Source organism: Notamacropus eugenii, chromosome 4, assembly GCF_028372415.1.
Source record: "Notamacropus eugenii isolate mMacEug1 chromosome 4, mMacEug1.pri_v2, whole genome shotgun sequence".
Lineage (NCBI taxonomy): Eukaryota > Metazoa > Chordata > Mammalia > Diprotodontia > Macropodidae > Notamacropus > Notamacropus eugenii.
The window spans coordinates 314,792,902-315,081,259 of record NC_092875.1 but is presented as its reverse complement, the minus strand read 5'-3'; the positions used below and the strand labels follow the sequence as shown (position 1 = coordinate 315,081,259).

Here is a 288,358-nt window from a genome sequence, read left to right as displayed (position 1 = left end):
ATCAATTGCAATACCTTTGACAACCCTTCACAGCTCTGTTTCTCCCTTTATGTTCAGAAGTAATCTGTAGAAACCTTTTAGCAGCAGGAATACAATCTTAGAATGAATTTGTTGGAATGTTTGTTGGTGTATAAAACATTCACAAAGTCTTTCAAGTGAGGATTAAAAAAAGTGGTTCACCGGTTATTGAAATTAACATCATAGAGATCATATACATGTACATCATAAAATCATAGAGATTTTGTAAAATTTTGGATATGCCATCAAGAAGACAGGAGTCTTACCCATTGGAATTTTGATTGATCAACAATCTAAAGGATTCCTTTATTTGACAGTAGTTTAATGAAATGAAAAAGAAGAAAGACTTAAGCTTATAGGTTTGAGCTCAAAGTTGTCATGGCTTCAAATCCATTTTATTTTGCATTTTTTCTTCCCATGGAATTCTCTTTGCTCTAAAGCTGTTGTGAATTGAACTGAAATCTTGGTTTAGTTTTGTTTAATCAAATGTGTCTTCAATTGATATAATTCTTAAATGGATATGTGTTTTTACCAATGAGGGTATTTCCTTCCATAGTGCAGATTATAATCAATCCATGATTTCTCATCCTATACTGCTGTTATTCATGTCCTTTCATAATCTTCCATCTTGGGCTCACACCACATTCTGGATTTCTTCCTCTCATTATTCTCTTGACATGATGAAATTGCTTGGTTATCAATGAAGACGTCCCACTAATTAAGTTGTTACACCTTGCTTTCACTAAATGAGTGGCTCACTTTATTTTACAACCATACACTTTCTAATGCAATCTTTTATGCTACCACTGTTGTGAAATTTTGGGTCTATAATATACTGCTGTTTATGCACACTTAATAATCCTATACAAATAAAGAAAAAAATGTGAAATCAACTTAATAAATAAAAGCATATTCATAACGTGTCAGGCATTATGCTAAGAACTGGAATATAAATTCAAAAGTGAGGTAGTCCTTGCCCTCCCTGAGCTTATATACAATTGGAGGAAACAACAGACATGAGAGAGCACTCATCAAAAAAAAAAGCTTTAATTTGGGAATCACAGGGATCTAGAGATTATCTAAATAACTGTTGATTGACAAACTCTTTACTGATATAATGGTCATATGTGTTTAATTACTTTGCCCAGAGAAAGAAGTAGTAAGCAGGGACAGTGTAATGGGAAACAGAGAAGCATGCTTGGTGATAAGATGGACCCAGATAAGTGATTAAGTGGGATGTGAAGGGGGATCTTAGTTGATTTCCCAGTTGCTTAGGGAAATCTGGCTTTCTTCTCCAATACACTTATCTTTATATCTACAGTCCAGTAGCCTCTGGAAATAAATTTTCAATCAACTTTATGTACTCTTCACAAATTGCTTGCTTTGTGGTTATTTGCAGCACTGACAGCAGTACCCAAATGGTCATACATTCTAGACTATGAACTCTTTCAGTTGAAGGTTATAATTACTGAAAACAGTGCTACCTATTGTTTTAGTTAGTCATTTCTTGAGGGATTGAATTCAATACAGTTCAATTCAATTCAATTGCATCCACCAAACATTGATTAAGTGCCTATTTTTTGCAGAACACTCTACTAGGGTTTGAGGAAATGTCCAGTTTCAAAACTGAAAAAAAATATGCGTAGAGCAATTTTCCCCTTCCTAAGAAGGTTTATCACTAGAAAAATAACTTGATATTGTAAAATCTATAGAATAATTATTCATACTAAATCACACCTGGGAACTCAACACCAGCTTCTGCAATATTTCCTTCTTACACACTTAGAGATTTTATTAGTAGTGATGGTTGTAGTAATAGTTGTATTTGATATTTTAAACATTTTACAAAATAAGTGTGTGTGCGCATGTGTGTATGTGTGTATTTGCTCATGGGAGCTTTGACCAATTTGATTAGCTTACAGGATACTGATAATTTGGGAAATGGAATTTTAGACTTGGATTTTTGTAGGGGAATTTACAGGTTTGTACTGCTATGGGTTGCACTCACCCCATTTAATTTATCTTTTTCCTTTTTCCACGTAAAGCACAAAATATCATAGAACAGATAGATTCCTATGCAGATTTGCCTGTGTATATTCACAAACTCCTTCCCAGAATCTGGAGCCAGTGGTTGTCACTAATGTACATACTTTGGCCCAAAGTATATGACTGTCACATAGATTCTCATCTAGATGGCCTGGGAGGAGAATTCCAGAAAACTATGTTACTAGAGAAAGGAAGGTAGATTTCTTGGACAATGTGAAGTCCCTGAAGACTTTAAAGATGGAACACTTTTTTTCTTATGAAAAAAGGGGGCATTGACATTCTGCTGGAAAGTAGAATCTCATGCATGTAGTCCCAGAGTTAGAAGGAAAGCAAAGCATATAGGTGAGTAAAAAACCTTGTATTTTGCCTTGGTAGCTTTTGAAATTTGGGGGATTATTATCTCAACTTGCCATTTACATTGAGAAATTGTGTCCACATGTTGAAGCTAGCCACATCTCCTCCTCAGAGTCCTAAGGTATTAGGTATATCTTTTTAGTACTATTTGTTTAAGACCCTATTATTTCTAAAACCAGTTATGACTATCAGATCATATCTCCTCTATATCATTGATTAATTCCAGTGATAATTTCCCCAGTATTATTTAATTAATTAGTATTAATTATCATTTACAAAGAAATATAGTTCTCCCTCATAAATAGGAACACTCTATCACCATAGTTCTTGGGGAGACTTGACACAAACTTAAAGTAATTCTTACAAATCATTCACTTTATCTAGTTTGCTATTAAAATGCCATATAATTATTGATGAGTGGTTCCCTTATTGGAAGAGGATTTGGTATCTCAGATGACTAAGATCTCAGAATCAATCCTATGCTATATTCAGAAAATACTGATAGAATGCCCACGCAGACTCTGAAATGGAGAGGAGGGAACTCTGCTATGAATGCCCCAGAACAGGCTCAACTTGACATAATCACCTTACTGGGGTATAACCAATTAGATCGCTGTGCAAATTTTCATTAGTACTGGGAACTAATTGAACTTTCGGGAAGTTTAATTGTATAGTGGATAGAAAGCTGTATCTGGAATCATGAAGATTTGAGTTCAAATCAGGACTCAATCATTTATTTTCCATGTGACCAAGAGATTCAACCTCTATATACTTCAGTTTCTAATTTATAGAAACAGAGCTAATAATAGCACCTACCACCCAGGGTTGCTATAAGGATAAATGTGAATAATATTTACAAAATATTTTATATACATTAAAGTGCCACAAAAAGGTTTTTGCTGTTGTTGTTGATAAAAGGAATTTACGTGGAGAGAGAGGTTGTCTTGTAGTCCCACAAAATGGTGCTTTTCTTCCAGCATTTGGCTAGTACAATAAGGCCAGATGGCCTCTAATACTATGTAAACATTTTCTCCTGGGCATGCTCAGATCTTCTGACATAGAGACACTCCATGTGATTTCTTATCATATGGGTAAAAAGAGCTTTAGCAGGCTACATCTTTTGAATTGACTACATATATAGCCAATTCTCTTTCCAGGCTTTTTTTTTTCTTTCTGTTTTATCCAGATGGTGAAGAATCACCCCAGGAACAACAGTGCAGACATCATGAACTAAAGCAGGGTGGCAGGTGTGTGTGTGTGTGTGTGTGTGTGTGTGTGTGTGTGTGTGTGTGTGTGTGTGTGTAAATATTACTTTTCTCATCTCTCTTTTATCATTGCTCCTCATAAGGAATGGTTTTGAGCATGCTTGCTTTATATCTGTTTTGTTTTTCAGTTTCAGTTTCCAGGGCTAACAGCAATCACCACTGGACCTAGGAGTAACAGACATGGCAATATTGGAGCCTGGATTGTAGGCAAGACATTGCAGCCAGCTAACCTGACCAAGATGCCTGGAAAAGCCAGTGTGTTTGGGACTAGAAGGAGTATTGTGCTTAGACTGGAATTTGTCCTGTCCTCTATAAGAACTGGGTTAAACTACGAAATTAACCTCAATCTTCCCAAGACTGAGTGTTATATAGAAAAGGATTAAGCCTTACATATTTAAAGAGTATGCATATTTTAATACACTTTTAAATAAGTAAACCTTTGTAAAAACTAATGACTAAATAATCAAATGGAATTGGGGTATGGGGCATCCATTGTCTATAACTGAGGAACAGTTGTAAGTAGAGTGATTGGCAGAGAGCCTAGATATTCAAAACTACCTTAAGGAAAGCCAGAAACCGTAGAGGAGAGGTAAGATTCAATATATCTGGTCATCAGGTACTGTGGGTCAGAATAACCAATGTTACAACTATATCAGTACCTCCCTTGTAGATAGATGAGGGATAGAGGAAACTTTCAGCCTTGATTCTTCTCTTATTCCCCTCAAGGTGAAAATTATATTCTCAACAGGAAGGGAAGGGCAAGAATCCAGAAATATCTATTCATGCTGCCTGTGTAAATTTTCCTACATTTAGATATCTTGTGTGGACAAACATTTTTCATAGGGATATGTATGTTTCAGTTTGAGGAATTATGTCAATCCTTTCTATACTTTCTATGGGAGTAAATTAAGACTGTCCTATTTGTGATATACATTTTTCCTTGAATTATAGAAGCTGGGGATCCAGCCTATCCATTTTTGAAGACTTTAATAATTATATTAAAGCTACATTAAGGGATTTTTCTAGAGAAAATTATGTTTAGAGGCAAAACAAGTAAGATTAAACAAGGTACATTCAAGACTTGATCCTAAAGTTTTGACTCTGGATAACAAAAACAACTGGCATTTATATAGCACTTTCAGAATTGCAGTGCTGTCTGACTTAGCTCTTTGTCTTCAAAAAAGGGTCTACTAAGAAACTGATTCAAAGTTCATACCAAAATGATAGTAGTAACACAGGCCACACAGAGACTTACTGGTATTGTTAGGGGTGCCACAGCACTCTGAGGTTTTGTTAAATCTTGAAAGATAGTTATAATACATTCTGTAAGATCACAGTACTGACCTGTCATGGGAGTTAAGTGTGTTTAAACACCCCTCCAGCATATTCTCTTCTTGCTCCCTTTTTGTCAGATTTCTTTTTAGTTTGTTCTTGATAAATTCAACTTTAAGGATGAAAAAAAGAATGTAAAAGCCTGAAGCTTTTCACAGACTGCATTGCTAATCTAACGACACTATAATAGTTCACTTGCAAGCAATAGTAATGGTTAAAATTAACCAATTAACCTGACAGCACATGGAGCAATCTTTAAGTACAAGTAAATTCCCTACTAGCTGTCAGCCAGGCATAGAAAGTCTGCATTACTAATGCCATTTCTAGAGTTAATTCAATATTTTATAAAACTGTGTCTTTCAAAGTGACAGCAAGCAATAAGGAACTGCATAATGTTTTAGTTCCCCTATTTAAATGTAAGACATTTCTAAATGATTAAAAAAGTTTCCTATCCTCAAATAAATGATATAAACCAGCAGTTTTAATTGACTGTGGATTCACATAAAATCAAAAACCTATAAAGCATTATCATATGGTCAACAATGATAGTGATAAGCTCTAAAAGTCAGTGTCATTTGCACTTATTTTTAAGGGAAAATTTTTTAAAAGCCTTTGAAACCATTGTAATTTCTGAACAGATTCCATTATCTTTTAATCCTTTCCCTTCTTTCCTCTTCTCTACTTTTTCTTTTCTTTTCTTCATCTTCCCTTCCTTTTTCTTCCCTACCTCCCTTTTTCTCCTTCCTTCCCATCTCTTTCTCCCTCCTCTTTCCTTTCTTTTTTCTTCTTTCTTTCCTTTGTTCCTTCATTCCTTTGTTCCTTCCTTCCTCTCTTTTTCTCTATCCTCTCTTCTTCCAACTCTTCCTTCTGCTTTGCCTTTCTTTCTGACTTTCTCTCATCCAGTCTTCTTCCTTTAGCACTTAGGAGCTTGGAAAAGGACAGAGTAGAAAACTCTGATGTTTATCCATTCCCTCATCTCATTATATTATATACAATAACTCAGACATTATCGGAACATTCTGCTAAGGATGTAAAAGCCAAAGCGAAGATCAAAGAGAAAATTCACATAAAGTATCAAATAAGGATCTTCTATTTTCACTGTCTTTCACTTATTTCCTGCTCTGCTTGTGTGTGTGACTACCTGCTGTGCAACTTTATAGCAATCACGTAACCCTTCTGTGTGTCAATTTCCATGTCTGAACAGAAGCAATTGAATCACATTATTTCAAAAGTTCATTTTGGCTTTTGAAGTGTTTTGATATTTAACTCACATATTCTTTCTGCATACTTCCTGAGTTCCTATTAGAATATTGAGTAAAAGGAAATACTGGACAAAGGCTAAATTGAATAAAAAAGGTATTGAATGGAGGGAGCAAAAGCAGGAATGTTATCTTTGAAAAGACAGTCTAAGTGGCAAGGGGTGGAGGTGTAGAGACAAGATGGCAGAGTGAAAGCAGGAATTCACCTGAGCTCTTCCAAAAATTCCTTCAAATTCCTCTAAAAAATGAAACTGAACAAATTTTAGAGTGGCAGAATTCTTAAGGAGACAGAGGGTGGCAGATTTCCAGAGCAGGAGAGCCCGGAAGGTCAACACCTGACTGGAAGAGCATAGTATGTACAGGCTACACCAGCCAAGACTTGGCCACAGTAAAATGGGAACAGCCCCAGACCCTCTGAGTCACCATGTGAAGTTTAGATTCCCAAATCTCTGAGTACAGGATTCAAGTTGGCTGGAGCTGGGTGAAAGAGAACCTTGGGGCCTGCAGCAGTAACAGCTGCTACTCTTGGGTCTATCAGCCCACAGACTGAATGTTTTAAAGTCACCTACTTGAATTTGTGGAAGCCAAGATGGCAGAATAAACTGTAGGTGCACCCATCCTCCTTTGATGACCTTGAAAAACCCAGAGAATATTGCCTGGAAAAATCCAGGAATAGTGGAGCCAGCAGAAGGTGCAGCGCAGCCTTTTAGTTCAGGAGGCTGGGGAGATTGATGGAAAGGATCCTTCTTGAGGTGACTGAAGGGGATCACTGCAGAACCAGAGGCATCACAGCAAACCACACCTCAGTGAATCAGGAGGAGATTGGAGCACAAGGGGAGTGGAGCCAGTAAGCACAAACACCAGGACCCTAGGCATGCCTTAGCACAGCTGGGAAATTGGGCAGACACCAACTCAGAGAGGGTTTGCCAGGCACTAAGTCTGACCATGCTCTAGCACAGCCCTAGGGGAGGAGGAGACCTTCAGCAATCCTCCTCCACAACTCACTTTGCAATCTTCAATCCCAGGGAAACTCAGATAGTCTTCACCTGTCCTTGGCCATGGCACACATCAGTCAGCTCAGCACCAGGTTAGCTGCAGCATTATATGACTTCTAGTTGAAAGAATCAGAGGCCACAGCATGCAAAGTCAATGATCAGGCCCCTAGCTCTCAGCACAAGAAACATGGGGCAGAGCTCCTTGTGCCCCAGAAGCAGAGATCCACTTTAAAAGGTAGGAAAAAAGGCAATAAGCAAAGTAAGAAGCAAACTGGAAAAGTAAAGGTCATGGGATCTTATTATAGGGACTGGGTAGATGAAAATGCTAATTCAGAAGAGAACATCATTGAGACTATACCCCCATGTGGAACATCAAAAGGGTATATGAATTGATCTCAAACTGAAAGAGCATTCCTGAAGGAGTTCAAGAAGGACTTTCAAAGCCACATTAGAGAGGTAGAAGAAAAAATATACCAGTGATTTAAAAAATACAGTCACCTTCTTAAAAAGTAGATTTGGCCAAATGAATAAGGAGGTAAAAAACCTAACTGGAGAAAATATCTCCTTAAAAGGAACACTTGGACAAATGGAAAAGGAGGTACAAAAGTTACCTGAAGAAAATAATTTGATAAAAATTAGAATTGGGCAAGAAGAAGCTAATAACTTTATGAGGCATAAAAAATCAGTCAAAAACAATCTAAGAAATTTAGGAATAGAAGAAAATATAAAATATCTCACTGGAAAAAAGAACTGACCTGGAAAATACATTCAGGAGGGAAAATCTAAGAATTATTGTGCTACTAAAAAGTTATGATAAAACAAAACAAAACAAAAAAACTGGACAGTATCTTCTAAGAAATCAGAAAATTGCCCTGAGTTCCTAGATCCAAAGGGCAAAGTTGTCATTGAAAGAATCCACCAATCAGTTACTGAATGAGCTCCCAAATTAAAAATGCCAAAGAACATTGTTGCCAAATTCCAGAATTACCAGATCAAGGAGAAAATACTGTAAGCATCCAGAAAGAATCAATTCAAATATCAGGGAACTACACTCAGGATTGAGCAGGACCTTTCAGCTTCTACATTAAAAGATTAGAGGGATAGAAATATGGCATTCCATAAGGCAAAAAGTTTGGACTACAACCAAGGATTGAACAAAATTGAGCGTAATCTTTTGGGCAAGGAGACAAACATTCAATGAAATAAGGGATTTCCAGACTTTCTTGATGAAAAGACCAGAGCTCAATAGCAAATTCCATCTTCAAATACAAAACTCAAGAAAGGTATAAAAAGAAAACAAAAAAAGAAAAGAAAAGAAAAACTTGTTATTTAATATGGGTAAACTGTATCCATAAATGGGAGGATGATTCTTGTTAATCTTGAGAATTGCATATTTATTACAACATTTGAAAGGGATATACATAGATAGAGAATGTGGGTATAAATTAACTGATGTGATGATAAGAAAACATAATTAAGGGATGTGAAGGGAATAAGACAAAAAGAAGAGGGAGAAAAGAGTAAATTACATCACATGAAGAAGCATAAAAACATTATAGTAGGGGGAAAGAAGGGAAGGCAATGAGCAATGTTTGAGCTTTACTCTGATTGGATTTGGTTCAAGGATGGAATAACATATTCAGTATAGAAATCTAGTTGGCCCTACAGGCAGGAGAGGGGGAAATAGGAAGGAAAAGGAAGGGGACAGTTAAAAGGTAGAGAATAAGTACTAAGGGAAAAGGGAAAGAAAAGAGAGAGTACTAAAAGAAAGGAGGGAAGATTGAGGGAGTCCATGGTCAAAAGTAAAACTTTTGAGGGTGGAAGAGAAAAGGGAGAAATACAAAAAAAAATGGGTGGGTGAAATAGGATGGAAAGACAGAGATAGAAATCATAACTATGAATGTGATTGGGATGAACTCTCTCATAAACAGAGGCAGAGAGTAGAATGGATTAAAAACCATAATCTGACAAAATGTTGTTTACAAGAAAAATATTTTAAATAGGGGGATACATGCAGGGTAAAGGTAAAAGGCTGGAGCAGAATATATTATGCTTCATCTGAAGTAAAAAAGAAAAAAGCAGGATTAGTAATCCTAATCTCAAACAAATAAAAGCAAAAAAGAGATCTAAGCAAAAGAGATAAGGAAGGAAACTATATCTTGCTAAAAGGCACTATAGACAATGAATTGATATAATTATTAATCCTATATGCACTAAGTGGTATAGCATCCAAATTCTAAGGAGAGAAGTAAGAGAGTTGCAGCAAGAAATGAACAGCAAAACTGTTTTCATGGGGAACCTAAACCTCCCTCTCTCTCTGGACTTGATAAATCTAACCCCCCAAAAAACAAGAAAGAAGTTAAGGAGGTGAAAAGAATTCTGGAAAAGGTAGATGTGATTCAATACCTCTGGAGAAAACTGAATGGGGATAGAAATCAGTATACCCTTTTCTCAGAGTTACATGGCACATGCACAAAAAAGACCATGTACTAGTACATAAAAACCTCACAATCCAGTGCAAAAAGGCAAAAATAGTCATTGCATCCTTTTCAAATTATGACACAATTAAAATTATATGTAATAAAGGGCCTTGGAAAGATAGACCAAAAATAATTGGAAACTAAATAATCTAATCCTAAAAAATGAGTGGGTTAAACAACAAATCAGAGAGATCACTAATAACTTCATTCAAGAGAAGGACAATAATGAGACAATCCACTATAACTTATGGGATGCTGCAAAGGTACTTCTTAGGGGAAGTTTTATATCTCTGAATGCTTACATGAATAAAATAAAAAGGAGATCAACAAATTGGGCATGTTACTGAAAAAGCTAGAAAAAGAAGAAATTAAGAATCCCCAATTAAATACTGAATTAGAAATCCTCAAAATCAAAGGAGATATTAATAAAATTGAAATTAAGAAAACTTGAACTGAGACCTGGTTTTATGAAAAAAACACAAAAAATAGATATGCTTTTAGTCAATATGATTAAAAAGAGAAAGAAGAAAACCAAATTACCAGTATCAAAAGTGAAAAGGTTGAATTCACCTCCAATGAAGATGGAATTGAAACAATAATTAGAAGTCATTTTGCCCAACTGCATGCCCATAAATTTGACAATCTTAGCAAAATGGATCAATATTTACAGAAACATAAATTTTCCAGATTAACAAAAGAGGAAGCAAAATGCTTAACCCCATCTCAGAAAAAGAAATTGAACAAGCCATCAGTGAACTCCCTACGAAAAACATCTCCAGGGTCAGATGGATATACAAGAGAATTCTATCAAGCATTTCAAGAATATTTCATTCCAATAGGCTATCTAGGAAAACTGGCAAAGAAGGAGACAGAATTTTGTTGATATATTCATGATTGATGTAGGCACTGTGAATATTACATTGACTCTACACAAGGTCAAGGAGAAAATACTGCAAGCAGTCAGAAAGAAAATTCAAGTATTGTGGAAATTTAATCAGGATAACAAATTATCTAGCAGCTTCTACATTAAGGGATTGAATAGCTTGGAATATGATACTCTGGAGGTCAGAGGAACTAGGATTAAAACCAAGAATCACCTATACAGCAAAATGAAGTAAAATCTTTCAGGGGAAAAATGGCCATTCAGTGAAATAGGGGACTTTCAAGCATTCTTGATGAAAAGACTTGAGAGCTGAATAGAAAATTTGACTTTCACATACACGAATCAAGAGAAGTATGGAAAGACAAACAGAAAAGAGAAATCATAAGAGACTTATTAAAGTTGAACTGTTTACATTCCTACATAGAAAGATAATATTTGTAATTCATGAGATCTTTCTCAATTTTAGGGTACTTGGAGGAGATAGGTAGACAGACACAGAGAGAGAGAGAGAGCGAAAGTGTGTGTGTGTGTGTGTGTGTGTGTGTGTGAGAGAGAGAGAGAGAGAGAAAGAGAGAGAGAGAGAAAGAGAGAGAGAGAGAGAGAGAGAGAGAGAGATGGCACAAGATGAGTTGAATATGAAGCAATGATATCTAAAAATAAAATTAAGGGATGAGAGAGAAATACATTGGGAGGAGAAATGGAGAGATAAAATGTCAGACATCTCACATAAAAGAGGCAAGAAAATGATTTCACAATACAGGGGAAGAGAGGGGAGGTGAGAAGGAATGAGTGAATCTTATTCTCACTGAATTTGGCTTAAGGAGGGAATAACATACACATTGAATTGGGAGTCTTAGCTTACAAAAAAGTAGGGGGAATGGAGATTATAGCAGGGTGTGATGGAAGGGACAGGCAGATTGAGGGAGGGTGTAGTCACAAACAAACACTTTAGAAAAGGGGCAGGGTCAACAGAGAAAATAAAATCATTGAGGGTAGGATAGGATGGAGGGAAATATAGTCTTTCACACCATTACTATTATAGAGGTGTTTTGCATAACTACACATCTATAACCTATATTGAATTGTATGCCTTCTCAATGGGGTTTGGTGGAGGGCAGGGGGAAGACGGGAGAGAATTTGGAACTCAAAGTTTTGAAAAACAAATGTTAAAAAATTATTTTTACATGGAACTGGGAAATAAGGTATACAGGCAATAGGGTATAGAAATCTATCTTGCTCTTCAAGAAAGTAAAGGGCAAAGGGGTATATTAGGAGGGTAATAAAAGGGAGAGCAGCCTGGGTCAAGGGTTAATCAGAATGACTGCTATCTCCAGGTGAGTAGAGGGGAAAATGGGGAGAAAATTTAGAACTCACAATGTTGTGGAAATGAATGTTGAAAACTAAAAGTAATTAAATAAATTTAAATCTTAAAAAAAGGCATAATCAACCTTTTGCCTGTTAATTGATTTCTTTGTCTCACCCATCCCTCTCCTCACCAGGAGAATTATAACACCAATAATAATGATTTGATATCCTTTCTTTAAAAATATTTATTTATTAAATAAGGAAAGAGATAAAGCTGTGTTTCTGTCCTAATTACTTTATTTCTTCTACCACCTTCTTGATTGTACTTCCTATATTTATTCATAAATTTGGTAAATCATTATTGTTTTTGCTTTCTCAGTATCTCTCAATATTATATGCTAATTTAAAAATTTTAAGGACCCATTTATCCTACACTTATGTCCTTTTCTAGGCTAGCTCCATGAAAACATACATTTCGTTTCGTAAATATTCATTGCTATTTGAATATTTTAATCTTTTTTCTGTTTGAAAAGTCTCTTAACTTGGGTGCTTCTAGATGAATGATCTGAAATTTGTAAAATGCAAACTTGTTTGTTTTGATATTTAGTTTTAATTTTACAAGATAATTTCATTTTGGTACATATTTAAACTTTTAATAATTAATTTTCTTTATACTTTAGAATTTTTGTGTTCAAATTTGATTCTTTTTCAAGAAATTACCATTCTAGTAAAAACACGTTTTTTTTCCTAAATTCTATATTTTCCTGTTATCTTTGCTGATTATTTACTCCTTACAAGTTCTATTTATGTCTTTTTAAAATCTGATAGTCTCCCTTAATTCTTTGATTGTTTCTCTGATTCTTTTTTTAGAAGCTTACAAGGTGTAGAATGTTCAGGGAAGACTAACATTGCTGGTGTGAAGGCTGTCAAGTACATTTGGGGACTGCTTTCCATGTTTGGCATACATTTGATTCACCCAACACTCACCTGTGTTCCAAAAGCTGTAGCATACACAGTGACCACTCCCCAGCAAGCCATTACAACAGATGGGCTAAACCAGGTGGAGAATAATAGAGGCATCTCAAACCAGTTGGTGAGTTAGGGAAGTTTCTACGCCCAGAATACTTCCTTTGGAATGATAGATTCAAGCAATTTGTTCCAATGGCCATGAAGGCAGTTGAACAGGCACTGTGGCATATTTAGAGCTTGACTAGACATGGGAGACACTAAGGTCATTCACTGCATCCTGAGCCCTTACTAGTTGCTTTGATTTTTGATTTGCCACTGGACTTTGATGATTCTCAATAAGACAGTGAGATCAATATGTCTGAGACTATTTTGCAATTTTGCCTACCTGTGGTAAGTCCTGTGGCAACAGGCAGGTGATGAAGCAGCAAGTCAAACAAGGATGAAAATGGCATAAAATTCAGTGACCACACTGATGGAAAATTATTTAAGTTGAAAGTGCTTCAAGCCAAAACTGAAATGGAGAGAGAGTTGGTCCATGCCTTTTTTTTTGTTTTTTGTTTTTTTTTGCAGATGACTATACACTCAATGATCCCTGAGCATGAGAAACAGCAGAATATAGATGGAATCTCTGCTGCTTGTGCTAATACTGGCCTGATACCAGAAAATAAACACAGGTTCTCTACTGCCCAACACCACATCATTCATACATAGAACCATTAATTACAGCAAAGGAAGACATTTTGAATGTTGTACATAAATCCATTTACCTTGGCAGTGTACTTTCAAGGGATGTATGTGTAGATAATGAGATTGATATGCATATTGCCACAGCTTTCTTAGTGTTTGTGAGGCTCCAAAGTAAAGTGTGGCAGAAAAGAGTATTAGACTGCAAGCTGAAGGTCTACAAAGCTATTGTGTGACCTTTTAGTCGTATTCCTGTGAAATAAATATATACTATGGAAACTATACTACCATCATGCCAGGAAACTGAATCACTTCCATTTGAATTGTCTTGGGAAGAGTCTGAAGATCACCTAATAAGATAAGATGGTATCTGCTGAGGTCCTTTCTGGAGCTGAAATGCTAAACATTCAAATTCTACTGAAGAGAGTACAACTCCAGTGGTCTAGCCACATTATTCAAATACCAAACATACTTTTGCCTCAAAGACTATTTTAGGGAGAACTTCCCAAAGGCAAGAACTTACGTAGAGGTCATGAGAAAATTTACAAGGACACTCTTAAGGTTTCCCTGAAGAACCTTGGGGTCATTTGTAAGACACGGGAGACTGGTACAGGACCCAGCATAGCATGCCTGCAACAAAGAAGGTACTGGGTTCTATGAGCAAAGCAGAATTGCAGTAGCTTCAAAGAAAGGTGAAATGCAAAAGTTTAGAGACATATCCACTCTAAATGTTCATATGACCTATTTGATCATGGCCTGTGACAGAGCCTTCATTGTTTATATTTGTCTAGTCAGCTATATTCTGTGCTTATAGCAGTCAATACTAGCTACAAATCACTCACATAAGATACAGTTTTAGGTATTAATTTGGAGATATCCCCATACTGTCCCTAGGACAGAAGATAAGAAAAGATAATTCCAGGATATTTGGAGGCCTGTGGAGAAAACTAAGATCCAGATCAGAGAAGATAGAAAGGAAATATCTTCAAAGGTATATGCTGCTCAGTAGAAGATAGTGGCAAAGACATGGACTTAAAACTGTTTTGCTGGACACAATAATTTAAAATTGTACAAAAGAAGGAAAAAGCAGCCAATAGGAGGAAAGAGGCAAAGTTGCAAATTTATTTATTGTTTTTAAGTGTAAGATTTTTTTTTTTAATTTTTAACACAGTTCATATAACATAACAGGTTCCAACTTTTGGTCAGGTGATATTTCTTTTAAAGCATTTACAATATAGACCACAAAAGGATTTTTTTTTTTTAACATTAACCAACTGAGACACAAATAATAACTATGGATGTTAACTTCATAAGCCCTTGACCTAACTGTCTCCACACTATTGCTAAGAATTAAAGGACTCTGTTGGTCTAAAGTCCTAAGCATAATAGTTTAATTTTAGATTTGACCTCTGTTGCTCCCCTACCAACAATCTTTAATTTAATAGATCTGGTATTAAGCTTATAAACCTTTTGACTACAGGAAATTGCCACTAAGAGTAAGGACATTGCAGGGAAACAATATCTCCACATCTTCATGTCAGTTCCAGGTGGGAGTAGATTGTCAACTTGCATTCAGTGAGGCTTAGAATCTGACAGGTGTCAGTGGAGAAATTGAGTCAGGAGAATCCTACCTCAGCCCAAGCTGAATAGCCATTCTCCCTCCCTTCCCATGAGATCACTTTTTGAAGTTCATACCAGCATCTCACAAGTTTACTGGCATCATGGATTGGAGGCTCAGACTGCCTTTCTTGCTATCCATACCTGGAGTTAGACTCAGGGGAACAGTCACTTAATAGTCCCATAGCATCTTAAAATAGCAAGTTTCAAAAACCAGGTTTCAGATATGACTATAATTTCATATTGGCTAAGGAACATCTTTTGAGGCAAGTCTTAAGTGACTTACATGCCTTTCTGTACCTGTTGTACTTTCTGCTTAAATAACAATCACAAAATCAAATTTATCATTAAAACTTTAACTTTTCCTTTAATGCCAAATTTTAAATGAAGTTACCTGCCTCTAGGAGACTTATATTAAAATTTATTTCCCAAACTAAAGATGTCTCTCATTTAGTTTCCGTAATTAATGCAGTCAATTGTTTTAATACTAATTGCTTTTACCTCACTTTGTAACATGTCCAATTTTTCTCCTCCCCCCACCCCCTAAGAGAGATCGAAATTTAAAAAAAAAACCAAAAACTTCTCCAAGTTTGCTTTTAGCTCTATTGGGACAGTGAATATTCATTTTTCCCTTAATATCTGAAGATGCTAGTGGTGGGATAATTTCTAATATCTGCCCTTTCTCAATTATCATGGATCACTTGAGAATTTTTATAAAGGGTCCATATCTCCTAAACCAGGGGTGGGGAACTTGTGGACTAAAGGCCACATGTGGCCTTTTATATCAAGTTTGGTCCTTTCAGTGAATCCAAACTACATAGAATAAATTTCCTTCAAAAAGGATCCGTTCCATAAAATTAGACTTAGTCAAAAGACTGCACCTAGTGACCTAGAAGGCCACATGTGGTCTCAAGGTCACAGGTTCCCCAGCCTTGTGACTTAAAGCATTGCTAGAGAAGTCCAGTTACCAAAAATCCCGTGAAGGACTGGAAGTGTTTAACATAAGGAGTGAGGCACCTCAGGGAAGATCAAATCTTAAGTCAAATGGTGGTTAGTAATGTCAGTTCCCTGAGTAAGCAGGGTAACACAAATTCATACATAGGACAGAAGCTACAGAAAAAGTGTTAGGTACTCAGGTAGAGGCAATACATATACATTCCTATAAAACATATTTTCACATTAGTAATGTTATATAGAAAAATTAGAATGAATGGGAGGAAGCATGAGAAAGAAAAAAAAAATACAACATATCCAAAGAAAATACTCTGCTTTGCTTTTCATTCAGACTCCATAGTTCTGTCTCTGGATATGGATAGCATTTTCCATCATGAGTTCTTTGGAATTGTTTTAGGTTCTTGCATTGCTAAGAAACACAAAGTCTCTCAAAGTCAGTCACTGTATACTCTGGCTGTTGCTGTGTACAATGTTCTCCTGGTCCTCCTGACTTCACTCACCATCAGTTCATGTAAGTCTTTCCAGGTTTATGATCATCATTTCTTATATCACAATAGTAATTCCATTAAAGTCATATAGAATAATTTCTTCAGCCTTTCCCCAATTGATGGGCATCCCCTCAATTTCCAGTTATTGGCTATCACAAAAAGAGTTGCTATAAATATTTTTGTACAAATGGGTTCTTTTCCCATTTTTATCTTTGGGATACAGTCACAGAGGTAGTATTTCTGGATCAAGCATATGTAGTCCTTTGAGCATAATTCCAAATTGCTCTCCAGAACAGTTGGATCAGCTCACAACTCCACCAACAATGATTTAGTGTACCAACTGCCATACATCTTCTGTAGCATTTATCATTTGGCTGTTTTGTCACTTTAGTCAATTTGATAGGTGTGATGTGGTAACTCTGAGTTGTTTTGATTTGTATCTCTCTAATTAATAGTGATTAAGAACATTTCTTAATATGGCTATAGATTTAATTTCTTCCTCTGATAACTGTGTATTCATGTCCTTTGACCATTTATCAATTGGAGAATAACTTGTGTTCTTGTACATTTGACTCAGTTCTCTATATATTTTAGAAATGAGGCCTTCATCACAGACACTTGTTGCAAAAATTCTTTCCTAGTTTTTTGCTTCCCTCCTAATCTTGGTTACATTGGGTTTGTCTGTGAAAAAAATTTTCAATTTAGTGTAATCAAAATTATCCATTTTGTAATTCATAATGTTCTTTATTTCATTTGGTCATAAGTTCCTCCATTTTCCATAAATCTAACAGACAAAATGTCCCTTCTTCCCCTAATTTGTTTGTGTTATCATCACTTATATCTAACTAACTTACCCGTTCGGACTTCGCTTTGATATATAGTGTCAGGTATTGGTCCTGCCCTCTTTCTGCCATACTTTTTTCAAGTTTTCTCAGCAGTTTTTCTTAAATAATGAGTTGTTTGCCTAGAAGTTTCAGTCTTTGGATTTATCAAATAGTAGATTGTAGCCATTGACTTATGTCTTGTGTACTTAACCTATACCACTGATCTACCCCTCTGTTTTTTAACCAGTACCAAGTAGTATTGATGATTGCTACTATACAATACAATTTAATGTCTGATATGGTTAGGCAAACTTTCCCAGCATTTCTTTCCATTAATTCCCCTGTTATTCTGGTTATTCTTTTTCTTCTGTATGAATTCTGATATTGCTTTGTCTACCTCTATAAAATAATTTTTGGTAGTTCGATTGATATGACATTGCATAAGTAAATAATTTAGATAAAATTGTAATTTTTATAATATTAGCTTGATCTCTCCATGAGCAATTGATGTTTTTCCAATTGCATAGATCTGACTTTATTGTGTGAAGAGTGTTTTGTAACTGTGTTCATACAGGTTCTGGGTTTCTTTTGGTAGGTAGACTACCAAATATTTAATAATGTATACATTAACTTTAAATTGAATTTCATTCTCTATCTCTTGCTGTTGGATTTTGTTAGTAAGATATAGGAACACTGATGATTTATTTGTGCTTATTTTATATCCTGGTTCTTTGTGAAAGTTTTTATTATTTTGAGTAGTTTTTTTTTAAAACTTGATTTTCTAGGATTCTCCTAGTATATCTTCTTATCACTGGTGAAGAATAAAAAACTTAGTTTCTTCTTTGCCTATTCTTATTCCTTTAATTTCTTTTTTCTTCTGTTACTGCTAAAACTAAAATTTCTAGGAATTGATTGAATAATAGTGGTGATAACAGACATCCTTGTTTTCACCCCTGATCTTATTGGGAAGATTTTTAGCTTATCCCCATTTCACATAAGGCTTTCTGATGGTTTTAGGTAGATGCTACTTAGTATTTTAAGAAAGGTTCAATTTATTCCTATGGTCTCTGGTTTTTGTTTTGTTTTTTAAGAGAAATGGGTGTTGTATTTTGTCAAAAGCTTTTTTTGCATCTATTAAGATAATCACATGCTTTCTGTTAGTTTTGTTGTTGATTTGATCTATTGTGCTGATATTTTTCCTAATACTGAACCAGCCTTTTATTTCTGGTATAAATCCTACCTTATCGAAGTGTAATTTTGAGAAGTTGTAATCTTTATGGTAAAATTTTATTTGAAATTTTTGCTTTCGTATTCATTAGGGAAATTGGTCAATAATTTTCTTTCTCTGTTTTGACTATTTCCTGTTTAGGTATTAGTATCATATTTATATTGTAAAAACAATTTGCAAGGACTAATTCTTTGCTAGTTTTCCCAAATTGTCTATACAGTATTGGAATTAATTATTCTTTTAATATTTCATAAAATTCACTTGTAAATCCATCAGGACCTGGAGTCTTTTCTCCTAGGGAGTTCATTGATGAGTTGTTCAATTTCTTTTTCTGAGATGGTGTTATTTAAGTATTTTATTTCTTCTTCTGCTAATCTGGACATTTTATTTTTGTGTAACCATTCATTCATTTCATTAAGATTCTCAAATTTATAGGCATACAGCTGGACAGAATGATTTCTAATTATTGTTTTAATTTCCTTTCATTGGTAGTGAATTCACCCTTTTCATTTTTGATACTGGTAATTTTTATTTTCTTCTTTCTTTTATCTGTCAAATTAACCAAAGTTTTAAAAATTTTATTAGTTTTTTCATAAAATAAGCTCTCAGTTTTATATCATAGTTCAATAGTTTTCTTAATTTCAATTTTATTAATCATTCCTTTAGTTTTCAGTATTTCTAATTATGTATTTAATTGAGGATTTTTAATTTGTTCTTTTTCTAGCTTTTTCAATTGCATGCCAAATTCATTGATCTCCTCTTTCTCTATTTTATTCATGTAAGCATTCAGACATAAAAAAGCTTCCTCTAAGCACTACTTTTACTGCATCCCATAAGTTTTGGTAGGTTGCCTTATTATTATTATTCTCTGGATTGAAATTATGGATTGTTTGTATGATTTGTTGTTTGATCTAGTCCTTCCTTTGGATTAGATCATTTAGTTTCTAATTAAATTTTAGTCTATCTTTCTGTGGCCAGTTTTTACATATGATTTTTATTGCAGAATGATCTGAAAAAGATGCATTGGCTATTTCTCCCTTTTTGCACTTGGTGGTGTGGTATTTATGGTCCAGTACTTGGTCAGTTTTTGTGTTATGTGCCATATACCTCTGAGAAAAAAATGTATATTCCTTTCAATCCCCATTCAGTTTTATCCAGATGTCTACCATATCTACATTTTCCAAAACTCTACTCAAATCCTTAACTTCTTTCTTACTTATTTTGAGGTTAGATTTGTGAAATTGAGAGAGAGAGAGAGAGAGAGAGAGAGAGAGAGAGAAAGAAGAGAAGAGAGAGAGAGAGAGAGAAAGAGAGAGAGAGAGAGAGAGAGAGAGAGAGAGAGAGAGAGAGAGAGAGAGAGAGAGAGAGAGAGAGAGAAAGTTTGAAGTCCCCCATCTGAATAGTTTTGTGTCCATTTCTTCCTATAACACTCTTATTTCTCCTCTAAGAATCTGGATGCTATAGCACTTGGTGCATACAGGTTTAGTAATGATATTTTTCATTGCCTATGGTGCTTTTAGCAGGAGGTAGTTTCCTTCCTCAACTCTTTTGATTACATCTCTTTTTGCGTTTGCTTTCTCTGAGATTAAGATTGCTACCCCTGCTTTTTTTGTTGCTGTTTTTACTTCAGCTGAAGCATAAGATATTCTGCTGCAGTCTTTTACCTTTACCCTTTGAGTACAACCCTCTTTCTAAAGTGTTTCTTGTAAAGAACATATTGTAGGATTATGATTTTTAATCAGTGCTGCTATCAGCTTCTGCTTAATGGGGAGAGTTCATCTCATTCATGTTCACAGTTAGGATTATTATTTGTGTCTTTCTCTTCATCCCGCTTTCCTTCTGTTTATGCTTTTATTTCTCCCTTCTCCTTTTTTCCTCCTCAAAAGTTTTGCTTTTGTCTAGCATCTCCCTCAGTCTTCCTTCCCTTCTATCAGTGACCCACACTTTACTTTCCCTTTTACCTTACTACTTCTTCTTCCCTTCTAATCTCCCCTCCCTTTCCCCCCTCTTTCCTTTCCTACAGTCTGTAGGGAAAATTATATTTCTATCCTTAACTAAGAATGTTATTCCCTCTTTGAACTAAATCCAATGAGGGTAAAGTTCAAATAATACTCATCTTCCTCCATTCGTTCCCCCTACTGTAAAATATTTTTTTCCTTTTATGTGACATAATTTACCCTTTTCTGCTTGCTGCTTTCATCTTCTCCCATTACACTCTTTTAATGTAGAAGCTGCAAAGTCCTGTGTGATCCTGATGGTAGATCAATGATATTTTGATTACTTTTTACTGCTGCTTAAATTGTTTTCTCCTTGATGTGATGATTCTGGAATGTTCCTATAATATTCCTTAGCATTTTCAATTTGAGATCTCTTCCAGGAGGTTATTGGTGGATTCTCTTGATGACTCTTTCACCAAGTACCTCTCTTTGTAGGTCTTTCTAGGACCTTAGGGAAGTTCTTCTTGTTGTTGATTTCGTGGAAGACACTGTCAAGGCTTTTTTTCTTCTTTATATTGGCTTTCCAGTAGACCAAAAATTCTTTAATTAACTCTTATGGATCTATTTCCAAGTCAGTTCTTTTTCCATTGCAATATTTTAAATTTTCTTTTATGTTTTGCATTCTTTTTTATTTTGTTTGACTGATTCTTGAGGTGTCATAGATTTATTAGCTTCTACTTGCACAATTCTAATTTTTGAGAAATTATTTTCTTAAATTAGCTTTTGTAACTCCTTTTTCATTTGGCCAATTTTATTTTTTAAGGAGTTGTTTTCTCCAATTAGATTTTATGTTTCCTTATCCATCTGGCCGGTTTTATTTTTTTAAGGAATTTTCTTTATTCAGTGATTTTATTTTCCATTTTGTTAGTTGTATTTTTAAAGGAACTGAAAAATTTTTCTTCCACCCCTCTAATTTGACTCTTGAAATCCCTCTTGTGTTCTTCCAAGAATGCTTTTCGGGTATGAGACCAGTTCATATTCCCTTTTGAGGTTTCAGATGTGGGTACAGTGTCAATTCTTTCCTCTTCTGACTTCGTATTTTGTCTTCCCTGTCACCATAGTAAGAATTTATAGACTTTGCTTTTCTAAGTTGCTTTTTGCCCCTTTGATTGCCTTTTTTTCCTGGCTTCTAAAGTGCATCTCTGCTTCTGGGGCACAGGGGACTCTGTCCCATGCTTCTTGTTCTAGAGGCTAAGGGCCTAGTTACTTGCTTTGTATGCTGTGCCTCTGGCTGTGGCAACTGGAAACTGCATAATGCTATAAATTTCCTAGTGCTCAGATGGAGCTTACTGGTGTGTGTTGAAGCCAGGTGAAGTCGTTTTGTATTTCCCTGGAATTATATTGAAGCTTGCAGCATGAGGTGTCTGGATGGGGTGGTCTGGTTCACTGAAGGTCCTTTCCTCCCATAAGGATACACTAGAACATGAGTAGCCTCAGGCACTGGTCTACATCCATCTGCTTCCCCTAGCTTTGGGAGGACACATGGGGTTCCTGGTGTTGACATTTGCTGGCTCGAGCACCCTGGGGCTCAGGATCTCCCAATGGTCTGCTGAGGTGGGTCTTGCTGCTGGCTTGCTGGGATGCCTCCTTTCCTGTACTGGTCCTCTTTATCCATGTTGTACCCTGTATTTCTGCTGGCTCCACTATTCCAGGATTTTTCCGGGAACTATATTCTCTGGGTTTTTCAAAGTCAACAAGAGAGAATGAGAGTGACTTATTATTTACTACGTTATCTTGGCTCCAGGAACAAATAGGACTTTTTTGAAGAAAAGAAACAGCATAACTTAACTGACCCATTTTAAAGACAGTTGAAAACAAATATTATGTTTAACAACTGTGAACTTCCCACAGGTCAACTGGAAATGTCTTTTCATATTTCTTCTTTTTAGTCATATTTGCCCTTTGGTACATTAATATTTTTTTTTGGTGCTTTGTACTTTCCATTTTCCTTGTACTTTATGTTGTGTTCTTTCCTCTACTTAGTTTGTTTTGAATTACTTCATATAGATATTTCCATACTTCTTTGCATTTATCATGTACAACTCTTCTTCCAGCACAATCATATTCTATCATAATAATGTATCACACAATTTTAGCCATTCTTCAATCAATAGGCATCTATTTTGTTTTCTTTTTTTTGCTACCACCAAAAGTGTGTGTGTGTGTATACATAAATACATGCCTATGTGTGTGCATGTACTAGTGTGCCTAAAACTGCAAAAGCCATCCTCAGCATTTTCTGTTGACTTTTCTTTTATATTTTCCAATTTGAAAAATTTGAAGTGAAGCCTCATGGTAGAATATCAACTTATTAAGACATATTTAATTGGTGTAGAAGATAAGTAAAGCAGAGACTATCACACTTTACCAGGATAAACCTGGACACTGTACTGAAGTGGATGTTGGATTTATTGGGATGAAAAATTTTGCTATTTCCAATAAATGGTATTGATTTCAAGAGGATAAACTCAATTGTTTCTGTTAAAGGAGGATTAATGATTTTAGTGAACTCTTACTTTTGAATTTTGGGACAAATTCATACTTACCATACTTTAACTAAAATTTTTAGCAATTGCTGTAGCTTGAAAATAACATAGATCCTTATATCTGATTTTGTGGTGATATATGAGAGAAGATATGATTGAGAAGCAGAGCAATGATGGCAAAAACAAACAAACAAACAAACAAACACAAGGACTGGCCTGAGCCCTCCCAATTTTCTCTCTAAGCTACTTTGAGTAACACTGCAAAAAAATGAGTTTTAGAGTTGCAGAATCCATTAAAAGATGGGGAGAATCAAGTTGTTGCTCACAGTTCCAAGGTGGAAAAGCATGCTTGTGATTATTCAAAATATGGAGCCGAGACTGGGAGAGTAATAAACATATCTGTCCTGATATCAAACCATCTTGAAAGAATCAAAAGCTTATAGTCCCCCTCCCCCAAAACCATCTCTGAAAATAGATGCACAAAACACCTGAACCTTGATACAGTGGCCCCTGCACCTGAGAAGGACAGCCCAACTTCAACATATAATTAAAAAGCAAGAAATTGGGTTGAAAAACAAGCAAGCAACAACAACAAGAGAAACATCCTGAATACAAAAAAAATTACTATGCTGACAGGGAAGAACAAAACACAAACTTGGAAAATTAAAGTTAAAATCTCCATCTTGTAAAACTTTGAAGAAATATGCAAATTGATCTCAGGCTCAAAAAGAATTACTGAAAGAGTTCAAAATTTATTTTCAAAATATAAGAGAAGTAGAGGAAAAATCAGAAGGATAAAATGAAAATGATGCAAGGACATTATGAAAAAAAAAGCTGTCTATTGCCTGGTAAAAGAATCACAAATAATACTGGAGAAAATAAAGCCTTAAAAAAAGTGTAGGCCTAAGGGTAAAAGAGGAACAAAAATCCAGTGAAGAAAATGGATAGTGAGATACACAATCTCAGTGAAGAAAATAATTCTTTAAAAATTAGAATTAGGAAAGTGGAAGCTAAGGTCTGTATGAGACATGAAGAAACAAAATAAAACCAAATGAACAAAACAGTAGAAAATGTAAAATATTTTATTGAAAAATACTGACCTGAAAAATAGATTGGGAAGAAATCATTTAAAATTATTGCACTCCCTGAAAGCCATGATCAAAAAAAAGAGCCTAAGCATCATCTTTTCAAGAAGTTTTCAAGGGAAACTGTCTTGATATTCTAGAAGCAGATGGTAAAATAGAAATCAGAAGAATCCATTGAACATCTCATAAAACAGACCTTAAAATGAGAACTTCCAAGAATATATGCCCAAATTGAAGAGACCCCAGGTCAAGGAGATAACATTGCAAGCAGACAGAAAAAAAGCAAATACAAAAAGAATTCAAGTATCATGAAGCCACATTCAGGGTGACACAGCTTTTAGAACCTTCAACATGAAATGATTAGAGAGCATAAAATATGATATTCTGGAGGGCAAAGAAACTAGTATTACAACAAAAATAATCTACCTAATCCTTCAGGGGAAAAAAATGGATATTCAATGAAATAGAGGTTTTTCAAACATTCCTGTTGAAAAGACCAGACCTGAATAGAAAATTTTACTTTCATACACAAGACTCAAGAAAATAAAAAAGAAACTGCATCAAAAGTATAAAAAAGAAAAATAAAAACATGAGCCATTCCTCAATTGAAAAATGGCAAAATGATATCAACAGATGGTTTTCAAATAAGGTAATCAAAGTTTTCTTTACTTAAATGGAAAAACTGCTTAGTCACTATTAATTAGAGATATTCAAATTCAAACAACAATACTACCCTATACTTATTAGATTGTACGATATGATAGAAAAGGAAAAAGAAGGGGATGCAGAAAAATGGAGACATTAAGGCACTGTTGGTAGAGTTGCATATTTATTTAATCATTCCACAGAGCAATTTGGAAGTATGACCAAACGGGTATCAAACTGTACTTAACATGTGATGGAATACTTTGTGCTGTAAGAAATGATGAATAGGATGCTCTCAGGGAAAACAAAACAAAACAAAACAAAAAAAAACAACTTGGAAAGATTTGCATGAACTGATACAAAGTGAAAAGAGTAGAACCAAATACTGTACAGTGTAACAATTATTGTACAATGGTCAGTTGCGAATGACTTAGCAATTCTCAGCATTACAATCATGCAAGACAATGCTGAAGACTACTATCTATCCATCTGTATAGAAAGGACTGATAGAGTCAATGAAGATGAAAGTAAATTTTATTTTATTTTTCCCTTGTTTTTTATTTGCTGTTTATAATTTCTTTAACAACTTTACTAACAGAAATATGTTTTGCATGGCTGCACATGTAAGAAAAACATATGGTTGACTTTTTCAGTGGATCATGTGCATGCCCACAGATAGAAACCTTTTATGTGGGTATTCTCATTGGAGTCTGTGTCTAGGAGCAGTTGCTTATCATTGCGGGCCATAGCAAAGATCTTGCTTTGTTTGAGGACTGTGTTTCTCTGTTTCTCCATGGGAAACCAGAGGAAATGAGAGCAGACTTCAGTCTATCAGATTAGTAGAGGGAATGCTATTAATGAGGATTGGCTTTAGGCTAGGTTAGTTAACCTCTTATCTGAATGTGCTGTTTGAAGCATTCTTTTTTGCTACATTTTTCTTACAATACCCAGGGAAAAATTAAGCCCCTTTAAAGTCTGTCTTGCAAAAATGCTGGCAAGCATTAAATTTAGGGAAAAAAATTACTGAGCATATAAGATTTTCTTTAGTCCTCATTCACAGTTTATAATTCCAGCTCCTTTTCTTTCATCAATCTTCCTTCATATTCTGCTACACTTTTCTTTTAATAAAAATTAAGAAAGAACTGTGAATTCCCATATGTATTCCCAGAAAAACAAGTAAGGAAATGGAACAAAAAAAGGTCCTAGTACATTAAGCTTGCTGTAGGTTCATGGCTTGCTGTCCTTCAGGTGGATCCTCATTTCTTTCTGGCAGTGAGCAATATGATATTTCCATGATTTGTATACATCCCTGCTGTCTTATTGTAAACATTAGCATAGCTGTAGTGGATTAGGGCGAAACATGAAGGCAAGTACCCAAAGCTATGGAACCTTAACCACCTTTCCCTCACAACACAGTTTGAAAATGCAAATGTTACCTCTGAGATAACACACAAAAGTCTAATTTAAAGATTTTTAAATCATACCTCCTGGCAATTTCACAGTGGCGAGAACAAAGTGCAATTAATTACATTCTCTCTGCTAAGTAAATCCACTCTCCTAGGGTTCAGAACATTGCTTGACTAAGCAGATAAATCTGGGACTGTCTGGAAGCAAATTATTTATCAAATTAAATTTATCAATTTAAAATTTATCAATTTTAATTTATCAATTTAAAATCAAATATAAATATCAAATTAAAATCAGCTATTTATCCTACTTCTATGGAAAGCGCTTGTGTTTGGCATGTAAAGGGTTTTCAAATCTAGCTCTATCATTTTTTTCTAGTCTACTTACTCATCACTACCCTTTAGTAAATCAGTGTTCAGCCACATTGACCAGCTTATTGTTTCTCACACATGATGCACCATTTCCCATCTTCATGACTTTGCACTTAGAACCTCCAGCTTCATGCAAGCCTTTACTGAAATCACACCTTTACAGAACGTCTTTCTGCTTTCCTCTATCTACTGGTGCCTTCCCCTCCAAAGTGACCTTGTGTCTACATGTACTCTGAATGTATCTGGGACATGAACTAGAACCAGCTTGTAAAAGTTGTAAAGTTTTTAAAAAGTTGTAAAAGTTCACAAAGGCCTATGATTAAATTATCAATGTGAGCATTTATACTATGAAAACTAGCAAATGCTACAAATTAGGGCTTGATTAATTTTTTTATGATTATCTAGACATCAAAAATTGCAAAGAAGATGTTAATCAGGCAGATGAAACATAACAGAGTGTTGGGTATACATTTGTTTTTGTTTGGAAGGCTATTGAACATCTACCACAAGTTCCCTGAAACTACCTATGTATGTATATGCTATTATGCACATTAGAATACAAATTCCTTTTTTCTTTGTATCCTTAGAGCTTAGCATGGTCATTATTTAATAAATGGTGGTTGATTGGTTGATTGAAATAGATACATAAAACACATATAGTATATATCTTTGTCATGATAGAACTCACAATAATAATTATGAATGAAATAATATTAAGTATTTGTTAGCTTTTTATAGATCATTTGGCATGATAAAATACTAAATCATGACCTCTCACTGAACAATTAAAGGCAGTACAGCAGAGAGAAGAAACTTTTTCAATATATGTATTTTATTAAAAAATGTGTTTAAATTATAAAGGACTACAGTCATTTCCCAGTACATATTTACCCTACCTTTTAAATATTTTATTTTCCCCAACCACATGTAAAAACAAATTTTAACATTTATTGAGTTTTTTGATTCCAAAATTTTTTCCTTACTCACTTACCTTTTTTCTTCTTCCCCTTTCCCCTCCCTGATTATTTTAAGCAATTTAATATAGGTTATGCATATGCATTCATATAAAAATATTTTAATATTAGTCATGTTGCAAAAGAAAGCAGAAAAAATCTACAATAAAATACATTTAAAAATAGTATGTTTTGATGTGCATTCAGTTTCATCAGTTCTTCCTCTGGAGGTGCTTCAGATGTTTGTTTTTTGTTCTGGTTTTTAATTCACTCTTCTCTTTACTTCCATTTTATGAGTTCACCTCATTCACATTCATCCTTAGGATTACTACCTGTGTATTGCCCTCCATCCTATTTTTCCCCTTTTCATCTCTCTCTCTCTCTCTCTCTCTCTCTCTCTCTCTCTCTCTCTCCCCCCCTCCCTCCTTTCACCTTAATCCCTTTCACTAGTGTTTTGCTTCTGATCTCTGCCTATCCACTGTCCCTTCTATCAATATCAACCCCCTCTCTTTTCTAATTTCCCTTCCCTTCTACTTCCTTATAGAGTAAGATAGATTTTTTATACCCAATGGGGCTCATCTATTATTCCCTCCTTCAGCTAATTCTGATGACAGTAAAGTTCAAGCAATGCCTACACATCTCATCTTTCTATCCACTGTAATAGGTCTTTCTTATCTACTCATGTGGGATAATTTGCCTCATTCTACCTGTCCTTTCTCTCCCTTGCTGAGCAATCCTTTTTCTCACCCTTTAATTTTGTCTTTTGTATATCATCCTATGAAATCCAATTTATATCCATACCCTCTGGCTATGTGTAGTCCTTACCTCCCTAATATCTATGAAGTTCTTAAGAGCAATAAGTATCCTGTGTAAGGATGTAAACAGTTTAACCTTATTGAGTCTGTTAGGTTTTCTCTTTTTTTATTCTTTACATTTTTATGCTTCTCTTCAGCCCTGTATTTGAAAATCAAGCTTTCTTTTAGCTCTGACTTTTTCATCTGGAATTGTTGGAAGTCCTCTCTTTCATTAAATATATATATATTTTCTCCTGAAGGATTATACACAGCTTTTTTAAATTAATTTAATTGTTTTCAGTTTTCTACAATCACTTCCATAAGTCTTAGATTTTCTCCCTTCCCTTCCCCCTCCCTCCCTAAGACAGTGTGCTATCTTATATGGTTTCTACATATATATTCTTATTAAACACATTTTCATATTAGTCATGTGGCATAAAAGAATTAAAATGAATGGAAGAAAACATGAGAAAAAGCCAAACAAAACACAGGAGAAAATATTCTACTTCATTCTGCATTCCAATTCCATAGTTCTTTCTCTGGATGTGAATGGCATTTTGCCTCAAGAGTCCTTTGGGAATGCTTTAGGTTCTCGAATTGCTATGAAGGGCTGAGTCTACCAGAAGCATTCCTCACACTGTGTTTGTTATTGTGTATAATAATCTCCTGGTTCTGTTCCTTTCAATCAGCATCAGTTCATATAAGTCTTTCCAAGTCTTCCTGAAGTCTTTCTGTTCATTATTTCTTATAGCAAAATAGTTTTCCATTACATTCATATACTGCAACTTGTTCAGCCATTCCCTGATTGAGGGGCATGTCTTTTGTCTGTGGTTTATTGTTTGTTGATATTTTATGGAGTTATTAGTCTTCACTTGCCCAGTTTGAATTTTAAGTAATTTATTTGTTCAACCTGTTTTTGTACTTCCTTTTCAATTTGGCCAATTCTATTTTTAATAAATTTTCTTCAGTAAATTTTTGTCCATTTTTTCTCAAATTTTTGTGCCTTTTTTACCAAGTTGTGAACTTTTTTCATGATGCCCTTGCATCACTCACTTTCTTTCCCATTTTCCTCAACCTCTTTTATGTGATTTAAAAAATACATATTTCTGAACTCTTCCATGAATTGATTTTTTGGCTTTAGACCATATCTTAGATTCATATTTAGATTTATATCTTTCTTTGGGGCTCCACATGTAACCATTTTGACATTATTTTTCTCATTTTAGTTTGTGTTTTGATCTTCCCTGTTACTATGGTAGCTTTCTATGGTCAGGTTCTATTTTGTTTTTTGCTCATCTTTATTGTCCATTTTATGACTTTCAATTTTATGTTAAAATTGATCTTGTCTCCTGGGGTGGAAGAGGTACTGTTCCAAGTCTTTTAGGCCATGGGCACTGAACCTTACTGGTGTCTTTCTCTTAGGGTATAAGGTCTCATTGTTGTCCTTCTGGTGTGGGACATTGGGGACTCATAGCTGACTTGCTGCAATGTGGACTCTTTCTAGCTTTCCTAGATCCTGAATCCACTGGAATGTCCTTTCTTTTTGCTTTATTGAGATAGACCTTTATTGCCAACTTTCTAAGTTGTCTTAAAATTGAAAATTGTTTTTTCCCATCTTTTCATTGGTTCTGAAACTTCAGAATTTGTTTTGTGATGCTATTTCATAGTAGGGGGTGAATTTGGTAGAGTTCAACTGAGTTTCTGGCTTATCACACCATCTTGGCTCCACCAACTACATGTTCTTTAACTCTCTAGCACTCCTCTGTGTAATTCAATGACTCTTTTACATAATTTATACCTGTTCAAAGACTCTTGGAAAAATTAAAATTTATACAAAGTCTATTTTTATCATGTATAATAAATCTCTAATTCCACTACTATATTATTAGTATGACTATCTAAGTTTTACTTTTGAGGGAGATATTCTGGAAAATAAAATTACTTTTCAAAATATTGATGCACATTCAGTCAAGAAAAGTTATCTATTTGCAATCCAAGAGAAGTCCAAGGGGATAAAGGAAGGCTAAAGTACTATTATTTGAGAGAAGATATTAGTCAGGCTAGTCAAAAGACCAGAACAAATTTGATAAAAGAGAACCATTTGGGGAAACAACATCATCATGGTAACTTTCTGTCATACCAGACTTGTAAATGGAAATTTATAGCTAATTAGTTCAAAAACTACTGTATTTTCTGTTATAAACTCCTCACATTTTCATTATTATTCCCTCATGAACCTTTTTGTTGTAATTAAAATATTATTTTCTTTTAGTTTAAGTTCTCTGCAAAATGTTAGAATTAGCAGGGGCACAGTTTATTCTTAGCTCGTGTCAATCTACAGGCTTTCTTTGGCAGTTTCTTACATTCCTATCATTTGAACTATTAATCAAATTAGGTGACTTCTGAATTACATAAAAAAAACAATTTCTCTGCTGTGGTTTTAGACATTTATCTCCAATTGTGTGCTTGGTATCACTATTGAAGTGTCTTGCAACCACATAAAGCCAACATGTCTAAATCTGAATTAAACATCTTTCCTGCCAGGCCTAGAGGCCTGAGGGCTACCCGAGTCTTACCTTACCTATCGCAGGTCTTTGGCTGGCCAAACCGGATAAACGTATGAAAGAAGAGACTTTCCAGAGTCGAACAAGGGTTAGGCTTTATTCAGGGTCTTGGTAACATGTGCAGGGGGAATTCTTCCTTAGGAGAGAGAGAAATCTCCCAAGGAGGCAAAGATCTTACAGTAAGAGAATGGAAATGGGAGAATGGGAGAATGGAAGAGGGGGAGAGAGGGGAGAGGGAAGAGAGAAGGAAGAGGGGCCTTCTGTCCTTTAAGGGCCCCTCAGCGCTAAGAGTGCCTTCAGGCTTTCCTGACCCTACTTAAGCTCTCCTGCCGCATAGTTTGCACCTGAATACCGTGCTTGTTAGATAACAATAGGTGTGCTCAGATCTGGGCCAATCTCGAGGGCGGGGATGCTCTCTCCCAGCACTTTTCTCACGGGAAGAGGCGGAAATGCACGAGATAGCTCGGTCTCACACCTCAATTCCCTGCTGTTCCCTGGGGGGCCTCATGAGAACTCTAAGGTTTAGAAGTTCTCACCTTTACCCACCCGAGACTGTCCACATGGAACTGAGCTTACACCCCCAACACTTTCCCAAACACATTTCTTCTCCTAACTTGTCTTAGACAGTCATGTTTGCAACCTTTGAGTTTTTATGATATTTCCCTTTTAGTTTTCATGCACTTAATATAATCTTATTTAAAGCATAATTATTTACATTACAATTATTTATATAAATCTAGATTTTTTCATATGAGATTATAATGTCCTTGAAACCATTATTTTTTTTCTTCAAGATCCAATTTGATTATTACCACATTCATGAAGGTTTTCAACCCCTCCCAAAATCCAATCAAAAGAAAAATTCTCTCTCCTCCAATTTCTTACCTTATTTTACTTGTATCTTTCCTTTGCCCCAATCACATGCCCTCCCATGTATCATATTATTGTGTGTATATATTCCATTCTGATTTTAAATTATAAGCTTCTAGCAGTGAGGGGTATTGCTGATTTGAATCTTTATAAACACCAAAACCAATCACAGTGACTTTTTTGAATTATGACAAGTCAATTAGCTCATTACTGTCAGTTCCTAACATAGTAGTGTACAAATGGTAAGGACTCAATAAATACTGAATAGCTCAATTCAAGTAAAAGACATCCTATAATTACTACAATTAACTAAGTTAACTTTGGTTTTGAAGTGGTAGATATAGGTGTCTTATTTGCTGTGATGTCTGGATAGTATTTAAAAGATGAATATAAAACGTTTGTCACTTTTAAAAGATTAAAAGGTGCTATTAAACTATAAAATGAAAGTGCTGTCATGTAGTTTGAATGCAAATTTTTTTCTAGATAGCATCTAACATATTTCTAATGAATTTTCAATATGGTGAGAAAAAAGCTGTGTCTGGTGGGTTCCCTTCAAGTGAAATTTGCTAAGTCTTCTGTCAGGTATTTGCTTTCCACTGAGCTCATATATATTTGTCATATTTGGAAGGATTTAGAAAAAGAACATTTGCATGGGTTTCTGAGTGAAGATGTTGAAACAGTTATTTTTAGAAACCATAATTATCAAACATATATGAAAAGGACATGCTTATTTAAAAATAACTTGTTAGTTATTGACCAATAATATATAAAACATGCTTATATTAAAGTGTGATGGATAGTAATTGCATATGTTCTAGCAGGTATCGTAAACAATTCAATCACCAAACATACTGTGTATGAGATACTGTGCCAAGACTTTGGGATATAAAGATGAACAATCAAAGTATCTCAGCATTTAAGGAACTTATAGTGTACTATGAGAACATAAAAACATGCAGATAACCATGCAGAAAATAGCATGTTTTGCAGGGAAATTAAGTAATTAGAGTAATTAAAAAAGAATATATGAAAAGAGAGAAGATTAATTTTGAAAGGAAAAAATGTTTGCAGAAGTAAACAATTGTTGATGAGATGAAGAGAACACATTTGAATATTTTGAATGTGTCTGTTTTTCTTGGGAGATCTGTTTTGAGGTGAGAAAATCTCTATTAATTTGTGGAAAATATCTAATTTTAATTGTAGAAAACTGATAACCTTTAACAGAAATAAAAATCAAAGAAACTATTCAGAAATGCATAATACAGAAATGAGAATAAAGAGATTTTGTTCTGAGTCTCATCTGTAAGCATTACTGGCTTTCTTATATGCAAATTACAGCTATATAGCACAATTGATGGAGCCCTAGACCTTGAGTCATGAAGATTTGAGTTGAATTTCTGGCTCACATATTTCCTAGCAATATGACCCTAGGAAAAACCACTTCAGCTTCAAGTCTTCCTCTTATCACCCATAAAATGGGGAAAATAACAGTATCTAATCCCAGGGTTGTTGTAAAGATCAAATGAGATAATCTTTATAAAGCATTATAGAATTTAAAGTGTTGCATAAATGCATTAAGCAGTGGCTATTAAAATTATTTGCCTTTGGAAAATATAAGTTTTTTTATGTTCTGAAGTTAAAGTACTTTGCATAAATGTTTACTTCATATGTCAAAGAGATAAAATAAAGAAAAGTGATAAGTGACTTGTAAAGTGTAAAATACAATTGTTATTGCACAAATTATACATGAAGACATCTGGTGTGGTAGAGAGTTGAACTTGGAATCAGGAAATCATGAATTCAGTTCCTACATTAGACACTTGCTAGTTGTGTGAACATGGGCAAATTACTTAGGCTTCTGTTTTTCTTGAGAACTAAGACTATTATTTATGTTGAGTTGCTGATTTAAATTGATAGAAAGACTTTCCACAATGGGAGTTCTCTGAACAGATGAAGTCATAGAACTGGGCCGGGAGAGAAATCCATATATGATACTTATCTACTGGCATTGGAATTTTAAGTTATTGATTTTCCAGTATATTAATAAAAATTCAATTATTTATCACTTTTGTTTCTAGGTTCTATACTGTAGCCCTTATGCTTCTCCTTTTGAGAATAACAGATTGGAAAAAGAACTCAAGCCTATCTAATCCAATTCACACATAAATAAGAATCATATTTTCTATATATCCAACAAGTAAAGCTGAAATTAAGCATTTTTGTACCAGGAATAAGTACCAAAAACAATCTTCCGCAAGAGGACCAGAAGTGGACTCTCTACTGATTGAGGCAGAGAATTGGTTTAGGGAAGGATAGGAGTTCATTCCAGCCCAACATTTGGGACCTTCCTATTTTTTGTAATCACTTTTACTAACTTTATGGTAAGATTTCTCTCTCCCTTTTCAATCTGCTATAGGACAACAAGTCCTGTCAATGCTTTTTAATCCAGTGTTCTTTAAATTTGACTCCCTGGGGCATATTCAGTTTACCCACCAAAATAGCAGTGTGTGGAAACTTAGTCAACTGTTCCTATTTTAATCATTGCCCTGTTCCTTCACAAAGGACCTCTGAGAAAACAAAAAAGATTGGATGATTTGTTAGGTTCCTGTAGACAGGAAAGGAATGTGAGATAGCAAATGGCAGAGAGATTGTGATATGGCTCTGGACATCCTTGGATAACAAAGCATGGGAATTTAATATTTTATTTGGGATCACATTTACCTGAAGACTCTTTTACTGAAATCCATTAGAGGAATTTATTTTTGGAGAGAAGTTGTGAGTACAAGCTTTTTGAAGCCCTCGTTCCTTTGGTAAAGACAGACCAATTCCTCAAAATCAATTGTTTGTTCTTTTGATCCTATGTCTTATGATTGGAACTTCCAGAATGTTTTGGGTGATATACTCCCAAACACTTGATTTAGTCATTCCCATTGTGTGAATTGCTTTGCAGCTGCCCTTGAAACAAATGAAAAGCATACATTTTTTTTACATTAGTTAGTCTGTTCAAAAAGTGAGATGTATTTCATGTACTGACATGTTTTGAAATATTGTGCACTACTATAAAACAAAATACTATATTACAAAGAATCCTAGAGCATGATTGATGTTGAACAGTCCTTAAGTTTTAAAATAATATATTCTAGTCTTCTCATTTTATAGATCAATCAATCAAGTTGCATTCATTTAGTATCTATCATGTGCCAGACACACATACAGAAACTGAGACTCAATGACGTAATTGACTTCCTTATGTCTTTTGACTTCCAGGCTTATGCTTTTTCTACTAAATTTTATTCTGTGGTGGCCATGGCAAGGGAAGTGAGAGAGATGAATTAATGAGTCTGCTTTAAACATTTTCTACTGAGAAAAAAAGCATTTGATCTAAATCACAATGGGTTTTATTCTCATAGAATAGCCAAATATGACGGCTCATAATATTAAGAAATATAACTCTTATGATGGAGATGGAAATGATACTGCTTAATTTACTGAGAGAAGAGGGAGTAGCCAAATAGTTCTTTGAACTATTTGCAAAAGATAGCAGGGGAAAAATAATCACAGGAGAAGGATAGAAATGATCCCACTAGGTATAATATGCCTACTGACTTGTTAACCTAACAAGAAAAACAGTGAATATAATTTCAAGGCTTTCACCTTGTTAATACATTTGAAATTGAGAACTGTAGCTTCAGCCAGAAGAATAGACAAAGAGAAATCCTCATAATAGTTACCCTTAGAATGTTATGCAAATGGAGAAACTCAAAAGAGAGGATGGCAGTCATGCAAACATTTGTTTCTTGCACAGTGAGATGAAGAAAGTTTGAGAGATGTTGGTGCTTCAAAATGCACTGTTTTTTCTCATGTTCAAAATGAAGTTTTGTGAACTTATGGGTGTTTTGGATGACATAAAGGAGGCAGAAATTTCTGAGCTTTCTGATCCAAGATTTCTTACTAAGCAGGTGAATCAAAGTAGTTGCTCTATGCCTCAGAGTCCCCCTCTTGTAATGATATTCTTATTGTCTGTTCAATTTGCCTAAGTATTGAAGTTATACTGCAAAATACAGTAAAGTACTGTGCTTCACAATCGTGTTGATGCAGGAACTTAATTGGAGGAACAAATAGCTTTATAGAATGAACTTGCACCAGGGTACTCAAAACACTTCGCATAAATTGGTCAGCTCAAACTTGGACCATTTAAAGCTATCTAGAAGTATGTTAGCTAATGTCACTCGATTACCATATTAGTAAAATAGCTTTACAAACACTTCTGTTGACAAAAGGATTGAGAAAATATTAAATTTCCACAATTAAAATCAATCAGCATCACTTTAGGTTGTTTAGGAATATCTGTATAGGTTCTTAAAGGTGAAGGAAACTCAGTGTCTTGGGTTATAGTCATAGAAATGTCAACAGTTCTTGAATACTTTTCTTTTTATTAAATAAATCAGTACTCTGAGGTTCGGCATTTAATAACTTTTGCAATCTGGATACAACTTAGTTTTCCAAACTTGTTTCACATTATTATTATTCAGATACCTTTATATTCTAGTCAAGTTGGATTGCTTTCTCTCAACATTTCATAACATTTCCTATCCTTCCTCCATGGGCTTTGCTTTCATTTTCCTCTGTTCTTTGAATTCTTTAACTTTGGCCTTTTATCATTCATAACTCCATTTGTAGCTCAACTAAAAAGCTCTTCCTGTTTTGAAGGTTAGTCTTTCTAGTTAATAGTGCTTCCTTTACTCTCAAAAGATTGTTTCATACTATTTTGTATTTACTTCTCTGGTTTCCAGTTGTTTCTCCCATGAGACCATAAGCTCCAAGAGGGCAGGGAACTTTTCTTTTTTGTGTGTTTCCTCAGACATAGGGTTACCAGAGACTTGAATTAAAATGATATGACTAACTCTGGATTTTAACATAAATCGTATAATTTAAAATTTTCCTTCTATAGTGTTTTCCTTTAAACTTTTTGGAAATGAAAATTGAAAAAAAATCCCTTTGTGTTTGTATAAGTATCCTAAATATAAATATCCTAAATATAAAACTTACAGAAAAATATAGACATGAAAGAACAAAACCAATAATATTGTCAAGTACGTCAAAGGGAAAATTGCTTTCTCAGTAAAAGATCTTCACTTTTCTCATTTTAAAGAACATTTTCTTCAAGGTCTGGGTCATAATTGTTCTTGCAAGGCATTTCAGAATAGGTTTTTCTGTCTACATGTACTGACACGCTGGTTGGTCACAGCCTTTCTTACAAGGCCTCTATTCCGATGTGGGTGATAATTCTGTGGTGGAGAGAAAGGGGGATGAAACATTCATTACTGAAAAAATTAAATTATTATTTTCTCTAGCTATGTGTTTTCTCATTGTTTTGAAGAAATCTGCCACACTCAAAATTAGTGCCCTCAAATTCCTGAATTCTTCTTTTTTCATACTGAGAAAGCACCTTCTTATTTTTCTCTCCATAGAATAGAATAGAATCACCAGGAACAGAAAAAATACTAGATGACTAGATGATATTTTGCTCCTGAGTCAGTGATATAGTGACTGGACTGTTGGATATTGAGTCTGTAAGACTAGAGTTTAAATCAAGTCTGTGTAACTTACTAGCAGTGTAAAAGATATTCAATCACTTAATCTTTCTTGGGACTGCTGATAAAATAGACTAACTATGTATGATAACTCTCTCATGGGGATGAAAAAGATCCACATATGAAACACTACAGGTTTCAATTTCATACAAATAACATAAATCAGATCAAACACTAGCATTGTGTGAACCAATTAAAGTTTCTTGGTAATGTAGGCTATGATCTTTCAAAGTCATTGCTATACAGATTTACAATATAGGTACTGGGGAAAAGAACTATAGATTTTTCCTAGTTTTATTGTTGTGAATGTTGGGTTAGTGAAAAGTTGACTAACTAGAATCCTTAACTAAAATGTAAGTTTCTGCAATCTAATTCTAAGGATGAGGAAAACATGAAGGTGGTAAAGAAAGCCACTTTCAAGTAATAGATGAGATCTTTTGAAGAGGAGCCAATTTGCCTTATTTTGAAAGGTATATTGCAACAGAACATTGTATAGGAATGACTGAGATACATATTTTAATCAAATACATACATATATACACATATATGTGCGTGTATGTATATATGTATATATTACATAGATACATAATATATATGTATACAAGATATGTGTGTATGTAGGTTTGTGTGTGTATATATATATATACACACATTATATGTTGTATATATTATATATACATATATATATAAAATCCTTTTTCAAATAAGAGCTGTCTAAAACTGAAATGAACAACCCCAAAAAGTGGTAAGTTCTCCCTCATTTATAGTCATTTGCAAGAAACTGGATGTCCACTTAATGGAGAGGCTGTACAATGGATTTTTGCTCACTTAAAGTTTGGGCTAAGTAAATTCTGAGATCACTTTGTGTCCAGAGATTCCTTGATGACATAAAATTAAAACAGACAAAGCCAATAACAAAAATTGATTTTCATTATACTGCATGGTTTGCTTTACCAAGAAGTGATAGTGGTAGCTAACACATTTAAAAATGGATGTCAGCACCACAAATTAGGTTCCATAAATAAATCTATATTAGAAGGTAATGAATCAGCTCCCTAAGTGAAAATCGGGATCAGGTGTATTTGTAAGAAAAGTATACCAAACATTTAAAAAACAATTCTAATAAATAGATACCTTGATAAAAAACAAAGGAGGGTTATTACCAAATTCATTTTAAGAAACAAGAAACAAATACAGTTTTGAAAGGTTTAGGAACCAGAGTGAGCAAAAGCAGAAAAAGAAAATTATGGGCCAATTTCTCTAATATATAGTAACAAAAGTTTTTAAATAAAATGTAAGCAAGGATATTATAGCACTATATAGCACAAATCATATGCAATAACCAAAATGAAAGTTAGTTCAAAATTGTAAAACATTGAGAATAATCGAACCTATCTATAATAACAGAAATGAAATAATAGCATAATATTACTAGGTGAAAAAGAAATCTTTTAACAAAATATAGCACCCATTCCTATTAAAATAAGAAAAAACACAGGAGTAAATTGAGCTTTTCATAAAACTATAAGTAGCATCTATCTGAAATGGAAAGGAAGTATTATCTGTAATGAGGAAAAACTAGAAACTTTTCTGATAAATCAGGGGTGAAGGAAGGGTGTCTATTATCACAAATATTCAATATTGTAACTAGAATTGCTAGAACAACGATAAAAAACCAGGACCCAGACTACCATTCTTTTTAGATGCGATATATTTAGAGACCCCTAGAGAATCAACTAATAAACTGGATGAAATATTTAACAACTTAGCAAAGTTGTGGGATATAAAATAAAACCACAACAATTATCATCATCTCTCTGTACAATATTACCAACCAAAACTGATAGGAAAATATAGAAAGAAAAATTCCATTTAAAATCACTGCTGTGTAAAATATTTGAAAATTTACGTGCTAAGACACAGGAACTATATGAACACACTAAGGAATGTTTTTCAGGCAAATAAAGATATATTTAAACCACTGCAGAATTATTAATTATACAAAGGCAAGCCAAGTCAATATAATAAAAGTGACAATGTTATCTAAATTAAATTACCTGTCTGATGTCATGCCAGTCAAGCTAGCAAAGAATTTATTTATAGAGCTAGAAAAAAATAAGAAAATTCATCTAGAGGAGTAAAACATCAAAAGTGTCAATTGAATAAATGGAAAAAGGGAAACTAGCAGTGTGAGCTCTCAAAATATACTACAAATCATTAATCATCAGAACAATTTGGTACTGAATAAGACAGAATTATCGATCAATGGAAGAGATGAAATATAGAACACATAGAAGCAAATTAGTAACCTAGTGTTTGATTCTAATTATTGTAATAAGTACTCATTATTTGACAAAAACAAAATAATTGGGGAATCTGGAAAGTAGTCTGTTAGAAACTAGTCATAGAGTAACAACTCTTCGAATTATTGACTGCTAGCATCTTGGACAAATAAACTTATCCCTCTAGGCTATTGTTTTTATAAAATGTTGTAATTCTAATTTGAATATTCTTTAGTATACCAGTATAAGTCACAGGGAGCCTGTGGTAGGAGGAGTTTGCTGAATGGGTAGAGCAGAGAGACAGAGATAGAGCAGAGCTGAGAGGAAGTTAGTCTTGAGAGCAGTCAGAGCTATGAAGGATGCAGGCTCCTGGGTAGCATGAGTGATTTTGCGATTGTTTGTGATTTTGTTTAACAGAGTCTGCTTGTGTAGAGTACAATGGACCTGGTTTGTGGGAAGCCTAGCAGGGGGAAGGGTTGGGGATGGTGTTATCCTCTGCATTGTTATTGTGTATAGATTTTTGTTGTTGTGAAGGATTTCGGTCTGAATAAATATTTTGTTTCTGCCTTCCATGTGGAGAGTAGGTGATATTTTGCAATTCTGAATTGTGCGGTGGTATTCATGGCTCCTGTGGATTCTGCAAATATTGCACTGGTGATAGAAATGTCCATTGAAGAAGTTTAACCAGGTAAATGCCTTACCCCCTGTCTTCTCTCAGTTCTATACTTTTTTCCTTTTCTGAACTTAATTGGCGTACATTGCTAGTGATACATGGGTTAGCTGTTAATTCTTCTCTGGTTGTTTCATATGAATACTATAAGTTACCAAGGCAGAGATGGGGGTTGAACTGTTTTGTTAGAAATTGGTTAATGTACCTTTTTTTTTTTTTTACAAAAACAAATGGATCATCAAAAGGAGGGTCAGAGGATTAGGACATCTTTGCCATGAGACACTGTCAAACATGAGAAAGATTGATTTTTATAAAGATTGCTAACGGTCATTCTCCTGAGAAGCACTATTTCCCATTTCAGAGGAGATAGTGAGCCTGGTGACTTTACCCAGCTCTGCCTCCCTTAAATTCATTTTATATGCAAGTCAAAATATCATCCCCATGATGTCTTTGGTCCTCTTTGAGAGTGAATGACAAGCAACAAGAACAATACACATCTCTATATGACAGTTCTGCACAGTAAGAATTACTTCCACAGCAGTTGTGGCTAATTACACTTGTGTCACACATATTTCATACAAGTTTGCCTCACTACTACTATGGTCTAAGTTTAAGTTTACTCCTCCCGTGGATGTTGTGTGCATTTGTGGGAAAGAATGAACCGGGTTTTTAGAACATTTTGTATTAACTGTCTTTACCATGATATCTGAATAAATAGCATCGGTTAAAAACTAATTAAGACTACTGAATGATTGGCAAGGGGGACTACTGCATTGAGCTCTTGGGACCGAAAATAAGAGGAACACAGTCAGACAGCTACCTCTTGAACCCTGGGAGTAATAGTAGCTGCCCTCCGGGGACCTAACATATCAATTTCAGCAGAAATTGGTGAATGCTATAATTTCTTCTTCTTCTTCTTCTTCTCCTCCTCCTCCTCCTCCTCCTCCTCCTTCTTCTTCTTCTTCTTCTTCCTCTTCTTCTTCTTCTTCTTCTTCTTCTTCTTCTCCTTCTCCTTCTCCTCCTTCTTCTTCTTCTTCATCTTCTTCTTCTTCTTCATCTTCTTCTTCTTCTTCTTCTCCTTCTCCTTCTCCTCCTCCTTCTTCTTCTTCATCTTCTTCTTCTTCTTCTTCTTCTCCTTCTCCTCCTTGTTCTTCTTCTTCATCTTCTTCTTCTTCTTCTTCTTCTTCTTCTTCTTCTTCTTCTCCTTCTCCTTCTTCTCCTTCTTCTCCTTCTCCTCCTCCTCCTCCTCCTCCTCCTCCTCCTCCTCCTCCTCCTTCTTCTTCTTCTTCTTCTTCTTCTTCTTCTTCTTCTTCTTCTTCTTCTTCTTCTTCTTCTTCTTCTTCTTCTTCTTCTTCTTCTTTTTCCCTTACCACACATAGTCCCTCTCTCTACTTGGGGTGCCATATCCTTAATATAATTGTTGATGACAGTTTGCATTCAAAATGAAATAACCTCCTGACTCAAGGGAAGGGAGTGACCAGGGTTGTTAAGGAGGTGTTTCAAAATTCCTTAATGATCAAAGAATCTGCTAAGATTTCAACTTTTCACTTCCATGCCCACCCCTTAAAAATGCAGAGTGGGTCATTGAACCTTTCAGACCAATATTCGCGAGAGTGCCCTTTCCTAGGATACCTGAAGCACAAACCAGACTGTTTCTCTGGAAGTACCTAAGTCCGTTTCGAGGACACAACAAACCTAGGAGTGAAATATAGAAAACTCACAGTAGGTTTAGATATAATTGTTATCACTATCATATTATCAAAACAAATTAGCTTGCAAATGGAAGTGGGCCTTTAGAATCACACAAAAAAAGATTTTGTAAAGCATTTCTCTGTAAAAAGTATTTCCCTTTTCAAAACAGCTCACAATGTTAAAAGAGATAATGGCTAAACTTTCATTAAGTAAATTATTTGGGCACCATAAAGACTGGGATTTATGGAAACCAAGTTGGTGCAAAATATCTTTTAAGTAGCACAAATCCCTAAAATGCCATAAGACCAAAATTCTCAATAATCATAAATTTCTAAGTACCAAAAGGTATTTATTTTGGGAAGGAAATTCAATTGTTTTCTTTTTGCGCTTTTTTTTTTTAAATTAAGGCAATAATACACCCCATCAAACTGTGTAAGTTTACCAGGCCTTTACAAATATACTTGGTAGGAATTCTGCTACACAGAAGACTTTACACAGGCTTAATAAGAATTTATGACTAGATGGTTCCAAAAATCCTTGTTTTAGTTAACAACCTCATAATCTGATAGTACAATTCTTAATCTAACAACATTTAGATTATAAGGGAAATTGCTTTTCTAACAACATAGCTGATACAAAATTGCACAGTATAAGAAAATTCAGAAATAACCACACCACAAGCATGTATTTAAAACTTGAAACAGAACCAATTAATTACCAGTCAAATGACTTTAACTTAGTTGAATGAGCACATCAAATCTGGATTCATAATCACTGGTGGTAACATTTTAATTTCTAAGGCCCAAAAAGTGCTTTAAAAGAAAAAAATTATTATCCATAAATTTATGTTTATGCTAACCTAGGGGCAACTCACAAGGAAGTCCTGATGCATCCAGCGGCAAGGATCTGGTGGCCAATAGGCCAGGAGAAAAGGGTGATCCTGTAGGCATGGGTGTGGGGATAGGAAATATTGGGGTGCAGAGGGAAGGAAGTCCCTGCAGTTTTCCCAGTTCCCTAGAGAGAAATGAGGAAATTGAACTTACCCTTCCAGATAGGGCTTTGGAAAGTGTATCCAGTTCCATGGCCTCCCACCTTTGGACCCTGAGCTTTCTAGTCTTGACTGAAGAGGAGGTATAGTTGCTTGTCTCTTTTACCTTTGAGACTTGGCAGACTAGAAAATACACACTCACCTCCTCCAATGTTCCACAGGTGAGGGAAAGGAACAACATAGGGTAAACCAAGGTGCAGGGGGAACAAGACAGGGTAAAAAATCCACTCAAGTAGAGCAAGGTGCCTTTCCTTTAAGTTTTGGAGATGAAATTTCTTACTAATCTTGTTTTATTTACATATCCCCTTCACAAATTACTTTTCTAGATTATATTGAAGTCAGTTACTGTGTTACATTGGGACACTAGCAGCTTTTCCTTAAGATCTCCTCCTGGTCAACAGTCTCCAAGCAGCCTCTCACCACTTTTCCCAGCATCCCAGGAAGAGGGGAGAAAAAATGTGACTGACCCAGCCCAAGGGTGTCCACTTATACTAGGTTCCACAGTCCAACTGACCACCCAGAAATCCCTACAGACGCTCCTGGCAGTGTCTGGGCACTCCAGGGGTCTTGCTGCTAGGGAGAAGTAGGAGCAGAAAGGTCTGGGGAAAAGAACAAAGAAAAGGGCACTTACCTCTTATTCCAATGGCTAGGAGATCATAGGAGTCCAAGTGATATTTGGACTCCCACGTTTCAGCACCATTATGTTGAATGGTATGGTTCAAAATGTGAATGAATTAACTTAGACCTTCTCTGTAGGCATTGGGAGCTTTACTGATGCAAAAGCAATGGGCCTGAGATTAACAAGAAGCTAAACAAAGGTGTAAATTGTTTTTGAGAAGTATGTTCATCCAAGCAGAGGAATAAGCTAGTTTTGCTGAAATGTGCCCAGTGTGGTAGTAGTAGTTAAGCATAGTGTGAAATCAGTTCAATTTAGCAGTACAAGCAAAGACATGCTCATCCAGGACCTTTTATGGATAGTTCCTCAGACAGAAAATGATTATAAATGTTTAAAGTCTAGGGCTGTAAGTTATTTGGGGCCTACAGTCTTTTTTTTCATTTTAATTTGTATATCTTGTTGGGTGGTTTCTGTACATGTCCACTCTTCCATTCTCCTGCACAGATACTGAGTGCATTGGTTGCAGAGTATACCCAAGATTTGTGTTGATTATGATGTATTTATTACTCCTACATTTGGAATAATGTATTAATGGTTGTGATGGAGAGAGAGAGGGAGAGAGAGAGGAAGTATAAAAAGGCAAAGAAATTGATTAGACATATTTGGTTAAAGAGAATAAAAATGGTAGTGGAACCAAGGCTGTTAAGATCTGATGCTTAGAATTTTGGTACCTTAGACAGAAATACTGAAGTTGAGAAGAAGTTTTGAAATTTGCCATGAGTTCTGTTTTAGACATGCTGATTTTTAGATGCTTATAAGACATTCATCAATATAAATAATAAAAACTGAACTTAAGATTTCAGTTACACAGTATTTAATGAAAGAGAAATATCCTCAAACTCAGAATATATGTGCATATATGAATGCATATGTATGTTTATATGTACACATATAATGATGTAGAATCATTATATGGAAATGACCTTTTTTATTAATCTGGAAAATTAAACTATTATCTAACATGCTACTGAAAGAATAAAATGAAGGAAAGAAGTGTATAATTTGGGCACATCTGCCCTCAAAAATTATACAAAAATGATGTTTGAAAAATGCAAAACAATTTCACATTTCTGGGACAGAAAAAAGACACCAAATGCTAATATTAGCAGATCTGTTTTGCGGATAGTTAAGTTGTTATTTCCTTCATGTAAACTATAATTCATTCCACCCTTCATATTTTGTATAAGAATTTTAGGGTGGTTTTAAAAGGCAGGGTGGCCTATCATTTGTAATGGCTTATCAAGGACTGATTTTTTTTCTTGGAAAAGTGATAGTAACAGCATACATAATGGTCTTCTTGAATCCTGCTTGGTTATTAAATCTATTTTAAAAATTAAATTTCCTTCAAACCTTGTTAAGGGAAAACAAATCAAAAAATTCAAAATCCTCACTTATAAAATATTACTCATTAATTCTCTTGGTTCTAGCTGCAATAATTTATGATGCTGAATCCTTGGTGAGTGACAGTCATTTTGGAAAGTCAAATTTCTAGAGGCTCCTTGAGCTGATATTTCAGCCTAGAAAATCATCCTTTAGTGAGTAAAAAATAGAAAATCCATATGGTTAATGTCTTTCCCTGCTCCCATGATTTTATTCCAAATATCTTACAGGAACATTCTCAGGAAGAGAATGCTTAGGAAGAATAAATGTACCAAATGTATTTTAAATATTAGACAATTTACCCAATAGTTAAAAAGAAATGAGAACATTGCACAAGTTTTTCATTTAATCAAAAGAGAATTGAAACCCAGTAATAACTGTTTTTGGTTTGTTTGGTTTTTTTTCCCCAGTAGAAGGATGCTGCCACCATTCTTGTTGGTAGTTGTCAATGAAGTACCAGTTGCTCAATTGAATGAGACACAGTCCCTACCACTCAGCAAAGGAAAGTGGGCAAATTTGCAGTTGGAAAGATGCTTAAAGGCCATAAACTTTACCTTACAAATGAGCAAGCCCAGCCACAGAAAGATGAAGCGATTTTCTCAAGATCAGAGAGCTTCTTTCTCTCGAATCTAGAATTATAACTGGTATTCAAGAGAATGGAGTTCAAGCTTACTGTGGCAGCTAATGGGGGAGGAACAAGTAACGTGAGCTTCTTAACTGAAGATAACTGAGGAGAACCTGGAAGGCCTTAATTGATAACACAATAATTATATAATTATTTTACAATTATACAATCTCAGCCTTAACAACATGCATTTTCCTACTGAATGTGCCATTGAAGCAATTAAAATTTTCCTTGTTTAGCTCAGCACCTTCATATAGTATTGAAATCTCAATTTATTCATACTGAAATTTGTCTCCTCAGAATCATAGCATCTCCAGGTCAGAAGGGATAGCAAAAATCATCTCATCCAACATGGACCTGAACAGTAAATGCCTTTGTTTCATATTGAATGATTTGTCATCTAGCCTTTACCTTAAGAACTCAAGGGAGGCCACACCTCTGCTTTGGGATTGCCTTAAGTGTTATGATTTTTCCTCCTTATAGATAGTCCAAATTTGATTTTTTTCAATTCTGTTTGTTGTCCCCAGTTCTGCCCTCAGGAACCAAGCAGAGAGAATATAATGACACTTAGAAGCAGTAACTTTTTTTCTTTTAACCTATTTTATTTGTTTTCCGTTTTCTACAGTCACTTCCATATATCTCACATTTTTCCCCTCCCTCTCTCTCCTTCCCCCCTCCCTTCCGCCTCCCTCCCCAAGACTGCATGCAATCTTGTACAGGTTCTAATAAGTAATAATTCTTAAAATACTATCATATTATTCCTTAGTTTTCCATTTTCTGTGTTAAAATCCTCAATCCCTCCAGTTGTTCCTCACATATAATGCACTCAAGACTTTTTGTGAAACTTAGTGCCCTTCTTCAGTTGTTCTGGAATTTATCAATTTTCTTAAAAAGGAATGACAAAAGTGATCAAGCCAATATTTCATATAGGGAGTGAATAAAGCAGACTGGTGTGAATAAAGGAGACCAGTATGAATCTGTCCCTGAGAATTATGCTTCCCTTAGTGGATCCCAAGTATACACTTACTTTTTTGCTGCAATGTCATGCTATTGTTTGATATTACCATTTTAGTCCATTAAACATTAACTCTAAGAATGTATCCTGTATATTATACTTGCTATTTTTAATCCAAGTTTAAGGTTTTTGTTTAATTTCATTTTTATATTGGATCCAGTGTTTTAGGTTATCAAGACCTCTTTGAATTCAGTATGTATCATCAATTGTTTTATAAAAAGATTATTAAAAGCATTAAATAGTACAGGATCAAGTCCAGATCCCTACAAATTGACATTAAAGTATTAATTGATATATTTTGGGTTTAATTGTTCAACCAGTTCTCAATACAGCTAATTATGTCTTCAACTTTCCTTTTCAATAAGAGTAGTATGGGTAACTTTTTTTCATTTTTTTGGTAAAATATAGGTAAACTATATTTATAACATTTATTTGAATGATCTCTCTAGTAATACTATTAACGAAACAGAGAGAAAGAGAGAGAGAGACAGAGAGAGAGAAAAATGATTAGCCTGTTATGACACATTCTTGATAAAGCCATTATGGTTCTTCTTAATATCAACAAATATTAATGAAAACTATAATTTTTAGGTTACTTGATAGCTTATATAATTTATCATGGCTTCTGTTTAAATTTGGATTTAGAGTCTACTAAGGAAAAAAAATTCATATCTTCATTTTTAACATGAAGTATCAACTATGTGGTGTAGTGGATGTAATTCTGGATCAGAGTCAGAAGAACATGGGTTTGAATCCTACCTCAGATACCATAAAAGTGATGTTTTGGGCATGTCAAATAACCTTTCTCAACCTCAGTTTCCTCAGTAGTAAAACAAACATAGTAAAGGCACCTACATTCCAAGTTTATTGTGTGGATCAAATAAGATAATGTATATAAAAACAATCTGTAAAACTTAGACAATTATACAAATGTTAGTTATTATTATCTTCCTCATAATCATTAATTATCATCACTATAATTATTATTATTGCTTTGTGCCTAATTTGATAATCATGAAGCAGTTTTTTAACTTAATAGTAATAGTTTACCCATTATTTAGTATTTTTAGTACTTTAGGCAGTCCCAACTACTGTCCCTCTTTTATAAATTTGTAAAAAAAGTTGAGTTTTTGACTAATTGACAAATATACATAGCAAGTAAATTGACTTATACCTATACAGTAAATAAATATTGTCATCCAGAAAGATATTCTTGACTTCAAATGAGATCGTCTGGCTCTAAGATCTGTGTTTAGGATTTAAATTTTTTCTCGTGAAAAGGAAAATTATTTCCAAATTTCTAAATATCAGAGAATTATGAAGAAAACACCTTTTGCTAATTCAATAAGAATGTTTTAGAATAGGCAGCTACAAAGATTAATGAATAGAATACTGGATTTGGATCCAGGAAAATCCTACCACAGACATGTAGGAGGTTTGTGAACCTGGCCAAAACACTTAACATATCTTCGTCAGTTTCCAAACCTTATAAATGATGATAATATCACTAACCTCCCATCGTTATTTCTTAAAGTGTTATATAAATGATATATTTTATTTAAAGCATGACTTGGATGGGCTCTGCTACTTCTGGTATCAGTGGAGATTGCTGCAAGCATTTTGGCAGTAGTAGAATCTTGGGAAGGTAGGTGGCACAGTGGGTAGAGTGTTTGGCTTGGAGTTAGGAAGACCTAAGTTCAAATCTGACCTTGGATACTTACTAGCTGTGTGACCTTGGATAACACACTTAACCCTGCATACCTCAGTTTCTTCATCTGGAAAGCCAGCTAGTGAAGGAAATGCCAAGTCACTCCAGTAGCTTTGTCAAGAAAACCTCAAAGAGGTTAAAAGAATAAAACATGACTAAAAATGACTAAATAGCAATTAAAGAGCCATAAAACTGCATCTACATTTAAAAAAAAATATTCCATTGCTGGGATTATATTATCAAAATGGGTTAGAATCCATTTGTACAAATATATTTACAGTTGTTCTATTTATAATAACAGAAAAAAAGAACTAGCCTATATGACCAATGATTTGAAAAATTAATGAATTAATTCAAGTGAACAAAATGGTGTCAGGTTAATGCTAAATGTGAAGCACAAAAGACAAAGTCTTAACATTTATATGAGATGGTGTGTGATTGAATCAAAATAAGAATCATATTGAATACAATTATGTTTCAAAAAAAAGAACAAAAAGATAAGAGAAAGAAAAAGATAGGAAGGAAGGGAATTAGACTTGATGAAGAAAGGAAGGAGTTAGCATGGTCATAAAATCCGTAGGTGACACAAAGCTAGAAAGGCTAGGTATGGAACAGACATTTCAAAACAGTCCTCAACATACTGTCATGATAGTCCAAAATTAGAAGAAGAAATTTAAGGGATGAATGGGAAATATATTATAGATCAAGCAAGTATCAACAAAAACAAACAATGAAACAAAACTACCAAACCCATGAAAGAAAGGAGGAAAAATATCCTCTTCCTTCCTTTCTTGCTACCCTCTTACTATTGACCACACTTCTATGAATGTCTAGTGGATTTGGATGAGGTTAGAAAAACTCATTCAAATGGTCTAAAAGTGGGAGAAAATGCAGTTGCATGGAAGAAATGGGGAGTTCTAAGTAGAATACCTGCCTTTCACCTTCACTTTGATATTGATTACTTGGGTGTCCTCAGGCAAATTGCTAGACCATTCTGGATCTTAATTCACTCCTCTATAAAATGAATTTAATTTTTATGTAATTCAATAAACATTTATTAAGTGCCTCTTATGTATTAAGCACTGCATTAAGTGCTGAGGATACAAAAAGAGGCAAAACATAGTCCTTGCTCTCCAGGAGTTTACAGCCTAATGGAAGAGACAACATGCAAACAAATACATACAAAGCATACAGGAATAATAGGAAATAATGACCAGTGAAGGCACTGGAATTAAGAAGGGATGAAAAGACATCCTCTAACAGGTGGGATTTTTTCTTTGAGATTTAAAAGAAGTCATGGAGACCAGTTGTAAAATAAAAGGATTAAAATAATTTCAATTTGGTGATACCTAAACTTATGAACTCATCAAAGAATGTTTTTTTATGTGTATATGTGTGCATGTCTATGTGTGTTTATGTGGTATCAACAATTCTGTGACTTTTAATGAGAAGGAATATCATTGATGGTACTTCCTAGTTATGTATATATCATGTCCAATGTCTCACTGCTGTACTGATTATTCTGTTATGTTTCTTAATTCCACAAAATATTCATTGGAAATTTTATTTTTTTTCCTTCCTTATAATCTAATTTGAGACTGTATGGGGCCAGTGCCACAAAAGTTCATGAGGTATTTATGGTCTGCATTTAAACAAGACAGCTTAGTAATCATGGCATAAATGAACTTCCCTAAGAGAACATAACGATGTACTTTTCTGGAGGGACAATATCGAGCTGTGCATTATTGTTTTATGTTCAGGATCTGGCTTACATGAAGATTTTTAAAAAAAATAAATGAAATAATTTTTCCATATCAATCATGTCTACAACCCATATAAAAGGATAAAGGATAGCCATGTTGTAAGTGATTTTCCAATCCTACATCAAAGATTTGTATGCTAGTTGTCTGACTTTGCCCTAGACACCTGCAGTGAACCTCTTAAAAAGAGAGCTCCCACAGACAAATTTCAGGCTTCACAAAGAACTCCAAAGAGGAGAAGGTTAAATGGTGGGAAGAACTGCTTTGCTTTGTACATGGAACCCTGGAACAGATGTAGCATTGTTTCAATTTAGAGGAAGGGAAAGATGTTAAATTTATGACTAAGGATCATCTCAGGGCATAAGTATAAAGAATAACCAAATGGGATTGAAGTAAGGACAATGGAGGAAGAAGGTAAAAAATTATTATATTCCTCAAACACAGGTAAGTCAGATTTTAGGAGAAAGGGGCATGAATTTGGATTTTTTTTTAATCTCTAGTATCTCCTACACTTGCCTAAATAAACTCTTGTACATTGACTAATGAGAGGGGGCAATTAGGTTTGAGAAAAAAATCAGTTCAAATTCTATACTTAAATAATCATTTCTTTTACACAGAGTTCCTAGTATTTTAGAAAGGGTTCCTGGCATGTTAGACCACTGAAAAAAAAAGTTTAAAAAAAAGTCAAATAGTGTGTCGGTTGGCTTGAGCAAAACTGTAAGCACTGTTTTTCTGCCTTGCATGTATTACCCCTAAAGCCTTGTTTGGTAGGACTTGTAATTTCAAGGAAAGGGTTAAAGACAGACAAAGTGGGCACTAAAATTGACCAGAGAAAGGGGGAGCTAGGTAATGTTTAGTAAGTTTAGCTACTACTAACAGATAAAGTGAGACAACTAGGTGGTACATTAAATAGGGTGCCAGGTCTAGAATTAGGAAAACCTGGGTTCAGATTTGGCATTAGATACTGTGTGGTCCAGGGCAGGTCACTTAACCTTTTTAGCCTCAGTTTTCTCATCTCTAAAATAAGCTTTAGAAGTAAATGACAAACACTTTGTTATCTTTTCCAAGAAAACCTCAGAAGGGGTGATGAGTCAGATAGGACTGAAAAATGACTAAACAACAGATAAAGGGCAACAGTACCTAGATAGGAACCTGGGGCTGAGTATGATCTGTGTAAAGTTGACTGTTATGCAGTGACTAGGGTAGAGGCTAGGTTTCTCCTGGTCAATGATACTATGATTTTGGCAAGTAAATGTAATATAGTTGAATGAAAGCTTAATCTTCATTAATACAACTAGTATCCATTGGTCCTAATTATGTCTTATAAAGACAATCAATATAAAGTTAATACCTCTTCAAACTTGACAGCTTACAACTTATCTGAAAATGACTATCCTATACTACCCTGAAGTCTTTTCTTCTCTCTAGGGTACATGCTCTATTTTTCCAGCTGATCCCCTTATATCATTTCCTTGAGGCCTTTCATCATGTGCTCTTTTGGGGATTTTCCCCCACTTGTCAATGTCATTCCTAAAATATGGCACATAAAGTTAAACATAGTATTCTAAATGGGGGCTGACTAGGAGTTAGTATAATGTGAGACTGTCTTCTCCTTTATCTTTAATCCTATATCTCTCACTATAGCCCATAGATTACTTTTCAATAACTTGGCTGCCAATCGATATAAATTTACATTAAAACTCCTAATTTTTTTCAGATGAACCATTTTCCTCTTATTGTAGTTATAATTTTGATTTTTAAAAAATCAGTGTAATATTTCAAATTTACATATTTACAATTTCATCTTATTTACTTTGGTTTAATATTCAAGCTTTTCAAGATCTTTTAAAGTACTGACATTTTATCCATTATGATAACTAAACAAATTAACTCATTTTGTTTCCCTTTAACTTAAATGAGAATGATCATATTCAAGTGACAGAGATCTTAAATGTAAATCAATTGAATGATAAACATTTGCTAGGTGCCTACTATATGCCAGGCACTATGGAAAGTGCTGGAAAGATTGAACAAAATTAACCAGAGGAATTCAAATCCATGTTAAGTGAGGAACTGAGAAGAGAGGATCTAGTTACCTTGAATGAGTTCAAGGCCTAACTGAATTATATTCAAAATATATATTTTTTTGCTTTCAGAATAAAATATAATTGACATTTTTAAAACATCATTATATTTCTTACAGTGTCCTTAACCTATCCTGTGTCCTTTAGAAGTATTTCATGTAACAAATAATATTCCTTAAGAAAGAAAACAAAAAGAAAGAAAAAAAACAGGAATGCTTATCAATACATCGAAAACTCTGTAAATATTTTCATTAAGCCACACCCAATGAACTTCTCTTACCATATTTTTGCTGCCAATCTTATTTTTCAAACCTTTGAAATATTCACTTTTTATAATTATAAGTGAATTTATAATTGCTCTATTTAAATTAGTGTAATAACTTTGATCAGTAAGTAGCTCAACATACACTGAGGGGGCTGTTATTGCAAGTTCTTAGATCTACATTCATAAAAGGAAATGCAACTTTTGAGGGGTTAGCAATCACTTTAATCAAGGACATGTGTCATTCCTTTAACCAAGTACATATATCATTCTGTTAGTTTAGGGAGTCAGCACCATGAATTTCAAAGAAAATACAGATATCAAAAGATCAACAAACAAGTCTTCTTCTTCCTGAATTCAACAGATACTTGAACCCCAACTGTCTGATGATAGTTATCAGGGAGGGAAGCAGGACATCTGAGTTCTCAAAGCCAGGGCCTCCTTAGCAGTTTCCCAGAGTCCTCATCTGGCGCTCAAACCTTCTTACCAAAAACTAAGTCCCAAAGTAAAACCTCAACTCAGAGTATTTATACCTTTTTTAGATCCAGAGAACATCACAGCCCTTTGACCCAGTGCCTCAACAGAAAAAAACAAACAAACAAAAGGTAATTGGAACCCTCCTACAAAACACCTCCCCTAATCAAGCTTTCTATAATGGGCAGACCCATCAATGGGTGGGAAAGATCTCTGATCACATTAAAATAATTAACAATGCAAATACACACACTGTTTCTAGTTAAAGAAACTTTTGTTTCTGTACTTAAAGGCAAGATTTAATCAGAGGCACTTGATTATATTAAAACAAAAACAGCTAAAGATTCTATTTTGATTGCCCTCACATAACTGTGTATAATTTTCTTGCGTTTAATCTCTTTATTCTGCCTTATTCCATGTAATACCAAACATACTTCTTTGAATTCAATATAAGTATTGCTTTTTGAAGCACAATAATTAATATGTGTCACAACGTCTTTAGCCCTTCTTCAATTAATAGGCATTAAATTGTAAAGTAATTCTGAAATATTTTGATTATTTTTGTTATATTAAAATAAGCCATCCATAACTTTAACTTTTTAAATTATTCTTTGTTTCTTAAGAAGTTCTTTATAATTGAACCTATACAATATTTTGTGGTGATAAATCAATCCCCACACATTTTATTGTTATTTTTTAATTATTTGGAACAGGATTTCCCTTTCGATGTTCATCTCTTTATTTAGTTATCATTATAGCAAAATGTTTTTGATTTGTGATGGCTTATTCACTTGAAGTTTTCTCTGAAGTGTGTCAGGCTTCTTCCTATACCATCACATCAGTATGATTTATACTTTCCCCCTTATTTCTGTGTGCATTGAGAAAAAAATTCTCTTGATAGTTTCACTCTCTCAACAATTGATAATGTTTTTATTTCTTTATTGAAATACCTAAATACTCTTTTCAATCCTAATCTTTCTTGATCTCTCTGCAGTTATCGATATTGCCAATGTCCTTCTCTATGATGCACTCTTTTATCTAGGTTTTTGCAACATGACTCCTATTTGACCACTGCTCAATGTGTTTTGTGGATCTCTGTTCAGTTTATGCTAACAATAAATGTCCCACAGGGATTGCTCCAGAGTTCTCTTCTCTTCTCCTTCACTGCTGCCTCTCTTGGTGATTCCATCAGTTCTTATGGATTCAATTATCATATCAATACTAAAGATTCTCAGATCAACTCATTCTGTCTCAACCTCAAGAATCATGTTGCCAAAAGTCTATTAGACATTTGAACCTGCATGTCCCATAAGCATCTCAAACACATTTTCAAAACAGAACTTATTTTTCCCTCCTAAACCCTCCCCTCTAACTAGTTTCCCTATTATGGCACTCTTAAAGGCACTACCATGCTCCCAGATTGTGAACTCAGTGGCATTGTCAACTTCTCTCTCTCTCTCTCTCTCTCTCTCTCTCTCTCTCTCTCTCTCTCTCTCTCTCTCTGTCTCAGTCCTCAAATCCAACCAATTGTCAAAGCCAATTGATGTTATTTTCATAATATAGCTAGATTTTCCTTCTATTCTTCTCTGACACTGCAAACCTACTGGTTTAGGCACCCATCAGTTCACATCCAGATTATTGATATACATTATTAATTGATTTTCCTGCTTCAAGTCTCTCATTCAAATTTGTTCTTTGCTCAGCTATCAAAATAAATAAATTACACACACATGCACACACACACACACACACACACACATGCTTTCAAATCCCTTTATAATGTTTCCCCCCCTGTTTTTGTATTCTTCTTATTTTTAAACTCACTGCCCACTCCATGAATTCTGTGATTCTATAATATTGACTTCTTTGTTCTTCCTTGCATAAGACACTTCATCTCCAAATAATGGGCTTTTTTTATTGGTTGTTCTCCAGGCTGAAAAAAAAATTCCTCCTCATTTTTGCCTCTTGGATTCCCTGATTTCTTTCAAGTCCCAGATAAAATCCCTTCTTCTAGTCCCTTTCAATGCTAGTGCCTTCCTGCTCTTTGTTGTCTGCACTTCTCCTACATATTACTTTTTTGTGTATACATGGTTTCATTTTGTCACCTCTATTAATATGAGAGCTCCACTGGACAAGGTACTATCTTTTTTTTTTTTTTGTCATTTTTATTTATTTATTATTTATTTTTATATAACAGATAAAGCACTTCAAACTTTTGGTCAGGTGATACATCTTTTTAAAGCATTTACAATATAGACTCCAAAAGAATTTTTTTTTTAAACATTAACCAGCTGAGACACAGATAATATTTATGTTGCTAAATTCACAAGCTCTTGACCTAATTGTCTCCACAATATTACTAAGAATTAAAGGACCCTAGCTTAATGTTGTTGATCTAAAGTCCTGTGCCTAATAGCTTAATTTTAGACAACCTCAGATGTTCCCTACCCATAATCTATAATTGAATAGATCTGGTACTAAGCTTACAAACCTTTTGACTGTAAGAAATTGCCACCAACAGTAAGGACGTTGCAGGGATACAATATCTCCCCAACTTCATGTCAACTCCAGGCAGGATTAGATTATCCACTTGCATTCAGTCAGGCTTAAAGTCTGCCAGGTGGCAGTGGGGAAATTGAGTCAGGGGAATCCCACCTCAGCCCATGCTGAACAGACACTCTCCCACCCTTCCCTTGAGATCACCTATGCAGTTCATACCAGCATCTCATCAGCTTACTGGCATCATGGATTGGAGGCTCAGATCTCCTTTCTTGCTACCCATGTCTGGAGTTAGACTCAGAAGAACAGTCACTTAATAGTCCCAAAACATCTAAAAATGGCAAGTTCCAAAAATCAGGTTTCAAATATGATTATAGTTTCACTTTGGCTAAGGAACATCTTTTGAGGCAAGTCTTAAGTGGCTTACATGTCTTTCTGTACATGTTCTAGTTCCTGATTAAATGGCAGTCATAAAATCAAATTTACCATTAAAACCCTGACTTTTCCATCAATGCCAAATTTTAACCGAGGTTATCTTCTCCTAGGAAATTTAGAATGAAATTCTTTTCTCCAAACTAAAAACGTCATTGATTTATTCTCAGTAATTAATTCAGTCTATTGTTTTAATACTAATTGCTTTTATCTCCAGTTTTTCTCCCTATCACTCCCCTCCCCCAGCTTCCTAATACCTTGCATTCTGATTACTCCTTCCCTCAATGTACCCCCCCTCCATCACACCCCACCCCTCTCCTATCCCCACCTTCTCTCTTTTCTTATAGGACAAGATAAATTTCCATACCCCTATTCCTGTAATTCTTATTTACCAATTATATGCAATAAAAATTCTCAACATTAGTTTCTAATACTTTGAATTCCAACTTCTTTCCCTCTCCCCCTTCCCCAGCACCACTGAGAAGGGAAGCAATTCAATACAGACTATATATGTGTTGTTTTTCAAAAGGCTTCCATATTAATCATGTTGTATAATACTAACTATATTTCCCCCTGACATACCCTATCCCCCCTTATTTTCCCCCATACAATTGACCTTGTCCCTTCTTGAAAGTGTTTATTTCTAGTGACTCCCTTCTCCCATTTGCCCTCCCTTCTAACATTCCCCTCACTCCACTTCCTCCTCTCCTACTTTTCTGTGCTGTATATAAATTTTACTATCAAATTTAGTGAGAATGTTATTCTCTCCTTCAGCCACATGTAGGGGGAGTAGCTTTATTCCCCCCCCCCTTCCCTTTCTCCCTTATCTCTTCCATTGAATAAGATTTTTCTTATCTCTTTTATGAGTTATAGCCTGCCCCATTCCATTATTCCTTTTCTCGTCCCGGAATTGTCCTTCTTCACCCCTTAATTTTTATTTTATTTTATTTAATTTGTGTGTGTGTGTGTGTATGTGGATATCATCTCTTCTGATATAGCACACCCTGTACTCTCTATCTATCTATGTGTATGTGTGTGTGTGTGTGTCTGTGTCTGTGTATGTACAATCTCTCCAACTACCCAAATACTGAGAAAAGATTCAAGAATTAAAAATACTTTCTTTCCATGTAGGAATGTAAACAGTTCAGCTTTAGAGAGTCTTTTATGATTTTTCTTTTCTGTTTACCTTTTCATGTTTCTCTTGATTGTTGTCTTGGGAAGTCAAATTTTTAAATACAGATCTGATCTTTTCCTCAACATGAAATCTTGAAATTCAACTATATCACTAAATGACCATTTTTTCCCTAGGAGTATTATATTCAGATTTTCTGGGTAGGTGATTCTTGGCTTCAGTCCCAGTTCCTTTAACTTCTGAAATATCCCACTTCAAGCCCTTTGATCCTTTAATGTTGAAGCTGCCAGATCCTGTGTTATCCTGATTGTATTTCCACAGTACTCAAATTGTTTCTTTCTAGCTGCTTGCAGTATTTTCTCCTTGATCTAGGAACTCTGAATTTTGACCACAATATTCCTAGGAGTTTCTCTGTTTGGGTTTCTTCCAGGAGGTGATCAATGAATTCTTTCAATATCCATTTTGCCCTCTGATTCTATAACATCAGGGCAGTTTTCCTTGGTAATTTGATAGAAGATAATGTCTAGGCTCTTTTTTTGATCATGGCTTTCAGGTAGTCCAATAATTTTTAAATTATTTCTCCTGGATCTCTTTTCCAGGTCAATTGTTTTTCCAATGAGTTGTTTCACCCTATCTTCTATTTTTTCAAATTTTTGGTTTTGTTTACTAACTTCTTGATTTAACTCATAGTCATTCATTTCCCTAGACTCAATTTTCTCTTTCAGTGAATTAATTTGTTCAGTGAGCTTTTGAACCTTCTCCTCAATTTGACTAATTCTGCTTTTTAAAACCTCCTTCTCCTCGTTGGCTTTTTGGACCTCTTTTTCCAATTGAATTAGCTTCTTTTTCAAGGCGTTATTTTCCTCAGCATTTTTTGGTTCTCCTTTAGTAAGCTGCTAACTTGTTTTTTAAGGTCTTGTATTGCTTGAGTCCATTTTAAGTTCCCTTTAGAGGCAGAGGCCTTGATATCCTCTGACAGTATGCCTTGTTCTTCCTCATCCAAAAGGGTGGGGGGGGGGCAACACCTGTTCCTCAAGAAAGTAACTTTCTATGGTCTTATTTTCCTTCCCTTTTTTGTGTATTTTTCCCAGCCAGTTACTTGACTTTTGAGTTTCCTCTCCACTACCACCTTGCTTCCAGTTCCACCTAGTCAGTGCTTGGGGGCTGAGATTCAAATGCTGCTCCCAAGCCTCTGGGGCTTTTGGAGGGGTTGGGGCTGCTATTCAGTGTGAGATTAGTTTCTCAGGTGGGGGCAGGGTCACCACACAGGGCTTAGTTCCCTCAGGGGGTTTACCAGGAGATTTTCAATAATGGATGTGGGCCCCTGCCTGCTTTGGGAGCTCCTGTCCACTGCTGCCTCTGCTGCTACCTCCACTGCTGCCTCCCGAGTGGACCCGAGTTATGGGGACATCCTGCTCTCCTCTCAGCCACCTGAAAAGACCCTCTCACTGACCTTTGGTGCCTGTGGGTTGAGCAACCTGCGTTGCCCCTGGAGATTCTGTCCCTGTGGCCAAGGTAGGGCTGGGCTCTGCTCTGCATCTGGTGCATGACAGAGCTTTCCCATCAGTTTTTCTGGTCTCTCTGGAACAGAAATCTACTCCACTCCATTGTTCTGTGGCTTCTGCTGCTGTAGAATTTGTTGAGACTTCTTCACAGGTATTTTATAGGCTGTAGGGTAAGAGCTAAGCCTCTGTGCATCTTTCTACTCTGCCATCTTGGCTCCTCCCCCATTACTATTTTTTTGCCTTTTTGGGGGGCTGGGTTTCCACAACATGTAGCAGAGTTCCTAGCACTTATTGGTCACAATAAATGCTTATTGACTTTCTGATTGACTGTTCTTTGTATTAACAACAAAAATATTTCTGCTTTTTTTTTTTTTTTTTGGAGGGAGGAAGGCAAGGCAATTGGGATTGAGTGGCATGCTCAAAGTCACGCAGCTAGTACATGTCAAATGTCTCAGACTGCATTTGAACTCAGGTCATCCTGACTCCAGGACTTGTGCTCTATTCACTGAGTCACCTAGGTGCCCCTGTCTTTCTCTTTTGTAGTGCTCCTATTCCTCTCTGGGTGCTTTATTTACCTCATGCTTTTTTTGGTTGCTGTAATTATTACTTTTTACATTTCTGATTTCTAGGGTATCAAATAGCAAAATAACCTGCTCAGGTCTCATTTTCATTGTCCTGCTACTTTAAATGTCTCTTTTAAATTGAATATTCATTGTTAATCATTGATAGTCATGCTTAGGTTTTCTGAATTTTCTGGCTTCATCCTGAGTTTTTTCATTCTTCCAAAATCCTGATCCCATTCCCTCCTCCAATTTCTAATGGGTGTGGTATAGAGATTTGTTACTCAAATATCCGTTTTAGGATATTTGAAAATATTTTCTCTGTTTGTTGCAGAAATTTTTATCACTGGAATTTTAAAATTTAACTACTATATGTCTTGGACTTGGCAGCACATTTTTAAAAAATCTGAAGATGATCTATGGATTCTTTTGACTGGCATGGTTTTCTGTGTTCAAAATTTCCCAGGGGTTTTTATTTATTTTTTTTAATACAATATTCAGATTTTAAAAGTTTCTTTCTGTTTTGAAAGACCTATAATCCTTAAAATTTCATATGAATCTTGTTTTTTAATATTGATGTGATTTTAATTTACAGAAAGCATATTTTCTCTTAATGCTATTGGTCATCCTATTTTTTCTGATTGTCCACTTCCATGAAGTTCTTTTCCTAATATTGGGTACATTTTGCCTCTATGGATCCAAGTTTTTCTATTTTGCCAATTATTTCTGCTGGCAGGTCATTATTCTGCTTCTATGACTGTTATTTCTATTTTAAACAAATTTGGAACATCTTACTCTTGTTCAATGATCTCTTCGGGTCTTCTGTCTCACAGTGTTTTCTGTCTCATTAGGCATTTACTCATTTTCCTTGTCTTGCAGAGGTGCATGAACTACTTTAGTGATCTAGAGGCCTTTTGTTATAGATACCTTTTGGGTTTATCTGCTTCTGTTTATTTAAATCTTTGAGTTTTCTTCTTCTAAAGATCTTTATTTCTTTCAGTCTTTTGTTGTCCTTATATTTGCTTTTTATTCACTTTTTTGAGCCACATTTCCCTTTGATGACTGTTTACCTGGGGCTAAAACTCAAAGCTGTCTCAACCTTCTCTGGAGCTGAACAATTCATATTCAGAAATCTCAATATCTGTTAGAAGTGACTTTGTAAGAGTCAGAACTGGCTATAGCTGAATCCCAGTCCCTTTTCACTAAAGTCTTGTAGCGTTTACCTGCCAACAGTTTCCTCCCTAGCTCTGTCCACCCCCAAAAAAATTGCATCTTGCCCTAGTTCCCCTTTTTACTCAGTTTTCTGAGTACTGTTGCAGCATAGTGTTATCACATTGTAATTCCATAAAAAAGATACTTTTTTGATTTCTACTATCCAAAGAGAGAAGCTGTTGAGAAAACTTGCTAGAAATTAAGGATTAGGCTTTTTACCTCACTGAGTTTCATTGTGTCTTTGTTTAGACAGCTGAAATGGCTGCATCTCATGCATGTAAATCCTCTTTTGGAAATGTTTAAAGTGAATAAGAAGAGCAGAAAATCTTTGTTCCTCTATATTGTTGATCATGTGACCAAAAAGTTGGTTTTGTTTTTCTTAACTTTACCAAGTTGTTGTCCTGACTACACACTGAAAATCTGTCAATGAATCTCATATCAATCATGTTCACTTTGTTAAATGTGACAAGTTTCTTTTTTTCTTATACTAGAGTATACTGCTTACAATGCTATGCACAATCTCTCTTCTTGATTTTCATGAAAAAAAAATCTGTATTGTATAGATGTGAGGTTGCTGAGTAGTTTATAAACTTTTGTCCTCTTTTATTTCTAATGCTAAGACCCAGTTTTCAAAATATTTTTTGCCATTTTTTCTTTGCCATTCTCTCTACTGATGTTGCCAAGTACTATGGTAAGTGTCAATATAATTGTATGGATCTACCAAGATTCTATGTTGAATTTCTTTGTGTCTTTATTTTTTTCTGATATTGGTTTTAAAACTCCAATTTAAAGGATCCTATAGTCTTTTTTCTTATGCTTATCATGCAACACAATATGGTCATGTCAACATGAAACTTATGATAAAACTTATTCAACCTTTTTTTTTTTTTCTAATAGCCTCTTAAAATAGAATCTATAAGACATCTTTTCATTTCATGGCAATTTCACACACTGTCTCACACAAAGACTTTTAGTGTTGTGCTGGTTGTTTGTTATACTTATAGAAATAATGCCATTATTGATATCATTCAGATTTCTAGTCATGTAATAATTCATATGTATAGGGCAGCAGGTGGCATATTGGATTGAATACTGGCCTAGAATCACAAAGACTTCGATTTGAACAATCCAGCCTCAGACATTTACTAGTTGTGTGACCCTGAGTAAGCCACAATGTCTGGTTGCTTCAGTTTCCTCAGCTGCATATGGGTATAATAATAGTATCTACCTCACAGGATTGTGACAATCAAATGAAATAATATCTATAAAAATACTTAACATAGTGCCTAACACACAGTGGGCACTGTATAATGTTTACCTTCCCTTAGTTTATTGGAGAATTTCTTGCTTTAAAACACCCACAGTAAATGTAAATGTTTATAGACAGTTTAAAATCATTGTTATTCTAATTATGCTAGGTCTGTTTTTCCTACTGTACTTCTCTGCCACTTTCCCTGTAGAAACTGAAGTGAATTATGTAGGTCAAGCACTGTGCTGGACTTTTCTTTGTGACATTCTTTGGTAAAGATTTGATTACTTTCCAGTTTATTAGTGATGAGCTTGTCTTTAAGCTTGGGTTAGTCACCTAAGCAACTACAGTAAAATTATTTCCTTCATAAAGAAGAAAAGTAGTCAGAATCTGTAATGGTAATGGTAGAGCCCTTGAAAAAACTATGGTCAGTTTCGACACAGGACATCAGCATGGGGTTTTATACAATTGATTTAAAGTACTAGTCCATTAAAATAGTAAGGAGTAGTATAAGCTATGGTGAATCAGAAAAAAAAACAAAACAAAACAAACCTTCAAATCTCAATTCTGCTCATAGTTAGCTCTGTAATTTGGAAAATCATTTATTTAGTTTGGGCCCCAATTTCCTCATTCATTTTAAGATGATGCTAGAATAATGGCATCTATGGAGATTTCCAGGGAATAACATTCATTCTATAAATCTAAATCATAACTTAAATAGCAGAATGATATTTGTGGTCAATAGATGGATGAGGATGGAGTCAAGAGTTCAAATCAATCTGCAGAGGTTTACAAGCTCTAGCCCATGGAGAAACCACTTAACACTTTGGTGCCTCAATTTCCTCAGTGAGAATGTGAGACAAATTATAGTCCCAATTTAATATCGTTATTATTGGGGTCCACATAGGATAATGCATTTAAGTTTACTAAATGTGAAAATATTGTGTAAATGATTATTTCTATTCTTTTATTGTTGCTGTTCTTGTTATGGATGGTGGTGGTAGCAGGGGTATAATTTTACCTTGCTTCTTTATCAAAGGGATTGCAGAGCACTTTTAAAGGACAATATTCTAGGACCCTGTGTTGATCTAAAACTACATTACAGCCAGTGAAATACCTGGCCAGATATTGGTCAAACATGACTCATATCATCAACATTGAATTGGGGAAATAAATTTCCTCTGAGAGAACAGTTGCAACATATTCTACTAGCATCACAGAACTTAGCATTTGTCAAATTTAGTAGGGTTTAAGCATTCCATAGAACAAATATCGCTGAGTTTAACAAGAAGCTATAAATTCCTTTGAATAAGTGATTTCTCTGCAGGGCATGGAAGTTCACAGTTCTTTCTCAGTTCTTTAGCTTACATATATTTTTCAGAACTGTCTTCAAATTTTAATAAAGAAAAATCTAGGGATAAGTTTTCTTTGGTCCCTCTCAATACTTGTCTTTCTCTCTTTGAATGTCATTTGCCAATTGAATGATTAGTGATTACTGATGAAATATTTTTTCAATTAATTTAAAAACTGCTTGGTGTCTATAACTACACTATAAAATTATTTCAAAAATATTAAAACTGAATGAAAATATAAAAATCTAAAAAATTTATAAATTAAGCACTGACATTAAAATAATGACTAAAAAATAGAAACAATATTATTTTGGTTTCTGAAAAGTACCAATGACTACCTGATATAATTTGCTTTTGCATTGACTGTATTTCCCCTTGTATATCTCTAGCCACTCCAGTCATCCTTTAAAATAAAGACTTTTTTTAAGGAATAAATGGGAAAAAACATTACCACATCTAGTCCACATGTAGAAAGGCTGTCATTACATGTGATGGTCTACACTTGCAGATCCTTACCTTAGCAAAGAGACAGAATAAAATATTTCCTTACATCTCTTCTTTGTTGCCAAATTTATTCTTTTAAATTTCACAATATTTATTTTAATGACTATGATATTATTATTTCCATTCAAAATGTTGTGATCATTTTGTATATTATTGTCTTGGCTTTGATTACTTCACTTTGCTTCATTTCATACAAGTATTTTGTTCCTTTTCTGTATGTCTGTGTTTATATGTATGCATATATATATATAATATGTATATATATGTGTCCATATATATATACAAGACTTTCTTATAAAAGAGTAAATATATATTATCTTTGCGTGCCAAATCAATGGAAATTTACTTTGATTCCATTTTTTTTCCATTTTTTGTCATGCGTACTTTTTGGTTATATAGAGGCTTTTTAAAACTGATCTCCTTGCAGATTGCCTAATTTGCTTAATCCCTAATTATTTTAATCCCAATTCACAGTTCTACCAATTAGGTATTAATGTTCCTATCTTTCCACAGTCTTTGCAAAATCAAACATGTTTTGTTGTCTTTACCAGTTTTTGCATGTAAGATGAAATCTCACATTTATTTTGAATGCATTTTTCTTATTATTAGTGACTCAACCATTATTTCAGATGATTGTTAAAAATTTGCAATTCTATAAGGTTACTACTGCTGATAACTAACATTTTTGCTCTTGTTTATTAGATTAGTCATATTTTATTCTTCATGATTCCATTTTAGGTTTTCTTGGCAAAGGATACTGGAGTGTTTGGCTGTTTCTTCATCTACCTCATGAGAAGACCAGGGCAGACAGGTTTTGTCCAGAGTCACATAGCTAGAAAGTATCTGAGGCTTGATTTGAACTCTAATTCTTATGACAGAGAGTGTCAGTCTAGCCACTGAACTACTTAGCTGCCCTATACGTAATGCTTATTATAGGCCTAACACTCTGCTAAATACTTTAAAAATACCTAATTATATCATTCCAACAAGTCTGTGAGCAAGGTGCTACCATATCCCCAACTTATACATGAGAAAACTAAGGTAAACATGTTAATTGACTTGCCTATAGGGTAACATACCTAATAAATATCTGATGCCAGAATTAAATGCAGATTGTCCTGATTCCAGGACGAGAACTCTGGGCACTATACCATCTATTTCTCTTCATGGAGTTATTTGTTATTATACTTTGATGACTGATCCATTGGGGAATGCTTTTGGCTCTTTATATTTTTTAGTTGGCAAAGTACCATATCAGCCATTTATGTGAGAAAGTTACTACAATTTTCCTCCTTTTGACTACTTCCATTTGATTGCTTGATTACTTTAAATTCATTAATTCCCTTCGTGTAAAATCTTTTCAATTCCATGTTACCAAAACAATCTATTTGATTTTTTGCAACTAATTCTAGCGTTTGCTTGGTTAAGAATTCATTCAGTACTCACAGTTCTTAAAGGACTATAGCTTGCTTATATTCTAACTTTTAAATTATACAATAATGTTCAGGACAATACTCACACACAAACAAAATACATTGGTAGATTGATTGTAAATATTTTAAGAATTTTGTAGCAATAATAAAACTTCACTTTCTACTAGTACTTGCTACATTTTAAAATTTTTATACAGAAATGTTTGTTTCATGTACATGCTCATATCCATGTACATGTGTTGTGTGCATATGTGTATACATACATACATACATATGTATGTATGTATATATACATATAGAAACATTATATATGTGTGTATATATGTGTATATAAATATACACACACATATATATGTATACAGGTACACATATTACATATAATGTACTGAATACTATTGATAAAATTAAAAATTAGAATAAAAGCAAACCATAATTTGCTTCAATATATCTACGTGTATGCACATATGCATAGAATATCTACATATATACACACTATATATATATATATATGTACTCACACACATTATATATATATATATATATATACATATATATATATATATAATACATACAGATACATGTGAAATATTTGTTCTTTGAATGATTTCTGTGAGATTGCTTTCCACTTTTCCCAGTAGTTCTTATCAGATAAAGAGTTTTTTTGGAGATAATTTGTATTTTGGCATTTGTTGAACACTGACTTCTTGAACTCCATTATTTCTGATTCTTTCTTGTTAAGGGTATTCATTTGACATACTTTGAATTTTTTAAACAATCATTTATTTTTATTAATTGTTGTTTGTAATATGATTTTTATTTTTGAAGTTCTATTCCCACCTCAATCTTATCTTTCAAAAAATTTCCCCTTAATATTCTATATCATCTTTTGATCCTCTAAATGAATTATGGCATCTTGATGAGTTCTTTAAAATATCCCTTAGATTGCTTGGAATACTGTTAGAACTATAATTTGTCTTTGTTAGTAGTGTCATTTTATAGATATTTATGACTCAGAAATAAATATTCTGCCTATAATTTAAATGGTTCTTCATTTCTTTAATGAAAATTTAACAACTAAATATAAATACATGTGCATACATACATACATGTGGTTCGCGCACATATACACAGGCATTTACATGCAAACACACATGTATACACATGCACATGGATATATAAACACACAATACATATATAAGTATACAATACACATGTGGATATATACATTTATATGTATATATACACATACATACACATGTAGGTATGAACTATGTTGGTAAATGGATTGCTAAATATTTTAAGAATTTTGTAGCAATAATAAATAGGTTTTGCTATTAGTACGTACTACATTTTAAAATTTTTATACAGAAATGTTCCTAAGTTTTGCAGGTTCATTTTGTCTCCTGTAAATTTGCCAATTCTTTTATTTATTTTCATTAATTATGTTTAATGATACTTTGCTGGGGATGGAAGCTCAATTCCAGGTGGACAGTCTCGGGCGGGTAAAGGTGGGAACTTCTAAATCTTAGAGTTCTCACGAGACCCCCCAGGAAACGACTGGGAATTGAGGTGAACCGAGCTATCTCGTGTATTTCCGCCTCTTCCCGTGAGAAACGTGATGGGAGAGAGCTCTCCCCGCCCTCGAGATTGTCCCGGATCTGGGCACACTATTGTTATCTAACAGCACGGTATTCAGATGCAAACTGTGCTGCTGGAGAGTTTAAGTAGGATCAGGAAAGCATGAAAGTTCTTTTGGGCGGAGGGGCCACGTGTGAGGACAACAAGGCTCCGCTTTTCCTCTCTCCTCTCTCCCCTCCCCCTCTCTCCCCACTTACACTTCTACTTCCAATCTCTTATTGTAAGATCTTTGCCTCCTTGGGAGATTCTTCGCTCCCTCCTAAGGAAGAATTCCCCTGCACTTGTAACTAGACCCTGAAATAAAGCTCAACCCTTGTTCGACTCTGGAACATCCTTTCTCTCATACGAGCATCCGGTTTGGGCAACCGAAGACCTCCAATAGAGGTAAGGGAAGACTCGGGTAGCCCTCAGGCCTCTAGGCCTGGCAATACTTGACTTTTATTCAACTAAAACAACTGATCATTGGCAAATAGGAAAATTTTTGTCTCATCTTGACCATTAAGCAATAGTTTCCTTTCTTTTTTATTGTTGCCACAGTTAGAACTTCTATAAATATATTAAGTGATAACAGTAAAAACTGACATCATTTTATTTAAAAGGAAAGCTTCTGGAATGTCTCCTCTAGGTTTTAGACAATATTTTTTCATATTATGTCATCATATTTTCTGCATCCATTAAAATTATATTCTTAAATTTTTTTGTTTTTATGTTCCTCAAGTTTCTAAGTTATTTTATTTAGGTATAAATCAATACTTGTTTTCCAGTTATAAATCAAATTTAAGCCTCATAAATGTTACCATAATCAATTACTATATTTTGTCATAATTATATTATTAAAAATTAAAATTTCATTGAATTCATTATATTAGTCTATATTTAAATTTAGTTATATTATCCTTTCCCATAAAGACTTTCATAAATTTCTTTCAATCAGTCAATCAATATTTATTAAATACCTTTTCTGCTTCAAAAACTACTAAGAGATAGGGATAGGAAAAGAAATTTTTTAATAGTTTTATTTATTTATTTTTAGATTTCAACATTCATTTCCACAAAATTTTGAGTTCCAGTTTTTCTCCCTATTTCTCCCCTCCCTATCCCTTAATACATTGCATTCTGATTATCCCATCTCTCAATGTGCCCTCTCTTCTATCACACCCCACCCTTCCCTTATCCCAATCTTCTCTCTTTTCTTGTAGGGCGAGATAAATTTCTACACTCCATTACCTGTATTTCTTATTTCCCAGTTATATGCAATAATAATTCTCAACATTTCTTTTTAATACTTTGAATTCCAACTTCTCTCCCTCCCTCCCTCCCCACTCATCCCTACTGAGAAGGCAAGCAATTCAATCCAGGCTATATATGTGTCATTTTGCAAAAGACTTCCATAATAGTCATGTTGTGTAAGACTAACTATATTACCTTCCATACTACCCTATCCTCTCCCCTTTTTTTCTGTTCTCTCATTTGACCTTGTCCCTTTCCAAAAGTGTTTACTTTTTATTATTCCCTTCTCCCATTTGCCCTCCCTTCTATCATCCCCCTCACTGCACTTGTCCCTTTCTCCCTTACTTTCCTGTAGTGTAAGATCGATTTTCATACCAAATTTAAGGAGCATATTATTGCCTCCTTAAGCCATATATGAAGAGAATAAGCTTCACTTTCCCCCTTTCACCTCCTCCCTTTTCTCTTCCATTGAGCAAGATTTTTCTTATCTCTTTTATGAGTGATAGTCTGCCCCATTCTATTTCTCCCTTTCTCCTCCCAATATTTTCCTCGCTCACCCCTTAATTTTATTTTATATTTTTATGGATATCATCTCTTCTGATTCCACTCAACCTGTATTATCTGCCTATGTGTGTGTATGTGTGTGTGTGTGTGTGTGTGTGTGTTTGAGTGTGTGTACAATCCGTCCACCTACCCAAATATTGAGGAAGTCTCAAGACTTATAAATGTTATCTTTCCGTGTAGGAATGTAAACAGTTCAGCTTTAGGAAGTCCTTTATGATTTCTCCTTACTGTTTACCTTTTCATGCTTCTCTTGATTCTTGTGTTTGAAAGTCAAATTTTCCATTCAGTTCTGGTCTTGAAAGTTCTTTATATCACTAAATGACTATTTTTTCCCTTGACATATTATACTCAGTTTTGCTGGTAGGTGATTTTTGGTTTTAATACCAGTTCCTTTGACTTCTTCCCTGAATTCTGCTCTCTTTTTTAAAGGACTATTTTGTTCATGAGCTTTTGAAAGTCCTTTTCCATTTGGCTAATTCTGCTTTTTAAAGCATTCTTCTCCTCATTGGCTTTTTGAACCTCTTTTTCAAATTAAGCTAGCCTATTTTTAAAGGAATTATTTTCCTTAGCATTTTTTGGGTCTCCTTCAGCAAGCTGCTGACTTCCTTTTCAAGTTCTTCTATGGCCTGAGCCCATTTCATATTCGTTTTGGAGATACTAGAGAGAGAAGCTTTGATTTCCTCTGACAGTATGCATTTTTCTTCCTCATCTGAAAGGATGGAAGGAGATACCTATTCACCAAGAAAGTAATCTTCAATGGTCTTATTTTTTCCCCATTTTGGGGCATTTTCCCAGCCAGTTACTTGACTTCTGAATCCTTTGTCAAGAGGAGGATCCTAGTGCTCCTCCTCACCCCTGGACCATTCTTAAGGCTGAAATTGAGCCCAGTTGCTCAATTCCCCTAGGGACTTTAAGCTGAGCTGCTCCTACAATGGGCTTATGCTGCTTCCACAGCCACCTTAGCCACCCATCCCCCAATGCTGCTGCTGCCTCCACCTCTGCCGCTGCCTGGGGCCAGTGCTAGGGGACCCTGCTCCCCTTTTGCCCAGCTGAGAAAGCCCTTCCACACTGATCTTTGAAGCTTTCTTTGTGGCTTATGAATTGAGGGATCTGGGACCCTCCCTGTTGGGGATTCTGCCCCAGAGGCCTGTTCAGTCTTGTTTCTCCATGCTGCATGGCCAGAGCTGGGCTGGATTTCATTCAGGGTTCTGTGGAATTGACCTTTCCTATTGGCCTTCCAGGTTACCTCTGGCTGGAAATCTCCCTCACTCTGTTGTTCTGTGGTTTCTGCTGCTCTCGAATTAGTTGAGAGTCATTTTTTACAGGCATTTTTTGGGCTGTGGGGAAAGTGCTGGAGTATATGCATCTTTCTACTTGACCATCCTGGCTCTGCCCTCAAGCAAAGAAATTTTTAAAAAGTGTAGTCCCTGCTTTCCAAGAATTTAAAATATATGTGAAAGACAACCTGAAAACAAATATAAACAAAGCAAGCCATATAAAGGATAAAAAGAAATAATTAAACAAAGAAAGCATTGGAATTAAAAAAAAAAAAGATTTAATGAAGACTTCCTGTAGAAGGAAAGAAATTTTGTCAGGACTCAAAGGAAGTCAGAGAGGTCAATAGAGCAGAGGAAGGAAATCACTCCAGGCATGGGGATTAGGTAGGGAAAATGACTGAAGCAGAGAGATAGTGTCTTTTTCATGGAACATCCAGGAGTGTATTCTTCAATCTTCTCTGGATTGAAGAGCAACAGGGAATGAGGCATAAGAAGACTGGAAAGATAAGAGGTTCTTTGAAAACAAACAGAACATTTTGTATTTTCTCCTGAAGGCAATAGGAAATGACTATGGGTTCATTAAATAGGAGGGTGACAGAATCAGACCTGAACTTTAGGAAAATCACTGTAATAGATGAATGGAGAATGGGTTGAATTGTAGAGAGACTTGAGGAAGGCAAATCCACTAGAAAGTTAATTTAAAAATTTATGTTAGATGATGATGGCCTGCAGTAGAGTATTGGCTGAGTAAGAGCAGAGAACACAAGATTTATAGAGGTGAAATCAACAGGCCTTGGTGACATAATGGATGTAAGAGGCTATAGAGAGAGGAATACAGTATATCTCCTAGGTTGTGATACTGAGAGACTGGAGGATAATGTTGACCTTTTTCCTAAAAGCAAAGGTAGTAGGGGAAGGATTTAATAAAGTGCATTATCTGGAGGAAGATACAGCAAAGAAAACAGAGAAAGATTAGTTAGGTAGGAGAGAGTGATGTCCCAAAACCTAGAGAGAAAGAGGATATCAAGGATAGAATGAACACCAGTATCTGACTGCAGGGAGGTCAAGAAGCATGAGGATAGAGAAAAGGCCAATGAATTTGACACCCAAGAGATCACTGGTAACTTTGGAGGTAGCAGTTTTGATTGAATGATAAAGATCAGAAGCCAGATTATAATAAGTTAGGAAGAGAGCGAAAGGAAAGAAAGTAGAAACACCTATTGTAGTCTCAATTATTGTGGATAATTTATATAGTATAGACATTATCTTTTTTCTGTAAAAGTTTGATAGAATTATCCTGTAAATCCATCTTGATCAGATGTTACCCCCTCCCCCAACTTGGGTGGTCCTTTTCTAAAGCAAATTACTATACTCTCCTGGCTGGTGCTTTATTTAAATTTTTTCATCTTTATCAAGGAAATTGGTCTATAGTTTTCTTTCTGATTTTGTTCTATCTGATTTATTCAAAACCATATTTGTGTTATAAAAGACATTTGGTGAGACTTTATTGACCTATTTTTTTCAAATAGTTTATATAGTATTGGAATTAATTGCTCCTTTCATGTTCAGGAGAATTCTCTGATAAATGTTTCTGTTTCTAGTGATCTTTTTTCCTTAGAGAGCTCATTTATGACTTGTTCAATTTCTTTTTCTGAGATAGGTATTTATGCATTCTGTTCCCTCTTTCTTAATCTGAGCAATTTGGATTTTTTGTAAGTATTCTTTCAATTTAGATTTTCAGTTTTATAGGCATATTATTCAACAAAATAATTCCTAATGATTATTTTAATTGATGGTGCATTCACCCTTTTCCCTTTTGATAATGTAATTTGATTTTTCTTTCCTTTGTTAATCAAGTTAACCAAAAGTTTGTCTATTTTATTGAATTTTTATTTACTAAAACCTAGTTATTTAGTAGTTGATTTCTTTACTTTTAATTTCACTAATCTCTCCTTAGATTTTCAGAATTTCTATTTTGGTGTTCCTAAGGGATTTTTAATTTCCTCATTTTCTAGTATTATTTATTTGCATTTACAATTAATTTATCTACCCTTTCATTTAATTATGCACATGCTTAGAGATATAAAATTTTCTCTCAGTACTGCTTTGGAAGCATTCCACAAATTTTGTTATGTTTTTCCATTATTATCATTTTCTTCAATGAAATTATTATTTATCTTGATGATTTATTCTTCTAACCCATTTATTCGTTATTAAATTATTTATTTTCCCATTTAGTTTTAATTTATGTGTCCAAAGTTCTTCATTTTTTTCTGTCACGCCAACATAATGGGCTCACTTCTGTGTAGTTTTCTATATAGAATGCTTTTAACTGCACTGATAATGAAAAAATTCTTAGAATTTACTTGCATCATCTTATCATTTGGAAACATAAATAGTTTAACTTTGTTCACTCCTTTCTGATTTCTCTTTCATGTTTACCTTTTTATGCTTCTCATACATTTTATATTTTAAAGTCAAATTCATTATTCAACTCTGGTATTTTCATCAAGAATGTTTGAAAGTCCTCTGTTTCATTAAATATCCTCCCTCCACTGCCAGAAAGTCTATACTCGGTTTTGGTGGGTAGATTATTCTTGATTATAATGCCAGTTGTTTACCTTCTGGATTATCATATTCCAAGCCCTTTGCTCTTTTAACTTGGTAGCTGTGAAATCTTGTGTGATGCTTACTGTGGATCCACAGTATTTGGAAATTTCCTGGTTTTTTTTTTTTTCTGACTATTTAAATTATTTTCTCTTAGTTCCGGGAGTTGTAGAATCTGACTGTGTGAGTTTACATTTTGAGATCTCCTTCAGGTGGTTATTAGTAGATTCTTTCAGTTTCTATATTACCCTCTAGTTCTGGAATATCAGGGCAGTCTTCCTTTAAAATTTCTTAAAAGATGACATTTAGGATCTCTCTTTAATCAGTCTTTTAGGTAGTCCAATAATTCTTAAATTTTCTTTTCAATCTGTATTCCATATCAGTTGTTTTTCCAATGAAATATTTTATATTTTTCCAATTTTTTCTCATTCTTTGACTTTATTGCACTGTTTGATGTCTCTTGAAATCATTACTTTCCACTTGTCTGATTCTACTTTTTAAGTAATTATTTTCTTCAGTGAGCTTTTGTACCTCTTTTTTCCCTTTGATTCTGCTTTATAAGGATTTACTTTTGTCCATGAAGCTTTGTATCTCTCTCTCTCATTTTAAAATTTTGACAATTCTGTTTTTAACGTGTTATTTTCTTTAGTAGTTTTTGTGCTTCTTTAACCAAGCTGTTTGATTAACTTTTCATATTTTTCTTCTGTTGTTTTCACATCCTTATCTGATTTTTTTCTTGTCCCCTCTTATATGATTTTGAAAATACTTTTTAAACTCATCTAGGAATTCTTCATGGACTTCTGTCCAATTTACCTTTTTCAACATCTGAAACTTTACTTATAGCTATTTTGACTTCATTGTCTCTTTCTGAGTTTGTGTTTTGATTTTCCCTGTCTCCATATGTAGCATTTTATAGTCAAGTTCTTTTTTTTCTTATTATTTGCTACTTTTTCCACTCTATTTCTTAACTATGAACTTTATGTTAAAATTGTACTCTGTTCATGGCATAGGAGTGGGGGAGAGAGGAGTACTCTTTTAAGCTTCAGTCTTCTGCACACTATTATTATCAGACCTAGTTCTGGAGGTTTGGATATTTTTTATTTTTCTACGGTAGTGTGATCTGGGGAGAGGTGTAGTTATTGATCTCCTGAACCATACTCTGGCCCTGGTCCAGGAAGAGGCCCTGATCTCTTGGGATTGCAATTAATGTTGCTCCTCTGAAGCCATGCTACCTTGGGATTGGATGTTGTTTTCTTTCTCAGGGTCCCTGATGTCTTGGGTCCAAAAGATATACTACCCTTCAGAGTTTTGCTCCCCCTTGACTAAAAGTATTTTTCTTAATCCTTGAATTTGGAAATGCACAAAGAAGCTGCTAAACAGCATAGCATCCTGCATCCAGTACTAACACAGGAATCTCCCATAATCCCTTTTTGACTAGTTACCATTTCTGGCTTGAAGTTCCCAATGCTTCTGCTACTGCTGCTTCTATTGCTTCTACTTAATCTTCCTACTTCTGTTTCATCCACATGTGCTCTGGGATAGCCTTTAACCCTGTCACATATGTCTCTCTCCAATATCTAAGTTATCTTGACCAGGAAGAATGTTATATTCTGATTCTTAGGTGACTCTGCTGCACCAGAATTCAATTTGAGACATTATTTAAAGTTATTTGGAGATGAATGTTGGGAGAGCTCAGCTGAGTGTTCTTTCTACTCTGCCAATCATCTCTCCACCCCCAGTAGTGAAAAGTGAATTTTAAAAAATTTTCCCATTGCCATATGTATCTAAGATATCTCAACAAGTTACTTCAACAGTTTCTTGAAATATGATGTCTAGGCTCTTTTCTTGAGGCTATTGGATTTATACAGGAAAAGGATTCTTAATTTTTTTCTCAATGATCTGTCTTCCAAGACAACTTTTGCTTGTTTGTTTGTTTTTCTTTAAGATACCTTAAATTTACTTATTTTTTCAGCCTTTTAACTTTGTTTCGATATTTCTTATTTTCTCACAGATTCATGGTTTTTATATGATTCATTCTAATCTTACAATTTTTGCTTGGGCAAGTTTGTGGCAAACTGTTCTATTTCCAATTCTTTTCTTCCTTTGCACTTATTCATCTTCCATATTTCCCCTAAAATAATCTCATTTAATTTATTTTAAAAAGCTTACTTTTAAAATTCACCCCCTTTATAATTCTTGCTTCATTACTTTTAGGAATTCAAATTGAGTTTATGCTTAAGTTGTGTCATTGCTTACATGTATATGTAAGTCATTCACCTTTTCTGCATTTGTTTCTTAAGAATATCTGATACCATAATGGCTTTATATGATAGGGCTCTTTTTGTGTTTCCTCTTTCTCCAGGCCCACTTTCTGGTTTCAAGCTTCGTGTTAAGGTGGAACTTTGTCACACACTACTGTGGGGAAATTCTAGCCTTATCCTGTTGCTTTTTACTTGAGGGTAGTAAGAGTTGTGTTGTTGTAGGATTTTAGTAACTGGCTGGTCCTGCAAGATTTAGTGATCTGAAAATTGTTTGATCTAGGTCAAAATCTGACTATTTCCCTCACACTCATCCTTATCTGAACTCTGCAAGTTCCTGACCTGCTATTAAATCAGAAAACAACTTAAAATTTTTATTTAACAGTGTTTTTTTCCCCTCCTATTACATGTCATTGTAATTTTTAGCATTCATTTAAACAAGATTTTGAGTTCTAAATTTTTCTTCCTTCCTCTTTCCCCTCCCCTCTTCCTAAAGGGGTAAGCAATTTGATATATGATATATATGTGCTAAAACACATTTCAATATTAGCCACAATTGTGAAAGAATTAACAGATCAAAAGAAAAAAAAACAAACAAAAAAGTGGAAAAAAAAGTATGCTTCAATGTGCATTCAGAGTCCATCAGTTCTTTATTTGAATGTAGATAGCATTTCCCTTCATGAGTCCTTTGTATTTATCTTGGTTCGCTGTATTACTAAGAAGAGCTGAGTCATTCATAGTTGGTCACCATACAATGTTGTTAATATTACCTACAATGTTTTTCTGGTTCTGATTATTTCACTTTGCATCAGTTTATACAAGTCTTTCCAGGATTTTCTGAAATCTCCCTGTTCATCAGTTCTTGTGCACAATAGTGTTCTATTACATTAATGTACCCCAGTTTGTCCAGACATTCCCCAGATGATGAATAACCCTTTACTTTCCAGTATTTTGCCACCATAAAAAGGATTGCTATTAATATACTTGCATATGTAGGTCTTTCCCCCTTTTTAATGATCACTTTAGTATACAGATCTAGACTGGCATTGCTGTATCAAGTTATGACAGTTTTGCAACCATTTGGTCATAGTTCCAAGTTGCTCTCCAGAATGATTGGATCTGTTCACAACTCCAACAACAGTTAATTAGCATCCCAATTTTCCCATGTGCTCGCTAATATTTATTATTTTTCTTTTGTTGTCATGTTAGTCAATCTGATAGATGTGAGGTGGCATCTCAGAATTGTTTTAATTTGCATTTTTCTAATCACAAGGGATTTAGAACACCTCTTATTACCATATAGATAACTTTGATTTCTGCATCTGAAATCTGCTCTTTCATTTCCTTTAATCATTAATCAGTTAGAGAATAGCTTATATTTCTATACATTTGAATTGGTTCTCTATATATTTAAGAAATGATGCTTTTATCAGAGAAGCATGCTGTAAGGTTGTTTTTTATCTTTCTGCTTTCCATGTAAACTTGGTTGCATTAGTTTTGTTTGTGCAAAAGCCTTTTATTTTAAAATAATCAAAATTATCTGTTTTATATTACATAATGCTCTCTATCTCTTATTTGGTCATGACACTATAACTCATTTCACTTCTCCTTTAAGATTTTGAATCCTATAACACTGGTTGCATAGATGATTAGTATTGATATTAGTTCATTGTCTATAGTACCATTTAGCAAGATGTAATTTCTCTCCTTGTCTCTTTTAATTAGACTTTTTTTTTGTTTTACTTTGCATGAGATCATGATTGCTACCCCTCCTTTTTTATAACTTCATTGGAAGCATAATAAATTCTGTTCCAGTCCCTTACCCTCACTCTGTGTATCTCTGCTTCAAGTGTATTTCTTATAAACAACATATTTTAGTGTTCTGTTTTTTGATTCATCTGCTGTTTCGATTTTATGAGAGTTTATCCCATTCACAATCACAATGACTGTGTATTTCTCTCCATTCTATTTTCCTTCCCATTTTTGCTTTCTCTTTATTCTTTCCTTCTTTATCAGGGTTTGCTTCTGACCACCACATCCTTCAATCTGCCCTTCGTTCTGCCATTCTTCCCCCTATCTTTACTTAATTTCACCTCATCCTACTTCCCTGTTTGGTAATATAGATTTCTATACTCAACTGATAGTATATATTATTACTTCTTTGAGCCTATACTGATGAGAATAAGGTTCAAACAATGCCCATCATCCACTCTCCCACACTCTTCTCCACTGTAATTGGTTTTTTCCACATCTTCATATGAAATAAATCACCCTATTCTATCTCTCTTTTCCTTCTGCACCCAGTGTACTCATCTTTCCCATGCTTTAATTATTTTTATGGTATTCCCTCAAATTCACCTTATGCTTGTATCCTTTGTCTATGTACTTTCTCTCCAACTGTGCTATTATTGGTACTTTTTTTTTTTTAAATTACAAATGTGTACAGATGTAAACAGTTCAGCTCCACTGAATCCCTTATGTTTACTTTTTTTTCCTTTTTCATTTCTTAGGCTTCTATTGGGTCTTGGTATTGGAGATAAAATTTTTGGTTCAGTTCTGGTCTTCTCCTTAGGATACCTTGAAATCCTTCTTTTTCACTGAATGACCATTTCCCCCCTTGAAGTATTATGCTTGATTTCATGGGGCAGGTGACTCTTGGTTGTAGCTCTAGCTTTTTTGCTTTCCAGAATTTCATGTGCCATGACCTCCAATCCTTTAATGCTGAAGCTGATCCTCTTTTTGTCATCCCAATATTTGAACTGTTTCTTTCTGGCCACTTACAGTATTTTTTCCTTGACCTAATAGTTCTGAAATTTGTCTATAATGTACTTTGGAATTTTTATTTTTGTATCTCTTTTTGGAGGTGATCGGATTCTTTCAATGCTTTCCTTCCCCACTGTTTCCAGGATTTCAGGACAGTTTTCTTTGATAATTTCTTGAAAGATACAGCCCAGGTCCTCCTTTTGATTCTGACTTTCTGATGGACCTATGATTCTGACATCTTTTCTGGATCTATTTTTCAATCAGTTGTTTTTCCAATGAGGTATTTTATATTTTCTTCTATTTTTTCGTTCTTTTGAATTTGTGATTGATTCTTGATGTCTCCTAGACATCAAGCTTCCACTTGTCCAATTCTAATTTTTAAGGAATTGTTTTCTTCAGTTAGCTTTTGTACTTCCTTTTCCAGTTGGTCAACTGTAATTTTTAAACAAGCTTTTGATTCTTTTTTTCATAATTCTCTTGTATCATTCTCATTTCTTTTCTCATTTTTTTCTATCTCTCTTATATGATTTTAAGCTCATTTTTGAGCTTTACCATAAATATTTTTCTGGGACTTGAGAGCACTTCCCACTTTTCTTTGGGGTTTTGCCTATAGGTGTTTTGACATTGTTGCCTTCTTTAGAGTTTGTTTCTTTGTCTTTCCAGACAACTTTTTGTGGTCAGATTGTTTTTGGTTGTTTTTTGCTCATCTTTTTTAGCTTTTTTCCTTTTTTTTCAATTTGAACTCTGTTTCCAAGGAAGAAGGGGCATGGTCTCAGGTTCTTTGTACCAGGGGCTGGAGGCTGTGGCTATTTACCTGGTGCTCCACCAATGTTGTCCTAACATCTATGTGGGACTCCTAGATTTGGTGCTGTGCTGAGAGGGTGGAGTGATCTAGCAGCTTATCTGGTGCTAAATCTGGGTCCTAATGCTGGTATCTGTTGTGGGCTGAGACCCGTGGGGTGTTTCTATGTTCCTTGGGCCTACACTGAGGCACATGGCAAATTAGCCACTGGAGGCTGCATGTTTGCCCAGGTCTGTTCTGAGACATGTGACAGTTCTTAGAGTTGTAGCTTGCCCATTCCCCTGGCTATGCTGAGGCATAGAAAGAGTCCTGGTGTTGGCTTTTGCCTGCTCTACTGCACTGGGGCCCATGATCTCCTACTAGTTTTCTGAGATTGAATCAATTTAATCTTGCTGGACTCTGCGTCTATCATTCATCTAAGGAGTTTTTCTTTCCAGAGTAACACAACTGCAGGATTTCCTTTGGTTTGGAATTACTGCCCTGGTTATACCTCTACAAACTAGGATAGAAACTGGAATTGAAATCCTGCACTATCCTTTGTGTCAGAGTTGCTGCTGAAGTTCCTCCTTTGTGCAAAGTACACTTTGCTATCCTAATATGGAGGTACCCCTCTCAATCCACTCTGGATCCACAACATAGAGCTGAGCAGTAGATGATAAAGCTGCAAGTTGCCACCTGTCCCCATATTACACTGGTTTGTGACAGTGGGTGCCTTATTATTGTTTGGGGATTTCTTCTTCTGGTACATAACCTGTCCTTGAACTCTGGAGTCCTTCACACTCAGTGTGCTTCCATAGCAATCTTGATTTCAATGCTTCCAGATTGCTCTGTTAGTCTCTCTATCCTACATGAACCAGACAAAAATTCATCATTTTTTCTAGATCTCTTCATTTTGACTTGATTGGGTTTATTTTATAGATCTACTTGGTGGAGCTCAGTGGACAGGAGCTCACCTCAGTTTCTTCCTATTGTTCCAGTATCATGGATTCACTCCTGAAAAAAAAAATTATAAAAAATAATTGACAGTAGTCAACAAAAATTTGAGAGGTTAATTACTACACTAGATTACATATATAACATGTGGAAGCAAATGAACTTAGGAGTATAGTATTCCATAAAATCAAAGACTCCAGATCATATGGTAAAAAAAATGTTATTCAAAAGAAAATTCTAGAGAAGTTAGAACTTTATCTCATAGAAATTGGATTTATTTATGTATTCAATTTATATATTGAATTCCATCCTCGTTAAATTAGCAAAATTCATTTTACTTAATTAGAAAAATAATAAAATACAAGTCATTCCCCAATTCAAAAATGGTCAAAGGATATGAACAGGCAGTTTTCAGAGGAAGAAATTAAAGATATCTATAGTGATATGAAAAACTGCTCTAAATCACTATTGATTAGAGAGATGCAAATCAAAACAACCCTGAGGTATCACATCATGCCTATCAAACTGACAAACAGGACAGAACAGGAAGATGATGAATGTTGGAGAGGATGTGGGAGAGTTGGAACACTAATTTATTGTTGGTGGAGCTGTGAGCTGATCCAACCATTCCAGAGAGCAATTTGGAACTATGCCAAAGGGCTACAAAAATATGCATAACCTTTGAACCAGCAATATCGCTTCTAGCATTGTATCCCACAGAGATCATAAAAATGGGAAAGGGTCCCATATGTACAAAAATATTTGTAGCAGCACTCTTTGTGGTGGCCAGAAACTGGAAATCAAGGGGATGTCCATCAATTGGGGAATGACTGAATAAATTTTTGCATATGAATGTAATGGAATACTACTGTGCTATAAGAAATGATGAGCAGGAAAACTTCAGAGAGGCCTGGAAGGACTTATATGATATGATGCTGATAAGAAGGATCAGAACCAGGAGAAATTTTTGCACAGCAACAACCACAGTGTGTGAGAGTTTTTTCTGGTAGACTTGGATCTTCATTGCAATGCAAGGACTTAAAAAAATTCCCAACGGTTTTTGAAGGCAAATTGCTTTCCACATCCAAAGAAAGAACTATGAAATTCAATCACAGAACAGAGCAGAGCATTTTTTTTTTATGTATTACATTTTGGTTTGTTATATGATTTCTCCCATTCATTTTAATTTTCCTACACAACGTGACTATAGTTAAAATGTTTTTAATAGGAATATATGGGTAGAACCTATATAAAATTATATGCTGTCTCAGGGAGGGAAGGAAGAGGTAGGGGAAAAAAATCTGAGTTATATGGTAGTGATTGTAGAACATTGAAAATAAATAAAATTAATAAAATAAATTAAAAAAAAGAACAAAGACAACAACCAAAGAACTAATCAGCTTCTTGTCAAAACTTACAGGGCTATTGTGAGAAAAACATGGTATGTCTTTTAAAAATATATATCAAATACAATATGAATAAACTGCATTATACCAAGCTTCCCCCCAAAATAATGATATGAAAATTCATTTGGAAGGACAATGTCAACATTATCAAATGAAATATAAAACATCTAAAGGAAAGAGATTTAGCAGGCTTGTATTTGACAAGTGAAAAGACTTAAGATTTGGGGATAAAACTGATTACTTCGAAAAATTGTCAGGAAAACTGGAAAACAGTTTCACAGAAATTACCCCATTTACCAAGATAAGGTCAAAATGGATACAGAATCTAGATAAAATAAGAATTTATAGGGAAATTTTCAGAATATGGAACAAATTACTTATCAGATGTATGAACAGGTTAACAACTTATGAATAAACAAGAGATAGACAGGAGAGTGAAATACAAATGGATAACTTTGATTACATTAAATTAAAACAGCTTTGTACAAATATAGCAAATATAGTCAAGATCAGAAGAAAAGCAGAAAACTTAAGGGGAGTGTATGACAGTTTCTCAAATAAAGGTCTCACACCTCAAATCTATAAATAACTTGGTCAAATATATTAAAAATAAGAGTCATCCCCCAAATGATAAATGGTCAAAGAATATGATGAGGCAATTTTCAAATGAAGAAATCAAAACAATTTATAGTCACATGAAAATGCCCCAAATCATTATTAGTGAAATAAGCATTAAAACAACCTTGAGATATATTTCTTTTTACCTATTAGATAGTCTAAAACGATTGAAAGGGAAAGGGGGAAAGCAACAATTATTGGAAGGGATGTGGAAACCTTACGACACTAATTCACTGTTGGTGGAACTGTGAATTGAAGCAACCATTATGGATACCACTCTAGATTTATGTGCAGAGTTATTAAACTCCCTATATCTTATGATCCAGCATTACAACTACTTGATCTATTTTTAAAGATGATTGGGAAAAAAGGAGAGAACCCATGTTTTAAAATACTTATAGCAGCACTTCCTGTGGTGAAAGAAAGCTGTAAATTGTAGGGGTGCTCATCAAATGGAGAATGGTTTAACAAGTTGTAGTATATAATAACAATGGAATAACATTATGTTATAAGAAATGAAAAGCTCATTGATTTTAGAAAAAAAACATAGACTTGCACAAAATAATGAAAAGCAAATTGAGTAGAACCAAAAGAATGTTGTACATAGTAATAAGAAAACTAAGAACACCTTTGATTGACTAGATCATTTTGACTAATATAAATACCCAAATTTACTACAAAGGCCACAGGAGGGAGACACTACCTGCATTCAGAGAAAAAAAAACTGATAAATACAAGGATGTATAGAATGATTTTCATATGTGTGTATATATGCACACATACATATATATGTGGTACATATGTATACATTTATATGTGTGTGTATATACATATATATACACATGTGTATATGTGTGTGTAGGTATATACATAGACCTTAATAATGGTAACCATCTCTAGGTGGGGGAGGGAAGAAAAAAGAAATTTACATGTGGATTTTATTATATATTTTAAAGGAATATCAAGTTGTACATAGTAAATTTGCAGTTTTATGTGCATTTATTTTTCTATTATTTGGAAATGTTTGTTTTATTTCATCTATTAAATATAGATGAAATAAAAATTATATTTTGATCAATATTTCACATCATATCCTATGGTTAGCTCAAATTGGATTCATGACATAGATATAAAAAGGTCATATTGTAAATGATTTACAGGAATAAGGAAGACATTTCAGATTTATAGATGGAGTTCAGAAGTATAAAAGGAATACATTATCAAGTACCAATAAAGTAATGTAGCTAATGTTAGAAGGGATAAAGTTACTTTTGAAAGTATATTTGTAACAAGTTTCTTTGTTATATGAAGGATTCATATTTGAGGAGACAGAGAGAGAGAGAGAGAGAGAGAGAGAGAGAGAGAGAACCAATCCCCAATTGAGAAATGGTCAAAAGTTATGAAAATATACTTCTTAAAAATATTGAATATATAAAAATACATATTTTAAAAAGTTCCAAAATCATTAGAGAAATTCGAGTTTAAATAATTTTGATTTTCCACTTTATATCATCAAATTGACAAAGCTGACAACAAAAGGTTTAAAAAAAAACTGGAGAAACTGTCTGAAAGCAGTCATGAGATGGTGTGGTGGAGATAAAATTGTTAATTATTTTAGGCATTCTGGAGTTAAATTTGGAACTATGTCTCAAAACTTATTAAATGGTGCATGTTTTTTGACCCTGATGTACCTCTAAGAGTTCTATATAAAAGAAATTTGAGAAAGGAAAAGTACCTACACATGGGGACAAAAAAAATTGATTGTGGATCCTTTTGTGCTAGAAAAAAATGAGAAATTGTGAAGTTACTCATCAGTTGAGGAGTTATTGGAAAATGTTTTATGTAAAGCAATAGAATATGGCAAATTATTCAATTAGTAAATATGATAGGAATAATTTCAGAGAACCATGAGAAAATTGTAAGATGAGGCAGAGTGAAGTGAGCAGAACCAGGAAAACAATTTACAAAATAATAACAACATTTCATAAATAATTTTGAATAGTTTAAGAATACTTAACATAAGATAGCCAACCATGATTCTAAATTACTAATCATGAAGAATAATACCTTCCTATTGAGAGTGACATGACTGACTCAGGATACAAATAAAACATTTTTCGGAAATAAAAAGGAAGGCTTTTTCTTTGTTTTTACTTGCACTCTGCTTGTTATAAGGATTTTCCTTTCTTTTTTTTTTTTTTTGGTTTTTATTCCAATAGTGGAAGGACTTGAGAAAATAAATCTTTCCTAATTTTGAAAAAAATAATTAATAACGGAAGTACTATTGAAGTGTTTGAACATTCCAATAAATATACATCAGTATTGCTATTTTACCAATACTTCCTTCCCATCCTTGGAGGGGGGGAAGATGATTTCTTATTGCCTCTAGGATAAAGTAAAAACTATTCAGCCTGGCACAATCTGGTTCCAAGTCATTTCTTTTAATTCACTCTCCTGTCCTTTCTTTTCCAGCAAAGCAGATAGCTAACTTTTCCCCAGATATGTGGTGTATTAGAAAGGGCATTGAATTTGGAAATGGAGAGACTAGATTTCATTTTGGACACTATCATTTAGGCAACCTGTCTGTTCTTGGTTCAGTCTTATGACTCTTTTTGGCCTCAGTTTCACCATCTGTAAAGTTAAAGAGCAGGAACAGATGACTTCTAAGGTCCCTGCCCTTTTAATTCAAGATCAATGATTTATTCATTCATAGAAACTGTTACCATGATTCATCATTGATAACATACTGCAATTTAGTCATAACTCTCACCCCTATCTTAATTTCTTCAAAGATGATTGTTTATACTTGTGCATTTATCCATAGTTATAAAGGACTTTCATACTTCTTAAAAAAAATAAAAAAGCTATGTCTGTGTTACCACCTTATTTAAAAACTGTCAGTTTTCCCCTAAAGGGTACAGCATGAAGCACATAGTTTTTGGCCTGGATTCTGGCCACTTTGATGTGTTTCATTTTCTTCATTCTGCTTTCCAAGCTTGGTGATGTAGTTATTCCCAATACAGATCATTTCATCTCTCAAATTTTTGATTTTATGTTGGTGGTCCTCCATGTTTGTCATGTACTCTCTCCTCACTTCTAGACCTTTACAATTTTTCAACTTCTCTGAATGTTACTGATCCTACTCTGTCTGATAGGAGGAAGAACAAACAGCTATTCAGAGAAATTATTATACATATGGATGAATTCAATACTTATTGTATATCAAGCACTAGACTAAGTGAAGGGCATAGAAATACAAGAGTAATCACCATCTCTGAACTAAAGTTTATATCCTAATAGGAGAAACTGAACATAGAGTGGGGCATAAATTGTCACTTTGGCCAAGGTAGTTATTGTGATGTGAATGTGTTTACAGAGTTTTAGAATGACATGTCCATCCAGGTATAAGGGCAGAACTGATTTAGTCGAGGTTCATATTGAAATATTGTTCTTCATATTAATAGTAACAGAAAGATGTGTAAGATTTTTTGAGTGGGAGAAAAAGGTGATGTGGTCAGTTCAGTGTTTTATGAATTTCAGTGTCAGATATAAGTGAAGGAGAGATTATGAAGGTGAGAGACTGTAATAACAATTTAAACTGGAAGATCTTTCCCATTCATTAATAGTCCCATGACACTTTCCATGGTTACATGAAAGCCTGAGTTACATGAGTGTGTGGTGGGAGGAGTTTGCTCAATGTGTGTAGCAGGAAGGTGGAATAGGAAGAGGCCAAGATAGAGCAGAGATGAGAGGAAGTTAATCATGAGAGTAGTCAGAACTTGAAGGTGCAGGCAAGCAGATAGCTGGCTAGCATGAGTGAGAAAGCTTGTTTGTGATTTTCTTTAAAAGACCTTGCTTGTGATTTGTTTAAGGAAACTGGATTGTAGGAAGCCTAGTGGTGAGAAGGTTTGGGGCTGGTATTGTGTTCTGGATAGTTATTGTGTATAGTTTTTTCATTACTATGATGGATTTGGCTTTCTGGAATCTGAATAAATGTTTTGGTTCTGTCTTCTATATGGAGAGTCTGTTGTCATTTGTGATTCAGAATTGTGCTGGAATATTCATAGCCACAGTAGACACTGTGAATATTGCACAGAGACTCAAAAGAGAAATAGCATATTTTTTAGGTAAGGGGAAATGAGACAACAATGTAGCGACCATTTCTACTGTATAGACCGTAACTGGAGAAAAGAAATGGATTTGAGAAAAATACCAAGATAAAATTAGCAAAATTTGTCAACTTATTTTAGACTTAGAGGTTGGGCTTAGAAGGAAGAGTCGGCCGGGGGCGGAGCCAAGATGGTGGAGTGAAAGCAACGACTCACCTAAGCTCCTGGAAAAACTCCTTTGGATATCTCTGGGGGGAGAGTCTGACCAGACTTTGGAGGTGTAGAATCCAGTGGGTGACGGACTTTGACGGATTCGGAGCCCAGGCTGGACCGAAGGGTCCACGGGAGGGATCTGTTCCGCGGGGGTAAGACCCCAGCGCACAGCGCAGTGTGGTCAGCATGGCAGGGCGGAGGGGACCAGAGGAGCCCGAGAGTGGCGGGCGAGACCAGCGGAGCAGGAGATAAGCCAGGCCGAGCCGGTGAGAGCCGCTGAGTGCCAGACATCAGCGCAGCAGCCCTTGAAATCTTCAGCCTGAAGACGGACTTCGGTGGGTCACTACTTGAACTTCCAGGAACTGGGATGGCAGAGTGATCAGTAAGTGCTCTCTCCTCCCCCCTGATGACCGTGAGGGAACCATAAAATTCTTCCCCAGATTAATCCTGGATCAGCAGGAAAAGCAGAAGGGGGCGGGTGGTCTCATAACACCAGAGGCTGGCAAAGTGGCAAAGGGGCATTCTTCCTACTGTGGTGGAGGCGATCTGGAGGGACAGACGACCCAGGGCAGAGAAAATTCGCAGTGAGACCCAGGCAAGCCTCAGAGCCGGGAGACCAGCACCAGGAGGGGCGGGAACATGCGTTAGCTTCTAGGCGTGCCCCAGCCCTCCAGGGGAAAAGGGAAGACAATAGGGAAGCTGGGATCACCATTCCCTGACCTTGCCTTTGCCTCAAGTCAGCTGAGGAGATATCCTGAGACCAGACCACCCCTCCCACACACCTAACAAGCTAACCCCAGGGTTGATCTGGGAAACAAAAAACAAAAGCCTGCTTTTAGCCTAGACACACATCAGCTCAACTTAAAGATCTGTACCTTCTGACTGAAAGAACCAAAAGCTACAACACTCAGCCAACATCATGAATCGGAAAAAGCAGACGAAAAGTGAAAAAACCATAGAATCTTTCTATGGGGATAAGGACCAAAACACAAACACCAAAGAGGTTAGAGCTGAGACTGTACTTCCATCTGAAACCTCAGATGGGACTATGAATTTCTCCCAAGCACAACTAGATTACCTGGAACGTCTGAAGAAGGATATAAAAGAAAAACTGGCCAATGATTTTAAAACTATAAAAAAAGAATTCACTGATGAGAACATAACCCTGAAAAAGAAAATTGAAGAAATGGAAAAGGAAGTTCAAAAATTAACTGGAGAGAACAATTCCCTAAAAGGAAGAGCTAATCAAATGGAAAAGGAAACCCAAAACCTAATTGGGAAAATTGATCAGATGGAAAAGGAAACCCAAAACCTAACTGGGAAAATTGGTCGAATGGAAAAAGAAGTACAAAAATTAAATGGAGAAAATAGCTCCTTAAAGGGAAAAATTGGTCAGATGGAAAAGGAGATGGAAAAGAAAACTGAAGAAAACACTACGATGAAGATTAGAACTGGGCAAGTAGAAACTAATGACTCAATGAGGCAACAAGGATCAGTCAAACAAAATCTAAAGAATGAAAAGATAGAAGAAAATGTAAAATATTTAATTGGAAAAACAACTGACCTGGAAAATAGATCCAGGAGAGAAAATCTAAGAATTATTGGCCTGCCAGAAACCCATGATGAAGAAAAGAGTCTGGAAAATATCTTCCAGGAAATCATCAAGGAAAACTGCCCAGAAGTACTAGACTCAGAGGGCAAAATAGTCATCGAAAGAATCCACCGTTCCCCTCCCGAAAGGGATCCCAAACTCAAAACCCCAAGAAATATAGTTGCCAAATTCCAGAGCTATCAAGTGAAGGAGAAAATACTACAAGCAGCCAGAAAGAAACAATTCAAATATCAAGGACACACAGTCAGGATCACACAGGACCTTGCAGCTTCTACGTTAAAAGATCGAAAGAATTGGAACCCAATATTCCGTAAGGCAAAGGAGTTGGGACTTCAGCCAAGGATCAACTACCCAGCAAAGTTCAACATAACATTTCAGGCAAGGACAAAGTCATTCAACGAAATAAGGGATTTCCAGAGCTTCCTGACCAAAACACCAGAACTCAATAGACAATTTGATCTTCAAATGCAGGTATCCAGAGAATCATAAAAAGGTAAACAGAGGGAAAAAAACAAAAACAAAAACTTGCTACTCAATTAGGGCAAACTGTTTACCTCCCTATAAGGGAAGATGATACCTGTTAATCTTGAGAACTGTGCAGCTATTATGATAAAAGGGATATATGTAGAGGGAACGGGCATAAAGTAAATGATGTCATGTCAAAAATATGATTTAAGTATGAGAAGGGAATGTAATAGGAGGTGTGGAAAGGGGGAAGCAGAAAATGGCAAATTATATCACAGGAAGAAGTACAAAACTATAGTAGAGGGAAGGAGGGGAGGGAGATGAGCATTGTTTGAGAGGTACTCTCATCTGATTTGTTCAAAGGAGGGAACAATAATCTTAAGTAGATAATCCTAACTAGCTCTATAGGTAGTAGGAGGAGAAGGGGGAAGAAAGGGGAGGGTGGCTAAAAGGGAGGAAAGAAGCAATAAGAGTAAAGGGGACTAAAAGGGAGGGGGGTCAAAAGAAGGAGGGGAAGGCTGCAGGAGGAGGGGGAGAAAAGTGAATACTATTGAGGAGGGGAAGGGAGACGGGAGAGCTAAAAGCACAAATGGTGGGAAAGAGGTTGGAGGGAAATACACAGATTGTAATCATAACTGTGAATGTGAATGGAATGAACTCTCCCATAAAACAGAGACGGATAGCAGAATGGATTAAAAGCCATAATCCAACAATATGCTGCTTACAAGAAACACATTTGAAACGGGAGGATACACATAGGATAAAGGTCAAAGGATGGAGCAGAATATATTGTGCTTCAGCTCATGTAAGAAAGGCAGGAGTAGCAATCCTAATCTCAGACAAAGCAAAAGCAGAAATAGATCTAATCAAAAGGGATAAGGATGGAAACTATATCCTGCTAAAAGGCACCATAGACAATGAAGCAATATCATTACTAAACATGTATGCTCCAAGTGGTATAGCATCCAGATTCTTAGAGGAGAGGTTGGGGGAGTTGAAGGAAGAAATTGATAGCAAAACTATACTAGTGGGGGACCTCAACCTCCCCCTCTCTGAACTCGATAAATCCAACCTCAAAATAAACAAGAAAGAGGTTAAGGAGGTAAATAAAACTCTGGATAAGGTAGATATGATAGATCTTTGGAGAAAATTAAATGGGAATAGAAAGGAATATACTTTTTTCTCAGCGGTACATGGAACATTTACAAAAATTGACCATGTACTAGGACATAAAAATCTCACAATCCAGTGCAGAAAGGTAGAGATAATCAATGCATCCTTTTCAGATCATAATGCATTAAAAATTACATGTAATAAAAGGCCATGGAAAGAGAAACCAAAAATCAATTGGAAACTAAATAATCTAATTCTAAAGAAGGGTTGGGTGAAAGAAGAAATCATAGAAACAATCAACAATTTCATTCGAGAGAATGACAATAGTGAGACAACATACCAAAACTTATGGGATACTGCAAAAGCAGTTATTAGGGGAAATTTTATATCTCTGAATGCTTACATAAATAAAATAGAGAAAGAGGAGATCAATGACTTAGGCTTGCAGTTGAAAAAGCTAGAAAAAGAACAAATTGAAAATCCCCAAGTAAATACCAAATTAGAAATACTGAAAACCAAAGGAGAGATTAATAAAATTGAAATTAAGAAAACTATTGAATTAATAAATAAAACCAATAGTTGGTTTTATGAAAAAACTAATAAAATTGATAAACCTTTGGTCAATCTGATTAAAAAAAAGAAAGAAGAAAACCAAATTACTAATATTAAAAATGAAATGGGTGAACTCACCTCCAATGAGGAGGAAATTAAAACAATAATTAGAAACTACTTTGCCCAACTTTATGCCCCAAAATTCGATAATCTAAACGAAATGGATGAATATTTTAAAAAATACAAATTGCCCAGATTAACAGAAGAGGAAGTTGAATACTTAAACAACCCCATCTCAGAAAAAGAAATTGAACAAGCCATCAATGAACTCCCTAGGAAAAAATCTCCAGGGCCAGATGGATTCACAAGTGAATTCTATCAAACATTTAAAGAACAGTTAATTCCAATACTACATACACTATTCTTGAAAATTGGGGAAGGAGTCCTCCCAAATTCTTTCTATGATACAAATATGGTTTTGATACCCAAACCAGGAAGAGACAAAACAGAGAAAGAAAATTATAGACCAATTTCCCTAATGAATATAGATGCAAAAATTTTAAATAAGATTCTAGCAAAACGAATACAGCATCTTATCACGAGATTAATACATTATGATCAGGTAGGATTCATACCAAGACTACAGGGCTGGTTCAATATTAGGAAAACTATTAGCATTATCGATCACATCAACAACAAAGCTAACAAAAACCACATGATTATCTCAATAGATGCAGAAAAAGCTTTTGACAAAATACAACATCCATTCCTACTAAAAACATTGGAGAACGTAGGAATAAAGGGAACTTTCCATAAAATAATAAGCAGTATCTATCTAAAACCTTCAGCAAGCATTATATGCAATGGGGATAAGCTAGATGCATTCCCAATAAGATCAGGGGTGAAACAAGGTTGTCCATTATCACCACTATTATTTAATATGGTACTAGAAATGTTAGCTGTAGCAATTAGACAAGATAAAGATATCCAAGGAATTAAAATAGCCAAAGAAGAAACTAAGTTATCACTCTTTGCAGATGATATGATGATTTACCTAGAGAATCCCAGAGATTCAAGTAAAAAATTACTAGAATTAATAAACAACTTTGGCAAAGTTGCAGGTTACAAAATAAACCCACACAAATCTTCTGCATTCCTATATATTAGCAACAAAGTCCAACAGCAAGAGATAGAAAGAGAAATCCCATTTAAAGTTAGGGTAGACAGTATAAAATACTTAGGAGTCTACCTGCCAAAACAAACCCAGGGATTATATGAACACAATTACAAGACACTTTTTGCACAAATAAACTCAGATTTAAGTAAGTGGAAAAACATTAGTTGCTCATGGATAGGCCGTGCTAATATAATAAAAATGACAATTCTACCCAAATTAATATACTTACTTAGTGCCATACCAATTAAACTATCAGACAATTATTTTCTAGAGCTGGACAAAATAATATCAAAATTCATTTGGAAAAACAAAAGGTCCAGAATATCAAAGGGACTAATGAAAAGAAATGCTTGGGAAGGTGGCCTAGCGCTACCAGACCTCAAACTGTACTATAAAGCAGCAATTATCAAAACCACTTGGTATTGGCTAAGAAACAGAGAGGTAGACAAGTGGAATAGACTTGGCACTCAAGATGCAGTAGGCAAGGAATATAGCAACCTTCTGTTTGATAAACCCAAGGACCCCAGCTTCTGGGATAAGAACTCATTGTTTGACAAAAATTGCTGGGAAAACTGGATAACAGTGCAGCAGAAATTAGGCATAGACCCATACCTGACACCGTACACAAGAATAAAGTCCAAATGGGTACATGATTTAGGTATAAAGATTGATACCATGAATAAACTGGAGAAGCAAGGAATAGTGTATTTATCAGATCTATGGAGAAGGGAAGAATTCTTTACTAAAGGAGAGATAGAATGCATTATGAAATGCAAAGTGGATAACTTTGATTACATTAAACTGAGAAGTTTTTGCACAACCAAACCCAATGCAACCAAAATCCGGAGGGATGTAGTAAATTGGGAAAAAATTTTTACAGCTAAGCTCGGGGATAAAGGCCTCATTTCTAGAATATATAGAGAACTGATTCAAATGTATAATCATACAAGTCATTCCCCAATTGATAAATGGTCAAAGGATATGAACAGGCAATTTTCAGAGGAAGAAATTAAAGCTATCTATAATCATATGAAAAAATGCTCTAAATCAGTATTGGTTAGAGAGATGCAAATCAAAACAACTCTGAGGTACCACATCACACCTATAAGATTGGCAAACATGACAGAACAAGAAAATGATAAATGCTGGAGAGGATGTGGGAAAGTTGGAACACTAATTCATTGTTGGTGGAGCTGCGAGCGCATCCAACCATTCTGGAGAGCAATTTGGAACTATGCCCAAAGGGCTACAAAAATGTGCATACCCTTTGACCCAGCAATATCGCTACTAGGACTATATCCCCAAGAGATCATAAAAATGGGAAAGGGTCCCACATGTACAAAAATATTTATAGCAGCACTCTATGTAGTTGCCAAAAACTGGAAGTCAAGGGGATGTCCATCAATTGGGGAATGGCTGAATAAATTATGGTATATGAATGTAATGGAGTACTATTGTGCCATAAGAAATGATGAACAAGAAGACTTCAGAGAGGCCTGGAAGGACTTATATGACCTGATGCTGAGTGAAAGGAGCAGAACCAGGAGAACTTTATGCACAGCAACAACCACAGTGTGTGAGAGTTTTTTCTGGTAGACTTAGATTTTTTGTAATAACACAAGAACTTCTTACCAAAAAAAAAAAAAAAATCCCAATGGAGGATCTCAAGGCAAAATGCCTGCCACACTCAGAGAGAGAAATATGGAAGTCACTCACATATTGTAGCAGATCATGTTTGTGTATGTGTATGCGTTTGTGTATCATGTTCTGATTTGTTATACGATTTCTTTCATTTATCTTAGTCTGACTACATAGCATGACTATAGTGAAAATATACTCAATAGGAAAGTATATGTAGAATCTATACAGAATTGTATGCAGTCGTGGGGAGGGAGGGGGGTAGGGGGAGTAGGTGGGGAGGGATAAAATCGCAATTGTATGGCAGTGATTGTTAAACATTACAAAATAAAAAAAAAAAGAAGGAAAAGTCATAGATGACTCTAAGGTTTCAAACTTGGATGACTGGAAATAAAAATTGGGAATTTTGGAGAAGGTATGAGCTAGGAGAAAATTACAATGGGTCCTTTGTCAGATCTACTGTTTGCGATGTCTAAATGGAGATGATCTTTAATTACTTGCAAATGTGGGACTGGAAAGAGAATAATATATATTGAAATGTCAATGCCTACCCTCCCCCCCCCCACAGAAAGCAGTTTATCCTAAGAAAGCAACAATTTAGATTGTGTATCCATGTTTTATTTCTCTCACAAACTGTCAACATTCATTGTGTGGGAGTTATAGTCCAGAACTGGCCTCCCCTAAGGGAGCCAGTTCAGAACTGGCTTGGATTTGGGATTTAGGGGTACAGAATTATGTACCTTTACACCAGGGACTGATATCATCCCCTCATCATTCTATCTCAGACCAGAGGAATTTCCTGTTCTATCAGACCTCCCCCAACCCTGCTCCACAATACTAGACTGTTCCCAGTCTGGGGCTATCCAGGTAGAAGAATCTAACTCCATTCAAGCCTGGACAGATTAAATCAATTCAGGCCTGAGTTGGAGTTTGACCTGGATAAGACTCAATGAAATCTTATTACCAGTAATGTCCTTGTGAAGAATTTTAGAGAAGGGAGTGGGGGGTGAGAGCTCTGAGTCTCCAAGACAATGATTATAAGAAAAATCATCTTTTCACAGAACGACCATTTTTAGGGTATGAAATAAGCAATTTCACAAGCCTTCTTTTAGCCAAAGGGAAAGACAAAGTTTATTAAAGATTCACCATATCAGGTTGACTCTTAAGAAGCCTCAGCATTTGTGAAGCTTGTTGACAAACAGACCAGAAAAAATCTCAGCTAGAATGAATCTGAAGCAAAATTGAATCGTGGAGGCAAGATGGAGTTTATATAGGGAAAGACTGTATGAAGGATGAGGGATGGTGAGGGCAGTCTAGTAGGGGGTGATGGGAGGAGAAGTTTCTGGAGGGTCTTGAGGAGGAATGTAAGGAAGATCTTGATGTGACTGGGTTGACTAGAGGTCACAACCAAGAGAGTGGGATTTTGATGGGATCAAGGGTGGGAGGCAGCCAGAGGCAATAAAAAAATAACAGACAATGGATGGCTCGGCTTGGTTAAGGGTAATGAAAGGCTTATGGCCTCAGGTGAAGGACAGATCAAGGAGAGGAGAGTTCAAAGGGGTTCCCAGAGCCTATAGCCCATAAAGGACCTTTGGAAGACCCATATATAGGAACTTTCTACAAAGTGACTATCCAACTAAAGAAACTGAAGAGTAGCCATTCAGTTAAACAAGCATTTCTGGAGTGCTTACTACGTGCCATACATTTTGCTAAGCATTGGATATACAAAAAACAGCAAAACACACACACTAGCAGGTAGGATGGAGGAACGACTTTGGTTTCTTGCAGGTGAGACTAGCTATGAGTCTTATAGAAAGCTATGGAAAGTAAAAGGCAGAGAGTAGGAGGGAGAGTATTCCAGAAATGGAATATAGTCAGTGGAAATTCTCATTGTCAGGAAAAGGAAGATCTTGTTCAAGCAGCAATAAGGAGGCCAGTGTATTATTGAAGATTACATGGTAAGGAAAATTAGTTTAATGTGTAAGAAGACTTAAAAAAAATTAGATAAGATAATTTGATGAAGTCTAAGTTTACAATTTAAACAGAGGATTTTATATTTGATTCTAGTGTTAATAAGGAACCAATGGATATTTATGAATAGGGAGTTAGATATGTGCTTTAACAAAATCACTTTGACATATGAGTGCAGGATGGAACAGAGTGGAGACAGTCTTGTTTCAGAGAAACCAATAAACGTCCTATGTAATAATATGGGTTAGAAGTGATGAGAGCTTCCTTCTGGTTAGTGGCAGAGTGAGAAGAGACAAGGAGGCATATGTGAAACATTTTTACAAAGGCAAATTTGAAAGGTCTTATTACACAATGGGTAGAGAGATTGTGGAGTTAAGGATGACAATAAAGTTGTGAGTCTAGCTAACTGTGAAGATCCTGGTGTCCTCTACAGTAACAGAGAATTTTGGAAGAGCAGAATATTTGAGGGGAAAGATAAATGAGCTCAGTTTTGGACATGTTGAGTTTGGAATGTATACAGTATAACAGCTTTGAGGCATCTAGTAGATAATTAGAAATGTGAGACTGCATGTCAGCATGTTGCTTAGGAGTGGATAAGTACTTTGTTTATGTAAAACTTTGACTCTTTCAAAACAGATGCACCCATGAACCTGGGATGTTGAATCTGGTCTCTAAAGCAGTTTTCCCTACCCTGATCAGAGATACAGTCAAAACGCTTATATTAACTGCAAAATGCATGTTACCAACAATGAATGCCTTTTGCATTGGTCAGGTTTGAAGTGAAAATGTATACTAGCAGAAAAGCAAGAATAAACCTTGAAGAAATATCTGTCATCAGCAGAAAAATATGGAAGTGGAAGAGAGGTGAGAGCGATTCTTAAAATTCTTAACTTATAAATGATTTTAAAGATAGAAGAAAAAGTAGGAAAAAATCTTATATTGGTAGCTCAAGGAAAAGATGACAAAGTAAAGGAAGTAAGGATATACAAAATCAGTACTTAGCACTCATTATGACCATCTTTAACGACCTCAGTTATAATAGTCTAGGTGAGTGGAAGAAGTGAAAATCAAATTGAAAATTATCAATGAGAATGAATCACAGTAAGCATATAACTACATACTGTGAGCAAATATGAGAAGGGAAAAAGGTTCACTGTATTCATATTGTATTCTTACTTCACAAATATTGGTTCATACTGAATAGTCAGGATAATCTTCTCAAAGTATAATTTCTTGTTTTTTCAAAATGACAGAATAAATAAGGAAATACATTCAAACATTTTTTTCCCTGAAAATCCATTTCTGTGAAGATATATTCCCTTATCTCCTCACAGAAAAACATGGAATTTTAACAAATACTATCTCACCTGTTACGTTAAGATTCTATGCAGTATATAGTAATTTAAAGTAATGTATAGTAGTGACCAGAATAAATGGGTAGGTGCCTTTCTCAGAACTTGTAGTCCCATTAAGCCATAAAATATTAGAAGGTAATGAAACTTGAAAAATTAAAAAATTGAAGAGTAACTGCTTTTCTTGTAATCAACATAGTCACTGCACTTCTGCATAAAGAAAGAAATTTTTAACAGAAATGGAAGATATGTAAGATATTTTTTATTTCTCTAAAATGAAAAAAGTTCATGAGTATTAAGTTACCTGTCTTTGATCATGACACCGTACTGCTCCTGACTTCAGTTTCTTCATAAGTTTTATTATGGATATATTATTGTCCACAAATATCCTACCTCCTTCTCTATAACAGTGGAGATATTAAAATGTAAAGTCTATTCAACCATCATTTATTAAGTGCCTATTATATTCCAAATACATTGCACAATGCTCCTGGGAAAACAATGAAAGGAATAAAAAACAAACAGCTACAACCACAAAAATCACACAGTTCTTTCACTAAAGGACTCCACATTCTATTGGGGAAGACAATATACAAAAAAAAAGTGTACAAACAAAATATAAACAGGATAAATTGAGGATAGTTTCTATTAAAAAAGAAGAGTTCTGATATCGTAGGATAAATAAAATTTGACATTACTTTCTCAACAACAATCTCCATATTTCCTTTTCTTGAGTACTATAAATTTAGCTTCCTGTTTGATATATGTCATTTTGGACAAATTGTCTGAGAAAAAGGAAAACTTAAGACCTCAGAAAGCAAGATATTACTGGATTGAAAAATCACAGAATGCTATTCTGTGGAAAAGAAACTGTGAACCTTGTATCCAGTAAGGATTAAAGGATGGTGGTATGAATTTGTAAGACAAGTCAAGAGGAGAAGTTGTTAGTTCATCAAGCTAGATGCTAAGTTCAGTGGTTTCCACCTGATAAAGGAATGTAAATCCTACTAAAACACCCTAAATTTTGCTAGAGGCAAAGATCCTCTCACTGCTACCTAATTATGATTCTTCATGGTAATACTTAAGAACTTGAGTCAAAGAAGTTGGCCAAATTGTCTTGGTAATTGTACCTATACTTTTTGTTCATTTTATGCCCAATCATAGTATCTGCCAAATTCATTTCAATAGCTCAATTACTGGCACAATTTGCTTCAGTATCTAGATGTCACACATGATTAAAAATTTCATCATCATGGCTTGAAATATTATTACTATGCAGAACATCCTCAAATTTATGATTGTGTTCCACCAGCTATGAAATCATCCCATATGACAGATATCAAATCCTGGATACTGAAGAAACTATTTTGATGCATCTCTCACAGCACTGAGATTTTAATCTGACTTTTCAACATCAATTTAATGTACTTACTCTGTCACTTTTATTTGATGAAATGAAATGGTTTTCTTGTTTCTGATTTTACAAAAGCCACCTTGGGGTTCAATAATGATTCTACTTATCCTCAAAAGAATCATAAATTCTATGAATGTCACATTTATTAAGGTTTCATACTGATCAGACTCATTGCATACTTTGAAATCTTTGTAAATCAAAATGCAAGCACATACATACACACGCAAATATCAGTGGGGGGTATCTAATCTATTCAGCTGACACATCCCTGTATCTCTTTGCCAGTAGCAGACTAATTTGATAATTAGCACTGTAATACAGTTTGACATCTGGTACACATAGGACACCTTCCTTCTTATTTCTTTTTAAATGTCCTTGACATTGTAGATCTTTTGTTCTTCCAGATGAACTAGGTTATAGTTTTTTTTCTATCTATATAATTTTTATGATTGATTGATAAGGCACTTAATAAGGAAATTAATTATGATAGAAATGCCATTTTTATCTATTGGCTTAACCTATCCATGAGCAATTACAAATTTTTTCCAGTTGTTTAGATCTGACTTTATTTGTGTGAATATTTTTTTTTATTTAACTTTTAACATTTATTTTCACAAAATTTTGGGTTACAAATTTTCTCCCCTTTTATCCCCTCCCCCCCCAAACCCAAAGCATTCTAATTGCCCCTGTGACCAATCTGCTCTCTCCTCTATCCTCTCTCCCTGTCCATGTCTCTGTCTTCTCTTTTGTCCTGTAGGGCCAGATAGCTTTCTTGACCCCTTAACCTGTATTTCTTGTTACCCAGTGGTAAGAACATTACATTTGGTCTGAACACTTTGAGTTCCATCTTCTTTAGCTCCCTCCCTCCCCAACCCTTCCCCTTGTAAGACAAGCAATTCAATATAGGCCAAATCTGTTTAGTTTTGCAAATGATTTCCATACTAGTTATGTTGTATAGGACTAACTATATTTCCCTCCATCCTATCCTGTCCCCCTTTACTTCTATTTTCTTATGGTCCTTTCCCTCCCCATGAGTGTCTACCTCGAATTGCATTCTCCTCCCCATGCCCTCCCCTCCATCCTCCCCTCCACCCTGCTTGTGCCCCTGTCCCCCACTCTCCTGTATTATGAGATAGGTTTTCCTATCAAAATGAGTGTGCATTATATTCTTTCCTTTAGTGGAATGTGATGACAGTAGACCTCATGTTTTTCTCTTGCCCCCCTCTTTATCCCACCACTAATAAGTCTTTTGCTTGCCTCTTTTATGAGAGATAATTTGCCCCATATAACTTCTCCCTTTCTCCTTCCAATATTTCTCTCTCACTGCTTGATTTCATTTTTTTTTAAGATATGATCCCATCCTCTTCAATTCACTCTGTGCACTCTGTCTCTATGTATGTGTGCGTGTGTGCATGTGTGTGTGTGTGTACTCCCACCCAGTACCCAGATACTGAAATGTTTCAGGAGTTACAAATATTGTCTTTCCATGTAGGAATGTAAACAGTTCAACTTTAGTAAGTCCCTTATGATTTCTCTTTGCTGTTCACCTTTTCATGGTTCTCTTCATTCTTGTGTTAGAAAGTCAAATTTTCTTTCTAGCTCTGGTCTTTTCATCAGGAAAATTTGAAAATCCTCTATTTCATTGAAAGACCATTTTTTCTCCTGAAGTATTATACTCAGTTTTCCTGGGTAGGTGATTCTTGGTTTTAGTCCTAGTTCCTTTGACTTCTGGAATATCCTATTCCATTCCCTTCAATCCCTTAATGTAGAGGGAGCTAGATCTTGTGTTATCCTGATTGTATTTCCACAATACTTGAATTGTTTCTTTCTAGCTGCTTGCAATATTTTCTCTTTCACCTGGGAATTCTGTACTTTGGCCACAATACTCCTAGGAGTTTCTCTTTTTGGATCTCTTTCATGTAGTGTTCTGCAGATTCCTTGAATATTCATTTTGCCTTCTGGTTCTAGAATCTCAGGGCAGTTTTCCTTGATAATTTCATGGAAGATGATGTCTAGACTCTTCTTTTGATCATGGTTTTCAGGTAGTCCCAGAATTTTTACATTGTCTCTCCTGATTCTATTTTCCAGGTCAGTTGTTTTTCCAATAAGATATTTCACATTATCTTCCATTTTTCGAATCTGCATGCTATGTTCTGTGATATCTGTCTTTCTCATAAAGTCCTTAGCATCCATCTGTACCAATCCAGTTTTGAAAGATCTATTTTCTTCAGTGAGCTTTTGAATCTCCTTTTCCATATGGTTAATTCTGCTTTTGAAAGCATTCTTCTCCTCATTGGCCCCTTGCACCTCCCTTGCCAACTGAGTTAGACTAGTTCTCAAGGTGCCAATTTCTTCAAGATTTTTTTGGTTCTCCTTTAGCAGGGAGCTGATCTGCTTTTCATGCTTCTCCCTCATTCCTCTCATTTCTCTTCCCAGTCTTTCCTCCACCTCTCTAACTTGATTTTCAAAATTCTTTTTGAGGTCTTCCATGGCCTGAGCCCATTGGGTGGGCTGGGACACAGAATCCTCAATTTCTGTGTCTTTGCCTGATGGTAAGCATTGTTCCTCCCCATCAGAAAGGAAGGGAGGAAGTGTCTTTTCTCCGAGAAAGTACCCTTCAATAGTTTTATCTCTTTTCCCTTTTCTGGGCATTCTCCCCGGCCAGTGACCTGACCTTTGAATGTTCTCCTCACACCCTCCTTGCCTCCTGGTCCTCCCAGCCAGCGTTTGGGAAGTGAGATTCAAATGCTGCTTCCCGCCTTAGGATTTTTGGCGGGGGCAGGGCTGCTATTCAGTGTGAGAATTAAGTTCAGGTGGTCAGGGGCGGGGCCGCCTCTCTGGCTCAGTTCTCTCTGGGGGTTTATGCACAGACCTTCCACAATGGATCCAGGCTCCCACCCGTTTGGGGAGCCCCTGTCTGCAGCCGCCTCTCAGCTTCTATCTCCTGGGGGGGCCCTAGCCATGGGGGCACCCCACTCCCCTCTCAACCCGCCAAAGACACTCTTTCACCTACCCCCGTCAGTCACCTGTTGGTGGGGGGGCTTGTGCCGCTGCTGGAGATCCCGTCTCTGGAACCTTCTTGGATCTGTACTTCTCAGAGTCGTGACCGCAGGTCTGGGCTGGGCTCCGCGTCTGCAGCGCGACAGACCGTTTGCAAGAGGTTTGCAGGTCCCTCTGTGGGTGGAGGGACCCGCGTGGCCGCTGGAGATCCCGTCCCCGTAGCCCGCTCGGATTTTTTCCTCACGGTGTCGCTGCTGCGATAGGGCTGCCCTCGGCTCCCTGTCCCGGAGCCCAGTCCACGGCGCGAAGGACCCCCCGCGAGAGGTTTGGAGGTCTCTCCGGAACAGAAATCTCCCTCGCTCCAATATTCCGTGTTCTCTGGGTGCAGAATTCGCCCTGGGTTGGTCCCCTCTAGCCGTTCTGTGGTTTGTGGGTTCGGAGCTGTGTGTATGTGCGTCTTTCTACTTCGCCATCTTGGCTCCGCCCCGTGAATATTTTTTAATGTGTTCATATAGTTCCTGGGTTTGTTTTGGCAGGTAGACACCCAAATAGTTATTACTGTCTATGTGTATTTTAAATAGAATTTTTCTTTATTTACCTCACTGTTGGATTTTGTTGATAATGTACGAAAATGCTGATGATTAATTTGGACTTCTTTTATAAGCTGCAACTTAGCTAAAGTTGATACTTATGTCAACTAGTTGCATTTTTTTAAAAAATTTATTCTCTAGGATTCTCAAACTATACCAAAATGTCATTTACAAAGAGTGGTGGATATATTTTCTCGTTGCTCATTCTAATTCCTCTCAATTTCATTTTCTCTTCTTATTGCTATAGCTAGCATTTCTAGTAAAATATTGAATAATAGTGGTGATAAAGGGCATCCTTCCTTCACCTCTGATCTTATTGGGAAGAAGTCTCCTTTAGTCCAGTCACAGATAATGTTTGCTGATAGTTTTAGGTAGATACTATTTAAAGGAAAGCTCTATTTATTCAGGTTCACTATAGTGATGTTTTAATAGAATGGGTACCACATTTTGTCAAAAACTTTTTCTGCCTCTATTGAGATAAGCATATACATTTTTTTTGTTATTTCTATGCTCAATTATGCTGAGTTGTTTTTTTTTTTTTTATTATGTACTGAGCCAGCCCTGTGTTCATCACATAAATCCTACCTGGTGACAGTGTATGATCTTTGTTATATGTTGTGGTCATCTCCTTGCCATTATTTTATTTAGTTTTCATCAATACTCAGTTGGGAAATTGTTCTTTAATTTTCTTTCTCTGGTTTTGCTCCTCCTGGTTTAGGTGTCACCACCATATTTTTTCCATAAAAAGGGACTTGGTGCAAATACTTATGTGTCTATTTTTCCAAATAGTTTATATTGTATAGGAGTTAATTGTTTATTAAATGTTTGGTAGAATTCAATATAATCCTGTGAATTTTTCTTAAAGAGCTGATCAATAGTGTCAAATTACTTTTCCAAGATGTAATTATTTAAGTATGTTATTTCTTTTGTTAATCTGAGCAATCTATATGTTTGTAAATATTCATCCATTTTGCTTAGATTGTTCGATTTATTGGTATGTAATTAGGCAAAATACTTCCTAATAATTGTTTCAATTCTCTCCACATTGGTGGTAAATTCATTCTTTTTCCTTTGTGATGTTGGTTGTTTTTTTTTTTTTCTTTTTAATCAAATTAACAAATGGTTTATATAAGTTCCTAAAATCAGCTTATAAGTTTTATTTATCAGGTCAGTTGCTTTTGTACTATCAGTTTAATTAATCTTTCCTTTGATTTTCAGGATTTTCTATTTGATATTTAACTGAAAATATTTAACTTTCTAAAAAAATGTTTATTAACCGAATGCTCAATTTATTGATACTTTTTCCTTTATTTTATTAATGTGAGCATTTTAAAGATATAAATGTCCCCCTAAATACTTTTGGGTTAGATGATTTTGTTTCCAATTAATTTTATTCTGTATTTCCATGGATTTTTATTGGATGCAGTTTTTATTGCGTTATGATCTGAAAGGGATATGTTTAATATTCCTGCTTTTCTGCATTTGGTTGTGAGGTTTTATGCTCTAATACTTGATTAATTTTGTGTAGGTGCCATGTATTTCTGAGGAAAAGAAAAGATATATTCCTTTCTATCTCCATTTATTTTCCCCCTCAAAAATCTATCATACCTAACTTTTCCAAAATTCAGTTCACCTTCTTAACTTCTTGTCTATATTTTTGTTAGATTTGTTAGATAACTCTGGTTCTGAGAGAGTATTGAAGTCTAGGCTCTATTTTTTCTTCATGGCTTTCATGTAGTCCAATAATTCTTAAATGATCTTTCTGCAGTCTGTTTTCTAAGTCATTTGTTTTTCCAATATGCTATTTCATATTCTCTTCCATTTTTTTCATTCTTTTGATTTTGTTTTATTGTTTCTTGATGTCTTCTGTAGTCATTAGCTTCCACTTTTCAAATTCTAATTTATGGAGAATTATTTTCTTCATTGAACTCTTGGACCTCCTTTTCTCTTTGGCTAATTCTACTTTTTAAGGAATTGTTTACATCATCAAATTTTTGTACATCTTTTTACAGTTTTTGTACTTTTTTCCCAAACTTTTCATGAATTTCCAAACTTTTTCATGATTCTCTTGCATCATTCTTATCCATGTTTTCCTCTCTCACCCATTTGATTTTTAAATTTGTCTTGAAGTTCTCTTGGAATTATTTTTAGACCTGATAATAATTCACCTTTTCAAAAAGTTTTAGCACCTAGTTTTGGCCTTGTTTTTCTTCCTCTTAGTTTGTATTTTGATTTTTCATGTTGCCACAGTAAATTTCTGTGACAAGGTTCCTTTTCTGTTGTTGTTTGCTTTTTTCCCCAGCGTATTTTTTGTCTTTTTTCTTAAGTTAAGCTCTGCTCCTGGGATGGAGGAACTATTGTGCCAAGTTTCAGGTTTTTTTGCTGCTGTTTTCAGAGTTAATTCTGAGGACTTGTGGTCACTGCTCTCTTGTCTGTGCTCCAATCTGTGAGTGAACACCTTGGCATTCTGACCAGAGTCCCTGGTCCCTTGAAGCTTCAAACTCTAGTATGTTATTGCTTCTCCTTCTCTTGGGACTGTGACCTTGTCCTGTTTCCCAAATCCCAATATGGGCAGTGCAACAATATCCTGAACTGAGTCCCAGCAAAGTCTGCTCTGTCTTCTTCTGAACATTTGTCTCTCCCTTCTGTCTATAGACTGATATTTCTGGAATCCCTGGTACAATTTCAACTAATTAATTTTCCCCAAGTGCTGTAATGGCTATTCAGGATGTGGCCTGCTGCTGATTTGCTTGGGTTGTCTGTGCTAGATTATATTCCACCCTAACCCCAGTGAGATACACTTTTCCTGTGCACCTGATAAGTTGTCTTCAGCTAAAAAATTGTTTCACCTCATTTTTTGGTTGGTTTTGTCACTCCAGAATTCATTTTTACATGCTATTTTAAAATTGTTCATAGAGGAATTTGGAAGATCTCACTTGAGTCCTTGCTTTTGATCTGCCATCTTGTCTCTTCCATGTAAATGATTTAGGAAAGACATGATACCTCCCCTCATGGAGATTCCAAAGGCATATAATGCATGCAAAACTTACAAAGATAATAGCATATTAATGGAGGGTTTCAAAGATAGCATTATGTAAGATTCAAGGGGATAACATAGGGAGGAATGACTTAAAGCATCAACAATGGTTTCATGATTGATGTGGCAGTTGAATAGCACATTAATGCATTAGTGGGACCTCAGTAGGTAGACTCAGAAGAGGACATTTCAGGGATAGAGACGAGTTTGAGCAGAGTCCTAGGACAAGAAAAACGTAAGTGGGAATATAATGCATAATAAATAGTTTACTTTTGTTGAAATACATGGAGAAAAAAGTTAGAAAGGAAGATTACAGTGTACCTTTAATTCTGAAGAAGGTATTTTGAATTTCACCCTGTAGGCAATAAAGAAGAATTGAGAAGCTGTTAAATGTGATCAAGGAAAATCTCAGACTGGTGGGAGAGGCAGAAATACTTAGCTGGAGATTAATGAATTTATTTGGGCACTGATGATAGATTTATACTTTGGATGACAGTTGAAAGACAAAGGTGAGGACAGACATGTGAAATATTACAGAGACAAAATCAATATGACTTGTCAATTATGAAATGTGAGAGAATGAGAAGAGTGAAAATAATGTGCACACTGTAAAACTTTTGCTTAATATATTACCTTCCACCAAGTAAAGTGATCTGCAAAGCTGCCCTGTGACACTGAAAATCATAGAACATTTCATTCAAAAAAGCACCAGTTTCAATCTTCTTATTTTCCACATTTTCCACTAAAATAATCTATAGTGGAATTTTGAAATGTATGAAATGCATGACAGCTTTGGGGCTTACCTATTTCATGGAAATGAGGACAGCAAGATTCTGGATACTTCAAAGATGTTCATCTAGTAAGGAAGAGTGAAATTCATCACAGAGGACATTTATACTGTGGTATCAGATATAACTAGTAGTTCTGGTGTCCAGAAACAGTACTCCATTATATTCTGCTGAAAATAACACAAATGGCACTGCAGTACACTTTGAGGAACCTGGGGATCATTTAGTGCCCAGAGAGACATTGACTTAGATGCAGTAATTGAAGAAATGACTATTAGATGTTACTTCAATTACATATTCTATCTAAGTTCAATTGTTTTTTACCTCCTGAAGAAGAGCACATTCTGTCTTTTATTGCCCTGAGGCAAAACCCTATCATCCCATCCTTTTGACAGATAGGTCCAGTTCTCCTTTTGGGGTAGAAAATGAGAGGGTTTCATTTTACTGATATGATAAACAGGAAAAAACGTTTCTCCTTTACTAGTGCAGAAATTAGAACTAAAAACTAAAGCATAGTTGTTAGAGTGAAGCAAATTCTTACTCAGTATGACAGAACTTCCTAATGATTTGATTTACCCAATAATGAAATAAGCTGTCTTGTAAAACAATATATTTTTCATAATGTACACTTCAGTCTTAGTCTGGATGACCACCCAATGTCTCCCTCTATTACATTCTGTATTTGACAAGTCATTTCATTTTTGTCACTTAATAGTGAACCTCACATAATACTGGTTTTGAACACCTTTAGTAACTCATTGTCTCCTCTTTTGTATAATTGCTAGCTGTGTATGTGTTATTGGCCTCTACCAGACTAGAAGCTCTATAAAGGCATGCAACATGTCTTTCCTGAGACATTATACCTTGCACAGTGTATAGAGGAGTACTAGGGACACAAGTATGCAATAAATATTAATTGAATAGAATTCATTATTATAGTTCTCATATTGTTTAAGAAATTGGACTAAATGATATTTTAAGTAGTTAGGAATCCATTCAGGCAGCTAGCATTTATTAAATGTCTCCTAATGTCTAGGCACTCTAATTCTCTGATATGGTCTCTTACATAGAAGGTATCAACAAGGTATTGTTAAATGTTTAAGGATAGAGAGAGAAACCAGACCTGACATTGGTTTGGGAAATTCCTTTTGCCAATTCAGGCTGACAGTTTTTGCCATTTAGTATATTATGAAATTTCCAAGAGCACAGCAAGGTTACATGCCCTGCTCAGGCGTACACAGCTGTTAGATGCTGGTCTTAAACTCAGATATTCCTAGCACACTGCCTGGCTTTTTAGCTATTCCATCACGTTGTCTATTGTTGATTTGAAATGGAACTTAACTGAACTCTATGATGCCATACTGTCACAGAGAGAAGATTGGAAGGTATATCCTTCCACCAATACAAATGGGAAGCCTGTGCTCAAAATATAGGTAAAATATATGACAATTCTGCTCCACAGGTAACGTGGGGGAAAATTGATCTTTTTCTTACAAAATAGCTTCCACATTCCTCTTTAGTATATTCCATTAGCTATGATGATTATAAAAGGAGAGCAGCGTTGATAAAGATTTAACATATCTACTGGACCAACTGTAGTTTCTCTTTGAATGTTACTAATGTTTGATTTCCAGAAAAGAATTATTTGTATTCTTATAAGATTATTTGAACATGAAATTGAATTTATTTTCAATAGTGAAGGAAAAAAAGTGGTGGTGAGGAGGAATAAGGCTTTTAATCTAGAATAAGCCATTTTCCTAAGTAACCTATGTGCAATGAGCCATTAGTAAATGAAAAACGTTATGAGATGACATAAAAAGGTATTATTAATAATATCTAAGGTAGTACAGGGTTAAACAGATGAAATTAAAGTGAAAGTACAGGCCAAGTATATACATTAAGAGGTTCATATTACTCTGTTGGACTGATCAGTAGCCCTATAGGCATAAGCTGTTCTACATCTATTTAAGACATGGAAAGAATATTCTTATCCTCTGACAATTTTCCTGGGGAATTCTCAAGGGTGAGGTCTTTGAGGAGACATATTTAATCATTTTTTGAAGTTAACTACTCCTTCTAAGTGTTCATCTCTCTGATATTAAGAAGTTGTCCCTTAAGAAGAGATGATTTGGGGAGAGGAGCCAAGATGGTGGAGTAGAAAGACACACATATGCTAGCTCTGAAACCCACATCCCATAAAATACCTGCAAAGAAGAACTCCCAAAAAATTTGGGAGCAGCAGAAGCCACAGAACAATGGAATGGAGGAGATTTCTGTTCCAGAGAGCCCTGAAAATAGACACAAAAGGTCCATTGTGCACCAGACCCAGAGCGGAGCCCAGCCCTGCCTTGGATGCTGCACTGAGAGGAGCAGATACGAGCAGGCTTTGGGGACAGAATCTCCAGCAGCTGGGCAGGTCCCTCAACCCACAGGTGCCAAAGGTCAGTGAGAGGCTCTCTTTGGCTGGTCGAGAGGGGAGTGGGGTGTCCCCATAACTCAGGCCCCCTCGGGAGGCAGCAGCGGAGGTGATAGCAGACAGGGGCTCCCAAAGCAGGAAGGAATTTGGATCCATTGTTGAAGGTCTCTACATAAACCCCCTGAGGGGACTGAGCCCCGTGTGGCAGCCCTGCCCCCACCTGAGCACCTGAACTTAATCTCACACTGAATAGCAGCCCAGCCCCTGCCCAAAGCCCTGAGGCTGGGAAGCATTATTTGAATCTCAGACCCCAAGCACTGGCTGGGCTGATCTGGAGGCAAGGTGGGGGTGGACAGGACACTCAGAAGTCAAGTCACTTGCTGGGAAAATGCTCAGAAAAGGGGAAAAAAATAAGACCATAGAAGGCTACTTTCTTGGTGAACAGGTATCTCCTCCCTTCCTTTCAGATGAGGAAGAACAAGGCTTACCATCAGGGAAAGACACAGAAGTTAAAGCTTCTGTATCCCAAACATGCAGAATAAATATTTCATGGGCTCAGGAACAGAGAGCACAGAGTGAATGGAATAGGATGGGATCATATCTTAAAAAAATGAAATTAAACAGTGAGAGAGAAATATATTGGGAGGAGAAAGGGAGAAATGGAATGAGGCAAATTATCTCTCATAAAAGAGGCAGGCCAAAGCCATTTTTAGTGGAGGGAAAAAGAGGGGAGGTGAGAGAAAAGCATGAATTTTACTCTCATCACACTTGACTCAAGGAAGGAACAAAATACACATTCATTTTGGTATGAAAACCTTTCTTACAATACAGGAAAGTGGGGGAGAAGGGGATAAGCAGGGTGGGGGGATTGATGGAAGGCAGGGCAATGGGAGGAGAGAGCAATGTGAAGTCAACACTCTTGGGGAGGGACAGGATCAAAAGAGAGAATAGAAGCAATGGGGGCAGGATAGGATGGAGGGAAATATAGTTGGTCTTACACAACACGACTATTATGGAAGTCATTTGCAAAACTACATAGATATGGCCTATATTGAATTGCCTGCCTTCCCAAAGAGATTGGGTGGGGAGGAAGGGATAAAGAGAAGTTGGAACTCAAAGTTATAGGAACAATTGTCGAGTACTGACTGTTCTTGCTACTAGGAAATAAGAAATACAGGTAAAGGGGTATAGAAAGTTATTTGGCCCTACAGGACAAAAGAGAAGATGGGGACAAGGGAAGGGAGGGATGATAGAAGAGAGGGCAGATTGGTGATAGGGGCAATCAGAATGCTCAGTCTTATGGGGCGGGGGAGGGGACAAATGGGAAGAAAATTTGGAACACAAAATTTTGTGAAAATGAATGCTAAAAGTTAAATAAATAAATTTAAACACACACACACACACACAAGAACAGAGGATTTGAAGGTGGTGAGGGATAGTAATATTAACTAGAAAAAGCTATCACTGGTAACTTTTAATTTAGTTGAGCTTTGTGACAGGGGTGAGAGGAAGAGGATGTCTTCTGATATATCAAACTACTGTGTTATTCCAAACCTTAGCAATAAAAGACAATTTGTTCAAAGTGTCTGGAACAGGTGTCTTCTAGACGATGGAATTGATGGCAGGCAGAACTGGGTCTTTGAGAGTGAATGCTCTTGCTCTCTTAATTTTTTTTTTATTTCCACAACCTTTACTTTAGCTGAATTAGCTGAACATGGACAATTTCATGGTTTTAAGTCTCAACTGATTGTCCCCAGAGACTATATTGCCACTCTTCTAACTTTTTATAATGCAAAATCTGATTTTCTGTGCTATTTGCTTTAAAAGGAAGGACAAAAATTAATTTATTGTGGAAGATATATGCATACTATGTTAGTTGTAATTATTTTCATTTTTCTTGTTCAAAGTCTAGCTTTGATACACTTAATAAGGTCACAGGATCTTTTCTCTAATGCAAAATACAAAACTGAGAACAGGGATATTTTGTTTTGCTTTGACTTCTTAGTTTTTCTTTGTATCTTAAAATCGAAGAGTGCTGCCTTGCATATAGCAGGAACTTAGTAAATATTTCTTCAGTTGTGCTCAGGGCAACAGGCAATCCCTAACTGAAACATTCTCAATGATTGCAGCTTGTTATATGTTTCTATTTTAAACATATATTTAGGGAGTAAAAAGTGTGATTTTTAAAAAAATTTCATCATAGATTCTTTGGATGGGAAGAGACCTTTTTAGGTCGTCTCAATCACCACTCCCCAGGCTTATCCTTGAATCATCTAAGAAAAAAGAAAATCCAATCTCTTTTTAAAGACCTCCACAAAAGGAGAATGGACAGCTTTAGTCAATAATCCATTCCTATGTCTTAGAAATCTCACTGCAAAGTAATTTTTCTTTATGGACCCTAAATCCCTCAGCATGCTGTTTCAACAAACATTTTACCCTTGTTCCCTCTTCTGAAGAGGATTAAAACAGATGATCACCAATCTATGTTTAAGTGCCCTTCACATTTTTGAAAATTATAAGAGATGGTCATGGATAAATACCATATAAATTTTCTTTTTCTATGTAGAACTACATTTGGATAAAGGAGAATCCCGATTTATTCACTTGATCAAATTTTAAGCAGCTATTTATTAAATGGTTGGTGATAAAGAAATCCCTGACGTAGTCACATTTTAGTAGGAATAATCCTTAATAGAGCATTCCAAGAATACAAAAGGACATACCTAAATTAAAATATCCACCTTGTTACTTAAGAGCCCAGAGCATAATGTGCCTTATTTTCTGTACCATCTGTTACTCTTACCTTTTCAAGTGTTCATTCTTATATTTTCCCTCAAATAAGTATTTGTCTAATTAACACCAATTAGAAAAGCAAATTGCAGTTAGGAATGGGTATGTGAGCACTCGTTGCTCTCCAAAAGGCAAACATTAAACTTTTAGATACATCTTAAATAAAATGAAAAATCAAAACATTTATAGAACTTCCAAAACAAATGTATCCCTTTGACTCTGAGCAGTCAAATAAAAGAGACCTATTTAATTCACAAAGGCATGATAATAAGAATAACAGCTAAAATATTGACAGATAATAACACTATTGTTATTTATTCCTTTGAATGGATCACTATCATTTTTAGTAGTATCTGCCAATGATTCATATATCAGACATTTGACTGTTCATTAAAAAGAAACTAATTTACCATGCCACTTTTAGAAAAAAAAAATGACATTTGGAGGCAGTGAAATACAGTCATGTTGACTCATTTATACTGCCCTTTCCCTACTGTATCTATTAAATGAAGTTCTTTTTGGATAAATTGCTAAAGATTTCATTCTATGCATCAGAAATTCACAGAGCATAATTTAAGTATTATTTTTCTTAATTATCTGTACAAAAAACTTGTTTGTAAAGAAAAAAATGAAACAACCCAAACAACTGGCCTAGAGCAGTAGTTCATATTTTTAAATATTGAAAACTAAGTAAAGTCATTGCTTCCTTTCCCACACTCTCCTATTAAAGTTGTTCATAGGAGAGAGTAGAAATGCAATATGCTTGCATAAAAGCTCTGATTTTGCTGAGTGGTATATAGTGCTGTGTTTGAGATTGAGGTTATGTCCTCCTTTCTGAAACCCATTCTACCCCTTCTTTGTATATTTTATCTAATAGATAGATTCAGTTTAGATACCTTGTTCCTCACTTTTATAAGTTTCAGGAGGTAGCAACACCCTTCTTTCACTAAATTTAGAGTGTTAACAATAAAAGATATCATCCCTTCAGCTCTGATTGGTAGTTAGTATCTTCATCTATTGTGGTATTCCTTCCTGGGAAGGTACAATCTTGTGACAGTGGTTAGGCAAATAGCAGGGCAGGGGAAAAAGTCCTTTCCAAGGAAGAGAAAGAGAATTAGAATTAGGATCTCTAAAAGGAAAAACAGTATAAGGCCAAATAAGGCCAAGCCATTTGAATAATGGCATATCTTTAACATACCAAAATCCAAAGGGCTTAGATCAGTGGAGGTGTTATTAGGAGTCAAGACTTAGGGTAATATGCCATTATTGGACCAAGTGAAAGGTCTATATGCTGCTTTAAACAGTTGACCTGTCTCCTAAAAGTGAACTGGAAGCTAAATAATCTAATCCCAAAGAACGAGTGGGTCAAATAACAATCCATAGAAACAGTCAATAACTTTATCCAAGAAAAAGACATTAATGAGACAATATACCAAAACTTGCAGGACATAGCCAAAGCAGTTCTTAGGCAAAAAGTTATATGTTTTATTGCCTACATAAATAAAATAGAGAAAGAAGAGATCAATGAATTGGGCATGCAACTAAGAAAACTAGAAAAAATCCAAATCAAAGATCGCCAATTAAATATCAAATTAGAAATTCTGAAAATCAAAAGAGAGATTAATTAAATTGAAATTAAGAAAACTATTGAATTAATACATAAAACTAAGAACTGGTTTTATTAAAAGATAGATAAACCTTTGGTTAATTTGCTTTTAAAAAAAGAGTAAGAAGAAAGCCAAACTGTCATTATCAAAAAATTGAAAAAATATAAAAGTTGAGTTCACTGCCAGTGAAGAGGAAATTAAAACAATAATTAGGAGCCATTTTGGTCAATTGTATGTCAATAAATCTGACAAACTAAGACAAATGGATGAATATTTGAAAAAATATAAATTACCCAGATTAACAGAAAAGGAAATAAAACACTTAAATAATCCCATTTCAGAAAAGAAATTGAACAAGCCATCAAGAAAAAAGCTCCAGGAGCAGATGAATTTACAAGTGAATCCTACCAAACATTTAAAGAATAATTAATTCCAATACTGAGCAGCCTTTTTAAAGAACTGCAGTACTTACCTCATGGTGAGAGGAAGGGGAAAGAAAAGGTGCACTAAAAACTGTCTGCTTTATTTAACCCTGTCCTGCTTACTGCATGCAGTTGAGTTATCTCACCCTGTAGTTAAAACAAACAAACAATGAAAACTAAACAAACTTTTTAAAAGATGATTCCACCCACCCTTGGTACATGACATGTGTGTGCACTTAAGGACAACATGAAATTCAATACTCCTGAAAGATGAATAACTCTTTTTGTAGGACAACTCAGAAGATATCATATCCAATTAGCAATTCTAAGTGGAAAGATGCTGACAAATGAAGGACAGCTTACTCAAAATGGAGCTGGATGCATGTTTTTATGAAATGGGTTGCAGTGATAGGGAGTACCATGAAGTTGGCATAGGTTTCCCAGTCAAATCTAATCATGTCACCAAGCTTGCATGCCTCCCAGAAGGAGTATGATAGATTCTTGACAATGTGATTGACAGTTACAGGAAAGTGTCATGCCACAAAAATCAGTGCTTATGTTCACAGGATGATGAACCTTGATGAAATCAAACAAAAATTCTTCAAGATCTGGAGACTTCTATAATAAATATACAGAAAGACAATAAGTTTGTAATTTTGGGTGACATTCATGCCACAGTAGGCACAGACCTTCACATATGAAAGGGAATCCTTGGAAGGAAAGGAATCACAAACAGCAGTGGTCACTTACTACTGAACTCTTATGCACATCATGACCTTTTCATCAATATCATCTTTTATTTACCTAAAGACAATAACACTTCATGAATACCCACTTGAATCAAACATTGGCATTTATTAGATTGTGTCTTTGTAAGGTGAAGAGGAAGAGAGGAAGTGAGAGTGATGAAGGTGATGTGTAATGCAGAGTGCTGGACTCATCATAGACTTATCATCTATAAGCTAAACATTCACAAAAAAATAAGTGGAAGCCTTAAGACAAAAACAACTATCAGAAAACTTAATGACAACACATTAGAGTGCTTCTCTGAGGATGAGCTGTTGCTCACTTGGAGAATAAGCTGATCCAACACAAGGTTGGATTGGAACAGTGGAACAGAAAAGGAGTGGGCAACTTTCAGAAATTTGGTGTACAGTACTGCATTTACTTATCTGAGCCAGAATACTTGCAAACATCAAAATTCTTTTGATGAAAATAATGGAAAAATTGAGAAGCTACTAGAAATAAGAGCTATTTCTCCATTCATAAAAGGCACAAAAATTTTCAGATGAAGTCATTAAGGTTATCTATAGTCATATTTTAAAAATTATCTAGATCATTAATCATTAGAGAAATGCACATTAATACAACTCTGTGCTACCACTTCACACCTGTCAGTTTGGCTAATTTGAAAATAACAAATGTTGGAGGGGATATGGGAAAATTAAAACACTTATACACCATTGGTGAAGTTGTATATTGATTCAACCTTTCTGGAGAGCAATTTGGAATTATGATAAGAGATCTATAAAACCATGCATACTCTTTGACCCAGAAATGCCAGTATTAGGTCTTTATCCAAGAAAGATAAAGAAAAAAGAAGAGGACCTGTATATACAATAATATTATAGTAGTTCTTTTAGTGGTAACAGAGAACTAGAAATTGAGGGAATCTCTATCAACTGGAGAATGACTGAAAAAGTTGTTATGTATGATTGTGATGGAATACTTTTGTGTTACAAGACATGATGAACAGGATGTCCTCAGAGAAAGCTAGACAGACTTACATGAACTGATTCAAAGTGAAATGAGAAGAATTAGAATATTACACACTCTAATGCAATATTGTATGATGATCTACTGTAAATATCTGCAGTGTTAATGCTACTTGCAGCCTCTGTGGAGGTGTAAGACTAGTAATGCCAGCACATAAGAGGGTTGCTAACATGGAATGATGGCAATCAAGTTATGATCTTTTCCTTTTTTTGTTTCACTAAAAGTGCGTCTAATTGAATAATGTGATTAAGGAGGATCTTTCCCACCCATTGATGGGCTTGCCCATTGTGGGAAACTTGATTAGGGGAGTTGTTTTGTAAGAGGGTCCCAAGTACTTTTTGTTTTCTATAGAGGCATTGGATCAGAGTATAATACTCTGAGGGTGAGGTTTTACTTTGGCGCTTAGTTTTTGTAAGAAGGTTTGAGTGCCAGATGAGGACTCTGGGAAGGCTCTTTAAGGAGCCCCCCCAGCTTTGAAAACCCAGATGTTGGTGCTGTGGTCAGACAACTGGACCTGTCTGTTGAATTATGGTCAGGCAGAGGAAGTCATGTCTGCAATTTTTTTTTTAAATTTCTCTGTATTTGCTTTGAAGTTCACAGTGCTGACTCACCTGAACTAGGTGAGTGAGATTATATACATATATATTTGGTTAAAGGAATGATACATGTGCTTAATTAAACTGATTGTTTACCCCTCAAAATTTGTCTTTCCTTTTATGAATGCCGATCTAAAAATCTGTGAAAGCAAGCCCTCCTGAGTATATTAGGGTGGTTACTGTTACATACAGATTCTTGATATGGTTTTCTAAAGGAAAGACAGCTTCAAAAGGGTTTAATGAACTTACTTTAATTCAACAATGAGAAAGACATATAAGCAGAGACAAGTGAGTATCGAAGAAAGAAACTAATAGACAGTCTACAACTGTCTAAAAACAGCAATAGATACATAATCACCAGACTAGGGAGGACCAACATCTGGGTTCACAAAGCTAGGAGGCCTATTAACAATGGATAACCAGAGTCTTGTCTGTCTAAATCACAAATACCTCAGGTGAGCATTCTTCCCATGAGTGAGTCCAAAAAAACCCACCAACCTCCTAGTGTGTGTGTGTGTGTGTGTGTGTGTGTGCGCGTGTGTGTGTGTGTGTAGATATACATATAAGTATCCTCCCTACATGTTCACATGGACTCTCTGCACCTAGACTGTGGTAGAGAATTCAGAACTCGTATTGGTCTGATCAGCCAGAGTCAGATACACTGAAACTTGAGGAGATCAAGGTGATGTCATTTTGGTCCTCTTTGAGAACAAAGGACAACAACCAACCAATATATATAAGGAGAGGATCTGACCAAACTTTGGAGGTACAGAATCCAATAGGAGACAGACTGTGGCAGATTCATAGCCCAAGACAGACTGGAAGGTTGACGAGGGTGAGCCCACAAGGCAGAGCACAGCGCATCCAGCTCAGCAGAGCGGGAGAGCCAGGGGGAGACCTGAGACAGCAGCAGGTGAAACAGTGGAGCAGCAGTTCAGGATGAGACACCAACAGAGCCGAGTGATAGCTACTGAGCCCCAGATATCAGCTATAACAGCTCCTGAGACTTTCAGCCTGCAAATTAATCATCTGTAAGTCACCTACTTCAACTTCTGGGAGCCAGGATGGCATAGTGAAAAGTAAATGCTCTCTCCTCCCTGCTTGTTGACTTCAAAAGAACCATAAAATATTTCCCCAGAAAAATCCGGAATCAGTGGGAATAGCAGAGGGGGAAATAGTCTCGTAACACCTAAGGCTAAGAAAATAGCTAAGGGAGATTCCTACTATGACAAAAGTGAACCTGAAGGCAAGGGGCTCCAGAGTGGTGGAAACTCACACTAGGATGCAGGTCAGCCTCAGCTCTAGGGGAGGAGACCCATAGGAGGAGGAAACTCACACTAGGACCTCAGGGAACCTCAGTGTTAGGAGAGGAGCCGCAGTAGGGGTGGAAACGCACACTAGGACCCAGACGAGTCTCAGAACTCCAGGGAAAACCACAAGACAATAGGGTAGCTGGGATCACCAACTGCTGGGCTTACTTTTGCCTCAGCTCAGCTGAAGACATTTCTCCTGACCAAACCACCCTTCCCCCTAGCTTAACAAGCTATTCCCAGGGCTGATCTGGGAAACATAAAACAAAAAGATAAAAAGACACTTGCCCTTAGTTTTTTCAGACCAGTCAGCTCAACACCAAGTTCTACAGTTTCTAACTGAAAGAACCAGAAGCCACAACACACAATCAGGAAAAAGCAAAGTAAGCGAGAAAAACCATAGAATCTTTCTATGGGGACAAAGACCAAAACATAAATATGAAAAAGGTCAGTAGTGAGACTGTACTTTCATCTGAAACTTCAGAAGGGACTATGAACTGCTCCCATGCACAAAAAACTCTTCTGGAACAGCTGAAGAAGGAAATAGAAGAAAAACTGGTCAATGGTTTTAAAAGTATGAAAAAAGAATATACTGAGGAGAACACCTCTTTAAAAAGAAAAATTAAACAAATGGAAAAGGGAACCCAAAACCTAACTGGAAAAATTGGACGAATGGAAAAGGAAGTTCAAAAACTAAATGGAGAAAATAATTCCTTAAGAGGAAAAAATTGGACAGATGGAAAAGGAGATGCAAAAGTTAAAGGATGAAAATAATTTGATAAAAATTAGCATTGGGCAAATAGAAACTAATGACTCTATGAGACATCAAGAATCAGTCCAACAAAATCCAAAGAATGAAAAGATAGAAGAAAACGTAAAATATCTAATTGGAAGAACAACTGACCTGGTAAAAAAGATACAGGAGAGAAAATTTAAGAATTATTGGTCTGCCAGAAAGCCACAATGGAAAAAAGAGTCAGGAAAATATCTTCCAAGGAATCGTCAAGAAAAACTCCCCAGAAGTGCTAGATCCAAAGGGCAAAACAGTCATCAACAGAATCCACTATTCACCTCCTGAAAGGGATCCCAAACGCAAAACCACAAGAAATATTGTTGCCAAATTCCAGAACTATCAAATGAAGGAGAAAATACTACAGGAAGTCAGAAAGAAACCATTCAAATATCGAAGAGCTACAGTCAGGATCACACAGGACCTTGTAGCTTCTACATTAAAAGATCGAAGGAATTGGAATCCAATATTCAGTAAGGCAAAGGAGCTGGGACTACAATGAAGGATCAATTGCCCTGCAAAGTTCAGCATAATACTTCAGGCAAAGAGATGGTCATTCACTTAAGTAAGGAATTTCCAGACCTTCCTGATGGAAAGGCCCGAACTTAATAGAAAATTTGATCTTTAAACGCAACTCTCAAGAAAAGCATAAAAAGGTAAACGGGGGAAAAATAAAAAAAAGAAAAACTTGTTACTCAATTTGAGCTAAGTATTTACCTTCCCATAAGGGAAGATGATACCTGTTAATCTTGAGAATTGTACATCTATTATGAAATATGAAAAGGATATAAATAGAGGGAACAGGTATAAAGTAAATGATGTAATGATAAAAATATGATTTAAGCATGCAAAGGGACTGTGAAAAGGAGGTGTGAAAAGGAGGAAGCAGAAAATGGTAAATTACATCACAGGAAGAAGCACAAAATTATAATAGAGGGAAAGAGGAGAGGGAGATGAGCATTGTTTGAGAAGTGCTCTCATCTGATTTGTTTCAAGGAGGGAACAATAAACTTAAGTATATAATTCTAACTAGCTCTATAGGCAGTAGGAGGGGGAGGGGGAAGAAAAGGCAGGGGAAGCTAAAAGAAAGGGAAGAAGCAGTAAGGGTAAAGGGGAGTAAAATGGAGCAGGGCTAAAAAGAAGGAAGAGAAGGTTGCAGGAAGTGATGATAAAAAGTGAAAACTATTGAGGAGGGGAAAGGAGACTGGAGAACTAAAAGCACAAATGGGAAAGAGGATAGAGGGAAATACTCAGATTGTAAAGAAGTAGTAAGGGTAAAGGAGAGTAAGAGGGAGGCGGGCTAAAAGAAGGAAGAGAAGGCTGCAGTAGGTTGTGGTGAAAAGGAAGGAAAGGAATACAGGAGAACTAAAAGCACAAAAGGTGGGAAAAAGGATGGAGGGAAATACACAGACTGCAATCATAACTGTGAATGTGAATGGAATGAACTCTCCCATAAAACGGAGATGGATAGCATAACGAATTAAAAGCCATAGTCCAACAATATATTGTTTACAAGAAACACATTTGAAATGGGGGGATACACACACGGTGAAGGTAAAAGATTGGAGCAGAATATATTGTGCTTCAGCTGATGTAAGAAAAGCAGGGGTAGCGATACTAATCTCAGACAAAGCAAAAGCAGAAATAGATCTAATCAAAAGAAATAAGGAAGGAAACTATATCCTGCTAAAAGGCACAATAAACAATGAAACAATATCATTACCAAACATGTATGCTCCAAGTGATATAGCATCCAAATTCTTAGAGGAGACTTTGGGGGAGTTGAAGGAAGAAACTGAGAGCAAAACTATGCTAGTGGCGGACCTCAAACTCCCCCTGTCTGAACTTGATAAATCTAACCTCAAAATAAATAAGAAAGGGGTTAAGGAGGTAGATAAAATTCTGGATAAGGTAGATAAGATAGATCTCTGGAGAAAATTGAATGGGAATAGAAAGGAATATACCTTTTTCTCAGCGGTACATGGCACATTTACAAAAACTGACCATGTACTAGGACATAAAAACCTCAAAATCCGGTGCAGAAAGGCAGAGATAGTCATTGCATCCTTCTCAGATCATAATGCAACAAAAATTTTATGTAATAAAAGGCCATGGAAAGATAAACCAAAAATCAATTGGAAACTAAATAATACAATCCTAAAGAAGGAGTGGGTTAAACAACAAATCACAGAAACAATCAACAACTTCATCCAAGAGAATGACAATAATGAGACAACCTGCCAAATCTTATGGGATACCGCAAAAGCAGTTCTTAGGGGAAGTTTTATATCTTTGAATGCCTACATGAATAAAATAGAGAAAGAGGAGATCAATGACTTGGCATGCAGCTGAAAAAGCAAGAAATAGAACAAATTGAAAATCCTCAAGTAAATACCAAAATAGAAATACTGAAAACCAAAGGAGAGATTAACAAAATTGAAATTAAGAAAACTATTGAATTAATAAATAAAACCAATAGTTCATTTTATGAAAAAGCTAATAAAATTGAGAATCCTTTGTTCAATTTCATTAAAAAAATAAAGAAGAAAATCATATTACTAATATCAAAAATGAAATGGGTGAACTCACTTGCAATAAGGAGGAAATTAAAACAATAATTAGACATTACTTTGCTCAACTATATGTCCATAAATTCAACAATCTAAATGAGATGGATGAATATTTTAAAAAACACAAATTGCCCAGATGGACAGAAGAGGAAGTTGAATACTTAAACAACCCCATCTCAGAAAAAGAAATTGAACAAGCCATCAATGAACTCTCTAAGAGAAAATGTCCATGGCCAGATGGATTTACAAGTGAATTCTATCAAACATTTAAAAAACAGTTAATTCCAATACTATATACCATACTATACAGTATACTATACAATACTATAATTTTTGAAAATTGGGGAAAAAAGAATCTTCCCCAGTTCTTTTTAAGATACAAATGTTGTTTTGATACTTAAATCAAGGAGAGACAAAAAGTGTGATTTGCTTATCTCCAAATGCCTTCACTTGTTCAATCAGGCAAAGAGTTCAATGCCATAGAGTTCAAATTTAGGTTTAATTCAAGCTTTCAGAATAATTGTTGATCTGGTGAAGATTCAGATACTATGCAGGATACCTGGGTCTTGAACCATTCTTACCATGAGAACTTGTCATAAACTATATGTCTATAGGTTGATGCTTCCCCAATTTTTGTCTTGTCTCTGTGTGGACCTCCAATTTATTCTTAATGTAGCTAATACATCTCAAAATAAGATGAATGAACTCAGTGCCAGGTTCTACCAATGAATTGTGCTGTTTTGCACTCCCTCAGCCATCTGACTTCTGACATTTACTCTCTGAGTCCTCTCTTTTCCACCATTGTGTACTAATTCCTTTCTACCTCCTCTGTCTGAAGGCTCACTATTTCTTGAAGTTGCCTGAGAGGAGCAACCAGATTGTGAGTGGTAATACGTAGACAAAACTTTGGTGTTGAGAATAAAAATAATGCAATTTGGAGGTAGTAAAGATCACAATTGGAATGGAGAAAAATTATTTCCAATGGATCTACTGTGAGATTAAACTGCAACAACAAGTTAAAGCTAGATAATCAAAGGCTATAAATTGTGAATTGTGGATAATTTAGTCTATTAGAAACTGTGAGCCACAGGAGGTTCTTGAGTTTTGAATGATTAATAAAATTGCTGTGCTGAGGAAATAAATTGTAAAACATAAATAGAATGGATTTGTCCCTCAAGAGTATTTCTTAATCCCTACTAGGTACCAATAACCATACTAAACAAGAGACTGCAGTAGACAGAGAAAAATATGGCAGGGAAACTAGAAAAAATACTCTTCTAGTCAAGAAGATGATCTAGTCTAGAGTTGCAGGAGTGTAAAAGAAAAGGAGTAATAAGTATAGAAGGAAGACAGCATTGGAGAAAAATAGGTAACATTTCTTAATTGGATATGTGGAGGGGAAAAGTAGGAAAAGAGAAAGATGAATCAAAAATTTCAAATCTAGATGACTCCAAGAATATTTTTTGTATTGAGAGAAATCAGGGCAGTGGGAGGAGGAAGCTATGCTGAAGGAGAATGATGAATCCAGCTTCGGAATATGAGAAGTCTGAGGTAATGCCTGACAGGTAAGTGAAATACTTACAGGCAATCAGAGATACAGGACTTACATCTGGACCAAAAGTTTCAGCTGGAGATATAGATTTGAGAGGTAACAGCATAGAAGCGAAGGTTGATGCCTTAAAGCAGAATCAGTTCAACAAGGGAAAAACCGTAGAAAACTGAGAGTAGAGGGACAAGGGCAGAATTTTGTAGGAAGCTGCTAGCACAGGGACAAATGAAGTGGAAGAAAAGGAAACAGAACAGAAGAAAGAAAAAAAAAAGCATTAAAATAACAAGGACCTGAAGGAAATGGCTAGATGACACAGGGTTGAAATTTTTAAAGGGTCTGTTTAAAATGAATAGCAATAAAATCATTTTAATGGTAAGGAATTATAAAGAAATTATTGAAATTCCCTTCATGTATACATTATATGAGAACATTCCACTTTTACATCATAGTACTTTTAGCTTTCCTACCCATTTTACTAAACATTCTTTTAATTAAATGTGAATTTCAGTACAGCCATATAAACCTGACTAGAAAAATAAATATTTCATGTGAAAAAGTTGTCATTATTCAAAAAATGAATGAATTACACAATGATAAAAACCTTCAGTAAGTGCTAACTATGTGCCAGGGATTGTGTATAATTCAGGGGATAGAAATGAAAACAAGGCATTTTCTGTTCTCAAAGAATATATATTATAATGGGGAAATTCAACACTATTGGAATCTACAACAAGCTGATTGTGTTGTTAGTGGCATGAATTAGAAATGACCAGAAAGTGATATCAAAGCTTTCTTTCAGGTAAGATAAAGTGACAACCCACCTACAAGTATCCAAGAATAACAGGAGCAGTACCCAAGGTTCCAGTGAGGAGGAAGAGCAACATGGCAGGAATGTAGGTGGCATTACTTGGAAATGACTTAAGAATTGCTATAATTATCATTTTGGATTTGTGATCCAATGATGGACTTTTGCATGTGGCAAAATTTGAGATTGCAGGGAGATAAATTTATCAAATGGATATAGTTGTCAAACTCTGTTTTTCATTAAATTGACAAAATTTTTGATCAACTATTCATAGACACTATTGTAAATTCTTTCATAGATAAAATAACATCAACATTAGAAACAACAACATTAAAGTCATTACATAATGCTTTAATGTTTTATCCTCACAAAAGTCCTGGAACATATTTATTTTTTTATTAGTTCTATTCTATTTATGAAAAAACTGACGAAAGTAGAGATTTATTGATTCATCAAGGGTCACACAGCTGGTAAGTGTCTGAGGCCAGATTTGAACTTAGGTATTCTTAATTCCAGGACCAGCATTCTATCTATACTACTGCCTAACATGAACATAATGTCTGATTAGGGAGATTGAGACTTACATATTAGAAAATGTGTAACTGTTAATTGATGTAACTATTGAATAAAGTCATAAATACATTTCTAAAACTTAGGGTACATTCATATTCAAGTAGAATTTATATTTGGAAACCCATGGCTTCCTATTATGGTGTTATTAATTTAGAATTGCCAAAGATGCTAAATAACATGATTCCTTGCTCAGAAAAAGTGTAATCTATTTATATACTTATTTACTATGTTGAATAAGTTCAGTGCTTATGGAATAAGTTACTAAATAATTTTTTTCAGTGAATCTACTATATTTTCAGATAAATTCATATCTTACTTCCAAAATTAACATTTTTGAAACATTCTTGAATTGTTTCTCTCTCTATATAAAATCAGAGATGGCTTCTGAAGAGCTATTAGTCAATCATTTCACTAATCCTAATAGATTGCATCTTGGTTTACTATGCTGTGATTACAACTTTAAAAACTAATTTTGTAAGTTCTCAAAGAAAATTTGATATTACAAATTTTGAGCCATAATCCTACTAGAGACTAATTGGGTTTAATTCCATATTTTCTTTCTATATCCAGGCTAATTTATAGTTAATTCTTATGTTAGGGTAGGTTCAAAGTGATCAGGAATACAATCTTTAAGGAAATAACCATATTTCATTCCTTTTCCTCAGGAATAGATTGTACTGCTTTTAGTAATACAAGCTTCCTGATTTCTGCTTTATCTTATTGACAGGAATGGCTAGGTCCCATGGGAAAGGAAACTACCTGTAAGAGAGTTTCCACTAAGAATTTCAAAAACAAAGCAATTTTTTTTTGTTTTTTATTTCTCCTCCCATTCCAATTGTCTCCATTTTTCTCTTCTCTGTTCTTCTCTTCCCTTCTTCATTTGGCATTGCAAACTTCTGTCCTGGTTCAGCATTTTCCCCTTATTTTATCTTACATTTGGCTCATATAAAATGCAGAGTTTGAGCATGCAAAATACACCTTATTATATGACTGTGAAGTGATTACTTCTAGTTTTATAATGGAAGTGATAATAATAATAATGCTGCATTTGTTTGAAGGTATATGATTTTTAAAATGCTTTCAATTTTTAAGTATTTTTATCTTAACAATATTATAGAGCAGATAAGATGAACACTACATTTTAAACTCTACATGTATTGTAACTGAAGGATTACTTAATGTACTCAAAGGATGAATGACTAGGCAAAAATCTTTTTTTAAGACCATTTCATATTTCATTTGCTTGTGAATGAATAATTTCAGAGGCAAAGAAAAATCACATGATTTATACTACACAATTAGGCATTTTATTTCAGTACATACTGAGTTTTAATATTTTTTTGAAACATAGAAATGAAAGGTCAATTTCTGGTCAAAATTTTAAAATAAAAGTTACTAAACAGAATAATAAGAAATTAACATATGAAATGCTTCTTTTCTATATCCTTCCTAGTAATGGTAATTTAAATGGAAAGATGTTTTCCATTAATTAATAGGCCCATGTGACTTGCTTAAATAATATGGAAGCCTAAGTCACATGTGGTGGGAGAAATTTGCTGAATGGGTGGAATAGGAAAGGTGGAGCAGAACTGGGAGGAAGTGGGTAAGAGTGGTTTGGGGTGAAGGAGACAGGACAGAAGACACAGCTAGCCTTGTGAGTGTTTGTGAGAAGGCTGCAGTAGGAGGTGGGGGGAGACTTAGGAATGGTTTTGTCCCCTGCAGTGATAATGTGTATTGACTTTTTGGTTACTATGGCAGATTCAGCTTTCTGCTGTTGGAATTTGGCTTTCTGGTGTCTGAACAAATGTTTTTCTTCTGGCATCTATAGGGAGAGTCTGTTACACTTTTTGATTCACCACTAAGCCAGCATATTCTACAGTGTTTTAGGTAGAGTAGACAGAGAACTAGGTGTAGAATCAGGAAGACTCATCTTCATATACTATAATACACTCTTTGTCTGTAGTGTGACTCCTGAGTCAATTTCTACAGCAACAGTTTCCTGTTAATGGTTTCTTTTTCTATAGATTTGTACATTGTTAAAGGTTATTTTTCAATTACTAATCATTATTTTCCTCTTCCTCCCTTGCAAAAGAAAATAAGTAAAGTAATTGGCATAATCAAGGAAAGCAAAAATTTGTTCACATTATTATGTTTATTTTTGGGCAGGAGGTGGGAAGCATGCTTATGCCATTGGTTGTCTATCTAGATTTTATTTTTTGTCATTGTGTTGATTGAAATTCGTGTTTTTAAATTTTTTTTCTATATCATGTTGTTCTTGTGTAGATTTTTCTCATGGTTCCTCTAACTTCACTGTGCATCAGTTGATATGAATGTTCTCAAATTTCTCTGAAACCATTACCTTCAAATTACCTATAGTGCAAAGGTATTGCATTATATCCATATAATATACTTTGTTCTGCCATTAAACAATTCAGGTTTCCTTTAAAAAATGAGTTCACCTCAACCATATTCTGAGTTATGAGGGTTAATTTTGCATTTAACCTTACCTTTTTTCCCTCCCCTTGCTTCTCTTCCCTCCTCTTTATAAAGAAAATAAGAGTGATGAGAGAGTAATGTACTAAACACCTGTATTTTATGCTTGTTACTATATATTTCTGCTGCTGTGATCCTCCTCTTTTCCCCTTGCCCAGAAACCAAATACAAGTTCTTACTTCATATATTTTATGTAAAATCATATATTTTATTTTACATAAAATTATGTATGCAAAATTATATATTACATATAATTAAATATAACATAAAATACATATGTATATATTTATGTAAAATATATGTATTTTTATAAAATATATATTACATATGTTGATATATACATATATACATATATATAAACAGGTTATTCCCTCTGAGGTTAGATTTTTTTCATTGCATCTTTTTCATCAATTTTCCTGCTTTAGTATTAGAATCATTTTATACTTTTAAAAATATTATTGTGGGTTATAAACCTATTTCTTTTGACTTTTGGAATATTATATTCCAAGCTCTCCAGTCCATTGGTGGTAAATTTTATGTGATCCTCATGTAGTTTTTTGTGTTTGTTTGAAAAAAAATTTTTTTTGTTTTTTACCTAGGAGCTTTGAATATGGGCTGTGATGAATATTGCTGAGAGTTTTCTCTTTGAGATTACTTTCAGGAGATAATTAGGGATTCTTCTTATTTTTATCTTTCTCTCTGTTTTTTAATAGATTATAAGAAGTTTTCATTATTCCTTAAAATATTATGACATGATTTTTGTTGTTGGTCTTCATTGCTGTTAATTATTAAATTCATACTATTCTTAAATTATTCTTTCTTCGTTTTTAGGTTGAAATTTATTTTTTATGAGTAAACAGAAAAAAGTACAGTAGATAGACCACTAGACCAGGAATAAGGAGGACCAGAGTCTAAATGCAGCCTCTAATTCTTATGTGTGACTCTGGGCAAAAAATTTAACTTCTGTGTACTTGGATGTGTTCAATTGTAAAATCAGAATATTATAGAACCTACCTTGTAGGGTTTTCCAAGGATGAAATGAGATAATATATGTAAAGCACTTAGCTCAGTGCCTGTCCTATAGGAAGCATGATATGAATGCTCACTATTGCTGTCAATAGATATTCTTAATATTTTCTTTTATTTTTTAATATTTTCATTTTTTTCATATTTTTGCTAACTCAAGAAATCTTTAATTTCCTTTTGTTCTATTCTAGTTTTCCAGGAGTCTGTTTGCGTAATATTTTCTGCTTCTTGTATCTAACTATTAATTTTCCTTCTATGTCTTTACTACCAAGCTTATTTATTTTCTAATTATATCCTCCACGGCTCTCATTTCATTTATGAAAATCATTTCTCACTGCAAAGACAAGTAAATAAAAAATGTGTTTCCTTATTTTTCTCAGAAATTCTAGGTGAACTTCTATCCAAGTCATGATTTTCTTTAAGATGTGCCTGTAGATGCTTTGATAATATTTTCTTCTGAGTTGCTGTTTTTGATATCTCTGCCATAATAATATTTCTTTATTTTAAGAATCTTTTTTAAACATTTTTTTAGTTTTACTTCCTAAATTAGGAATTGATGTTATAACCACACTTTGCATACTTCTACACAGAATGTATGAGGTTTTTTTTGGGGGGGTGGGGAGGGTCTTGATTTCTTTTCTACAGATATTTTAAGTGCTTTATCCTTCATTAATCATAAGGGTGATTCTGGCCAAGGGATCACAAGCTTTCTTTGTATATAAAACAATTGGTTTCAAGGATAATTCAAATAATTGTTTTCTTGACTAACTTTTGCAATCTCTTGAACCTACTTTGTGTCTGAGAGATACAACTATAGGATTGTGCATGAAAGGAGCTCTAGTAGAGTATTGCTACCCCATATGCCCTGTTAAATAGCTGGAAGGTTCACAGTAACAAAGATCTGCTTTGTTGTGAGCTCTCTGTCTGTTTCTCAGTTGTAGGTGTCAGTCTGGGATTAGATCTAGTGACAGATAATGCTGCTACTTTCATCTAGTCCTACTTCCTCTCCAATCGATAATCTTTAGTCTATGACTGTTTCTTCCTTCCAAATATCAATAGGTTATTCACCACTTCTTTTAAGTAGGTCTGCAGTGCAGCTCTGGGATAAAAGTGACAGGTGCCAATGGGCTATAGTTTGTATTCCTTGAACAAAAAGCATCAAAAAGACATGAAATATTTCTTGAGTTAGCCAAAATATGAAAACACTTAAAAATAAAAGAAAATATTAGGAATATCTATTGACAATAACTAGCGTTCATTTCATGCTTCCTATACATATGTACATATTTATATGTGTGTCTATGTATATTTTTGTAAACATAACATGCATGGATATTGTGCACAGACACATGCCCATATGCACACATAAATGGAAGTATATATACATATATTCTGGAGAGAGAGTAGGGATAGAGTAAGGGAAGGAGGAAAGAGATATTGGGAGAGATTGAGACAGAAGGACAGAGAGAGAGAGGGGGGGACAAGAGATATAAGAGATATGTATATAGATGAAGGAGTCATGCGTTGCTTATGACAGAGAATATAGGTAGCGTTGCAGATCTGGAAACTTAGATTCACTAAGATGTGAAATGGTTGGAGGAGGCAAGATTTACTTAGAGGGAAAAAGGTATAGTTCAGAGATCTGAACTCTCTCAAAGTTCAGAGATCAAGAAATTATCTCTGTCTGAGATAATTGTATTCAGCTTTGAAAACGAAACTTTATTTTATACTCTGTTCAATCAACTGCCCTTGGTAATGAGAACAAATAGACAAAGCATTCTAGCATTTTATTGGGGGATAAAATATGTGTGTGTGTGTGTGTGTGTGTGTGTTCATCTTTCATTGACAAAGAAGACCATGCCATCAGAGAAATAATGACATGACTTGCACTTGACTTTGTTTTGAGTGAGGGAGGGCTGTGCAGGTCACCAGCCTCACTTCTCCTCCAGAGCCATCTGAATCCAGTGACCAGATATTCATCAGGATGACTGGAGATGACCCAGGTTGAGGCAATTGGGTTGGTCCAACTACGATATGTAGAAAGATATGGGAATGGGGATTAGAATAAGGATAAATTGGTTGACGTGTTCTGCAATACAGTTCTTCGGGTATTTGTGAGAAGTGAGTGAACCATAATATTGCCATATTGTGACTCTATTCTGGATCTACATCAGTTTCTTTTCTATTCAATTATGTGTCTACTCTGAATTTTTTGTCATGTGAAAAAGATTTATTCAATTATGAGAGTTATGAGAAAACTTTATTGCATTGTTTGACCCCAGCCCTGCATATCTGGAAAACTATACCACCTCTACTAGAAACCCATTCAGATTAGAAGCTTGATGCAATTCACAATAATACATCTCAGGAAACCCATATGTCTTATCTGAAAATTGGCCCCAAATTTCCCCATCATTTAATGTTTTCTTCTTTTAATTGAAAATAGATGCCTTAGTGTGAGTAGGACATCGCTTTTTTTTTCTGATTTCAGGGAATTGTGCCTGTTCAATTACTTCCTTCCAACTTGGAAAATCCCCAATCTTTCCTCCAATTAGAAATCAGATGACTTAATTTTACATCCTGATTTATATCATTTTAATTGCTTTATTTTAATGCATAGAATTCTATCTCTCCCTACATTTAAGGTACAGTTACAAGTTAAGGAGGCATGACCCCAATTTGTTATGCAATTGGCATTCATTGCTTAATAAATCAATCTGCCCAGAAACTTGAACCCTGTTTTTCCTCAGTTATTTCATCTTTTACCTGACACATGCTCTTGAGAAGACAGACTGATTCTAAGAGTCTAGGTCTTAGTTCCTTCCCCACAAAGGAATATTATGGAGCAATGATAAGGAAGCTTTGCCCCTTTTCTAAGAACTCCTTCTCTCCCTCCTTCCAAATTTTACATAATCTGAGTGCCATCTGACACTATTTCCTTCAATTTATCTCACATGAAGAACTGACCCTTCTCTTTCCCAAGACTGTATCCTCTGTATGTACAACTCATCCAATTGCATCCTGTCTTCTCTAAAAGATTGGTCCCACTACCACACCCACTATCTCATTAATTTTCACTTTCTCCATGCTTACTAGCTTCTTCCCCACAGCTTACTAATGTACCTGTGTCTCCACTATCCTCACAAACACTCCATTGATCTATGTATTCCTGCTTACAATTGTGCCACATCTGTCCTCCTCTTTCTTGAGAAGGCCATGTATAATAGATGCCTCCATTTCCTTTTCTCCCACTCTCTGAACTATCTACACTCTGGGTTCTGACTTCATCACTCAAATAAAAAATACTTTATTTCCAAAGCTACTAATAATTTATTAATTGCCTAATCTAACACCCACTCCCCTGCCCAGATCTTTATCCTTTTAAACTTCTTTGCAGCCTTTTACACTGTAATCAACACTTCTTAATATTCTCTTTTCTCTGGGTCAGGGGTAGGGAATTCAGGGTCTCAAGGCCACATCTTGCCCTTCAGGTTCTCAAGTATTGCCCTTTCACTGAATCAAAGCTTCACAGAACAAATCTGCTTAATAAAAGGATTTATTCTGTAAAACTTGGACTCAGTCAGAAGGTCACAGCCAAGGACCCAGAAGGCCACATGTGGCCTCAAGCCTGCAAGTTTCCCACCCTTGCTCTAGATATTGATGGCATTATTCTCTCCTAGTTCTCTTCATGATGATCTGACATAAGTTTCTCAGTCTCCTTTGCTGGATCATCCCTCAGGTCACACCTACTAATCATGGGTGTCCCTCTTCCTGGACTCCCTTCTCATTTTCCTCTATGTTGTTTCACTTATCACTCATATCACTTTGCATGGACTGAATGATAATTAAATCTCTTAACTGATGATTTCTAATCATCAGGAAGGAAATTTTAATAAAAGCTACAAGACAAAAAATAAGACACCAAATGAATATCAGTAGATATAAGTAATCTGTAATACAACATATTAGAGAAAACATGATTTGGATACACAACTTAGATCTAGTTCTCCATGAGTTCATTGCTACCATTCATTAAGAGCCTACTGTATGCCAAGTCTGAGACATCTCCAGTCATCCTTATCTATGTGTCTCCCCTGAACTCAGGTGGCTATGGAGGAGAAAGTGAGGTTGGTAATTTTGCATAGCCATCTCTTACTTAAATACAATTCACTTGTATGTACATCACCTCGCTGATGTCATTGTCCCATTCAAGAACAAAGGACAAATGACAACTAGGAATATGGCATCAGAGAATTTACTTATATTCCCGATCATTAATTTTGTTACTTGCAAAATCAGAGTGATGGACTTTCAATTCCTAGAATCCAAGATGTTATAATAATAATTTTTTTAAAAAAAATTAAACTAGTGGTAACCAATGCAGTATTTGCAGTATTCAAAGACACGTTGAATTGGCATTTATTTTCTCCAAAGGTAATTATGAATTAGTATTCATTCACGTATTTTCAGAAAAAAATAATGCAATATCAAAAAGTAAGAATCACATTTTTAATAAGTTTGGACACTTAAAATTGTGATTCTTGAAAACAATTTGAATAGTGAATGTCTGTAACAAAAATAAAACATTTTAATTAAATTTTTAAAGGATGGAATTGATATGAAGTAATCCACAGGAGTCCAAAATTCCAGTTGGAGAATTTTTAATTAGGACATCTCTGAGGAAATCCTAATATTTTGTACATGTTGTAGGAGTTTTGAGAGTTATTTTTGGTTTTATTTCATTGAAAAGGCACTTTTCTCAAGAAAGAGAAAGTTTCTGAACTTTGTAATAGTTTCTGCACACCATTCTGATTGACTGGACAAACTGTGATCTTTTATAATCTAATTCAAACTTGTAATGAACAATGTTTACTTATTTCCCTAGACACAACTGTACTGAGTAAAGACATTCCTGACAATAAAAAAGATTGTGCATCATCAAGACAATGCCAGCATGCATTGCTTTCACTTTTTGGTTGTCTTAATAATAACCCTAAATATAAAGTCCTTTAGTTACCACTTTATTCTTCTGATAAAAGGCTGTATTTAACTAGAAATTATTCATGCCCAGTAGAAATGACATTTTCGTTTCAGACTGCCAACATGAGCTTTATTAGTATGCCATTAATCAATGTCTTGGAGGTGACACCTGGGGAAATGATTTAGTGGAGATTAGAGCACTCAAATGTAACACTGAAAATATCGAATTTATTTGCAGCATCAATCAGTGAATGAAATATATATTAGGAGACAATGACATTTATATACATTGGGGTATGCTAGTAAGGTAATCCGTTTCTTTCCAGTCTCAAACATTATACTTGTTAGCTTACATTCTGCTTGTTTTACATAAAAACTAGAGTGTATTTAGAAATTATTAAAGGTACAATAACAAAACCAATGGTTAAAGTAGTAAAAATTTACATATGCAAACTGAAAGTTTTTTTCATCCTTAACACTTTCTCTTATTTCAGAAACAAATACCATACCTTTACTTATATAACCTGCTTTTTATCATATATGCTTTGACATACAATTTCAAAGATGAGGCAAGTTAATATAATGAACAATCACATAGAAATATTTAATTTTAACATGTAATCTAGGAGGACACTAACATGTATTAATTTATCTCAAACACAGATTTTGCAAATATGTTTATTATTTTTATCAAACATAATTTCATGTTTCTCATATTTATACTATTTTCTTGATATAATAGTATATAAATTGATATAATGCTTTGGACAAGGGCAACTAAAAATAATTTTAAAATCTTAGTGTTTTAGAGTTGGATAGGAACTTAGAGATCATCTAGCTAAAACTCTTCATTTTCCTAATGAGGAAATCAAGAACAAGGCAAACTAGAAGAGAAACGGAACTTTGGTGTTGCCTTCCTGAACTGGATTAAACTTGTAACACCTATGTGGATAAGGAGGATGGATGGTTGTCAGAAGTAATTACTGCATTTCCCCAAGGAAAATTCTTGACGTGGCCTTGTAGTGGTTTATTGAAAAGAAATAATAGCCAACCAAGGTCTTTACATAATTACAGATGGACCAACTTCATTTTGAGTTATGTTAATAGACATACAATATCTAGAACATGGAAACATAATGATTATGTTCCTTTTTAGTCCAAAAGGTTAACATTCTTAAAGCACTAACCAAAAAAAAAAAAAGAAAGAAAGAAAGAAAGAATAATAAAGGAAAGAGAAGGTGAAAGAAGAGAGAGGAGAGGAGAAGGGAACAGAAGAGAAAAAAAGACCGTAAAGGGAGAGAAAAACGAAACAAAATAAATATTTACCAGTGTATTTAAATAATGAAAAAAAATCGGAGTTCCTGAGAATATAAAGGTTGTTTTCTCCTTATTGATTCAACATGAAAAGTTCAATGATTATTCCCTGTACGACGAAGAACATTAGATACGATTTGAAGAAATGCCAGATGTACTTGCAAGAAAATTAGGATTTTTAAACTTCATGTACTAAGATGATTCATTACTGGGAATTCTACTCTCTTTCATACTTATTTTGCTATTTGCTATTGTATATTCCTGTCACTGTCAAGCACAAGCCTTAGTAGCTGTGTCCAAACAACATGGGATGGGATGAAGTCATAATGAAACAAAGAGAGAGTGGTGTAGAGAGCTAAGGGAAGTGAGAATCCCTTGATCAAGGCCATAGCTGAGGCAAAGTCTGTTCCCGTGGGACTTGTGCTTACACAAACCCTGGCAAAAGCTCTCCATGACCCTGGAACCTGATGTTCCTGCAGATACTGACATTTTTTGCAGAAAGTTGCAACTGGGCCTGGGAACTCAGGAACTAGCTTCAGGAGTAGGATAAGCTTTGTTACTTGCTTCGGGGACAAGGACATGGGTAAGTCATGGGATGGTGAAGTAATGTCATGAGATGATGAAGTAACGGGATGAGTTCAGCCTGCATGTGATTGTGGTTTTAGCCCTTAAATAACCCTGACCCTGAGTTGAATAAACGGATTGCTTTTGCTTTCCCCCCTTTCCCCAGTCTTTCTTCTCACCACTCACCAAAGCACTCCATGGACACTGGTCGCCCATGGCAGAGTGGTACAATTATTTCTTTAGTTTTTATTTGAACAAAAAATCAAATAGATTACAAAATTCTGGACAATCAAATTGTCAAGGAGCCTGTTGATTCAATTGCATTTAAATAAGCAGAAAAACACATAGAAAATTCATGTTGTATGAAACTGTCTTCAATGAATTCTCAGATCTTAGCAGCCACCAACCAAATTAATCAAGAGAATGTTAAGTACTGCGCATATTAATATTTAACTGAACCTATTTTGCTTGAGATAAAGGTCAGGAATTCATTTACAAAACCATTATCTCTGAAATGTGAAATTTCACATGGAGAGAGTCTCAATTCATGGATGGCTGCTGAATGTTGCTACAGCAACCTGAAAAGGTTGAAAATTAGGATCAATACATTCAAAAGTAGGATGGCTGAAGTTAAACTATGCTTTGGAAACAGGGTTGCTATACTTTTACAAATAATGTGAAATGACCTACTTAATTTTATTTCCTCCCAGCAAAATCTTTGCTTAACATTGCTCAAGGATAAAGAACAGTTTTATTTCTCATTAGTGATACGTTCATAAGGTGTAGCAGTCAGTGTGATTCACAATTGATCTTTTGAACGAATAATAAAATGGTCAGGGTTTTAGATATCCTTGTAAGTTAATGACTTTATAACTTTAGCCTAAAACTTCACAGAGTTTAGTCAAGGATATGGTTTATGCAATAACATATAATGAACCATTTCCTTCATTATTTTTCAAATTTTAAAAGACTATCATATATTGCTTTTTCATGACAACTACATTATCACTTAGTAGTCTCTGTTTACTTTGAGTCTCTTAAGCTTTTCCCCAACATTTCTTCTATCAGCTTTACTGAAGATTATAGTCAAATTATTACAGTCCTTTAGATAATCAATGATGATTAATAAAACTGAAAAGAACCCTCTCTTATGATACTATTCTCTCCATGAACAGAAACCCTAATGACAAGAGTCTTTTTCTAAGGATTACAGAATTTCAAGAAACCTAAAAATCAATTCATCTAACTCCCTCATTTTACATTTAAGTTAAGTGAACTAAAGTGGTTTATCCATGTTTACACCATCAGAAGCCAAGGTGGAACTAATACCAAAGTGTGACAATTGTAATTGTTATATTATTTGATGTTATAGTCATATTACTCCAATATAGAGTCATTTAGGCTAACTGATCCTAATGACCATAAAGATTATAGGCAAAGACAAACAGTGGTGTCTTTCTCCACTATTTGGATCTATGTTAACCCTATATTAGATGGCTAACACTTGAGGTTTCTAACTGGATAAAACTTCTGATTAACTGTAGCAGTATTTGAGTCGTACCCCATCTTCAGCTTTAGTCAAACTAGACCCTCTCTGACATTCAGGTCTTAAAACGGAAACTCCTCCTACTTGAACCTCATCCAAGCATCTCAGCTATTAGGATCGCTGAGAAATTTCCTACATCTAGTATTGATTGCAAATTTTTCACCAAAACCATTTTTAGGGGATATGATTTGCTATCTCATCCATGACATTTAGCAAGTCCTTTCCCGAACATGTCTCATTTAATAGGAGTTCTTGCATCAGTGAAGAGAAACATATAGCTGTCTCTATTTCCATACTGTGTGTGTATTTTTTGGGCTACTTATTGTGCAGCATAATAAAAAAGGTCTTTTTGCTTCTAGCACCTTCCAGAATATCACTTTCCTATAAGTTACCAAATCCAACTCTTTGCTGTAATCTGAGCCATGAGGCCAAATAAAGTAAAAACCCTTCTTTCACAGAACCTTTTAGCTTAGTTACTATGTGTAATGATGATAATCAACAAATTATTAAGCTCAAAAATTTATTCAAAAAGTGAAACAGTCCAGGACCATAAGGAGTTTCATTCACAGATTCTACTAAAGAAATGTATTGTTTTGTAATATTGAGCAGTATAAAATTACTCACTTTACATGTGTATATATACATATATATATAGTTATCAAGATAGATATATATATATACATATATATATATATGTATATATATATATATATATATATATACATATATATATATATATATATATGTACTCATTTAGTAAGACTATTATTCATTTATCCCAAATCCAAAATGAACAAAATAAAGACAAAAGAAATGATTAGTTCCCAGCCAAATGGAAGTCTGATTGGAAAGATATGGCAACTGAGGCAAAATGGTGCTGCTATCTTTCCACCTAAAAGAATTCCTGTCTTATTCAACAAGAGTAAGGCGGGAAGGAAAGCAGTAAAGAAAAGAGAGAGAGAGGGAGGGAGAGAGAGAGAGAGACAGAAGAAAAGAAAAGAAAAGAGAAGAAGAGAAAAGAAAAGAAAAAAGAGAGGCACACAGAGAGACAGAGACAGACAGACAGAGATTTAGCTTTCGATCAGCAATCAACAGTAAATATTTGAAGTATTAGTAGTCACTATCAGTAGCTGACAAGAAGCAAAAACATACTTGTATCAGTAAATCAGTCAAGAAATATTTATTAAACAGCTAATATTTATCAGTCAATGTTCAAATTGCTGGAGATACTAAAAGAGGCAACAGATAATCTTTACCCTTGAGGAATGTACAGCCTAATAAGGGAGACAATAAGCAAACTAATGTGTACAATTAAGCTATATACAGGATAAATATGATAAAATAAAAAGAGAAAAGGGAAGAGATTTTAGAGGGATTGGGAAAAGTTTTCTATAAAAGATGAGATTTTTGTTTATGGGAACCAAGATGAAAGAATAAGAAATAAATCATTCTTACCCTCCCATATTGACCTGTTAAGGAAATATTGCTCCAGGGCCAGAGCCAAGGTCGTAGAGTAATAGCATAGATATTTTAGAGCACTCCCACCAAGGCCAGCCAAATACCTGTAAAAAATTGCCCTAAACAAATTCTGGAGCTTCAGAACTCATAAAATGATGAAGGGAAGCAAATCTCCAGCCCAAGACAGCCTGGAAGGTGGCTTGGAAGTGTTTATTGTGCCATGCTTGGAGCAGACCTTGGGAGGACTGAATCTCTTGTACCTGTGGCAGTTTTCTAACTTCATGACCCCAAAATGCTGAGGATAAATTGGAAGGTCAGTTGAAAAAGTGTGTGGAACCAGTGCAGGAGAATGAAGAGGTTCATCCTCAGCCCTGGGGTAACAAAGTAGGGAGGGGGCTGAGGAACCCTCAGCAGCCATAGCAGCTGCAGGGACAGCTGGAGCCACTGTTTCTGGAAAAAGAATCAGACTATAGAAGACCAAAATATACAAACAGGAAGAGACAACAAAGTGAAAGCTCCTACATCCAACACCTCAAAAAAAATATGAATTGGTATCAGGCCATGAAAGAGCTCAAAAAGGATTTTGAAAATCAAGTAAGAGATGGAGAGCAAAAACTGGGAAGAGAAATGAGAGTGATGCAATAAATCGTGAAAAACATGTCAACTGCTTGCTAAAAGGAGACCCCCAAAATACTGAAGAAAATAACACTTTAAAAAATAGACCAACTGAAATGGCAAAAGAGATAAAAAAAGTCAATGAGGAGAAGAATGCCCTAAAAAGCAGAACTGGACAGATGGAAAAGGAGATTCAAAATCTCACTGAAGTAAATAAGTCCTTAAAGATTAGAATGAAACAGATGGAAGCTAATGGATTTATGAAAAATCAAGAAATTATAAAACAAAACCAAAGGAATGGAAAAAAATAGAAGACAATGTGAAATATCTCACTGGAAAAACAACTGAACTAAAAAATAGATCCAGGAGAGACAATTTAAAAATTATGGGACTATCTGAAAGCCACAATCAATAAAAGAACCTAGAAATCATCTTTCATGAAGTTATCAAGGAAAACTGCCCTAATATTCTACAACCAGAGGGTAAAATAAATATTGGAAGAATCCACCATTCAACTCCTGAAATAGAATAGAAAAGAAAAACCTCCAGGAATATTCTAGCCAAATTCCAGAATTCCCAGGTCAGGGAGAGAATATTGCAAGCAGCCAGAAAGAAACAGTTCAAGTCTTGTGGAAATCTAATCAGGATAACACAAGATGTAGCTGCTTCTACATTAAGGGATTGAAGAGTTTGGAGTATGAAGGGCTTCAGCATTGCTGAAGTCAAAGGAACTAGGAATAAAACTAAAAATCTCCAACTCAGCAAAACGGAGTATAAAAATTCAGGGAAAAAATGGTGATTCAATGACAGAGAGGACTTTCAAGCATTTTTGACGAAAATACCAGAGATGAATAGAAAATTTGACTTTCAAACACAAGAATCAAGAGAAGCAGGAAAAGGTAAGCAGGAAAGAGAAATCATAAGGGACTTACTAAAGAACTGTTTGCATTCCTACATGGAAAGATAATATTTGCAACTCTTGAGACTTTTCCCAGTATTTGGGTATTTGGAGGGATTACACACACACACACACACACACACACACACACACATATATATATATATATATATATATATATATATATATATATATATAGAGAGAGAGAGAGAGAGAGAGAGAGAGAGAGAGAGAGAGAGAGAGAGAGAGAGAGAGAGAGAGGGCACAGGGTGAGCTGAATAGGAAGGGATGATATCTATAAAAATAAAATTAAGGATTTTGGGAGTAGAAAGGGAGAAATGGAATGGATCAAATTATCTCTCATAAAAGAAGCAAGAAAAAGCTTTTGCTTTTTAGGGGAATAGGGGGAAGGCAAGAGGGAAAAAGTGAAGCTTATTGATTTCACATCTGAATTAAGGAGGGAATAATATGCACACTCGATTTGGTATGTAAATCTATCTTACACTACAGGAAAGTAGGGGAGAAGGGAATAAGTAGGGTGTGAAGCGGGTGATAGAAGGGAGGGCAAATGGGAGGAGGGAGTAATTAGAAGTAAACACTTTTGGGGAGGGTCAAGGTCAAAAGATAGAATAGAAATGGAAAATTTTGATTTCATTAAATTGAAAAGTTTTTTGCACAAAACCAATGCAAGGAAAAACTAGGAAATATTCTTTTTCAAATAGTGTCTCTGACAAAGGTCTCATTTGTAAAATATATAGAGAAATGAGTCAAATTTATAAGAATATAAGTCATTTCCCAGTTGATAAATCATCAAAGGATATGAAAAGGCAGTTTTCAGAAGAAGAAATTGTATCTTTCTATGTGCCTACGAAAAAATTCTCTAAATCATCATTGTTTAGAGAAATTCAAATTAAAATAACTCTGAGTGACCACATCACATCTATCAGATTGGCTAACATGACAAAACAGAAAAATGATAAATGGTGGAGATGTGGGAAAATTGGAACACTAATGCATTGTTGGTGGAGTTGTGAACTGATCCAATAGTTCTGGAGAGCAATGTGGAATTATGCCCAAAGACCATAAAACTGTGGAAACCCTTTGATCTGCTCAATGCCACTTCTGTATCCCAAAGAGATAATAAAAATGTGAATAAGAACCCACATGTACAAAGATACTTACAGCAGCTCTTCTTGTGCTGGCAAAGATTTGGAAATTGAGAGGATGGACGCTCATCAACTGGGGAATGACTGAACATATTGTAGGACATGGATGACCCTCTCAAGAACTTTGCATTTCATTGTGCAACATGGGAGACATAGGCACAGAACTGCTCACCATGGCATGCCCATATGAGGAAAGGTGTTATGCTCTATAAGCAAGGCTTACAGGTGCCTAATCTGGAGTAACCAAACGTTCACATGGACTATCTGTGCCCAATCCATGGTAGAGCATTCCAAGCATATCGGTCTAGTCAGCCACAATTGCACACATTGAAACTTTACTTTGTCATGGTGATGTCATTTTGGTCCTCTTCAAGAGTGAAGGATAACAACCATACCATATGGATGTAATGGAATACTATTGTGCTGTAAGAAATGATGAGCAGGACTTCAGGAAAATCTGGAAAGACTTATAGGAACTGATGATGCTCATAAAAATGAACAGAACGAGGAGAACATTGTACAGAGTAACAGCCACAGTGTGCAATGACTGACTTTGATAGACTTAGTTCTTCTCAGCAATGCAAGGATCTAAGATAACTCCAAAAGACTCATTTGCTATCCACATCCAGAAAAAGAACTTTGGAATCTGAATGCAGATGGAAGCATACGGTTTCTTCTCTTTTTCTTTTGTTGTTTTCTTTGATTTCTTCTTTATCATGGTTCAGTCCATTACTTCTAATTCTTCTTTGCATCATGATTAATGTGAAAATATCATTAATATGAATGTATAAATAGAGTCTATATCAAATTATATGCCATTTTGGGGAGGAAGGAGGAAAGGGAGGGGGAGAAAATTTTAAGCTAAAAATGTTATGGATATGAAGAAAACTTAAAAATAAATAAATTAAAAATACGTTATTCTTAGAAGACCTTTAATAGACTGCCAAAGCTTCCATGAAACATATATACACAGTTAATAATGCCTGATATAGGATCCATTAGACCTGAGAAATGTAAATGTAATAGGATTTGGTGGGAGAGCCCTGCGCTGCTCACCAAGGCCCTTCCATTCTAAATGATTATGCAACTGAGATCTTAAGACCAGTACATCTATCAGGGGCTAGCAATGTCACTTATCAGTCCTTGAGAGCTTAATATATTCAATTTAATTCCGGTTTATCACATTTCAGCCCTGGCCCTAGCAATAACCTAGGAAACCAAGGTCATGCATTATGAGGATTGGTGAGCTTAGAAAAGCAGACATGCTATGCAAATCAAGCAAGAAACTTTAACCCCATGACATTATCTCCTCACCTGGCATCTCAAATCATCAAAGATTGTTTAGAATGGGAAGATGTCTTCCTCTCCCTTCTCTTGGAGACCCCCACCTATCAAAAACAAAATTCATCTTCTACTTCTGGGTTAGTATGGGATTAACCACTAGCCATTGTAGTAGCAGCAGAACTATTTGTTCAACACTAGTTTTAAAGTTTATTTACTCAAAGAAGGACCATATGTGCTCTTTCTGAACACTGCCAGCCAATTTTCTGTTCAGCTCTTACTGTCATGAGTGAGCCACTCTAATTCCAAGACAATTTGAAAAGAAAAAGAGTTGTCCTCTGAGAAGAGGGGACTTATAAAAGTCACTTGATTTTCTGGCTAGGTAGTCATTAGTTGACTTAGTTTCAATATATAAATTCAGTTGTAAAGACAATAGCCAGATCTGAAGTGTTTGTGGAAACAGTGGGATCTATACAATTAGAAAGAATATGTACCAGTCTCAGACAACTTTTTCAAGAAGTTTACCAGTAATGGGTCTAAAAGACTTATGAGGTGGGGAGGAAGCTAAACAAGAAATATTGGGGTAAAACTTTTTTTTCAATTTTTGTTTCTTTGGTTTTTTTTCGGTTTTTTTTTTTTTTTTTTTTTTTTAAGGAGAAGAGAGTTAACTTGAGTTGAAACTTGATGAAGATGATGAATTCTAAGAGAAGGATGTGGAAATTAAATATAGTCGACGCCTTTAGGACAGATTGTGTAAAGTTTAACAGCAAAGAGGAGAGATGATTGGGAATGAGATAGGTAGTTAATAAGAAGAATTGTACAGCAGTAGTGGAGGCAGTTGGATGGCTCAGTGGACAAAGTGTGGAACCTGGATTCTGGAAGACCTCAGTTCAAATTTGACGTGAAACACAATAGCTATTTGACTCTGAACAAGTTACTTAACTGGAAAAGGAAATAGCAAAACACTCTAGTATCTTTGCCAAGAAAACTCCAGTATATTCTACAGGGTCACGAGTCAGACATGACTGAATGGCTGAACAGCAGTCAGAGCCTGACTTAGTTTAAGTAACATAAATTTGTAGCACATGAAGTAGAGCTCATGCTATGATTTCTCTATAAATATTCATGAGGCTTGAAATGGTAAGAGAGGAAGAAATGGATAGTGGGGACTTTCTGGAGAAGAGTAAGGTTAAGTGGAAAATGTTAAAAGTTCAGGGAGGCATCATCATATTCTTATCTATTTTTAGAGGAATATTCCATTTCTATTTTGTTGCTTATCTTGCCTGTTATTTACCTTTCTATCTGGGTTTTAATTAGTCTTCCTGAACTTTTCATTTGTCCTTGTCATCTATTGCTTTGAACAATTGTTTATTTCCATATTGGGCCACTTTACAATTTTTTTATTAAAATATATCCAATAAAACCTTACTATTAATTATAGCATGAGGGTGATCCTAGATTATCAAAGTGTAGGGAAGTTAAGCACATGATGTGTTAAATCAGATCAAACAAAAAAGATTGTGAGTACAGACTGGTCACCAAATAATGATTTCCCCCCCTTCTCAGCAATTTGTAAAGCCATCTACTGAAATAAGTGGTTCTATGGATTCATTTTTGGAGAGAATACAGGCATAGATCAAATCGATTCTTGAAGTAAGTGTAATAACTTAAATGAATAAAGGGAAGAGTAATGAGTATTATAAATAAAAGTAAAGTACAGCTTCTGTAACCATTGATTATGAAAACAGATTTCTTATTAACCCAAATTTAAGGTCCCAAATAGGAGAGGGAAAATGGAATTTAAACTCTGATTTGTTTTTTTCTGTTTTTCACATCTCATATATGAAATATTAATATACTGACTTAAAGCTTCTTTATTCAGATTACCAGTCAGTATTCATTTTGAACTTTTCTTGCAGCATTAGAGAAAACACCATTTCTTAACTTTTTCCTTAATTTAGGAGAGTAGACTTTCAGTATCTTGTTTCTTTTTTTTTTTTTTTACTATACTTATTTTCTTCATCAACTTCTCATTCCCTCATCCTGTAGTCAGAGATATACTACTTCTTTCTCCCTCATCTCTCTGATTTTGAGTCATTTTTTTCTGCCAACAAGAGACACAGTCTCTCCACATTCAACAATTATCTCTCCATACACTTTCATCCCTGTAAGGGTGCTGAGGAGCCTTGACACACCTGCCTCTATTCCACTCTGTTCCATTCATCCTTCTTCTTCCCACCCCTTATTAATAAAAAAATACTGATCATCTTAGATCTCTTACAACCAAAGTCTTCTTTTTTTTGTTTTTTTTTGGTAGCTGTAGAAAGCTGGTTTTTTAAAGAAGGTATTGCATCATTGCTTCCGCTTTATAATTTGCATTATTTCTTATCTCATTTCCCTTTTCCCTTCAATAATTGGAGAAGCAATCAGATCTACTTAATCTACACTGTCATTTTTGGACTCAATCACAGTGCTAGATTGCAGACCTCTGCTTTTCTTAGGTTGACACTCTATTATGAAAACTGTATCAGCTGTTCCAAATCTTCTCCCTCTTCAAGTCCACTTTGGCTCTTACCAAATAGCATTGGCTTATGTTTTACTGAGAAAGTTGAGGACATCTACACTGTTTATTTATTTTCCATACTTTATACTTCAAAATATCTGTTTATCTTCACTTTCTTCTGTTCCTTTGTTTCTATCTCTAAAAATATGTGTCTGATCTATGTCTTCAGTTCCATTTTATTTTGTGTTTTTGGGGAATTTTGTGTATCTCATTTTACTTTTCATTTGTCTATTTCTACTGGCTCTTTCCCTTGTTAACAAAGCAAACATACACAGATGTTTCCTTCCTTACAGTATGTTTAACCCTGCTACCAACCAAGTTATTATTTTTTAAATTTCTCCTCTTTCACTGACACTGGAGTGGTAGGGGAGGTTGAGTGATTTACTCATGGTCACACACACTGGGAGGGGACATAATATATTACTACTACAGTAGATCATAAAGTAATCATTTAATAGTTGGTTTTGTGGGGAAGCAAGATTGTGAAGGAAGCACTTCAGCTGAATTCTACCAACATTCTCCTCTAAACAACTTTAAAATAATGCCCCAAATCAAATTCTGAATCAGCAGATCCAACAAAATATAAGGGTTTAATCATATTTGTAGGCAAAGACAACTTAGCAAGTTAAAATCAGAGGTTTGTAATTTTCTACTGGGATCTGGTAAAGAGCCCATGCTGTGGAAATACTAGCAGGGGGACTCAGAGGTGCCAGTGACAGCAGCAGCATCATTGAGAGTTCTCTAACCAGAGATGGGAAGGATATCAGCCAACTGGTAAGAAAGAAATTAAAGGAGATCACGTCCTAGTGCTTCCAGTCACAAAGGAACAGGGGACCTAAGGAATAGTTTTGATTTTGATCACAAGGAAGCAAATATCCTCCTGTAAAACGACTAGTATGTAGACCAGAAGAGCATGACCACAACTTTTCCTCGATCACATTAATATGAAAGCAACAAAAGTTTCCAAAACTCCAGAATTTGCTATGAAAACTGTAGCAGAACTGAAGTTTAAATTTGTTAAATTTCTAAGAAAAGATGGTATAAGTAACTCCTCCTCCTCCTCCTCCTCCAGAAAGTTGCCTTTATTCCTCTGACTTTACTGACTATATCTCTTGCTCAGGGATCAGACCTCAAACCCAATTCACTCTGGAGCTCATAGACTGGACAACAAGTCCCCACCCACCTAGCACAGAGTGGAATTAAATGCTGAATACTAATTGTTTCTATTTTACCCAGGAACCCTGAGAGTCTTCTACTCCAAGTTTGATTTTTTTTTTTTAATTGAAGGGGCTATCTCTTGAGCAACTAGCTTGTTGAATGAGTGTATCTCACTCAAAGTGGGAATGCTATAAGACCATAGCCTGAAAGGTCCAGGGTCTCACATTACATCCTGGGCCATCTCCAGTTATCATGATAAATATCAGGCCACTGGATCCAGATGGCACAGGGGAAGAAAGTGAGGTTGGTAACCTTTCACAGCCCTCCCTTAGTCAAATCAAAGTCAACTGCAAGTCATGTCATCATCTCAATGTCATTGTCCTCTTTGAGAACAAAGGACAAATACAACAATATGTATGTTTAATCTCAATGTCAGTTATGTCTATTCAGTATGTTTGATACTCAGATTATGTCATTTTTAATGTATTGATGACAAACTTGTAAATGTGATTTACTTATTGCAGTCATTCCAATACATATGAAGTTATTTGGTTAATATTTGTTAACAAAATAGTCAAAGAATTTTAAACAAAATGGTCATCTTTCCCTGTACTCTTCTGGACTTTTCAAGGTGTTTTGAGGAAAAGACTGCTCTTACCAGATCATAGTACCAGAAAAATGGTTTAACCAGTGTAGATTTTACTGAGACTATTGCCTCCTTTGCACTGGACTCCTAGTGTATGTCAATGGTGTCAAAGATTGGTTTAGCTATCTTGCTGACATTAATACCTTGTTGGATCCCATCAAGAGGGCAACTGGAATACTCAGACCTTTCTCAATTTATTAAGACCCTAAGCTCTCTCTCCTTACACTAAGCCTATTTTGATTTTGTGATGTTAATCTTTGGAATCTAGATGTATATTTCTAACTATGAAATTTCCATTTATTATAGTGGATTCAACATTGATGGTTGTCAACATATTTTGGAATTCTTACTCTCATTATCTAGAGTGTTTATACTCTCTCACTATTTTATGTCATCTGAAAATCTGATTAGCTTATGATCTATAGTGTCACTCTATACAAGACTTCGATAGATGTCAGTAAGATCACCCCATGAAAGAAGTGTAAGTTTCAATGGGGAGGAGGGAACAGGGACAACTGGGAGGCAAAGTTTGAGCTTTGGAAAAAAATGTTGAGGATGACAGTCCTAGACATTGGAGTTTTACCAAATAGAGGGCACCAAGTGGACACTCTCAGGAATGAAAAAGAAGTTTTCCCCAAGGCTAGAAAGAACTACAAAAAGGAGGTATAGGAAGACTAAAGAGATAAAACTTGTCTAGCCCTATTCTTCGGGGCAAATATAACACTTTGCATACAGAAGGTCAAATATTCTTTCACAAATCAAGAGTTCTCCTCCCTTGATCAAGCTATTAGATGATAGGTCAAGGAAATAAAAGGATAGAAATTCTTGTCTCATGAAATGATCATTTATAGGGTTATACCTTTTGGTTAATTTCTGAATTTCAATGCTCAGGTGATGTTTATTGCTGATATAGACAACATAGGAACAATCACACCTTTCTGTATTTCTCTCCCAATGGGCAGTGCCTTTTAACAAATGCAAGCTAAATATACTAGAGACAAAAAATGTATTGCCCTAGCACTTTAGCTTTAGGTGTGATTGGTAGCAATCCTAGGATGATTCTTGTTACCCCAAATATTGAAAGCTGTTTAGACCTGGAAGAGGAGCAATGTTTAAGAGCAACATTTTTGTTTTCAGTTTAACAGAGCATAAGGAGCTTGTGTTCCTCAGGCACAACCCTTAAGAAACCAGAGTCACCCTCATGCCATTATCAGGTATCAAAGCTACAGTGTCTACCTTTGAATAATTAGTTATGAACAAGACAGTTGACACACAATGACCCTGTCTACGTTAGAGCGACCCTGTCATTAACAGTACTGACAAAACTAAATGCAGAAATGAAAATATAATGGTTTGAGTGAGTATTCCAAACATTTTTCAGTACATACACGCTAAAGTTTAGGTGGAAATATTTTTGTGCAGCTTGGAAAAGAATGTGTACATTTATACATATGCATCCATAGGTACATGATAACATATGTTGAGATTATGATTAAATATGATTTTTTGTGCAAACATTTTCCCTAGGTTCCATGTTCCTTTAAGAATTTCACAAAATAACAATGTAATGAAATTTATAACCAAGTACACCTAATTCAGTAGCTTTATGAAAATGGCTCTCTGTTTCATACCTCTAACCTTCTATCTCTATTCCCAAGATATGTTAGCTTTCGACAGCTACCTAATGTAGGACATTTGTTTCCCCAGAGCATGACAAACAATATAGAATAAGCTGAGGGAGAGCATAAAAGAACAGATGTACAATAGTGAGATAAAAAGAGATATCTTACACCAATAAAGAAAAGGAACATCTTGCCCATTTGACTCTTTTACCTTTGTGGAGAAGATAATATGGGATTTAGATTGACAAATAATAGACTTCAAAAAAATTAATTAAATTCATTGTTCTATAAATTTTAGGAAAGGAAGCTTGAGACTGAAAAGAGAATTGTTTTAAGAGTACATCCACACCCCAAATAAGCCTATTAATTAAATTATTTTTTTTAACTATTCTAGTACCTTTCACCTTTAAATAGAGCCTTCTTTCAAACAAATATTATTTCAGAGGTATTAAAGAAACCTTAATAGAAATATTAAATCTCATCACCTTGGTCTTCTGTTTGGTGCTTATTGTAAAACATTTTTGTCTAGAAGCACCCAAAAAAGGGAATGGTAATTTCCTTAATATAGATTATCCATAGTAAAAAAAAATGATATGATATAATTTCTTTTAATGTTTACAAAAATTTGTCCCTCTTTTACTGTATCTAATATTTATAATACACTAGAAAAGAGGTCATATTCTCTTGGAAAGTTGCAAGATCGTGGTGATTAATGTTTAACAATCATCCCTCAAAAAAGGATATCCATGACAAAGTTTTTAAGTTTATTATTCAAGCTTATTCTGATTAACATTTTCTCCATGAATATTCAAATTTTAAACAATCACCAAAACAATAAAACAAGCTCTTATTTATAGCATTTGAAATTTTTGACTTAAGGAAAGCTTGTACTGAAAATTTAACCTCTTTTTTGTTGTTGTTGTTGTTGTTGTTGTTGTTGTTGTTGTTGTTGTTGTTGTTGTTTTTGGTGAACTGCTTCAAGATGACTTCAGTATGCCCCTGCAGTAGTTGCAAATTCAGGTGCTCTTTAAGACTCATTGCAGTTATGAATAATTAAGTATATATATACCTTTGATCTTGTACCCACAATGGTACCACCTCCATATTCAAGAATTCTGAAATCCTCTTATCTCTGACTATGTTCTGGTGGCTATTCACCTCTCCCTCTGCCTTACATATCCTCACTGTGACCTCCAGCCCCTTGACCCCTCAATTCTCTGCTTGACGGTTTCCTCTACACTAGACACACTCTCTACTTCTTCCTATTTTGACTCCTCGGTGAACCAATTTGATTCGACGCTGTCCTCCTTCCTTGAATAACTAACCTGCTGTTAGTTCTGCCTACCTCATCTTTCTCCCAAATTCAATCTATTTTCTGTTCAGCTACCAAAGAGATTTTCTTAAAACTCAAGTCTGATCACATCACTGTCCTGTTCATTCCCTGCAGAATCAAATGCAAAAATGATCTGTTTGCCCTTGGAAACCCTGCGTAACATAGCTTCTTCCTGCCTCTTTAATCTTTGTAGACCCCACCTACCAAAATAAACACATCTGTCCAGAGATACTGGCCTCTCTTGTGTTCCACGAACAACATATTCCATCTCTTGACTGCAGGTATTTAATCTGGCTTTCTACCATGACTCCAACCTTCTCTTTCTTCTACTCCCACTATTGACTTCCCTGACTTATTTTAAATTCCTCCTAAAATCCCACCTTCTACCTACAGTCCTTTGTTGATTATCTCCTATTTGTCCTGCACAAAGCTGGCTAGGTATATATTTGTTACTATGCTGTCTCCCCCCTCCTTGTAGTGTTAGCTTCTTGAGGGAATGAACTGTCTTTTGCCTCTTTTTATTTGTTTTTCCCAAGGAGACTGGGGTTAGGTGACTTGCCCAGGGTCACAAAGGTAATAAGTATCAAGTGTCTAAGACTGGGTTTGAACTCAAGTTTTTCTTACTCCAGGGCCTATGCTGTATCCACTGTGCCACCTATCTGCCCTACTTTGCCCCTTTTTATATCCTGAGTGCTTAATACCTATTAGGTGTCTCATAAATGTTAGCCCATATTACTTCTTTCTGAAATTCAGATAGGAACATTTTGTGCTTGGCAACATAAATCAAAATGCATATTTTCATTGATTTGGTTACTCAGTTAAATTCAATCAAAATGGTGTGTAAATATACAAATGAGATCTTTTTATTTATATGAATATTCAAAGGAGCTCTGATTTAATCATTGGGGGAATCTAAATTCCTTTGAAAATGCCAATTCACAACCAACCTATGGCTTAGTAAATAAATCCTAGAGAACTCTCATAGGCTAGCCTTAGATAAATGCCTTGCTCAGTCACATACTGGTATGGCTTATTGTATAAGACACTAGGCTTAGATGGCATAGGTTCAAATTTTCCCTCTGATATTTCCCTCTGATATTTCCTCAGTGTGAACCTTAGGCCCTAGTTGTTATTCAGTCAGTAAGTTGTGTCTTTTCATAACCCCATGGAATATACTGTCCATAACGTTTTCTTGGCAAAGATAATGGAGTGGTTTGCCATTTCCTTCTCTAGTGGATTAAGATAAACCAAGATTAAGTGATTTCTCTAGAATTACACTACTAGTGAGTATCTGGGGACAGATCTGAATGCAGGTCTTCCTGACTCAAGAACCAGTGTTCTCTCCACTGAGCCACCTAGCTGTCCTAGACAAGCCACTAGATCACTTAGTCTCAGTTTCATAATCTATAGAATGAGGATGATAATACCAACTAGTTATCAAGGAAAATAATTTGTGTAAATGTAAAATATTATTATTATTGATGGTGATTTTGATAATGGCTATTTTTACAACTAGGTTTTAGACTCATCTTCTGAACTCCAAGCTGATTTCTCTATTACTTATGCCACATTGCCACTATTTTTTTTTAATGTAGAGCACCCCAAAATAAGAATCATTTGTTTCACTTTCAAGGTCAGGTAAAATTTAGGGAAAAGAGCTTATTAGAAGTACTGGCATGAAAAAGAATTCAAAGGGATGTGACTCAGCTGTGTAATTGGTTCGACATACAACAAACGAAATCTAAAATACTGAAATGCAAGGTATCACATATTATTGCAAGAACATAATAATTTGAAAAAGGCGCTGAATTAAGTAGGGATTTAAAAAGCTCCTTGAAATTAAAATGGATTCTGAAGAGAGAAAATTCAAAAGTCTAAGAAAAAGGCCAATAACTAGGAAACAGAGATCAAAATTAAAACTCTAATTTAATGTGCTTCACTGTATTGATTCTTCACTAAATAAAAACTGAATATTTTACTTCTTGATCTTCTCTTTAGAAAATGAGTAAATTACTCTGTGACCCTAATACAAAATATGCAAAATTTGATGATTTGTCTAGTGATTTATAAATGAAAACTTAGAATATCTTATGAAAAGTTATCAATTCATGCTGTGCTAACACAATGACATCAATATAACTTAGGGTATAATGAAATAATAAAGAACAATCACATTTGTATGGTGCTGTTATAGGTTTGAAATGCATTTCATATGTTATTTGGGCATCACAACAAAACTGTGAAGTAAATAATTCGGTAATGCCTATGTCCCTTTTACAGATGGAGAAGCAGTCAGAGATTATGTAACTTTTACAGGGTCACATAAGTGGGAAATATTACAGATAGTATTTGAAGACATCCTCCTAATTCCATGTGTACCTATCTATTCCCAAACTGTTGCCTTTAGAATAGAAAGAAGTTTTTATTTAATTTTATTAATTTTTTTGTTTTCGATTTTCAACAGTCACTTCCAATTTTCTCCTCTTCCCTCCCTTGAGATGGCATACAATATTATATGGGTTCTACATATACCTTCTTATTAAACACATTTTTACATTAGTCATGTTGTACAGAAGAATTAAAATGAATGGGCAAAACCATGAGAAAAAAACAAAACAAGACAAAACATAACAAGAGAAAATAATCTGCTTTATTCTACATTCCAATTCTGCAGTTCTTTCTCTGCATGTGGATGGCATTTTGCCTCAGGAGTCCTATGGAAATGTTTTCATTCCTTGCATTGCTGTGAAGGGCTAAGTATACCAGAAACAGTCCTCACACACTGTGGCTGTTACTGTGTATAATGTTCTTTGGTTTTGCTTATTTCACTCGGCATCATTTCATATAAGTCTTTCCAAGTTTACAAAGAAGCTTTAAAAAAATATATGCTTTAGGTCCTTCTTTGGGGGAGGAGCCAAGATGGTGGAATAGAAAGATGCGCATACGCTAGCTCCGAACCCACAGCCCATAAAATATTTGTAAAAAAGAACTCCCAACAAATTCTGGAGCAGCAGAAGCCACAGAACAACAGAGTGGAGGAGATTTCTGTTTCAGAGAGCCCCGAAAAACCAACGAAAGGTCTCTCGCACCCCAGACCCAGAGCCCCGCCCAGCCCTGCCTTGGCCACGCAGCACTGAGAGGAGCAGATCCAAGAAGGCTTCAGGGATGGAATCTCCAGCAGCCATGAAGATCCCTCCACCCACAGGCGCTGGGGGTGAGTGAGAGAGTCTTTTTGGCTTGCCGGGAGGAGAGGGGGGTGTCTCCATAACTCAGGCGCCCTCAGGAGGCAGCAGTGGGGGTGGCAATGGACAGGGGCTCCTCAAGCAGGCAGGAGCCCAGATTCATTGTTGAAGGTCTCCACATAAACCCCCTGAGGGAACTAAGTCCCGTGTGGCCACCCTGCCCCAACGTGAGCACCTGAATTTAATCTCACACTGAATAGCAGCCCCACCCAGCCCAAAGCCCTGAGCCTGGGAAGCAGCATTTGAATCTCAGACCCCAAGGGCTGGCTGGGCAGATTTGGAGGCAAGGTGGGTGTGAAGAAGACATTCAGAAGTCAAGTCACTGGCTGGAAAAATACACAGAAAAGGGGAAGAAAAAGACCATAGAAGGTTACTTTCTTGGTGAACAGGCATTTCCTCCCTTCCTTTCAGATGAGGAAGAACAAGCTTACCATCAGGGAAAGAGAAAGAACTCAAGGCTTCTGTATCCCAGCCCACCCAATGGGATCAGGCCATGGAAGAGCTCAAAAAGGATTTTGAAAATCAAGTTAGAGAGATGGAGGAAAACCTGGGAAGAGAAATGAGAGACATGCAGGTAAAGCATGAACAGCAGGTCAGCACCTTGCTAGAGGAGACCTGAAAAAATGCTGAAGAAAATAACACCTTGAAAAATAGGCTAACTCAATTGGCAAAAGAGGGTCAAAAAGCCAATGAGGAGAAGAATGCTTTCAAAAGCAGAATTAGCCAAATGGAAAAGGAGATTCAAAAGCTCATGGAAGAAAATAGTTCTTTCAAAATTAGAATGGAGCAGAGGGAGGTTAATGACTTTATGAGAAACCAAGAAATCACAAAACAAAACCAAAAGAATGAAAAAATGGAAGATAATGTGAAATATCTCATTGGAAAATCAACTGACCTGGAAAATCGATCCACGGGAGATAATTTAAAAATTATGGGTCTGCCTGAAAGCCATGATCAAAAAGAGAGCCTAGACATCATATTTCATGAAATTATCAAGGAAAACTTCTTTGAGATTCCAGAACCAGAGGGCAAAATAAATATTCAAGGAATCCACAGATCCCCTCCTGAAAGAGATCCAAAAAGAGAAACTCCTAGGAACATTGTGGCCAAATTCCAGAGTTCCCAGGTCAAGGAGAAAATATTGCAAGCAGCTAGAAAGAAACAATTCAAGTATTGTGGAAATACAATCAGGATAACACAACATCTAGCAGCTTCTACATTAAGGGATTGAAGGGCATAGAATATCATATTCTAGAAGTCAAAGGAACTATGACTAAAACCAAGAATCACCTACCCAGCAAAACTGAGTATAATACTTCAGGGGAAAATTGGTCTTTCAATGAAATAGAGGACTTTCAAGCATTCTTGATGAAAAGACCAGAGCTGAAAAGAAAATTTGACTTTCAAACACAAGAATGAAGAGAAGCATGAAAAGGTAAACAGCAAAGAGAAGTCATAAGGGACTTACTAAAGTTGAACTGTTTACATTCCTACATGGAAAGACATTATTTGTAACTCTTGAAACTTTTCAGTATCTGGGTACTGGGTCGGATTACACACACACACATGCACACACGCACACACACATAGAGACAGAGTGCACAGAGTGAATCGAAGAGGATGGGATCATATCTTAAAAAAATGAAATTAAGCAATGAGAGAGAAAAATATTGGGAGGAAAAAGGGAGAAATGGAATGGGGCAAAACATTTCTCATAAAACAGGCAAGCAAAAGACTTTTTAGAGGAGGGAAAAAGAAGGGAGGTGAGAGAAAAACATGAAGTTTACTCTCATCACATTCCAATAAAGGAAGGAATAAAATGCACACTCATTTTGGCATGAAAACCTATCTTAGAATACAGGAAAGTGGGGGATAAAGGGATAAGCGTGGTGGGGGATAAGGGGATAAGCGGGGTGGGGGGATGATGGAAAGCTGGGCATTGGGAGGAGGGAGCAATTTGAGGTCAACACTCATGGGGAGGGACAGGATCAAAAAAAAGAATAGAAGCAATGGGGGGCAGGATAGAATGGAGGGAAATATAATTAGTCCTATACAACACAACTATTATGGAAGTCATTTGCAAAACTACACAGATATGGCCTATATTGAATTGCTTGCCTTCCAATGGGAAGGGGTGGGGAGGGAGGGATGAAGAGAAGTTGGAACTCAAAGTTTTAGGATCCACTGTCGAGTACTGTTCTTGCTACTAGGAAATAAGATATAAAGGTAAAGGGGTATAGAAAGTTATTTGGCCCTACAGGACAAAAGAGAAGAAGGGGGCAATGGTAGAGAGGGATGATAAAAGAGAGGGCAGATTGGTGATAGGGGCAATTAGAATGCTCGGTGTTTTGGGGTGGGGGAGAGGAGAAATGGGGAGAAAATTTGGAATCCAAATTTTGTGAAAATGAATGCTAAAAGTTAAATAAATAAATTACAAAAAATATGCTTTAGCTGCCTCATAAATCGAAAAACAAGGTTTGTATTTTGTTTTGGCCTTTTTGGTCAATCTTTTGTTTTTCTCCTTTGCTAATCCAGATACTATATGTATATCTTTTAGGCATTGATGGACATTTAATTGATTTGTGCAGGCTTATTAAAAGATATTTAGACACACCAACTCTTTCAGTTTTGTATTTCAACATTCAACACTTTTGTTCTCTTTTCTTCCTTTCCCACACATCTCAGTGAATCTATTCAATTCTAAACTGTACTGCACTCTTAAATCTTTTGCCTCCATGTCTTCTTGTCAACGGTGCCTCGCCAAATCCAAACTTTAAATTACTTTCACCATTGAGTTCCTTTACTCCTACTCACATCGTATTGAACAGAATTGGAGAAAATCAAGACATGACTATGCACTAGAAATTATGTTATCTCATCTTATTTTATTTTATTTTAATTTATTTAACTTTTAACGTTCATTTTCACAAAATTTTGGGTTCCAAATTATCTCCCCTTTTGTCCCCTCCCCCCACCCCTAAACACCAAGGATTCTAATTGCCCCTGTCTGCCAATCTGCACTCCCTCCCTCCCCACCCCTTCCCTTTGGAAGGCAAGCAATTCAATATAGGCCAAATCTGTGTAGTTTTGCAAATGACTTCCACAATAGTAGTGTTGTGTAAGAACTAATCATATTTCCCTCCATCCTATCCTGTCGCCCATTACTTCTGTTCTCTCTTTTGATCCTGTCCCTCCCCATGAGTGTCGACCTCATATTGCTCCCTCCTCCCCATGCTCTCCCTTCCATCATCCCCCCACCCCGCTTATCCCCTTATCCCCCACCCCGCTTATCCCTTTATCCCCCACTTTCCTGTATTCTAAGATAGGTTTTCATACCAAAATGAGTGTGCATTTTATTCCTTCCTTTAGTGGAATGTGATGAGAGTAAACTTCATGTTTTTCTCTCACCTCCCCTCTTTATTCCTCCACTAATAAGTCTTTTCCTTGCTTCTTTAATGAGAGATGTTTTGCCCCATTCCATTTCTCCCTTTCTCCTCCCAATATATTTCTCTCTCACTGCTTGATTTCATTTTTTTAAGATATGATCCCATCCTCTTCGATTCACTCTGTGCACTCTGTCTCTATGTGTGCATGTGCGTGTGCATGTGTGTGTGTGTAATCCCACCCAGTACCCAGATACTGAAAAGTTTCAAGAGGTACAAATATTGTCTTTCCATGTAGAATGTAAACAGTTCAACTTTAGTAAAGTCCCTTACGACTTCTCTTTACTATTTACTTTTTCATGCTTCTCTTCATTCTTGTGTTTGAAAGTCAAATTTTCTTTTCAGCTCTGGTTTTTTCATCAAGAATGCTTGAAAGTTCTCTATTTCATTGAAAGACCATTTTTTCCCCTGAAGCATTATGCTCATTTTTGCTGGGTAGGTGATTCTTGGTTTTAGTCCTAATTCCTTTCACTTCTGGAATATCATATTCCATGCCCTTCGATCCCTTAATGTGGAAGCTGCTAGACCTTGTGTTATCCTGATTGTATTTCCACAATACTTGAATTGTTTCTTTCTAGCTGCTTGCAATATTTTCTCCTTGACCTGGGAACTCTGGAATTTGGCCACAATGTTCCTAGGAGTTTCTCTTTTTGGATCTCTTTCAGGTGGTGTTCTGTGGATTCCCTGAATATTTATTTTGCCCTCTGGTTCTAGAATCTCAAAGCAGTTTTCCTTGATAATTTCATGAAAGATGATGTCTAGGCTCTTTTTTTGATCATGGCTTTCAGGTAAGCCCATAATTTTTCAATTGTCTCTCCTGGATCTATTCTCCAGGTCAGTTGTTTTTCCAATGAGATATTTCACATTTTCTTCCATTTTTTCATTCTTTTGGTTTTGTTTTGTGATTTCTTGGTTTCTCATAAAGTCTTTGGCCTCCATCTATTCCATTCTAAAATTGAAATAACTGTTTTCTTCAGTGAGCTTTTGAATCTCCTTTTCCATTTGGCCAATTCTGCTTTTGAACCATTCTTCTCCTCATTGGCTTTTTGACCCTCTTTTGCCAATTGAGTTAGCCGATTTTTCAAGGTGTTATTTTCTTCAGCATTTTTTTCGGTCTCCTTTAGCAGGGTGTTTACTTGTTTTTCATGCTTTGCTTGCATGTCACTCAATTCTCTTCCTAGTTTTTCCTTCACCTCTCTAACTTGATTTTCAAAATCCTTTTTGAGCTCTTCCATGACCTGAGCCCATTGGGTGGGCTGGGATACAGAAGCCTTGACTTCTGCATTTTTTCCTGATGGTAACCATTGTTCTTCCTCATCAGAAAGGAAGGGAGCAAATGCCTGTTCACCAAGAAAGTAACCTTCTATAATCTTATTTTTTTTCCTTTTTCTGGGCATTTTCCCAGCCAGTGACTTGACTTCAGAGTGTCCTCTCCACCCCCACCTCGCCTCCAGATCCGCCCAGCCAGCACTTGAGGTCTGAGATTCAAATGCTGCTTCCCAGCCTCAGGGCTTTGGGCGGGGGCAGGGCTGCTCTTCAGTGTGAGATTAAGTTCAGGTGCTCAAGTCAGGGCAGGACCTCCTCAAAGGCTCAGTTCCCTCAGGGGGTTTATGCAGAGACCTTCAACAATGGATCCAGCGTCCTGCCTGCTTGGGGAGCCCTGGTCTGCTCCCGCCTCCTCTGCTGCCTCCCGAGGGGGCCTGAGCTATGGGGGCACCCCACTCCATCTCGACCCGCCAAAGAGACCCTCTCACCGACCCTTGTCACCTGTGGGTGGAGGGATCTTCATGGCTGCTGGAGATTCTGTCCCTGAAGCCTGCTTGGATCTGCTCCTTTCAGCGCTGCGCTCCTGAGGCAGGGTTGGGCTCTACTCCGGGGGTGGGGCACAAGGGACCTTTTGCAAGAGGTTTTCAGGCTCTCTGGAGCAGAAGTCCACTCCGTTCTGTGGCTTCTGCTGCTCCAGAATTCGCTGGTGTTTCTTTTCTCTACAGGTATTTTATGGGCAATGGGTTTGGAGGTAGCGTATGTGCATCTTTCTACTCCGCCATCTTGGCTCCGCCCCCCATGTTATCTCATCTTATATGGATCCTCAACTGAACCAAGATAAGCATTCTACTTTTCCCCCAGTTAATTGAGTCTTGCGCTCCTCTGTGCCTTATACTTCCTATTCCAAAGAATATGCTTCTCAAAAGTGTTTACCATTTTCAGAGAGATGGCCCTAAAACCAGCCTATGTCAAAGAGGGAATCTGTAAGGATGATGATAGGCACAAAATGCTCATTTGAATAGTATAATGCTCATTATATTAAAATCATTCCAGATTATCATAAACTAGACCTACAATCACTGAAAAGAATTTAGCTTATCAATGAAAGGGGGAAAAATAAACACTTTGCTGTCCAGATTGTGTCATGCATTTTGATAGAGAGCCTATAGAAATTATTCTTTGTTGCATATATCTTGGAAAAACATTGCAAATAGGAAAAATATACAAACTGTGTTGGGTCCTATGAAGCTGGAAAATGCTCACTTATAGACCTGGTCACAAACTCTATATTCATTGTCTGAAGGCAGAGCTATATAAGTTCAAGTTGTTTATCACTAGGTTGGGCAAAGGGAGACAAAGTTTTTTGTTTGTTGTTTTCAAAAATGACATCTCTTAAGTACTATGTATTATTTCATGCAAGGCTCACAACCTGCATCATTAGGTATATTACCCACAGCCACAAAGTCACATACATTTTATTCTTAATCATAGATATAATCTGTTTGATGCTGCTTCCATGGTTAGAAACACAAGCTCCAATTATGATGTTGCATTTTTGGGAGCATCTGAAGCACATACACCATTATGATTAACATTTTGTTGTTAAATTTTCACTATATAACATATTAAAAGTGGAGATGACTTCTATTTCCCATTCAACCTAAAGGAACTGGTACTTTTGCGGCAAAAGCTGCTGCCACAAGGAAAATAGCTTTCCTCATTTTCAACTAAATGTTTGTTTTTCTTTGAAAAGAGAAGCTGTGCTTGATTTCTCTGTGCCTACAGGGAAGTCTCTAAGTCTATAACTCAGAGAGTATAGTGCCAGTTTACATTGCTTAATGCAGTCCCCATTGGAGGTTTCTTGGGCCAATGAAATCACAGGTCCCTCTCCAAAAACAAAATATCTTTCGGTGCTGGATAATGTTGATAATGCAAGAGATTCTGCTGGTTATGAATGCTGCCCACTCAACCCAGCCCAGAACTCTTAGGATGACACCTATTGGATGGTCACATAACCTTGTTTAGCATTGCAGTATTAATGAGAGTTAAAGACGTTCCCCACCCATTAATGGGCCTGCCCATTAAGGGAATCTTGATTAGGGGAGTCTCATATCTTTTGTTAAATTTCTAATGAGACACTGGTTCTCAAGGGTTGTGATGTCCTCTGGATCTGAAAAGTGTATAAATACTCTGAAGTAAGGTTTTACTTTGGGGTCTTACTCATTGGAAGTATTTGTTTGGCAAGCTGAGACTATGGGCAGTAGCTAAGGAATGCCTCGGCTTTGAAAACCCACAGTTGGTGGTTTTTCTCTCTCTGCTAATTATGTATATATGTAATGGTGAGACAGTTGGATCTATCTGTTGATATATGATATACGTATTGCTTATACTCAGACAGTTGGAAGCCCTGTCTGTTGGTTGATCTTTGTTTCTCTGTATTTTCTCCAAAGTTCAGGGTACTAATTTTTGCCCCTGAGCTAAATGAATGATATATGTGCTTTATTAAAGTGATTGTTGACCCCTCAAAAGTTGCTTTCCTTTTAGAAAAACAAATCTAAGAACCTGTATAGCAGACCCTCCTGTGTGTGTTGGGGTACTTGCTGACACAAGCATACGTTGGTGTTATGAAATAGCTATCTTTCTGTTCCTCCTCCTCCCATGCTAGGGAGTTTAGAGAAGCTCTGGTTATCCTTATATAGCACTGATGATTCTATAGGTGTAGGAAATAGTACACATAGCATTATGTGATATATATGGATTTCTGTGTAATAATTATGTGTGCATATGGACATAAATTTGCATATATACTACAATCATATGACATCTCATCAAAGGAGAATGGTGGATACATACATAAACACAAACATATACGCACATATATTTTACACATGAATCTGTATGCATATATATGTGTATTATATATATATATAAACAAGCGTGTATATGTATGTGTATATGTACATGATAGAAACTGTGGTGGGTTTTATGAAGTCAAAATACTTCATTTTCAGGCCTATAAATTGTATATTCATTGTCTGAAGACCTAGCTATTAATATGTAAATAATTTATCACCATATGTGTGATACATCATCCATATGAATATGTATATTATATATGTATACATGAGTATTTTTATAAATTATATATATATATATACACATGTGCGTATCTATACATATATGCAAATACAAATATGCATATATGTATATTCTTTGAGAGCAGAGATTATTTTGTTTTTTCTCTTTGTATCCCTAGCATGTAGTCCAGAGACCAGAACACAGTAGATACTTAACTAATGCATATAAAGTGGGTTTATTTCTGGTTTTCTTTTTTGTTTAGGACATTAAAATGTGAATTTATGGTCAGTAACTCCTTCAATTGATTCATAGATAGGGGACTCTTTTCATAACTCCCAATCAATAGGTTTTGTTGTTACTGCTTTTGTTATTCTTGTTTTTCCTCCTCAAAAAACATTTCATCTGAAGACAGACCAGAGTAAGAGCTGAATTTTTTTTGGCATAGATGGTCCAGGGTACTCATTTACAAAGTTTCCAGAGGATAAATAGAATTTCAAAAAAACCCACAAAGATTTATGAGACATATGGCTTCATCTTTTAAGTATTTTATCACATTGTAAAAACTCAGTTTGAGCAATGCTCATTTCCAGTAAATGTAAACAAATCATGTAAATGTAATGAGTTGATTGAATTCTAACAATATCCCAGGTACCCATGACTTTCTGATACCCTGTTCTAAAAGAAAATAAACTGATGATTTTCATCATATATGACTCTTAATTGTTCACCGTGGTCCTTGAACAAGGTAACACATATGTGGTATTATATGATGTGTTTTATAATCCATGAATTTCTATCAACCTTTATTAGTCAATTATTTAGCATACGTTTAAAGAAAACTTACCATCAACCAATACATAAGAAAATAAATTTATTACGTATAAAGATATCTGGAGACAACAAAAATTATATAGGATTTGGTCAAGCAATACATAATCCAGTTGCAGATATATGGCATGTAAATAGAATTATAGAATCTACAGCTGAAAAGGAAATCAAAGGCTAATTAATCTAAGTTATAATTTTAGCAAAATCCCATACGCAACATTCTTGACAAGTGATTATCCAGTTTTGCTGGATTTTGATATTTAGAAATTTGGGACCAACTAACTTCTGAGGTAGTACATTCCAAATTTGTACTATTTTAACTTAGGTGTATTCTAAATACAGCCCAGGGACAACCCATCTGTTTTTGTACAGAGAGTTAAGAATTGCTTTTTTTTAATGATCATTTAGATAGAATAGAACATTATTTTAAAATATATGAAACATTTTTAGCTTATACAAAAACAGCAGCAACATTTGGGTTATGGTAACCTTAATTTGCTGAATCCTGCTCTAATTCAATCTCTCAAACATTTTTGTCCACGTTTTATTACATTATTGTCATTAACTTTCTCCTCCTCCTCTTCCTCCTCCTCATCATCATTACTAGCCATGAGCAATGGTAATGAGTGAAATAATTATTTCTATCTTATATTAATTATCAACAATTGAATTAGGACCAAGACTTTTTGAGAAGTCCATAGATTGTTCAGTCTCTGAAGGATTTTGCTGATAATGAGATTGAATTGACTTTTCCCTCAGTCTTGTTCAAGCCCCATCCAGGCAGATTTACTCAGGTCTGAGTGGGGATAAATTCTTGGATTAGATTGTTGAAGGGCATGCAATTTAGATGTAAATGACATAATCAAAGTTACATCCCCCAGTCCCTCATTAGAATAGGTCTACCTCTCACTGTCATATTAATTTTCTCTCAATTATTGTTAACTAATCAAGAGGTGATTGACAAACTCAGTAGCACCCACTCTTCCAAGAGCATATAGATTATAAGCCCATTGCCATCATTCATCATTGACATTCAAGAGTTTGATTCACAAATTTTATTGATAGTATTTATCAGATTTATGGAGAAGGAAAGAATTTTTTACTAAAGAAGAGATAGAAAGCATTATGAAATGCAAGTTGGATGGTTTTGATTACATTAAACTGAGAAGTTTTTGCACAACCAAACCCAATGGAACCAAAATTCAGAGGGGTGTAGTAAATTGGGAAAGAATTTTTACAGCTAAGCTCGGGGATAAAGACCTCATTTCCAGAATATATAGAGAACGGACTCAAATGTATAACCACACAAGTCATTCCCCAATTGATAAATGGTCAAAGGATATGAACAGGCAATTTTCAGAGGAAGAAATTAAAGATATCTACAATTATATGAAAAAATGCTCTAAATCACTATTGATTACAGAGATGCAAATCAAAACAACTCTGAGGTACCACATCATACCCATAAGATTGGCAAACATGACAGAACAAGAAAATGATAAATGCTAGAGAGGATGTGGGAGAGTTGGAACACTAATTCATTGTTGGTGGAGCTGTGAGCTCATCCAACCATTCTGGAGAGCAATTTGGAACTATGCCCAATGGGCTACAAAAATGTGTATACCCTTTGACCCAGCAATATCACTACTAGGACTGCATCCCCAAGAGATCATAAAAATGGGAAAGGGTCCCATATGTACAAAAATATTTATAGCAGTACTCTTTGTAGTTGACAAAAACTGGAAGTCAAGAGGATGTCCATCAACTGGGGAATGGCTGAATAAATTATGGTATGTGAATGTAATGGAGTACTATTGTGCCATAAAAAATGATGAACAGGAAGACTTCAGAGATGCCTGGAAGGACTTATATGACCTGATGCTGAGTGAAAGGAGCAGAAACAGGAGAGCTTTGTGCACAGAAATGACCACAGTGTGCGAGAGTTTTTTTTGGTAGACTTGGAATTTTGTAATAACACGAGAACTTATTAAAAAAAAAATTCCAGTGGTGGTTTTCTAAAATGCCTCCCACACTCAGAGAAAGAAATATGGAAGTCATTCTCAGAATGTAGCAGATCATGTTTGTGTGTGTGTGTGTGTGTTTTTGTGTATCATGTTTTGATTTGTTATATAATTTCTTCCATTTATTTTAGTTTGACTCCATAGCATGACTATAGTGAAAACGTACTCAATAGGAAAGTATATGTAGACCCTATACAGAATTGAATGCTGTCTGTAGAGGAAGTGGGGTAGTGGGGGGTAGATGTGGAGGGGATAAAATCTTAATTTCATGGCAGTGATTGTAAAACATTAAAAAATAATAATAGGCAGAGCCAAGATGGCGGAGTAGAAAGACGCACTTACACATAGCTCCGAACCCACAACTCATAGAACGGATACAGGGGAGTAACTCATGGCGAATTCGGCACCCAGAGGCCACGGAATATTGGAGTGAGGGAGATTTCTGTTCCAGAGAGACCTGCAAACCTCTCGCGGGGGGTACTTCGAGCTCCGGACTGGGCGCCATGACTGGGAGCTGAGTGCAGCCCTGCCATGGCCGCCACACCGAGAGGAAAAGATCCGAGCAGGCTTCGGGGACAGGATCTCCAGCAGCCACGCGGGTCCCTCCATCCACAGGTGACGGGGGTTGGTGAGAGAGTCTCTTTGGCGGGTCGAGGGGAAGTGGGGTGCCCCCATGATTCGGGCCCCCCCAGGAGGTAGAAGCTGAGAGGCGGCTGCAGACAGGGGCTCCCCAAGCAGGCGGGAGCCTGAATCCATTGTGGAAGGTCTGTGCATAAACCCCCTGAGGGAACTGAGCCTGAGAGGCGGCCCTGCCCCGACCTGACCACCTGAACTTAATTCTCAAACTGAATAGCAGCCCTGCCCCCGCCAAAAGCCCTAAGGCTGGAAGCAACATTTGAATCTCAGTCCCCAAACCCTGGCTGGGAGGATCAGGAGGCCAGGTGGGTGTGAGGAGAATATTCAGAGGTCAAGTCACTGGCTGGGAAAATGCCCAGAAAAGGGAAAAGAAATAAGACCATAGAAGGTTACTTTCTTGGTGAACAGGCATTTCCTCCCTTCCTTTCTGATGAGGAAGAACAATGCTTACCATCAGGCAAAGACACAGAAATCAAGGCTTCTGTGTCCCAGCCCACCCAATGGGCTCAGGCCATGGAAGACCTCAAAAAGAATTTTGAAAATCAAGTTAGAGAGGTGGAGTAAAAACTGGGAAGTGAAATGAGAGAGATGAAAGAAAAGCATGAAAAGCAGATCAGCTCCCTGCTAAAGGAGAACCAAAAAAATGTTGAAGAAATTAACACCTTGACAACTAGCCTAACTCAATTGGCAAAAGAGGTTCAAAAAGCCAATGAGGAGAAGAATGCTTTCAAAAGCAGAATTAGCCAAATGGAAAAGGAGATTCAAAAGCTCACTGAAGAAAATAGTTCTTTCAAAACTAGAATGGCACAGATGGAGGCTAAGGACTTTGTGAGAAAGCATGATATCACAATACAAAACGAAAAGCATGGAAAAATGGAAGATAATGTGAAATATCTCATTGGAAAAACAACTGACCTGGAAAATAGATTCAGGAGAGACAATTTAAAAATTTTGGGGCTACCTGAAAGCCATGATCAAAAGAAGAGCCTAGACATCATCTTTCATGAAATTATCAAGGAAAACTGCCCTGAGATTCTAGAACCAGAGGGCAAAATAAATATTCAGGGAATCCACAGAGCACCGCCTGAAAGAGATCCAAAAAGAGAAACTCCTAGGAACATTATGGCCAAATTCCAGAGTTCCCAGGTCAAGGAGAAAATATTGCAAGCAGCTAGAAAGAAACAATTCAAGTATTGTGGAAATACAATCAGGATAACACAAGGTCTAGCAGCCTCTACATTAAAGGATCGAAGGGCATGGAATAGGATATTCCAGAAGTCAAAGGAACTAGGACTAAAACCAAGAATCACCTACCCAGCAAAACTGAGTATAATACTTCAGGGGAAAAAATGGTCTTTCAATGAAATAGAGGATTTTCAAGCATTCTTGATGAAAAGACCAGAGCCGAAAAGAAAATTTGACTTTCAAACACAAGAATGAAGAGAAGCATGAAAAGGTGAACAGCAAAGAGAAGTCATAAGGGACTTATTAAAGTTGAACTGTTTACATTCCTACATTGAAAGACAATATTTGTAACTCTTGAAACATTTCAGTATCTGGGTACTGGGTGGGATTACACACACACACACATGCACACACGCACACATACATAGAGACAGAGTACAGAGAGTGAATTGAAGAAGATGGGATCATATCTTAAAAAAAAATGAAATCAAGCGGTGAGAGAGAAATATATTGGGAGGAAAAAGGGAGAAACTGAATGGGGCAAATTATCTCTCATAAAAGAGGCAAGCAAAAGACTCATTAGTGGAGGAATAAAGAGGGGAGGTGAGAGAAAAACATGAAGTTTACTCTCATCACATTCCACTAAAGGAAGAAATAAAGTGCACACTCATTTTGGTAGGAAAACCTATCTCACAATACAGGAAAGTGGGGGACAAGGGGACAAGCAGGGTGGGGGGGGATGATAGAAGGGAGGGCATGGGGAGGAGAATGCAATTCGAGGTCGACACTTGGGGAGGGATAGGATCAAAAGAGAATAGAAGTAATGGGGGACAGGATAGGATGGAGTGAAATATAGTTAGTCCTATACAACACAACTATTATGGAAGTCATTTGCAAAACTACACAGATTTGGCCTATATTGAATTGCTTGCCTTCCAAAGGGAAGGGGTGGAGAGGGAGGGAGGTAAAGAAGTTGGAACTCAAAGTGTTAGGATCAACTGTAATGTTCTTACCACTAGGAAATAAGAAATACAGGTAAAGGGGTATAGAAAGCTATCTGGCCCTACAGGACAAAAGAGAAGACGGAGACAAGGGCAGAGAGGGATGATAGAAGAGAGAGCAGATTGGTCACAGGGGCAATTAGAATGCTTGGTGTTTGGGGGGGGGAGGGGATAAAAGGAGAGAAAATTTTTAACCCAAAATTTTGTTAAAATGAATGTTAAAAGTTAAATAAATTAAAAATAATAATAATAATAATAATAATAAAACTTTAAAAAATTTTATTGATAGTATACTAGCATTATTAATAAAATGATTCTTTCCTCAGGCACTATGTCTCTTGATCTTTTTGAATATCATAGCAACACAATACAAAAGAATCAGAGATGTAATTAATGGCATTACTAGTTGAAAATTGGTCACCTTACTTATGCTATGCTGCCCTGTTTAAGAACTACTATTATATTTACCAGAAAGTCTTTCTTTATACAAAACTTTATTATGTCTCCCTGCAGTTGTCACTCACTTCTCCTGACTCTACCCTCTGTGCTCAAGATTAACAAAGATCAATCCTTTTATGGGATAATCTTTTAAATATTTGAATTCAGATAATTTAGTATCTGTCTCCAAGGAGTAGTACTTCCTCCCTCAACTTCTCTTCTCTATACTAGACTTCTCCCTTCAACCAAGTCATATATGATATAATTTTGAGATCTGTACCTGTTCTGGTTGCCTTTTTTCCCCCTTAATAATCCTTCATTCAGCCTTATAGGCAATTCCTAAATGAATACAATATTCCAGTTCTGTTCTGACCAGGACATCATAAACAGGAATTTTATGGACAATTCCTTTATTACTATACATTCTACAATAAAGAACATGATGAAGAATATTAATAAAATAGATTACTTTTAAAATGTGTACAGTTTTTTCCCAGAGAGCTGTTTGTTAAATTTGTCAGCCTACATCTAACAATTCTAACTACCACCAAGCTCCTCTTTTCTAGGGAAGAGGAGAAAGGACATTCCTTTGAGTCTTTAGCCTGATATCCTGCCTTGGAGTTAGGGAAGAAAAAACATTGCTTCATCTCACAGAAATTTTCTCCTCAATCTAAAATGCCTAAGTCCCAGAGAGAAATTACCTTCTGACCAAATCCCCTTGGACAATGAAAATTTACCCAAACTTGTTCTTTAGCGATAACTTTCACTCCCCAAAGACCTGGCATATTCTCACAAATCCGTTGATTTATTTTGAACAACATGGACTGTCATCAGTCAAACCCCATTATCCATTTCCCACTGCCTACTCTCTTATTCCCCTTGCTTTTAATCATTTTGCTATTCTGCCCAATCTCCCAGTCTTAAACTTCCTAAGCTTTGCTCTACACTTTTCTGGAATGTCTGCTCCATAGATAAGAGTCCTGCTTTTATCTTCAAAATTTTGATGTACATTCCATCTTCTCTCTCTCTCTCTCTCTCTCTCTCTCTCTCTCTCTCTCTCTCTCTCTCTCTCTCTCTCTCTCTCTCTCTCTCTCCTCTCTCTCTCTCAACTGGCTCCCTGCTAATGGCACAGCCTTCCTGAGGTCTCAGCACTTCAATCCACTTAATGGCCAACATGGGGGAGGTAGAATATTCTTTGCTTTCCATTATCCTTTCTGGGTCTTTTCTCTACCATTGTCATTTAGTAATCTCTTCACCTTTGGCATTCCGTCAGGCATTATTTACCAACCAGTTAAAGGACTGGTACCTGTTATGTACAACTTTCAGGACACTCCTCTTCTTTCCTTGATGAGCTCAGAACCTAGCTCACAGAATTTTTCTCCTGAAATCTTCCTCTAGCTAAAAGATCTTCAGACCTTGTTTCTTCTTCATATACCCTAAACTCACAATTCAACTTGATCCTTTCACATGAACAATGCCTTCACCACCACCTCAGACACACACACACACACACACACACACACACACACACAAATGTTCATACTCTTGTTCTTGTCATCACCCACAAATGCATCACTTCCATGCTCATGCACTTTTATATTCACTTATATAATTACAATACATTGTCATTATACATCTCCCTCTGCCTTTCCATACCAAACTCTTCTCTTTGTCTACATTTTCTTAGCTTGGTTCTTTCATGGGCATTCATGATTTTGCTAGCTACATTCTCTTCCTTTCCCTATCTTAATCCCTTATCCCAGTTAATTGGTAAACTGTTCTTTACTTTTGAGTTCTTTGTACACTTCAAATGGAATATGCTTTGCAAAGTGCCAGCCTTTAATGACTACCACCTTGCTCTTATTTATGTGCTTCTAAAAGAAGATAGAGAAAATCAAGAAACATTTCAGAGTGTGTCCATTACAGTAATCTGAGCTGTGCCCTTATTGTTACAAGGCAATTCTTGTACACCTCCCCAAGAAACTCTTCCAAACCTTTTGACCCCATCCTCAAGGCTGTCTCCCATGGCTCCCACTCTCCCCCAGCATCTCACTTAAGAACTTTGCCATATTTTACTGAAAAAAATGAGGTACTTCACTATAACTTCAGTCTTCTCCTATATTTTCCCTCATTTCATTACTCCTTTTCGTGTCTGAACTTCACTGGATGGCTACCTTCAATATATGCCTTCACTTACTTTCCTTTCACTCTTCTTAATTCTCTATATTTCAGATTCTAAACTCTTCATTTAACTAAAATTCTCTCTAAAAAGTTACAATTTCATCATTGCCAAATCTCATCACTTTTTCTTGATTCTAGTTCTTATTGACTTCTCTTCCATCTTTGACAATATTGACCATCCTCCTTTACATTATCTTTATTTTTTCGTGACATTATTCTATCTTAGTATTCCTGTCTATCTTCTTGACCATTGTTTCTCAGTCTTCATCTAGGTCATGTCTTCTAACTATGGCTTTGTCATAGGCCTCCGTTATTGTTCTTCTCTTCTCTCTCTATATTCTTTCCTTTAATTATCATATCAGCTCTAAGGGATTCAGTTATTTTCTTGATGTTTATGATTATCAAATCTACTTACGTAACCCTAATTTTTCTACTGACGACTGGACAAGCATCTCTAACTTCCTACTAGACAATTAAAATTCATTTTCCATAGACATCATGAAGTTAAGAAGTTCAAAACTGAACCCATTATTTTCCTCTCCCCAAATACTCCATCTTTCTAGCTTCTGCATTATATTGAGGATGCAACATTCTCCCAGTCACACAGGCTCCTAACATAAATGTCTTCCACAACTCTTCACTTCCCCCAACCCCAAACTAATATGTTATTAAAACCTCTCTACTTCACCACTGTTATGTCTTTAAAAAAACTTTCTCTCTTCTCCAAAATTACCACCCCTCTGGTGGAGGTGCTGGTCACCTCATACCTGGATCATTGCAATATCTATCTGATTCGTCTTCCACCCAGAATTTCTCCCCACTGTAGTCCACCCTCTACTCCTCTGTTAAAGGGATATAGAGTTCACGTCTGACCCTACTCAGTAAACTTCAGAGGCTCCCTCTCACTTCAAGGATCAAATGTAAAATCTTATATTTGTCAATCAAAGCCCTTTATAAGCTGCCCCCTTTCCTACCATTCTATTCTTTTTACATCTCTATTATGTTTCCTCTAGTTTCCTGAAATGTTGGTTCCTCCACATTACCCTCATTCCAGGCTTTCTGGCTTTTTTCAACTTCCTGCTAAAATTCTATCTTCAATTGGATGCTTTTCCTAATACCATTAATGCTTGGTCCAGTCCTGTGTTGCTCCCTCTTCCCACCAAAATTGTCCTGAATTCTTGTTTATCTACTGTTCTTTGCAAGTTGTCTCCCCTATTAGTCTGTGAGTTGCTTGAGAGCACAGTTTCTCTTTGTATCACAAGCGTTTAGCACAGTGTCAAACACATATTAGGGACTTAGTATTACTGACTGATTGAATTAAACACTTATTATTTAATAAATAACACTATGACTTTCAATTCAAGTAACTTATATATTATTTTGAAATTAACTATTTATCTGATACTTTATCCACATAATTGCACTATTTCTTAATCCACATCTTTACCCTCAGAATAATGTGAAGTACTTTGCTAAATGTTTTGCTAAAATATTAGTAAATTATATGACTTTTTTCTTTATATGCCATTCCTTATCACAGCATCTGACACAAAAATGTGTGATAAGTAAAGTGTTCATTTATTGACTACTTGATGAGTGGATCTGTCAAAATAAGAGAGGACATTAGTCTGGAAGGACATATATTTCCTGAAATCATTTTGATTCTTTCATATCACCACTTCAGTTTCTTGATGTTCATTGCATATGTCATTGAGAATATTTTCTAGATTTTTCATAATTGTCTATGTCCAGATTATTGGTATTTAATATTTACTCTTGAGTCCTCTCTCTCTCTCTCTCTCTCTCTCTCTCTCTCTAAAATATGGAACACTTTAGCGTTTTTCCTGATCTGTATTTTTTTACTCTTTAAGGGCTCAAAAGGAGACATTTGCCTACTTTTTTGATTATTAACACTATTAGCCATTTTTGTTTGGTTTATTTTAGCGAAAATATATCACTCTTTGTATAAAGGTAAAACATAAACAGAATTGGAATTCAGAAGTTCTGCATTTTCCTTGTGCATTATCACCATTTCAGACTCCTTAAATTATGGTGCTCCTTCAACATTCCTCATTCCCCAGAATAGCTGTAAAATATTTTTTAAATTAAGTTTTGTAACCCCAGGAACATTATCCTTTTTAGTGGTAGTCCCCGACACTATTCTTTCATGAATTTGAAAGTTTTTGTATTCATTCTCCATCTTCTGATTAGTCAATCATCTCCTGGTATAGCCACATTGATTTCTTTAGATGAACACTGTATCCTTTTTCTCCTTATTGGAATTGTTTCTACTTGTTAAGTCACCAAGAAATTTCTTTTTTTACAAGTCCTGCATCTGCTTACCCTCACGAAAATCAGGTCATGGAAGCATATATGGCCTTTCTCTGAAACACTTGGATTATGAAATATGATTTCTTGAAATCTAGGGTCTGAGTGAATAGAAAAGAAATAATATAAAAATCAGTATAATGAAAAGGGTTGGAAAATATTGGTGGGTGTATGACAGAGAAAAATCCTAAGGGAATAAAATGAAAACCAAGTTTTAGATATGAGAAAATGAACAGAATATCTAGGTAGACCAATAGAACTAAAATAGACAGTTCATAGGAGAGAACTGTTTGAAACAATATTGATAGGGAGAGTGTTTCCCTATTGTAGAGATATATAAATGGCATTGAATAACAGGTTTGAGAATTCAGGATGTTTACTTAAATATCAAAAGGAACATTTAAAAAAAAATATCTGGTTTAGATTAAGTAGACAATGAGGTCAGTTAAAACTTTTAATTTCTGTGATTCTCTTATTAGGGTTGAACTTAAATATTCTGGGCACCATTATGGCAAGAGAGTCACAGCCTTGTTTAAAATTTTTCCTACAATACTACTGATTCTTTCATAAATAGTGCTTTCTCTCTCTCTCTCTCTCTCTTTCTCTTTCTCTCTCTCTCTCTCTCTCTCTCTCTCTCTCTCTCTGTATATGTGTGTGTGTGTGTGTGTGTGTGTGTGTATTTCAGATATTATTTTTAAAATATTTTATTTTTCCAATTGCATATAAAACCAATTTTAATCTTCATTTAAAAAAAAAAAAACATTTTTGAGCTCTTTTCTTGCTGGCCTGCTGGCGTGAAGGAGAGCCGGTGAACTCTCTCCATACAATCTGGATCCATCCTTTCTCCTGGAGTGATCCCCTGAAGTCTCACCATCATGACTAAACATATGACCCTCCAGGGTACCCTTAAAGGCCACAATGTCTGGGTGACCCAGATCGCCACGACTCCCCAGTTCCCCGACATGATCCTGTCTGCCTCCCGAGATAATACTATTATCATGTGGAAACTTACCAGAGATGAGACAAACTATAGGATCCTCCAGCGTGCCCTCAGAGGTCAGTCACATTTTGTTAGTGATGTGGTCATTTCCTCTGATGGCCAATTTGCACTCTCAGGCTCCTGGGATGGCACTCTAAGACTATGAGATCTCACAACTGGCACTACCACCAGGCGCTTTGTTGGTCACACCAAGGATGTGCTGAGTGTAGCCTTCTCTTCCGACAACTGCCAGATTGTCTCTGGTTCGCGGGATAAGACTATCAAGCTGTGGAATACCCTGGGTGTCTGTAAATACACTGTACAGGATGAGAGCCACTCAGAGTGGGTGTCCTGTGTCCGTTTTTCACCCAATAGCAGCAACCCCATCATTGTCTCCTGTGGCTGGGACAAGCTGGTGAAGGTCTGGAACTTCGCCAACTGCAAACTGAAGACAAACCACATTGGCCACACAGGCTACCTTAACACAGTTATGGTTTCTTCTGATGGCTCTCTCTGTGCCTCTGGAGGCAAGGATGGTCAGGCAATGCTGTGGGACCTCAATGAGGGTAAGCACCTCTATACTCTGGATGGTGGTGACATAATCAATGCCCTCTGCTTCAGCCCCAGTCGCTACTGGCTCTGTGCTGCCACTGGGCCTAGCATCAAGATCTGCCCTCTAGGGCAAAATTATTGTGGATGAACTTAAGCAGGAAGTGATCAGTCCCAGCAGCAAGGCTGAGCCTCCCCAGTGCACCTCCTTAGCCTGGTCTGCTGATGGCCAGACTCTTTTTGCTGGATACACAGACAACTTGCTACGGGTGTGGCAAGTGACCATTGGCACTTGGTAAAGGGGTCAACCATAACTCAGATTTTGAAATAAAGACCTTGATTTTTGCGTTTTGAAAAAAAAAAACATTTTTAAGTTTCTAATTCTTCCTCTCCTTCCCCCCTATTAAGAAGGCAAGCAGTTTGATGAAAGTTTTAAATGCGCCATCATACAAAATGTATTTCCACATTATTCATGTTGTAAAAGAAAACAAAGACAAAACATGAGAAAAATGAATAAAAAGAAAGTATGCTTCTATCTGCATTCAGATTCAATCAGTTCTTTCTTTGCAGATGGATAGCATTTTTATCATAGGTCTTTCATAATTGTCTTGGATCTTTGTACTGATACAAATAGCTAATTTTTTCAGAGTTGATCATTTTACAATATTATTGTTACTGTGTAAAATGTTGTCCTGATTTTTTTACTTTGCTTTAGCTCATAGAAGTCTTTCTGGATTTTTTTCTGAAATGATTCTGCCTATTATGTCTTACAGCACAGTAAGATTCCATCACAATCATATACCACAACTTGTTTGGTTAATAGCATGTGGAATACATAGCAAACATGCTTTTCTTAAATGAATAAATGGTGTCTCTTATTGTTTTGAATAAGTTATAATGAAGAGTGATCTACTACACTTCCATGAGCTTGAGTTGACTGGCTAAAAGATGGTGTGGCCCTGAAAAAGATATGTGTTTTAGTGGACTTAAAACAATATATGTTTTAAAATTAAGATTTTTAATTTCTTTTAACTTTAAAATTTTAATTGTTGGGAGGTGGAGACAAGAGGGTGGAGTAAAAGCAGGGATTTGCTTGAGGTGTCCCACAAACCCTGGCAAATACCTGTAAAAATGACTAGACAAATTTTTGAGCTGCAGAACCCAAAGAATAATGCTGTGAAACAAATCTCCAGCCCAAGACAGACTGAAATGTGAATGGGAAGCATCTACCATTCTGAACTGGGAGTGGAGCACAGTCCAATATGAGCTGCACCAGTGGGCTTGAACAGGCCTTTGGGGGACTGAATTGATGGCAGTTGTGGCAGTTGTGAGACTTCTTGACTCCAAAATTCTAAGGACAACTTGGAAGGTCAGTGGAAAAAATATCTAACCTGTGTGAGAGAGTGGTGCCCTCTGGGCCAAGCCCCAGTGTGGTAGAAGGGGCAGGGGAGGACACTGTGGCCATAACAGCAGTAGCAGCAATGGCTGTTTATGGAGCTGTAGGCCCACAGAATTTGGGGAATAGAATGGCTGGAAGTACATACCCCCACCCCTACTGGAAACAGAAGACTACCTTGATAAAGAGTTCAAAAGTCAAGTAAATGGCTGGGGAAATAGGCAAAAGCTGGAAAAAGAATCAGACTATGGAGTTTTACTTTAGTGATAAGGAAGAACAAAATATACAAACAGAAAAAAACAACATGTCAAAGCTCCTCCATCCAAAGCCTCCAAGAAAAATATGAATTGTTCTCAGGACAAAGAAGAGCTCAAAAAGGATTTTGAAAATCAAGTAAGAGAAATAGAGGAAAAATTGGGAAGAAATATGAGTGTGAAGCAAGAAAATCATGAAATATGAGTCAAGCACTTGCTAAAAGGGACTCAAAAATGTTGAGGAAAAGAACACATTTAAAAAACAGACTAACTCAAAAGGCAAAAGAGATCCAAAAAAACCAATGAGGAGAAGAATGCCTTAAAAAGCAGAATTGGCAAAAATTGTCTCTTTTATGTGAGAGATAATTTACCCATACTAGTCTCCCTATCTCCTTCTTCCAATATACATACTCCTCTCTCAGCCTTCAATTTTATTTTTTAGATATTATACTTTCATATTCAACTCATTCTGTGCCCTCTGTCTCTGTGTCTGTGTCTGTCTGTCTGTCTCTCTCTTTCTATTCATATATATATATATATACACACACACATACATAAATATAAGCATAAATGTGCACACAAATATATAAATATATATGTACATATACATCTATACATGCATATAAGTATATATGTATGTATGTATACATACATTCATATGTATGTTTGTACATAAAATCATTCCAACTGCCCTAATACTGAGAAAAATCTCAAGGGTTATCTTTCCACTTTGGAATGTACAGAGTTCAACTTTAGTAAATTCCTTTTGATTTCTTTTCCTGTTTACCTTTTCATGTTTTCTTGATTCTCGTGTTTGAAAGTCAAATTTTCTATTCAGTTCTAATCTTTTCACCAAAAAAAAGTTTAAAAGTCCTCTATTTCATTGAACGATCAATTTTTCCCTGAGGTATAGTACTTAGTTTAACTAGGTAGGTGATTCTTGGTTCTAATCCTAGCTTCTTTGACCTCTGGAATATCATATTCCCGGACCTTCAGTCCCTTAATGTAGAAGTTGCTAGATGTTGTGCTATCCTGATTGTGTTTCCATGATACTCAAATTATTTCTTTCTGTCTGCTTGCAATATTCTTTCCTGGAACTGGGAATTCTGGAATTTGGCTACAATATTCCTAGGAGTTTTTCTTTTCAGATCTATTTCAGGAGTTGAATGGTAGATTCTTTCATTATTTATTTTACCCTCTGGTTCTAGAATATTGGGGCAGTTTTCCTTTATCATTTCGTGAAAGATGATGTCTAGGCATTTTTGTTCATCATGGCTTTCAGGACATCCAACAAGTTTTAAATCCAGAGATCTCTCCTGGATCTATTTTCCAGGTCAGTTGTTTTTCCAATGAGATTTTTCACATTGTCTGCTATTTTTTTTATTCTTATCATTTTGTTATAATTTCTTGATTTTTCATAATGTCATTAGCTTCCATCTCCTCCATTCTAATCTTCAAGGAATTATTTTCTTCAGTGAGCTTTTGGACCTCCTTTCCATCTGGCTAATTACGATTTTTAAGACATTCTTCTCCTCATTGGGTTTTTGAATCTCTTTAACATTTGGGTTAGTCTGTTTTTTAAGGTGTTATTTTCTTCATTTTCTGGGGTCCCTTTTAACAAGTAGTTGATTTGTTTTTCATGATTTTCTTGCATCACTCTCATTTCTCTTCTCATTTTTTCCTCTACTTCTCTTACTTGATTTTCAAAATCCTTTTTTGAGCTCTTCCATGGCATGAGACCAATTAACATTTTTTCTTGGAGGTGTTGGATGTAAGAGCTTTGACTTTGTTGTTTCCTTCTGTTTGTGTATTTTGTTCTTCTGTAGTCTGATTCTTTTTCCAGTTTTTGCTTATTTCGCCAGTCATTTACTTGAGTTTTGAGCTTTTGGTCAAGGTACTTCTCTTCTTCTCATTGGGGTGGAGAGATGTACTGTGAGCCACTTCATCCCCACCACAATCTGTGGGCCTGGAACTCCAGAAACACCTACTGCCATTGCCCCTTCTGCTACTGCAGCTGCTGCAGACTTCCCATCCTCTCCACCATCCCAAGGCTGGGACTGGACCACTCCACTCTTTTACAGTTTCTACATTTTTTTCCCACTGACCTTCCAATTTGTCCTTGGCATTTTGGGACTGTGAAATCTGGGAATCATCACAGGTGCCAGTTATGCAGTCTCCCCAGGCCGACTAAGGTCCTATCTGTCCTGCTGTCCCACGCTGGACTGTGGTTTGCTGCCAGTCTAGTGCAATAGACCCTGCCAATCAATTTTCCAGGCTATCTTGGGTTGGAGATTTGCTTCACACCATCAGTCTGTGGGTTTTACAGCTCCAGAATTTGTTTAGAGTCATTTTTACAGGAATTTGGCTAGATTTGGGAGGAGAGTTGTAGCAAGTCCCAGCTTCTATTCTGCCATCTTTGCTTCACTCCCAGAAGTAAACACTTTTGAGGAGGGACAGGGTAAAAAGACAGAATAGAATAAATGTGGACAGGATAGGATGGAGGGAAATATATTTAGTTTTTTACAAGATGAAAGTTATTGGAGTGATTTGCATGACTACACATATATAACCTATATCAAATTGTTTGCCTTCTCAGTGGGGGTTGGTAGGGAGGGAGGAAGGGAGAGGAGAAATTAAAAATTGTTTTTACATGCAAGTGGAAAAATAATACATACAGTCAGTGAGGTATAAAAATGTATCTTGTCCTACAAGAAATAGAGGGGAAAGGACATGAAAATGGGGGTGACAGAAGAGAGGGCAGATTGGGAGAATGGATAATCAGAATGTGTGCTCTCTTGGAGTGGAGGGTGGGAGAGATGGGGAGAAAATTTGGAACTCAAAATCTTATGGAAGTGAATGTTGAAAACAAAAAAAAAACCTAATTAAATAAAAATTTTAAGTTTACTTCTAGGTGACATAGCATAATTTTATCAAGAATGTTGCTGATCAGACCAGTTTCAGTGCACTTCATTTTAGTCATCACATTTTGGGAAAGATTCTCACACATGATAGTTATGCTTACGAAGAAAGAGGATGCTCAGAGTACTGAGAACCATATGAAAATATGTTCAAGAAATTGGGATGTTTATCTTTAAATGAAAAATCTCAATGGGGACATTACATTTACCATCAAATATCCAATGCTTCAAGTAAAACTAAACTGTGATATAAAGTGAATTTGTTTCTCAAAGGTCACAGTGGAAATAAATTATATTCCTGAGACTAAAATTCAGGTCCTTTGACTCAAAGTGTAATTTGGATAATAGCCACAGTTCCCATAGAATATCAAATGTCATTCTATATTAAGAAATATTTACATTAAAAACAGAATAAATCTTTAGTTTTCATCAAAACCCTACCCTGGAACATCATCAGATGAAAAGAATTTGCAAAAATTTCATCTCAGACATGCAATACATCCTTTCCATTACATTAGAGTGCAAATTTAAGAAGGGTAAAATCTGTCCATTTTTATATTTCTATTATATAGTGTTTTTCCACTCATTTCCTTCCTTCAAAACAAACCTTATAAAACTATTAACTCTTTTGAATGTCATTTCAAGTTTTGCTTGATATTACATAGAGTCCTAAAATAGGTCCCATTAAGTAATGAACAATTAGCATATACAAGAAATATTATGCTGAATCTGAAAATCAAATAAAATATCATGACCCTTGTAGTGGTATTAAGAAATATTTTGTGGATAAGCATGGTAGTTCCTCACTCTTGGGGATGGTCCCTGTTCATTTTTATAGTCTATTGTAGATGAAGAAAGTAGCAAAATCCTTCTTGAACCTGCTTATATTATCTGCTTGTACAAGCTCTTGGTGTAATGAGGCCCATATGTTTACTACCTGCTGTGTTAAGAAGAACATCCTTTTATTTGTTTTAAAACTGCCTCCTTGAAGCTTCAGGGGGTATATATTATTGTGATATTTTAATTATCCAAGTAAATAATTAATGTACAGCTGCAAATAGTTTAGAATGAAACTAGTTCCCTAATTGATGGGGATGAGGGTAATAAGCATAGGGAGCAATCTGGATTCCTTTAGGAAAGTAGAAATGATTAAGGGATGATTTCATCTGGATTCACAGGTGGCTTCCACTCATCTTTTCCTCACTCACACACTTTTCTATAAATACAACTTAAATGGATTTGTACCTAGAGTTATTTAAGAGTTGTTGCAGTTAGAATAATAGAATTTTTGAATTTAAGGGATTTTAGAAAGAACCTAAACGAATTCTGTCTCTTTACAAATGAGGAAACAGAACTTATTGGGGCCATTAAATGGCAGAGCCAAGACCTGAAACTGGGAAAACTAGATAATTACAAGAATTATAAACATCACAGTTATTTTTTTTTTCTGTTTTCTCAATAATATGATGGTCAGGTGTTAAGGTAGCTGCAAAGTTATGGATTGAGTGCTGTACTGAAGTCAGATTGACCAGGATTCAAATCTTTCCTTAGACACTTATTAGTTGTGTGACCATGGACAAGATAACTTCTCTGTGCACCAGTTTTGCTTTCTATAAATGCTAGCTATCATCTTCAATATCCTCCTCATCTTCATCATCATTATCATCATCACCATCATCGAGGCACATGCATTTCCCGTGTCACTCAACAAATGTCTAAGGACCAGTTTGTGCCAAAAATTATGCTAGGTGCTGGAGATGCAAAGATGGAGATAAAAGAATTCCTGCCTTTACATCCTATTGTACTCATTTTTAAAATCTGTATAAATGAAAAGATTAGAAAACGTAGATTTAACCAATGAGTTCCTTTCAATTTTTGCTAATTGAGTATTTTCTTACTGATCCAGTAAGTTTTACAAATGTCTTACGCATTTTTGTTGGCCATCAAAATGCTTTCTGCCTCACATAGGGCATGATTTATTTTACCACTAAGTGAATGCTCTAGTCTGTTATTGAAAATCAGTTTGATCACTTGTACGTTGAGACTATCAAAATTGTAAAATGGTGGATCTGGTGAGAGTGAAACAGAAAAATTCCATGTTTAATATGATTATTTTGTCGGCCTTTTTATGAGATGAAAGAATTTGGAATCCAAAGTGGTTGAATAAATATTAAGAACATTATATTTAGGATTTGTAGGATAAATATTTACACTTTTATGTTTTCTTTATATGAATTATTCAAATAGATGTGCTATCTTATTGATTTGGATATTTCCTGCACTATTGCAATCTGTAACCCATTAGAGCTTATCCCTTAAATATTTCTAAATACTTCCCCAGAATTTTTAAGTAAAGTTTACATAAAGCATCTAAGGCCATCAAGACTTTCTCTTGGCAATGTAAGGTGATGCAAACAATCAGAACCCTCATGTTCTTTAGGTGTCATCACTTTTTACCAACAGAACAAATTTGTTTCTTTCATTATCTTTTGATGGATGTTAAGTGATTTTCATATATGGATAAAAGAGGCTTCACTGAAAAAAAATAGAGTAAACTTCTAGATAGGACAGTTCATCTTTTTAAAGAAAATCATACACTTTCCAGATGACACATTCTCTGCTGCTTATGTAGATTTTCTTGTTGTTGTTCAGTTGTTTCAGTCACCCTTCATAACACCATTGAGAAGCTTTCTGTGTTTGTTGTTTTGGCTGTTGTTGTTTTTGCAAAGACACTGAAATGGTTTGTGATTTCTTTCACCAACTCATGTAATAGATGAGGAAACTGAGGCAAAAAAGGTTAAGTGACTTGCCCAGAGCTGCACAGTAAGTGAGATTGGAACTCAGGTCTTCCTGACTCCAGGCCTCACTCTCTACCCACTATGCTACATACCTGCCTTGGTCTTGGACCTTTGTTAATGGGAGAGGCAGTTCTCTCAGTTTGCTTCATTCTATTTACTTTATCTGGGTCAAAGCCCTATAGTTTCTTTTATAATAATTTGAATGCATTAGTAGGATTGACCATCTAGTCAGGGTTAGTGAGCTTGGTGGCCTCAAGGCCACATGTGGCCTTCTAGATCCTTAGGTGTGGCCATTTAACTGAGTCCAAGTTCTACAGAACAAATTCTTTTCTTAAGAGAATTTGTTCTGTGAAGTTTTGATTCAGTGGTCTCATGGCTTCAGGTTTCCCATACCTGGTCTAGGTGAAAGTCAGCTAGTGCCCAAACCTGAAGGAAGGGATGAAAAGTGGGGAGGAAAAACTTAATTACCTTCCCCCCCATACAAGAAAAATGTTAAAACTACTCCAATAAGTGATTATTGTATATATACCAATAAGTGATTTATTGAGTATATATACATATGTATATATGTGTATATATATATATATATATATATATATATATATATATATACACACACACACACATACATATTAGTATTTACTAAAAGACTTGGGTCAAGAAGAGACAAAACTCTTCTTAACTTTCTACCTAACTTTCTCTACCTAACTTGTAGCTGCTCACAGACATTTGAAGTCTTTACTCAAAATCTTACCCAGAGAGGAAGGTTAGGATGGAACTCCCCAGCATGGAGACTTTCTGTCAACTTGAAGCTGTAGTTCAAGGAAGCCCGGAAATAGGTGATGAGAAAGCCCAGAGTTCTTTTTGTCAAGTGTCTCAGATGAGTGTCTGTGTGTGTGTGTGTGTGTGTGTGTGTGTGTGAGAGAGAGAGAGAGAGACAGAGAGACAGAGAGACAGAGAGAGAGGAGAACATCAGAAGAACTTCAGGAATTAATTAATTTATTCTCAGATAACAACATAATAGTGATCTAGAAAAAGAAAGTAGACAAAGTGGGTTGGATTTCTGTTACTTCTTCCTCTCCCTAAACACACACACACACACACACACACACACACACACACATGCTGAAGCCTCAATTTACACCTTTACATCGATACTCACCTGAAGTTTTTAACTCATTTGACTTTCAGTGCTTGAGAAATATACTTCAGGTCAGACCACAGGGATTCAGAGGGTATTGTGGTCGCTGAGCCTCTGGGAAATCGAACTAGGCAAAAAGTACAAAGGCTATCTGGTCTCTCATGACGTAAAGTCTGCGGGGGAGGCAGAATGACCACTAATTGCTCCTTTCTGACATCTTCTAGTGAGCTGGAACAAAGCCTAGAGTCATGGAGAGGCACTAAACTGAAAGGCAATCAGGAGATTATTTGACCCCAGCCTTTGCCTGTTTCTCCTAAGAAATCAGATTTTCTATTCCCCAAAATTCCCTCTATTGTGGTGCCAGAACAAAATTTAATTTAAACACACATATACTCACAACACACACACACACAAGCACACACACACACACACACACACACACACACACACACCAAAACACCTTTCCAAAGATTTTTGTTGTTTGCTCTTGTCAGACTTTTTGTGGCCCCAGAGACCATGCTGTTCTTGGGGTTTTCTCTGCAAGGATACTGAATTTGTTTCCCATTTCCTTTCCAAGTGGATTAATGCAAACAGAGATTAATTTAGCTGCCCAGAGTCACAAAACAAATAAGTGTATGAGACCAGATTTGAACTCAGACTTTTCTGACTGCCGGCTTAGTATTGTATTCACTAAGCCATCTAGATGACCCTTTTATATGGTAGACATTCCTAAAACCTTTTTGACAAAGTGGTCAAACAAAAATTTCCATGAGAGTAGAATTGAGATGTCAGTGGTAGAAGAGGGAAGTCATATCTGAAGAAATTTTTTTTCTTTAAAAAGGTTAGAAAACATTGTCAAAAACTAATCAATATATGCATATGAACTTTAAGTACATGGTCAAATATAATGCAGTATGTGTTATTCACCAGTAAAAAAAAAAGTTAATATTTTTTACATTTTAACTAGCTATTTATTTTCTCAACTGGTTAGGTGGTTATTTTATATGAATTTTCTTCTCTCAGCAAGAGCATCAGTAAATTTCTCCCATTATTTTCCACCATACATTTATCTGAGCATTTTATTCTGGTTTTAATTCAAAATAAAAAAATAAACTTGGAAAAGAACCAACTCTAAAACTGTATCTTGTGTTAAACCAAATATTTCAACTATTTTTTCAAACAAAAATATCTAAAAGAAAAATCAGTTTTATACATGATTATTATATTTTGCCAAATATCTTAAAAGAGAACTTATTTCACTAAAATACCCTTTGGGGAAAAAAAAGTGCAAAATTTATTTTATTACTAATTAATATTAAATGTGCAAATTATTGAAAACAGGAAGTCTTAATTATTTCATGTATTTCTTTCAAAATATAACACAGAAAAGATTTGTAGTTGTTTATAATTAGAGTTTTATAATTTTATACTTCTCAAAAATATGGTTAGAATAAGTTTTTTTCCATTATAATTTCAAATCATTAAAAATATATCATTACAATTTTATAAACAATAGATATAGGAACAGTAGGTTCGTATTTTAGTTTTGTTTAAAAGAAATTAATATAAAATTATATAAAATATAACATAAGAATGTTGGGAACAAATAGCAGAGATGATTCTTTTTCCAGAAGACAGTGGGGAAAAAGGACATTAGTTTGATACTTTAATTTTATTTTTGCCAGACATTTTTCTTCAGTCTTAACAGGATTTGAGGGTTTTTTTTATTTCTTTGGTATCTCCTTATCCTTCATTTTTCTTGTGCATTGATCCTTCAAACCAAGACAGCTGTGATGACAGTAAGAGGAATCCTGTATAGGGAAACATCTTTCAGTCTAGTGATATTCCCCACATGTGTTAGTGACTGTTTTTAAGCATATTTATACATACATACATATATATATGTATGTATGTATGTATGTGTATATATATATATATATATATATCAACTAGATGTTTTAATGTCTCTTAAAATAAAATAAATTTACTTTTAAGATATTATTTTTGTCTTACTGTATCTTGTAACTAGTAATTCTTCTGCAATTAAATTAAATCAGTCCATCATTCAATTAAAATTCATTTATTAGATACCTAATATGAACCAGATATTTTAATAAGTGCTGAGGATACAAAGGAAGCTATAAAAATAATTGTAGCCATGAAGGAGATCACATTATATTGCAGGGGAGGGGGGAGAGAAAATATAAACAAATATATAAAAAGATATATTCAGAATAAAGGGGGGGATAATCTCATAGGGCATGGCACTACAGTTAGCTGTAGCAGAAAAAACAAACCTGTTGCAGAAAATGAGATTTGAAAACTTGCTTGAAAGAATACAGAGAAAGGAAGAGGAAGAAGTAATGAGGGATAGTATTCAAAGCATAATGAATAGTCATTACATATAGAGATATGAGATGGAGAAATAGATGATAAATCTGTTTAACTTCCCAAAGTGTGTAGAAAGGAGTGGAAGGTAAAATGACTGGAAAGGTAGAAGAGGGAAATATTACAAATAAATTTGATCCTAGAAGAAATATGGAGTTACTGGCATTTTTTAATTTGAATGTGTAATTTTCTGCTAGTGACAGGGGCAGATCTATACTTTAGAAAAGTAGTGGTCCATGGGGTCATGAAGAGTTGAAAATGACTGACCAAGAAGAACAACAAAACTAATTCTTTTGAGTGTCACAGATCAATTTATATGAATAAAATGGTTGAAGGTAAATATAAGTAAAACATATCTAAATTTTACTTTATTTGAAAGTTGCTGAAGAAAAATTTTTAAAAATCATCAAAGAGTGTGAATAGTGAAATGGGGTCTTGTACTGATTCCATTAAATTGAATAATCATTCATTAAATGTTCAAAAAAAAGTAAAAGTCATGTTGATAGCTGAGTGGAAGATGGACTGGAGTAAGGTTAGATCTGAGGCAAGGAAATCATTTATATGCATACTGAAATAAACCAGACAAGAGGTAATGAAGGTCTGAACTATGAGAGTGGCTGTGTGGGAGGAGAGAAGGTATCATATGTGACGATAATGTTGTGGAAATAAAAAGCAACATAAACAGGCAATGGATTAGATATGCTGGCTGAGGGAGAATACTAATTTGAGGATGCTGCTAAGATAAAAATCCTGAATTGCTGGGAGTGTAGTATTTTACAAATGTCAAAAGGGGAAAGATTTTAGAGGAAATATGAGTTGTAAGGACAAATTGAGTTTAACATGGCTAAGATGTATCCAGTTCAGGAAGTCTAAATATAATTGGTGATGTGATATGGAAGTTCAGAGGAGAAAAGGACTGGACATATGGATCTAAAAATCACCAGTATGAAAAAGGAATTGAACATGTGGTAGCTGATGAGATCATCTATTTTGATAATATAGAGTAAGAAGGGAAGACCTAAGCAAGTACTTTGAGGGATAACCATCACTAATTAATATGACAAGGATAAAGGGAGCCTGAGAAAGAGAGGTCAGTCAGGTTAAAGGAGAACAAAAAGGAGTAGTGTCAAAAAAAAAAAAAAAAAAAAGGAACAAACAAACAAAAAATCTGCAAGGGCATGAGGCTAATCTGTTACCTACAGAACTTTACCTTCTCAAATTTTAAATTTTGGACTCATTCTTTCCAATGTTGCAAACATTTCTCGCCATCCTCACTTTGCTTTAAAGAAAAAAAGGTTACGGGGAGGGGAGGGCAGAACCAAGATGGTGGAGTAACAGCATGGAATTGCTAGTGCTCTCTCCCTAAACCCACCCAGACAAATATCTATAAAAAATGACTGAACAAATTCTGGAGCAGCAGAACCCACAGAATGATGCAATGAAGCAAATCTATAGCCTGAGACAGCCTGGAATGTTGCTGGGAAGTGTCTATGCACAGCACTGTGAGCAGAGCATAGTCCAGTGTGAGCCATGCCGGCACAGACCAGATCTGAACAGGCCTTGTGGAGACTGAATCTCGGGCAACTGTGATGTTTTCCAGACTTCACAACCCCAAAATGCCAAGTACAAATCGTAAGGTAAGTGGAAAAAATCTGTGGGACCTGTGTAAGAAAGTAGAGTGGTTGGGTCTCAGCCCCAGGGCAGTGGAGGGTTGGAGAAGTCTGCAGAGGAAGAGCCTGGGGAAGAGGAGCCCATGGCAGCAAATGTGAAATATCTCATTGGAAAAAACTAACTGACCTGGGAAAAAGGTTCAGGAGAGACAATTTAAACATTAATAATTTGAAATTATTGGAATAATTATTTAAAATAATTAAAAAAATTATTGCAATACCTGAAATACCTGGAATACCTGAAAGCTATGACTGCATAAAGAGGCCAGACTTCATTTTTCAAAAAGTTATCAAGGATACCTACCCTGATTTTGTAGAACCAGAAAGTAAAATAGACTTTGAAAGGATCCACAAATCACCTCTTGAAAGATGTCCCCAAAGAAAAATTCCTAGGAACATTGTAGTCAAATTCCAGAGCTCCCTGGTCAAGGAGAAAATATTGCAAGCAGCCAGAAACAATTTAAGTATTGTGGAAATACAATCAGGATAATGTATGATCTAGCAACTTCTGCATTAAGGGATCACAGAGCTTGGGATGTGATATTCCAGAGGTCAAAGGAGCTAGGATTAAAACCAAGAATCACCTACCCAGCAAAACAGAGTATAATACTTTAGGGGAAAAATCATTATTCAATGCAATAAAGGATTTTCAAACATTCTTGTTGAAAGGACCAGAGCTAAGTGGAAAATTGAACTTTTAAACACAACAATCAAGAGAAGCATGAAAAGGTATGTAGGAAAGAGAAATCATAAGGGACTTACTGAGTTGAACCGTTTACATTCCTACATGGAAAGATCATATTTTTAACTCTTGAGACTTTTCTCAGTATTAGGGTGGTTGGAGGGACTATATACATATAGACAGAGGGCATAGGGTGAGTGGAATAGGTAGGGATAATATCTAAAAAAATAAAACTAAGGAATGAGAGAGGAACATATTGGAAGAAGATAGGGAGAAATAGAATGGGGCAAATTATCTCACATAAAAGAGGCAAGAAATAGCTTTTTAAATGGAGGATGGTGGTGATAGGGAAGGAGTGAACCTTATTCTCATCACATTTGACTTAAGGAGGGAATAATATGCACACTCAATTTGGTATGAAAATCTATCTTACACTACAGGCAAGTAGCAGGGAAAGTGATAATTGGATGCTGGGGGGATGCTAAAATAGAGATAAATGGGAGGAGTGGGTAATTAAAAGTAAACACTTTTGAGGAGGGATATGGTCAAAAGAGAAAATAGAATTAATGGGGGCGATCAGGATAGAATAGAGGGAAATATAGTCTTTCATAATATAGCTGTTAATGGAAGCGTTTTGCATAACTACACATGTATAATCTATATTGCTTGCCTTATCAGTGGGGATGAGTGAGGAGGAAGGAATGGAGAGAATTTGGAACTCAAAGTGCTAAAAACAAATATTAAAAAATTGTTTTTACTTGCAACTGGGAAATAAGATATTCAGGCAATGGGGTATAGAAATCTATCTTGCCCTACAAGAAAATAGAGGTTATAGGGAAGACAGATAGGAGGGTGTGATAGCAGGGAGGGCAGTTTGAGGAAAGTGATCATCAGAATGCAAGCTGTCTTGGAGTCAGTGGTGGGGAGAGATGGTGAGAAAATTTGGAATTCAAAATCTTTTGAAAATGAATGTTGAAAACTAAAAATAAATAAATTTTAAAAAATGAAAAAAATATTATGAAATCATGCATTTTAATTTGAGTCTTATTGAATTATTTATAGACTTACATTATGATTTTATCCTCTGCAAATGATACTGATGTATAGATTGAAATTATTTTAATGGCGGTATTTTTGTTGGTCTTTAATGTTGTTCACATCATGAATCCAGAAAGATAAGGTTGCTCAGTATTCCATAAAATGATATTTCTTGCTAAACTTGGGGGGAATGAAAAAACCCCTTTTACTTTTTTCCTCTCCATGTATAAATTTTTGTTGTAATGTCGTCAAAATCCCTCTGTGTCTGAAAGTTCTAAGATTTCTGACACCTCTGGAATTCTGATTCTAATTGCAACTTGTAATAGTTACCATTGGACATAAATCCACTTGAGCAAGAGATATAAGGAAATAAGTGAGTTAAGGAAAAAATGAATTGGCATCTCATGTGAATATAGATAAAATGATCCTTCAGTTACCCTCATTTCTGAAGAAATAAAATTTTTCTATATGGATATAGGCTCTCCTTCTTTATTCCATCCTTGGGGTACCTGACAAATCCATTTAATATTTGTATCCAATACAGAAAGAGTAACATAGTCTAATATTTGCCACTTGTTATCAGATCATATAGGATTTGGGCAAATTAGTAACCACGCTGCTCTATCAGAGTATATGTTCTGAAATCCTTACAATAATGTATTTAACTCGTCAAACATAATAGTAAAAAAATATTTAAAATATCTAGATTTGAATGAAAATTTGTTAAATATAATGTTTTAATGCTATTTTTTACCTTCTATATCATTATGAAAATAAAACATTCAATGTTATTTACAAATTAACTTGTCTGACTGATGCAACACTATTTTTTCTGAGTACAGCAAAAACACATTTTATAATATCAAACATTTCTGTTGAACAAGGGCCCATTGTTTAAATAATATTTTTCCAAACGTAATGTATTACTAAATCATAGAACACTACTCTCTTCAAAAAAATTACAGTTGAGGGTCATTCAAAGGGCAACAAAGGCAATGAGGAGATGGGATATGAATAGACTTCCATGAAATACATTTGAAGGATTTCACAGAATAATAAAAGAAATCACCAAAAATATGTAGACTCAGAACAAAATGGGCCAGTCATATGATGAAAATGAAGGATATCTGAGAAAAAAATCGAACTTGTCCTCCACCAATATTCTAACTATCAATCCACAAACCCCTTGGAATATTGGGTAGGCCTCCTGTGGGGAATTAAAGGGTCATGAAAACAAATATCAAAAAAGATGGTATGAAATGGATGGACTGCCGCATACATCATCAGGGGATGCAACTTGATGAACTGATGGATCCATCAGGTATAGAGATAAATACAGCTCCATATTCTGATCTATGACTGAATCATTCAGAATAGAGAGTTGTCTTGTCTTTTTGTAGGCTCTTAGAGACGGTATACTGGGTCTCATTGCTGTTCATGTTGTTTTGTGATTGTAGTAGTCCATTGCTTAGTATATTTTGTGGGTTTATTTGTGTGTAGATATTCATGTCAACTTGTTTTCTGTCTTTTCCTACCAGGAAGTACATTCACTATAGATGAGTATAATGACTTCAGTTTCCTTTGAAATGAAATTTTTCCAACAAGTGTAATGTATTACATTGTAAAATACATAAACCGAAAGAGCTGGTTGGTATATACGTCCCATTTAACCCTGCATCTCTCCAGTTATGGTCTTCCTGTAATAGTCTACTTGACTAGTCTCTGGAAATAATTCAAAAATAAGAGTTTATCTTGTGGGCAGGGAGAACTGAATGAGAAATCAGTCTAAAACAAATTACTGTTATTACCAAAATACAAATGATAAATGAAATATACAAACATATGTGTATACGTTGATACATAAGTATTGATTTAGAGTTTCCACATTACACATTTATTTTCAACAACTATTAACAATAATCACTGAGTATTTCTTCTGTAGCTTGGCTAACAAAAATATTATAAGTACATACAAGATAAATTTTTCATTTTTATAATCCTGTTATAATATCATTAAAATCCATTTGTATATGCAAAAATTCTTTCCCTTAAAGAGTTACTAAAATTCATTTTGGGAAGCATAATTTAATTTTGTTGAAAGAAACAGGGTCATTTCTCATATGAAAATCTTATTAGGCTGAAATTGTAGTCTCTTCCATCTGTATAATGGAGAACATCAATACCATAAGCAATGTGAAACTTTCACATTTAACATCTTAGCTGTATAATGAAAAGGAATGTAAGACTATTTCAACAGTTTCTGAGTTTTTCTTCCTTAAGAAGAAAACTGAGATGATGCATGAATATATTGCTGCAGCTGGATCATAGAACATAATAAATGAAATCATCTAAAGATAGGAAAAACAATAGTTTTTGATAGTCTCCTCTGTCAGCATGTTAAGAGATTATTTATGGCAGAAATCTGAAAGTAGTTACAGAGAAACTAAAGAACCAAAAGAGACAAGTTAAATGGAAAAGAAAGCTCTCTTCTTTTCATGCACTTCCTTTATTTTCTATCCAGCAATCGATAAGTTACTGAGAATATTTCAAAGGAAGGCTTTAAGGACAGTGAACTTTCCCATCTTATAAAAAAATGAATACTACAACAAGATTGATATATGTATGTTGATATGAAATATTTTTATACATTTACTATTTGACTAAATATCAGTAAACTGCACTCTTACCTAATGAAATGTTAATCATATCCAAACACTCTATAATATTCATAGCTTTGAATATAGGAGCTTGAAGACTAGAAATTGTGATAAGCAGAGGAGAGATTAAAAAGATGTAGAAACAAAGAGTAATACGGGATTTGGGGGCTAAATATATAAATAGAAAAGAAAATGCAAATGAAAAGATGATTCTGAGCTTGTAATGGAGAAGTTCATAGAATTATGATTGAGGACTTTCAAAGCAAACTCACATCTAACAAGGTCAATGCTATCTTTTCTTTTCCTATGATGGCTTTTGGTTACGCTCATACTTCAAAATCATTACAGGGACATTCTTCCTTTGCCTTAAAAATTGGAAAGAAAAAAATCTGAATATAGATTTGGGAAGACTAAGACTATATATTGCAAGTGAATATTTTATTTCATTTCTAGAAAACCTGTTCAGATAATAATGCTTAATTTTTTCCGCTTTAAGTTTCTCTGTTAGTAAAGAATGCATGTATTTTGAGGACAATCTACTCAAATTCTGAAATCTAAGGGGAAGTGATCTAGAAATACATACATGCACATGAATAAATCCTAAGAAAAAACATCATTTGTGCTTTCTGCTTCAAAACCTTTAGAAGACACCTATACATCTTTTAGAACTTTTTGATTGGGGAAGTTCTTAGATACTCCAAGTTCATTTTAGTCAATACCCACGATGTGCAGATCCCTGTGGTAGGGTCTACAAGAGCGGCAGTGTTAAGTAAAAGAGAGATCTTATTATCATGAAGTTACTACATAAAAGATCAGATGCATAGGCAAATTGTAACAATGTATAATAATATATGAGATGAGGAACCTAGTTATTCAAAACAAAGTTAAAGGTAAATCGCAGAGGTTAAAATGCTGATACTGTTAGAGGAGACCAAGAATGACTTCATGAAGGATGTAGTATTAAATTTTGTCCTTAATTTGTATATAGAATTCAACAGATGAATCAACATCTTCCTTGGACAATTCTGATACTTTCATTTCTTATGTAATCCTCTATCTTGGATTATGATTATGTAGGTAGTTTGATGTATCTATGTATATATCTATATCTATATCTATATCTATCTATCTGTCTCTCTCTCTCTCTCTCTCTCTCTCTATATATATATATATATATATTAGAATTCCATGTCATTCTCGTCTCCCTGGGGAATACATTTTCTCTTCAAGATAAAAGGAACTCTTAATTTTTCTCATAGTATATCCCACACTATGTATTTTTTATTATAGCATGTTTTATACACTGAGCACACTGTGCTTCAAGTGTACTAGGTATATATGTATGTATGTATAAATATGCTTAAAAACAGTCACTAACACATGTGGGGAATATCACTAGACTGAAAGATGTTTCCCTATACAGGATTCCTCTTACTGTCATCACAGCTGTCTTGGTTTGAAGGATCAATGCACAAGAAAAATGAAGGATAAGGAGATACCAAAGAAATAAAAAAAAACCCTCAAATCCTGTTAAGACTGAAGAAAAATGTCTGGCAAAAATAAAATTAAAGTATCAAACTAATGTCCTTTTTCCCCACTGTCTTCTGGAAAAAGAATCATCTCTGCTATTTGTTCCCAACATTCTTATGTTATATTTTATATAATTTTATATTAATTTCTTTTAAACAAAACTAAAATATGAACCTACTGTTCCTATATCTATTGTTTATAAAATTGTAATGATATATTTTTAATGATTTGAAATTATAATGGAAAAAAACTTATTCTAACCATATTTTTGAGAAGTATAAAATTATAAAACTCTAATTATAAACAATCAACGTGTTCAGAAATGGAGAATAGTTTGAGCAAAGACACAGAAATAGGAAATGATGACATATTTTTTCAGGAGACAGCCTAGTTTGGTTGGAGATTTGAGAGGCTAAAAAGGAACAAAACAGAATGAGATATGAAAAGCATGGTGGAAGCAAATTTTGCAAGACCTGGGATGATAGACAATATAATATTAATTTGAATTGGCAGGCTTTTAGAAATCATCAAATATTGTTCAGCAGAAGAAAAGCTTCTTAAATCTTAAATCTTGTACGGAAGAATTATTATTCTGAGATATTTATTGAGGTAATTATTTTGTCCTTTGGTAAGGGTCTAGAAATTGAAAGAGATGATAGATCTAAGAGATTTAGAGAAATAAATATTTATTCCCAATTGAGATTAGATACACACACACACACACACACACACACACACACACACAGTTTCGTTAGAAGAAAATGATCGTTAACAGACAATGGCCTTGGGTGGGGAAAATTTTAACACATATTTGGTAAAGTTTCCCTTGCTATCTTTGTGGATATATTGGAGAAGTTAACTAAAAAATAATGCCTTTGAATACATCCAAAACTCATTGAATGATATTGCTAAAGATTAGAAATTAGTAGGAAAATGTCAGCTTGGAAGGAAATTTAATAGGATGTCTCAGGCCATGTCCTGAGGGGCCAGGGCTGTTCAACATTTTATAACAATTATTTGGAATAAGAACCAATACTATGAATATTAAGTTTGCAGACCACACATAGCTGACAGGAATAGTAAACCCTTCTGATGACAAATTTAGAATTCAAAAAAGATTAGACAGAAAGAATGTAGTAATTTTAAAAACAGGAGAAAATATCTACAATTTCATAAGTGAGAAGAGAATGGAAAAGACAGAGAAGTATTTCTGATGGCTTTCAATAAAGCCTGCTTTCAGGCTTTCATAAGAATTTCAGGTGACATGTGTGTGTATGTGTGTGCATGTTCGTGCCTATGTATCTATATGTAGATAGAGATATAGATAAACAGACAGACAGACAGACAGACAGACAGATAGATAGATAGATAGATAGATAGATAGATAGATAGATATAGACATAGATAAAGATATACACACACAGCTGAGGGATCCTTTTATTTTTATTTTGGAAAGTATCTGCCAATGAAAGAAAAATGGGAAACCAGAATAAAAATATTAAAAGTTAACAATAAATATAAAAAACCCAAACTTGATTAGAACCCTGACATAGCTGAGCCCACAGGTCAGGCAAGTAGCCATGATAGTTTCTTGACAATGACATTATAGGAATTTGTATCTATAACGGCTAATATGGACAGTGGGATGGGAATAATAATGATGATTGTAGCATGTATATAGTTGCTAAATACTGGTGAATATATTATACACAGTAACTCAGTTGATTCTCGCAATAGCCCTGTCAGGTTGAGGCTGTAATTATCACTGCTTTAAACATAAGAAAATTGTGTCTGAGAGAAGTTAATTGTATTACCCAAGGCCACACTGCCTCTTAAGAAAGGTATTCAGGCAACTCATCCCATCATATCCCACTCAGCTGCTCTCCTATATTACACAATCTCCAGATACTCGTAATGAATTCAACTCTGTAAATCATTCTCATATCATTTCCCACTAAGATTGTAGGACTTGATTCATGCCAACATGTCAGGTGTCGATTTCCTTTTACCTATTTTTAAAATTATTTCCATGTGTTGTCTTACTCCATTGGACTATGAGCTCAGTGAAGGCAAGGACTTCTTATATCTTTCTTTGTACCTTTGATGATTAGCCCAGTGCCTTGCACATAGTAGGCACCTAATTAATGTTTATAGACTCTGTCTATGAAGTGTCTGAGGATGGATATTAAATGAACTCTACGTAACTCCTGGTCATTTGCTTTGCTCTTTGTATCATGCTTCTTGCAATTATTAAAAATAACATAAAATTTCAGTAAGCTGAAAAAAAGAACAAGTTGTTATTGTTTCTGCCAGTGGTGAGTAATAAATATATATGAACAAAGTAAAAGCTGATATTGCTTCTAGAAGGAAGAAGAAAAGAATTGGTAATTGCCTCTTTTATTCCTAGTTAAGTGAGGTCACTTATTTTTTTTAATGCAAGTACTGGAAACAGAAAATAATTCGAAGTATCTGGAAAAGTAAAAGCAAGGACTTTAACCAGGAGATTGGAGTATGACAGATGCCACATGAATATGACAGAGAAAGAAGAAAGGAAGGTTCCCTGAACATTTGAGCTTTTGAAGTAGGCATTAGTCTTTTTTTTAACAGAAGTCAGTTAATCTCTCAGAAGAAAAATAGATGTTTCTTGTGTTGCCAAGAAAGATGGCTTGGAACTAGTTACCAGCAGAAGGGAGAATATCCATAAATGATAAGAGGAAGACGTTATAATTTGTGTGTTCAACCTTAAAAAAGATTGAGATTGAAATGGTTTGTTCTACCAGAAACAATGTAGACAGCAATTGCCTTCTAAAATAAAGCCATTAAGACAGGAATTTTTTGTCCATTTTTTTTTGTCCATCTTTCATTCTTGAAGAGGACCAAATTTGAACTCATTATTTTACTGCTTAAACCCTCCCCTCCTTCCGGACTTCCTTATTGCTGTCAGTGGCAGAAATATCTTCCTTGTCCCCCAGAAATACAACCCAGATGTTAACCCTGACTTCTCACTATTTGTCATCCCTCTCTCCTTACATGCAATCCGTTGTCAAGGTGTGTCATTTTTACCTCATCATCTCTCAAATAAACTTCACTTCTCTGGCATCACCACTCCCACTGCTGTGGATCCTTATAACTTCATGCTTGCACTACTGCTATAGTCTTCTCATTGGCCTGCCTGCCACATCTCCCCATTCCTGTCCTTTTTCCATTCAGCCAAAAAAGTGATTTTCTTAAAGTACCTGTCCCACTAAGTCACCCTCATGCTCAATAAACTCCACTGGCTTCCTGTCATCTCCAGGACCAAACGTAAAATTTTGTTTGGTATACAAAGGCCTTAACAGCTAATACCACACCACCACATAATGTTTCAGTCTTCTCAAAGTTTATCCCCATAATCTTCAATTCAGTGGTTCTACTTCTCAACTCAAGGCATTTTCTCCAACTGTCCCCCAAGTCTGGAATTCTCTCTCTCCTCTTCTTTGGTCCCTGGAATCTCTAGTTTCATTCAAGTACCAGCAAAAATCTCATTCCCACAAGAAACCATCCTTTCCTTGTTACTTTTTCTTATAGGTCCCACATATAGCTTGTTTGTACATATCTGTATGATTTTATCTCCCTCATTCAATTTTAAACGTCTTCAAGACAATGATTTGCCTCTTCTTTGTATACTTAGTATTTAGAACAATGCCCAGCACATAGTAGGTACTTGAGAAATGTCTATTGACTGATTGACAGACAATTGAGTGAGGCTTGTGCTGAATGAATACAAAGGACAAAAGTATTTTTGCTTCTTTTATTTTTTTAGTAGATATACTAGGTTTAGCAGCAAGATGGGATCAAAAAAAAGGTAAGCTGCTGTTTGGAATGATGGGATACCAAAAAGGCAGACATTCTCAGGTAATATTCTGCATTTCTTACCTCTGTCAAACTCAGTAAGAGTCAACAGTGTTATGTAACAGGACAAAAGCTTAAGTGACCTGAGGCTCACCTAAGAGAATAATAGTTTCCAGAGCAATAAAGGAACATTATTAAGAGCCTTTCTGGGGCACTGTAACCATTTCTTGGTATCAACTTATGGACTGTCTAATAATTAAATGTATTATAATCAATGGACATCTTCAAGAGACGTATCATGCATATCAGATTTCAAGATTGACTGAGCATAATCAGTCTGAATATGAAACTGATGTTAGAAGCAATTCAGTGATTCTCTTCACTTTGCAGGTGAAGAATTTGATGTCCAGGGCAGAGCCAAGATGGTGGAGTAGTAGGATGGACCAGTTCTAGCTTTCCCCTATAACCCATAAAATACCTGTAAAAAATGACTAAACAAATTCTAGAGCAGCAGAAGCCACAAAATGACAGAGTAAAACAGATTTCCAACCCAAGACAGCCTGGAAAGTCGACAGGAAGGGTCTACCATACCAGACTCTGAACAGAGTGCAGCCCAGCCTGTGCCATGCAACTCTGACAGGAATGGAGCAGACTGCAGGGTGCAGAATCATAGGTAGCAGTTACAGGTCCCTGATTTCTCAACCAACAAACACCAAAGATCTTTTCAAAGATCAGAAAGAAACCTATTTCACCTAGATGAGAGGGGAGCATGATCCCCCATACCCAGCCCAGCCCCAGGCCCCAGAATGGCAGGAGTGTCCACTTTTGGAGTCCTTGGCCTAAAGAACCTGGGCATATTTAGCTGCAAATCTGGGTCTTGGTCCTGAATGGCAGTCCTGGGATGAGGAAGAGTGCTGCTGTGGTGGAGCTGGTAATGGCTGTGGAGAAGGAACTCTATTTTCAGTTCCAGGGCAGAAAAGAATACTTGTGGTTGCTCACACACCAGAGCACAGAGCAAGAGAGGAGTAAAACCCTCTCCCTTGATTGTGTCACCTTGAAAGAACTGAGAACTCGCAGGTCCCTAGAGATATCTCAGAGAACAGCTGCACAAAACATCTGAAGCCTAAGGTAGTATACCATTCACTTGACAAAGGACTCAAAAGCCAAGTAACTGGCTGGGACAATGTCCAAAAAATAAGACTATAGAAGGTTCCTTTCTTGGTGAATAGGTATTTTCTTCCATCCTTTCAGATGAGGAAGAGCAAAACAAACCATCAAAGGAAGATATCAAAGTCAAAGCTTCTACAATCAGAGCCAACAAAAAAATATGCAATTGTCTCAGGCCATGAAAGAGCTCCAAAAGGATTTTGAAAATCACATAAGAGAGGCAGAGGAAAAATTGGGAAGAGAAATGAGAGCAATGCAAGAAAATCATGAAAAACGAGTCAACAGCTTACTAAAGGAGAATATTTAGCTGCAAATCTGGGTCTTGGTCCTGACTGGCAGTCCTGGGATGAGGAAGAGCACTGGTGTGGTGGAGCTTGTAGTGGCTGTGGAGAAGGAACTCTATTCACAGTTCCAGGGCAGAAAAGAATGCTTGTGGTTGCTCACAGGCCAGAACACAGGGAATAGGTGTGTGTGTGTGTGTGTGTGTACATACATGCATACATACATAAGTGGGGTGTGCATAGGTATGCATGCATGTATGTTCATGTATACACATATTATATATGTGTACATATGTATATGTACATCAGTGCATGTATGTATATAAACATATATGTGTGTATATATAATACATACGTACATACATACATAAACAGAGGGCATAGAGTGAGCTGAATATGAAGGGAGAATACCTAAAACATAAAATTTACTGTAGAATGGAATGTACCAGTAGTAAAAGAAAGGGAGCAGTAGAATGTAGTAAATCATCTTACAGAATAGAGAGAAGAAAGAGCTTTTAAAATGGAGAGGAAGAGGGAGGAGATGAAAAGAAGTAAGTGAGCCTCACTGTCATGGGATTTGGCTTAAGGAGGAATAATATGCACTAAATTGGATATGGAAATGTCTTTTACCCTGCAGGAAGGCAAGGGGAAATAGACAGGAGAGGGAAGATAATAGAAGGGACAGCAAATAAGAAAAAGGGATAATCATAAGCAAACACTACTGTGGGAGCACAGGTCAAGGGAGAGAATGGAATAAATGGAGGGAAGGATAGGACAGTGGAAAATGTGGTAAATCTTTTACAACGTAACTAGTATGGAATTGCTTTGCATTGTTACACATGTATGAGCTAGTTTGTATTGCTTGTTTTCTCAATGGAGATGGTTGAGGAGGGAAGGAGAGAATATGCAACTCAAAGATTGAATAATGAATGTTGAAAATTTTCTTAGCATGCACTGGGAAATTAAGATATACAGTCAATGGAGTATAGAAATCTATTTTGTCCTACAGAAAAATAGAGCAGAAGGGGAATGGAAGAAGCATGGGTAATAGAAGGGAGAACAGATAGGAGGAAGGTGTGGATGGGGTAGATGCTGTCCAGGAATGGGTGGTGGGGAGAGATGAGGAGAAAATTTTTAATTCAAATTCTTTTTTTTTAATTTATTTGTTTAAGTTTTCAACAATCATTTCCACAAAATTTTGAGGTCCAAATTTTCTCCCCTTTTCTCCCATCCACCACCCCAAAATGCTGAACTTTCTAATTGCCTCTACCACCAATGTACCCTCTCTTCTAACATCCTTCCCTGTCCTGTGGCGCAAGATAAATTTCTATACCCCATTACCTGTATTTATTTCCCAATTGTATGCGAGAGTAATATTCAAGAGTTATTCCTAAAATTTTGAGTTCCAACTTCTCTTTCTTCCTCCCTCCCCACCCATCCCCACTGGCAAGCAGTTCAATATAGGCTATATATGTGTAGTTTTGCAAATGACTTACATAATAGTCATGTTGTATAAGACTAACTATATTTCCCTCCATCCTATCCTGCCACCCCCATTTCTTCTATTTTCTCTTTTGACCTTGTCCCTCCCCAAGAGTACTGACTTCTAATTGCTCACTCCTCCCATTACCCTACCTTCCATCATCCCTCCCACCCTTCTTATCCCATTCTCCCATACTTTCTTGTGTTGTAAGATAGGTTTTCGTACCAAAATGAGTGTGCATTTTATTGCTGAGAGTAAAGCTTCACATTTTCCTTCTCACCTTCCCACTTTTTCCCTCCACTGAAAAGTCTTTTTCTTGTCATTGTTATAAGAGATAAATTGCCCCATTCCATTTCTCCCTTTCTACTCCCAATTTATTCCTCTCTGACCTCTTAATTTTATTTTTTAAGATATGATTCCTACTTATTCAGCTCACCCTGTGCTCTCTCTCTCTCTCTCTCTCTCTCTCTCTCTCTCTCTCTCTCTCTCTCTCTCTCTCTTTCTCTGTGTGTGTGTGTTTGTGTGTGTGTGTGTGTGTGTGTGTGTATGTGTGTATAACTACCCAGGCTACTACTACCCAGTAGTAACTACTACCAACTACCCAGATACTGAAAAAAGTTTCAAGAGTTACAAATATTGTCTTAAACAGTTCAACTTTAGTAAGTGCCTTATGATTTCTCTTTCCTGTTTACCTTTTCATGCTTCTATTGATTCTTGCGTTTGAAAGTCAAATTTTTTTTTCAGCCCTGGTCTTTTCATCAAGAATGCTTGAAAGTCCTCTATTCCACTGAAAGACCATTTTTTCCCCTGACGTATTATCCTGTTTTGCTGGGTAGGTGATTCTTGGTTTTAGTCTTAGTTCCTTTTACTTCTGGAATATCATATTCCACACCCCTGAGGCCTGCTCTGGTCCTTCTTCGAGTGCTGTGCTGTGTGGCCAAGGCTGGGCTCTACTCTGCTCTGTGTCTGGTGCAACAGACCTTTACTGTCAGCCTTTCAGGTCACCCTGGGCTGGAAATCTCCTCTCCTCTGTTGTTCTGTGGCTTCTTCTGCTCTAGAATTTGAGATTCTTTCTTTACAGGTATTTTATGGGCCGTGAGGGAAGAGCTAGTGTTTGCACATCTATCTACTCCATCATCTTGGCTCCACCCCTCTTTAATTCAAATTCTTGTGAAAGTTAATGTTGAAAACTGAAAAATAAATTATATATATATAATATATATATGTGTGTGTATGTATATATACATATGTGTGTATGTGTGTATAAGAATCTGAGGTCCAGAAAAGGTTAAATGGCTTGCTAAAGGACACAGACGTTAAGCAACAAAGTCAGGATCTGAACCCAGATGCTCTGATTAGAAATATAATTCTCTTTTCATTGTATCCTTTCTTGGAGTCTTTGTAATGTACTTTCATATTCAGAAACTGGTTAGATGTTACATTTTTTTAGATATTAAGATCCCTTGATTTTATAATTTTTTCTTGACAGAATTAAATAGTTGTTTTGACAACATTCCTAAGGAGATCCATGCAATGACAGAAACTTCTCAACTAAGCAGAATCCACCAAAAGATCATAATAATTTTGTAGAAACTTTGATTTTCTATTCCTAACACAACTGGATATACTGGGGGCACCTGGATCATATCCATGCAATTGCATGAGGACAAAATTACCACAAACTACCACATCCTTGGGAATTTTATAGTTATGGTCATCTAAGAGGGAGATGACATGAAGCACAAATTGTTAGCTGTAAGAGATAACTTTAGGATAACAAAATATTCAAATGAGATTAAAGCACAATAATAAGGCACAAAAATGTGGGTGATATGGAAATAAATGGTATCCCTAGAGGTTAAGAAATATATTGAGGGTTGCTTTTCCAGTACTTTGCCACACCCCTCCTGAGGGGGTAAGGGGCTTATTCTGGAGCTCATATTCTAACTTGGAAATGTCCTCAAATCCTATCCCCCTTATCTCAAAACACCAAAAACCTTCTCCTTAATTTACAGGAAAAGCATTACTTTTGTTTCCATTGTCCTATGTTCTCCCTCTCCTGTCCTTAGACTTTAACCTTTGTCTCCCCTGTCCTGTCTTTAATCTTTATTTTTTTAATTATTTATTTTTCAGTTCTCAACATTCACTTCCACAAGAATTTGAATTCAAAATTCTCTACCCATCTCTCGCCACCCCCAATTCCTGGACAGCATGCACCCCATCCATACCTTCCTCCAGTCTATCCTCCCTTCTATTACCCAAACTTCTTCCATCTCCCTTCCCCTCTATTTTCCTGTTGGGCAAAATAGATTTCTATACTTCATTGCCTATATATTTTGATTTTCAGTTGCATGCTAAAACAAATTTTAGCATTCATTATTAAAGCTTTAAGTTCCATATTCTCTCCCTTCCTCCCCACCCACCCTCATTGAGAACATAATCAATTCAATAGAGGTCATACATGTGTAACAATGCAAAGCACTTCCATAATAGTTATGTTGTAAAAGACTAACCACATTTCCCTCTGTCCTATTCTGCCTTTCCTTTATTCCATTCTCTCCCTTGACCTGTCCTTCCACAATAGTGTTTGCTTATGATTATCCCTTTCCTCAATTTGCTATCTTTCTCTTATCTTCCCTCTCCTGTCCCCTTCTCCTTTCCTTCTGGCAGGGCAAGATAGATTTCCATATCCAATTGAGTGTGTGTTATTCCTCCTTAAGCCAAATCCTATGAGAGTAAGACTCACTTACTTCCTTTCATCTCCCCCCTCTTCAACTCCATTGTGAAATCTCTTTTTTTCTTCTTTCATGTGTGATGATTTGCTACATTTTACATCTCCCTTTTCCTTACTCCTAGTACATCCAACAGTAAATTTTATATTTTAGGTATTCTCCCCTCATATTCAGCTCATCCTGTGTCCTCTATGCATATGTATGTGTACATGCATATCTATCTATATAAATATGCATATCTATATGTATATACACACCTACACCTATGTACATATATATACCTACACATATATAATATACATATACATGCATATGCATACACACCAACATATGTATTCCCTCTAACTTAATCTTTAACCAACCATAAAATCTTAAAACCTTCTTGTCTTTAATCATTAACCATAATAAGATCCTTCAAATCTATAGGCTTTCTGCCTATATAAGCCTAGTTCCCTCCCTCAAAAAATATTACTGAATCTTTACTCACCCATGTGGCTACAGTAAAGGTCTGTGTGGTTTCATGTTAAATAAAACTCTCAATGGCTAAAAGAGAGCATCATTTCAGTGAATTCTTTCACACTCAAACCACTCTCCAGAATTGGACCTCAACATAAAATGGTGCTGGAAAATATTGGAATCCAAATAAAAATAATATAATCCTACTGATCTCCTACCCACTTTGATAAGAGACAAGTGCCCTTTTCTTTGTTCTCTTCCCCAGATCTTTCTGGTTCTTCTATCTTCCTGCCTTCATGACACCTGCAGAACCCACTGACTGCCAGAAGCATCTGAAACTTCACTGAGTTCTGGATGGTCAGTCAGGCTGTTGATCCTACTATAAAAAGATGCCCTTGTGCTGGGTTTGTCACATTTTTTTTTGTCCTCTCTGACTTGGAATGCTGAGATGATAGGCAAGAGACTGCTAGGTGACTTCTGGGATGGGAAATTTGAGGAAGGAGATCTTAAGAAAAAGAGCCTATTGCTACATTGTAGCAAAACCTGACCACAGTATAATCTAAAATAGTGATTTGCAATGGGAGTCAATAAACCAAATGAGCTTAGTAAGAAATTTGGTCTCCTAAACTTAGAGATAAGGCATCTTTCTCTTCTTGAGTGGACTTTTACCCTGTGTTGTTTCCCTCCCACAAGGGACCTTGGGGAAGGCAGGTCGGTGGGCTTCTGCACATGGTTTTCTTTGGGGGTCCACAAGACTGGATTTCAGGGTCTCTTTGCCTTGTAGATTTCTGAATTTGGATTGCTAACTTAAAACTTTATATGCATTTTCTAGTATATGCAGCTCAAAATTCCTGGGAGGATGGGAATGGAGAACTGCAATGCTTAGAGAAGCTCTTTATCTGGTAAGTCTCAAAGGCAAAAGTGACAGGGAACTCCAGTTATTTAAGGAGGTAAAAAGTTATTTGGAGTTGGGAATAATTGTCATCATGTGTTTTCAAATAAAATCTGTGAATTTATAGATTATAATCTTTTCTTTTAAAGTGTCAAGAGTATTGGGCCTTAGAAATTAAAATGTTACCATTAGTGATTATGAATTCAAATTTGAATTCCTCCTCCAACTAAATTACGTCACCTAATTGGTAAAAATTGGTTTTGTTTCAAGTTTTAAATGCATGATAATTGCTTATGGAAGGGTTATATTTCCAAGTTTTCTTATGTGGTATAACTTGGTTAACAGCTGTACCATATGTGTTGTTAGAAAAACAATTTCTCTTTTAATCTAGATGCTGATAGATGAAGAAATGCCCTGTCAGATTATTAGGCTGTTAACTAAAACAATAATTTTTAAAATTTATTTATTTATTGTTAGTTTTCAACATTCATTTCCACAATATGTTGAGTTCCAATTTTTCTCCCTATCTCTCCCCACCCCCCACCTCAATAAAGCTTGCATTCTAATTACCCCTTCTCCCATCTGCCCTCTCTGCTATCAAATCCCTCCCTTTCCTTATTCCTATATTCTCTTTTTTCTTGTAGGTCAAGATAGATTTCTTTTTTATTTTATTTTATTTATTTAATTTTTTTTTTTAATGTTCTACAATCACTAACATAAATGGAGTACAATTCTATATAGGATCTACATATACTTTCCTAGTGAATACGTTTTCACTATAGTCATGCTATGGAGATGAACTAAAATAAATGGATGAAATCATATAACAAATCAAAACATAACACACACACACACACACACACACACACACAAACATGATCGGCTACATTCTGTGAATGACTTCCATAGTTCTTTCTCTGAGTGTGGAAGGCATTTTGCCTTAGAAAATCATTGGGAATTTTTTTTTTAATGTTCTTGAGCTATTATGAAGTTCCAAGTCTACCAGAAAAATCTCTGGCAAACTGTGGTCGTTGCTATGCACAAAGTTCTCCTAGTATTGCTCCTTTCACTCAGCATCAGATCACATAAGTCCTTCCAGGACTCCCTGAAGTCTTCTTGTTCATCATTTCTTATGGCACAATAGTGCTCCATTTCATTTATATACCATAATTTATTCAGACATTGATGGGCACCCCCTTGAAAGAGTGGTGCTACAAATATTTTTGTACATGTGGAAACCTTTCCCATTTTTACGATCTCTTGTTAATACAGTCCTAGTAGTGATATTGCTGGGTCAAAGGGTATGCACACTTTTGTAGCCCTTTGGGCATAGTTCCAAACCTCTCTCCAGAATGGTTGGATGAGCTCACAGCTCCACCAACAACGAATTAGTGTTCCAACTCTCCCACATCCTCTCCAACATTCACCATTTTCCTGTTCTGTCATGTTTATCAATCATATAGGTGTGATGTGGTACCTCAGAGTTGTTTTGATTTGCATCTCTCTAATCAAAAGTGATTTAGAGCATTTTTCCATATGATTATAGATACCTTTAATTTCTTTCTCTGAAAATTTCCTGTTCATGTCCTTTGACCATTCATCAATTGAGGAATGACTTATATAGTTGTACATTTGAGTCAGTTTCCTACATAATCTAAAAATGAGGCCTTTATCCTTAAAATTAGCTGTAAAAATTCTTTCCCAATTTACTACATTCCTCTGAAATTTGGTTGCATTGGGCTTGGTTGTGCAAAAACTTTTCAGTTTAATGTAATCAAAATTATCCATCTTGCATTTCATAATGCTTTCTATCTCTTCTTTAGTAAAAAAAAAATTCTTTCCTTCTCCATAAATCTGATAAATACACTATTCCTTGCTCCTCCAGTTTGTCCGTGGCATTAATCTTTATACCTAGGTCGTGTACCCATTTGGACTTCATTCTTGTGTATGGAGTCAGGCATGGGTCTATGGCCAGTTTCTGCCACACTGTTATCCAGTTTTCCCGGCAATTTTTGTCGAACAGTGAGTTCTTATCCCAGAAGCTGGGGTCCTTGGGCTTATCAAACAGGAGGTTGCTATATTCCTTGTCTACTGCGTCTTGAGTGACAAATATATTCCACTTGTCTATCCTTCTGCTTCTTAGGCAATACCAAGTGATTTTGATAATTGCTGCTTTATAGTACAATTTGAGATCTGGTACCACTAGGCCATCTTCCCTAGCATTTCTTTTCATCAGTCCCTTTGACATTCTGAACCTTTTGTTCTTACAGATGAATTTTGATATTATTTTATCCAGCTCTAGAAAGATAAATTGTTATCTTTGCCTTTCTGCACTGGATTGTGAGGTTTTTATGTCCTAATACATGGTCAATTTTTGTAAACGTGCCTTGTACCTCTGAGAAAATGGTATATTCCTTTCTATTTCCATTCAATTTTCTCCAGAGATCTATCATATCTAACTTATCCAGAGCATTATTTATCTCCTTGACCTCTTTCTTGTTTATTTTGAGGTTAGATGTATCAGGTTCAGAGAGGGGGAGGTTGAGGTCCCCTACTAGTATAGTTTTCCTGTTAATTTCTTCCTTCAACTCCCAACCTCTCCTCTAAGAATTTGGATGCTATACCACTTGGAGCATACATGTTTAGTAATGATATTGCTTCATTGTCTATGGTTCTTTTTAGCAGGATATGTTTTCCATCCTTATATCTTTTGATTAGATCTATTTCTGCTTTTGCTTTGTCTGAATTAGGATTGCTACTCCTGCTTTTCTTACATCAGCTGAAGCACAATATATTCTGCTCTAGCCTTTGACCTTTACCCTGTGTGTATCCCCCCTTTTCAAATGTGTTTCTTGTAAACAAAATATAGCTGGATTATGGCTTTCAATCCATTTAGCTATCAGTCTCCATTCTATGGAGAGTTCATTCCATTCGCATTCACAGTTATGACTACAATCTATGTATTTCCCTCCATCCTCTTTCCCACATTTTGTGCTTTTAGCTCTCCTGTCTCTCTTCCCCTGCTCAATAGTATTCACTTTTCACAACCTCCTCCTGCAGCCTTCCCTTCCTTCTTTTAGCCCCGCCCCCTTTTACTCCCCTTTATCCTTATTGCTTCTTCCCTCCCTTTTAGCTTCCCTCCTCTTTCTTCACCTTTCCCCTGCTACTTCTTATAGAGCTAGTTAGGATTATCTACTTAAGTTTATTGTTCCCTCCTTAAAACAAATTAGATGAGAGTACCTCTCAAACAATGCTCATCTCCCTCTCCTCTTTCCCTCTATTATAATTTTGTACTTCTTTCTGTGGGGTAATTTACCATTTTCTGCTTCCTCCTTTTCACACCTCCTGTTGCAATCCTTTCACATACTTGAGTCATATTTTTTAACATGACATCACTTATTTTATATCCGTTCCCTCTATATATATATATATATATATCCTTTTTGTATTTCATAATAGATGAACAATTCTCAAGCTTAACAGGTATCATCTTCCCTTATAGGGAAGTAAAGAGTTTGCCCAAATTTAGTAACAAGTTTTTGTTTACTTTTTCCCCCATTTACCTTTTTATGATTCTCTGGAGACCTGCATTTGAAGACTGAATTGTCTATTAAGTTCTAGCTTTTCTGTCAGGAAGGTCTGGAAATCCTGTACTTCATTGAATGACCTTCTCCTTGCCTGAAATATTATGCTGAGCTTTGCTGGGTAGTTAATCCTTGGTTGTAGTTCCAACTCCTTTGCCTTACAGAATATTGGATTCCAATTCCTTCAGTCTTTTAATGTAGAAGCTGCAAGGTCCTGTGTGATCCTGACTGTAGCTCCTCGATATTTCTCCTTCACTTGATAGTTCTGGAATTTGGCAACGATGCTTCTTGGGGTTTTGAGTTTGGGATCCCTTTCAGGAAGTGAACAGTGGATTCTTTTGATGACTATTTTGCCCTCTGAATCTAGCACTTCTGGGCAGTTTTCCTTGATGATTTCCTGGAAGATATTCTTTTCTTCATCATGGCTTTCTGGCAGGCCAATAATTCTTAAATTTTCTCTCCTGAATCTGTTTTCCAGGTCACTTGTTTTTCCAGTTAGATATTTTACATTTTCTTTCTATCTTTTCATTCTTTAGATTTTGTTTGACTGATTCTTGCTGTCTCATTGACTCATTAATTTCTACTTACCCAATTCTAATCTCTATCAAATTCTTTTCTTCAGTTATCTTTTGCATATCCTTTTCCATCTGTCCAATTTTTCCTTTTAAGGAGTTATTTTCTCGAGTTAAGTTTTGTACTTCCTTTTCCATTTGTTCAGTTTTCCTTTTCAAAGAGTTCTTGTCATTGAATTCTTTTTTTTTTTATAATTCTAAAATCATTGGCTAGTTTTTCTTCTATTTTCTTCTTCAGTTGTTCCAGGAGAGTAGTTCGTAGTTCCTTCTGAAGTTTCAGATGGAAGTACAGTCTCAGTACTCATCTCTTTGGTATTTGTGTTTTGATTCTTATCCCCATAGAAAGATTCTTTGGTATTTTCGCGCTTATTTTGCTTTTTTTTTTTTTTTTTAATTCATAATGGTGATTGTCTGTTGTGGCATCTGGTTCTTTCAGTTAGAAGCTGCAGAACTTGGTGTTGAGCTGACATGAGGAAAAGCTAAGAGCAGGTTTGCGTTTTGTGTTTTCCCAATCAGCCCCAAGGTTAGTTTGTTAAGTGTGGGGGAGGGGTGGTCTGGTCACAGGAGATCTCCTTCGCTGAACTGAGACAAAGGCAAGCTCAAGGGATGGTGATCCCAGCTGCCTTATTGTCTTCCCATTTCCCCTGGAGTACTGACGCACGACTAGATGCTAGTGCGAGTTCCCATTCCTCCTGAGGCTCCTCTTCTGGCACTTAGGCTTGCCTGGGTCCTAGTGCAAATTTTCTCCACCCTGGGTCCTCTGTCCTTCTAGTTTGCTTCCACCACAGTAGGAGGAATCCCCCTCAGCTATTTTCCTAGCCTCATGTGTTATGAGACTATTTGCCCCCTCTGCTGTTCCCACTGATCCAGGATTTTTCTGGGGAAATATTTTATGGTTCTTTCAGGATCATCAAGGGCTGGGAGGAGAGAGCATTTACTAATCACTCCACCATCCTGGTTCCCAGATGTTTAATATGTGGTCTGAAAGTCTCAGGAGCTGCTGCTTCGATATCTGGCGCTCAGTGGCTGCCACTCCTTCAGCTCTGCTGGTCTCTCACCCCCGGGTGCTGCTCCACTGGTTCTGCCTGCTGCTCTCAGGTTTCCCAGGGCCCTTCTGCTCCACTGCACTAGATGCACTGTGCTGTGCACTGTGGGCTCACTCCCGAGGAACAGATCCTTCCTGTGGACCTTCCAGTCTGTCCTGTGCTCCGAATCCACCACAGTCTGTCTCCCGCTGGATTTCTCACTTCCAAAATTTGGTCAAATTCTCCTTTCAGAGGTATTTGAAAGAGTTTGTCCAAGAGCTTAGGTGAGTCATTGCTCTCACTCTGCCATCTTTTCTCCAGCTCCCAAATATCTCATTTTATCCTCACAACAACCCTGGGAGATAAATGTTTTTAGTATCACAATTTCACAGATTAAGAAATGGAGTCAAACAAAGGTTAAGTGACTCACCCAAGGTCATACAGCTAGTAAATGTCTAAGGCTGGATTTGAAATGCAAGATAGATTTCTTTATCCCATTACCTGTAATTCTTATTTCCCAGTTGCATCCAAAAACAATTCTCAACAGTCATTCCTAAATTTTAGAGTTCCAACTTCTCTCGCTCCCTCCCCACACATCCACACTGAGAAGGCAAACAATTCAATATAGCTTATACATGTGGAGTTATGCAAAGACTTCCATAAAACTCATGTTGTAAAAGGCTAACTGTATTTCCTTCTGTCCTATCCTTTCCTCCATTTATTCTATTTTCTCTTTTGTCCTTGTCACTCCGCAAAAGTGTTTATTTCTAATTACTCCCTCCCAATATTTGCCCTCCCTACTATCATCGTCCCCTACAGGCCACTTATCCCCTTCTACCCTGCTTTTCTGTAGGGCAAGATAGATTTTCATACCAAATTGAATGCACATGTTGTTCCCTCCAATGTGATGAGAGTAAACTTCACATTTTTCCTCTCACTTGCCCCCTTTCCCCCTCCATTGAAAAAACATTTTCAAGTCTTTTTTATGAGAGATAATTTGCCCCATTCCATTTCTCCCTTTTTCCTCCCAATAAATTCTCCTCTTACACTTAAATTTATTTTTTTAGGTATCATCCCTTCCTATTCAACTCACTATGTGCTTTCTGTCAATATGGATATAATTCCCTCTAACTACCCAAATACTGAGAAAATTCTCAAGACTTGCAAATTTGATCTTTCCATATAGGAATATAAATAGTTCAATTTTAGTAAGTCTCTTATGATTTCTCTTTCTTGTTTACCTTTTCATGCTTCTGTTGATTCTTGTGTTTGAAAGTCAAATTTTCTATACAGCTCTGGTTTTTTCGTCAAGAATGCTTGAAAGTCCTCCATTTAATTGAATAACCACTTTTTACCTTGAAATATTATACTCAATTTTTCCTGAGTAGGTAATTCTTGATTTTAATCCTAAGTCCTTTGACTTCTGGAATACCATATTCTAAACCCTTCCATCCTTTAATGTAGAAACTGATAGTTCTTACGTTATCATGATTGTATTTGAACAATATTCAAACTGTTTCTGTTTGACTGTTTGCAATATTTTCTCCTTAATCAGGGGACTCTGGAATCTGTCTTTAACATTCCTAGGGGATTTTCTTTTCAAATCTCTGTCAGTAGGTGATTGGTGGAATCTTTCAATATTTATTTTACCATCTCGTTCTAGAGTATCAGGGCAGGTTTTCATGATAAATTCATGAATTTATCTTGGCTCTGTTTTTCCTCATAGCTTTCAGGGAGCCCCATAATTTTTAAATTTTCTCTCCTGTATCTATTTTCCAGATCAGCTACTTTTCCAATGAGATATTACACATTATCTTCAATTTTTTTCATTTTTTTGTTTTCTTTTGTAATTTCTTGGTTTCTCATAGTCATTAGCTTCCATCTACTCCATTCTAATTTTTAAAAAAACTATTTGCTTCAGTAAGCTTTTGAACTTCCTTTTCCATTTGGCTAATTATGCTTTTTAAAGCCTTCTTCTCCTCATTGTCTTAGTCGCCTTCTTTTGCCATTTGGGTTAGCCTGTTTTTAAAGGTGTTATTTTTTTTCCTTATTCCTTTGGGCCTCCTTTAATAAGCTGTTGTCTCACTTTTCATGTTTTTCTTGCATCTCTCTCATTTCTCTTCCCAATTTTTCCTCTACCTCTCTTACTTGATTTTAAAAATTTCTTTTGAGCTCTTCCATGGCCTGAGACCACTGCAAATTTATTTTAGAAGTTTTGGATGAAGAAGCCTTGACTTTCATGTCCTCCTCTAATGGTATGCTTTGTTCTTCCTCATCTGAAAGGATCGAGGAAAATATCTGTTCACCAAGAAAGTAACCTTCTATAGTCTTATCTTTTTCCCCTTTTTTGGGCATTTTTCCAACCTGTTACTTGAATTTTGAGTCTTTTTTATGTGCGGAGGGTATACTCTAGGGACCTGTAAGTTCTTAGTTCTTCCAAGGTGGCACAATCAAGGGAGAAGAGTTTGTTCCTCTCCTGACCTGTGCTCCGGTCTGGGAGCAACCACAAACTTTTCTGCCCAGGATATGATAGTAGGATTCCCTCTCCACATCTGCCTTCAGGTCCACCAAGCCAGTGCTCCTCCTCAACCCAGGGCAGCCACTCAGAGCTGTGATACAGATAAGCATTTGATTTACCCAAGGTCGTTAGGCAGAGGGCTCCAAAATGGATGCTACAGCCTCCTATGGCCCGGGGCTAGGGCAGGACCCTGCTCCCTTCTCACCCAGGTGAAAGCGGTTTCTCACTGACTTTTGAACCTGTCTCTGGAGTATGTGTGTTGAGAAATCTGGGAACAGTATCTGCTACCAGGAATTCTGTGCCCTGAAGTCTGCTCCAGTCCTCTTCCAGGCCAGGCAGCCAAGGCTGTGCTGTGCTCTGTGAGCTGGGCTCTGCTCTGAGCCTGCTGCGATAGACCTTTCCTGTCAGCCTTCTAGGCTGCTTTTGGCTGGAAATCTCTTTCATTCTGTCATTTTGTGACTTCTGCTGCTCTAGAATTTGTTTAGAGTAATTTTTACAGGCATTTTATGGGCTTTCACGGGAGAGCTACTGCATACCCATCCTTCCACTCTGTCATCTTGGTTACACCCCACTGACACAAGGATTTTTGAAACCATGTTGTCAACCTGTGAAAAGTCTTTTGTGTTGTGACATTACTGTTGAATACTTTTTAAGGCCTGGTAAACTTTGTTACTATGATAACATTACTTTAGTTGGGTACATTCTTGGCTTATAAATACTAAATCTCCTCCCTAAAGTAAACCCTTTTTGACAGGAGGGTGGCGCTTTGGAATTTGCGGTGATTGAAAAATTTGGTTTTATGCCACTTTTGGGATATGTAGTACTTAAAAGACAGACATTTTACACCAACTTGGTCTTGATAAATTCCAATATTTGAGGTTTCAGTTAATTCATGAAAATTTAGTGATTATTCCTTTTGACATCAAGAAGAATTATAAGTTTTTTTAATAAAGAGAAATACTTTTATGAAGGAATGCTTTGTGTTATTTTTAGAAGGCCTACTAAATTTCCATTTGCAAACTAATTTTTTTGCAATAATAATTTGATATTTATAACAACTCTGTCCAGATGAATTGTGAATTTGCTGAGTTTTGTTCCTAGATTTGTTAAGTTCTTGAATCACCCTTAAATGGATGCTTTCAGAGAAACATTCACAGATTTGTTTTTTATGTACCACTGGTTTCATGAATGCCAGTCTGGAAGGTTCACTACCCCAATCTAAGTTTTTAAGGGTGGATAGAGAAAAGAAATGTTAGGAAACATTAAAACATCTTAGCTGATTCAGAAAGATTTGAGATTGATCATTAAGGAGTTTGGAAACACTTCTACCCCTATTCCCTCCCCTTGAGTCAAGAGTGTATCTCAATGTGAGGATTACAAACTGCCCCACATTTTTTCTGTTAACCTTTCTCATGCTATATCAGATTAGTAAAAAGAGAGTTCTACCCGTTCTTCCACCTTCAAATTCACCTTTCCCCATAGATGAAAGGAAGGAGGGAGAAGGCAGCAGAAAGCTTGGAAGTATCATCCAGGTTCAGCATACAGTCACAGCCATGTGTAGAGTGTGAAGCGGGATCGATTAAGGTAAAGGAGCCAGAGTACCAAAGTCTGCACTTGATTAGCCAACCCATTCTTCTATCAATAATTTTTATATGATCGGGAAATGCAATTGCTGTTATCTGAAGATGAAAGATTGTTGGTTATAGTTTTAATGTTAAAATGTAAAGCTGCTAAAGGATTCTCTGTGTGTCTGTGTGTCTGTGTGTATGTGTGTGTGTGTGTGTAAAGGAGGCATTGAGATTTAAAGCTCATCCAGATTGGTTCTTCCTATTCAGAGCAGTGCTTAGGTCTAATAGCATCTCCAAAAGTGGATGGAGTGTCTACACACAAGCAGGTAGCTGACTAGTGTGAATGAAAAAGTTTGTTTGTGGTTTTGTTTAAGGGGGCCTGTTTGTGGTTGGGTATTGGGATCTCTATCAGGGGGAAGGCTTGGGGATGGTGCTGTTCTCTGCATTGCTATTGTGTATCGATTTTTGTTACTATGATGGATTTGACTTTCTGAAGTCTGAATACACGTTTTGGTTCTTTCTTTCATATGCAGAATCTGTTGTATTTTGCAATTCAGAATTATGCCTGCATACTCAAGGCTGCCATAGGCACTGTGAATATTGCATTGATGCAACACTGCTCTCCCAAATCTGACCTCAACAGAGGGATCAAAGGATGCATATGTAAAGAATCATCCTTAAAGATTTTTATCAATATTAAAATTAAACCCACTAACAGTTAAATCTTATACTTCATTTCATGGTCTAAGATTCACTTGAATAATATAATTTGAAAAATTAATACTACTATACTTTTCTGAAAATAATCTCTAAAGTTTTAAAAATCTTTCAAATAAAATTTAGTAGTTGATTGAATAACCAGTGCATTAGTCATAAAGGACTGCAAAACATCTCTCTCCAGTAGATTGCATTTGTACCTTAGAACTCTGGAGGTAATTGCAGTTATAATTTCTCTTAAACTCCAACACAAAATGGAATTGGCTTGCTTCAGGTGTTCTCTTTTTTATGAGAAATATATTTTTTCTTCAGAATCTTGCCATGTACTTGAGACACAGGGGGTAGGAGAAGAGGATGAAAACATTCATTCAAAGTGATTGAATAATCTCCCTTGTAACTATGCATCTTTCCATCTCACATAAGTATTTGAGTGCACAGTATGAAGTGTTAAATTTCTATGATTGTTAAGTAAATGTGTTACCCTGTTCAAAACTGTTATCCTTTCATGTTTCCTGAAGATGGTTATTATAGGTAAACGTAAAGAATGTATAATGAGAAACTGCCTAATGTTTTTCTTTTTTATCTAAATGCATGTTTTCAGAAGTGCAACTAGTTGAATTTAATCCAGTGTGTGCTAGAAGCAGCTGCAATATGCCTTGATGGAACACCATAAATTCAAATTAATTAATCTAAAGTGAATTACAAATTATTTTTGTAAACTACACGTTGATCCTAAAGGGTTATTATTCCAGTTGAACTTGATGTCATTTGCCCCATCTGCCACAGCAGATGCTTTATTACAATATGAATATTAAATTAATATTGAAAGCTATTTCCATAATTGTAAGAAACATTCACAAAATGAAGAGAGATGATAGTCTTTCAGATGAGAGGATGAATTCTTATTAAATACTAGATAGGATTGTCATATATGATACACATGTAATCTCAAAAAAGACTTTTTTTTTAACTGCACAATCAATTACCAAAGCTACACCCTGCATAGTGTTATGAGAAGCACGATTTTACCATATTTTTCATGGCAGTACATATATACTAAGACTTCATTGTTCTTTGCAATTTTGGAATTAATGTGAAAATTTTCACCAAATATATCAACTATATGATCATTAGAAATGTGTCATTTATCAAATATTTTATTTTGGTCTTTTTTGAGTTATGTCTTGATGTACAAGATCCTATACAAATTATCTAATTTGGCAGAAAGTTAAGTTTTAGGTGGTGTAGATGAAAGAACACTGAACTGAGATTCAAGAAAACATGAATTCAGTAATACTTCAAATGCTTACTAAATTATGCACCACTAGGTAAGACACATTTTTTTCTCTGTCTTAGTTTCCACATCAGTAAATTAGTGTTTGATTTGATGGGTTGAAGATGGAAAGATTTTTCACCTGGTGTTAGGAAGACCTGAGTTCAATTCTGGCCAGAGACACATATGAGCTATTGGATCCTAGAGAAGCCACTTAATGGGTTTGCCTCAGTTTCCCCAATTGTAATGGAGATTAAAATAATACAACTTGTAGGGCTATTATGAGGGTCATTTATGATAATATTTATAAAAAAAAATTTTTCCCAGTACCTGGCACATTTTTGTTCTTCACTTGTTTCAGTAATGTGTTCAATTCTTCATGAACCCATTTAGGGTTTTCTTGGAAAAGATACTGGGGTGGCTTGTTATTTCATTCTATTGCTCATTTTACAGATGAAGAGACTCAGGCAAACAGGTTTAAGTGACTTGTCAAGGGTCATGTAGCTCATAAGTGTCTGAGGTCTGATTTGAACTCATGAAGATGAATCATTTAGATTTCAAGCAAAGCACTTTATCAGACACAAATTATGAGCAAGGTTACCTTTCTATGATATTCGTAGCAATATGCATGAGAAATAAAAGCAAAATCACCAGGGGAGGGGACAGAGCCAAAGTGATGGAGTAACAGCACAGAATTGATACAGCTATCCCCCCCAAAACCAGCCAAATACCTACAAAAATTACTCTTAACGAGTTATAGAGTTGCACAACCCACAGAACGATGGAGTGAAGCAAATCTCCAGTCCATGAAAGTCTGGAAGGTCCACAGAAAGAGTCTATCATGCTCGACTGAGAGCAGAACACAATCCAGTGTGGGCCATATTGGCACAAACAGGACCTCAGCAGGAGTCGGGGGGATTGAATCTCTGGTACCCGTGACAGTTTCCTGACTTCCAGACCCCAAAATACTGCGGACAAATTGGAAGGTCAGTAGAAAAATACCTGTGTGACCTGTGTGAAAAGCAGAGTGGTCTGGTCCCAGCTACAGGGTGAGAGAGAGGGACAGTGGTGGAGGAACTTGGGCAATCAGGTGCAGTGACATCTACTGTTTCTGGAGCTCTAGGACTACAGATTGTCGAATGATTGAGTGGCTGACAGTACACCCCCCACCTTCACTGGAAACAGAGAACTACCTGGAGAAAGAACTCAAAAGTCAAATAAATGGCTAGGGAAATGAGCAGAAGCTGGAAAACAAATGAGACTATAGAATCTTTGGTGACAAGGAAGACTAAGATATACAACTAGAAGAAAACAACAAAGTCAAAGCTCCTAGATCCAAACTCTGCAAGAAAAATATGAATTGGTCTCAGGTCATGGAAGACCTCAAAAAAATTTTGAAAATCAAGTAAGAGAAGTAGAGCAAAAATTGGGAAGAGAAATTAGAATTATGCAAGAAAATCATGAAAAATTAGTCAACTGCTTGCTAATGGAGACCCAAAAAACTGTTGAAATAAAATAACACTTCAAAAAATAGACTAACCCAAATGGCAAGATTTCCAAAAAGCCAATGAGGAGATCAATGCCCTTAAATGCAGAATTGGCCAGATAGAAAAGAAGGTCCAAAACTAAAGCAATGAAAAATAGCAGACAATGTGAAATATCTCATTGGAAAAAAATCAACCTGGAAAATAGATCCAGGAAAGACAGCTTAAAAATTATTGGAACAGAAGGTCCAAAAGCTCTCTAAAAGTAATTCCTGAAAGATTAGAATGGAGCAGATGGAAGCTAATGACTTTATTAGAAATGAAGTATAAAACAAAACCAAAAGAATGAAAAAATAGAAGACAATATGAAATATCTCAGTGTAAAAGCAATTGACCTGGGAATACAAGAGAGATAATTAAAAAATATTCCGCTAACTGAAAGCTATGATCAAGAAAAGAGAGTAGACATCATCTTTGAAGAAATTGTCAAGGAGAACTGTCCTGATATTCTAGAACCAAAGGGTAAAATAGACATTGAAATAATCCACTGATTGCCACTTGAAAGATCCCCACAAGAAAACTCCTAGGAATATTGCAGCCAAATTTCAGAGATCTCAGGTGAAGGAGAAAATTTGGTTGCTGTGGAAATTCCATTAGGGTAACACAAGATCTGGCAGCTTCTACATTAACGGATCACAGGGTTTGGAATACGATATTTCAGAAGTCAAAGGAGCTAATATTAAAACCAAGAATCAACTACTCAGCAAAACTGTGTATAGTACTTCAGGGGAAAAGAATGATTACTAAATGAAATAGAGGAATTTCAAGAATTCTTGATGAAAAGACCAGACCTGAATAGAAATTCTGATTTTCAAATAAAAAAAAAATCAAGAGAAGCATGAAAAGGTAAATAGGTAAGGGACTTACTAAAGTTGAACTGTTTACACTCGTACATGGAAAGATCATATTTGTAACTCTTGATAATTTTCTCAGTATCAGGGTAGTTGGAGGGATTATATACAGATAGACAGAGGACATAGGGTGAGTTGAGTAGGGATGATATTTTAAAAAATAAAATTAAGAGGTGAGAGATGAATATATTGGAAGGACAAGGGGAGAAATAGAATGGGGCAAATTATCTCTTACATAAAAGAGGCAAGAAAAAGCTTTTTCAATGGAGGGGGATGGAAGGAGGTGTGAGGGAAAGAGCATACCTTTCTCTCATCACATTTGACTTAAGGAGGGAATAACATACATACACAATTTGGTATGAAAATCTTTCTTACACTGTTGGAAAGTAGGATGGAAGGGGATATGCAGGGAAGGTGTGGGGAGGGATAATAGAAAGGAGGGCAAATGGAAACTGAGGGCAATTAGAAATAAACACTTTTGAAAAGGGATAAGGTCAAAAGAGAGAATAGAATAAATGGGGGGGCAGTATAAGATGGAAAGAGATATAGTTAGTCTTTCAGAATATTAGTGTTTTGGAAGTATTTTGCACAATGACACATATATAACCTATATTAAATTCCTTGCCCTCTCAGCAGGGATGGGTGGGGAACCAGGAGGGGAGAGAAGTTGGAATTGAAAGTTTTAAAAATGCATGTTAAATATAATTTTTGCATGTAACTGGGAAATAAGATATACAGGCAATGGGGTATTGAAATTTATCTTGTCCTGTAAGAAAATAGAGGGGTATAGGGAGAATAGAAGGGAGGGGTGTGATGTAAGGGAGAGTAGTTTGGGGGAAGGGGTAATAAGAATACATGCTGTCTTGAAGTGGTAGGGGGAGAGATGGGGAGAAAATTTGACGTTCAATCAGTTCAGCCACTTATTCATTATCATAAAAGCTGGAGTTTTTTAAAAGGGGTGTTTTTCACAAGTTTTGATCCTACCTTACACAACATGGGGTGGGGGAATGTGGAACCACTTAAAATTAGAACACATTTTTGCATGAGATGAATTAGTTCTATCTTTTTTAATATTCTCTGGTTATGTGTTCTGTATTGCATTTGGTCCTGACTCAAGAGAAAAAAAAAATCTATGCACAAATATTTGTCTGTATTTTTTTTTTTAAACTTTGGTAGATCATAGACTACTTCATTTCACCCTCTAGTCATACACACTTTTCTGTATGTCTTAAAATGAAAGATGAAAATTATTAGAATGATTCCAGTTCATACTGAGACTTGTAATCTAGCATTCTCTTCTTCTATCTTTTTTTTCAAGTATAAACATATTCATGCCTTAAAGCTAATAGGACTCCTAATCCCCAGTTAAGCCTTGTAGCTCTTTTCTGAACTCTAGATATATTTGAATATCCTTCTTCAAATTAAATGCACATGACTGGACTGAATGCTCCAAGTGAGCTTTTAGAAGAGCTTTGTATAATGTAGTTGTTATCTCTCTTGAATCATAACTAATCCCTTCATTCTTTTCACTCTAATATCTAATTAGTCTTCCTCCCCCACGCAAGTCTTGGTATTCTAGACCTCAGACATTTTTTTTATCCCTTTTATTTTGTGCTTTATTAGTTTTCCTAAATAATCACTTCAGAATAATATGCTTTTCTGATTTCTTTGTAGGGGAAATAGTAACTAAATATTGACAATTTGAAATTTCACATTTCTATTGCTTTATTTTTTTAATATTTATTTATTTTAGTTCTCAGCATTCAATTCCAAAACATTTTGAGTTCCAAATTTTCTCCCCATCTCTCCCCTCCCCCCATGCCATAAATCCTTGCATTTTGATTATCCCTTCCATCAATATGCCCTCTCCTCTATCACACCCCTCCTTTCTCTTATGTCCATCTTCTCTCTTTTCTTGTAGGGAAAGATTGATTTCTATACCCAATTATCTACATTTCTTATTTCCCAATTGTATGTAAAAGCAATTCTCAACATTGTTCCTAAAACTTTGAGTTCCAACTTCTTTCCCTTCCTCCCTTCCTATCAATCCCCACTTAGAAGGCAACAAATTCAATATAGGCTATATATGTATAGTTTTGCAAAAGACTTCCATAAGAGTCATGTTGTGTAAGACTAATTATATTTCCCTCCATCCTATCCTGCCCCCATTTATTCTATTCTGTCTTTTGACCTTGTCCCTCCCCAAAAGTGTTTACTTCTAATTACTCCCTCCTCCCATTTGCCCTCCCTTCTATCATCCCCCCACCCCACTTGTCCCCTTCTCGCCTACTTTCTTGTAGTGTAAGATAGATTGTCATACTAAATTGAGTGATCGTGTTAGTCCTTCCTTAAGCCAAATGTGAAGAGAGTAAGCTTCACTTTTTCCCTATCACTTCCTCTCTTTTATCCTCCATTGAAAAAGCTTTTTCTTGCCTCTTTTATGAGAGATAATTTGCCCAAATCCATTTCTCCCTTTCTCCTCCAAATATATTCCTCTCTCATCCCTTAATTTTGTTTTTATAGATAACATCACTTCTTAATCACCTCACCATGTGCTCTCTGTCTCTGTCTCTGCCTCTCTCTGTCTTTCTTTCTGTCTCTGTCTCTCTGTCTCTGTCTCTGTCTCTCTGTCTCTGTGTGTGTGTGTGTGTGTGTGTGTCTCTCTCTATATATATAATATACATATATATGTGTGTGGGTGTGTGTCTGTGTGTGTGTATGTATATATAATCCCTCCCACTACCCAAATACTGAGAAAAGTATCACGAGTTACACATATTACGTTTCCATGTAGGAATGTAAACAGTTCAACTTTGGAATGTGCTTTATAATTTCTCTTTCCTGTTTACCTTTCCATGCTTCTTTTGATTCTTGTGTCTGAAAGTCAAATTTTCTATTCAGTCCTGATCTTTTCATCAAGAATGCTTGATAGTCCTCTATATCATTGAAAGACCATTTCTTCCCCTGAAGTATTATACTCACTTTTTATGAGTAGGTGCTTCTTGATTTTTAATACTAGTTCCCTTGATTTCTGGAATATCACATTTCAAGCCCTTCAGTCCCTTAACGTAGAAGTTTCCAGATCCTGTGTTATCCTGATTGTATTTCCACAATAGTCCAATTGTTTCTTTCTAGCTGCTTGCAATATTTTCTCCTTGACTTAGAAACTCTGGAATTTGACTACTATATTCCCAGGAGTTTCTCTTTCCAGATCTCTTTCAGGAGGTGATCAGTGGATTCTTTCAATATGCATTTTGCCCTCAGGTTCTAGAATATCAGAGCAGTTTTCTTTGATAATTTCATGAAAGATGATGTCTAGGCTCTTTTTTTGGATCCTGGCTTTCGGGTAGTCCCATAATTTTTAAATTATCTATCCTGGATCTATTTTCCAGGTCAGTTGTTTTTCCAATAAGGTATTTCACATTATCTTCTACTTTTTCATTCTTTTGTTTTTGTTTTGTAAATTTCCTGGTTTTTCATAATTTCTTGGTTTTTCTAGCTTCCATATGTTGTGTTCTAATTTTTAATAAACTATTTTCTTCAGTGACCTTTTGAATCTCTTTTTCCTTCTGGCCAGTTCTGCTTTTTAGAGCATTCTTCTCCTCATTCGTTTTTGGATCTCTTTTGTCAATTGAGTTAGTCTATTTTTAAAGGTATTATTTTCTTCAGCATTTTTTTGGGTCTCCTGTATCTAGCTGTTGATTTGCTTTTCATGATTTTCTTGCATCGTTCTCATTTCTCTTCCCAATTTTTTCTCTACCTCTCTTACTTGATTTTTCAAATTCTTTTTGAGCTCTTCTCTGGACTAAGACAATTGCCTATTTATTTTGGAGCCCTCTGAAAGGATGGAAGCAAATACTTGTTCACTAAGAAAGCAAACTTCTGTAGTCTTATTTTTTCCCTTTTTTGGACATATTCACAACCAGTTCCTTGACTTTTGTGTCCTTTGTCAAGAGGGGCCTATGCAGTGGTTTCGGAGCTACCAAAGCTTTTCTTCCCAGGATCTGCAAGTAGAATTCCCTTTCCAGAGCCTTCAGTAGCTCTACTCAGGGCTGAGACCCAAATCAGTGGATCAATTCCCCAGGGTCTTTAGGTGGATGGCTCCAAAAATGGATGCTGCTGCTGCTGCTGCTGCTACTGTTGGCAGTGAGGCTTACCTCTCCACTGAAGCCTCCTGGGACTGGGGTTAGGGGAGGACCCTGCTCCCTTGTCACCCATTTGATAAAGTTTTCTCACTAGCCTTTGAAGCTTTCTTTGGCAATTGTGAGATGAGGGAACTGGTAACCACTACTGCTGCTGGCAATTTGCCCCACCCCCAGGGGTGTTCTGGGTCCTGTCCCTGCCTCACTGTGTTGTGCAGCCCACACTGGGCTATGCTTCACTCACCTTTGCACCCCTTGGTGTAGACCTTTCCTATTGTCCTTCCAGGTTACCTTGGGCTGGAAATCTCTTTCACTCTGTCATTTTTTTGGCTTCTGCTGCTCTAGAATTTATTTAGAGTCATTTTTTACAGGTATTTTATGGACTGGAAGGGAAGAACTAGAGTATATGCATCTTTCCACTCCATCATCTTGGCTCCACTCCCTTCCACATTTCTATTTCTTTTTCCTATACAGATCTCCTTATATTATAGTAAACCTCTCTGATACCATTTTTTTTTCTTTTTAGTTGTGAGTTACTAGACCATAGTAGAAAGGAAAAAAAATCATGTAAGGATTAAAATATAACAGTAAGGGAATGAAATAACAACCAAATCCAAAGTACTGAAATAAGATTACTGAAATCACGTGGTTTCCAACATTTAACTACAATCCTAGAAACACAAAATTTTAGAATCTGGAGGAAACTGAAAGGTTGTTAGCTCCAGATATTGAGATACCATGACATTTGTCCTTATAGACAAATCAAAACTGTTTATACAGTTTAAAATTATCACTTCTATATAAGCCAAGTAAAAGTAATATAAAAGTCTTTCATATGACATATCAAATATTTGAAGAATTATGATGCCTTTCCAAGGCTTATCTTGTCAGAGATAAAAACTCAGTTCTTTTTTCAACTTGAACTATAGACTATAGATCATCTATAATCTTTGGTTCCTATATAGTGAAAAGAAGGTAATGAAATTATAGAGAGAAAGGAGTCAATAGCTATACTGTGATGAGGAGCTGAGAGTTTATTCTGATTAGAAAACAAGATGAGGAATCGATTTATTGAGGCCTGAAAGGAAAGAAAACTATGGGTCAAGTAATATTTTAGAGGAATTACTAACTATAGAATATTATAGGAATTCTGTGGCCTTCCATGAAATGTAGGTCTTGTCTACAAAGTCAATACACTGTATTAAAAATTAGGGAAAAGCCCAAACATGAATTACCTCATAGTTTTATTCACTTTATAGAAAAATCATCCTTCAGGGACTTAAAAGCCTTGGCTCCTCAAAACCCTCCTCCTCTTCAGGAACTTTCTGTCTCTTACTGTGAAATCAGGTGATCAAAAAACGTAAATTTATTACTCTAATGGGGCCTCACTTCAAAAACCTTTAAATTTTTTAACAAATTATAAGTGCATCATAAATCTCTTTTTTAAGAGGTTGGAAACATGTTAAAATGCATTTCACAGCATCCCTAGTACAACTTTAATATTCCTTTCACATAAGTATTCTCCATCATGTTATTTGCAGTTCTTTAAAAGAATCAGATAGCTGAAAGTACGGAGAAATAGATTGCCAATACATGAACAGTTTCTGTTCCCTTTAATTGTGGCATGGCATTTCGGTTTACAGGTAATATGTATCTTCAGTCTGAATAGCACATCCTTTAACTTGCTAGAGTTAAATGCTCAAGAAAATAAATAGCCTCACTTATAGCCAAAGAAAAACCAAAGTGTTCATCTTGATAACAGCAAAACAGTCAACTGAGTTTCTTTACTCAGGAAGAGCTGAGTCCCATAGAGCTATTTGTAGAGAATTTTATTGTCTTTAAATCAAGCTAAGATCCCAAAGTGAATTACATATATATTGAAAACACTTAACTAAAATTCATTTAAGGCAGCATAATACAATCGCCATGGCTTAAATTGTACATGGTCAAGGATAGAAGACACTACCAGTGTTTCATAATATAAAGTTGTAGCTATAGAGAGATATATTTTGTGTCTATCTATCTATCTATCTGTCTACGTATCTATCTATCTATCTATCTATCTTTATCTATCTACCTATCTAAACTGGAGATACACAGACACAGATACAGACACAGACCTTCAAAAATATTCATGGATGTAAATATAATATATTCTTCAAGGTATTCAGTGATCCATTCAAGATATTCTCTACCACCATCCCTCACTTCCATGATTTTTGAGTCTTCTAGCCCTAGTCTGGCTACTATGACAACATTTTTTCCCCTAAGGACCACAGGGACCAGTCCATTTGCCATTATATATTGTTGTCACCACCAAACGTTTCTTCTCACTGGTTCAGCTATAGCTCTGGAATTCATGTATCAGTAAACTTTCCTTAAAAACACAGATGCAGTTTGGGGAGAAGAGGTGAAAATAAAAAAGGAACAGAAGAGTAAAAGTAGAGACATTAAGATTCAATCCAACAACTTAATCTTGTATTAAGTAACTATTATGTGCAGAACACTCAACTTTGTCAAATCCAATGACTGGGGCATGTCATATGTTTTAAGTAACTGTTCTGTACAGAGCAGTCTGCTATGGGATGTGAGAACTTAAAGAATTTAGAAAAGATGTAATCTTAACTTTCATGGACTTTATAGTTTAGAAGGAATATATGATACGTTCACAAATAACTACACTTTATTAGATCCAACAAATGGTGCATGTCATAATGTGCCAATATCTTCTCCTGTGGTATAAATTATTTCCATATTTTGTGACAGGAAACAATTTAGAACAATTTTGGAAAAAATAATTTTATTTGGATAACTTAGAACATCCATAAATAATCCTTTTTTTGGAACTGTGCAGGGCATGCTCCATAACAATTATCAGTCTCTTTGGTGAATATTTGTATCATACTTCTCATCTACTTTGATATTAATATGTCAAAGATCAATGAACAAGTTTATCTTTGTAGCTATATCTGTTTTTTTTATTTATCAACTTAACATGCACATAGGAGATACCTTATTAAATGAGAGATAAAAAGTTTAAAGGGTACATTTTTTTGCTGATTTTTTTGTAATCAATCAAAAACCACATGCACCTTTTTTGTTCTCTAGACCTTACAGTTGTATGACTATGAAGACAGAATAAATTGGAGAAAATCCTCTGTGAAAGCCCACTTGTTTTCTTTTCCTGTATTCATGAAGGACAGCCTCAAAATATGCATAGAACTTCCTCATAAAGATGAGATGAGAAAGATGAGAGAAGTATCTTGAGAAATCTTAATTGATCTCAGAGAAGAAATGTAGCAACTGAGTATTAAACAGGGCAATGAGGGTGACATATTTAATCAGACCTTTATGTTAATCACTTTGCCAGTTGTAGAGTGAGGAAAATCTTAAGGTGGGGGATTGATTATCATGGTATTACCCATTCACCAGATGAGATGTGATGAAACGCTGTATTAGAGCTGTGGCTATGTAAATGGAGTGAACATGACATGATCAAGAGTTGTGCAGAACGAAATGACAAGAACTGGTACCTGATTTGTTATATGAAGTAAAAGAAAGAGATCTTGAGAGTATGACAGTGAATTTGCAAAGCTAGATGACTGGGAAAAAATTTAAAGCCCATATCTGACAATTTCACATACCCTACTCAATAAATTCAGTGGTTCCCTAACACCTCTAGGATCAGATAAAAATGTGTTGTTTGTTGTTCAAAGGTTTACATAACCTTACCTCCCTCCTTCTTCTGATACATTACTATTCTTCACCCCTATATTCACCACGTACTATTTCTTTCAGTGACACTAGTCTCCTGTTTTTTCCTGGAAAAATACACTCTATCTCCACACTTCAGGTATACTGTTCTCAGTACCTGAAATTCTCTCCATCCTCATCTCTACCTTTTGGCTTCTCTGATTTTCTTCAAGTCCCAGATAAACCCTTATCTTCTATAGGAAATCTTTGAAGCCTTTTCTAGTAACAGTTAGTTCTAATGACTTTTTTCTGTTAATTATTTTCAACTTAACTAGTATAAAGCTTTTATGTACATAGGTGTTTGCATGCTGCAGGAATGTTTGCACGCACACAATCACTTTCTTTTCTGAAAAGCAGAAACTGTCTTTTATCCTTCTTCATATCTAGAGCTTAGTACAGTGCCAGGAACATAGTAAATGCTTAATAAATGTTTGATAATGGAATAATATCAGTGAAAATAACAAAGGTAGATGATGAAAATATTTCAGGAGGAAATATAATGATTTTTATTATGGACGTGATGAATTTAAGATGCCTGTAGAACATCATATTAGAGATGTCCATAAAGCAGTTGGTGTTTTGAGACTTAAACTCAGGAGCAATACTAGAATTAGATACATAAATCTGTAAGTCACAGCTACAGAAGTGCCAATTAAACTTATGGCAGAAGTCCTGCTTGGATTTACTACAAAATTGTGATCAAAACAAACAAATGAAACAAGACAAATTTAATCTTACTACCTGGGTTCAGCACAAAATTTTTATTGGTTAGCTAGAAGAGAACCAGAAATTTATCACTATGTCAGAGTCAAAGCTCATCATCACGGGACCATATACCTTCATGATGGTGCCTTGGTGCTTTCCTGCAAATGGCAATTGCATTGTCCTGAGCCTGTCATTCACTCCTTGTTGCAGTCATACAACTGGTTCACTAGTTTAGTATTTTTTTTAATTGTGAAAGCAATGGCAGCATCATGATTCTCCTCATCACAGCAGCCACTCCAGAAAAATGTATTATAACTCTGACTTCAATAAACTGTCCTTCATTTGTCAGAATTATTTCACCTAGTGCTAGTCTAGGGATGAGATACCTGTTGAGTTCTGTCACAAGTATTCTCTCAACAACTTGTCTTTCACATCTAGTGGATTTTGTGCTGTCAATAAGTATGTATGCATTCCATGTACCAATGGTGAATAGAATCATATTTGCAAACATTGCTGTACTCTATGTGTGTGTGCATGTGTGCTAATTGTAGGGCAAGAGTCCTACCTGCCATGGTAAGGAGATCAAAAAAAGGTTAGATGAAGCAGATAAATATTAGGAAATCTTTTTTAACCTTTTCCTCAAGGAAGGAAGTGAATAGTGCCATCCTTTAAAAAAAGGCTTTTCAAAAATTCAGGGCATTGCCTAATCAATCACACTATTACTTCAAGTTTTCAAGAAGATGATCCTACTCTCAGGACCACTTATTGGCAGAGTTGTGACAACTCCCATTGTATATGCACCTGCTGCTTCGTCACATACCCATTGCCACAAGAATTAGAGGTGGATAAAAATGGTAAATGGTGTGGATGATGTTTTTTTTTTTTTAACTTGAGTATAAATTTTATTTAAGTAAGGCTGAGTTTTGTGAAGTTGTTGGCCTCATTCTCTGTTCCAGAGTCCTTGGAGTCCAGAGCAAAGACAGAAGTCAAGAAGACAATGGCTTAGTACACAATGGATGACCTTAGTGTCTTTAGTGTCTAACCATGTTCTAAGTACACCTCAGAATCTGCTTCTGCTGTCTTCATGGCTCTTTGCATCAAATTGTTTATATCCACCTATTTCACCACGTGAGTCTCCACTTGCTTGGAGTAGGTACCCTTTCTCAACTCACTAATGGTTTTGAGGCCACTTGATCAACCTCAACATGTTTTAGCCTGTCTACTAAAACAATTTTCTATAGTGTGGTCACTGCAAATGTTGGGTAGCAGCTACAAATGAAACTGCAAAACAGCCTTGGAGAAAACAAAAGCTTGGCAGCTCTCACAAGAAAGGTACTAGTTTTCCCTGAACACTCACATACTCCAAAATTATTATCTACAAAATCATGATTTCCTAGGTCCTCACAGCTACAGGGCAATTCTCTTCACTAACTTGTTCTCAATCTCATCCCAGCAGCAGGAGTCCCAATCATTTCTTCTCTCATCAAGTCTTCTATATCACTGTTGTTTCCTTCCGTAAAAAATATCTCATTTTCATCTAAGAGAATTGAAGCTATATGCAGTGGGATTCCATGTAAGACATATCAAAAGCCTCATGGGCATTGTTAATTCTTACTTTTTTTCTCTTATCTTTGATGAAGATGAGACATTTCTCCTTGTTAAGGACAACACTCTACACTTATCCCCTCCTATCTCCTGACAGACTTTCTCCACAATTATTTCCATTCCTTTCTCCTCTTTCTCTCCAGTCTCTCTGTCTATTCTCCTTCTCTGCTTCATACAATTCAAGTCAAATCAATACAACAATCATTTTTCAAGTATTTAATATTCGCTAGGCCTACAAGCATGTATATGACTTCCCATCTTCAGAAAATTTTCCATTAAATATGCAATTCTTTAAAACTCTTGTCCTACATTTCCCTTCCCATTCAAAGCCAAAATCCTGGGGGAGAGAGGAAGAAATGTGTCTGTTTGTTGGTTTCACTTTTTGCTAATATTATTCACCTCTCTGTCCCTTGAAATTTAGTTTCTAAGCTCATCAATCCAATGGAAATATCATTGCCAAGGTCAAGAATTATCTCCTAATTTTCAAATCCAATGGTCTTGGCTCAACCCGCATTCTTTTTGCCTTTCTCTAGTGTTTCATATTTTACCATTTTGTTTTCCTGGATATTTTCAACTTTCTGAGTTTTTAATGAAAGTATTCTCTTTTGCTTCTCTTTCTAAATGCCTGATTTTTTTTCTCCATCCTGTTTACTGAATCATCATCTATTTTTCCACCCTAAGGTATGAGTATACCCTAGAGTTTTTCCTGAACCGTCTTCTCTGTTCTCTCTACACTCTTTCTTGGTGTGATCTTACCATCAGCTTTAGATTCGATTATCATCTCTATACACATAGCTCACTTGTACCTAGTTCCAGAGTTGTATCTCTGTATTACCAACTTCCTCTTGGACATTTCCAACTGAATGTTCTCTAAATATTTCAAACAAAAACTGTCCAAAGCAGTAGTCACTTATCTTTGCCACCAACAAACACCTCTTCATTAAATCCCTATGTTCATTTAACATACCACCTATCATACAACATTCTACCTCCTATCATATTTCTTTGCAAGGTTGTCCCCTATTTCCAGATTTCACACCTTTCTTACCTCTGACATTTAGACTAAGTAACTCCCTTCAAAGTATAGTGATCTTTCTATTCCTTCTAGGCTTGCATTCTAAACTTCCACTAGGGATATCAGGGTAGGACCTCATAGGGAGAGAACATTGTTATTCTCCTCAGGATTCTAGGAACTGGAGGAGGGGATTATAAAGCTATTGTTCCTTATTGTCCATCTAGTGTGTTCCCTCCAGTTTATTATCATTTAACTTCCTGGAGTTAAGCAGCTATTAGAACAGAATATTTATGAAGTATGTATGTGTAATATTGTTTTTGGGTCCCCACTGACTGAAAGACAAGTGTGATCTTCTCCAGGGATTTCCATTTCCGAGAAGTTATTTTTTTCTTTTTTGGGGGCTTTTCTCTGTCATAGTTAAAGTCCCAGGCAATTTTATTCCTCCATTTTAGAAGTCCAAGCAGCCAAATTCTAATTAAAGCAGAATAGCTGTTGCAAAGGAATATTTATTTAAAAGGTATAATGGAAACAAACATGTGCTCATTTACTCTTAATACATAAGGGGAAGAATCCTCTTGTACCTCTAGGAAGGAAAGAAAAATTAGGCTCAGTGCTTAGCCCAGTTCCTAAATAATTAGTCCTACCAAATTCCAAATCCAAAGACCAACTTGGCTAACTTCCTAGGATCCTGGACTGTCTGAGATTCTCTGCAGGTTTGGTAGAAACATCTGCCCTGAAATTCTTGGACTTTGAAGCCCAGAAATTACAGCAGCTCCATATGGCTGAAGTTCATGGATTGGGGAACTCCACTCCCTGTGGCTAGAAATGAAAAGGACAAAATAAAACAAACAAAAAGAAGATCAGACTGAAGCCTCAAGTCCATTTCTCAGACACATGGCCAATAGAGAGGGCAAGATAGCCTCCAGATCCTTCTTCAGTTTCTTTTATATTGTACTTATTGAGACTGCATGGGTAGTTCCTGGGCACTGTCAATATGATTGCAGCTATGAATCAGTCAGATACAGTTAAAGACATAAACATTTCTGGCAACACAGCCACTGAAAGAAACTTTTCAGTCATAAGGTAAACCAATACAGAATACGTACACATGACCAAGTCTCCTGTATTACAAAGCAGATCATTGGCATTTCCCACCCATGTGCCTGCATCTTGGAAAAATGAGAATGCACCAAATTCATGTTACATATTGCAAGTTGAATGTTATATAAAAATATCCACTAAAGTTTACATGAGTGTATAATCTTTTACTCAGATATAGTCTCTACCCAAAAGAGATTATTTTAAGAGGAATATACAATATGTCTGAACAAATATAAGGACCAGAAACAAGAAAACAATTTATATAATAGCTATAAAACAAATGATTTTGAAAATTTTAAGTTATGATAAATATAGTGAGATCAGTTATGCTTCTAAAATACTGATGATGATCTCTGCTACCTAATTTCTGAAGTAAATATGATAAATTCAAGATATAGAATGACATATTGTTTTGGGAATTGTGGAAGCTTACTTTGACTATGTATATTTCTTTTTTTAATATATTCATTTTATTTATTTTTAATGTTCTACAATCACTACCATAAAACCTAGACTCCTTTCCCCCCTACCTACCCCCCCACAGCCCCCTCCCTTCCCAAGACAACTTATACTTCTATATAGGATCCATACATACATTCCCATTGAATACACCCTCACCATAGTCATGCCATGCAGAAGAACCAAAATAAATGGGAGAAATCACATAACAAACCAAAACATAATACACACACACACAATCATCTGCTATATCCTGCCACCGAATTCCATAGCTTCTTCTCTGAATGTGGAAAGCACACTGCCTCAGAAGGCCACTGGGAACCTTTTTTTTTTTTTTTAAGTCCTTGCATTGCTATGAAGATCCAAGTTCACCAGAAAAGAGTCCCACACACCATGGTAGCCGCTGTGCACAAAGCCCCCCTCTCCTTCCCTCCCCACTGGCTCCACCCCCCTCACTCAGCACCAGACCATATAAGTCTCTCCAGGCCTCTCCGAAGTCCTCCTGCCCATCATTTCCCAAGGTGTAATAGCATTCTATCACATTCATACACCACAGTTCATTCAGTCATTCCCCAACCGATGGGCATCCCCCTGATTTCCAGTCCTCAGCAACCACAAAGAGTGTTGTTATAAATATCCTTGTACATGTGGGATCCCCTCCCACCTCCATGATCCCTTGGGGATACAGTCCTAGAAGCAAGACCACTGGGTCAAAGGACTATATATATTTCTTTAAAAAGTATTATTTTTCCTAATCCTTAGAAGGAAAATATTCATTCAATGAAGGAGAGGAAATCCTAACAATTAGAACTCTCCCAAAATGAGTTCTTGACTTCTCTTTTAGTCAATATCCTCTATCTGAACACAAATAATGACTTGCTCCTGATGCTTTCAAAGTTTCCTAGACTTAAAATGAGGTTGAACTAGCTGATCACTAACATTACTAATATGATGTTATAATCACTTTCCTTATTTGCTCTGCTGTAGCTTTCTTAGTTATATAATCAGGTTGCTTTTTCATTTTCTTGACCTTTGGTTAATCACAAAAGAATATTTCCTTGTAAAATGCTTCATTAATATGATATTTATTCGTGTGTTTGCCATTGACTTTTCCTTATATGGCAGGAAGAGAGGGATAGTGGATAACCATTCATTAAGAGCCAACTATATGCCAGGCCTGGGTCATCTTGAGGCATCCTGATCCATATCTTGCCAATAGACCCAAATGGCTCTGGACAAGAGAGTAAGAGCTGGTGCCTTTGTACAACAAACCATTATTTAAATCCAATTCACTTTCAAGTTATGTTATCACCTTCCAATGTCATGATCTCCTTCAAGAACAAAGGACAAACAACAGCTGTGTGCCTGACACTGTGCCAAGCATTTCACAAATTGGTTACTTAATCCTGACAACACCACTCTGAAATAAATGCTATTACTATGCCCATTCTACAGTTGAGAAAACTGAGTCAGACATAAGTCAAATGACTTGCCAAGGGATACACAGCTAGCAAGTACCTGAGAGTAGATTTGATCTCAGGTCTTCTGGACTCCAGGGGCAGCACTCTATCCACTGTGCTATTTAGCTGCCTCTATATTATTCTATAGGATTCATTTAGTGTATGGTGTGTAGTCTTGGAGTCTGAAAGATCTGACTATAAATCCTGTTTCAATAGTTTACTTACTGCATCATTCCAGGAAAGTTAGTTAATTTCTCTGAGTTTCAGTATTTTCACTTGTAATGTAGAAACAACAACAATTATCAATCAATAAATCAAAATAATAAATTATTATTTGCAATAATAATTGCAAAAAAAAAAAAAGATGAAACATGTTCTTCAGTTCTGGAGACACAGAGCAAGGCAAAAACAAAATTACCTGACTTCCTGCAGGTCACATTCTAATAAGGGAAATGTTAATATTTAGGTATATATGAGACATACGTAGCGTAAGTGAGAGCTAACTCAGAGGACATTATTTAACAGGGGAAGACAGTAGTGACTGTGAAAACCTGTGAATGTTTCTTGTAGAATATAGAATTTGAACTGAGATCTAATGAAAGTCATGAGGAGCAGATGACATAATGTGCATAAAACATTTTGTAAACATGTCACACCCCCACACACAGATACACACACAAATATGCTAGTCTTCTTACAATAATTTTTAACAATCTCAAAAATTAAAGCTGACAAAAATCCAAAAACAATAGGACTTAAATAATATAAAGCACATAGTCTAAGTGATAAGAGGAATGAAATATGTTTCAACAAAATAACAACAATGAATTATTTGCCACATGTCCTCTCTGCTCTCTTTGTTATGTATGTGTAAGAGATTGGGGTTTTTTGCTGTCATTGTAAAATATTTTTATTTGTTGGTAGTGTGGTTATTATTATTCATGGGTGATTTCTTTGATCCTAATCATTTCATATATGCTATTCTACATTTCTTTGTATTTTTCATGTTTTCATTTTTGTGTTGAAATAAAATTCAATTACATTGATATAATTGAAATTTATTCAATTCCTCATAATCTTGAACTCAGAAATTCTTTCTTTATTGATAATATCCTGTTTTTCTAACATTTCCTTTGCTTCATACTTCTCATAATTCTCTTTGCCCTCATTGCTTCTTAGTCATTCCATTTCTTTCTTCTCTCAGTTCATCACTTCTTCTCAACATTATTTTACTTCCTATTTGATTGCTTACTACTTTCTGTACTGAGCTTCTTCATATTCACTAACCCATAGCGCAAAAGCATCTCCTTCTTTAATCGTTCTTTCTGTTTCAAAGGAAAATCATAACTAGAGCTGGAAAGGACATCATAGGTCACGAAGTTCAAGAAACACATTTTATAGATGATGAAAGTGCATTCAAAGATGGTTTATTGACACAATCATTTAGACAGAAATTAAGAGAGACAGAACATGAACCCAGATCATCTGATGCTTGAATCAGTATTCTTTCTACTCTAACGGGTAAAATGGAAGAAGTGGCCATTTATTCCTGCCTGGGCAAAGTACTTCATCTGTACCTTTGATCTCACTTCTCACCTTCAGTGTCTTGCAATCTACTGAAATCTCTCCTGCCTAGCAATAAAAACTAAGATGAATGAAAACCCCGAGAGACAGTTTCTGAGTAAGTAATAAACAATTTATTAATTAAGCTAGCTGGTAATCAATAAATTGATGACCAATGGTCTTCTCAGTAATCAAAGATGTCAAATGAGAAAACAAATGGTTTAAAGTTTTTAGAAAAGAGAATGAGCCTGACAGGAGAAATCAACCCTGTTTGGTTAAACAACTCATGAGGGGGCAGACATATTAATAAGGAAGTGGACTAAAAGTCTTCAAATCCTCCTGCTGTGAAGGACTTGATCATGAGACTCAGACACCTCCAGCAATCTGGACAAAGGAATCAATCTCCACACAGAGCACTCTGGTTGTTGTTTTGTTCTCTCTTTTATGAGCTGGGTTTCCCTAGATTCCAATAGAGGGGTGTAAGGGCACAAACTTAATGCTTTAGGACTGGAATTCACTTCGATTGGGTTCTGTTTATGCTGTGAACAAAAATAGAGTCTGCTAATTGGGAGGAGTCCTGCCCAAGATTATGGAGCTTGTACCACAAGGATTAAACCAATTTCACCTATCAACCTTATCCTTTAGAGAATGGTTGAATGACCTGCAGGGACTGAATCTTAAAAGAGGAAATAGAAAGGTAAAACCTCAATTATAACTTAACTATTGATTATTAATATGATAGAAAATAATGATTTATCTCAAAAGAAAGACAAAGAAACAAACATCAACTTCAGAGTTTTGGCCCTAGTCTTCTGGGAAAGTTATATGTGCATGCACACACACACACACACACACACACACACACATACAGGCATATATACTGTATACCTATGTGTAGAATAAGATAGCCTGTCCTAAAAGAACACAGACTAGAAGAGAGAAAATAACTGATATTTTTTATTCACTCTTTGAACAACACCCCCTAGAGATTGTCTCATTCAACCCTCCAAACCCCATTTCTCTTGGTTCATTGTTAGCACCAGACATATTCCCATCTCATTGGGTCAAATAGATCTATATAGCTAGCAGGGACCATTAAAACCATCCTATCCAAGTCTCTAATTTTAAAGGTGGGCCCTTACAGCCCTCTTTCCAACTTTCCTGCTACTGTTGAGGACACCCACATCCTTTCAGTTACCAAGGTCACATAATCAACATCACCTTCAATTTCTCCTCATCACTTGCCCTACATATCCATTTCATTGCTAAATTTTATGGCATGTTTTCAGAACATATGCCATATAACATCTTCTTCTCTTTGACATAGGTGTTACTCTGTTTCTGTCCCTCATCACCCCTAGCTTGGACTATTAAAAATATTTGCTTGTCTCAACTGTCTCTTCAGTGCAATTATTAAATTCAGTTGCCAAAGTGATTTTTCTAAAGAAAGGTTCTGACCATATCTTTCAACTACTCAGTAAATTTAGTAGTTATACATTACTTTCAGGATTAAATGCAGAGTCCTTTTTTTTCCAGGTTTTTTAAGCTATTCAAAACCTGGTCCCTCCATTCCTATCTAACCTTTATAATTTTTCCTTCCATCTGCATTCTATGATCCAGGTATACTGACCTTCTCACAGTTTCTTGAATATGAAAATATATCTCTTGACTCAGTGCCTTTGATAAGACTGTCTTCTATGCTTGTAACAGTACACACATTCCTCTGATCTTCCACATCCTTTAAGAATCATCTCAAATCTCATTTTCCACCAAAACTTTTCCAAGTTCACATAGCTGTGGTACTCTGTATATATGTCTTTTGATACCTGGATACTGACACACTGTGTTTCCTAAGTAGAAGGTAACCTCCTTCAAGGAAGGGATTTTTTTTTCCTTTTCTTTGTATGCCAAGCACTTATCAAAGAGTGTATCATGTGTCAAGTTCTCATAAATGTTTGTTGCCCAGTTGACTGTTTTCCCTTGCTACCTGTGTGAACTTGGGGGAACGGTCTGTCCCCTCCAAGTCTTGGGTTCCTTACCTTTAAAACTAAATGATTATTTAAGTCTCTCTAAGATATAAATTTACCATAATATGAATAATCATATATAATTTAGAGATCAGAAAAACAAATTGGGCGACTATCATAATTTAGATGGTTTTTTTTTTATTAGTTTGTTTTGCTTTGTTTTTCCTATGAGGCCTGGTTTGCTGAAAAGCTTTGTTTAAGAAAGACTGTGTACATGAAATCTTTCCTGATTCCCCAACTTCCAGCAATGGTCCCCTAAAATTATCTTATATCTCAGCTAAAAGCACCTACTATGTGCCAGGTCCTATGATAGGTATTGAAGATACAAAGCAGGCGAAGGGGAGTGCAGTTCTCAGGGAACTTGGAGTCTAAAAAGGGAAATAATATATTCTATTTTACATTGTAGTATCTATATGTCGACCTCACCCCTACCTCATTTACTAGATGATTCGTTCCTTTAGCAAATATACTGCTTTGTCTTGTATTTCTCTATTTGCAAATATACCTAGCATGTAAGATTTAGGAAATCTTGTTTGCCTTATTCATTTGCTATCTCACCATTTCTGCTGAAAGAACACATTTTTACCAAAGGAAAAGAACTGTTAGAAATTAACTTACATGTTCCAAATAAGTGTTAAAATTAGACAAATTGCGTACAGCTAATTAGCAAAGAGCTATTGATTTCTGTATTAGTGAGGAAGTTAGCTTGTAGATGTTTGTATTTTGCTTGTAAGTCTGAAATGTAGGGAAACTGATGGAAACTGAAAATCCTCCGCTGGGATTCTGGGGTCTCATAACTGAATTTTAGGCCACATTTTGCTGAAAATCAGGCTTTACTTTATCTCCCTGAATTTTTCTAAGATTTAACTCTTTAGTCTTCTAAATAATTTCCTTTTGTATGACTTTTAAGCAATTAGATAGCATGATGGATAGAGTGCTAGACCTGGAGTCAGAAGATCTGAGCTTAAATTCACCTCTAGTCATTTGCTGTCTATGAGATCCTGGGCAAGTCACTTAACTTTTGCCTACCACAATTTCCTCAACAGTAAAATTGGAATAATGGTACCACCTACATCTCAGTATATTTGTGGGGATAAAATATGATAGTATTTACAAAGTACTCAGTAAACCTTAAAGAATTATGTAGATGTCAATTAATTAATAATGCTACAACAACATTGAAGTTGTTAATGTTGTTAAATATAAAACTATTATTATTATTGTTATTGTTATTTTTATATTTCCCCAGCAAGACAATAAGCTCTTTGTTAGCAGCAACTACCTTACTAGTAGTTCTGTTTCCAATATTTATCACAATGTGGTAACTAGGTGGCACAGTAGATAGAGTACTAGGTTTGAATTCAGGAAGACCTTAGTTCAAATCTGGCCTCCAGCACTGTGTGACCCCGGATTAGTCAGTTAACCTCTCTTTTATTCCATTACCTCATCTATAAAATGATCCAGAGAAGAAAATGACAAATCACTCAAGTATCTTTGCCAAGAAAACCTGAAATAGGGGTCACAAAGAGTCAGATGTGACTGCAAGTTGACTGAATAATAACTAATTTTTTATGGTAAACATAGTAAGCAATTAATTAAATTAATGGCTTAGCATGCATTCATTCATGAATAAGTGTATGTGTACTCCTGTATTCTATTGTTGATGTCAGTTGCCAAAAGGATTATCAGAAAAACAAGCAAAATAATAAAGCCCACAGAAACAAACAAACAAAAAATTGTATCTAACCAAAATGAACCCCTCCCCCCCTCAGGAACAACAGCTAATAATCAAACTTAATTAATAATTTCATAAAAATAGGTCATTATTCTATGAATATAAGATCTGCTAAAAAGGTAGTTTATGTGGAGAGGTTTAGCCTATTGCCAGGAAATGAAAAGTATATGTTCTATATTTGGCTCTTGGAATAAAAGAACTTCATTCTAATAATGAATAAGATAGAATACATAAGTTTCAATATTATATTGGACTTGTTTCATCCCCATTTCTCCCTGTATATTCGTTAATTTTAAATTGTTTATACTAATGGTAACCATATATAGTTCTAAATAATCTACATCTCTGAATTTGAAATTAATTTCTCTATTGATTTTAGTGATTTTTGTTATGATATTATATCATATCTTTCAACAAAATATAGATACTATGAAACATTAAAGCATTATGAATCCTGGATTACTAGATGATTTAAAGTTTTTATGTGAATACCATATATACATATATATGTGTGTGTATGTGTGTATGTATGTGTATTCATACATATGTGTGTATATACACACTCAAAGTAGATAGATAGATATAGCTATAGAGATATAGATAGATGTTTTCATACACACACTTCTTTTTGAAAATGTGTATATAAATGCAGGCACTCTTTATAGAAGGTGTCTGATAAAGGCATCATTTCTCATATATATAGAGAACTGAGTCAAATTTAAAAGAATAGAAGCCATTCCCAAATTGACAAATGGTCAAAGGGCATGCACAGATAGTTTTCAGATGAAAAAAATCAATGCTATCTATAGGCATATGAAGAAGTGCTCTAAATCACTTTTGATTAGAGAAATCCAAATAAAACGAAGTCAAATGCACCATCTCACATTTTTCAGATTTGCTAATATGACAAAAAATGAAAATGATAAATGTTGAAGATGATATGAAAATCATGACATTAATGCATTTGTGGTGGAGTTGTGAACTGATTATATTGGAACTTGAGAACATGCCAATCAACTGAGGTATGGCTTAACAAGTCATCATAGAGGAATGTAATGGAATACAATTGTGCTATAAGAAATAATGAACAAATAGATTTTTAGAAAGACCTGGGAAGACTTGTAGGAATTGATTCAAAGAGAAATAAACAGAATCTGGAAAATATTTTACATAGTATCAGGAACATTATGTGATTATCAGCTAAGAACTATTTAGCTCTTCTCAGCAACACAATGACAAGTACAAAGGACTCATGAAGGATGCTATCAGCATCTTATTTATTGCATTGTGACTTACTACATATTTTTTGTACTCTCTTTGGTCCTATTATAACCTCTAACGTGCCTCTAGGATTTATTTCTCCTCAATGGAATATGTATATATTTGCACGTTATACATGATTTGTAGATACTTCAATAGGGTGGTCATTTTGGGGTTTATATTAACTCCTATTCTATTATATTTTCCCACTGGAAAGCAAAACTTTCCTAAAATCTTCAAGTATGAATTACAGCAAAAAGGGAATTTTTGATGGTATACTTTGGAATTTATCCCTCCTTTTCTATAAACAGTCGTCTGGCCTCTTTTAAAAATGATTTTAATATAGGTTTTCAAAAATATGGAGAGTGATCCAAACACTTATAGAATTTCAAATTATAAATGGAATAGTTATTATAATTCCTTATGTACACACAATAACTGGAAAACAAAACTAACACACCAAAATGTGTACATATAAATGTGTACACACACACACACACACATATATATATATATTTATCTATGAATGTATACAAATGTATGAGTATATATGAATAAACATATATACACATATATATATGTTGATTTCATTGTTTTATTTTATCATATAATACCATTGAATTTCAACCTGTTTTTTTCTCTTCTTGGGAAATGAGTATAAAAATATAGAGATGAGCAGACAAAAAGGACTGAAACAGTGAACTAAGAGCAGGAAATTTTTTTTTCTTATTTATAAAATGCAGTAATTTCTTATAAGGAAAAGATGAGGATGAATTCTGGTTTCTTTGACTATGATTTTCCACTTATTTTTATATGTGTTCTTTTCACTAAATATATGAAACATAAAGAGGTTCTTTGTTCTTTTTTTGAATTTCAAATACCTTAGAATTTGTTTTGTCTAGGATTAATCTCATTTTATCCTTCTAATTCTCCCTTCTTTCTTTTCCCCTTTACCTGTTATTTCACTGTTAAGTTTTATGCCCAGTTGCTTTTATGTATCTGTACTCTGGCCTTCTTTTACCATTTCAGGTGAGAGTAAGGTGGCAGCAGCAGCCTTTTCCCTTTTATTTGTATAGACTTCAACTTAGTATCCCACTTCTGTGATATAATTTTATTTAATTTCTTTTACCTCTCTAATACAATTTATGACTTTCCCCCCTTTCTTTCCATACTTAAGAAAACATTAAAAGTATAAAAGAAAACTACTGCTACTCCTTGGGTTTCCCTCTACAACCCCTAATGACAATAGAGGACCCTGTGCCATTTTCCCCATATTTAATTTTAAGGAGTTCTTCTTTATCGCTTTTTTCATTTTTTCCCTCTTATGTTCCTCCTAACTTCTTTCTTAGAACTGTAACATGTCTCCTAGCTTTATTCTTTCATGAAGAATACTTGGGAGTCCCCTATATCACTAAAATTATATTTTTCTCTCAAGATTATTTTCAATTTTACTGTATTAGTTATTCTTGGCTGTAACATTAGATCTTTTGTCTTCTAGAATATTGTATTCCAAGCTTCCCACTACTTGGCTGAAAAATCCTGTGTAACCCTAAATGTGGCTCTGTGTTAATTGTATTTTTCATTCTGGATGCTTGAAATATTTTTGTTCCTTGATTTGAAAGCTCTGGATTTTGGCTATAATTTCTGAGAATTTTTCTGTAGTGTTCCTCTCCAGAAGCAACCGGGAGAGTCTTTAATTTTTACTTTTCTTTCTGTTTCTAAGAATTTCACTTTGTCTAAGCAGCAGTGATTTTTTTTCTAATATCACAAGACCTCCTGCCACCATTTCCTTCTTTCCAAAGCTCCAAAGAAACACAATATTCCACAGAACCATGATATTGTCAGGAGTAAGAAAAGAAAGAAGAGAATAAGTCTCCCCACCCCACCCCTTCCCTTCTTATGTATCAGGCAATCAATTTCCAACTTGGTCCATAAAAGTCATGGCAATAAGAGATGAGACTAAACAGAGGAAGTGAAGGACCATAGTTCGCCTGTTGGGGGAAAAAGTCCTTTGGTGTTGTTGTTATTTGTCTTTCATTTTCAAGGAGGACTAATGACATCACAGGTGATGTTTTTTCTTGCATATAAATTAGAATCAAGTAAGGCAGAATTGCACAAAAGCATTAGCCTCATCTTTTTTCCTAAGTCATCAAAGTCCAGTGTCAGGGTACAAGTCAAGATGATAGCATTAGTTTGGGATGGAGTCAATGACTTTGGCATCTTAGATGTCTCACCAAGCTTTAAGCACTCCACAATATCTGCGTCATCCACCTTCATGGTCATTGGAACAAAGTGTGATCTGACTGTTCATCTGGAGGAAGTCTTCATATGCTTCTGGTGAACATTCCTCCTCATCACATATGGGTTTGAGACCTGTTGATTATCTTCAGCCTGGTTTAGTCCATCTGTCAAGAAGTTTGTCTGAGATATAGTTGCGGTGCATGCTACAGCTTCTTTGAGCAACAAATGAGAGTTGGGTGGCAGTTGTACACTAAAGGTGGAAGAGTTACCCTGAAAAGGGATCAGCACACCCTTAAAGCAGGTGTGCTAATCCTCCTTGAACACCCCATATACACTCTTTTACTATACATATTCCAAGTAGATTGTGAGCTTTTTGAGAGCAGGGGCTATTTCAGCTCTGAATTTGTCTGCCAAGTGAGTGGCACAGTGCTCATCATCAAGTAAGACTTTAGTAAATTTTTTTTAATTACATTGTATGAGCTCTCTAATATCATAATCTGATGCCTCTATATCTATATTGTCAGTGCTTAACAAAGTGCTTTGTGCATTTTATTTTTTCTCCAAATATGAAAATTCATCTGTTTGAGAAATTCCCAATGGAAAAAAAAACCCATGTACTAAAGCATATTGACAATGAATCTGTAATTTAAAGATTTGCCTAGTACATTGAAACATTAACTGATTCATCCTTGGTCACACAACTAATGTATAAAAGAGGTAATATCTAAATCCAAATCTTCCTGACTCCAAGGCCTGGCTTCAATATATCGTTAGGCCATTCTATTTTTCATGTAGTAGGCTTTTTTACATTAAATACTTTAACAAATCCCAGCCAGATAAAGCTATATAACTTTAAAAGAAAAGAAATATGTTCACGAAAATTTTAAAATTGTAATTTCTTTTTAACAGCAATTTTTTTCCCCACTATGTATTCAGACAGTTTTTAGCATTCATTTTTACAAGATTTTGAGTATCACATTTTTCTGCCTCCCTCCTCTCTCCTCTTCCTAAAATGGTAGACAATTTGATATAGGTTTTATATATTCTATCATGTAAAACATATTTCCATATTAGTCACAGTTGTGAAAGAAGAAACAGATCAAAAGGAAAAAACAAAAAATAATAAAGTGAAAAAAACTATGCTTCAATCTGCATTCAAAGCCAATCAGCTATTTATTTTGATGTGGATAGTATTTTCTTTCAAAAGTCCTTTGTACTTGCTTTGGATAATAGTGTGCAAGAGCTGAGTCATTCACAGTTGATCATCACACAATGCTATTGATACTGTGTAAAATGTTTTTCTGGTTCTGCTCATTTCTCTTTGCATCAATTCACACAAGTCTGTCCAGGTTTTTCTCAAATCTGCCTGTTCATTATGTATAATTTCCTTCTTGGGGAAAAAAAAAAACAAATCTAAGACAAAAATACAAAAAACTCCTCAATTTGAATCCAAATGATTTAGAAATGTTCCTTTTGCATGTATTATTAACTAAAGGAGAAAACATGACTTTTATGAACTGAATCAATTATTACTCTGCTATCATCCTCCAAAATCACCAACCTTCAATCAAGGAAATGGGATAAACAGAAATTACTACAAAAGGTAGTGATGATTTGAGACACACTCAATTACTGAGTCAAATTATTTCAATCATCACATATTTTATTATCACAATACTTTGCTCCTTTAAATATATGTATTTCTACTTATTAAACATTAATGATAAGGCAAGAAAAAATCACATTTCAGTTCAGTAGAAAAATGTATTTGGCTGTTTATTTCATTATTTACAGCAAGGGATGGGGAACCTGCAGGTGTGAGGTCACATATGACCTCTAGGTCCTCAAGTGTGGCTCTTTGACTGAATCCAAACTTCACAAAACAATGTGCCACACCACTTTTGTCCTCCACTATGTGAAATTCCTGTGTCCTTTGTAATTTATTCAAGTAAACTCCAAACTGGACGCATTCTGAATATAAAACACTGCTTCCATTCAAACATATCTTCACACTGACCTTTCACTTTGTACTTTTTATTAGAGTTATTTGTCTTCATGTTCAGTTTTCTTTTCTGACTGAGCTGGAACTGTCACAACATGTGAGGCAGTGTCTTAATGACACTAAAGAGAAGAATCATATCCCCAGGTTCTGTGGGTCATATTTAGGCCAAACCCAATGTCCGCAACTCTGTTTCTTGGAATCGTCTCCACTCCTAACTAGGAGGAGGTAGAGAAAATTGTCTCTATCCTAAAATGTCTGATAACACCCAAGGCTATATTTTCTTCATGCCAAAGAGAAAAAGATTCATACTCACAGGAATTGAGGATTTGTATTTCACATTTTTAGTCCAGTAGAGCTTCTTTAAAAGTCTCTAATAATACATTTTGATTGTCTCCTGTGCTTAATAGTCTGAATCTCATGAATTGGTCCTTGCTCAAGAACTTAATGGTTATTTTTGGGTTCTCCTGGCTCATATTGAATGTAAATAGTATTTGTTCCTCTATTCGTAAGCAATCCTGAGGATCTTCACCTCTCAGTTATATTTTCTTTAATTAAAGGGGCCATGCCTTGACTCACCTCTTAAAGAGACCCATTCAGTGAATGGGCATTGCCTCAGTCAAAGTGAAAACTTGAAAGGACTTTAGATCAAAAAGGCCAAGGTCCATCTCCCACTGCATCCTGGGCATCTCCAGTCTTCCTGATAGATATTGAACTAATGGACCTAGATAGCTCTCGAGGAGAAAGTAAGGCTGGTGACTTTGCACAGCCCTCCCTTACTCAAAACAAAGACAATTGCAAGTTGTATCATCATCTCCCAGATGTCACAGTCTTCTTTGAGAACAAAGCACAAAGCACAACCACAAGTAGGAGAGGAACTAGCCAAGATAATATAGATCTTTCTTTGATATATAAACTAAATGAATTGATATAGTATATTTATTTTTTGTAACATTACATTATTTAACACAATGTCTTGTACATGATACAATCAATTGCTACACAAATTATTTAACACAATGTCTTGTACATGATACAATCAATTGCTACACAAAGGACAGGCAAGAAAACTTAGCACCTTCAGGAAGAGACATGTGACAATATGTGCCAAGTTAGTCAAACCACCACCACCATCACTACCACCTTTACCAGCATTTTATTTCATCTTCTAATGGAGACAACATAGGACCTGGAACCTGAGATCTTTGAGAAAAATAATGCCCTTTAGCACCCTCCAAAAATTACAGTTCTTTCAGACCAATTTCTTCTTCATTATCACTAGCAACTAGATGTGACCAAATGACATCAATTGTTAGGCCCAGGATCCCCTGGAATGTCAGTACTTCCCAGACCACCAGTCCTACACTCAGACCAGCCTTTTCAATTAACATCTGGGGAAGTAACTTTTGATTAGAAGAGATTAGCTATCCTGACCAAATTCCAACAACTCCCACAGAGAAAGCAGAAAATAAACCTAGTTAAAGTCATAAAGCACCAGGAAGAAGATTCAGGAGGCTGAATGTGCAAAACATATCATATCACTACCAACATGACCATCGTGACCACTATTTCTCCCCATCTGCTGATGAAAATAGCTAAGATTCTAAACCCAGTATCCAGGAGAAAAACTATGTTTTTTAGCTCCCTGCTCTCAGCTTTTATCCTAGGAAACATGGAGATGCCTACTGGCAACTGGCCCTGAAGATGCAATAACCATAGATAGTGAAGACTAAAAAAAGAAAGCTCTTACCACCAAAGTCCTTGTCATTATCAATTGTTTCAACATCAGAAACTAATATAATTTTACAAATGTAAATGACATTAAAGAATATTCATTGGTATTTACTTGGCTACTGTGCCCTGAGGACCATAAGGTTTTTTCCATTTAACTTTCAAATGAAACCTTCCATATATTTTGTTGCCTCCATTTAAATGTGTACTCCCTGAACACAAGGATTGTCCTTTTTATTTGTATCCTTAGCACTTAGTAGGGTGTTTTACACATAATAAGAGCTTATTCATTCATAGTAACTGAACATTTTTTTCATTAATATTGAATAAATATTGAGCATGTCTTTACTATAAAGAAGTATCTACTAGGTAAGGAGGAAGATACAAAGATAATTAAACAGTTTCTATGTCTTTTGGAGCTAACAATTTATCAGTCATATAAGACACATATGCAAAAAAATAATTCATATGTAACACATATGAATGAAGAAATTACAAACACTGAGCATTGACAATGAATATGAAGAAGATCCTTTTGAATGCTTAATTTCTTTGCATGACCAGCATTTAAGGGAAATTATTGTTACTTATTTTACAAATGAACTATGAACAGATATAAGTTACATTGAGAGGAAGTAAATTTTTAGGAGTCTAGCAATGTCCATAAGAGAATTAGAATTTAGTTGGGTGTAGTCTCAGAATATTGGTCTGTGGCTTTGTGAGAATCTCCCTCTCTCTCTCTCTCTCTCTCTCTCTCTCTCTCTCTCTCTCTCTCTCTCTCTCTCTCTCTCACCCACCGACACACACACACACACACACACACACACTCACTCATTCACCTTTTGAAGGTTGGAACCTAATGAATCAGGAGAGCTTAATGATAGACCAAGCAATAACATAACAGAAAAATCAAATATAAGCACATTGTTGAATGATGTGAATTTTAAAATAGGTTTGAGAATGTGTTGCCGTGGTGTTCTCTGAAAATGTCAAAGGGAAAATTATTAATTCTCCAGTACCATGTAAAATTAGTAAGTAACTCGTTGTATACTGGTAACTATGATGAACAGGTAAATGTTATAAGAACAAACAACTAATTTTTTTTTGTTAGTTTATTTGACGTCTCAATAACTGTGAAAACATATTCACTTCTTACTATTAACTATTTTGAAAAGTCTCATCAAAGAGAGATGGTGTAAACAATTTTTCAACATACAGTTTCTATTCCTATTTCCCTAATCATCTTTGGAAATAGACTAAATAGTGGTATTTCTGGTCAAAAGTTTAATAACTTTCGGGGCATAACTTCAGATTGTTCTCCAAAATTGGTGGATCATTTCACAATTCCATCAACTATGAATTAGTGTCCTGATTTATTTACACCCTATTAAATATTTGTCACTTTCCCTTTTATAACTTTCATCAGTATGGTAGGTGGAAAATGATATCTCAAGGTTGTTTTAATCTGCATTTATCTAATCAATAATTATTTATAGCATTTCATATAACTATAAATTGTTTTGATTTTTTTCATTCAAATACTGCTTGTTCATATCTTTTGACTATTTATCAGTTGGGAATTGAATCATATTCTTAATTTTTTTTTCTAATTAAATATATTTAATTTTCAGTTTTCAACGTTTACTTCCACAAATTTTTGAATTTCAGATTTTCTCTTGATTTCCCCCTACCACCATTCCAGCACAGTGTGCATTCTGACTATCCTTTCTTCCAGTCTGTCTTCCCTTCTTTCAGTGCTCCTCATCCCTTATCCATTTCCCTTCTGTTTTCCTGTGGGGAAAGATAGATTTCTGTACTCCATTGCCTAGATATCTTATTACCCAGTTGCATGTAACAACAATTTTTAACATTCATTTTTAAATTTCTGAGTTCCACATTCTCTCCCTTCCCCCCTTCCCACATACCCTCATTGAGAAGGCAATCAATTCAATATAGGTTATACATGTCTAGTCATGTAAAACACTTCCATAACAATCGTGTTGCAAAAGACAAAGTATATCTCCCTCTATCTTGTCCCACTCTACCATTATTCTTTTCTCTCTTTTTTTGACCTGTAAAGCTACAAAAGTGTTTGCTTCTGATTATCCCTCGATCTGTCATCCTTTCTATTATCCCTCCAATCTTTTTAGCTTCTCCTTGCCTTTCTGTAGGGTAAGATTAACTTCCATACTCAACTGAGTGTGTATGCTATTCCCTTCTAAAGCAAAATCCTATGAAAGTATGGCTCATTTCTTCACTCTCACATTCCTGCTCATCCTCTCCATTGAAAAATTTCTTTCCTGCTTATTTTATGTGACATGACTAATTACATTCTACCTCTCCCTTTTTCTTTCTCCCAGTACATGCCTCTCAACTCTTAATTTTATTTTTTAAATACCATCCCTTCATATTCAGCTCATTCAGCTCTTTCTGTCTCTGTCTCTCTGTCTCTGTCCCTGTCTCCCTCCATACATATACATATACAAATATATATATATATACATATACACATAAATAATAAATATACATGTACACACATATGTATATGCACATACATATACACACAGTAACATATAAATGCACATACCTATACATGATATACATATAAATATATGCATACATGCATGTGCATATGCATACACATATGTATACACATACATGTATATATGTGTATATGTGTGTGTGTATAAATATATGTGATGCGTGTGGATATGTATGTATATATTCCCTTCAACTACCCTAGTACGTAGGTCTCATGAGTTACAAATGTCATGTTTATATGTAGGAATGTAAATAGTTCAACTTTAATAACTTCTTTATATTTTCTCCTTCCTGTTTACCCTTTCATGCTTCTCTTGATTCTTGCATTTGGAAATCAAATTCTCCATTAAGCTTTTATCTTTTCAAGAAGAATGCTTAGAAATCCTCTGTTTCATTGAATGTTCATTCTTTCCCCTGAAGGATTAGGCTCGGTTTTTTTGGGTAGATGATTCTTGCTTTTAATCCTATATCTATTGACCTCTGGAATATCATATTACAGGCCTTGTGATCCCTTAATGTAGAAGCTGCTAAACCTGGTATTATTTTGCTTGCATTTCCACGATACCTGAATAATTTTTTTTTCTGACTGCTTGTAATATTTTATCTTTCACCTGGGAACTCTGTAATTTAGCTACAACATTTTGAAAAGTTTTCCTTTGAGGATCTCTTTCATGAGGCAATCAGTGCATTTTTTCCATTTCTATTTTACCCTTCAATACTAACATATCAGGACAGTTTTCTTTGATAATTTCTCAAAAGATGATGTGTAGGTTCTTGCCTTGATCATGTCTTCCAGGTAGTGGAATTTTTTTTAATTCTCTCTCCTGGCTCCATGTTCCAGGTCTGTTGCTTTTTCAATGAGATACCTCACATTGTCTTCTATTTTTTCATTCTTTTACTTTTGTTTTACACTTTCTTGATTTCTCATAAAGTCATTAGCTTCCATTTGCTCCACTCTAATTTTTAAAGAATTATTTTCTTTAATGAGCTTTTGTACTTCCTTTTTCATTTGGTCCATTCTTCTTTTTAAGACATTCTTCTCCTCATTAGCTTTTTGAACCCCTTTTGCCATTTGATTTAGTCTAATTTTATTTTATTTTATTTTTTAATTGAATGATTTTGTTTTCAGTGTTTGACAGTCACTTCCATATATCTTAGATTTTTTCTTCTCCTTCCCCATTGTTCCCTGCTCCCTTCCCACTCCCTCCCTGAGAGAGCATACAATCTTATATAGGTTCTACACATACATTCCTATTAAGTGCGTGTTACATAGAAGAATTAAAATGAATGGGGGAAACCATAAAACAAAACACAACATAACACAAAATAAAATGGTCTGATTCTGTCTGTAATTCAATTCCATAGTTCTTTCTCTGGATATGGAAAAGGTTTTGCCTCAAGAGTCCATTGGAAATTTTTTAAGCCCATGCATTTCAATGAAGTACTAAGTCTACCAGAAAAATTTCCCACACACTGTGATTGTTGTTGTGTACAAAGTTCTCCTGGTTCTTCTCCTTTCACTCAGCATAAGTTCATGTAAGTCTTTCCAGGCTTCTCTGAAATTTTCCTGCTCACTGTTTCTCATAGCAAAATAGTATTCCATTATACTCATATGCCACATTTTGTTCAGCCATTCCCCAACTGAGGGACATCCCCTTGATTTCAGTTTTTGGGGACCACAAAGAGAGCTGCTATAAATATTTTTGTACATTTGGGGCCCTTTTCCATTTCTATGATCCATTGGGATAGAGTACCAGAAGCAATATTGCTGGGTCAAAGGGTATGCACATTTTTGTAATTCTTTGGGCATGGTTCCTAACTGCTTTCCCTGGTTGGATCAACTCACAGCTCCACCAGCAATGAATTAGTCTTCCAACTCTCCCACATCTTCTCCAATATTTCTCATTTTCCTATTTTGTCATGGTAGCCAATCTGATAGATGTGATGTGGTATCTCAGAGTTATTTTAATTTACATCTCTCTAATCAATAGTGATTTAGAGCATATTATCATATGATTATAAATAGCTTTAGTTTCTTCCTCTGAAAATTCCCTGTTCATATCCTTTCAACATTTATCAATTGGGGAATGACATTTGACTCACTTCTCTATATATTTTAGGCATGAAGTCTTTCTCACAGACAGTAGTTGCAAAAATTATTTCCCAGTTTTCTGCTTCCCTCCTCATCTTGGTTGCATTGGGTTTATTTGTGCAAAAAGTTTTCAATTTTATCTAATCAAAATTATCCATTTTGCTCTTCATAATGTTCTTCATCTCTTGTTGGGTCATTAATTTTCCCATTCTCCATAAATCTGACAAATACACTATTCCTTGTTCCCCTAATTTTCTTACAGTATCAATCTTTATAATTAGATCATGTGTTAATTTGGACTTTATTCTTGTGTGTGGTGTCAGGCATTGGTCTATGTCCAGTTTCCACCACACTGTTATCCAGTTTTCCCAGGAATTTTTGTCAAACAATGAGTCCTTATCCCAGAAACTGGGATCCTTGGGTTTATCAAAGAATAGATTGCTATATTCATTAACTACTGTGTCTTGAGCACCTAACCAATTCCACTGCTCCACCCTTCTGTTTCTTAGTCACTACCAAGTGGTTTTGATGATTTTTGCTTTATAACACAATATCAGTTCTGATACGGCTAGGCCACCTTCCCTAGCATTATTTTTCGTCAGTTCCCTTGAAATTCTGGACCTTTTGTACTTCCAGATGAATTTTTATGCTATTTTTTTCTAGCTCTAGAAAATAATTATCTGATAGTGTGATTGGTATGGCACTGGACAACTGAATTAATTCAGGTATAGCTGTCATTTTTATTAATTAGCTTGGCCTGCTCAAGAGTAGCTGATATTTTTCAACTTACCTCTGATTTTACTTGAGCAGATAGTGTTTTCTAACTGTGTTCATAGAGTCCCTGGGTTTGTTTTGGCATGTAGACTCTGAGATATTTAGTAGTGTCTACCACAGCTTTAAATGAGATTTCTCTTTCTATCTCTTGCTGTTGGACTTTGTTAGTAATATATAGACATGCATATGATTTTTGTGGGCTTATTTTGTAAACTGCAATTTTTACTTGAATCTCTGGGATTCTTTAAGTATATCATCATATCATTTGCAAAGAGTGATGAAATAGTTTCTTCTTCGCCTGTTCTAATTACTTCAATTTCTTTTTTCTTTTCTTATTATGAGTTAGAATTTCTAATACCATATAGTGTAACAGTGGTGATAATGGACATACTTTTTTCATCCCTGATCTTATTGGGAATGCATCTAGCTTGTCCCCATTGCATGTAATGCTTGCTGAATGTTTTAGGTTGATACTGTTTATTATTTTATGGAAAGTTCCATTTATTCCTATGCTTTCCAGAGATTTCAATAGGAATGGGTGTTGTATTTTGTCAAAAGCTTTTTTGTGCGTCTATTGAGATAGCCATGTGGTTTCTGTTAGTTTTGTTGTTGATAAGATCAATAATGCTAATAGTTTTCCTAATATGGAACCAACCTGGCACTCCTGGTATAAATCCTGCCTGATCATAATGTATTGTTCCTGTGATAAGTTGTTGCATTTTTTTGCTAAAAATATTATTTTAAATTTTTGCATCTATATTCATTAGAGGAATTGGTCTATACATTTCTTTCTCTCTTTTGGCTCTTCCTGGTTAAGGCATCAAAAGCATATTTGTATCTTAAAAAGAATTTGGGAGGACTCCTTCTTCCCCAATTTCCCCAAATAATCTATATAGTATTGGAAGTAACTGTTCTTTAAATGTTTGATAGAATTCGCTTGTATATTCATCCAGCCATGGAGACTTTTTCCTAGGGATTTCACTGATGGATTGTTCATTTTTTTTTCTTTTTTGAGATGACGTTATTTAATTATTCAGCTTCCTCTTCTGTTAATCTGGGCAATTCCTACTATTTAAAATAAACATTCATCTCATTTAGATTTCAGATTTTGGGGGCATACAGTTAGGCAAATAATTTTTAAGAATAACTAATTTAAAACAATAAATAATTATTGTTTTAATTTCCTCCTCATTGGAGATTACTTCACCCTTTTTACTTTTTGGTATTGGTAATTTGGTTTTCTTCTTTCTTTTTTTTTTTTTTAAATCAAATTGACCAAAGGTTTATCAATTTATCAATTTTTTTATAAACCAACTCTTACTTTTATTTATTGGTTCCATAGTTTTCTTAATTTCAATTTTATTAATCTCTCCTTTGGTTTTCAGTATTTATAATGTGGTATTTGCTTGGGGATTTTCAATTTGTACTTTTTTCTAGCTTTTTGAGCTGCATGCCCAATTAATTGATCTTCTCTTTCTCTATTTTATTCATGTAAACATTAAGAGATATACATCTTCCTCCAAAAAACAGCTTTTGCTGCATTACAAAAGTTTTGTTAGGTTATCTCATTATTGTCATTCTCTTGATTGAAGTTGTTGATTGTTTCTATGGTTTTTTGTTTAAACCACCCATTCTTTAGGATTAGATTATTTAGTTTTCAGTTAATTTTTGGTCTATCTTTCAATGACCTTTTATTACATATAATTTTAGTTGCATTATGAACTGAGAAGGATACATTGACTATCTCTGCCTTTCTGCACTGGATTGTGAGGTTTTTGTGACCTAGTACATGGTCAGTTTTTGTACTTGTGCCATGTACTGCTGAGAAAAAAGTGTATTCCTCTCTATCCCCATACAATTTTCTCCAGAGATCCATCATATCTACATTTTTCTGAGTTTTATTAACTTCTTTAACTTCTTTCTTATTTATTTTGAGGATGGATGTATCAAGTTCAGAGATGGAGAGGTTGATGTCCCTCAGAAGTATTCTTTTGCTGTAACTCTCTTAACTTCTCGTCTAAGAATTTGGATGCTATACCACTTGGAGAATATATTTTTAGTAATGATATTACTTTGTTGTGTATGATGCCTTTTAGCAGGATATAGTTTCCTTCCTTTTCTCTTTTGATTAGATATATTTCTTCTTTTACTTTGTCTGAGATTAGGATTGCTGTCCCTAATTTTTTTTTTTTACATCAGATGAAGCACGGTATATTTTGCTTCAACCTTTTACCTTAACCCTGTATGTATCCCCCCTTTTCAAATGTGATTATGTTTTTTAACCCATTGTCTTATCTGTCTCTGTTTTACGGAAGGGTTCATCCCATTCACATTCACAGCTATGATTACAATCTGTTTCTTTCCCTCCATCCCCTTTCCCTCTGTTTGTGCTTTTAGTTGTCCTTTCTCCCTCCCCCCCACAGTATAGTTTCAGTTTTTGCCTACCTCCTCCCACTGTCTTCCCTTCCTTCTTTCAGCTGTCTTCCCTAATACTCCTAGTTACCATTACTATTTCTTCCCTCCATTTTAGCCTCCCCTTCCTTTAATTTTCCCCTTCCCCTCCTGCTACCTTTACAGCTAGTTAAATTTATATAATATTTTTGTTCCCTCCTTGAACCAAATCAGACAAAGGTAAATATCAAACAAGTCTCATCTCCATCTCTTTTTTCCCTCTTCTGTAATATAATTTTGTGCCTCCTCCTGTGATGTAATTTGCCATTTTCTGCCTCCTCCTTTTCACATCTCCTGTTACAATCCCTTCATAACCTTAAATCACATTTTTATCATCACATCATTTACTTTATATTTTATCTGGGCATATCCCTTTTGTATATAATAATAAATATACAATTCTCAAGATTAACTGGTATCATATTCCCTTTTAGGGTTGTAAACAGTATGAACATATTGAATAACAAGTTTTTTTTCTCCCTGTTTAATTTTTTATGCTTCTATTGAGATCTACATTTGAAGATCAAATTTTATGTTAAGTTCTGACCTTTCCATCAGGAAGGTCTGGAAATTCCTTATTTCATTAAAGGTTCATCTCATTGCCTGAAATATTCTGCTCAACTTTTTTGGTAATTGATCCTTGGCTGTAGTCCCAGCTCCTTTGCCTTACCAAATATTGTATTCCAATTCCTTCAGTCTTTTAATGTAGAAGTTGCAAAGTTCTGTGTGATCCTGACCATAGCTCCTCAATATTTGTATTGTTTCTTTCTGACTGCCTGCAGTATTTTTTCCCTTCACTTGACAGTTCTGGAGTTTGGCAGCAGTATTCCTTGGTGTTTTTAGTTTGGTGTCCCTTTCTGGAGGTGAATTGTCGATTGTCTTGATGACTATTTTGCCCTCAGGGTCTGGGACTTCCCGGCAGTTTTCCTCGATGATATCTTGGATGATATTGTCCAGGCTCTGTTTTTCTTACTGGCTTTCTGGTAGGCCAATAATTCTTAGATTTTCTCTCCAGGATCTTTTTTCCAGGTCAGTTGTTTTTCCAATTAGATATTTTACATTTTTTCTATCTTTTCATTCTTTAGATTTTGTTTTACTGATTCTAGATGTTTCATAGAGTAATTAGCTTCTACTTGCCCAATTCTAATTTTTATCAAATTGTTTTCTTCAGTGAACTTTTTCATCTCCTTTTACATTTTTCCAATTACTCCTTTTAAGTAGTTTATTTTCTCCTATTTGTTTTTGTGCATCCAGTTTTTCCAGTTAGGTTTTGTGCTTCCTTTTCCATTTGTCCTGTTTTCCTTTTTAAGGAGCTGTTCTCTTCAGTGAATTTTTTTTCATTCTTTTAAAATCATTGACCAATTTTTCTTCTATTTCCCTAATTTGTCTTTTAAAATTGTTCTTTAGCTCTTCCAAGAGTGCTCTTTGTGCTTGTGACAAGTTCGTATTCGCTTCTGAAGTTTCAGATAGGAGTACAGTCTCAATGCTGACCTCTTTGTTTTTCCTGATTTGGTCCTTTTTCCCAAAGAATGATTATATTTTCTTTTCTTTCTTGCTTTGCTTCTTATTCATGATGATGGTAACCATCCTTTTCCTTGCTGTTAAAATAGCTCTCTAATTCTGGGTCACAAGATGCTCTGTCACACAGTTCTTGTCCCTTGAACTTGAGGCTTTGTGTGTTCTGGCCTCTGGTTCTTTCAGCTAGAAGTTAAAGTGCTGCAGCCCACCTCATGCTGGGCTGGCTGATGTGAGAAATCAGAGGCCCTGTGAAGTCTTTCTGTGTTACTCAGGATTTACCTTGGAGCTAGCTTGGTAAGTGTGGGGGAAGGCTTGTGTGGCCACAAGAGGTCTCCTCTGCTGAGCTACAGCATAGGCAAGCTCAGTGGTTGGTGGTCTCAGCTGCCCTAGTGCTTTCCGGATTCCCCTGGGGTGCTGAACCACACCTGATATCCTTATGTTCATGGTTGTAGGTCTTCACCCCCCTAGGGCTCCAGATCTCCTCCTGATTTGCTGAGGTGGGGCTGTCTGGGACAACTCAGATACTGCACCAGTCCCCTTCAGCTACAACAAGAGGGACCCACCTTAGTGATTTTCCTCGCTTCACGTGCTGAGAGACTGTTTGTTCCTTCTGCTGATCTCATTTTTCCAGGATTTTTCAGGGGAAATATTTTATGGTTCTTTCATGGTCAATAAGGGGAAGAGGAGAGAGCATTTACTGATAATTCCACCATTTTGGCTCCCGTAAATTCAATTGTGTGAGTTATAGACATTTAATCTGTGGGATGATAGTTTCAGGAGAAGTTACTGCTGTTACCTGGGGTTCCTTGGCTCTCAATCACTCGGTTCCACTGGATTTGACAAAATTATTTTTTTAAAAATCATATTTCCTCATCAATTTCCCTTTCTTCATTTTTATTGGCTTTTGTTGTGAATAGTGAATTTTTAATATTCATGACTTTGCAATTTTATTCCCATAAAATTGTTTTCTATATCTAATTGCAGCACTTTCTTCTGTTAACTCTGCTTTACTTGGTTTCCTCTCTCTCCTCCTACAGACTGGTCTTATTTTTCATCATGCCACATAGGTTTTTGCTTCATCTGTCAAACATATTCATTTTCTATACTTGCTTCTTGAAGATATACCTCCATCAAAAGCAGGAAATCCAGCACTTGTTAAGGTGAAAAGGTGATGGGTGACATTCATTCTGATGCTATGAAAAGTGCAGCAGTTTTCAGTTCTTGTAATTTACTTAGCTTTAAGAATAGACAACCTACAGCATGCAATTGTTCATAAAAATTTCTTGTGAGAAAATTCAATAAGGAAATCAATCACTATTGACATGGAGAAATAAAAAAAATCACTAAGTAATACTAAGATGAGAAAAGCTGAAAATGACAATGTTTCAAAGACATCAGGAAAATACAGTAAAGGAAATACATCTGAATTTTGTAGAGTTTAGATAACATGCATCAAGTCTGCTGAAGAAACTTTTCACGTCAATATTTTTAGAACATTGCTTCATTTTTATTACCCCAAACACTTAAAAAATGTCTTTTTCACAATAGACATTCAACAGACATATTATTATTAAATAGACACTTCTAGGACTGGAAATGATTAATTTTGAATTAACTGATAAAGTCATTTGTGAGATAATTTCTGAGGTAACCTTAAGAGGTTAAAGTGTAATACATTTTTAATTTTACTGTCTTAATATAGTTTAAGAGGACCACAAGCAAATAATTACTTCTGACTTGATATATAAAAGAGAAAATCAAGTCAATAATTGTTTTAGGTTTGATCACGCTATTGAAAAGATTTGCAAGTTCCTTGCAAGGAACTGCTATGTTTAGCCTTTTGTGTTCTTTTAAATCTTATATGGGTAACTGGAATAATACCACATTTACATAGTTAAATGCAGTTGATAACTTTTTCCCCTCTTAATAGCCCTGTGAGGTAGTTACATTTAAATGACACACTGTTAGAAACTTACAGAATCTTAGTGCTGAAAGAATCTTAAGGCAACATTCAATCCAAGTCACATGTTGTGTTGGGGGTGGAAGCTCAATTCCATGTGGACAGTCTCGGGCGGGTAAATGTGGGAACTTCTAAATCTTAGAGTTCTCATGAGGCCCCCCAGGAAACAGCAGGGAATTGAGGAGTGAGACCGAGCTATCTCGTGTATTCCCGCCTCTTCCCGTGAGAACGTGATGGGAGAGGCATCCCCGCCCTCGAGACTGGCCCGGATCTGGGCACACCTATTGTTATCTAACAGGCACGGTATTCAGGTGCAAACTACGCGACCAGAGCTTAATTAGGGTCAGGAAAGCCTGAGGCCCTCTTAGCGCGGGAGGGGCCCTTACAGGACAGAAGGCGCCTCTTCCCTTTTCCTCTCTTCGCTCTTCCCTCTCCCCTCTCTCCCCACTTCCACTTCTGCTTTCATTCTCTTACTGTAAGATCTTTCCTTCCTTGGGAGATTTCTCTCTCTCTCCTAAGGAAGGGTTCCCCCTGCACATGTAACCGAGACCCTGAATAAAGCCTAACCCTTGTCCGACTCTGGAAAGTCTCTTCTCTCATACGTTTATCCGGTTTGAACAGCCAAAGACCTGCGAGGTAAGGTAAGACTCGGGTAGCCCTCAGGCCTCTAGGCCTGGCATGTTGTAAGTATGAAGAAATTGAGGTATAGCAAGCTTATGTAACTTGTCCAATGTCACTCAGATAATTAGTAATAGAACTGGAACTCAGAATTAGATCTTATGATTGATTTGGAGCATAGTGACTTTTGATTCAATCAAGAGATATGTATCAAGCACCTACTGGGAGCAAATCATTTTGTTATATCTAAAGTAATAAAGATGTTATCCTAAACATCTTATAGATGCAGAAAGTCATACTCATACTCAGAGATGTTTAAGCTACTTGTACAAGCGGTTGGTAAGTGACAGAATAAATACTGAAACCCAGGTGTTTTAGTCCCTAGACCATACCCTCAAACACATTTTTGTCTCACACATACACACACACGCACACACACATACACACACATTTCAAAACATAATGAAATACAATGGCTCATGTAAAGGCATTTTGTACCACCCCAAAGACGTGGAAACCTCTGTGTTTTTCCATCTATACCACCCAGTGTCTTATACATCATGCAAAATGTGCACCATGCATTTAAAATATAGATTAATCTATTCAATTTATAGGACTTCTCATTTTGAGTACTCTTTATAAAAGTCAAGATTTCATCATCAGGTTTTTTCATGACGGATCAATAAACACAGATTAATAAATTTCATCTATGGCCTTGCAAATACATTTTAAATCATGTTATAGCATAATATCAAGAGAATGAATCAGTGAATTCTTAGTACTAGAACTCATCAATGTGTTAGTTCATTTCTGAAATTCTGCCACTCCTAGAATAGTGAAATTCATCAAAGTGTGTTCATTAAAAATTATTTATTTGATGAGTGCTAAAAAGTTATTCATTCTAATATTCTAATTTCATTGCACATTGTATCATTAAAGGGATTAAATTAATTTTGTGTAATAATTACTTTGAAAATATTATTTGTATAAAAAACTCTATCTAGATAAAGTTAGACATTAGAAATTATTAAATGATGACAGGTTCTGATTTGTAAATATACTACTTAATAGAATTCACTTATTTTTAGTCATTAATATATTGCTAATATTCAACATTTTAATATAATAAATACTTTCCTAAATCAAAGTAAATCTAATTTAATTTTTAAAGGATTGAGAAGAAACTTCAAAAACTATTATTGCATTGGTTGTCAAAGTTAAAAAGTAACGTTTTTATTTTTATTGAGATATGATAATGTGACATTTTAACCCCATTTTATAAATAGGAAATTAGAGGTTTAGAGAAGTTAATTGTCTTGCTTAGACTGATATGGGGAGTAGGTGACTAAGGCAGAATTAAAAACCACTTCTTCTTGATTCTCAATTTAGCACTCTATCCACTAGGTCTTGCTTACTATATATGTATATATGATAAAGCTCCAATTAATTGTAAATTTTGCAATTTAGAAAGAATATATTTTATTGTGCAAATAAAAAATCAATTTACCTTTCATCTTTAGTAATTGTAACATTTACTTTATTCTCTTTTAGAAACACAGTATGTAATAAAGGAGAAAGTATTGCCTTGGATTTGGAAAGAAGTGAGTTCAAGTCTTGCCTCAGTCACTGGAACTGTTTAATAATGGGCAAGTTGCATAAGTTTTCAGAGGTCCAAGTAACTCTTAAAGATAAACTGGCAAACTTCATTAGTTGTAGGAGGTTCTGAATTGACAGTTCTCTACACCAATTAAATGCTCTTAATAATCTTCCCATTAAAAACAAAACAAAAAGACAAATAAAGTAAAACTATGTTTCCTCTGAGGTTTTATACAAAACAGACACACACACACGTATGTGTGTGTGTGTATTTCAATACATCAAAAGACCTCTGATTATTATTTTTCAATGTGAATAATACTTTCACCAAAACAGATTGCAGTCTTTTCAGTAGGCAGGAGTCATGAGTTGAAATGGACAACTTTCTACAAATAAATTGTTCTGATGATAAAATTAGTGGCTTGAGGGAACCTACAAAAATATTAGCAAGATATCAAATCATAGACATTGATGATGGACATACAAAATATTATCTATCTCTATCTAAATATGCAGGTATGTACATGTGTATATATGTATGTATGTTTACATTCACACATGTATGTGTGTGTGCATATATACATATGTATATATCATATATTAAGCTGATGTATTTCACATGAACCATGTCATATGCAAGTTGGTTCATGGAAATTTAATGCAACAAAAATCATTTTAAAATATCAAAATATTTAATAACTTCTAGAATTAATTAACAGTGGAAAAATTAAACATTTTTCCAAGAAGAAAATTATTCAGAGTGCACTTTTTGGGAATTAATGAGGGCAGACTATGCTCAGATCAATTTAGAGTTATCCAGTATTTATGGTTTATATTAATTAATAATTACAAGTTTTATTTGATCTATAATTGACTTTTCCCAAGACATCAACATCATACATATATTTTTGAATATTATAACTGTGCCTATATGTATCATATGTAATTATATGTATAGATATGTATGTATTCATTATACATACATATCTGTCATCTATCTATGTATCTATCTCCTTCTAAAAATAATATTTTTAGATGGAAAATACCATGAACACTTTAGCATTGAATTTCTAAGTATCTAGCTCAGGGAAAATGGAGAGCAAAGAGTCTGTCTTTCCTCACCTCAGTTTTTTTTTAATATTGCTTGTACATGTGTTTTTCATCTCCAGCTGATAAAAGGTGTTATTTTCTGCATTAATCTTAGAATATCATCCTTCTAGTGGCATTAGGCTACAATTGTTCTTGTAAAGGAAATGACTTCCAGTGATTTGAAGCTGATTGTTTCCTTTCATTCACAACAGTTGGTATTCAGACAGATTATGGTGTTCTGCATTGCTAAATACATGTAATAAACCTGAAAGTAACATTATATAGTAGCTGAATAAATGCAAAAAATATCACTTCAGAATCCAGCAATGGACTAGTTCATTTTCTTTAAAATATTCCACATACAGTGAATGCTTCGTTTAGAAATGGGTTGGAGAAAAGAGGGGCAAAGAAAGTAGATTTAAAATTTGATTACACCAAGTAACAAGGAGGTTTATTTGTCCCCAAAACATCAGAAACTGCTGAAGAATAGCTGCACAGTTGGTATCATCATACACCTTTTTACAGTTTTTGGATAAGTAATGGCTGACTTTGCCACCTCATATAGTATCTCTCAAAATTGTTTCATTGATATCCCAAACCAGAACAGCACCTTCTTTTTAATTATTAGTATGAGAAACTTGTGTATCCTGCATAGGCACATAGCCAATCTGTGGCAGAGGTGGGACTTGAACCTAGGGATTCCTAATATGTCTTAATCCATTATGTTAGATTATGTCTCAGCTGGATTGATATGATTCTTTTTTGTGAATACTGTTGTCTTTTCCAGCAGTAGTTTATCTTATTATATGGGACTTATTTTTGGTCAAAGAAGCCATAACAATATAGATTTCAACTGAGAGGAAACACATTTTAGAGAGTTAGAGTCAGAAAACAAACATTCCAATTCCACTTTGAGACTTAATAACCCTGTGGTCATGAGCAAATCACTTTATCAATTTGTGTCTCCAGCAGGTCTCTAAGATTGTAAGATGTGGTTCATTTGGAATTTGCCTGTGTGGAGGGAATCCCTAAATGGACAAATTCACATGTGCTTAACAAAGTTAGATAAATGTTGATGTTTTATTAGATTCACTATAGTCTTATAAAAAAGCACTGTACATAGAGTATTAATGTATCATGTGATCACAGATTTACAAATGGAGGGTAACTTAGGTGTCACATAGTCCAATTCCATTCTAAAGATGTTGGAAGTGAGGACAGAGAGATTTAGGTAACTTACCCAAGGTCACATAGGTAGGAAGAGCCAGGATTTAAACCTATATTATAGGCTCAATATCCAATGATATTTTATCAATGTACTATATTATTTTATGAGCATTGAGTTTGGATTCAGAAAGACCTAGGATCTAGACATGCCATTCAGTCCCTTATTTTTCCTTGATCCTATCATAAATTATTTTTCTTGGCACTGTTTTCCTTACTAATTTTGTTCAATCAATCAATCAACATTGATTAAATAGCTACTAAATGCCAGGCTCTATGTTGCATACTAGGGATATAAAGAGAGACATAAGAAAGTCGCTGCACTCAAGAACCTTAAAATCTAATGTGGAAGATACTATGGAAACATATACAAAACAAGTTACACTCAGGATAAATAAGACATAGTTAACAGAGGGAAGCATTAAAATTAAGAAAAGTTGGAGAAGTCTTTGTAAAAGGTGAGATTTTAGTTGATATTTAAAGGAAGGCAAAGTGATCATTAGTCAGAATTGTGGAAGTAGAATATTCTAGACAAGAGACAGCCAGAGAAAATGTCTGGAGCTGAGAGAGCATCTTTTTCATGATACAGTCAGGAGGACAGCATGCCTGGAACAATAGGGAGTTAAGGAAAATCACTTTAGTGACTGAATGGAGAATGGCTTAGAGTGGGGAGAAATTTGAGGAGGGCAGATCCATTAACAGGGTTTTGCAATAATCCAGGGTCAGAGGAGAGAAGGGTGTATATTCAAAAATTGTTGAAAGTTTAAATTTATAAGCCTTTATAAGAAATTGGATACAGGAGGTAAAATAAAGTCAGGAATCCAGGATGTCTAGGTTTTGAACCTATGCCCTGTGAGGATGGTGTTGCCTCTTCTAATAGCAGGGGGGAGAAGAGTTTAGGTGAAAAGACAAGGAATTGTATTTTTAACATAGAATTTAAGATGTCTACTGGATGCGTAATTTCAGATGTCTGGAGGTCAGCACAGAGCTTGGGACAGTCTAGGTAGATTTCAGAATCATTAGTGTAGAAATGGTCATTAAATCTATGAGAGCTGATGAGATCACCAAATGAAGTACTATAGAGGGAGAAAAAAAGAAAATTCAAGACAGAACCACAAGGGGCATCTACAGTTAGGCAGCATTATCTGTCTGAGGTTGCAGAAAAGGAGACATAAATTAAGGGTCAAATAAGTAGGAAGAAAACCAGGAGAGAATTACGTCCTGAAAATCTAGAGAGAAAAGAGTATCAAGGAGGAGAAAGTGATCAGTGGTGTCAAAGGAGGCAGAAAGCTCAAGGAGAAAGAAGATGGTAAAATGTTCATTGATTTTGGAAGTTGAGATCATTGGTAATTTTTATGAGAGTAGTTTCATGCTAAAGCCATACTGTAAAGGGTAAAGATGAGAGTGGGAGTAGAGAAAGTGGAGGCACCTATTGCACATGGCCTTTTTGAGGGGTTTAAGGGCAGAAGAGATATAGGATGATAGTGGGAATGGAAGGACCAAGTAAGTTATTTTTTGATTAGGGATATCTGAGTAAGAGAGTAGATAGGAGGGAATGAGTCAGCAAACAAGGAGAGACTGAAAACAAGTGAAAGAGTGAGGATGATAAGAAGGGGTAATATGCTGGAGGAGATGGATGAGGTTGAAATAATTGGAACAAGTTGAGAGAGAGGGATTAACCATGGCAATGACAAAGGTCATTTTATCATGTGAGACAAATTTTAAGGAGTAGTTGCAGAAAACATCTGAGTGATAGGATATGAGGAAGAGAAAACAAGGAGTTCAAGGTGAATGGTCTCATTTTTGTGTAAAATATGTGACAAGATTCTCAACTGAGAAGTGGAGGAAAGGGAAGCCATGGCAGCTTTGGGGATTGATGAGTAGGACCAAATGAATACATCATTGAAATTATATGAATGGTTGACTTGTCATTTTGCACAGTAATGCAGAGAAAGCCACTGTGAGTTGAGAAGCCTTTGGGTCACATCCTAGCTGTGTGATAATGTGTATTTCACCATCTTTCAATGTTACCTATGAATGTCTGAGACTATATTACACAATTTGCTTCTATGAAATGATTTTTCATAGCATAATCTTAAGCAGATCAAAATTCATATCTCCTCCTTCCTCACCCCCCAAATGATTAATTCTGTTAAATGATATAGTGTTTCATAATTAACTTCAATATTTCTGGTAACTTGATTATAATGATATTGCAATTTGGAAAGCAACAATATTCTGCCAATACACAATGTCCAGGTAAAACATGGATGTTAGGATTGTGAAAGACCACAAAGGATTATCAAAAGCAAAATTAGCAATATTCCACACAAGATTATATAGTAATAGACAATCTTTTACAATTCAGATCGCAGTTTAATAAATGGCTACATTTATAAAGGAGCCAAAAGAGAGACTTCAGAGTTATAATTTTCCAGCACATCTTTCAACTTCATTTCCAAAATATTAGATTAAACATGTCTAAATACAGCCAGCTTTTCATTATTTAGTTTATGGATTTTCAGATCTTTTGTTTCTAGGACTGAACAATAAAAATCAGACCTGTAAGAGACTCTCAGCATCACCTAGTCAAATTACCACATTTTACTGATAAAGGAGCAGGGCCAGAGAGGTTAAAGCTATTTGTTCAGTCACAAGTTAGAAAGGAACAGGTACATTATAACTTATGTTCTCTGAATGCAAAGTCAATGTACTTGTTATCACATGTGGTAATACAGTGGTTAATACATTTTTTCTCCCCAAATTGGTAATATCAAGTGAACTTTTCTGAGTACTTTAAAAAATATATGTTAAAATAGCTAAGAAAAACAGCCCTAAATAGTCAATAGGAAGCTGCCTCAAAATCTGGAAGACCTAGATTTAAACTTTGCTGCTACAAATACTAGATGTATGACCATTGACAAGTCACCTAACCTCTCAGTGCACCAGCAAAGCCTCGAAGACTAAGTTCTAGATGAGTTGCCAATGTGCACCTGTGAAAGGAGGTGCCATACCACGAAATTCTTTACACTGCTGAAGTCACATGAAGGGAAAAAAATCAGAGATGTAAGAAAAAAAAAGGAAGGAAGGAAGGAAGGAAGGAAGGAAGGAAGGAAGGAAGGAAGGAAGGAAGGAAGGAAGGAAGGGATGTGTGTGTGAGCAGCTATATATTTTTCTTCTGACTAGTTTAATTAAACTTGATACAATAGGGTATACCTTCCAGTTACCAATGTTGCAACATTGTGTACAAGAAATATAACGATATATGAGGAGCTGAGAACATATGACCTGCATTTTTACTCTTTTAAAATGCCAACTAAGGTATAAACATAGGAATAGTAGTCTGTGATGTGTGTGTGTCTGTTCACTGTTCAGCAGCAGTTCTAGCAAAAGAAAATAATCATGAGAAATTTATGTTTCTGTATGCACATTTGTCACTATGAATAAATATTCATGTTGGTTTAAAAATGAAACATACTAGTGCAAACACAATGCAAATTTTCAAGTGTCACATATCTGCCAGTATTTTTTTTCTCCCTTTAGGCTAAAACTGAATTTGAAGCCAAAAGGTATACATGACTCAGGGAAATCCAACTTTCCATCTCTTTCCTTGATCTTTATATAAAATTTGCTTTTGTCAATGCTTCCCCTAAACTTCCCTTTACCAATGAGTAGGAGTGAAGAACTAGACCAATCGAATTCAATAAATGAGTGATGTAATTATACGCTGTCATATTTGTCCACTAATGCATAACCACTGATATTTATTAAATATTTTCGGTCATCTTCATTGTTAGTTCAGGAGAATTTAATACTTTAAAATTCCTCTAACTCTCTCATTTAAAAATATTTTTGGAGGCAGGGTGGAACCAAGATAGCAGAGTGAAATCAGGGACACACCTGAGATCTCTCACAAGTTCCTTCAGATATGCCTAAAAAGTGAATCTAAACAAATTTGAGAGTAGCAGAATCCACTAGGAGACAGAATCTGACAGATTTCCTGCCCAAGAGAATCTGGAAGATTAAAGGGAAGGATCTGTTGCACCAAACTGGGAGAACAGAGAGAACACCTGACCATAGTGGAGCTGGATCAGCCTTGGTACACAGAATCACCAGTGAAGTGAAGATTCCCAAACCTCTCAGCAGAGGGTGAGATTCTGGAGGAACTGAGTGAGAGGGACTTAAGTAGCAGCAGCAGCCACTCTTGGAGTTATTAGCCCACAGACTAAATGTTTAAAAGTCACCTACTTGAACACCTAGGAGCCAAGATGGTGGAATAAGCCATAAACGTTCTCATACCCCCTTATTGACCTTGAAACACCCAGAGAATTTTACCCCAGGAAAAATCCTGGAATAGTGGAGCCAGTAGAAGGGGTACAGCAGTGTTCTAGCTCAGGAGGCTAAGGAGTTCAAAAGGGAAGTGTCCCTCCTGCTGTGTCTGAAGGAGACCAGGACAGGCCCAGAAGTGTCCAGCAAATTCCACCTCAGCAGTCCAGCAAGAGATCCCTAGGGGGTGGAGGTGGAGCCAGCAAGCACCAGCACTAGGACCCAAGGCTGCCTTCCCACAACCAGGGTAATCCACGTAAACAAGAGCAGACCTTTGTCTACCAACAGCTTTGCTTTAGTGCAGCCCTAGGGGAGGATGTGATTTCCAGTGGCCCAACAACTCCCCCTCCACACCTCATGCTGCGAGGTTGAGTGTAACCCTGTCAAAATTCATGCAAGGTTGTCTTTCCCACCTGTCTAGTGGAGAGGTATCAAAGGGACCCTAAGAGAAAAGGGTGCATCACATTTGTGGAAGGTTTTGCAGCCAGTCAACAGACATTTATTAAGCACATATTAAATATTCCAGGCACTGGACTGAACACAAATTACTTCTACATCTATCACAGGATGACAGATTTAGAACTAGAAAAAACCTCAAAGGTCACTTAGTCCTTGTTTTACAGCTAAAAAGAGAACGAGAGAGGTTTGGTGATTTCCCCCAAGTTATACAGGCTGTAAGTAAGGAGCAGAGATGAAATCTGAATTCAGGTCCTCTTTCAAATCTGTCAGTCTCTCCACTGAGCCACCCTCAGTCCCTAAGTATAAGGGTTATGGTGACTGTCTCTTGATTTGGAATCTTTTGTGGTAAGAACATTTGACTGATGCCAGCTGATGAATCATCTCTCTCTTTTTGGCCTTCTCCTACAAAGTGCACACATGTGAAGCCTCTCATAAGGATCAGTCTTCATTTCACAATCACTGGCAATTTTTTTTAAAGCCCAAAAGGTCTCATCAGCTACTCCCATATTCCCTATGTTAGGCATCATCAACATCGCATTGTGGTGCCTGTGCCAAAGGGACAGCTTCATAGACTGGCAGGCTGTCCTTCTGCCCTATGTCTTTCCTCTAAACTATGAAACATTCTGAGTTCTCCCCAAGAATTGAGTTGGACATATAAATAAACCCATCATTTCAACAATTTTCTCTTCTTAAGAGTAATGCTAACTTGCTTTGTCAGTTCAACAAGTATATCCCACTTGCTCACTCTGTGCCTGACCCTGGGCCAAAAGTAGCAAAAAACAAAACAAAACAAAAAAACAAAAAAAAAGCCTTGGCTTCATGCTGCTTGTATTCTGCTGCTTACATTTTTGCATAATACTGCATCTGCTTCCAAGGGCTGTTGTGAAGAATTTTACCCAGGAACCCTGAGAGGGTTTCCCCCTCCCAGTCTGATTTTTTTGGCTATTTTTTTCATTTATTAAAAGGGGTCATCCCTTGAGACTTAAAGAGGATTATTCATTAAATGGGTGCATTTCACTCAAAGTGAAAATGTGACAAGATCTTAGCCTAAAATGGCCAAGGTCCTGCATTGCATCCTGGTCCATCTCCAGTTGTACTGATAAATATCAGACCATTGGACCCAGATGGCTTTGGAGGAGAAAGTGAGACTAGTGTCCTTTTTATTGCCCTCTCTCACTCAAATCAGAGTCAAGTGCAAGTCTTGTCATCATTTCCCTGTCATCATCTTCGAGAATGAAGGACAAACACACCAACAGCAACCTGTCAAAACTCAGAAAGACTTCACCTGGCCTTGGTCTTAGCACACACCAGCTAGCTCCATCTCAGTACCAGGTAAACTGCAACATTATATAGCTTCTAGCTGACAGAACTAGAGGCCACAGCACACAAAGCCAATAACCAGGCCAATAGGCACAAGCACAAGAAGTGTGGAACTGATCCCCTATGCCCCAGAAGCAGAGACGGACATTAAAAGCCAGGAAAAAAGAAAATCCCAGTGAACAAGAAGCAAACTAGAAAAGCAAAGACTATAGAATTTTACTATGGGGAAAAGGAAGTGCAAAGTATAAATTCAGAAGACATCATTCATACTATATCCACATCTGAAAACTTGAAAGGGAAGATGAACTGGTCTCGAGGCCAAAAGCATCCTTGGAAGAGCTGAAGGAAGATTTTAAAAGCCAAATGGGAGAAGCAGAAGAAAAACTGACCAATTCTTTTAAAAATCAAATGGAAAAAATGGAAAAAATTCACTGAAGAAAACAAACCTGCAAAAAAGTAAAATTGGTCAAATATATAAAGAAGTACAAAACTGAAATGGAGATAATAATTCCTCACAAAGTAAAATTGGCTAAATGATAAGGAGATATAAAGCTAACTGGAGAAAACAATTCTTTAAAAAATATGTATTTTCATTGTGGTAAGTTAATGTGTGCATGTGTGTATGTGTGTGTATGTGTGTGTGTGTGTGTGTGTGTGTGTGTGTGTGTGTGTGTATTGGAGAGGCATAATATATGTGGATTTTTGGACCTTTGGTTCTCTATATATTACAATGAATAGTTAAGAAATGATGGAAATAAAAATTGCAAAATCAAGAAATAGGAAAAAAGAATAAAAATACTCCTAATTGGAATTGAATTATCAAGATTCAAAAAATTTTCCTCTAATTATAAGGCACATATAAAGACATTTAAGTGTGTATAGATATATGTATATTTATATACATATGTGTACGTATACATACATACGACCTTCTAATACTTATATATACATGTTATCCTCATTCCTATTGGTATATATATGTATATATCTTTCCTTCTCTATCACTAGAAATACATATACATGCATACATACATATGATATGGTATATATGTATATGTGTATACATATATAAACAATCCATATTCTCATAAATGCACACATATAGATGTGTGTATGTGTAATACATATGCACCTATCCCTCTGCATTTCTGGAGATTATAGATTTATGCAGAAATTCAGCATATATCTATATATGTATTTTTCTGTCTACTATCATCTATCCACCTATATTTCCAGTTACACAAAGGGGAAGATAATACATTATTAACTCCATAATTTGATATTGCTGGGGAAAGGGGATTCCTTATTAAATGATATTATTTTTGAATTTCTCTTCCAAAGCAGAAATATATTGATTATTGTACAGAGAGCTTTCTGAGTATTGTCAGTCTTTCTCTTTTAAGGTCTTACTTATCCAGTAGAAAGCCATTTCTTCTATATTATTGTATCTTCTTGTGTACAGTGGAAATAAAGGGAAGAAGCTGCGCAGAACAGAGGACCATACCAAACATTAACTTGAGGGTTTAAGGGTACAGAAGGGTACAGTAGAGGGTTTAAGTGACAACAATGGAGTTGGGAGAAAAGACTAGGTGGAAGTTTCAATACTTAGCAGATAGCCTTTTGGTGAAATTCAGGCCAAGGCATTCTATTTTTAAGAAATGAAGAGCTAGTAAAGAAGCTTTAAAATAAAATTAATAGAAACAACAACAGAAGGGTTAGAAAGAAAAAAAATATGATAAGATTCACAGTTAATGTTCTTTCCACAAATCCATTAAGAATTATTAAACTGGGTAACATGTCCCCAGAATTTCAGGAAATGCAGCATTTGGTGAGCTGTGAGAAGCACTGACTGGTCAAAGTCCTGAGAAGGACCATTTTTTCCCAAAAAAAGAAACAGTAGTGGCAAAATAGACCCTAAGGATTTCACTCAGAGACTCTCTTTCTAAAAGAGAATGTATTCTGCCATTTTCCTGGGGATTTCTCTTTGGCAGACCTTGCTTGGAGTGACTGTTCACCTTCTGCTAATTCTATATATTCAGCCTCTGCCTTTTATCATATTGTGATCAGCTATTGAGTTGTTGGTTATTGTTCAAGACCCCTCCCCTGCCTCCCAGGAACTCTGTAGACAATACTTCCATTGTTATAGGCAATTCTGAAAAGGTGAGTGATGATGTACTACTACTAATCCTATTCTGAGGAAGAAATTTCTGTCTTTATAACTTCCTGCCAATGAGTGAAGATATGGGGATTGGACAGAAATTATTTTTTCCCCAGGCAATGGAAATAAATTCCTTAAGCCAGACTGAAAGATTGAATGCATACTAAGATAGACCTTGAAAATAAAGAAAAGATAATTACTTGTCCAACAAATTTTCAAAATGTGTATCAGTAAAAGCCAGGAAAAATAGATCTGACCCTCCACAAGAGAGACTGTACTCCATTAATGTTATCAATAGTAAGAGCGAAGTTCTTGAGATGCTTCAGTCAGGAGTAATTTCTGTATCTGTTACATCTTGGACTACACTGGTACATTTGGTGCCCAAGCCAGATGGGACAATGATGTTTTGTGTTGATTTAAGAGAAATTAGTTCTGTTACCAAACCAGATGCTGAGAGACTTATCATGAGATCCAATTACCTAGAAGAATCATTAGGGTCTTCTAAGGTGCTCTATGTAATAGAATATTGCAAGATATTTTTAAAAGTAGAAATAGCTGCAGAGAAGAGGGGAAAGATAGTTGTCATCACTAAATAGGGATGATTGGCATTTACTGTACTTACAGAGTCATGGTACATTGTTGCCAACTTATTAATTTGCAGTTCTATCTTCTATATTGCAGGATTTTGTTTTTTGTTTGATTTTACTAATGCACATGTGGATAACATAGAATTTTAAAATTCCTATAAGAGCACCCGTATTGAACATTTACATGTTGTTCTTTGAGCAAATCAGGGAGCTTATTTGAAATGGAATGTTAATGGTAGTCACTTTGGACTGGTCAATTAGAGCATGTGGGTTGTGAAGTAATTAGCGAAAAATACCTTTCTACTCAAAGGAATCAGTGATATCCAAAGTGAAAAAAGGTACTTGTGGGTTTTTCTCTGCTTGGTTGGATACTATTGTAGGTTTAAACTATAGTTTATCACTCAGATTTCTCCCCTTATTGATTTATTACCTATGAAACACACACACACACACACAAATACACACATGCACATACACACCTACGTGTAGATAGAGATGTACATATTATAGAGATAGACAGAGAGACAAAGTCAGAGACACAAAGAAAGATACAGAAATATAGAGACATACAGAGATACACTGAATGACAGGGATCTTTTGGTATGAAAAAATAAATAAAAATTAAAAACAAAAACAGGACAAAAACACTTTGTCAGGAGACTTTTCAATTTCAATGCATCTTTTGCAGACATTAATGTTTAATATCAGAGCATCTAGCTGGTGCAAATGCATAAGTATATGGATAGAAACAAGGGACTTCTTTTTTTCTTCGAAGAAATTTGCCTCCTGGAGGACAGAGGTTGTCAGGGGTACCAAAATGAGTTATATTTTCTTTCAGTTGACTGTAGAGAGCCTGAGAAATATTTGAGATGTGTTTATTTAATTACTAATAGAATAATCAAGTTACTACCAAGAATAACAACTTATGTTTTTCCCTTATAGAAACACTGTCACACAATGGATAGAGAGCTTAAAGTAAGGTAGACCTATAATCAGATCTTCTCTGTAACTTGGAACATATTAATTAACTTAGACATTGATGGATCTTTAGTGCCTCCAAGTGTGTGAAATGCCATCTTCTTAATTACAGAAAGCACACCAAGATACTGTGAACCAGAAAGTACAAATATTATTATCCTTATTTTATAGATGAAATAAATGATATTCACAGAGTTTAAGATGTTTGTGTAAATGTAGTTATTATTATAAAGCTAAAGCATTTATTCATTAGGCATACATGCGAGTGTATATAAGTATGTTTGAATATATATATATACACACACACACAGATACACATATCTATGTAAGACCTATGGTTTTGTAAATATAGGTTTCTCCCATTGAGGAACTCCCTCAAATAATGCAGATCACTGCCTTCTCAACAGCTTAGTTTGAAGTGATTTGTACAGGATATGTCAGAAGGGTGACTTGAACCCAGGTGCTTTTCCTTCAGAAACCAGTCACCTATTCACAATATGACACTTCCTCTTGTATTCCTTTCTAATTCTATTTCTTGCTCTATGTCCCTAGATTTACCTCTACTTCCCTATTTCTATCTAAATTAATATCGTTATCAACCTAAGAAATACATTGTCATCATGCATGTATTACCGGGCTCAAATGTAAGAGTTGGAAGGGATTTTGAGTTCATCTATTTTCAATAATAACAGAATAAATTCTCTTTTCTAATGGCATTGATGAATGAAAATATAGCTTTTCATTGAAAACAAACATTGGAGCTTTATAGCCCATTTTACTTCTGAATAATAGGTTTAATTCCTAGAAAAGTCTTCATTACATAGGGTCTAATTTTTTGAGTTTAACTTTGACACACAATAGCCTACTTAAATAATTCAGGTGTCTTATCCAGGTGCTAAAGATATGAAAGTTAAGATTAAGGATCTGGAGAGATATCTTAAGAATTAAATAGACTGGTCTAGTAGAATTTTAAGGTATGGTTTTCTTTGTTTTTCTTTTGGTTTGTAATAAGTATATGAAAATGAGATTGAAGTGTCATTATATCCAAAGGAGAGAGAACAATAGGTGTTTTAATTTTCTTTACCAAAATGAAGGAAATATAGGACCAGTAGCTTTTTTTACCCCTTTTGCAAGACTTATGATAGCCAGGGTTTTGATGAAAACAGATGAAAAAAATATCTCCTATTTCTGTTACAACCAGGGCTACACTTTGCACATCTTAAATATTCAATACTTATTTGTTTAATTTAATTTAAGTAAGTTGAATTGCAAAAGGACTACACAGAAGATTTAGACAGAGTTGATTTACAAGTACGAAGAGATGATGAAGCAGGGAAAGAAACTGATATGACTAATGTTGATTAAATTATTAGGATGACCATAAATACCAATAAATAAAGAGAGTTAAACCTTCATTTGATCATGTACTTTTCTCTTTTTTATTACTTTAAAACTCTTCTTCCTTTAGTAAGTAGCAAGAAAACTTCACAGAAAACATAATCACAATAAAGAAAATATTTGTTAATCTTGAAATGCTCCTACTCCAAACTTTAGTCTCTTGAAAAACAAATTTTCACTAAATTCCTTTTTCTTCAAATCAACTGTACCATCATTGTTGAATAGCTTAGGAGCCATACTATATGTGCAACTTTCACATTGCTGTCACTCTGTATTTCTTTTTTTTCCAATTTATTTATCTATTTTTAGTTTCCCTTGTTTCTATTCATATACTTGTGCATTTACACCAGCTAGATGCTCTGATATTAAACATTAGTGTCTTCAAAAGATGCATTGAAATTGAACAATCTCCTGACAAAATATTTTTGTTTTGTTTTTGTTTTTAATTTTTATTTATTTATTCATACCAAAAGACCCCTGGCATTCAGTGTATCTCTGTATGTCTCTATATTTCTGTATCTTTCTTTGTGTCTCTTTGTCCCTCTGTCTGTCTCTGTAATACATACATCTCAATTTTTCCTCCACCTCTCTTACTTGATTTTCAAAATCCTTTTGTGAGCTCTTCCTTGGTCTGAGACCACTGAATATTTATTTTGAAAGTTATGGATGCAGAAGTCTTGACTTTTAGGTCTTCCTCTGATGGTATGCATTGTTCTTTCTCATCCAAAAGAACAGAAGAATATATTTGCTCATCAAGAAAGTAACCTTCTATTGCCTTATTCTTTTTCTCTTTTTTTGGACATTTTCCTAACCAGTTATTTGACTTTTGAGTTCTTTGTCAAGGGGAAGGGATACTCTGGGGAGGGTATTTGGAAAAAGAATTCAGTTTTGGATATGCTGAATCTAAGATTTCCATAGTATATCAGTTTAATATGTCTACACAAGACTTGTGGAGACACTAAACATAAAGGCAGGTGAGGGATTACAGTTGGCCAAATACACCTGAGAATCATCTTCATAGAAATGTTCATTGAATTCCATGAAACTTATGAGACCATTAAATGAAATAATGTAAATAAATAATATTAGCAATTTAGGAATTGCAACACTGGTACACAATAACTACAAAATAAATTTACAGTTATTAATACATCTTATAATATGATGATTAGTGAAATAATTGCAAATTTATTGAGATTTGAGAGTATTTATGTACTTCATTTGCACAAAATTATTATATAATTTACAGAATTCTATAATTTCCCTTCACAATTCTAAGTCAAATTTTAACGTTAACATATTATGTGATAATACATATGTTGATAAAATTAAGAAGAAAAAAAGGAAAAGAAACAGACTATGGGAGAAAGCCATTTCCTTAAGAAAATACATTTGGAGAATCTGTAAAGTTAATGTAAGAAAGAGATGGTATATATTTTGCAATGCTTCCCTCTTTACTTCAGAAGAGATAGGTGAAAATGCTGAAAGGTATAGTTCTGCAGAGAGACATGGAAAATATCCATTACTTCTTCTGACCTCCATGTGAGTACTTGCCCTGTTTGCATACATATACCTCTTCATCTAGGTGTATATCTGCAATGGCAAGCAAAGTAGGATCTTTTTGCTATTTTTGTTTTAATATGATAAAGTGTCTAGGATTGAATAATTTGATTAAAGATGATCTTACCCACCCATTAATGGGCCTGGGAAGATTTGTAGGAAGATCCATACCATCTCTTAATGAGGCACTGATTCTCAAGGGTTGTGATGCCCTCTGGCTCTAACAAGTGTATAAGGGCTCTGAGGTGCAGTTTTCCTTTGGGGCTTAGTTTTTGGAAGAAGGTTTTGTGTCAGATAACCCATATGTTGGTGCTTATTTCTCTGGCAAAGATGTATGTATGTAATGGTCACACAGTTGGATATGTCTGTTGATCTATGATGTATGTATTGCTTATGTCAGACAGTTGGAAGCATGTCTGTTAATTTTAATTTCTCTTCTTTTTCTCTGAAGGTGCTGACATTTTCCCCTGAACTAAGTGAATGATATATGTGCTTCATAAACATTGCCTTGCCTTTTAGAAAAGCAGATTAAAGAACCTCTAATACCTGTCTATATGAGGGTGCTTACTATTACTATATGCCTGCAAAGTAAACTGCCAAGGTAAGTGAACTTGTCAACAGCATTCAAAATTTCTCCAATTGTTTTCACCAATGGTTTCATATATATTTATAGTGCAGAGCTAAGTAGTGGAAAATCTCTGTTTTCTTGGTGTTAATTGTCAGGCCAAAATTGGCATAAGCAGTAGAGAATCAATCCATACTCACTTCACAAGTATGCTATGAGAAAAGTTTTGTGTAAATTTTCAAACAGTAAATATGAATGAGTTATGAACTATCTCATAAATAATCTTTATTGAGTGAGGAATTCTATAAATGAGATGATCTCTAAGGACCATCCTAGTTCAAAGTTCTATGACCAAATAAAGTCTTATGAAGAGACCACCAGTAATCCAATGTTCTTTATGTGAGAGAATATAAAGGCATCAATATCCTGACCATCTTCCCCATCTAAGTTAGCTTAATTTTTTGTCTATAAGTTGGTGAAACCATAAACGAGACATGATTGTCTAAGAGGACTTAATGGTCAGGCTATTCACATCACTTGAATATAATACAGTCACAAAGTGTATCAGATGATCTCTGATACCTGATTGTCAGTATATATCATGAGCAACTCAGAGGCATAGAAATTCATGAAATTAAGTCAAGCTGATCTGTCTTCTACTTATGTTTTTAATCAATATCTTTACACTGCTATGGCTAAATAAATCTTTTGTGGTTGTTCTTGTTAAATGTTGAATATCTATGAAGGTCACATTTTATTCCAACATGAAGAAATAACAATAATAATTGCCAATATTTGCAAAATGCTTTGGAAAAAAATACCTTATTTATGCTCGACAATCCCCTGTAGTAAATGCAGTTATTATAAGGAAATGAGTTGTAAGTCATTAAGTGATTTGCCCAGGATCACACAATTAAAAAAGTTTGGGGCAGATTTAAATTCAAGTCTTCCTAACTTCAAATCCAGTACTTTACCATTTTTCTATCTACCTTACTCTATAGAACACAAACTATAGGGACACTAACTGAAGTCAGGACCAGCAGAGAAAGAAAAGGAAATTCACTATGCCTTTCATAAGTTATTTCTTTAAATGAAAAGATGAGTTTGTCTGGGGCAAAAAGGAAAAATCAGTAATTGTATTCTAACATCATTTTTGCATTATAAGCTCCTTCTTCCTATTCTCTTTCCTTAGGAGAAGTGGATTAATTTATTGCAATATATCAAGTTACCTTTTCATAGAAATTATTGTTTTAGAATTATTGATATATAGCAGCATTCCTTATGTATTGCCCAGAAAACAGTAATATATTAATAGTGAGAAGATCAACATTTCAAATCAGAGATCAACAGGTCAAATTGTGGCTTTGCCATGGTCATGTGACAATGGACAAGTCAGTTAAAAATTCCCTGGACCACATTTTCCTCATCTTCATAATGAGGGTGTAGAATAAGATATTCACTAATCTCTCTCTCTCTCTCTCTCTCTCTCTCTCTCTCTCTCTCTCTCTCTCTCTCTCTCTCTCTCTCTCTCCCCCACAGAAACATACACAAACATACAAGCAGAGTATGCACATATGTAGATACATATCTATACCTCTATATACATCTTTGTACATGTGTGTCTATGTATGTGGAGGGGGGGTTAGACCCTTCATTTTGTTATATATATAGGTCTATATATAGACATAGGTAGATAGATAGACAGATTAGATGGATAGATAGACAGATAGACAGACAAATAGAAAAATATAGGTCTATATATAGTCCGAAAGTCACTTGTAGATTTTAGGATAATTTAATTTTATATATAGACCTATATATAAACCTATTCAGACCTATATAAAATTAATTAAATGATCCTAAAACCTAGAAGTGACTTGAGGACTCCTCTAGTCTAATCCTTGCTCCAGTGCAATCCATGAAGGAGTCTTCTCTAAAACAACCCTGATAGGTATCCATTCTGAATTTGTTCTATCTCTAACAGAAAATTTCATTAAAAAAACAAAACAAATAAAAGCCTCTACCCATTAAAAAGTTCTATTTCGGAATTATAATGTATCTACCCTGAAAATCAATTGGTCTCCGTTGTACAGTATAGAACTACAAAAGTAAATTCATCCTTCTTCTCAGATCAGCCTTTGAATATTTGAAGGCAGCTCTTCTTGCCTCCAATTTCCCTCTTTACTAAGCAAAACAGATATCAGATGTTCATTGAATCTCAGAATTAGATGAGAATTTGAAACTCAGCAATTTCAATGCATACATGAATAAAACTTCCCTCTAAAACAAACATTTATGTAACCCAACCTCCACATGAAAATGTGTTCAGGAATTCTTTTTTTTTTTTTCAATAGTTGCAAGCAACTTACTAAGAAAGACGATTGGTTAGGCATCTGCAATAGAGACTTCAACTTCTACGTGTTGTTCAGTGCTGACAGAAGTGATCTGTTTAAAAATTTTGTAAGGACTGTGCAGATCAATAAGGTGTTTGTGGATTCTTATCTGGAACTGATGCCAAATCTTTGAACCTTCACTGCAAGGAGTTTTTCCAGCTGTGATTTGAACTGCCTTAGTGGGCACTGGAACAGGTCCCTTCACTTTCAAGTTCTTTTCTTTGATTCCTCTAATTAGGTCACCACACACTTTCTCCAGTGATTTCACAGTGCAGCTGGTGAGGGTGATCTAGATCAAGTGAATGGCCACTTAGGGCTCCACAAGTGTCTTACTGGTGTCTTTGAATGCCATGGTAGTGGAGCAGCTTCTTAACCAAGATATTCCTCAATGAGAGACAACAGCAATGAGTGAAGAGGAGAGGCAGGGACAGGAATTCTTCACAATTAAAAATGCTCTAATCTTCCTTTTCCCATCCAATTCCACTTAGAGTTTTAGGAACAGTTTGGTCACATGAAGCCAAAATCATTCTTTGTCATATTCACTTACTCTTCTACAAGTCTGATCAACAAAAACCATGAAAAGTCTAATGATTTCATATAATAGATTTAAACACTGTGATGACTATCACATTTCATATAGCTCCTTTTCTTTTCCTTTATGAGTATTTGTTGCTGTTTGAACAAATACTAAAAGAGCAAAATTTCTGATCCATTCACACTCCTGGTTGCCCTAATTTGGATATGCACCATATTTTCAGTGTTCTTCCTAAAATGGGCACTCATAACTGAATGCAATATCCTGATTTCATATGACCAGAGCAAAGGACATCAGGACTACCAAATACTTTGCACCGAACACTGTGTTCTTTCACTGGAAACTAAGATCTACTAGATTTCTTTAGGCAACCATCTCACATTGAGATTGTAAACTTTTATAAAAAGCAATTCCTTCACACATGAGCATTTTATTAGTAAAGCTCCTCTCAACTTATATTTGTGCAATGTAGAACTACTACTATTGTAAGAAGAGGACTGTACTTTGCCTCTTTGGTGCTACTCCTGTACGATACTCCATTTTTGTGCCTTTGAAGTAGCTGTCCCCCAGGCCTGGAATGCTCTCTCTCCTCACTCTGGCCTCATAGCTTCCCAGGATTCCTTTGAGAAACAACATAATTTGGTATGCTTAACTAAATGTTTTGTTACAAAAGCTTTTTGTTTGCTTATTTATTCCCTTTTGGGGGGGATTGGGAAGGAAACAAATAAATATTTATTAATTGAGAAAAATAGAATTCAATTTAAAATATTAATTCTGACTTTTATTTGGAGAGCTTAACCAGTTCCTCCACTTGCCTTCCAATAGAAATGAAATGCTCTTTTTATCACTCTTCTCTCTACTTTCTTTCTTTGTCTCTGTCTCTCTCACAATATAGATATTGCTATACATATGTAATGTTACCTGACTAAACATTATATATATATATGTATATATATGTATAATTTATATAGGAAATAATATATATATAATATGCATAAGCACACACATAAAATGTACATAGGCACATATATTGGATACATGCATATAACATTATATATGCACTAGGTTTAAATCTTGTATCTGAAACTTATCAGTTATGTGATATATATGCATTTATGTGCATATATACACATGCATGTGCATGTACATGTATGTATATAAACATGTATGTATGCACATGTGCAAATGGATGCATATACCTGTGTGTATGACATCACACATGTGTGTGCTTATATACACACACATCTATATGTGCATGTGTAAATTATGTACATTTATGTACGCATATACACTAGGTGCTTGCTTTCTCCCTCAAAAGAATGAGACTTCTCTGAGAACAGGAGCAACGTCTTTCCTGATCTTTATGTCCCTAGCATTTAGCATAGTGACGAACACGTAGAAAGTGATAAATAAATGCACTTTCTATCTGCCTAAGATTCCCTATTTTACTTGGTTCACATTTATTTCATAGAATGAAGAATAATTCCCAGGAAAAAGAAATATCCTTTTCTTTGTCTCACTTTTGTCTCCATCTACTTAGAACCTCCTGTCAGTACCCTCATCATAATAACGCCAAATAAAGCATTTGCTTGGTATACAGTCTAAATGGATTTTCTATATTGAAATGGAACATAATTTGTAATGCTGTTATAATAGAGAAACTTGTGTAGCCCAAGCCACATAAGGAGAAGTCTGACATTGCAATGGATACAACCTTCTCTGCATCATGTCCCTTTGTCCTCACGGTGTGGATAGAAGAAATCAAAGTCTGATTTCCTAAAGTATTAGTAAACATTTGAACTAAAAGGTCAAAAGTAGAGAGAAAATTAATTTACTTTACAGCTCCCTCTTCTTGCACTTGCATGTTATTTACTGGAACTCAAAGTATTGCTACTACAGGAGCTGGCCACCTGTCAAATGAATCTGTTGTTGAGAATCATAGCAGGTTGGCCTTGGAAAATCCCTAAGATGCCCACATGTCATAAGCTTCTGATCCACATCTCTTTATAACAGTAAAAAAAACAGACATATTCCTATCAGTGAGAGAGAGAGCAATGCCACAAAATATTGAGTCTTGATCTTTAAAAGTCCCCAACAATCCACTATCAGAGCCTGATATTTAATTTCAACCATTTCATCTCTGCAGTCTATTTTTCTTTGGCTTCCCAAAACAGTCTTTAAAACACTGGAGAACATAAGTCTATTGAGAGGCAATGGGTGGTTGCTTCAGCAAGGTCTACATCTTTTCTATACTTGGAATTAACTTTGAATTAAATATATTTTAATGCTCCAATGTGATGTAAGCTACTTGAGGGAAAGGACTATTGTACTCTTGACTTTGAGTCTGTGTATTTAGCACATTGATTTACATGTATTAGACAAGGAAGTATTATTTGATGGTCTGAAATGAATTGAATCAAATTGAATTTATTTAGAAGGCAGTGAGACACGCTGAAGATAACACTTTGTGGAATCAGAGAACCTAGGTTCAAATCTCACATATGAAATTTATCAAATATGTAATCATTGGCAAATAATTTGTTCTCTTTAGGTCTCAGTTTCTTCATCTATAAATGAGGGCTGAATTTTAACTTCTCCAACTTTTTGCTTAAAACTTTGTTTTTTCTCATGATTCGTAAAAGTTCATGATTATGTTTTAATTATTCATCCTTCATCAGGTCATTGCAATGTTTGTGTGTGTCTATGTAAACAAATACATATGTAAAAATATATGAATATAAATATATACTTAAACATATATATATATGTACATATATATATATATATATGTACACACACACAACTGCACACACATATGGTAAAACAACATCACCATGATAAAGTGAAATTTCAGTGAGTCTGACTGTGACTTCAGACCAATACAGTCTGGCAATGCTCTTCCACAGTTTGGGCACAGGTAGTACATGTGAATGTTTGGAGTGGATATCCCAAATCTGCACATCCTGAATTTACTTTGTGCTGTCTCAATTTTGCTTTTCTCAAAGCACACAGCACCCTTTCTCATGTGGGCACCCCATGCTGAGGGGTCCTGTGCCAATGTCTCCCATGTTGCACAGTCAGATCCAAAGTCCTTGAGAGAGATTTTGAGAGTGTCCTTGTATCGCTTCTTCTGGCCACCATATGATCTCCTGGCTATGCGAGTTCTCCATAAAATAGTCTTTTTGGCAAGTGTATATTTTGCATTTGAACATGGCCAGCCCCTCAGAGTAGCATTTTCTGAAGTATAGTTTGAATACTTGCCATTTAAGCTCATGCAAGGACTTCAGTATCTGGAAACTTATCCTCCCAGGCAATCCTCAAAATCTTCCTAAGACAGTTCAAATGGAAGCAATTCAGTTGCCTGGCATGATTCTGATAGAATGTCAGTGTTTCACAAGTATATAACAAAGAGGTCAGCACAATAGTTCTGTAGACCTTCAGTCTGATAGTCTAATACCTCTTTGCTCCCAAACGTTTCTTCAGAGCCTCCCAAACACTGAGCTGTCTCTAGCAATGCATGCATCATTCTCATTGTCAATATGTACAGCCCTGGAAAGTACACTACCAAGGTAAGTGAACTTATCCACAGCATTCAAAACTTCTCCATTTGTTGCAAAAAATGGATCCGCATATGGATGTTGTAGTGGTGGCTAATGGAGCACCTACATTTCTTGGTGTTAATTATTAGGCCAAAATTAGCACAGGAAGCAGAGAATTCATCCATACTTTCTTGCATCTCAGCTTCAGAGGCTGCATTGAGTGCACAATCACTGACAAATGCAAAACCATGCACCAACACTCTGCCCCCCCACTTTGGTATTGGCTTATAGCCTTTTCAAATTGAAGAACTTACCATCAGTACGGTAGTTGACCTTGATGCTCTGTTCATCTTCATTGAAAGAATTTGTCAACATGGCTGAAAACATCATGCTAAAAAGCACAAGAGCAAGCACACAGTCCTATTTCACCCCAGTGGAGACTGGGAAGGCACGAGAACATGGTCCATTGTCCAAACCTGGGAAAACATGCCATCATGAAATTGATGTACAATATTGATGAACTTCTCTGGGCAACCAAATTTTGACATAATTTTCCATATGCCCTCACAACTAACAGTGTTAATGATCTTTGTCAGATCTACAAATGTTGTGTACAGATCTCTGTACATATTTCTCCTGGCATTTCTCCTGAAGTTGTCAGGCAGCAAACACCATATCGACTGTTTCTTGGCTCTTTCTGAAGCCACATTGGCTCTCAGCTATATGACCATCTTCCAGGTGAAGGATCAGTCTATTAAGGAGGACTCCAGCAAGACTTTGGCAGCAATGACTAAGAGAGAGATTCCCTCTGTGATTGTCTCAGGACAATCTATTTCCTTCACCTTTATAGAGGTGGACAATGGAGGTATCTTAGAACTCCTGGGGGATAACATTATAACCTGGAAAATTTCAGTCAGCTTTTTTTATGAGTAATGGTCCCCCCATCTTGTAAATCTCAGCTGGAATAGAATCAGCACCAGGTGCTTTGCCATATGAAAGGAGCCTAGTAGCCCTCAAAACCTCTTCTTAAGTTGGAAGCTCAGCTAAGGAGGGATTGACTTCAACCTGAGGTAAATGGTCAATGGCCTCAGCATTGATTGAAGATCATATGTTGAGAACACTATGGAAGTGTTCAGACCATCTCTCTAAGATCATGTCTTTATCACTAATCAATGTGGCTCCATTAGCACTGAGCAGTTGTGATGCACCATAGGTTTTTGTTCAATAAATAGGTTGCAGGGAATCATAAAAGTGCTTTGTATGGTTACTATCAGCATAAAACTGAATTCATCTGTCTTCTTACTGAGCCAGGAATCCTGCATCTCTCTAAGCTTTTCTTGAGCTTTGTTTTTCCAGTGAGATATTTCACATTATCTTCCATTTTTTCATTCTTTTAGTTTTGTTTTGTGATTTCTTGTTTTCTCATAAAGTCATTAGCCTCCATCTGTTCCATTCTAATTTTGAAAGAACTCTTTTCTTCAGTGAGCTTTTGCACCTCTTTTTCCATTTGGCTAATTCTGCTTTTTAAGGCATTCTTCTCCTCATTGGCTTTTTGAACCTCTTTTGCCAATTGAGTTAGCCTATTTTTCAAGGTGTTACTTTCTTCAGCATTTTTTGGGTCTTCTTTAGCAAGGTGTTGACCTGCGTTTCATGCTTTTCTTGCATCTCTCTCATTTCTCTTCCCAGTTTTTCCTCCACCTCTCTAACTTGATTTTCAAAATTCTTTTTGAGCTCTTCCATGGCCTGAGCCCACTGAATATTTATTTTGGGTGTTTGGGTGTTTTATGTCTTTCCCTGATGGTAAGTATTGTTCTTCCTCATGAGAAAGGATGGGAGGAGACACCTGTTCACCAAAAAAGTAACCTAACATGGTCTTATTTTTTTTCCCTTTTCTGGGCATTTTCCCAGCCAGTTACTTGACTTCTGAGTCCCGTCTCCACACCCACCTCCCATCCAGATCTGCCCAGTCAGCACTTGGGGGCTGAGATTCAAATGCTGCTCCCCAGCCTCAGGGCTTTTGTCGGGGGCAGAGCTGCTCTTCAGTGTGAGATTAAGTTCAGGTGCTCAGGTGGGAGCAGGGCCACCACACAGGGCTCAGTTCCCTCAGGGGATTTATGCGGAGACCTTCAACAATGGATCCAAGCTCCTGCCTGCTTTGGGAGCCCCTGTCTGCTGCCGCCTCCTCTGCTGAGTTATGGGGGACATCCCACTCCCCTCTCGGCCACCCAAAGAGACCCTCTCACTGACCTTTGGCCCTATGGGTGGAGGGACCTGCGCGGCCACTGGAGATTCTGTCCCTGAAGCCTGCTGGGATCTGCTCTTCTTGGTGCCACATGGCCAAGGCAGGGCTGGGCTCTGCTCCAGGTCCGGGATGCAATGGACCTTTCGCGTTGGTTTTTCAGGGCTCTCTGGAACAGAAATCTCCTCCACTCCATTGTTGTGTGTCTACTGCTGCTCCATAATTTGTTGGGAGGTCTTCTTTTACAGGTATTTTATGGGCTGTGGGTTCGGAGTTAGCATATGTGTATCTTTCTACTCCTCCATCTTGGCTCCTCCCCTGAGCTTTGTTTTTGGTGGAATTAAATGCTGCCATCTTAGAGATGGATGAGCTATCCTGCTGGTAAATCCTGTGCAGTTCTAATTTTAATTTAGCAGCTTCTCAATTTCCCCATCATTTGCATCAAGCCAGTCTTGGTGTTTTGAGTGCTCTGACCCAGATGAGCCAGTGCAGTGCTGTACACCAAATCTCTGAAAGCTGCCCCCTCCTTTTCTGTTCCACTGTTTCCAATTGTGTGTTGGCTCAACTTTTCCTCCAAGTTAGCAACAATATGTTCATATTCAGAGAAGAGCTCTAATTTGTTGACATTTATTCTTCTGGTAGTCATTTTGCCTTGGGGACAGTGCTTTTGATGAATGTAAATACTTATCATGGAAAGGATAAATCTGTGATCAGTCCAGCACTCTGCACCAAACATTGCCTTTGTCACTCTCTCATCTTGTCTGTCTCTTCTCTTTACTGTCACATAGTCCATTAGATGCCCATGTTTGCTGTGAGGGTGCATCCATGAAGTTTTATTGCTTTTAGGTAAGGGGAAAACAGTGTTGGTGATGAGAAGGTCACGTGATGTGCAAGTCTTCAGCAGTAAATGACCATTGCCATTACTATTTCCAACTCCATTCCTCCCTAGAACTCCTTGCGAAGTCTGGTAGTCTGAGCCTACTCTAGCAATAAAGTTGCCCAGAATTATAAGCTTGTCCTGTTTTGGCACATTGACAATAAGGGTCTCTAGGTCTTCAAAAAATTTTTTCTTGACTTCATCAGCATTTGCCATGGTGGGAGCATAGACACTGATGACAATGGCATAGAGTTTTCCTGAGAGTGGCAATTGCATTGTCCTGATCCTGTCATTCATTCCTTTTGGTGGGCATACCAGCTGGCTGATTAGATTAGTTGTGATTGTAAAACCTAAGCCAGCTTCATGGCGCCCCCCTTCACTCTGACTGTTTGCTCCAGAAAAATGTATATCCAGCTCCAACTTCAGTAAGTTGGCCATCATTTGCCAACCTTCTTTCACTCCGAGTTGCAATTTGGATCAGATACCTGTTGAGTTCTCTCACAACAAGAGTGGTTCTTCTTTCAGGTCTACTGGATTTTGTATTGGCTATTAGTGTGCACACGTTCCATGTGCTGATCATGAGTGGAATCATCTTTGCAGATGTTTTCAGTACATTTTGGTGTGTTTTGATGACATAGTGGGATTCCCCACTTGCTGCGGTAATCAGGTCAGGGTGGGTAAGTAGACAATGTTTAGGGCACCTTTTCTAGCCCCCTTCCTCACACCAGGAGGTGAGCAGTGCAATTCTTAAAAGACTGCTCAGACACCCAGGAGGCTGCCGAGTGCCACTGCTGCTTGATGTGCAAAATGGCCTTATGGACAGGGCACCTGTGTGCAGTGTTGTGACTACAGCTCTCAATGTATCTGCATCTGCTGCTTCATCACTTGCCTGTTGCCACAGGACTTTGAAACATAATAGTGGAATGGTATGGGTGATGTCTTTTGATTCGAGCATAAATTGGACTTAAGTGAGGCAGATTTGCAAGGAGTTGTCAGCCTCACTCTCTCCTCCAGAGTCACCATAGTCCAATAGCAGGACAGAGTAAAAGTGGCTGGTGATGGCTCAGGATAATGTGGATGACCTTGTTGTCTTTGCTGTCTAACCAAGCTCTAAGCCCTCCACAATGCCTAACTCACCTGCCTTAATGGCTGTTGGAACAAACTGTTCTCAACCACACATTCCACCAGAGGAAGTCTTCACATGCATGAGACACTGGTCATTGAATTCAGATGGCTCCAGAGGAGAAGTGAGACTGGTGACGTTCCACAACCCTCCCTCACTCAAAACAAAGTCAAATACAAGTTATGTCATTTCTCTGATGGCATGGTCTTCTTCAGCAGCAAAGAATGAACACAATAACAACAATATATACATACATATATACATACATAAATGCACACACATATATGTATATATACATATAATAGTTTTATTCAGCATATCTATGGTAGACATATTATTGCCTTCAAGTGACCCTCCCTTTTTTTTCCTTCTTAGATTCATAGATTCTCAAAGAAGGTTATCAGCTTATAGACCACCTATTTCATCTTTTATCTACAATTCCATGATCCTGAGATACATAACACCACTCACTTCTTTCGGATATTTTTATTTTCTTTTTTGTTGTTTTGTTTTTGTCAAATAGCTTAAACTTCAATAGTCCTTAATGATTTACCACAACCTTATCAGGTAGACAGTAAAAGTAGTAGTAGTAGTAGTAGTATTCCTACTTTACATATGAGGAATCCAGTATCCAATGGAATCCAATATCCAATTGAGCCTGTAATTGGACCTAGCTCTATAGACTCCAAGTTCTGTTCTTTTTTTTCATTACAGAGCAATATATCCTAACAATGTTATGTGCAAGTTGTATTTTCTATTTCATTAAGTATTAGTAATACCGATGCATTCATGGTGACTGCTCTGTGCTAAAAATTAAACTTATTGTAGCTTTTTATTTATATTTCATGTATATGCATATGTATATGTATATGGGTATATATGTTTATGTGTGTATATGTGCATATATGTGTGTATATGTGTGTGTATACGTGTGTGTGTGTATATATATACATATATATATATTTATACACCCACAGTTATGTCCAAGAATTTCCTTTAAGCAATTATTTTCTTCTAAGAAGTACTGGCTAACTCCTGCTTTATTATATTTTCATTATTATAGTTGCTATTTTTTATAATTTCAATTTTAATGGGTTTTTTTTTTGCATTTTCCTCTATTCTCCCACTCTCTAAAGTAAAATAAAGGACCCCTGATCAGATCAGTGACTATCCAGCCAAAAACTTTCTTATCTGATCCTTGAGAGATATAATTTGTCCTTTTCCAGAAATTTCGTAATCCAGTTTCATAGGTCATAATCCAGAAAGATAAATCCTGTTCTCTGAAGTCATCTATATATTCAGCTGTTTATTTCCCACATTCTCCTTCTTGCTTAAAAATCTTGATCTTTAACCGAAAGAAGAGATGAAAATACCATCTATATTACCAAGTCATCTAGTTTGCAGATTTATTTTGCTACCCCTCCAAAAAAATTGAAAACCCTATATAAATTTGTTTATTAAAATGAGAAATTGGATAAATCTTAGTAGATATTTTACCATATCTCAGATAATTCCTCTTCTAGGAAGATGACAATATTCCAAAGAAGAACATGAGGTAAATATTTGGTGTATCTCCAAACTCTTCTTCATAGTCATCATACAACACTATCTGTTTCTTCTTTCTCAAGGCAGAAAACTACCAACACTTACCAGTCAGCACTCAATTATAAGTGCTATGTGTATTCTCAGTTTCCCTCAGCAAAAGACACTCAAGTGATCATTGATTATAATTTGAAAACTTTGAATTATTATTGTCTGTTCCTTTGAAAGCAAATGTTCACTATTTTGTTGTTAGATTGTAGATGTGTGACTTAAAATTATTGAGTACTATTGTGAACAGAGAAATAAGAAAATGCCAATCTGTTTCTCTTTGTAGAATAGTGGAAAGAACAATATATAGGTGTCAAGAGACAAATTTGCCCCAAGTTTTGTAATTAACTATCTAAGGCCATGATTAACTATCTAAGGCCGTGACCAGGTAAGTCATTTCTTCCTTCTGAATCTGAGGGTCTTCATTTGTAAAATAATAGTTTTAGCTACTTGATTTTATTATTCAGTGCTTATTTTATCTGTGAAAACTTCTTTTTCCTGTTGAAATTAGTTCATTTTTTTCAAGTTGGAAATTTACAGTTATAATATACTGCTTATTTAGATTTTTCTAAAGTGTGAATTATTTCATTTTACTGTTAAAATAATATGAATATTAATTACAAACTGTTTTCTCACCTTAACTACTTATTAATTCTGAGAGAATGAACAGATATTTTGGGATGATCATATTTATATCTAGTCTCCCCTTTTACACACATATGAAAGCACGCAATATTATTATATTAGTTAGATTATACTTCACTAGGTATTTTTCAGTGTTTTTAATTCTATTTTTAAAATGTTACTTATGCTTAAATAATACTTACTTTATATTTTCTCTTTTCTTCTATGTCCTTTAGTCTGATTATTGAAATGAATATTAGTTCAAAAAATAAAAACTCAATTTTTTTCTTAACAACAATCATCAGTAGTCTGTCATTAGAATATTATTTCTAATAAACATCTCTGATCATGTTAAGACTATGGAAGAAACACATTGATCTAGATTATTTTAAAGTTTCTAGCATTTAAAAACTGAGTTCTAAATTCTCCCCTTCCCTTTATCTCCTTCTATCCATTATAAAAAAGCAAGCAATATGATATGAATTAAACATGCACAGTCATACAAAGAATATTTCCATATTAGCCATTTTGGAGGAAAACGCAAAAAAAGAATAAAGGAAAACATATTGAAAAAGTATGCCTCAATTTACTCTCAGAGTTCATTAGTCCTCTCCCTGAAAATGATTAGCATGGATCCTTTGGAATTGCATTGGATTGTTATTTTGATCAGAATAGCTGTCTTTCACAGTTGATGATCTTTAGAGTTTTGTTTTTGTTGTGTAAAATGTTCTTTCAGTTCTGCTCTCTTCACTTTGCAACAATTCATATAACTCTTTTCATGTTTTCCTGAAACCATCCTGTTCAGATATTTTTTAAGCACAACATTATTCAATCACAATCATATGACACAACTTGTTCAGATATTCTTCAGTTAATGGGTATCTCCTCACTTTCAAATTGTTTGCCACCACCAAAAAGAACTACCATAAATATTTCTCTTTTTTTGTACAAATAGCTTCTTTCCATTTTCTTTGATATCTTTAGGATATAAACCTATAGTCTAGAGCAGCAGAAACTGAAAAAGGGCAAAGTGAAAGAGATTTCCAGCCCAAGAAAATCTGGAAGGAAAGGTTTATAGCACCAGGTGAGGAGCAGAGCACAGTCCAGAATGAGCTGGGTGGTGCAGTAGGGAAAGGACCCAGAATAGGCTTCAGGGTGCCACAGACAGCTTCAAAGGTCAGTGGGAGGGCTTCTTCACCCAGGAGAAAAGAATGCATTCTGGACTGCTGGCAGCACTACTGCAGTAGCAGTGTCCATTTTCAGAGTCCACTGTCCACAGAACCTGGAGGAATTGAGCAGCTGATCTAAGTCTCTGCCTAGAGTGGCTGCTCTGCCCTCTGCCTAAAGCCTCTGGGGGAATTGAGAGGCTGATCCAAATTGCAGCCCAGAGCCCAGGCCTGGGGTGAGGAAGAGCAGAGCACTAGCATGATAGAGCTAGAGGCAGTTGTGGAAAGAGAGTTCTACTCCCAGATTCTGGACAGAAAAGTTTTCAATTGCTCCCAGACAAATGCACAGGCCAGGAGAGGAGTAAACACCTCTCCCTTGATTGTGCCACCTTGGAGAAACTGAGAACTTACAGGTCCCCAGAGTATACCTTCCTCTTGACAAAAGTTACTTTCTTGGTGGGCAGGTATTTCTTCCATCCTTTCGGGTGAGGAAGAACAAAGCATACTGTCAAAAGAAGTCAAGGCTTCTGCATCCAAAACGTCCAAAATAAATATGCAATGCTCTCAGGTCATGGACGAGCTCAAAAATGATTTAGAAAATCCAATAAAATAGATGGAGGAAAAATTGGGAAGGGAAATGAGAGCTATGCAAGAAATTCATGAAATTATCAAGGAAAACTGCCCTGATATTCTAGAACCAGAAGGCAAAATAAATATTTAAAGAATACATCGATCTCCTTCCAAAAGAGATCTGAAAAGAGAAACTCCTAGGAATATTTTAGCCAAATTCCAGAGTTCCCAGGTCAAGGAGAAAGTATTGGAAGCAATTAGAAAGAAACAATTGGAGTATTGTGGAAATAAAATCAGGATAACACAAGATCTAGCAGCTTCTACATTCCTACATGGAAAGATAATGTTTGTAACTCTTGAGAATTTTCTCAGTATTTGGATAGTTGGAGGGATCACACACACACACACATACACAAACAGACACACACACATTATATATAGACAGAGAGCACAGGGTGAGTTGAATAAGAAGTGATGATATCTAAAACATAAAATTAAGGACTGAGAGAGGAATATTTTGGGAGGAGAAAGGGAAAAAATTGAATGGGGCAAATTACCTCTCACAAAAGAGGTAGGCAAAAACTTTCTCAATGGAGGAGAAAAGAGAGGAGGTGAGAGGGAAAAAGGGAAGATTACTCTCTCCACATTTGACTTATAGAGGGAATGACATGTTCACACCAGTTGGTATGAACATCTATCTTACACTATAGGAAATTAGGGGAGAAGGGGACAAGTGGGGTGGAGGGATGATAGAAAGGAGGGCAAATGAGAGGAGGGAGTAATTAGAAGTAAACACATTTGGGGAGGGCCAAGGTCAAAAGAGAGAATAGAATAAATGGGAGGCAGAATAGGATGGAGGGAAATATAACTAGTATTACACAACATGACTATTATGGATGTCTTTTGCAAAACTACACATATTTAGCCTATATTGAATTGCTTTCCTTCTCAGTGGGGATGGATGGGCATGAAGAAAGGGAGAGAAGTTGGAACTCAAAGTTTTAGGAACGAATGTTAAGAATTGTTTTTGCATACAGCTTTGAAATAAGAAATACAGGTAATGGGGTATAGAAATCTATCTTGCCCTACAAGAAAAGAGAGAAGGTAAGGCTAAGGTAAGGGAGGAGTATGATACAAGGGAGGGCATATAAAAGGAAGAAGTAACCAGAATGTAAGGTATTGGGGGAGAAAGGTAGAGATGGGGAGAAAATTTGGAGTTCAAAATTTTGTGGAAATGAATGTTGAAAACTAAAAATAAATAAATGTTTTTTAAAAAGATATAAACCTGTAGGGACCAAAGGTAAGCACAATCCTTTGAACAAGGTTCCAAATTATTCTTGAGAATTATTGGAGCAATTTACAACTTCAACAGCATGCATTAGTGAACCTATTTGTCCACACTCTCTCCAGTTTCATAATTTTTTTCTTTTCTGTCATACTAGTCAAATTGATAGCATGAGGTAATATCTCAGAGAATGATATGGAACAGTTTTTTGGTGTGACTACTTATTGTAGCAATTAATTGGAATAAGCTTCAGTAACATATATTTCAGAAATGAGGCTCTTAACAAAAAGACTTGCTATATAAGTATCTTCCCAGTTTCTGCTTTCTAATTTTGTTACATTGGTTTTATTTTTCAAAAACTTTTAAAAGAATTTTATATAATCAAATTGTCCATTTAATTTTTAAAAATTTATTTGTTTATTTTTAGTTTTCAACATTCATTTCCACAAGATTTTGAGTTCCCAATTTCTCCCCAACTTTATCCTCCTCCCATTCCATGACACCATACCTTCTGATTATCCCTTTACCAAATATGCTGTCTTCTCTATCCCATCTCTCCCTTCCCCTATACCCATGTTCTCTCTTTTCTTGTAGGGCAAGATAAATTTCTATGCTCCATTGCATGCATTTCTTATTTCCCAGGAGTGTAACATAGATTTTCATACCAAACTGTGTATGCAAGTTATTGCCTCCTTGAGCCATATGTGATGAGAGTAATCTTTACTTTTTCCCACTCAACTATTCAACTCACCATTTGCCCTCTGTCTATATGTATATAATCTATCCAACTATCCCAATACTGAGAAAAATCTCAAGAGTTACATATATTATCTTTCTACGTAGTACAGTTCAGCTTTAGTAAATGCCTTATGATTTCTCATTCCTGTTTATCTTTTTATGCATCTCTTGATTCTTGTGTTTGAAAGTCTAATGTTCTATTCAGTTCTAGTCTTTTCATCAGAAATGCTTGAAAATCCTCTATTTCATTGAATGACCAATTTCCCCCTGCAGTATTATACTCAGTTTGCTGGGTAGGTGATTCTTGATTTTAATCCTCGTTGCCTTGACTTCTGAAATATCATATTCCAAATCCATCAATCCCTTAATGTAGAAGCTGCTAGATCTTGTGTTATTCTGATTGTATTTACACAATACTCAAATTGTTTCTTTCTGTCTGCTTGCAATATTTTCTCCTTGACCTGGGGACTCTGGAACTTGGCTACAATATTCTTAAGAGTTTTTCTTTTCAGATCTCTTTCGGGAGGTAATTGATGGATTCTTTCAATATCACTTCTGGTCCTAGGATATCAGGGCAATTTTCTTCAATAATTTCATGAAAGATGATCCCTAGGCTTTTTTTTTTTTTTTTTTTGATCATGGCTTTCAGGTAGTCCCATAATTTTTAAATTGTCTATCCTGGATGTATTTTCCAGGCCAGTTGTTTTTCCAATGAGATATTTCACATTCTCTTCAATTTTTTCATTCTTTTGGTTTTGTTTTGTAATTTCCTAGTTTCTCATAAAATCGTTAGCTTCCCTTGACTACGTTCTAATTTTTAAAGAATTATTTTATTCTATGAGCTTTTGAACCTCCTTTTCCATTTCGTTAATTCTGCCTTTTAGAGCATTCTTCTTCTCATTGGCTTTTTGGCACTCTTTTGCCATTTGAGTTAGTCTATTTTTAAAGATGTTATTTTCTTCAGCATTTTGGAGGTCTCCTTTAGTAGGCTGTTGACTCGTTTCTCATGATTTTCTTACATTACTCTCATTTCTCAATTTTTCCTCCACCTCTCTACTTGGTTTTCAAAATCCTCTTTGAGTTCTTCATGGCCTGAGACCATTGCATATTTATTTTGGAGGTTTTGGATGTTGATTTCTTGACTTTGATGTCATCTGATGGTATGCATTTTTCTTCCTTCTCCAAAAGAATGGAAGAAAATATCTGTTCATGAAGAAAGTCACCTTCTATAGTCTTATTTTTTTCCTTTTTTGCTCATTCTCCCAGTCAGTTACTTGACATTTGAATACTTTCTCAACTGGAGGGTGTACTCTAAAGAACTGTAAGGTCTCCATTCCTCCAAGGTGGCACACTTAAAGGAGAGGAGTTTCCTTCTCTCCCAGTCTGTGCTCTGGTCTGGAAGCAACAACAAGCTTTTCTGCCCACGATCTGCTAGTTGGGTTCCTTTTCCACAACCACCTCCAGCTCCACCAAGCCAACATCCTTCCTCATCCTAAGGCTACCACTCAAGCCTTAGATCCACATCACCAGCTTGATTCCTGAAGGTTCTTTAGGTCAATGGCTCTGAAAGGGGATGCTGCTGCAGTTTCTTCCTCCACCGTTGGGCCAGGCCTACAGCTGGAGCTTGCTCCCTTCTCACCTAGGTCAAGGAGCTTTCTCTCAGACATGTGAAGCTGTCTGTGGTGTTTGTGGGTTGAACAGTCTGGGAATCACAGATGTTGCCTGTGATTTGTGCCTTGAAGCCTGCTCCAGTCCTACCCCTTCCTCACTGCAGAGTCTATGCTCTGAGCAGATGCAATAGATGTTTCCTCTCAGCCCTCCAGGATGTCTTGAACTGGACATCTCTTTCACTCTGTCGTTTCGTGTAACCTGCTGCTCTAGAATTTGTGTAGAGCTATTTTTACAGGTATTCTGTGGGCTGTGGGGTGTAGAACTTGAATAGGTCCATCCTATCACTCATTTTACTTTTTGCAATCATCTCTACTGCTAGTATGTTCATAATTTCTTCCCTTATCCAGACATCCAAGAGACTGTTTTCCATACTCTCCCAATGCACTAAAATTTCCATTTTTATGTCTAAATCATTTATCTATTTGGAATTTGTATTATTGTAAGTTGTACAAAGTTGCTTTCTAGCTTCCTTACAACCTTGGTTTTTTTTTTGTTTGTTTGTTTTGTTTTGTTTTGTCAAATGTTGAAGACTTGTTACAAAAATTTGGATTTTAGTGTTTATCAAAGACTAGATTACTTTAGCCATTTGCTATTCTATATAGTGAGCCCAATTTATTTCACTGATCCACAGCTTTATTTATTAACCTTAAGCAAATTTTGTGATGATTATTTTTTAATATATTTTTTAATCTGGTACTGTTGCTTAATTTTGTTCATATTTTGCTACATTTATTACATTGATATTCTTGATATTTTGTTCTCCCACTAAATTTTCTTACTATTTTTCTAGTTCTATAACTAATTCTATAGCTTCTATAGCTTTTGTAGTTTATTTTTATGATGTTAAATAAGTAAATTATTTTAGGTACAATTGACATTTTTCTTGTATTCAATCTATCCATGGGAAATTCATATTTCTCCATCTGTTTAGAAATGTCTTCAGTTCTGTGAAAATTATTTTGTAATTGTATTCATAGTGCCCTTTGGTTTATCTAGGCAGTTGACTCCCATGTATTTTTTAATTGAGAATTTTTAAATGAAATCTCTCCTATTTTCTGTTGGATTTCCTTGGTGTCTGTGTGTGTGTGTGTGTGTGTGTGTGTGTGTATCCTTGGTTTATATATATAAATGCTGATGATTTCTTTTGGTTTATTTTATATTCCACAACTTTGGTAAAGTTATTTAATTGTTTTAATAATATTTTTGGTTAATTCTCTAAATGTCTCTAAGTATGTCTGTAAACAGTAACAGTTTTGTTTCCTCATTGGCTATTTACACTCCTGCAATTTATTTTCCTTGTATTACTGCTCTGTCTAGAACTTTTAGTACAATATTGAATAACAGTAGTGATAATGAACATTCTTGCTTCACTCCTAATCCTATGGAGAAGACATCTAGTTTATCAGCATGGCAGATAATGAATATTCTTGATTTTAGATATACACTGCTTATCATTATGATGGCAGCTAGGTGGCCTAGTAGATAGAATGCTGGGCATGAAGTCAAGAAAACCTGAGTTCAAACCCAACCTCACTAATGTGTGATCCTGGGAAAGTCACTTAACCCTCCTTGTCTCAGTTTCTTTATCTGTAAAATGAGCTGGAGAAGAAAATAGCAAACCACTCCATTATCTTGTCCAAGAAAACCAAAAATGGTTATGAAAGCGCAGAAACAACTGAAATGGCTAAACTATCATTTTAAGATAAGATCCATAAATCCCTAAACTTTATTGTAATTTTAATAACAGTGGGTGTTATATTTTTTCAAAAATGTTTTCTGCATCTAGTAAGATAACCATATGATTCTTGTTGCTTTTATTACTGATCTGGGCAATTATGGATT

The 288,358-nt window shown here is 35.6% G+C and overlaps 2 pseudogenes; one reads left to right on the top strand and one right to left on the bottom strand.

The window, feature by feature from the left end:
- The first annotated feature begins 168,531 nt into the window (after positions 1 to 168,531).
- On the top strand, positions 168,532 to 169,519 carry LOC140498454 (small ribosomal subunit protein RACK1-like; annotated as a pseudogene).
- A 101,032-nt stretch (positions 169,520 to 270,551) lies between these two features.
- On the bottom strand, positions 270,552 to 270,911 carry LOC140498453 (small ribosomal subunit protein uS10 pseudogene; annotated as a pseudogene).
- Between the last annotated feature and the right edge of the window lie 17,447 nt (positions 270,912 to 288,358).